Source organism: Asterias rubens, chromosome 9 (assembly GCF_902459465.1).
Source record: "Asterias rubens chromosome 9, eAstRub1.3, whole genome shotgun sequence".
NCBI lineage: Eukaryota > Metazoa > Echinodermata > Asteroidea > Forcipulatida > Asteriidae > Asterias > Asterias rubens.
In genome coordinates, this window is record NC_047070.1 from 5,314,910 (window position 1) to 5,552,345 (window position 237,436).

General features: G+C 38.6%; 11 protein-coding genes and 2 non-coding genes across 18 annotated transcripts; 6 read left to right on the forward strand and 7 right to left on the reverse strand.

The window, feature by feature from the left end:
• Window positions 1-2,531: 2,531 nt before the first annotated feature.
• LOC117294763 (ras-related protein Rab-24-like) lies at window positions 2,532-15,113 on the reverse strand. Its single transcript, XM_033777278.1, has 9 exons — window positions 14,938-15,113; window positions 12,938-13,290; window positions 12,014-12,082; window positions 7,739-7,817; window positions 6,563-6,630; window positions 5,122-5,221; window positions 3,989-4,039; window positions 3,190-3,249; window positions 2,532-2,700 (listed from the first exon to the last, which is right to left on the reverse strand). Exons 2-9 carry the CDS (start codon window positions 13,055-13,057, stop codon window positions 2,627-2,629), a joined length of 621 nt encoding a protein of 206 aa, XP_033633169.1. The 5' UTR covers window positions 13,058-13,290; window positions 14,938-15,113; the 3' UTR covers window positions 2,532-2,626.
• Window positions 15,114-15,265: 152 nt separating this feature from the next.
• LOC117294403 (probable tRNA(His) guanylyltransferase) lies at window positions 15,266-19,622 on the forward strand. Its single transcript, XM_033776785.1, has 6 exons — window positions 15,266-15,481; window positions 16,307-16,483; window positions 16,921-17,090; window positions 17,472-17,560; window positions 18,173-18,280; window positions 19,166-19,622. Exons 1-6 carry the CDS (start codon window positions 15,285-15,287, stop codon window positions 19,328-19,330), a joined length of 906 nt encoding a protein of 301 aa, XP_033632676.1. The 5' UTR covers window positions 15,266-15,284; the 3' UTR covers window positions 19,331-19,622.
• Window positions 19,623-21,915: 2,293 nt separating this feature from the next.
• LOC117294404 (serine/threonine-protein phosphatase 6 regulatory ankyrin repeat subunit A-like) lies at window positions 21,916-27,722 on the reverse strand. The gene is made up of 6 exons (XM_033776786.1): window positions 27,534-27,722; window positions 25,714-25,849; window positions 25,115-25,264; window positions 23,455-23,682; window positions 22,818-23,063; window positions 21,916-22,569 (listed from the first exon to the last, which is right to left on the reverse strand). Exons 1-6 carry the CDS (start codon window positions 27,666-27,668, stop codon window positions 22,073-22,075), a joined length of 1,392 nt encoding a protein of 463 aa, XP_033632677.1. The 5' UTR covers window positions 27,669-27,722; the 3' UTR covers window positions 21,916-22,072.
• Window positions 27,723-27,831: 109 nt separating this feature from the next.
• LOC117294405 (protein O-mannose kinase-like) lies at window positions 27,832-34,137 on the forward strand. 2 transcript variants are annotated; one of them, XM_033776787.1, is made up of 4 exons: window positions 27,832-27,888; window positions 28,802-28,878; window positions 31,200-31,566; window positions 32,724-34,137. In XM_033776787.1, exons 3-4 carry the CDS (start codon window positions 31,216-31,218, stop codon window positions 33,480-33,482), a joined length of 1,110 nt encoding a protein of 369 aa, XP_033632678.1. In that variant the 5' UTR covers window positions 27,832-27,888; window positions 28,802-28,878; window positions 31,200-31,215; the 3' UTR covers window positions 33,483-34,137. The 2 variants fall into 2 exon arrangements, with proteins under 2 accessions (XP_033632678.1, XP_033632679.1); XM_033776788.1 differs by lacking the exon at window positions 28,802-28,878 and having other exon boundaries at window positions 27,856-27,888.
• Window positions 34,138-36,491: 2,354 nt separating this feature from the next.
• On the reverse strand, window positions 36,492-49,108 carry LOC117294406 (ELMO domain-containing protein 3-like). 2 transcript variants are annotated; one of them, XM_033776789.1, is made up of 12 exons: window positions 48,979-49,108; window positions 47,567-47,759; window positions 46,393-46,500; window positions 45,655-46,027; window positions 44,294-44,311; window positions 42,572-42,660; window positions 41,985-42,108; window positions 41,003-41,125; window positions 40,574-40,704; window positions 39,796-39,872; window positions 39,244-39,371; window positions 36,492-38,110 (listed from the first exon to the last, which is right to left on the reverse strand). In XM_033776789.1, the coding sequence occupies exons 2-12, from the start codon at window positions 47,687-47,689 to the stop codon at window positions 37,947-37,949; spliced, it is 1,458 nt and encodes a 485-aa protein (XP_033632680.1). In that variant the 5' UTR covers window positions 47,690-47,759; window positions 48,979-49,108; the 3' UTR covers window positions 36,492-37,946. The 2 variants fall into 2 exon arrangements, with proteins under 2 accessions (XP_033632680.1, XP_033632681.1); XM_033776790.1 differs by lacking the exon at window positions 44,294-44,311.
• Window positions 49,109-52,036: 2,928 nt separating this feature from the next.
• LOC117295028 (exportin-7-like) lies at window positions 52,037-87,635 on the forward strand. Of its 2 annotated transcripts, none has more exons than XM_033777589.1 (27): window positions 52,037-52,068; window positions 53,254-53,397; window positions 56,025-56,118; window positions 56,866-56,936; window positions 58,589-58,684; window positions 59,082-59,147; window positions 61,984-62,088; window positions 63,481-63,646; window positions 66,035-66,108; window positions 66,247-66,366; window positions 67,251-67,397; window positions 68,862-69,092; window positions 69,885-70,017; window positions 70,692-70,797; window positions 72,256-72,391; window positions 73,129-73,202; window positions 73,714-73,858; window positions 75,967-76,194; window positions 76,496-76,584; window positions 77,187-77,377; window positions 78,740-78,794; window positions 79,403-79,562; window positions 83,523-83,661; window positions 84,850-85,019; window positions 85,818-85,916; window positions 86,232-86,359; window positions 87,299-87,635. In XM_033777589.1, exons 1-27 carry the CDS (start codon window positions 52,051-52,053, stop codon window positions 87,408-87,410), a joined length of 3,297 nt encoding a protein of 1,098 aa, XP_033633480.1. In that variant the 5' UTR covers window positions 52,037-52,050; the 3' UTR covers window positions 87,411-87,635. The 2 variants fall into 2 exon arrangements, with proteins under 2 accessions (XP_033633480.1, XP_033633482.1); XM_033777591.1 differs by having other exon boundaries at window positions 84,868-85,019.
• Window positions 74,674-74,746, reverse strand: Trnas-aga. Its single transcript has one exon. It is a non-coding gene; the product is annotated as a tRNA-Ser (tRNA).
• Window positions 87,636-95,444: 7,809 nt separating the features above from the next.
• Window positions 95,445-113,615, forward strand: LOC117294371 (poly(U)-binding-splicing factor PUF60-like). Of its 2 annotated transcripts, none has more exons than XM_033776750.1 (12): window positions 95,445-95,546; window positions 97,606-97,714; window positions 104,048-104,259; window positions 105,329-105,601; window positions 106,626-106,753; window positions 107,264-107,332; window positions 107,951-108,053; window positions 108,854-108,955; window positions 109,523-109,700; window positions 110,805-111,085; window positions 111,572-111,761; window positions 112,547-113,615. In XM_033776750.1, the coding sequence occupies exons 1-12, from the start codon at window positions 95,490-95,492 to the stop codon at window positions 112,654-112,656; spliced, it is 1,812 nt and encodes a 603-aa protein (XP_033632641.1). In that variant the 5' UTR covers window positions 95,445-95,489; the 3' UTR covers window positions 112,657-113,615. The 2 variants fall into 2 exon arrangements, with proteins under 2 accessions (XP_033632641.1, XP_033632642.1); XM_033776751.1 differs by lacking the exon at window positions 95,445-95,546 and adding an exon at window positions 102,822-102,959 and having other exon boundaries at window positions 97,628-97,714.
• Window positions 113,616-116,183: 2,568 nt separating this feature from the next.
• LOC117294608 (mitochondrial proton/calcium exchanger protein-like) lies at window positions 116,184-140,198 on the forward strand. Of its 2 annotated transcripts, XM_033777100.1 has the most exons (15): window positions 116,184-116,335; window positions 118,016-118,079; window positions 119,033-119,531; window positions 120,834-120,977; window positions 121,797-121,937; window positions 122,752-122,955; window positions 124,129-124,248; window positions 124,974-125,105; window positions 125,903-126,049; window positions 130,216-130,305; window positions 131,579-131,605; window positions 134,843-134,980; window positions 135,828-136,093; window positions 136,868-137,009; window positions 138,111-140,198. In XM_033777100.1, the coding sequence occupies exons 1-15, from the start codon at window positions 116,251-116,253 to the stop codon at window positions 138,273-138,275; spliced, it is 2,364 nt and encodes a 787-aa protein (XP_033632991.1). In that variant the 5' UTR covers window positions 116,184-116,250; the 3' UTR covers window positions 138,276-140,198. The 2 variants fall into 2 exon arrangements, with proteins under 2 accessions (XP_033632991.1, XP_033632992.1); XM_033777101.1 differs by lacking the exon at window positions 131,579-131,605.
• A 5,249-nt stretch (window positions 140,199-145,447) lies between these two features.
• LOC117295113 (sushi, von Willebrand factor type A, EGF and pentraxin domain-containing protein 1-like) lies at window positions 145,448-166,646 on the forward strand. Its single transcript, XM_033777680.1, has 10 exons — window positions 145,448-145,593; window positions 152,430-152,555; window positions 154,299-154,443; window positions 156,375-156,565; window positions 157,135-157,300; window positions 158,223-158,311; window positions 159,777-159,909; window positions 161,900-162,086; window positions 162,570-162,677; window positions 165,898-166,646. Exons 1-10 carry the CDS (start codon window positions 145,539-145,541, stop codon window positions 166,072-166,074), a joined length of 1,377 nt encoding a protein of 458 aa, XP_033633571.1. The 5' UTR covers window positions 145,448-145,538; the 3' UTR covers window positions 166,075-166,646.
• LOC117295191 lies at window positions 151,057-151,249 on the reverse strand. The gene has a single exon (XR_004519655.1). It is a non-coding gene; the product is annotated as a U2 spliceosomal RNA (small nuclear RNA).
• Window positions 166,647-183,826: 17,180 nt separating the features above from the next.
• Window positions 183,827-209,062, reverse strand: LOC117294695 (metabotropic glutamate receptor-like). The gene is made up of 3 exons (XM_033777204.1): window positions 207,029-209,062; window positions 205,757-206,255; window positions 183,827-184,832 (listed from the first exon to the last, which is right to left on the reverse strand). The coding sequence occupies exons 1-3, from the start codon at window positions 209,060-209,062 to the stop codon at window positions 184,252-184,254; spliced, it is 3,114 nt and encodes a 1,037-aa protein (XP_033633095.1). The 3' UTR covers window positions 183,827-184,251.
• A 14,372-nt stretch (window positions 209,063-223,434) lies between these two features.
• LOC117294983 (metabotropic glutamate receptor-like) lies at window positions 223,435-230,731 on the reverse strand. Its single transcript, XM_033777542.1, has 2 exons — window positions 230,542-230,731; window positions 223,435-225,082 (listed from the first exon to the last, which is right to left on the reverse strand). The coding sequence occupies exons 1-2, from the start codon at window positions 230,566-230,568 to the stop codon at window positions 224,618-224,620; spliced, it is 492 nt and encodes a 163-aa protein (XP_033633433.1). The 5' UTR covers window positions 230,569-230,731; the 3' UTR covers window positions 223,435-224,617.
• Between the last annotated feature and the right edge of the window lie 6,705 nt (window positions 230,732-237,436).

A 237,436-nucleotide genomic window follows, 5' to 3' on the forward strand; every position in this document is an offset into this window, starting at 1 on the left:
TGTTAATAATTAAATAAATTCAGACAACAAATAATGATCATATACATGTATAAAGATAATGCAAAATTATTTCGTAAATCCAAAATGAGTTTTATTGGTATACGGTCATAATAATCAAATGTACAGTAAATTTGCCTTTTTACATGATTGGAATTCAAGCTATTGTATGATGAGATACAACAGAAATTCATATTTAATTGATCAGTTAAAAGTTTCTCTTCGAAAAGACTAAACTACAGACTTTTCAAAAAGAAAAACACCAATTCTTTAAAGAATAAATCAGGAACAAGAACCTGGTAATTCTGGGCAGACAATTAATTCTCAAGCAACCAAATGTCTACACTTGGTTCAAAAATTATGGTTATCTAAATTGTTAAACTTATTGTGTGAAAAACAATTTCTTCAAAGTATTCATAAAATTAAAATAATATTTAAACCAGCCAATCTTTTCTTCATTCCAAGTTGAGCCAAATCCAACAGAAAGTGTTGGGTTTGCGGACAGTGACCAGTGAACACACCAAATCCAACCATACCTTTGTCGTATTGACCCCTTGCACAAAACACCTGTGCAAAATACGTACCATTTCCACTATTTTGGGAGTCATGAATTCCTTCCTTTGATGAGTACATTTTTAGTGGTGTACCTTTTTTGATCAAGACTACATGAGTTTTAATACAATTTTACATTTTGGTCGGATAAAGGAGGAAGAGACCAAACCTATTTAAGAATGAAGCTGAACTTCGAATGAGCTGCAAACATCTGTCAAAATATTCTTCAGATAGTAATACACAAGAGAAACTGACTGGGTAAATTGAAGAACAGAAATGGTAAGAGCCGGGATTTGAGAGGCTTGATGTGCTGGAGCTCAATGTTCTGACACCCCTATGGGCCACTAACCTTAGAGTATTTCTCAGTCTCTACAGAGCTAAATAACCCTAAACCCTAACCATGGCAAATATTACATGCGGGTTTGGGAACATAGGGGTGTCGCAACATAGACCAGTCCCCTCATCATCTTATTCAAATTATAAAGATATCTTACACATATCAAAGAACAGGAATACTAAAGTATGCCGTACCGATTTATTCCATTGATGATTTTGTAGAAGGAATTTTGTTTACTGCACTCCACAAATATCCTCCCCCCTTTATTTGTCTTGAAAATAAAGAACAAGAATTTTGTTTCTACAGTTTCAAAAAACTATAATTAAAATGGTGTCACACAAGATATTAGTGCATAAACTAAATGCAGTTCCTGCCTTGAAGATGTGGCTCACCAAAACAAAATGTCTGTACATAATAGCTTGTATTGAAAGTAAGAATAAAATAATTATTCTGTACAAAAAACAAAAACAAAAACTAAAAATAACTGAGGTTCTTTTGATCATAGAATCATCCCAGGGTTCAGGTTGGAATAACACGGACAGCACATTATTCAGTTTATTTCATGAATTTCAAATATAAACAAAGGGGGAAATAGAAGAAGTGTAATCCCCTTACTGGTAAATAACTTGCTGTTGCTAACCAGAGCTATGCCAAACTTCATATTAACTGACAAGGATCATAACGGCTTGTCCTAGTCAAGCAGTCAAGCGCACTGGACTCAAGCTCTGGTGTTAAAGTTTTTGATGGCATGTCATGGCCGAGCAGTGAAGCACACCGGACTCAATCCCAGGTACATTTCTGATGACATGTTGTGGTCAAGCAATAAAGCTCATTTAACTCAAGCTCTTGTGTTTCTGATCAGTAGATTTTAGGTTCGAGTCCCTGTCTTGACACTTGTGTCCTTTAGAGAGGCACTTTACCATTATTGCTTGGTCCTTCGGTTTGGACGTCAAGACAGAGGTAACGCACGTAAAAAAGAACCAAGTAACTAAAACGGGGGTCTGCCCCGGCAGTTTCTGGTTTAATGGTTGTAGATTGTGCCACAGCAACTTGTGAAAACTGCACGTAAGGCTATGTAAATGTAAATAAAGGAAGTCTTACAACTGGAGGTTCACACTCAAATTTTTCACTCTAGCTCCATAAAAATATTGAAACATAATTCTGTTCCCTTTGTGATTTATTGGCAGACAAGACAGTAAAATAATGTGTGCAGATTGCTTTGTTGATGAAGTGCCTTGAGTAAAAAAGAATGAACAAAACTTATAAACTGAGTACATGTATGCATTGGGGGCCGGTGTCGCATGCAATTATGTCCTCTATGCAATAATGTCCGCTGGACGGTTTTGCATATGCAACCGTGTCCGCCCGGACGCTGCTGCATAATGCAATTGTGTCCGCCCCGTGCAAAACCGTCCTTGCAGTAAATTAAACGCCCTTGGTCGACGGAACACGTTCGCAATTTTTTTTTTAAGCTAATAAGTGCATATCATGAATGACATGGGAATGTTCGGCCGTTGGGTATTCCCTGCAATCATAAAATACGTGAATATTTTTGCTGCATATATGTAGGTTTAGTACATGCACGCGCTCGCTTACGCGTGCACATACATGTACAGTCATGTACATGTACGCCGGACGGTTTTTACATAGCCCCGGACACGATTGCATATGCAAAAGTGTCCGGAGCGGACAGTATTGCGTGGCGGACACAATTGTATCTGACACCAGCAGTAGAATTGATTAACAGGGACATCCATCTGACTTTTTTTGAGGCTTGGTGTCCAGAGAAAATGTTCCTTCTGGTAAATCAGCAGCTGAGGAATGAAGAACAAAAAAACATGTATGTGACCACAAAAAAACAGTCCAGTGGAAAGAAATGAAAAGAGAAAGAGGCAGAAAGCACACAGAAAAAAACAAGAGATAAACAATGGAGAAAATATTATATGGTTTGCGATAACACAACGTGTGTGTCTACTTGCCAGGTAGATTTTATCCTTAAGAGAACTGTTTTGCGCTGTCTTGCGCTGTCTATCGCTGAGTAGATTTTTGGGAGACTTCTCAGTCATTGTCAATTCTGAAAAAATTGTCCTGCTTTTTAACTACTACCTTGGTGGAACGTAGAAAATCAGCTGGGACTACAACTTTAGCTTCGTAATTAACTTCACTACTGCAGAGTGAGTTCGCCTAGCTTGCTCTAGTCATCGTCAAGAGCCAATGAAGAAGGGAACAAAGTTAGGGGGGGGGGTGATATTTTTATTACGGCCAACCAGACTGTTTACAGAACACAGACAAATCATACTCACTGGCTTCATTATTCCTAGGATCTCGAACATAATCTTTGGCAATTTTGAAGAATAGCTCTTCTGCAAGAACACAACAATGGGGATTCATTTCATAACAAAATAATATGAAGGTTTTAAAGGGACACATTGCCTTGGGTTGGCAATTTTATGACGTCAAAATTTTGACGCCACAAAATTGCGTGCCGTGTTAGTTCACGACATAAAAGCTGTGTGGAGCTTTATTATTCTACCTTTAAAACATCTTTCCAACCATATGCATAACAAACTGTTTCAAACGCTTTTCAAATACCAACTGGCCCGATCCAAAGGAAACGTGGCCCTTTAAGTTGAAGGGAAAGTACATTATTATCTGTTCTTAGTGAAAGAGTCTCACAAAGTGGAAGTTGGGAGGGCAATAAACATACTCAGCACAAGGCCTGTACGACTTGTGAAACTCACTACCAAACAGTCTCGCTTCAATAATAGTGACTTTGACACCAGTCACAACCATTATTTGCAGTGGTGGCACGATTTAACTGGGTAGTTGAAAAGCGGCAATCACGACTAGACATAGCAGCCAATTATTAGTCAGGACTTCAATATTGGTTTGTGGTAACACCATGTGTGTATCTACGTGCCAGGTAGATTTGTTCTTAAGGAAACTGTATTGCTTTATATTCTACTACCGCGGAGTAGATTTTTGGAATTTCAGTAGACCTCTCAGTTCTGAAAAGAACTGTCCTGTTTTTAGACTACTGGGCAAAGGTAGAAAATCTTCAACACGACTCGCACTCGTTGCCTAGGCCTACTCAGCACTTACTTATATTGTATCCAGTTTTACTTGATGTTTCAAACACCTCAGCATGTAACTCTATAAAGAAGAGAGAAAACATACAATCAAAAAAAGGTAATCTGTAGAAAAGACGCATTTTTTTTCTTCTTCTAAATAACTTGTAATTTTATTGTATGCATTTGGTAATTCTTTCTGTATTTTCTGTAATTTTTTTCCATTAACAGTCATGGGGTCGATTTCACGAAGAGTTCGGACTAGTCCTAGGAGCCATCAAGAACGTGTGATAAGACTAGTCCTAACTCTTGTCCTAAACTTTGTGAAAACCACCCCTGGTTTATCACTCTTGACTTTTCGAAATCGCTGTGAAACTTTATTGTATTTTTGCGCTATATAAAAACTGTTGCTTATTTATTATTATTATTATTATTATTTTTGTATGGGAAATACTGATGAAGCTGAGTGCTTTTGTGTGTACAAGTGTTTAGTTGAGAAGAGTTATGCAGTAGCCTGACACTTAAATGTGCAAGCATAACGCCCCACATCAGCCCCTACAAAAAGGTGTGATGTTACTTTAAGTCAACAGGCATAAGTACGAGCAAGAGCAAAACAAAGTTAAAGTTAAACTTTTGATCACATACCTGTAATTTTAATATCCATACCTGTCTCCAGTGTTGTGATCAAAGTTTAATTTTAAAAGGTCAACAAATGACAGATGAATTTTCATAAGATCAAAATAGTTATCCGTTCGTTTATTAAATAACAATCGTTTATTAAATAACATTCATGCAAATTTAACATCTATTAAAACATTCATACAGACACTACTGGTTGGCAAACGCTGAAGAAAGCAAAGAAAGCAAGAAATTACTGTGGTACCAGCTGCAGCAATGGTAACTGTACGGTAATCTGGCTGGTAATCTACTTTTGCTTAAATGTTTGTGTAAAGCAAGATTTTGTGCTTATTTTTTTTACAGACTTTATGAAATTATGGCTTTCTGTCCCATCTGGAGGACACAGCAATATAGTTAAGTGTCTTGCTTAAGGACACAAGTGTCACGGCCAGGACGCGAACCCACACTCTGCTAATCATAAACACCAGAGCTTGAGTTTGGTGTTCTCTTTAGCTCAACCACGGAAGTAGAAAAAAAATTGCTTCTCACCGTCTGCATAGTCCGTCACGCTGTGGTAGTCAACTTGCCGTCTCTTCTTGTCGTCATCTACAAGGTCAAACTTGTTACCTGATAAATAAATCTTGCAGTTCTGTAAAATGAGCCAAATCAAATTTGGAATTAAAAAAGTTAATGACACTTTGTTTTTAAAGATGGAAATTTGCATCGGGGATATTAAAGAATCTTAATTTTTGGTTTTAATCCATATATACCGATGTGTGTTGTTTTAGATTTTCTCATTTTTGTTGGGGTTTTTTTTAGTCCTGGGTTGGGTGAGATGCAGGGTAAAGTATCATCTTCTAATAGTCATTTGATTTTGTCATTTTGTGTTTCTAACCTCCTGTGCATAAACCAACCATTTCCCCATACCACCTGCCCCACCTCCTCCCAGGTTTGGACACTAGCGGATTTTGTATCAATAGGTAGGCCTACAAATAAAAGGTTAAAGGCAGTGGACACTATTGGTAATTACTCAAAATAATTATTAGCATAAAACCTTTCTTGGTGATGAGTAATGGGGAGAGGTTGATGGTATAAACCATGTGAGAAACGGCTCCCTCTGAAGTGCCATAGTTTTAGAGAAAGAAGTAATTTTCCACGTATTTGATTTCGAGACCTCAGATTTAGAACTTGAGGTCTCGAAATCAACCATCTAAACGCACACAACTTCATGTGACAAGGGTGTTTTTTTCTTTCATTATTATCTCGCAACTTCGATGACCGATTGAGCTCAAATTTTCACAGGTTTGTTATTTTATGCATATGTTGAGATACACAAACTGTGAAGGCTAGTCTTTGACAATTATCAATAGTGTCCACTGCCTTCAGGCAAAATTGACGGACCAGTCAAAAACCTGGAGACCAGTTGAAAATCAAGCCAACTGTAAGCACAACCCCTGTTCACCACTTGCTTCTTCTGAATGTTTTCTGCCTTTCTCTTTTTATTTTTTTCATTTGAATGCTTCTTTTAAATGTGTCGCCTCCTTTTGTTTGTTGTTTGGGTACTTTTTGTAACACAAAACCCAACTTCCGCAGATTTATATTTAACTTACACCATTCGAAGCTTACCTTAAAATATTACTTGCTGAGGTGCTGTAGTTTTTGAGAAATTAGTTAAATAATGTCACCAAAATAATTTTCGTCTCAGTTTTAGCATGTAAAATGTATTGATCAGTTTTTTACCAAAATTTACCACTGGTCAATATGTTTTCAGGCTAAAAAAAAATGGGTGCGGTATTTTACTCATTTAAAAAAAAAAAATACAGCACCTAGGAAAGTAATAATTTAAAGGAAGCTTTCTACTAACATCATCTTCAAACTGTAAGTGTTATGTAAATCTGTGGACATTGTGTTTTGTGTCCTACAAAAAGTACCCAGACCCTTTCATCAGCAAGTATTTACAAGGTTTATATTCCCTGTTGTTATTTCTTACCTCTTCATTCTTTTTCAGTTCTTCAACCCAGAATTTTGCTCTGTCAAAACTTGGAGCTTCTGTGAGATCTACAAATTGACAATTAAAACAAAACAAAGTTAACACTGGTCAAATTCCTTGCAAAAATTATACTTGTTGGGTAAATTGCTTTGATGCTTGGTAATCAAGCTTCAAATTTATGCAAATAAAAACTTGGTTCAACAGAGTGTTGTAGTCTTCTTAACCATGTTTTTATTTGCATACAACCTCGGATACTATAAAGCATTTTGAGAAAGTGGTGGATAAATAAAAACTTAAATCAATTTTTATGCAACAAAATTTTAATTTGAGAACGCTTCTCAGAATGTGTATTTCTGTCAAGGATTCTTTCCACTTAGGACATTTACTTCACGTTTCTGACGATATCTATAAAAAAAAGTGACTGCCTTTTGAAATGAAGTTTTCAAATTCACATGTTAGTTTTATTTTATACATCGAAAGCACAAAAAAGCAAACTGTACCATTTTGTACATTTTGTACCCTTATTCTGGTAAGCATAATTCCGTTTTGCTAGGCAACTATTGGTAACTGTCAAAGACCAGTCTTCTCACTTAGTGTATCTCAACATATGCATACCATAACAAACCTGTGAAAATTTGAGCTTGATTGGTCGTCGGAGTTGCAAGATAACTATGAAAGAAAAAACACCCTTGACACACAAAGTTGTGTGCTTTCAGATGCTTGATTTCGAGACCTCAAATTCTAAATCTGAGGTCTCAAAATCAAATTTGTGGAAAATTACTTCTTTCTCAAAAACTTTGTCACATCAGACATTTGTCAGAGGGAGACGTTTCTCAGAATGTTTTATACTTACAACCATGGTTGTACTAAATTTGTTTCTGTCCATAGGTAGGGGATCAAAATACAATACAATATACAATACAATGGGTTTTTATATAGCGCCATTTAAAAAGCATCTCTCTTTACCTTTATACCTAAAAAGGTCTTTAAATTGCTGCTTATTATTATCATACCTCATACTACAGTGAGGGCCTGCAACATGAAGGCCTGGGCCTATTAAATAGCTTTCTGTATTCTGCATAAATTGTAAATACAAAAAAGTGTGCATTATTGTATTGAATTGCAGTATTGAATTAAAGTTACTGAATTGAAATTGAGTTATAAAATAGTACCTACCATAACAAACTATGGCTGCTTTTGCTCCTCTGTAGTATATCCTACTCATTGCTTCATATCTCTCTGAACCAGCTGTGTCCTGTCAAAGTCAAATCATAATAAAAACTGTCATAAAATTCATGAGAAAAACCTTGGAAAAAGAAATGGTTGGATTAGGACCTCAAAATTTGTTTATTATGAGATTTCACTAAAAATCGTGAGAGGTTATGTTCATGCAGAAAGAAAAATCTGTAGTTCGAATACATTATCTAAGAAATGTCAACCATCTTTGTATGGGTAAAACCTAATATTCTTACAATTTGGGCAGGATTCATAGGCCTATTATTAATAATATCAGGAGTCTTATATAGCGCCGGTCCACCACAAAAAAGGCGCTCATGTTGCTCGCTCATGATACAAATAGACAGTTAGGTAGATAGATAGAAAGGAACAGAAAAAGTATGTTGAGAGTAGCTGGTCAATATTTAACTTTAAAGAGGTGAGTTTTGAGGGCGGTTTTAAAAGAGGATGTTGTATTTGATGTGGTAAGGAAGACTATTCCACACCTTCCCCGCAGTAACCACGAAAGAACGTGCTCCCCATACTATTTTACATGAAGCTTTCTGTATTCTGGATTTTGTTTACCACAATTCAAGTTTGATAGAACAGTGTATGAAGAATTAGCACTAAGTAAAACAGAATGATAAAAATGTCATATTTTTTTGCTGGTAGTGGTGCATTACACACAGGCTGATAATTTTTTTTTTTAATCCATTCACGTTTGTGTACATGTACATGAACCTGCAGGATATATTTCCCTTTTTTTTATGCCGAAAGCAAGAACTGGTAATGCTGAGAGTTCTCCCAATGTAAGCTAGAGTATCATCAGGGCCCAATTTCATAGAGCTGCTAAGCACGAAAATTTGCTTAAAGCATGAAATTTCTTCCTTGATAATAATAATAATATCGAAGTCTTATATAGCGCAGTATCTACCAAACAAGGTACTCAAGGCGCTGAGTATATACAAACTTTCAGAAAGATAGGTTGTTGCAGTGATGAATTCTGAGACCCAATTATTTAGCACCTTATACATGTTATAAGGGTTTACAAGGTGCTACGGTGCATTAAGCAGCCACAACCAGGAACACCGGGGCGAACCCCTTCTCTTTTCGATAAGTGCACTGGGTTCTTTTACATGCGTTACACAACACATGGGACCAACGGCTTTACGTCCCATCCGAAGGACGAAGTAATGGTTAAGTGTCTTGCTCAAGGACACAGTGTTACAGCTGGGGATTCGAACCCACACTCTGCTGATCAGAAACACCAGAGTTTGAATTCGGTGCTCTTAACCGGTCGGCCCCGACACTTCCACAAAAATTTGCTTAGCATGAAATTTCTTCCTTGATAATGATAACAACAAATTACCAAACAAATTTCCATGTGATTTTCAGGATAAGCAACCAACAGCTGATTACTAATAACAAGCAATACACGTATGCAACAAATAGAAATGTTGTTGGTAATCCTGTTTTTATCAAGAAAGAAATTTCATGTTAAGCAAATTTTCGTGCTTAGGAGCTCTATGAAATTGGGCCCAGGTTGATACCCGACTTGCAAAATATAATAATAAGTCAAACTTGCCTTTCTATAAATTTCTGAACATTATTTACCAATGCAGGCCTATGGCAGGGTGGGCAATAAGTTATTGTAGAAAAATGTATCAATCTGTAAACATGATGACATCAACAGCTAGGCCAATTCACACAGACATGACATACAGTACTGCAGGCCTGTTTTTGTCATTATTATTTTAAGAGGATGACATTTGTGCACTAAGTATCACGGTAAAGTTGAAAGAAATTACACCTCCCCCCCCCAATCCACCTTTACAATTTTAATAATTCCCCAAAAATGAATGCTTAAAGGCAGTGGACACTATTGGTAATGACTCGAAAAAAATAGTTAGCATAAAACCTTACTTGGTATGAGTAATGGGGAGAGGTTGATAGTACATAAAACATTGTGAGAAACGGCTCCCTCTGAAGTAAAGTAGTTTTTGAGAAAGAAATAATTTTCCACGAATTTGATTTTGAGATCTCATTAGAATTAGATTTTGAGGTCTCGAAATCAAGCATCTAAAAGCAAACAACTTCGTGTGACAAGGGTGTTTTTTCTTTCAGTATTATCTCGAAACTTCTACGACCAACTGTGCTCAAACTTTCACAGGTTTGTTATTTTATGCATAATGTATGTTGAGATACACCAAGTGAGAGAATTGGTCTTTAACAATTACCAATAGGTCCAGTGTCTTTAAACAAAACATTTCAAAAACAAAACACCCTTTTTGGCATTTGTACTGACAAAACTCTGTCACACAAAAAAATCAACAATGTGTACCTCAGGGGCATAGTGCTGATTGTAAACACAGAAATAAGTGGCACAGGGGTTCGTAATTATTTTTTAAATCCTTTTATAACAATCAATGTTCAAGAGTCAAAAATTTCAAACTCCTACTTATTTATCTCAACTTGTTCACCATTATTCCCCTACTTGGACTTTACTTTTGTCTCAACAGTCATTGCTCATGAGTCACCACAACTACAATGAGCTGAAATTATTTTGGGTCAAAGATCATTCTCTTACACTGCTCCATATTTGCCAGGCTACAATTCTTTGCACTGTTTAAAGTCTCGGTTAAAAACTCATTTGTTTAAAGAGCTGCTTAATTGTAATCTGCTTGTCACATCGACTTGTAATTCATTTTTCGCTCATTTCATTGTTCTCTTTATGCGCTAGATTGCATTAGGTGCTTTGTCTTTCTTATTATTTAATATTATTGTAAATGGTGCAATGGCCCCCATACAGCCATATATTCAAAGTTCATTGTATACTGTTTCTCTTTTCATAGTCGCTGTTAGTGTTACAAAGTAAATCCAGAGAGACTCATCCAGCAAGGTATAGAGCAATGTGGGAAAGCTCTATATCTCGGGAAAATCATCCAAGCATCAATCAACAGTATTGCATTACATTAACCACTTTGTCACTAAAAGCAATAATACAATGTAGCCATTCAAGAGAAAGTGTAAAGATCGCTGAATTTATGAATCCATTAGAATTCATTTCAACTGGAAAAAATGTTCTTCCTACATGTACTTTAATCTGATTTTCGATTTACTCAGTGAAACCATTGAAAAAGGTACACACAGGATTAGTTGAGCTGACAAAATAGATACAGAAAGTGTTCATGTTTTGAATTATCAACCATTATTACATGAAACAATGAGCTGTGAAAACTTAGTCTTAACTGGTTACAAGTGTGAGTCAAGGGGACAAAAGGGGAAAAAACATTCACAATTCTTAGCATGTACCGTACACTGTCCTGAATTTTTGTTGTAAGAACCAAAATCAGCTGGGGTTTTTCTTTACTTTTTCTGATAAATGCACAGTTTGTAGTTTCTTGAATGACTTCATTTCAGAGGGAAATATTTCACAGACAAAATGGTAAATTGATATGTGTGCACGAAGTAAGCTTTCAGCTGAAATTTAAAAATTATGTTTTTTTATCCTGTCCAATCCTGTATCATACCTTTAAAATGGCCTGAATAAAGGCAACAAAACCTTACACCGTTTAGACATGTGTGTGTGTGCCTAATAAGAACACAATATACTGCCTTGAACTCAATTAACTTCCCTATCCAGGGGCCAAATACCATGCATATTCAGATCTACAGTGTTCTTATTAAAAAACACTGATTCACAACGAACCTGTGAAATCTTTGTCAAGTTTGATTGGTACTGGCATGAACTTTGCAACCTTTCAGGTTTAAGCTTGAAACTTCCTACCCGATAATTACACAAAATCTTCCTTTTCATTTGTCTTTCACATATTTAAAAAAGAGAAACCCCCCTTTTGTTTTCATATTTCCTGTGAAAGGAAATAAGCTGTGCTTTAACAACATACCACTTTTCTTTTTATCTTTATTTAATTTTATTTAATTTTGTTTTGTGAGTGGTTGCTGACCAATGACTGACATGTTTTCATTATAATTATTCCAAAACCTTATAGTTCCACGCTCAGGAGTATTTTCAAACAATAAATATTGTGTGGTGTAAATAGTACTGCCGTCGATTTCACAAAACTCTTCCTAACTTAAGACTAATCTTAGGACTTAGGACGAGTCCCAACCCTGCATGCAGACCTTAAAATTAATCCTAAGTTAAGTTGAGTTACTCGTCCGAACTTGAGATAAGACAAGTCCTAACTCTTTATGAAATCGACGGCTGGGACTTACCCATACACCCATTGTAACTGTTCTGGAATCCACTTCAATCTTCTTTGCTCCGAAAGCTGCACCGATAGTCTGAAACAAAGAAGACCATAAATTAAAGGAAAAGTCTACTTTTGAGTTGAGATTATCGAGAGATCACAGATAGAGTTTTAAAGGCAGTGGACACTATTGGTAATTACTCAAAATAATTGTTAGCATATAAAAACTTACTTGGTAACACGCAATGGAGAGCTGTTTATGGTATAAAACATTGTGAGAAACGGCTCCACCTGAAGTAACGTAGTTTTCGAGAAAGAAGTAATTTTCCGCGAATTTGAATTCAAGACTTCAGAATTAGATTTTGAGGTCCTGAAATCAAACATCTGAAACCACACAACTTCGCGTGACAAGGGTGTTTTTTTTCCATTTTTATCTCGCAACTTTGGCGACCAATTGAGTTCAAATTTTCACAGGTTTGTTATTTTGTGCAAATGTTGAGAAAGACCGGTCTTTGACAATTACCAAAGGTGTCCAGGGTCTTTATATAGGCACTGGGTGGACACGTTTGGTAATTGTCAAAGACCAGTATTCACACTTGGTATATCTCAACATATAAGGAATAACAAATCTGTGAAAAAAATTGGACTCAATTGGTCATCAAATTTGCAAGAGAATGATGAAAGAAAAAAACGTGCTTGTTGCACAAATTTTTGTGAGAAATCACCTCTTTGCCATAAACTACGTTACTTCAGAGGGAGCTGTTTCTCTCAATGTTTTACACTATCAACAGCTCTCCATTGCTCAATACTGAGTAAGTTTTAACAATTATTTTGATAAACTATACCAATAGTGTCCAGTGCCTCTAAGCAGCTGTATGTAAATGTGCCATAAGAGCTATGATTGTTGCAGAAATACAACAACTTCAGAAAGAATCCTTTGATTTCTTACATTTTGATATGGTACATCTCCATGGAATCTGTCGTGCAGGTAGCGCTCCACCAGGCTGGTTTTACCGCCGAACTCCTTGCCGAGTAAAACCACCTTCAAATCCACCCGGCTTCCACTCATCACTGCACAGTTTTATTTCATTCAATTTCAGATAAAATACTGACTACCTCTTAAAGGTACGTCTGGTCTTTCATCCTTTTGTTTCAATCTAAGATAGAAAGACAGTCTCCGAGGAGTTTTAACGTCTCTCCTTTGGATGTTTGAAACGGAGGACATTGAAGAATCAAAGTATGACGTCTCTTATCTTTATATTGAATTTTAAGATTCTCCTTTTTTGGCAGTCCAAGAAGTCTCTGCAAAATCAAAAGAAATAAAGCATCAAACAAATTCAGACAATGTTTTAAAACATTTTTGGTGAATCTGAAGGGGAAAAAAAGTGAAAAAAATAAATAAAAATGATAACTTTTTGTAAAGGTCTGACATTTTATATTTTGGCACATTTAATATTACAGACAGATGGAATTTATGAAGGGAGGCAACAAACTCCCACAGGGTAGTGTACATTGTTTTTAAATTTTATTAGGTAGTGCGCATCTAGTTGCGATAACATAACCCTCCTTAAGGGTTAAGTTTATCGCAACTAGTGCGCATCTTGCTATCTTTAAGTAAATTATATTTTAGCCGGCAAACAGTGTGGATAACTTTCCGTATGGCGCCACCACTTTTTCACACATTTTTACAAAAAGGGAATCTCTTTGAGGTAAATTAGATACTATATTATTTCATATCGAAAGAAAAAGTGGTGGCGCCATACGGAAACTTTTCCAACAGTGTGTGCATGCAAGAACTTTATTAAATTATATCATAAGAGTTTTTCTTTCATATCGAAGTTGCCAAGACCATGGAGGATGCTTCCTCCATGCCAAGACTTTTTTCTCCCAACTCCGATTATTATTACCAAGAGAAAAAAAAACTGCATTTCAACCAACGGTCTTCAAAGCCATTATACACTTTCGGTACAGAAAAAAAAAAAAAATTCACAGATTTACAAATAATTTACAGGGTTAACAGAAAAGTTCACAGATTTACAAAAAATTTACAGGGTTTAGAAGGTAATGGTGAAAGACTTCTCTTGAAATATTGTTCCATGAAATGCTTTACTTTTTGAGAAAACATTAAAACAATATAAATTCTCGTTAGCGAGAATTACGGATTTATTTTAAACACATGTCCTGACACGGCGAAACGCGCGGAAACAAGTATGGGTTTTCCCGTTATCTTCAGACTTCTCCCGACTCCGATGACCGATTGAACCTAAATTTTCACAGGTTTGTTATTTTATATATAAGTTGTGATACACGAAATTTGTGGGACTTGGACAATACTGTTTACCGAAAGTGTATAATGGCTTTCAATGTTTTATTAACCTATAGTTATACTCAACTGATAAACATGATAAATAAAAGATCTCCATGCTTTTCCGTTATTTTCATATTTGTTATTCAATTCAATTCACTTTATTTCCAAACCAATCAACCAGAGTAATATTTAACAAGCAAATGCAACAATGAATAAAACAAACATTTTCAAAAAAATACAAGCAAAGACAACCGTATCATAATATTAATATTAATAAGTAAAGTAGGCTAATATAATAACAAAAACACATGGCCTGGGTGGAGAATTGGAGGGGCGGATAAAAATTCAATCTTCTTCTTCTTCCTTTAAAGTGCTGCTTCAGAAAATTCAATCTTCTTCTTCTTCCTTTAAAGTGCTGCTTCAGAAAATTTGAACATTACCGCACTGTGAAAACACAGCACTTCTTCTTAGCTCAAAGGACCGAGTCACAGATATATGTGTGTCACTCCTCAGACACTGCATCGCCAGAAAATATTAAATTATTCATTGAAATAATTGGAATTGCGACACAGATCAAAATCAAATGGAATATTATTTTTAGTAAAATAAAAACACCAAACAATTTTTTTTACAAAACTTACCCTATTTTTAAATGAAACTCATCGATTTTGATGACCTGTGAAGAATTAGCAAACCCCTAATGTAATCATTAATGCCATCTTATGAAAACTTGTGGAAATTTGTGTTAAAACAGTGCAATTTGTTGGGCCATGGGCCAAGCTGCTGCAGAAAAATGAAACTCCAGGAAAACACAGACTCGCCCTCTCCCGTTGGGTCAAAGGTCGACAATGCGCACCAATACGCGTGCGCGCGTCTTGAAATTAAATGGGTTAAAGGTGAATGAACTTTACAAGTAAACATCAGTCTGTTTATGTGAGATAAACGTTCAGTGTTTGGAACACGTCTGGGGCTTAGACATAATGTCCACATGTGTTTCGTTTACATTTTTTTAAACACAGTTTACAAACATTTCAAACACCAGCCAGAACGCAGGGGGCTGCTGTTATCTAAGGTTTTGATTATGGCCAACAGTAAATTCGAGTATGTTCGTCAGTTTGAAGAAGTCGACAAGTTGCTTCCCAACACATGGATTGTCATGAGACTAGATGGAAGAGGTTTTCACAAGTAAATATAGCATGAAGGAATTTATTCCTCCCTGTATAAGATAGAATGGGGATCTTTCCGTATGGCGCCACCACTTTTTCACTCATTTTTACAAAAAGGGATATATCAATCAGGTAAATAAGTTCCTATATTATTTTATATCGAATGAAAAAGTGGTGGCGCCATACGGAAACTTTTCCGATAAAATTTAGTAATGTAGAATATTTTACATTGTCTTCAGTTTTATTCACTTGACTTGGTGGGTCTTTTTTGTGTCGAAATCTGTCAGCCTTTCTCCTTTTGTTTTAAATTATTTTACTTTGGTCATTTTAAACATGAAGCCTGGAGTGGAGGAATATCTGTTTGCCTTTGCTTAATTCAGTTTAAGTGTAATGTAGGTTTTGTAAATTTTTTTTTTTATCATTGTATGTAAATATAATTATTATTAATGATTAATATTTTGCTCAGAAATAAAGTCGGAGTCAACTTCTCTTTGCCTTAGCATGCTTACTTGCGATAATTGAAACCACTCTCAATCCTCCCGACAGCGTCTGAGATCTGGTCTGCGACCCGACCATTGGGAGGATGGAGGGTTTCGATTAACACAACATTCTTTGTCTCTGAAAATAAAATTGCTTGTTTTTTTACCAAGTTGATTGCTCAACTACATTATCTTGGATCTTTAAATTGCAATAATCGTAACCTGTCCATGTTTTTCTTTGTTTGGGGTTTCCTTCTCTAAAACTCAGCATTTCATGAGCAGATCCTTTTTTTCTCCTGGATTGTTGGGTTGTACTTGTGAGTTAAATTTGTAAAATGTACACTTGTTTTGCTTCAATTGAACAGATTTGCAGACACACATGGCTTCCGTAAACCAAACGACACAAGAGGATTGTCCCTCATGAACTTCTGCGCTGAGTGCGTGATGGAAGAGTTTAAGGATGTCGTACTTGCCTATGGGCAGAGCGATGAATACAGCTTTGTGTTCAAGAGAGAGACAACACAGTTTAGCAGAAGGGCGAGGTAGCATAATTATCTGGGCACAATTAATTTGATAGAGCTGCTTAAGCTGTTAAAGCAGAAAATATTGCTTAATAAATTCCTGCTTAGCAAAAATGAGCAGGATATCAGTTGCAAACTGCACTATATATAAATGGTATTTCGGCTGGTAACCAAATTCTGGTAAGCAAAATTTTCTGCTAGGCAATGTTACTGAATGAATAAATGTTACTGAATGAAAGGTGTTTGATTATCCCTGGAGGAAGAAAAAAACCCAAGGGCCCTGTGAAAAAACCCTTGTGGCACAGGAGAAAACCAGCAAACAACTTCACTCACATTATGGCCCAAGCAGGGAATCAAACCAGTTGATGAGAGGTGAGCCCTTTGTGCACCAGCCACCCATGCATTGTTTTGAGGCAAATAATCCTTTAAACTAATATGGTCTTCTTTGTTTATTGCAGTAAACTAATGACCAACATGGTGTCTCTCTTCTCATCATCCTTTGTGTTCCATTGGAGGAAATATTTCCCCGATCGGCAGCTTCTCTACCCCCCAGCCTTTGATGGTCGGATCGTCCTGTACCCAAGCAACCGAAACCTCAGAGACTACCTCAGCTGGAGGCAGGCAGACTGTAAGTCTGAGACAGAAAATACTTTGTGATGCAAATATTTCAAAAATTCGTACCAAAATTTTTCCGAGAACCCCTCCATCAATTTACCAATCTCAGGCCTGATACTTCATGGAGGCAACGCAGGCCGTTGCCTCCATGCCCCTTGGTCATTGCCTTGGTGCCCTTGAAATGCTACAGTTGGAATTTACAATTTCCTCATAGGGTGCCCTTTACATTTTAAAAACGAAGCATACAGGCCTGAGAAGGATGGAGGGTTACAGTTATCACAATTGTTTCTTTTCAAGAACTATCACTTTAATATCAGTCATCCACTGTGCAAAGTTTCAAATCCTACCGATTATCATTTTGATCATTATTATAGTTCCTTTAATTCAACTACAGGCCACATCAATAACTTGTACAACACATGCTTCTGGAAGTTGGTCAATGACGGCGGACTGACAAAGAAACAAGGAGAGGAGAGACTAAGGGTTCGTGAAATTTGCAGCTTTTGCGCATTTAGAGGATTTTAAAACAGTGTTTGTTCCAACTTCATGATAAACCATTTTTAAACAGGCATCTAATCTCAGAACCATCTCTGCCCTCACAGGTACCCATTTTACCCCAGGGTGGAGAGAAACAATTGTAGTAAAGTGTCTTGCTCATGGACACAAGTGTCACGACCAGGTTTCAAACCCACACTCTCGTGAGCAGAATCACAGGAGCTTGAGTTCGATGCTCTTATCCGCTCAGCTACGACACCCCAAATGTTTCAGCTGATCGGGGCAAAATTTCTGCTTAACGCTGATATCTGTGCCGTGACCACCACCTTTAAATAATAATAATAATAATCGCCTTTTGCCAAAGAATACAAAGCGCTTGGTATTATTAATGCAAGGAGTGGGACAAAGTTTGAGACCTAATCCTTAGCACCATGTAATGGTTTACAAGTTGCTGTGGCGCAATATGTTGCCAATCCAGCCAGGAAAACCATGGCAAACCCCTCTTCAGTTACTTTTTGTGCCTTGCCCCATTTCCTGTAGCTCGGCCAACACTGTCCCATTATTGAAGCCCATAATTCTGGTATTGTTTTGACCTTGCAGGGAACTTTCTCAAGTGATAAGAATGAACTGCTGTTCTCAGAGTTTGGAATCAACTACAACAATGAGCCGGAGTTGTACCGCAAAGGAAGTGTTCAGATATGGCAACCAGTAAGTGAATATTTAGATTGTACCTAAAGTTTGGTTGGGAATGCTAACTCTCCTACTCTGTGACCATTTAATATAATCTATAGTAGTACTGAATGACATGATTTAGGCCAGTTTGCAATGTGATGTCATGTGGTCAACCCTCCAATTGTCTGACCTTTCAATATCATCCACTGTGGTTTTGATGTGATGAATGCATTTACACAGAACACAATCAACCCTCCCACTGCTTGACCTTTTACTGTCATCCACTGTGGTTTTGATTGAAATATAAGTTATGCCAGCCTCTACAATATGATAATAATGTGATGAATGCATCTACAAAGAACAGTCAACCCTCTTTCTGTCTGACTATTCAGTATCATCCATTGTTGTTTACATGGATTACAGATAAACTATGCCAGCCTGCGGTATGATATCAAGTGGTAAACAGTCAGTTCTGTGCATAGTTGTGCCACGTACACAATCCATGCAGTTGAGTCGTTTCAAACGCTTGAGCAACTCGCTGGAAATTATTACCAAGAGGATGAAGATTAAAGTCGCTTGTGTTTTTGTTGTAGTCAACTAAAGTCTGTGTCATGGGCCCACTTTCAATGAGCTGCTCAAGCACAAAAAGTAGCTAAGCACAACAACAAAACTATACTTACAAGAACAAGGTTGCCAGCCAAAATTCAGTGTCTCATGTATAATCTGTGACTGGTACCCTGCTTGCTTTAGCAGAAAAACTTTAAGCAACATTTTCTGCTTTAAGCAGTTCTATGAAATAAATTGGGTCCTGATGTAGCACACCTTGCAATTTTTCTGGTTCAGTTTTACCATGGAGCAATGCATATCTTTGACTCGCGTTAATTTTTACTTGATTTGTTTTGTGTGTGTGTGTGTGTGCAGACGACGGAGGTAACGGTGAAACAGTGCAAGAGCAAAGAGTCTGAGGAGATGCTAAGGCGAGAGGTGGTTCGGACGAGGAGGAAAGTTACGCTCTTTCACACGGACATCATCGGTGACACCTTCTGGACAGAACATCCTGAAATATTAGGAGCTTCCTGCAGTTGACATCTGTTAACTTAGGGTTTTTTTCTATTCAATTAGGTTTTTAATTCCTTGGGTTGGTTAACTCCGAAGAAAATTCCTTGCCCTTTGTATTGTATTCCTTGTATTTTGTGGACTTTTTTTAGCTTTTGGGGTGATCGTTTTCCTTTGAAAATATTCCAAAGGTCGTGGGTTTGAATGCACTCGAGTAAGATGCAGGCAAACAACTGTAGCTTCACTCAAAAATACGAAATTACAAAAAAAAATTGAACGGTAAAACTGACTAAATAAAGAGGAAATCAGCTGATCTGAAGAAAAGTTGCATGCCTGAATATGCCTGTGATTTTTTTTCACAGAGCTCTGGAATATACTGAGTATATACAGTGCTACCACACATCGATGTATATGGATAAAACAAAAGTTAATATTTGAAAGTATCGATGCCACAATGAAAACTTGATGTGACAAAGGAAATATAACAAAGGTTCTCATAATAAGCACTGGGTTTTGGTGTGCCGAGTGAGAAAATATGAGTAGCAATCACTGAGAATCACAGAGCCCTGGGCCCAATTTCAAAGAGCTGCTAAGCACAAACATTTGCTGAGCATGAATTTTTTGCCTTGATAAAAACAGGATAACCAACCAAATTGCCACGTGATTTTTCAGGATTAGCAACAGCTGAATAGACGATGTGACCTCTGACGTCACACGAGTACCATAACATGATTCGCGCATACCGCCGGGCAAAACCTTTGTGTTTTGTCAGCCAGCTAGAAAGTGTACGCAATCTTACTATGACTACGCAACTCGGTGCCCGGCTAAACATGACGTATATAGTGTTTTGTCAACAGAGGGCTGTTTGAATGTAAACATAGGTCACATCGTCTATACCAGTAACAAGCAAAATGCAACAAATGGAAATTTGGTTTGTAATCCTGTTTTTATCAAGGAAGAAATTTCATGCTAGTCAAATTTTCGTGCTTAGCAGCTCTGTGAAATTGTGCCCTGGCCATAAGCCATGGCTGATAATCTGCCACAGTATGCTGGAATCTCGGATTACTCTGAGTTATCTCTTTTGAGCTGAAAACACTCTAGGAGTCAAAATTCACGCAAAAATTATGGTAAGCGTTGTAAATGGTGTGCTGCCTCAAGTGCATTCTTTGCTGTATTACATACAGTGACTCCCAAACTTGTGCAACTAAGATTATTGTGATGATGTCATTACATATTGACCCATTTCACCTGACGTCATCATCAGAAAAATCTTGAATGCGCCGTACTGGTGGGCAATTTCACTGTGCGTTTTCATTATAACTCTATGCATAGCCTTCATTAATATCTCGCAACTTCGACGACCGATTGAGCTCAAATTTTCACAGGTTTGTTATTTTATGCATATGTTGAGATACACCAACTGTGAAGACTAGTCTTTGACAATTACCAATAGTGTCCACTGGCTTTAACTTAACTCCCTGTTTACAAATTGGTATACATTTTTCTTCCAACTTTAATTATTTCCAGTTTCTGTATGTCAGTGATAGTAGTGATCATTAGTATCATGATTACCAAGCACTTTACTCTGACAAAAGAATTTTCTGCCCTTTAGGTGTACAGTAATTAGTTTTAAAAATTTCAATTTATTTTCCAGGTTAACATTACGCATTTATAAAATAAAGACATTGATCACGTGAAACAAGAAACAACTGTGTGATGTAGAATGATCATTGTAAAATAATAGAAAACACCCTGCCCTGTTAAACACTCTGCATTGTTTTTTGTCAAAGGAAAATGTGCCTGGGTGAATTATGATTAATTTTGTTCACCTAAAACAACTCGGGCAAAATCCGAGTCTGTTTCCCTTGATTTTGAAACTTGGCACGGTGACAGTTTTATTAAAGAGATAGTTACACAGTAAGTAGTAGTGTTTGTTTTGAAGAACATCGTTGGTTATCAACTCTTATTCTAGAAATTAAAACGTCACTTTGTATACGAATATAAATTCTCGATATCGAGAATAACAGATTCATTTTAAACACATGTCATGACACGGCGAAACGTGCGGACACAAGGGTGGGTTTTCCTGTTATTTTCTCCCGACTCTGATGACCGATTGAGCCTAAATTTTCACAGGTTTGTTATTTTATATATAAGTTGTGATACACAAAGTTTACCGATGTTGTACGATTGCTTTAAAGTAATGAATACTTGCGAGTTAAACAAAAGTGAAACCTGAACCATATCTGGACTTGAGCATTGCATCTGTATTTGTGTTCATTATCTTAAGTTTACAACACACTTAAAAACAATGGACACCATTGGTAATTGTCTATGACCGGTTTTCTCACTTGGTGTATCTCAACATATGCATAAAATGACAAACCTGCGAAAATTTGAGCTCAATTGGTCGTCGAAGTTGCGAGATAACTATGAAAGAAAAAACACCCTTATCACACGAAGTTGTGTGCTTTCAGAAGCTTGATTTCGAGACCTCAAATTCAAAACTTGAGGTCTCGAAATCAAATCCGTGGAAAATTACTTCCTTCTCAAAATCTACGTCACTTAAGAGGGAGCCGTTTCTCACAATGTTTTATACTTATCAACCTCTCCCCATTACTCGTTACCAGGTGAGGTTTTATGCTGATAATTATTTTGAGTAATTACCAATAGTGTCCACTACCTTTAACCAAAGTTTACACTATTCTTGCAAATCTCTCAGTCACCATTAAAACTTATTCATCACTTAGTTCCGGTTATTGATTTGAACAACTAGCTTTTAAGAAGCAAGTAGTCTTGCAGCGATGTTGGTAAGGGTAGTTCATTCACCCTGTTCAGCTTCCTGCAGCTGAGAATCTTTCTAAGAGTAACTCTACAGCAGTGCTGTAAGCTCCTAGGTGAGCTGAAAAGTTCCCTAAGCCACTTCAGCTTCTCCTTGGCGATATCGCTGACGTCCTCGGCGAGCATCCCCGGTGGCCGGTCCAGAACCGGGAGAATCCAAGCGGCACGCACCACTGCAGTGAGCACCGAATCGTCGCCATCCTCATTGTACACCTCTTGCTGTAGAAGCGTCTGTCCGCGATAACTGAGGTTGAAATCTGCGCCGTGCTGTATGAGATGGATTGCGCATTGAGGGCGCCGCGTAGGTCGGCTGGGGTCGGAGGTGATGAGTTTGAAGGTGCGACTGAGACGAAACTCAGCTGTGTGAAAGTTGTGCAGGTGAACATCAATATTTGGCTCAAAGGCAACCAACTTCAGTGGTTTGATACCTGAACAGTTCAGAGAAAAAAGTGGTGTGAATTTTCTTTAATTACTTCCACAATAAAAAATTTTTTACCGTGCTTCTGTGAAAATTCATTTACTGTCAATTGCAAAACCGTGGCCGTAACCCACAACCCACAATCTGCCGTGGTATGCTGAAATCTCGGACAGATAGACTTTTCACTTTTTTTTTTTTTTTTTGGAGCCAGAGCCCAAACCCAGGTTTGAGGAAGGCCCTTCGTTCAACTGCCCTCACCTGTCATTCCATGATTGTATCGAGATGAACCAGTCCCTCCAATTGGCTGATCAACATCCACCTCCCGACCATAGGCCAATAGGGTCTCCATCATCTCGATGGAGAAGTTTCCAGACGGCAGCGAGGCAAAGTGTAGCGCGTTGAGACCCACAGAGTTTTGGTGGTTGACGTCCGCCCCTCGAAGGAGAAGTTCTCTGACGCAGTTGACCAAGCCTCGACGGACGCAGTCATGGAGCGGGATGTCACCTGAAAAGAGAAACCATAGATTTGCTGAGATGTAGAACAATGAGCTATTCCAACAGCTTTATGCCCCATACTGCATCTCTTTGGAACTCCTTGCCTGGTGCATGTTTCCCTCCATCCTTCGATATAGACTGTTTTAAGAGGAATATCAATTCCTACCTTCAGCTCCCATGAGTTCTTTTCACATTCAAAAATTTGTAAAAAATTTCATTTTTGAGATATCTCCAAATATTTTGAGCAGTTTGTAAAACTCAAAATTATGTTGTTTTTTGGTTTTTTTTTGTGGGGGGCCAACTTGCTCTCAGAATTTACTTGCAGTCTATAGCCATCAATCTGACCTCTGAGCTCTAAAAGAGTTTGTCCCTCCCCATCCCCCTCCCCCCCCCCACTTTACCTGTGCCAGGTGTACTGCACGTGAAGACACTATCCCCTTCGGTCAGCCTCAGCAAACAAAGAATGCACTCTTCACTTCCAATCTGGGCAGCCCAGTTGAGACATGTGAGGTTGTAGGAGTCTCGTTTGTTGTAGTTGGCATGGCCGTGGGTCAGGAGGACCTCGATGCACCCTATGTGACTCTTTTTGGCTGCTAGGTGGAGCGGGGTGCTTCCTTTGCTGTATGGCTCTAAAGGTAATACGAAAGAGCAGATTAAAGGTATTATACAGAATTGGTAAAGAAAACACCAATGCTTAATTTGATGGAAACAAATAGCGAGTGGCCTGACATTTTGACCCCAACAGAGTCTTACTCAGAGGTTAAATGATAACACAACAAAGATAAACAGGATTTGAACTGCCTCTAGCTACCGGGCAATCTCGGTGGTCTAGTTGGTAAGAAATCTGCTCTAGATGGGAAAAGGTCATTGGTTTGAATTTCACCCAGTAATATGCCTTTGACCATTGTTGACTTTTTTATCACAGGACTAGGGAGAGTACTGATTATGTGCTTATACACATCACTGTACGGGTTAAAGACTTTGGACACTATTGGTAATTGTCAAAGACCAGTGTTCTCACTGGTCAATCTCAACATATGCATAAAATAAAAAATCTGTGAAAATTTGAGCTCAATTGGTCATCTAAGTTGCAAGATAATAATGAAGGAGAAAAAACGCTTGTCACACGAAGTGTGCTTTCAGATGCTTGATTTCGAGACCTCAAATTCTAAATATGAGGTCTCAAAATCAAATTTGTGGAAAATTACTTCTTTCTCAAAAACTACATTTTTTCAGAGGGAGCCGTTTCTCAGAATGTTTTACACTATCAACCTCTCCCCATTACTCGTAATCAAGAAAAGTTTAATGCTAATAATTATTTTGAGTCATTACCAATAGTGTCCACTGCCTTTAAACCAAATAATAAACATAAACAGGTACATATGTATAATGGTGTCACAAAAGCAGTTAAGTGGAAATAGTTGATAGAGATAAAAACAGCTGTGATGAACAAAGAGGAGGGTAGTTTTAACAACAAGGTGGAATGGGTAAAGCACCAGCTGACATTGGCATATAACTAAAGGCATATTGGTAATTACTCAAAATTATTATTAGCATAATACCTTATTTGGTAACGAGTAATGGGGAGAGGTTGGTAGTATAAAACATTGTGAGAAACGGCTCCCTCTGAAGTGGAGTAGTTTTCGAGAAATAGGTAATTTTTCACGAATTTGATTTTGAGACCTCAGATTTAGAATTTGAGGTCTCGAAATCAAGCATCTGAAAGCACACACTTGTGTGACAAGGGTTTTTTTTCTTTCATAATTATCTTGCAACTTCGATGACCAGTTGAGCTAAAATTTTCACAGGTTTGTTATTTTATGCATATGTTGAGATACAGCAGGTGAGAAGACTGGTCTTTGATAATTACCAATAGTGTCCAGTGCCTTTAAACTATTAACACCTGACCTGAAATTTTATTTTTAAAAGGGCAAGGTCATTTCCATTTTGCAAAGGGCACTTCTATTGCAAATATAGGGAACTTTTAGTGGGGCACCAAGACCAAGATCAGGGTTACGGTGGCCATCGCTCTGTGTAATACCAGGCCTGTAACCGGCTTACTTTTAAACACACCAGGTCGGTTGTAGTCTTCAGTCCCAGCATTGACATCAGCTCCAGCATCAAGAAACAATCTGACGCAGTCGCTGTGACCGTGAAGGCAGGCAGTGTGGAGGGGTGTGACCTTGTATCTATCTCCAGTATTCACGTCAGCTGAGAATGGTCAACAAAAATGAAAGACAGACTGATGACAATGCCAGTGTAGATGATGGTTATATAGGCCTATAGTCATGGCAGACTGGAAAATAATTTGCACAGGAACACCTTATTCTTGATGTAAGTCAACCTTCAAAACACCCTCCTTGGTTCTATTTATTTCCTTTTGTCCCCGTCCTGTTTCAATCGTCTGTAATATCTTTTCTCATAAGAAAAAGAAATCGCACAATCTTCCTTTCAAACCAATAAGCATTATGTAATAGGGCCTGTGGAATATAACTCATATAAATTTGCCTACAAAAAAATATATCTTAATTATGGTTTCTTTCATAATATCATTACTTCTTTTTTTAAATTTCTTAACATCTATTTTAGCCTGTATTGGTAGCCAATGAAAATCCTTTAGAATGGGTGTAATGGACTCCTGATTGCTACATATTGTATACCTCCATCTTCCAGCAGCATCTTGGCAATCTTGTACTGCTCCTTGGAGGCCTTGGCTGCCCCCATTAGGGGGGTAGTGTAGTTCTCTCCAGAGTAAGCATTATGCTGGGTGTAGGTCTCTGCCTCAACAGATGCTCCCTATAATTAAAGACAGATTGATGGAAATTATACCAAAATTTTAAAACAGGAATTTAGAAATTCATTGCATGTGACGCTCCTGGGGCCGATTTCACAAAGAGCTTCTAAGATTGCCGGAATTTAACTGTGAGGAGGTCTGTGAATCAATCTTTAATGCTATTAAAGCAAAGTGCAATGTCATGATGGCAATACTGACAACTCATCTGAAGATGAATCTTAGTGCATTGTGAAATTAAGTTGCGATAACATAACCCTCCTCCTGCCGGCGAAGAGGGTTACGTTATCGCAACTATGTGAAATTGAGCCCAGGGCGTGTTACTAACCAATTTATTAACGAGGTCAAAAATCAAGGTCACAGCTAGTTATAAACCCCTTGGTTTTGGGCTACCCTCATGTGTCCGTTGATTTGTTAACAAATCAATTAAATAAAACAAAAATTCACCTAGCCCCCACCTCCACTACTACTGCCCACCTCTATAGATACCAAAACCAACAGCAGAATTTAATTCACAATTTTTTTAGTTATGTCTGAAGGGGGCCCAATTTCATGAAGAATGTATTGCACACAAATTTGCCAAGGCTAACTACCGGTAAGCACTAACTAAGCAAAGAACAATTATGCTTCTTAGCAGAAACTTTACCAGCCAACCATAGAATTTTCTATGCAGTAAATGAGTATTGTTTGCTAAATAAAGGATTTGGGTACTTTTTGTAACACAAAACACAACAATGTCCACAGATTTGCATTAAACTTACACCGTTTTAAGATAATAAAGGTAGAAAGGGTACCTTTATATATTATTCATAAATACCCCAAACAGTTTCTCTACTCCTATTGGTGGAGAGCCCGTCACGTGGGGGTGTTTAAACGGTTGATAATGACCAGCGTTTATAACCGGCTGGCTTCCGCGTGTCTGCGCGCAAGATTGTCCTGCGGTACGCGCAATTCATAGCTATGTAACAGCGCGTAATTTATTTCTAAGCGCGCGCATAATCTATTTCTAAGCGCGTGCGCGTAATCTATTTTTAAGCGCGCGCATACATACAACCCACGCACAAAGTTGTTTTAATAAATATTTCAAACCTTGAATTTTCAACTGTCAAAGTGTCTGTAATTGTATTTTTTTTACGTTTTGTTAACAAAAGTGCATTGATGAATGGGAATAAAAGAGTATTGACACGATCTTACAGTACACGTCCGTTTAAAACCTTGCAGGGTCGTTGCCGTGCGATAAATGACATTGTTTTACTCATTTCTCAAAAACTACCACCTCAGCAAGTAATATTTTCATGGAAGCTTTCTACCATTATAATCTTCAAAAATCAAACTGTGTTAGGGGTAAGTTTAAAATAACATTTGTAAATCTGTGGACATTGTCACTTTGTTGTGTTTGTTGTCCTACAAAAAGTACACAAAACCTTTAACACCAAGTCTAACTAACACTATTAACATGACAGCTTGAACCTTTATTATGAAATTGATATGAAATTGGGCCCAGACATCATAGCACTGACACCATGGGTGGTCGATAAATTGACACTGAGTAGTGAGTGTTAGTGTCAGGGGTATTCAGTGTCACTGTCAGTCAGGCCGTGTCGTGTCAGCCGTGTGAACTGGTTAAAATGTCAACTCATTATTATCATTTCAAACAAATTGTCACTGCACCTTGACATTGATACCAACCTTTTGCAGCAGATCAATGACAGTGTCAATGTCACCGTCAATGCAAGCATTTACCAGGCATTTGTCCAGGTTCAGCTGAGGATCATGGCCGCCAATTTTATCGAATAATTCCAGGGGATCTCCTTTTCGAGACATGGCTCAAAATGCATAACATTGCACACTCATCTACCTACCTGAATGAAAACTCAATACATGATGTACATGACATCGCCATCGTGCGTTTGTTTATGTTTATCGAAAACAAGAGAGGGCGCTCTTAAGGTTTTATTTTGGTCATGCGCGCTTGTTCTTGATCTTCGTAAACAACACATGAATGGGGCACAACTGGATGGGTTCTGAAATACTAATGTTTACGGTGAGTTTTTAATGGCTTTTTCTCTAACATTTTTTGTTTGAAAAACAATAATGGGTATGGGCACGGCATCATGGGCATGTAGTTATGAAATCTGTTTTGGCATGTGCAATAGGTTTCCTTTCTTTGGAAAGAAATAATTGTAACCCTCCATAATTATTATTAAAAAATATATTATTTTTAATTTTATAGGCCAATACATACACACATAGCTCCATGCAGGGATAATCTTCCGCACGTCGCCACCAATTTATCCGCCGTTAATTAACTCAAAAACCACTGAATTTTTTGCAAGAGTACATGTTTGTAAACATTAAACCATTTTTTTCAGTAATTGTTTGTCACAATTTATGTTTAAAAAGTAGATAAAGTTGTTTTGTGGAATGTGGGGTGACGCCTATCCCCTTTTGTGACGTCAATCGAGGCAGACTTTGCCTAGATCGAACATCGACCCCCCTCGAGTTTGCCTTCAATGCGTAGAGTAAACACACGTGCAAGTACATGCAAACTGTCCAAGTCGTGAGTTTGTACGTTTCAAAAAAAAATAAAAAATTGCCAACCAGGTGTATTGCTGCCGGTTGCAGCAAAACAACTAAACTTTTTCAGCGCTGTGCAGCGAACACTTCGAGCCGTCGTCCCAGGTCAAAATTCCAGTTGACCCTAGTTAACTATGGTCAACTGGTGCAACTGGATAGTGACCAAACTCGCTATTTTCCATTCTAAACCAACTGGTTTTAACTGTGTTTAACTAGTTTATCAACTGGTTTTCAACTAGTTCTAGTTAAACCAAGTTTAACTAGGTTCAACTGGAATTTTGACCTGGGGTGCTTCGAATCCGGAATACACCACACATTTGTCATGAAGAGAAAAGTAATTCTAAAACATGACGCCATCCGTATACCAACATTTTTTCCAGCTAGTGGGAAGTCGAAGAAGGTACCTGAAAGACGTGACGAACCTAGAGGAGCATTTGGCCAACGCGAAAAAAATTGGGTAAGTTTCAACCTTAATTAAGGGCATGGTTTTAGCATGCGCCAAGCGTCACAAGTTTTTGTTGGCACTGCATGCAATTCACCGTGCAGGGTAATCCGAGTGGACCGTCTGCACAGCAGCCATAGTGCCTGCAGTCTGCTCCATGACCGTAGTTCTGTACGTAGGCATGTATCGATCAGGTACCCAGCAGAGTGTACGGGGCCAGACTACAGTCGACTCCCGTTATTACGAGCTCGCATGTTACGAGGTTCCGGTTGATACAAGGTTTTTTGCCGGTCCCGAACGGCCCCGAGCGTGTTTCAATGCATTAAAATACTGATTATACGAGCACGGTAGTAGCGAGAACACGGTTATAACGAGGTAATTTGGGAGACCCATTACGAGCAAAACATTGTTTAAAACCCTTCTATAACGAGAACAATTCAAAAACCAACAAAGGAAATACCTGTACAGCTGGTAAAGTCGATATTTGTGGCTTTTAAGACATACAATAGAGGTGTTAAGTGGACGCTACCGCTAGCAACACTAATCCGAAATCGGGAGTCACGAGTCAGCAAGCAAGGTTGTTAATTCCAAACTCCGGACAATGGTGGGATTAGGAGGTTTTCATGGTTCAAACATTGGAGAAATCTTAAGAAAAGATACTGATCCACTGAGTTTATAAGCGCATTATAAATTTTCAGAAGAAAAAAAACACCCGCAATTTACAATCAAAACTAGTTGCGTGATCAATATTATTGAATGCAAAAGCAAGATTTTACCTGGTGTCCCACATTGGCAATGAACCATCTAATATGACAAAGTGTTTACCAATGAAAATCAAGATTCTATTTTTTGTTGCTGCGACGAGTGTATTGCACATGCACACACATGCGCAGAACAACTTCCCTGGTACCTCGCGTTAGCAATGAACCTTCTATTATTACAATAGTGGTTACCAATGAAAATCCGGCTTTTATTTTATTGACTGAAAATTTTCACAGCGTGTGCAGTATGCATTGCAGCAGTAAGATTTCCCCTGGTGTCTCGCAGCAGCAATGAACCATCCAGCGTTAAACAGGTGGTTACCAATGAAAACCAAGACTCTATTTGCATTGGCAATAAACTGCCGGCGACCAAAGTTTTGTAAGAGAAACTTCCCAAAACATGAACGCAAGTTAAAATCTTACACTTTTTATCAATCTTGTAAAATGTAAATTGATTTTAAAATTGAATTTAAAACTAAACATACTTAGGCCTAGTTAAAACAGTTTTATAATCCCCGCGTTGTGTTTGTTTGTGCAGTACATCGCACATACTACTCTATGCACACAGTAGTATAGTCAATTGCAGCTCTCTGCCACGCATCTGTGTGTACACACGTGCGGCCACTATGTCATGTACATGTATATGCAAGTACACGTGTTGTGTGCATGCACAATGATGACGTATGTATCTATATTTAGCGCGCTGCGTTTAAGACGAGATTCGGATAATACGAGGAAAATGGGCCAGTCCGGCGGACCTCGTTATAACGGGAGTCGACTGTACATATTTTCTCTTCAAATATCGTGCCTCGATTGACAACACAAACAGCGCCCGCTCGGGTCGGGCCTATTCTTTAATTTGTAAATATAATGAAAACTAATTTATTAGAACCTTAGTTAACTGCATATTCCACTCATCAAAACACATATTTTAGTGACAAAAGCTTTATTTGGACAAAATACCACTTCCAGGTGACTTTAATGATTCTCTGTGGGAAAAAGTTCAGACCATCTGCACCCTGTTTCAGGCCTGTACTGTATGGTTCGTTTTTAAAAAGGGCAAGGGCACCAAGGCATATTATCCTTGGTTAATGGCACCCTATGAGGAAATTGAACAATTCTACTGGAGCTTGTCAAGGGCACCAATAAGGCAATGACCAGGGGGTACTCCTAGAACTATGAGGTTCATTCTGCTTTTGTCTCCCGTGACGGGACAGAACGCACCTCATAGTTCTAGAGTAACCAGGGGGGCATCATGGAGCCTTCAAGCTTACCTCTTTGAAGTATCATGCGGTCCTACTGGTGGGGAAAATGGAAGGTTAAGACTAACGTACCCCTTAGGGAAAAAACTGATGTCGAATGTATTGTATCTGGTTCACATGTCCCCCAGAAACGGTTATTCGGGATTAGATCCCAATTGGAATTACCTGTAAAAAAGGAGGTGTTGAGATGTTTCTAGTGTCAACTTTATTTAAACAAAATTGTGAATTGTATTTTTTCCTAAAAAGATTTGTATCAGTAAATCAAAAATAATTCGCGCCACTTAACTTCTTCCTCCATATTCTCACTGTGCAGCATTTACTAGCAGAGTATGAAATTACCATGGCGATATGCCATCTGCCTGATCCTACTGACTGTTGGAATAGTTGTCGGTTACAACTGGTGTCAAAAGTCAACCCCTCCCAAGGAACTTTGGAAGTTAAAAGAACATGTTCACCATCATCAGCGGACGCTCTCAGTTCAGGGTCGACCAGAGGTGGAAAACCCCAACATCGGGAAAGAAGCTGACTCCTTGATTTGTGATGAGAAGAACGCGATTTGTGATGAGAAGAACGCGGATTGCCATGACAACAGACACGACAATTGGAAACCTTTTCTTAACTGTGGACAAATTGCAGAAGTGACATTGGAGAAGAAAATCGGTGAAGGTCTTGTCAAACAAGTAAGTCAGATTATATTTTTGGCCCGTGAATTTGCTTCGGCAAAAATTTGTGAATCTGGTCCTTGGTGTTCCATAAAGTGACCAAAGGATAAGTCGCTTCTAAACGCATTGACTGTGCCTTGATTATGCCATTGGTAGTTGACTGTCTGGGTTATTAAAGACGACCCTCTGGTCTGACCTCATAAAAAAAAAAATGTTCCAGACGTGTGCTCAAAGAAAAGATCAAAGGTAGTCGATGATAAGTTTGATTTTACTTTTAAAAGTTTGTCACAACTTATAATGAGAGTGGTCTTATTTTGGACATTTTGTGACTTGACTTGCAAAAATTTGACTTGTGACTTGACTTGCCATGCGAAAATTGGACTTGTCACCGTGACTTGACTTGAGCAAAAATGACTGGTGACTTGACTTGACTTGAGCAAAAATGACTTGTGACTTGACTTGACTTGAGCAAAAATGACTTGTGACTTGACTTGACTTGAGCAAAAATTACTTGGTTGCAACACTGGCACCATGTGTAAATCTCTTTGAATAGTGATGGTCCTGAAAAGAACCAGTGGTTGACAACTCAACCAAGAAGATCTCCTGAAGACTCTCGGAGCATACTGATTGAAATGTTGAGTTGTCCACCACTGGCTCTTTTCAGGACCATCACTATTCAAAGACACTGGTGCCAGTGTTGCAACCAAGTCATTTTTAATTTTTGGTTTTACCCATATACACCGATGTGTGTAGCACTGTATACTCAGTACTTTCCCCGAGTCCTGTGAAAAAAAAAATCACAGGCATTTTACTCGGGTGGGATTCGAACCCACGACCCTTGCAATTCTAGAGCAGTGTCTTACCAACTAGACCATCGAGATAGCCCGGTAGCTAGAGGCAGTTCGAATCCTATGTTTAGCAGCGGGTACTGCAAACGATTTTTGCTCAAGTCATTTTTGCTCAAGTCAAGTCAAGTCACAAGTCATTTTTGCCCAAGTCAAGTCAAGTCACAAGTCATTTTTGCCCAAGTCAAGTTAAGTCACAAGTCATTTTTGCTCAAGTCAAGTCCTGGTGACAAGTCCAATTTTCACTCAAAAGAGATTTACGCATGGTACCATACTACCGCAAAGCTCACCTAATTAATCAACGGTTATTTTACTTTGCCGTACACTTAGGTTTTTCTCGGAAGATTGCAAGAGATGAGGTTTGCATACGCCAACCTAAGTCATCCTCGATATCTAGAAGACTTTCTCCACGGTGCCGAGATGCTTCAAGCCATGCAGATCAACAAACATGTTGTCCAGCTTCTTGGCTCATGCCTCGATGCCAACCCCCCAGTCATCATAACAGAATACCATGAACTGGGATCTGCTGAAACGATCGAAGATATCTTCTCACAGCAGCAAGGCCTTGCTGACAGAAACACACTCAGGACCCGATTCCATTTGTGCTTGGACTACGCCAGAATCCTTTCTTTTTTACATTCCAGCCCGGTTGGCACACGCATCATGTGCGATAGTAACGACCCAACAAAAACACTCTCCCAGTTTTTGGTAACGAACGACCTACGTCTGGTCATTAACGACCTGGATGCCCTCCCATTGGTCGATCGCACCAGAGGATTGCTTGCTAAATGTGGCCATAGACAACTCTTCGATGACTTTGTCGCACCGGAACAGCTCTGGCCATTCCAGGACAAGGCCTTCCAAGACGAAGACATGCCACCTTACAACGAGAAAACGGACATCTGGAAAGTACCAGATATAACTGATTTACTTCTTGGGAAGGTGGATCATAGCGACATTGTAAGGCTGCATTTATTTAAGCTCCACAAACAGTGCAAAGAAAGGGACCCAGCACTGAGACCAACTGCAAAAGAAATACTTGCAAAGTACCAAGAGATATTTGATTCCATCGTTGGTGATAGTGATTAGAAACGACTGTTGTACATTGTAAGTCTTGAGCATACTTGAACATTGGGACCTGTTGTTAAAGCATGCAGGTTTGTTTCGTTCAAGCGTTAAAGCAATGTAAGTGGGACCAAAGTGGTCCCAAAAATGCACATTTTTTTGCAAACAAAAACAATATTGAAAATGCTTTAATGTTTTGTTCAGATTTCACATAGATGGAGAAACTCCTCACACAGTTTGTAATTTATAGACCTAACCTTTGCTTACCATTTAAGCAAAACAAAAGTCACAATCAAGTCTGGAATTTCATCTTTGAACATTTTGCCACTTCCATTGGAAAATTTAAAAGTCAATGGGAACTTTGTGAAGGGCACCAAGGCCAAGACCAGGGGCAACGGAGGCCATGTCCTCCGTTGCCTGCATGTAATCCAGGCCTGCATGCTAAGTTACCAGCTATTCTAGTGCAAGCAGTTGAGTGATACAATGATGCAGAAACTATGCAAGTGACACACGCTTTCAAATCTTGTCATTTATGAAATAGACTTTTGGTACATGTACATGTACATACATACCTTCTGCGATAGTTGGCACAAAATCTTAAAGGAATCGCACAACATTGGTAAGCAGTATTGTCCAAAGGCCCACACTTCGTGTATCACAACTTATATAAAATAACAAACCTGTGAAGTTTAGATTCAATTGGTTATCGGAGTCGGGAGAAAATAACGGGAAAACCCACCCTTGTTTCTGCATGTTTCGCCGTGTCATGACATGTGTTTATAATGTTATTCTCGATCGAGAATTGATAATTGTTTTAATGTTTTCTCAAAAAGTAAAGCATTTCATGGAATAATATTTCAAGGGAAGTCTTTCACCATTACCTTCTGTAAACTCTTTGTAAATCTGTGAACTTTTTGTTCTGTTCAGAAAGTGTCCACTGGCATTCCATTCTTCTGCAAAGTGGTAATCAAATTGGGATGTATCATAGCCATGTATCATAGTTCCCAAAATTTTCCAAATATTCAAATGTTTAGTATTGTCTTTCAAATGTACAATTAATTACCTAATAAGTGTTATTAACAGTGTTCTCAACAAAATTTAAGAAACCTTGTTTTCAAACCTATAATGACCAAATTCTTTCAAGGAATCTTTCTACCCAAGTGTCTCTCATTGCCAAATTTTATTTTGCTAAAAAAAAATGAAATAAAAATATCACAACATGTTTTTAGAAAATAAAATCTGGAGAGATATTTTGTCATTCTTCAAATGTTTAATCATTTTTAAATAATAGATGTGTTTTCAGTCTTTCAAAGGATGATCAGAATTTTATGCAGTGCACTGTGCGTCATGTATTCCCCCAAGATGGTGAGCTCGGCGCATGCATGCAAGGGGAAAATAAATCAAACTTTTCAGTAACAATAAACAAGAAGTCCTCACGAAATCAATATTGAGATCAAAATTGTTTATTATTTTCCATTGATTACAACAAGGTACATAATTGTATCACAAGTTATATTTATTTATAAATTAAGAAAGTCTTCTCTCACACACATATATTTACAAAAAATAAACACTTTTGAGTTTTGATTTTTGGGGTTGAACAAAGAATTGAATAGAGTGGGATTTCAACCGACGACCTCCGGATTAACGTGCCGGCGCTCTACCAACTGAGCTATCTAGCCCTATGTTTCATTTAAGAAATAAAATTTGAAGCTTTGCAAAAAGGTTTGTGAGTAAATTTCCCCTAAATCTGCAATTTAATTTGAATTTAAATGGTCACCTTATCCGAGCCAGATTTCATAGAGCTGCTTGAGCACAACATAGATAATGCTTACCAGAATCAGGTTACCAGCCAAATTCAACATAGATAATGCTTACCAGAATAAGGTTACCAGCCAAATTAAATTTTCCTGTGTACTGGTATCCTGTGCAAAATTGTCTCAGCAACATTTTCTGCTTAAATAGCTCATGAAATTCAGCCCAGGAAACTAACAGAGTAGGTGTGCACATAACCCATGAACCTTTAGACGATGTGACCTATGTTTACATTCAAACCGCCCTCTGTTGACAATACACTATATACGTCTTGTTTCGCCGGGCAAAAAGACGCGTAGTCATGGTAGTCATGGTAAGATTGCATACACTTTCTAGCTGGCTGCCAAAACACAAAGGTTTTGCCCGGCGGTATGCGCGCGAATCATGTCATGGTTTTGGTGTGACATCAGAGGTCACATCGTCTATACTCGATGGTAATTCAGACATAATGAATGTTATGCCACTTGAATGCAGGGGTTGTAGTTTACAAATTAATGTCCTTATTATGTATTAAAAGTGGTCTGCAGAGGGAACCAATTAGGCAATGAACAGGTGGCAATTAATGCCTGCCTGTAAGAAGTGCCAGGCCTGCATGGATGGGCACCAAGACATTGATCAGGGGCATATACATGTAGTGGCAATTGTCTCCAGCCTCTGTGAAGTATCAGACCTTCAAGGGGCACCAAGGCAATGACCAGGGATGGAGGGGCATGTTCACAATTATTGAAGTGTCATTCCTGTGAATATCAATAATAGGATCTAAGCACAAAAGTATGGTTTGTTTTTGTGTTGACTACATGTGTACATACACAACGATATTTTGTTAAATACATAAATAACACGTTTTTTAATAAATAAATATGGTATATCTTATAAACACGAGTGTGAACATGGCAGTTTTTGAGGATTGGAATGTAAATTGATGATGTATATTTTACAAATAAAAAAAATTAAAAAATGGTTTTGAGTAAAGTACATACATTTTTGTGTATTTCTACATGTATTGAGAATACTATCTATAATTCCATCCCTGCAGGTTCAGTTCATAAGAGAAAAACAATTCTTCTCACCGTCTTGGATAAACTTAATTTTTGAAAACTGCTCCTTGGAGCAGAGTAAACATAAACAGCAGGGCCCAGTTTCATGGCTCTGCTCACCGCCGAATTCTGCTCTTACAATCACCATTCACCGCTTACTGTGCAAGCTCCGAATTTCTGCTAGCTGTGTAAGCGAAGAAAGCCTAGTAATGTGGAGTACGTATTTCATAGAGTAACTTAAGCACAAAAAGTAGCTGAACCTTTCAGCTTTCAGCTTTCCTAAATGGTGATTACCAGCCAAAATACCATGACCATGTCACAAGTACCATCTGTGACTGGTATCCTGCTCATAAGTGCTCAGCAGGACATTTTTTAAAAGCAAAATTGGACTCGGCCATGAGTGGTGTGTGATTTATTGTACTTGACTGGAGAAGATGTTGTTTCCAATTTAATCCATTATCTTCGAGCAAACTTGAATCCTGTATTTTGATTGGTAAACCTTAGCAAGGTGGGGAACCTATATTGCACGGCCTATATCACACCCTGTATACAGCACTGTTCAGTGTTTGTGTTTTGCGCTGTGTTTTTAAAGAAAAATTGTACAGGTTGTACAGCTGTTCCATTGTGGCAGACAGTATTGCCTTAAGCTGCATATCAAGATTGCGTAAAGATAAACTGTTATCACACGTGTGCTCAATGGGTATGCCAGGAAGATGGAGCACATCTGCGACCAATGTCCAACTCGGATATGCAGTGGCGCTATTTTCCCCTGTATTTTACTTGCGCTTGTGTGATAACTAATAATGGTGTTCAAAGACCAGTCTCTGTTGAAAGAGTACAGTGATAAAACAAAACAACAAATATTAACAGCTTGGAGATGATCCATCCTGAAAACATTTGGCAACTTACACCTAAAAGTAATAATATCCTGTTTTTCATACACAAAATATAAATAAGATTTTCACATTAAAAAGTGACTAGCTATCGGGAAACAACACACTCTTTACACATTTTACAGACACCACATAGTGACAAACTGGCAAGGTTAATTTTCAGGTATCTTTCCGTTGAACAGAGTCTGACAATAAATAATGTATTCTTTTGGGGTGCATTCTTACTGTCAGTGTTTTCCTGTTAAGAGGTGAAGAGTGCCCTCAGCATGCACCGCATGGAACAGACCGACCTCACGTTTTGGCCAAGTTCAAGTAGCAACCATGTTGTTAGCCTGAACATCTGACGTCACACTTCGAGGCTCGTGAATAAAACTAGAGACCTGCCTCCAAACTGGCGTGTATATTCACCTTTGACCTACATTAATACGCAGTCAAATTCTATTGTGGAGGTGGCAGCAGTGTACAATTTAGGCATGGAAAGCTCATGTCACTGCACTTATCCAATGATATCATTGTACCCAATGGAATCACTGGATCTGAGAAGCAGAGACTAAAGACAGGGGCCCAGATTACCATTTTGTCAACACGTAACCAATGTTTCAAGGTTTACCTGTGGCAGCGCATGCAGTACATCCTGGGTACCAGGCAAAATTGCCCAATGGTCGACAATAGTCGGATATAGTCCCTTGCTCGAACTTGCACTTTGTTGCAAGCAAAGACACACTGTCAAAGTCTGGTGTCCTTCAATCGTCCTCCGTTTCTAGTTCATGCACGCCTACAAACACCAGGGTGTCGCCAGTCTCTCCGGGTCGTACGTTCCCTCCGTGTTTCTCACTATGTCCCTGTAGGTATGTCTCAAGAGATTTGATAACATCCCGAGGATTCTTTTTCGCTTCGAGCTCAACATCTGTGTAAAAAATAAAAATAATAATAACGATCCAAAATAATATTTCTCACACGATTTTTGTTTACTTAAATGTTTGGTGAATAAAGAAAAATTTACTAGAACGAGATTTGAACCTGTAACTTCCAAATGACTTTCTGGTGCTCTACCAACTTAGCTTGTCCCACGGATCAAACAAAACAGGTGCCAATAACAGGGTAACAAAAACCATCACTCATGGGTACCCATTTACTCCTGAGTGATGAAAAGTCAAGTGTCTTGTGCTCAAGGACAGAAATGTCACGGCCCCATGTCTGCTGGCGTAGCAACCAAAACTTGGGGTCAAGTGCACTATACCCAACACAACTTGGGGTCCGGTGCACTATACCGCTTGGCCATGACACAATAAACAACCCGTTCTTATTAATTTTAGCACATTTTACAATAACCGTATCAAGGCGCTTAACATCAGTGCCCTGGTCATTGAGCCACCAACATTCTTTTAATCTTTCTCAGCTCCCTAGGGATTAAACCGCTCCGGCTGCCCCGGGCTGCCATGTTACTTCGAGGGCTTTCTTAAACACAATATCAACCTCTACCCTCCCAGGTGCCCATTTAAACCACTGGGTGAAGAGAAACAATTATAGTAAACATTGTAATACATCTTGTTCAAGGACACAAGTGTCCTGACTGGGATTTGAACCCACACTCCGACGACTTAACCACCAAAACTTTGGATCCGATGCACTATACTGCTTGACCACGATACACTATAAACAAATAGACAAGCAATTTTCTTAATCGTAGGGTGTCGTGGCCGAGCGGATAAGAGCACTGAACTCAAGCTCTGGTGTTTCTGTTCAGCAGAGTGTGGGTTTGAATCCCGGTCGTGACTCATGTGTCCCTGAGCAAGACACTTTACTATAATTGCTTCTCTGCACCCTTTGGTACCTGTGAGGGCACAGATGGTTCTTGTGTACGGTTTAGCTTAGTGCGCTACATATTTGGCTGCACAGGCTGTATACTTCCCAGGGAGCTGAGATGGTTTAAGGAATGAAATGGCCCAGTGATCAGGGTAATAATGTTGGAAGCACTTTGAGACATGGTGTATAAAGCACTATATAAAAACTATTAAATATTATTATTATTATAATTACCTTTGATGACGAAGCCAGAGTCCTTAATTGTTTTCTGCTGATGTTTCCAGATTTGATAAACCTGCAGGAATATTCCTGCATAGAAGTCATTGATTACTCCAAACACTTGTTTTCGTCTGTTACACTCCCTGGTAAAAGAATATAAACAACAATTTATTGGTAAACAAACAGTGCACTTGGTTTACAGGGGTGTGTGGAAGGGGAGCTTTTTACTAAGAGATCAAGTTAAAAGTTAACATATTATTTCCCCATATATTTTCATCAAGACTTTTGTGGGATGCGCTATATAATGACCAAGTTATTATTAGAAGTAGTATCAAATATAGGAGAAAACAACAGCTGAACAACATCTAAGATGTGCATTTTCAATCTAAAGTTGATAAAAATCATGTGGTATAATTTCCATTTAATGAAATAAATAGAAAACCATTCTCAAAAGAACATAATATACATGTACACAGCAAAGTTGATACACACATGGTGCTAACGTAAACCTAAAACAATTAGTACAATCAATTATAAATTAACTAGCTTCCGGGGAGCCTCCGCTACCTTGAGAGACAGTCCTCGCGAAGACATTGTAAGGCAATTCTTGTCATATTGATGGACATCACTGAAAAAGGAAAATTCTGAAATAAAAAGACAAAAAGCGGTATTAAAGAAACTGTAGTGTGAAATCCGTAGTCTTTTCTCAATAGATATTTCCATTGTGTTACGATGAACCAACTTTCTTTTTTTTTTACATTTAAAGGCACTTGGGTAGATTTCACAAAGAGTTCAGACTAGTCTTGTATCGAGTTAGGACAAGTTACTTGACCTAAATTAGGACTAGCCTTTATTTTCTCATCAAACTAGTCCTAACTCTTTAACTCGAACCCACACTCTGCTGATCAGAAACACCGGAGTTTGAATCCAGTGCTCTTAACCGCTAGGCCATGACACGCCATGTAAGAAAAAAACGTTACCCCTGAATGAAACTTGATGACAAGCCATGCTGTTGGTAATCTTGAAAAGTCTGATGATTATAGTAATAATGGAAATTTATATTGCGCCCATCCATGTATTAAACATATTCCTGGTCTGGGCGCTGAACAATTAAAAGAAAACCTATTAAAATCCATACTGTTAAAATACCCTCGAGAAAAAAAACAGTTAAAAATGTAATAAATGCTAAATTTGTACACAACAACCAATAATGATAAACAATGAGAATTAACACTTAGTTAAAGAGCTGGAATTAATACAGAGAATACAAATAATGTACTTGTACTTAGTGGTTTAAAAAAGCATGCATAAAAGGATTGGAGAACAAATAATTAAAAAATGTTACCTGAGTTTCATGTAGCGACAATCTGTAGATTTCTTTAGCCACTTGTAGCCTGACTGGGTCCATGACAAGATGAAGCATCATCATTAGTCCAAGGAATCCACAGGCTCTTAGGTCAGTCGCTGGATCAACCCCTATACAGGAAAGATTAATCAACAAGGATGATTATATAACTAACAAAGTAACATTTACAGAAATTCCAGTGATTTAGGGTTGGAAAAATTACTAGAGCATGATTTCAAAGAACGCTTCTGTGCCTTTTCTACTTTATTTGTCCCCAAACACAAAAGCCTAGTTGTGTCATGTCAATCTTGGGAGTCTTTTTTGGGGGGTGAACAAAGGCAAATTTACTAGAACCGCATTTGAACCTGCAACCTCCGAATTAAAATACCAGCAACTTGACTAACTGAGACCTAAATTTTCTTGTGTTACCTTGGAAGCCAATTTGCTCCCAGTGACTGCCGTAACGGGGACAGTCCAGAGTGCTTCCTGTCAGCTGCTTGTAGATGGTCTGTAAGACACGCCGGTGTACCTCTTCAGTGTCGTCAAACGGACCTACATAATAATAATAATAACAAATTATTATATTGTATATTTCACAATAACCGTCTCAATGCGCTTTACAATTAGTGCCCTGGTCATTAGGCCAATATTACACTCCTTTAATCTGTCTCAGCTCCCTGGGGAGTATACAGCCCGAAGCTGCCGTTGTGCTCCGAAAGGCTTTTTCATACACAATATCAACCTCTAAGCAAGACAACCTCATAATAGAAGTTAAATTGCATCAGGGATAAAGAATAATAACTTTGGTTTTTACCCTACACCGATGTGTGTGAGCACTGTATACTCAGTACTTTCCCGTGGAACAAATCACATGCATATTATTCAAATGGGGTTTGAACCCACCACCCTTGCAATTCTAGAGGAGTGTCTTACCAACTAGACCACCGAGATTGCCCAGTAAAGGCAGTTCAAATCCGATATTTTAGCAGCGGGTACCACAACGATATAATAGATGTTAAATTTGCATCTAGGATGAAGAATATAACCCCACCCAATAAAAAAAGAATATACATGAACATGGCGTGTCATGGCCGAGCAGTTAGGAGCGCCGGATTCAAGCTCTGGTGTTTGACCAGCAGAGTGTGGGTTCGAATCCCGGTTGTGACACTTGCTACATAAAATTGGGAAGGTAGTGCTTTCTCTGCTCTACCGGCCAGGCTTCGAAATGATGATACCCAAGCCTACATCCGTATGGACTGTAAAAGGGGCAACCCTGTTTCAGCCCTAGGAGTAGGTGGCAACGGCCTCTGGAAAAAATGTATTGTAGCCCACACCTTGAAGCGGCCTTCAGGCCTTGTGTGTCTGGCGACGTGCATAAAAATAAAAAATATTCCAATGTTTTATAACTTACACTGAGCTATGCCGAACACCAAGTTTCTCTCTTCGTGAAGTGAAGCTTTGACCTTAGGTGGGCCAATGATTAAGTGTCTGAGAGCTGCAAAGCCTGACCTATGCACTGTTGGCTTAATCTTACTCTGAAATAATCAAATATAAATCATTCCTTGGAGTCAGTCTCTACTACCAACTATCTGATGATTAAAAACAGTCAAAACCTACATGTGTATTTAAAATTGTTTTTTACTGTTTTCTTATGACTCCGATGACAGATTGAGCTCAAAGTTTCACTGATTTTTTAAGCTCAATTTTTCACAGGTTTTTTTTTCTTCATGTAAATGTTGGATCACACAAAGGTCTTTGACAATGACTACTATCTTCAAGCAAACTTAAACCCTCGAATCTGATTGGTCGCCCCATAGTAACAAGAGGTGTGATATAAACATACTACATGGCCCATATCAACCTCCGCGTACATTGAGTTGTCAAAACATTTGAGTTTTTCTCTTCAGAACCAACACTACTCAAAAAGAGATTTACACATGGTGCTATCGCAAACCTCAACTATTGTCTACATGCTTTGAATGAGGGATATTTACTTACAAGATAGGGCTGCATGTTGATCCTTTGAAAGAATGCCAGGGTTTCATTGAAGGAGATAAGTGGTGTTACATTAATGGAACCCTCGTTTCCTTGAAGACGAAAAAAGAAAAAAAAACAGGTTAAGATTAAGCCATAACTTCCTCTATTCCTTTAAATGTTATTGTATGTGTAGCTTGCAAGCCTGAGGAAACCTGTACACAAGGGTGTCTGCTTAGACTTGTGGACAAGTCGTTAATGATCTGTCGTGATATCGCCAGTGTCGTTAGAATCGCGGAGAGAGTCGTATACTATCACCACGACAGGCATTTAACAACTTGTCGACAAGTCTAGTGCTTGCTCTGTGAGCTACAAACAGTTAATAACCCCTACCCTTCTGTAGTTTTTGAGAAATGAGTAAAACATGGCACAACAATTGAATACCAAAACTGGTAATTATGTTTTATATGCTAAAATATTTTTGTAAATTTTTACAGCACCTCAGCAAGTAATAGGGGAAGCTTTCCACCAGCATTATCTTCAACATGTGTAAGTTCAATGTAAATCTGTTGACATTGTGTCTTGTGTCCTGGAAAAAGTACCACCCCCAAACCCTTTTTAAAACAACCTGTAATAAGCTGGGTGACACCCAGTGCTGGTGTTACAGTGCAATTTTTGGCAATTCAAGTGAAAGCAAAAATAAAATGAAAGATCGGTATTTCATGATGATGATAACGCACTCAAATAAAACAAAATGAAATAATAAAATTAATAACAAATAAATAACTCCATGGTTACACAGACCAGTATAAGTGTCTGACATGGGAGGTAATTATTAATAGGATATTCTGTTTGTATTTGGTTAAAATTGTTCAGTATATAGTTAAATTACCCACATATAGTTGCCCTTTACCATAGAAAAGACTTAAAGGAACACGTTGCCTTGGATCGGTCGAGTTGGTTATTGAAAAGCGTATGTAACCGTTTGTTATAGAATGCATGATTAGGAAGATGTTTTAAAAGTAAAATATAATGATCCACACAAGTATCACTCGAAATTGCGTGGTTTTCCTTTTACCTCGTCGACAAACATTGTCGGCCATTTATGGGAGTCAAATTTTTGACTCCCATAAATGGCCGACCGTGTTAGTTCGCAGAGTAAACGGAAAACCACGCAATTTCAAGGCAAATGTGTGAGGATCATTGTATTCTACTTTTTAAACATCTTTCTCACCATATGCATTTTATAACAAACGGTTACAAACGCTTTTCAAAGACCAACTCGACCGATCCACGGCAACCTGTTCCTTTAATGCCAGTGCTACCAATTTAGCAATACACATTACTTCCACAAATTGTGTCGAGAACAGTCGCCAAACTTTTAAAACTGTTCCTGATGAGGGCAAATAATAATAAGCCAACAAATGAAGACCTCTTTCTTATGTCTTACTAACACAAATTTTCAATCCGGCTGGATTTTTCAAAAATAATTTCAAAGTCTCAATCACATACTACACACCAACAATCAATTCCGTGCATGGACAACACAAGTTAGAAGAAAAACTACACAAATCTACCAAACATACAACAGTAGAGGAGGTGGGCGGAGACACAGTTTTAATCCCAGTGTTATATGAACATTTGTGCTTCCTCCCACCTCCTCCTGTTTGATATGTTCTACAAAGCAAACCCCAAACCAGCAAGAGGGTTTTAAAAACTAAATATGAAGTGGTTGTAATATGTTACCTTCTGTGACGTCTTCTCCTTAAATGTGGGCACAAAACAAATATAATAAATTGTCAAAATTACTGGTACACAACTATGTAGCGGAAAACAATTTAATGAAAAGTTCAGAATTTTAATTTCTTATACCAAGTTGGTCATAATTGTGTTTTTATATACAAAATAATGTCTTATTAGCAAAAGTAGATTAACAGGAAATTTCCCGTAAATTTTCTGATCAAAAGTTATTTATAACTTTTGATCAGAAAAGTTAAGACCAACTTTGAAAAATAGAATTTGAACCACTTGTAATGTGGTTTTAAAAAAATATATCAGATTTTATCCCCCAAAATTTGAACCTAAGAATCGTTAGTGACAGTAATGGTTCTCAGATTGTCTATTCCAATTACAGATTATACTTCCTGCGTGAATAGTGTATTGCTCTAAATTTTTCAGCATTAGCTCAAAACAAAACCACTCTAAGAAATAAGTTGAACAACCAAATGGTTTAAAAAACCAAAGATATATTTTCCCTAGTGGACACTATTGGTAATTACTCAAAATAATTATCAACATAAAACCTTACTTGGTGATGAGTAATGGGGAGAGGTTGATAGTATAAAACGTTGTGAGAAAGGGCTCCCTCTGAAGTGAAGTAGTTTTCGAGAAAGAAGTAATTTCCAAGAATTTGATTTTTATACCTTGAGCAAGTTTAGAATTTGAGGTCTCGAAATCAAGCATCTGAAAGCACACAGCTTCATGTGACAAGGTTATTTTTTTCTTTCATAGTTATCTCGCAACTCCAACGACCAAATAAGCTCAAAGTTTGTTATTTTATGCAAGTGTTGAGATCCACCAAGTGAGAAGACTGGTCTTTGACAATTATCAATAGTGTCCACTGTCTTTAAAGGGTCTATGTACTTTTTCTAGGACAAAAAAACACAATGTCTACAGATTAACACTAAACTTACACAGTTTGAAGATGATAGTAGAAAGCTTCCCTGAAGATATTACTTGCTGAGGTGCTGTAGTTTTTGAGAAATGGGTAAAACAATGTCATGAAAATAATTTTCGTTTCATTGTTCATGAGACGAAAATTATTTTAGCATGTACAAACGAACTTTCGTGACATTGTGTTACTCATTTCTCAAAAACGACAGCACCTCAGCAACTAATACATATAGTTTTAAGGTATGCTTTCTACTATCATTATCTTCAAACGGTGTAAGTTTAATGTAAATCTGTGGACATTGTGTTTTGTGTAAAAAAACGTACCCAAATCTTTTAAGTGAACCAGCCATTGATAAACACAAAACTTTGGAGATTTTAACATGAAATAAAGAAATTTTATTTTACAGTTATTACATTTGTGGGTTTCTACATACCTGGTTGTATCGTTCCTATTGCTTCCCACTCTGCCTTCGCTCGTAGAAGCTGCTCCGTCGGGTCTTTCCCTGTCCCTGCCCTGTCTCTAGGGGGCTCTTTTCTTAGTAAATCGCCCAAATCGCTGTTTCCGTCAGCTTTCTCTAAAGAGCTACTCTTGTTTTCGCTCGTTATGGGAGAGGATGTTTTCAGCTGGTATCCTGCCTGACTTTGATCCCTCGTGGCACCATTTTCCAGTGATGTTGTGCTCAAGTCACTTTCTACGGGCTCTGCTGCGCTTCTTGGTGGCTTTAAATCGCTGGTTTCTGATTGGTGAGTTTCATTGCTGTTGCCGTGGTTGTTTACGTTGAGAGGCTCAGAGTCTGCATGGTGGCCCTGGTAAGAGAACCATTGACTGTCATCATTGTGTCATAGGCCAAATATAAAAACAAACTTGTTTAGCGTCCTCCCTTTATGAAAAAAGGAAAGAGAAGAGCCTTTTTTTTAAGGGCTACCCAACACTTTTTGTTTAAGACAGCTGGCTTGACTGTTTTTCAAAAATATTTTTTGCTGAGATTGTTCTAAATTCCTTTTTTCTATTTAAAAAAAATCAGAATTACTTTTTTAAGAAGCGGGCGGGTCGCTATAAACATGTTTTTACTTTTATTTGGCATTATCAGTTTATAAAGATTTAGGCCCTTTAACAAAAGAATCTTAAAGAACCCTGGTAGAGTATTAACAAAATGATAAAAATAACTTACCAGTTTGTTATTCTCAGTAAGAATCACCTGGTACTTGCTTCCTCTACTCTCTGGTTCTATCGTTTTGTGGATGGGTTCCGATGTCCTTGTAGTGCTGAATATGTCCACCTAGTATCAATAATAATAATAGTGACTTCTTGTATAGCGATGCATTATCCATCACTCAGTGAAAATAATAATAAATAATAATAATAAAGAACACTTAGTAGAGCGCCGGTATCCACCTAAAGAAGGCGCTCATGGCGCTTGAGGAGAGAAAGACAAATTAGGACTGAGGATTGTGTGAGAACGCTTGTTTGAACAGGTGAGACTTTAAGTTTGTCTTGAATGTTGTGATGGATGGAGATGAATTGGTTCCACACCCGGGATGATGCTATGGACCTATTGCCCCAAAGAGTGGAAGTTCTGGGCTGATGAAGCATCAAGAGCTCATAAGAAGGCAGTCCAGTGTGTGCTGAGGTGTATAGGTCGATGAGGTTGATGAGGTGTTCTGGAGCATTGTTGTGAATGATTTTGAAAATGATGCTCAAGATGCTTTAACGCACAGTATTTTCCGGCAAGACGCACTTTTATAACACGCTTCAGCACCATGTAATGGTTTACAAGGTGCTGTGGCGCATTATGCTGCCAATCAAACCAGGAACACTGGGGCAAACCCCTTCTCTTTTCGAAGTGCTCCATGGGTTATTTTATGTGCATTAGCCTACACAACACATATGGGACCAATGGCTATGTGTCCCATCCGAAGGACCAAGCAACATGGTTAAGCGTCATGACTGAGACTCGAACCCAAACTCTGCTGATCAAAAACATCACAGTTTGAATCTGGTGCTCTTAACCGCTAGCCCATGACACGCCACATACATGTATCAGTACAAAAGGATCATCTCACAATGAACAGAATTTTTTCTGTTTTACGATTCTGTTTTGGGCCAGTAACTGGTGACCCACCAGTGAGCACTGGTGACCAATATGTGTACCCTTTTACCCCCTGGTTGGAGAGAAACAATTATATTTAAGTGTCTTGCTCATGGACACAGGTGTTATGACCGGGATTTGAACCAACACCCTGATGAATTAGCCACCAGAATTTGAGTCCAATGCACTGTACCAATCGGCCATGACACATCAAGCAAACCCACACCTAACACTGTCGTCAAGGAGTAAAATCTACCTCTTGATATTTGTCCATGGACACTTTGTAATTGACGGCTTCAGCCTTCACTCTTCCAGACCGGTCATCTCTGCCACCATCTTCCTGGAAGATAGCATCAAACTCATCTTCTTCTTCCGCCATGGTGACTAGGGGCTCTGGCCGTCACAAAAGAGGAAGGCTTTGTTGACTTAAGATAATGTGGTGTGGAGCTCTGCATGAAAATTGACAAAAATATAAGACATTTTGGGTTGAACAAAATATAATGACTCAAGCTGGATATTGCAGTTACAGGTACTAGTTGAATGGCTTCTGACTGGTACCTCCGAACAAAGAAAGATTGACAAAATAGGGCGCCCTGCAAACATTAGACCTGTCATGCCTGTGCCCATTTTCGTAGAGGTGCTAAAATTTAAAAGCTGATATTGTGCCAACTGTGTGACTTTCCATTTCCTAGTGCTGCTTTCATATGCCCATGTATATTAACTCGAAAATGTGCGCGCTTGTTTTGGTGTAATTTTATGACACACATTATCATTTACACAAAAAACATTGTGTGTTGAATGATGTGCAAGGAGAGACAATTGTAGTATTCTTTGCTCACAGCAGCGCCACCTCGGCGGAATGCTTACCTACTTTCTATAGTATCAGCAACAAGCAGTGTGGAGTAAAACTAAGCGCTGAAGCAAAACAAAAAGAAGACTGGCGAATCAAATCAGCTCTTGTGATGCTTGACACTGACAGGTCAGATTTAACTAGACAGCTTGACAAGTCGTCACAGATGCATCAGTGAGACAACTCGACTGAGTGCAAGACGAAAACTCATAGGATAAATAACTGATCTTCTACGACTACTATACGTACTGACATCATACTGCTCAGTCCGCACTCTGCTCTGATCAAAAGTCGACTTGTCTTTCGAGCTGTCCAACGAACGAGATGTCTGAACTCCTAACTATGCCTCTTCGTACGTGATCATGCCCGTTGGTAAACATATTATAGCCTATATAGGGCCTATATAGGCATCGAAAAAACTTGAAGGTATTCATCGAGCGAAAATCTGAAAGTTTTGGGGTCTAGAAGTGGAAGGGAGTCCAGTGTATTTGGCCTTCACTGACTCAGATCAGACTGTCACTGCCCAGTGCAGTGGCAGTGCTACACCGGAAATTACTGGAAATGAATGGTAATTAAGAAAACATGGCATGGTTACGGTTAGCCCCAGTTGTGTGGCCAAGGCTTGGCCACACAACTGGGGCTAGGGCTAGGTACGATCTATTTCTTCCTCCATGTTAGTGATAGTACAGTTACAGTCACTTACTGTAGTTACGGTAAACAAATAAAACATTTTTGTAAAAAAACGGATCATTTTCCGCACGTCGCCACCAATTTAGCCGCCCTTAATTAACTCCAATTCCACTGATTTTTGTTCTTACCTGAGAAGAAGGGTTACCGCATATATACAGACAGAAAAAAGGAGAGACAAGTTACATAACAGTTTGTAAACAATGGTCAAAATTTGGCCCGTTGACTCGCAGCGACGTGGAAATCCGCCATGTTTTTTTTTGCCGTATATGTGAGTGTGTGTGTTTGTGTAAGTTGCGTGCATTACTCCAGTCGGTCGGAAAATCTAGGACTAGTTCATTTCTGAAATGGGTAGACAGACATTATTTTGGGAAGGGCGGAGGCAGGGGAGAGAAAGGGGGGATTTGAACAAACCACAAACCACGTGCGTTTATGAATGGACTAAATCAGAGTATAAAGTTATGGTATCAATACACAGACCGCCGATGCATAAGCACGTTGTACTAGTCTTCTTACGGACGGGCCCATTTCTTATAGCTACCCCACAAAAAGAAGTCCAACATCCATGTGAAAATCAAATACAAATCCCTTAAAATTGCAGTTGGATGATAAGGAAATTTTGCCTTATTTGTACTGGTTGAAAGACTACCATGTCAAAATAGCTTATAAGGCAAATTTTCATCATTTCGTCTCTAGCCTCCATGCTTCAAGTTCAAGAAAAAGCAGTGACCCGTATACGTACCCAGCTACAATAACAATGTATGCCAGAGCGCAGTTTACAGCGCACATTCGCGAGTGGGTTAGCAGCACCATAGGATAAGATAAGAGCCTGTGTGTGTGACGTAGTTCTAAATTTCACCAAGAAAAGGTAAATTATCTTTTTTGTTTTAGTTTTTTCCTATCGGAATGCATTTTCGTAAACTCGCTGGTACTTCTTTGGTTTTTCGCACCAAAACCGCAGCGGACACTATTAGCAAACAATAATGACGTCATAGACGCTTGGCCAATAAAATCGCATTATGCCAATGAGCGGGCAACTTTTGCCATGACACCGCTCTGCAAAATTAGCTTACTTTGCAAAGACGGCTAACCTTTTCATGTAATCGGCTCTTCCAAGAGCTTGAAGTTGTTTTTAGTAACCTTAAAAAAAATTCAACTTTTCCCATCCTTGATATCTACACTTTTTCAGGAAGGTATATTTTGATCAATAAAGATGAAAAGGTGGTTCCTCCATATGGGTACACTTCGTATGCATGCTGTCATGGCCTTTTTGCCTTGCACAACCATCCCTCTCGGAGGATTATTTCAAGGGGAAGGAAAACCCGAATTCCATATTATAATAACGCCCCTCGCAGGATTATTTCAAAAAGGGAAAGGACTCGCCCGCCTGGATGGTCGCCGGTCACTTGGTTTAGTGGTGTCTGCTGGCCCCGCCTTAAAGCCTCCACATCGGAGGGGGGGGGGGGGCTCTTCGAGTCCCACAGGGCGGGGCGCTCACTAGTGGAGTGGATTTTCAGTCCCTACTTTTGGGCTGCGTGCGGGTTTTCCCTTGGATAATTCTCTGGAGTTTTCCAGTTCTGGATCCAGATCCAGAACCTAAAAGCCTATCAGAACCTAAAAGCCTATATGGGTCAATAGTAAGCCGATGGAGGCCTATATCCGGGTAACTTGAAATAATTGGAAGAAGGCATCAGGAAGGTATCAATTAATCAGAAAGTGTCGAGAACCACACCTTTCCTGCGGAAAAATATGTTTTGTTTTTTTAAGTTATCGCCGGGCCGCGAATTTCCATCTTAACCCGTGAGGATACAATCCCGACTTTTAGGCAAGAAGTGAGAAGGAACAAGACCCCAGGAAGAGAACTTTATTCTCAAATTTATTGTCATAAAATGTAAGGTTTTACTAGTCATAAAAATTAATGTAAGGTTTTTACAATCTTACGTTTTATGACCGATATTTTAGTTTGTATATACCTCACTTGGGTCAGAAAGGTTCAAGATGGATTAAGAGCCAAACATTGGTACAAGATTTTGTCAGTTATTGCAGATTTAGCCAAGACTTGAAAAGTTTTGAGATAATAATTATTAAAAACATACCTGAAAGTGTTGCAAAAAATAGTCAGGAATAACCACAGAACTCATTAGTATTTTAACTTTGTTATCTTCGTGCAAGCAGCCCTATAACTTGCCAATACGGACTGCTACAGTTGTGTTGAGATTATTAATATTTTAGTGGGTTTGGCTGTATGTTGTGCTTTGAACGATAATTGCGCATATAAACCAGCCTGTATGACCGTAATCTAAATTGTATTAACCACCTGCTTCGTCCTTCGGATGGGACGAAAAGCTGTAGGTCCGTGTGTTCGTTAAACAACTACCAACGCACGCAAGAGACCCCAGCAGTAGGCCTACACACTTATCGTAAAGAGGTGGGGTTCGCCCAGAGGTGTGTCTGGCTGACAGTGCTTTTATCTTCAATATTATGAGTGCTGCACTAAAGGACGAAGTCAGGTCGAAATGTGCGACCTTTATGAACCACACTAATTTATTTTGTCAAACTTGAGGTTTAATTTTTAATTTTTGAAAGAACACTCACAGCTCATGTGTATGCAAAACACGTTTTGGTACGCGCGTACCATCCTATTTGCAAACTAAAGCACTTTTGAGAAGTTTAGTACGGTCAGGCTGACTACCATTTTCTTGCTCGAGTTCGGCGACTACTTAGCTTTTATTTCATGTTCTTTATGATCAAACGTAAAGAGGAAATTAAGGTCAGCTTAAAAATGGTTTTCAAAAATGTACGGAATTATTTACTATTTAACATTTGGTAAATCAACCTTCTTTTAAAATTTTTAAACCATCACGGATATCTGAGCCCAAAAGTTTCATACATGTATATACCGCTTAGCATATTTTTTTGGCTAAGCAAAAAATTAGTTGGGCACCAGTTACAACAACGTAAACTTTATGAATTTGTTAATGGTAGAATTTAGCACGTTTGTATGCTTACAGGCTTCATGAAAATATTGGGTTCTGATCAGTCCCCCCCCCCCCCAGCCTACCCCCTATTTTTTGTTTCCCGCATGCAGCTCATTTCCACACGCTGTCAACGTACCACACACAACACTCAATAATTATTATTAGAGAGGGCGCTGTTAATTTCAGCAGACAAACGTTTGATCAAAACATCGTCAGATAGGCAACATGGCGGATTTGGAACAGGTGAGTTCAAAATTATCTGCAATTTGTGAGGTAGAAATAGGGCAAAATCAGGCGAAATGTGACAACATACTTTCCCAAGTACAACTGAAATTATGGCCTGTCTCAATATAATGTAGATTTTTTGGAAAATATTCACTGTTTATAGATGGTTGCACTTTGCAGCATTGGAAATGTGTGTGGAGTGTGGGTGACCGCGAAAGATAAAAAAAAGTCTTAAAAAACGTTAGAATAGAATCTCAATGTACAGAATTGTTAGCAAAACAGAACCATTGCATCACCATTTCCCTTGTAAATCCCATTTTGGTGCCATAACTTTAGATTTTTGTCAAAGTATAAAGGATCTACTGATAATTCAAATATACAATCAAAAATTAAAAAGAGTGCAAAAAGTAAAGCTAAGGATGTGCAAAAACTCAAAATTAAAAGTGGTGTTCTCAATCTCAATCATTTCGGAAAAAAGGCTGACAGAATTAAAACGATACATGGCAAACCTCATGTTTTTTTTTGCTTGATGGTCAAAAGGTACTGTGATCGGAAGGAAAGGGAATACTGTTTCTTGTTTGCACCTTTTTCAGAAAAATTTCCCTATGGCGCCACCACTTTTTCATTCGATATGAAATAATCTAATTTACCTCAATGAGATATCCCATTTTGTAAAAATGTGGTGGCGCCATACGGAAAGTTATTCCTTTTTCCTTTCTACAGAACCTTTCAACTGTTGTGCCATGGAGGAAACACTTTTTATATGGTTGTGCAAATCAACCAGCATGACCAGGGACAACCAGAACCAGGCATGCAGTATTTTTCCCAGTATTTTGAAGTGTGACCAAACACTCAATACAGGCCAAAATGCTTGGGCCACCCGTTCCTATTGTTACATAAAACCATTCCCTGTACACTTCCCACTGACAATAATCATTCTCTACCTCATCCCCCTGCTCAATGTTGACTGTAACGCTAAAGAATGTGCCATCAAAACCAACCTTGAAAGGGGGCAGGGGGCCACAACGAGATATGGCCGGGGTTGTAGCACATTATTTATAATTTAGTTTGTTGGAAGAGAGCGCAGAATTTTTGTCTTTGTTCTACCCAAAAATATTTTAAATTTGAGCTGTGTATGATTTGTACCTTTAATTTTTAGTTTTATTAATAAATATTTATCGTTGCCATTCTACTAAACTACAGATCACACAGCTTGAGGTGCTGTGCAAACAGCTCTATGAAACAACCGATACCAGTCAACGGGCTCAGGCCGAGAAGGCCCTGGTCAGTTTCACCAACTCACCAGACTGTCTCAGCAAATGCCAGTTGCTTTTGGAAAGAAGTCGAGTAAGTAGGAAGGAAATTTAAACCAAGTACGAGTCAAACCATCTGCATGTAACAGGGTTCTGCCTACCTACAGTGGTCAGTGTTGAGAAAATAACCGCCGGCACTCATAATAGACCAATCCATTAAGCTCCGCCCCATTGCGTATTGACCAATCACAACCCAATGCGCAACCCAAAGTCGGACAAATAAAGTCCGACATGCGTGCACGTATGTTGGCAGGCCTAGAAATCCAACGCGAATCCGCAAATCGATTCGCGCGAAGATTCGACCCAGCGAGGACGCCGCAAATCTGAGTAGATTCGTGTGAAATTGCCAGCATTTAGAAGGGGAAATCACTTTCTCAGCTTTATATTTGGGTCAACATGAATATATTCATACTGAGACCCACTATTTTTAATATTTTTAATTCCGTTTATCCGACACAAAGTTGGTTTTTTAAACTACTCACATCGCTGTCGAGTCGAGTCATCGTCTGATCTTTAACCCTAATCGGCCGTCATAGTTCGTCACACACCACGCACTCCCTGCTTGTAATACACGATGTTACACCAGCCAAGGACCAAAACAGTTATTGGTTACAGCCGCAAAAACGAACCCCAGTACATTTTGTTTTATCCTGTCCGCGGATTGGTTGATAGCGCAAAAGATCCCGTTTTGGACCAATAGTCTCCCTGGATAGTAAGCTCACGGAATCAATCTGCTTTTATACGCGTGGAAAAACACGTTGCACAAACCACATGGTGCCGAGTATCCCACTACACACACACACACGGTCGACCAAAGTCCAGTCTAACCAACATTCTGCACGCTGTGATTGGCCGTTGACGGCAGTTGATAGTTCCATATTCATGATCTTGTTGACTAGAATTCAATGCAGGAATTACACGTTCACGAACAGAGTAAAGAATTGCTGCACGCTGTGCATTCGCCTGCAGATTGTGCACAATGCACAGCCTTGGAGAAATTCTAATAACATGAACAACTTTTGCCGACGGAGGGCATTGCAGGGCAAAGTTCATTGAATTATTTCTCAATGACTGATCGTTGATTCTCAAAGATTTCGTTGCAAACGGAGTTCAAGACATGGTCAAAACAACTGATCCTCAAACTACAAATTCATAAATGATTTTTGACGGAAAACGGATAATTTAGGGCATGATTTAAGAGATAAAATCGTCCAAACACGCAATTCTAAGGACTTCACTTATTACGTGAATTGTTTAATTATTTTTTAATTTTTTTTTTTACGTTTCAAAATTTTGTGTATTCAATGCGGGCTCCTGGTGGGTGATTGAAACAAACAGTTAAGTTGTCTTCTCATAATTGCTTTATTTTCATACACTTCATTTAGCAAATATTCATGTAAAAGTATATGCAATAAAACAGAAATATATGCAATAAAACAGAAATCGGTCTGTTTCCGACCATCACAGATTTTCTAATTTGTTAAATCACACTTGCAAGCAATTTCCTTCCAAAGGTTAAGTCTAATGACATGTATACGATTCACGGTGTAACTGATCCAATTCACAATGTTTTTTTCCTTAGGGAAACATTTTTCCACCACTAAAGAAATCCAAACCTCTGAACTTATCATCGTTTCTAGGCAAGAGTTGTTGTCTTCTCCACACCAATGTTTTTAACAACTTTGTGGCATTCTCAACCCAAATTTGTTGAGGTTTGGTTTTAAACAACATAATACCCTTGGTACTTGGAACCATTTGATTGCTTTAATTTTGTAATTAAATGTAGATAAATACAACAAAATTAACCTGTGAAATTTTCATTTCAAAAGGTGGTAGCGTTTTTGCAATATGGAAAATCCAGAGCATTTATTTCTAATGCAGGAAGAATAATCCATAATCTAGAGAATATCTGTCAACATTTCTCAGATTCAAATTTGGGGGATAACAAAACTGATATCTTTTTCCATAGAATTATAAGCACATTACTTTAATAGAAGTGGAAACATTTTTACAATGCTTTAAACTATCGAAAGCTGCTGTAGATTTACTTCTAACCAGGTAAGTTTTTCTTGTCCTAAATGTTTTTATTTTTTTTTTTTTCTGAATTTGATCTGAAGTCAAACTAAAAAGTTAAACAAATACATAACAATAAAACAATATTTGTTTGGTGCCAAGTCACACTTGTTTATAGCTTTTCTTAAAGGGTCTATGTACTTTTTCCTAACACAAAACACAATGTCCACATATTTACATTAAACTTAAACAGTTTGAAGATTATGATAGTAGAAAGCTTCCCTTGAAATTGAGGTGCTGTAGTTTTTGAGAAATGAGTAAAACAAATAATTTTCATCTCAGTTTTAGCATGTAAAAACGTATTAACCAGTTATGCTATGACTATGGTATAATACCATATTATAACTGGTTAATGGGATTTTAGATGCTAAAATAATACAAAAATTATTTTGTGACTTGTTTTACTCCTTTCTCAAAAACTACAAGACCTCAGTTAGTAATATTTGAAGGAAAGCTTTCCACTACCATTATCTTCAAACCCTGTAAGTTTAATGTAAATCTGTGGACATTTTGAAAAAGTACCTGAAGCCTTTAACATCTCAGAGAAGGCCTTAATTTTGTGTTCCTTCGTTTGTTTACTTTTTACAGTCGGCATATGCTCAGCTCCTCGCTGCAACAACTCTGACAAAACTCATCTGTCGCTCAACCACAGTGCTCCCACTCGAGCAACGGATTGACATAAGTAAGTGGCAAATTCAGGGGACACTTCCTGAAAAGTCCTTTTAAGTCTACACCATGTAGCTCAGCCCATAGGCCTTTCTCAAACCTCGGCTTGGGCTACGTCTCCGGCTTGGTCTCCAAGCCCTGAATACGCAGTTCAAACGCAGCTCCGCCCTTAAAGACACTGTACACTATTGGTTAATGTCAAAGACCAGTCTTCTCACTTGGTGTATCTCAACATATGCATACAATAACAAACCTGTGAAAATTTGAGCTCAATCGGTCGTCGAAGTTGCGAGATAACTATGAAAGAATAAAACACCCTTGTCACACAAAGTTGTGTGCTTTCAAATGCTTGATTTCAAGACCTCAAATTTTAAATCTGAGGTCTCGAAATAAAATTCGTGGAAAATTACTTCTTTCTCGAAAACTACGTCACAGAGGGAGCCGTTTCTCACAATGTTTTATACCATCAACCTCTCCCCACTACTCATTACCAAGTAAGGTTTTATGCTAATAGTTATTTTGAGTAATTACCAATAGTGTCCACTGCCTTTAAGTCTAGATATATTTTCGAAGCAGTGTGTATTTTGCACACAGTGGTTCAAAGATCAGCAGACGGAGCCTGGTAAAAGCCCCCTGGTACTCATTAAATAATATTTTCCTACTGTTTTTCAAGGACCAAGTATCATGCCTGTAATTGCGTCCATCTGTTTTGTTGCTGAAAATAAAATCTGATTTTGTTGTTCTCATTTACTTGTACCAACAGAAAACTACGTATTGAACTACCTAGCCAGCAGGCCCAAGCTGCCGACATTTGTGGCACAAGCCCTTATCCATGTGAGTAACATTTTTCATACATTTATGTACTTGTTTGTGCAGTTTAAAAGATTCGGGTGCAAAATGTCCATAGATTTACATTAAACTTACAGGGTTTGAAGTTAATGCTAGTAGAAAGCTTCCCTTCTAATAATTATTACGTATTGAGGTGCTGTAGTTTTAGAGAAATGAGTAAAACAAGTAACAACATTATTTTCGTCTCAGTGAGACGAAGATTATTTTAGCATGTAAAAACATATTAACCAGTTATGGTATTATACCATAACATACCATAACTGGTTAATACGTTTTTACATGCTAAATTGAGACAATAGTTATTTTCATGACATTGTTTTACCCTTTTCTCAAAAACTACAGCTCCTCAGTAGGTAATATTTTAAGGGAAGCTTTCAATTATCATTAGCTTCAAACTGTTGTAAAGTTAAATGTAAATCTGTGGACATTGTGTTTTGTGTTATAAAAAAGTACATAGACCCTTCCTAAAAGATCCTGGCCATGACACTTGTGTCCTTTTGGTAATTACTCTTGAAATTAATGGTAATAGAAACTATTTGTTAGAAGCATCTACATTTTTATAGGGTTAAAGTAATCATAGGGGTCCACAAACCAATGGTATACTTTGCCGTTAAAGCGAATGTACACTTTTGGTAATTACTCAAAACAAATATTAACTTAAAAACTGACTTGGTAACGAGCATTGGAGAGCTGTTGGTAGTATAAAACATTGTGGGAAACGACTCCCTCTGAATGCGTAGTTTTTGAAAAAGAGGTAATTTCTCACTAAAATAGTAAAAGACTTCTAGCTAGAAGTCTTTTATTCCTATCAGAAAGCACACAAATTCGACCAACAAGGGTGTTTTCTTTCATCATTTTCTCCCAATTCTGAGGACCAATTGAGCTTAAATTTTCACAGGTTTGTTGTTTTATGCATATGTTGAGATACACCAAGTGAGAACACTGGTCTTTGACATCTACCAATCGTGTACCTTTCCTTTAAATAATAATTGCATCCCTTTTCAAATGGGCTGTAGGTCCTGTGTGTTGTGTAATGCATGTAAAAGAACCCAGGTAGGTTTTTTAACTGTCAACATGAAAGCTTGTGGGTTCGAATCCAACCTGAGTAATATGCCTGTGACTTTTTTTCACAGCTTGGGAAAGTACTGAGTATACAGTGTTAACACACATGAGTGTTAAAAAAAATCTTATCCCGATACAAATATCGATCTATTAAAGACACTGGACACTATTGGTAATTGTCAAAGACCAGTCGTCTCACTTGGTGTATCTCAACATGTATGCATGAAATAACAAACCTGTGAAAATTTGAGCTCAATTTTTTGGTCGTCGAAGTTGCGAGATACATGTATGAATGAAATAAAAAAACACCCTTGTCACACAAAGTTTTGTGCTTTCAAACGCTTGATTTTAAGACCTCAAATTCTAAATCTGAGGTCTCGAAATCAAATTCGTGGAAAATTACTTCTTTCTCGAAAACTACGTCACTTCAGAGGGAGCTGTTTCTCACAATGTTTTATACTATCAACCTCTCCCCATTACTCAAAATGAAGAAAGGTTTTATGTCCACTGCCTTTAAAACATAAAATTAGTTTGAGTTCTAAAATTGTTCTTCGTTGTTGTTTTCCTCTTTGAAGTTGCTGTCCCGCATCACAAAGCTCGGATGGTTCGATAGTGAGAAAGACAACTGGGTCTTCAGAGATGTCATTGATGATGTCTCCAAGTTCCTACAGGTATGCCCACTTCATCATGTGTTGATTTGTCTTCCTCAGTTCAAATCAGTGCACATGGCTCCGGACAGGTTTTCTTTAGTGGTGAAACAAACTATTTTTCCTGGTGCATGTAGTGCGGACAAGGTTGTTTCTTCTGTGCACAGAGTGTACACTTAAACGGTTTAACTTTTTTGTAAATCATGTTTTTGTTTGTGTTGTGTGTCGTACCCTAACCCTAATCCAAACACTTAAAGCAGAAAAGTGTGCTTAGCATAGTTTGTCTGCTGAGCACAAGTTAACAGGGAACCAGTAGCAAACAATGTCAGAACATTGTATTTTGGCTGCTAACCGTTTTGCTCGGACATTCTTTGCCGTCATTATAATACAAACAACTTGTTTTGACATGGTTTATTTACAGGGTTCTGTGGACCATTTTGTCATCGGTGTGCAGTTAATGTCTCAACTAGTCAACGAGATGAATCAGGTTGGTTTTAACTTGGCTGGCTCGACAATTGGACTTCCCCCCCCCCATCACTGACGTCACACAGCCATTGTTACTGTCATGCAGGTCTGGAATAATAGGCCACGGTCCGTTGCCCCAGGGCCAAATTTAATAGAACTGCTTGAGCAGAAATATTGCTTTTAACAATTTTCTGCTAAGCAGATTTGATCAGGGTACCAGTCACAGATTGTAGTTGTGACATGGTAGTTTGGCTGGTAATCTTATTCTGGTAAGCATAATTTTGGTATGCTTAGCTCCTTTTTGTGCTTAAGCACTAAGCTACTCTATTACATTGGGCCCAGGTCTTGGCCTTGGTGCCCCTTCGAAAGTTTCCAATTGACTTCCAGATTTTCCCAAAGGAAGTGCCCTTTGCAAAATGAAAATGGCCTTGCCTTTTAAAAGATGAAATTCCAGGCCTGCGTCATGGTGACACTGCTCCTTTAATGTATTGTAGAAGTCAATGGTCTTTGCTTTTGAAATAATAATAATAATAGTAAAAATTTATATAGCGCCATATCCATCGAAAACAATGCTCCATGGCGCTAATACAGAGAAACAATTAAAATATAGATAAAAAAACAACAAGGTATGAAGATAAGTTTAAAATCAGCAACAACAAACAACCAAGTGTACAATGACCAGCAATTAAAGAAATAAACAATATACAATGGAAAAGTTATAAACAACAATAGGAGTATGCACAATTTTAAAATGCAAAGAGATTGTACAAACAGACCAGCTGTGACCATAAATGTGCACTGTTGTACCGGTTTGAGCACATTACACCAATGCTTCGTTGTCATTTATATTGGGCTGCTTGTTTGCTACATGATTATTTTCAAATCATTTTTTTGACCTTCTAAGGTCTTCATGGCCTTTCTCCAAAGTACTTACATGATCTTGTTACCATTCGGGATCTGCTTATCAACTTAGGTCAGGGATTAATGACTAGCCTGTTCTTAGATTAACACCCTGAAAAATGTCAGCTACATTTGGTGATAGGGCTTTTCTGTGGCAGCCCCTAAGCATTGGAATGCGCTACCGTCGCATGTTATGTAGTGAATGGAAACTTGCCTCTGTTAATTGTGAGATACAAATTAATTTTTTCTATGCCGCATTTAAGTGTGTGTTTTTAATGGTTTTGTTCTTTTGTGTCCTTTGTTTGTGTTTTCTTCTATGGTCTTTTGCAGTTAGTTTAGATTCCTAATACATAATATATACATGAAGGTGGGGTCTGTCTCATGAAAAGATAAAAACCCCATTACCGATGCCAGCAGGGATAGGCCGTTGTGCAATAAGTAACTTTTAGTTATCTGCCGTTGGCGGGACAGTCAGGTCCCCATACTGTTGTTTGGGCACAAAACTGGTGACTAAATTTTTGTTTTTGCTTTTCTTGAATTTTGTGCATTTCAACATGTGTTATGCGCTTTTGATCATTTGTATGTAAGAGGAGCAATATAAATTGGAATTTTTGTTGTTATAATTATTATTGTTTAGTATGACATAACATGTTTGTCGATATAAACTACACTGTCTCATTTTCCCTACAGCCAGATTCTGTGAGACCCCTTGGGCAAACACAGCCCCTTTAATGTAGCGGGGCAGAGTCAATGACCTTTGAAATAAGCATTAATTAGTAAATAATACTTGGTTCTTATAGCGCTTTATCACACCCCTTAGAGGCATAGCAAAGCGCACAGTATTTTTCCTGAAAGAAATGTTGAGCTGCGTTTCTGAAGTTTGACGTTTTCCTTTAAAGCACCATGTAATTGTTTACAAGGTGCTGTGGCGCAATATGCTGCCGATCAAACCAGGAACACTGAGGCGAACCCGTTGTGCACTGTTTTGTTTTGCATGCATTACACAACACACGGGACCAACAGCTTTTTGTTCCATTCGATGGATGAAGCATTATGGTTAAGTGTCTTGCTTAAGGACACAGGTGTCACTACTGGGACTCGACCCCACACTCTGCTGCTCAGAAACACCAGGGGCGGATTACACCAAGCGGTCTTAAACCAGTCTATGCGCTATAGCCGGCTAACTTGAGACGCGCTTAGACAGTCTTTAGTTATAGACCGATTGCAATAGCGCGGTCTATAATTATAGCCAGTCTTAAATCTTAAGCCTGCTCTGAGCTGGCTATAATCGGTCTTTGTTTTAGTTTTTAAAGATGGCGCTGCATTTGTTAGTTGTAGATGATTTGATACAAAGAGCTCTAGGATGAGATTGTATTTTAGAAATAGATTACACCCATGGGAGGCATTATGATGATGATCAAGGTGACCGTATCGTAAATTTATGTTCCCAAAAGTAAAAATAATACAACTCACAGATTTGATATCCGATGATTTAAACCAAAGCAATAAGAACAATGCCGTACCGCCAGTGCCTGCAGAGTGCTAAGTATTATGGGACATTTGTTCGTATTTCATTACTTTTCACCGACTTATCTCAGACCAGCTTATTGTAACAGGCTTAATGACTGACTAAGCTAAGACCGTCTAAGGCAGATAGCCTGCTATAACTGACTGGTCTTAGACTGCTGATTAAGACCGTTTTATTGCAATCCGCCCCAGAGCTTGAGTCTGTCTAGAGCTTTAAAGTGCTAGGCCATGACAGGCCATATGCGCCTCTCTTTATATTTGCATGACGCATAATTCTTACCCAAAATTAGGCTATGGTCACACGTCCCCCATCACTTGCAGTGGCTGCGCCCATGGCCTTGTTTTGAGTTAGCATTGTGACGTACCTCATGCATAAATATTAAGAGAGGCTTATAGTAACACATAGCATGTTTGTCTTGTTTTCCCTGCAGCCTGATACTGTGAGACCGCTCACCAAACATCGGAAGATTGCGTCTTCATTCCGTGACTCTGTCCTCTTTGATATCTTCACCCTTGCCTGCAACCTCCTCAAGCAGGTCAGTCAATCCCACCAAAATAAGGTTTACGGGTCACTATTGGTTGTTACTCATAAAAGTTGTAACAAGCAATCATAAACAATAGAAAAACTAAGACTTCCATTTGGGATTGAACCAAAGAAAGTTCACTAAAGCAGGATTGGATTCTGCTATTCCAGGTTTAACGTGCCGACACTCTACCAATTGAGCTATCTAGCCCAGTTGTTGGTGGTGCCTTATATTGTCAATATCTTTCTTCAGTGATGCCAGTCCCGACTGGCATCCCTGAACAAAGATAAATATTGAAGTCTTATATAGTGCACGCATCTACTAAACAAGGTACTCAAGACAGAAAGATATGTTATTGCAGTGATGAGTTCTGAGACCCAATTATTTAGTACCTTATAAGGGTTTACAAGGTGCTACGCCGGGTACAGCAGCCACAGCCAGGAACACTGGGGCGAACCCCTGCTCTTTTCGATAAGTGCACTGGGTTCTTTTACTTGCGTTACGTCCCATCCGAAGGACGAAGCAATGGTTAAGTGTCTTGCTTAAGGACACAATTGTCACGGCTGAGGATTTTGACATTATAGGTTGACCACCAACATCAGGGCTAGATTGCATTTTGTAAAGGTATCCGGAGGTCACAGGTTCAACACTTTTTCGTTGTTCACCCCAAAAGTAGTTAAAATTTACCCAGTCAGTTTCTCCGGTAACATAAAACTTCATTGGAAAAGGGAACAATAATTTTGTCTGTAGTTTTGAAAAGGGCAACCTAAGATAATATTTTGTTTTGATTGTTGTTGTTGTGGTTTTAACCAACTAAGTTGAATTGTTCAAATCAAATCACTCAACATTTATTTCCGTACAAACACAATATACAAACAATAGGATATTTTGTAGGACACCGTTGATTATGATCACATTTGTTGTTTCTTAAAGGGAAGGTTCACATTTTGTAATTACTCAAAACAAATATTAACTTAAAACTGACTTGGAGAGCTGTTGATAGTATAAAACATTGTGAGAAATGGCTCCCTTTGAAGTAGCATAGATTTTGAGAAAGAGGTTATTTCTCACTAAAATAATAAAAGACTTCTAGCCAGAAGTCTTTTATTCCTATCTGAAAGCACACTAATTCCTATCTGAAAGCACACTAACAAGGGTGTTTTTTCTCTCATCGTTTTCTCGCAACTCCGATGACCAATTGAGCTCATTGTCACAGGCTTGTTGTTTTATGCTTATGTTGGGTTACACCAAGTGAGAAGACTGGTCTTTGACAATAACCAAAGGTATACCTTCCTTTAAAAAAAATTGCAATTTAATTTTAACCAACATAGAGGCCTCACAGAATAGATAACCCATTTGACATTCCGTGTTACTGAAATCTCTCTCCATGTTGTGTCCATCCAGGCGTCAAAGGAAGGTGTCGACTTCAACGACGAAAACAAACGCTCCCTCATGACCCAGCTCTTGCGTTTGACCCAGAACTGCTTAACCTTTGACTTCATCGGCACCTCAACAGATGAGTCGACGGACGACAACTGCACTGTGCAAATACCCACTGGCTGGAGAACAGGTAATAGTTCAAAGTTGAAGATTATAGGAACATTACAGAATTGGTTAGAAAAAAACTTGTCTTAGATAACAGATTAATAATAATAATAATTATAAACAGCATTTAAAATACGCTCTACTTAGAAAACTTAATCACAGCGCTAACAAAAATATTTAGTACAGGAAAATAAATAAATAAATTAATGAAAAATCAATTGAATTCAATTAAATTAAATGAAAAGAAAGCCACCAGAGTACAATAAGTTGATTAATGTTGAAATAGGTATGTTTTGATCATTTGCTTGAATTTGTCGGTTGATTTGGCATTTTGGATAGAGCGTGGTAGACTGTTCCACTCCTTTGCTGCAGTGACTGTAATAGTTCTATCACCAGCCTTGTTACGGGTGCGTGGGACAGTCAGCTGGAATGGGTTGGTGCTAGACCGTAGGTTAGGTCTTGAAGGAACATAATGTATCGCAGGACTGCATGTAATATGGTGATTGGTTGTGAAATGATTTGAAAACCAAAAGTAATAACTTGTAACGAATGCGCTTAGAGATTGGTAGCCAATGTAGTGACTGCAATAAAGGGGTGCTATCAACCTGGAACAAACAATTTTCTCAATGATCTTTCGAACGAATGACAGGTTAGATATAGGCCTATAGTTATTGAGACTGTTTTTGTCTAGGGTTGGCTTTTTCAAGAGGGGTTTGATGATGGCGCAGCGAGCTTTGGTTGGGAATACGCCGTCAGTCAGTGAGGTGTTTACAATTGCAGTCAGAACTGGAAGGATGGGTGCGATGTTTTCCTTCAGCAGCCAAGTTGGAATCGGATCTAGGCCACATGACTTATTGGGTGACCCATGGATGACACGTAAAACTTCATTTTCAGTAGCTGAAATGAAGTAAGACAGTGGCTCAAAATGGATAAGTTGTGGATCACCAAAAACACACACTCTGTCGTCTAAAGAATGTAAATTGTGTCGAATTGTTGTAATCTTGTTCGAAAAGAAGAGACAGAACTGATTGCTCAATGTTTCAGTACAATCATGGACGGGAAGTGCTGCTGAGTTTCTATGCAGGAGTGAATTCAGTGTTCTGTAGAGCTCCTTTGTGTTACTAGATGAGAGTTTCTCTTGGCAGTACCTGATCTTAGCCTGACATATCAGGTTTGATGTTTTGCGTCTTTCAAGAATGAATTCTTGAATATTTACATAAAAACTTACATGGTCTAATGATGATGACAGTAGAAAACTTCCCTTGAAATATTTCTTTCTGAAATGTCATAATAAATAAAACTGATTTCCCGTATGGAGTTTATCTGTTTATTGCTATTTAAAAAAAAAATCATTTAATCAATGTCATGCAAAATGTTTAAACGTTTTTTTCACTAAATTCTTGTGACCAAGATGGCCAATCTATCCCAAACCTCAACAGAATTATCAGTATATGTATGTGGTGGAATACATAAAGTGCTTACCCTGCCAGCAACTGTTTTGTCAGCAAAAACAATTCTGTAATGATCCTTTAAGTCAAAATTCAAGTTTATATTAAAAGATTATTGAGTTACAGGTAACTGCAACAGCTTTAATTTGACCAAAGATATTGACAAATTGTGATGACTAACAACGTATGGCTATATAGATGTTAGTTTTGCATCGGGTATAAAGAATAGGATTTGTTTTTATACCTTACACCTAGGTTTATTAAAGGCAGTGGACACTATTGGTAATTACTCAAAATAATTATCAGCATAAAACCTTAATTGGTAACAAGTAATGGGGAGAGGTTGATAGTATAAAACATTGTGAGAAACGGCTCCCTCTGAAGTGACCTAGTTTTCGAGAAAGAAGTAATTTTCCACGAATTTGATTTCGAGACCTCATGTTTAGAATTTGAGGTCTCGAAATCAAGCATCTGAAAGAGTGTTATTTTCTTTCATAGTTATCTCGCAAATCCGACGACCAATCGAGCTCAATTTTTCTCAGGTTTGTTATTTTATGCTTATGTTGAGATACACCAAGTGAGAAGGCTGGTCTTTGACAATTGCCAATAGTGTCCAATGTCTTTAAGCACTGTAAACTCGGTACTTTCGCAAGTTCTGTGGAAAAAAAAATCCACAGCTGAATCACTTGGGTGGGATTCGAACTCACGACCTTTGCATTGTTAGAGCAGATGTCTTACCACTAGATCACGAAGCTAGCCTAGTGCTAGAGGCAGTTCGAATTCTACCTTGTAGCAGCGGATAACACAAGGATTTAATACTATATAACGTTTACCATTACCCGCTGCTAAAACATAAGATTCGAACAACACCAAAGCTTGTGTCCAGGTGAACTCGACCATTCAGCAGCTACACGCCACGGTGATGGTTGTTTTAAAATCATAATATTTGTCTCTTTTCTCCACAGCTTTTCTTGACTTCACCACAGTTGACCTCTTCTTTGAACTCTACAAATCTCTTCCCTCTGTCTTAGCTCCATTGGTGAGTATTAATAATAACAACCAGTTCGGTATAAATATTCCCTACTTTTTTTCAAAGGCCAAATATCATACCTGATTATAGAGGAACCTGTTTAGAACTACTAGTTTCAAAATTTCAGAACCATTTCTTATTTTACAGGCATTGACGTGTTTAGTCCAGATTGCATCGGTGCGTCGGTCGTTATTCAACAATGCAGAGAGGGCCAAGTTCTTGTCTCATCTTGTCAATGGTGTAAGAGGCATCCTTGAAAACCCTCAGGTAAAAAAAATGAATAAATAAAAACCTCTGCGCTTCTTCCTTAACCTTTTACTGACCATTCATTTATAAATAATCATCACAAAATGCCCAGACATTGCTATTAATTACTGTTCATTTCTTTAATCAAATTTTGTCAGTAACAATGTCAACAGAAATAACATAAAAAAAAAATGTACTTTTGTGTTAAGAAATTGGGATACTGTGTTGAACATACTACATTGAAAAATGTCATATCCGGACATGACTTTAAATTTGACCTCTTTATGTGAATGGAAATAGGCAGGGTTGTAGCTACACTAATTTGAGTGGTGGGCAATAAATCTGCGACCTTCAAGACTAACTCAAAAAATGGCCTATTTTCCAGCTTATGATCTGTTTATTATATATTGTTTTTTTTTCATTTTGTTTAAATCTGTTGTTGATTGTGAGGCGCTGTGTTCTTTGTAGAGCGCTTTATAAATGCCATGGGTTGGATTTCACAAAGGTAGTCCTAAGTTAGGACTAGTCCTAGGCAATGCTAAGAGATAGGACCAGTCCTAAGTTAGGACCAGTAACTCATCCTAACTTAGGACTGGTCCTATCTCTTAGCATTGCCTAGGACTAGTCCTAAGTTAGAACTACCTTTGTGAAATCCACCCCTGTATTATTATGTTTCTTGTTTGGATTTTTTTATGCTCTAATTTTCCAGTAGATATAGTCTCTCTGGGGTGGGTTTTACACAAAGAGTTTAGACTAGTCTTGTCTTGAGTTACATGTAGGACAAGTTACTTGTCCTACCTTAGGACTAGCCATAAGGTTTTAATATCTCCTAGGACTAGTCCTAAGTTAGGACTAATTTTTGGTGAAATCGACCCCTAATCTTTTTGTGTTTTTGTACTCAACAGAGCCTCTCAGATGCGGGAAACTATCACGAGTTCTGTCGTCTGTTGGCGAGACTCAAGTCAAACTATCAGCTGGGTGAACTCGTTAAGGTCGAGAACTACTCGGACGTCATTGCGCTCATTGCCAAGTTCACTATTACGAGTCTACAGGTAAAGTCTTTTGTTTATGATATTTTTCTTAATAGACGGAAATTTGCATTTGGGATGTAGAAAAACAATTTGGGTGTTACCCATATACACCGATGTGTGTCAGTACTGTCAAAATCACCGGTATATTACTCAGATGGGATTTGAACTCGCGACCCTTGCAATTCTGGAGCAGTGTCTTACCAACTAGACCACCGAGATTGCCTGGTAGATAGAGGTAAAGCTTGGGCGATATCGATTTATTTAATTCACGATATATCGCTGACAATACATCGCGATATTCGATATAATCGCAATTAATGAAATTTGACATCACCAGTCTTCAAACTCCCAGTGAAAGTTGTAGAAGAGACAGTCATAGCATAAGAGAGGTGTTCTAATGACCTATTCTTCTGGTTTTACTCCAAACCTATGGGGAGCAAGCAAATACATCGCGATATTTAATTGATATTGCGATATATCGCGATTATCGCGATATATCGCGGTATATTGATATTTCGATTAAAACCAAATTCATCTGATATCGAAATCGTTTCCAAATTAATATCGCGATCTTCGATAATATCCTGATATTGCCCAAGCTTAGATAGAGGCAGTTTGAATCCTATATTTTAGCAGTGGGTACCACATTTATTAAATAATAGAAATTTGCACTGGAGAGAAAGAATATTCATTTGGGTTTTACCCAAATACACCGATGTGTGTTAGCACTGTATACTCAGTACTTTCCCCTTACACCGATGTGTGTTAGCACTGTATACTCTGTACTTTCCCCTTACACCGATGTGTGTTAGCACTGTATACTCAGTACTTTCCCCTTACACCGATGTGTGTTAGCACTGTTTACTCTGTACTTTCCCCTTACACCGATGTGTGTTAGCACTGTTTACTCTGTACTTTCCCCTTACACCGATGTGTGTTAGCACTGTATACTCAGTACTTTCCCCTTACACCGATGTGTGTTAGCACTGTTTACTCTGTACTTTCCCCTTACACCGATGTGTGTTAGCACTGTATACTCAGTACTTTCCCCTTACACCGATGTGTGTTAGCACTGTTTACTCTGTACTTTCCCCTTACACCGATGTGTGTTAGCACTGTATACTCAGTACTTTCCCCTTACACCGATGTGTGTTAGCACTGTATACTCAGTACTTTCCCCTTACACCGATGTGTGTTAGCACTGTTTACTCTGTACTTTCCCCTTACACCGATGTGTGTTAGCACTGTTTACTCTGTACTTTCCCCTTACACCGATGTGTGTTAGCACTGTTTACTCTGTACTTTCCTGAGCTCTGTGGACAAATCACAGGCATATTACCTGAGTAATGCCTGTCGGTGGTCTAGTTGGTAAGACACTGCTCTAGAATATGATATTCTTCCTTTATATTTTAATATTTTTATTTTATTATAAATCTAGCTGCATGAAAAAATGAGAATCTCTGATTTTTTTTTTTTGTCTGCTAGGTGTGGCAGTTTGCCCCCAATAGTATTCATTACCTACTGACCCTGTGGCAGCGGATGGTGGCCTCCGTACCCTACGTCAAGGCCACTGAGCCTCACTTACTTGAGGTATATACCCCCGAGGTCACCAAAGCCTATGTGACCTCCAGAATGGATACAGTCGCTGCGATCCTGAGAGACGGACTGGAGGATCCGCTGGACGACGCCGGGATGGTACAGCAACAGTTAGACCAGGTATTTTCATTTCATTTACTTTTTTTCTGTTTTTGAAGCCAATGACTCTCAGAAAAGTGAACTTATCAATATAAACCATAAGCGAAACTGACTAGGTAAATTTTGAAATGATTTTTTTGGGTTGAACAAAGAATTGACTAGAGTGGGATTCGAACCAAAGACCTCCGGATTAACGTGCCGGCGCTCTACCAACTGAGCTATCAAGCCCTATTAAGTGAACTTAATAACAATAATATTAACACAGCATTCGTAAAAGCGCATTGAATCTGATTTAAAAAAAGCATTCAAAGGTGCTGGTCAAGATGGAAAGGAGAGAATTCTGAAGTGGTAGGGAAAGCAAGTGTGAACAGGTATGTCTTCAGTTGCTGCTGAAAGAGGGAGATGTTGTGTATTTCCCTGAGGTTTTCAGTGTTAATCACTGCTGAGAGCCCAATGGAGAGAAGATAAGGAAGGAAGTATAAGTTTCATAAGAGAATTATTCCTGGAAAAACCCACGCAGTCGGGTAGGGACTGAAAACCCAATCCACATAGTTCCTCTGTTGTGATTCAAAACAGGGTCCTAGAGGTTGAATGCGGGGAAAGATACCACTACGCCAACCCAACAGCCCTGGTTGGCAGAATATTTCAGTCACAATTTTAATACACATGAACACGTGTATACCACACTTGTATACCTGTTCATGTTTGTTGTGTTGTCATTTAGCCTCCGAAAGGGACTCTTTTAGGGTAAAAACGTCAGGCTTATAACTATTTTTTTGCTATTAATCACTGATCCGGTTTTTCTTTCTTCAGTTATCCACAATCGGCCGGTGTGAGTATGAGAAAACCTGCACACTCCTCTTCCAGCTGTTCGACACGTCGGCACAGAAATACGAGGAACTGATCCGGAACAATGTTTCAGGGTTTGAGCTGGCAACCCAACAGGGTAAGTCTTGACACGTATTGCTTGATCATAACCCCAGGAATTTGTTCATCAAAATGTACCCAAAAAAACACTAACAAAAAGTCAAAAAGTAAAAAAAAAAATAATAATGTATTTCTTAGTTTTTTAACAATGTATTTCTAAGTTTCTTTACACATATTGCTTGATCATAACCCAAGGAATTGGTTCACCAAAATGTAAAAAAAAAAAAGTCAAAAAGTAATAAAAAAAATGTATTTCTTAGTTTTTTAACAATGCTTCAGGGTTTGAGCTGGCAACCCAACAGAGTAAGTCTTAATACATATTGCTCGAGGGGGGACTTTTTAGCTTATATTTATAGAAATCATTAAGATCAAGCCATGTATAATTCCCAATGTATAATTCCCCAGATTGCACTGCTGGGCTTTTAAAACCAAAGATAATATACAAAATAAGACATTTTAAGGACTTTGTTTCATTCAGCATGCTTCAGCCATAATGATCTAGTGGTAAAACATCTGCTCTAGCAACTCAAAGGTTGTGGGTTCAAAGCCCTCCCAGGTGATCCGCTGTGGATTTTTTGCACAGAACTCATTACAGCACTGAGTCTGACAGTGCTTTTTACTCATTGGTGTAAGGGTAAAAATTAATTCTATTCTTTATCCTCGATGAAAAACTAACATCTACTAAATTGACAGGTCGCTTGACGTGGTTGGTGTACATAATCGGTGCTCAGATTGGTGGCAGGGTATCTTTCACGAGTGCAGAGGAGCACGACGCTCTGGACGGGCAGCTTGTTTGCAGGTGATACTCCTCTTCCTGACCTAAAAAAAATGTAATTTAAACAAAATCTGCACAAAAATAGTGTCGACCCTTGCAGAGTCTTTTTTCGAAGGCTAAACGCAATCTGTCTTCACTGTGTTGAGGTACTTCCTTACTAACGCTTTGAAATCAAGAGCATTGCAGGAGAGTTGGTCCTCTCATGGCCTTTCATTCATGGTTAACGTTATGGTGTGTCGTTGCTGACTGGTTAAGAGCATCGGACTCAAGCTCTGGTGTTTCAGAACAGCAAGGTGTGGGTTCTAGTCCCATTCTTGGTTTGGTGTGTCGCGGCTGAGCATATAAGAGTATCGACTCAAGCTCTGGTGTTTCTGATCAGCAGAGTTTGGGTTCTAGTCCAAGTCATGACATTTGTAGTAGGTCCTGTGTTCTAGGATTGGTAGTGTAGTGCATAAACATGGAGCTCCAATCGTGGAAGATTAGAGGTTTACTCTGGTGTTTCTGGTTCACAGTGCATAGCAAACACCATTGTTTAGATAGATAGATAAAATGGTTTATAAAAAAACTGTCCTCGCAGCACAAAGGCTGAATTACAGCAACTTTACATAAAATTAAAATTTGAAATTAAATAGAAGCCAAATTGGAAATAAAAAAATAAAAAAATATGTGAAATAGTTAAGCCACTCCCCTAAATTTACACATTGAAAATTGCACATTGAATTAAAAAAAAATTAAAAAATGATGTGACAATACAACAAAACAACAGACAAGAATTGAAAATGTTATAATCAAGAAATACAAGCAAAAGACCAATTAAAATCTGAACATCAATAGATAAAAGCAGGCCATTGATTGTAATTGTATTTACAACATTAAAAAGTGATCAACATGGCTAGATGTGGTAAAAATATAGAAAAAATATTATTATTGCTTTAAAATTGGGTTTGTCACACTTGTGAGCTAAAGTTAACTTATGAGGCTTCCTTGGTTTCATTACCAGAAATAGATAATATTGAAGTCTTATATAGCGCACGTATCTACCAAACAAGGTACTCAAGGCGCTGAGTATATACAAACTAGATAATACTAATAATATTAATATTAATTTTGAAGGTTGTAGTTTGAAAGTTTTAACCCTGTTAGAACTTGAAACTTATTTGCCTGAAGCACATAAATAATTTCACTTAACGCACAGCGGACATGTTGATTCTCAGTCTTCTCTGAGCTAAAGTCTTGGAAAAGTGGAGCTGCTGTCGATTTCACCAAACTCATCCTAACTTAGGATTAATCTTAGGACTTAGGACGAGTCCCAGCCTTGCACTGTACATGTAGCATGTAAAACTTAAGATTAATACTAGAGTTACTCGTCCTAACTCGAGATAAGATGAGCCCTACATGTAACTCTTTGTGAAATCGACCCCTGCTGACTAAGTAACATTTTCAAAGATCCGGATGTCTCATTTGCATTTGTCTCCTTCACAGAGTTTTGCAGCTGATGAACCTGACTGATGCTAAGTTAGCGCAGGGAGGATGTGAGAAACTAGACCTGGCAATGCTCAGCTTCTTTGAGCAGTTCACCAAGATCTACCTGGGCAATCAGGTCCAAAAATCCTCAAAGGTAATGTGTTATCTCAAAATGATGTCTCTATTTTCAGACTTTGACTACTCGGATATTCTTTAAAGGCAGTGGACACTATTGGTAATTACTCAAAATAATTATTAGCATAAAACCTTACTTGGTAACGGGTAATGGGGAGCTCTTGATAGTATAAAACATTGTGAGAAACGGCTCCCTCTGAAGTAGTTTTCGAGAAAGAAGTAAATTTCCACAAATTTGATTTCGAGACCTTAGATTTAGAATTTGAGGTCTCGAAATCATTCATCTGAAAGCACGCCACTTCCTGTGACAAGGGTGTTTTTCTTTCATTATTATCTCACAACTTAGACGACCAATTGAGCTCAAATTTTCACAGGTTTGTTATTTTATGCATATGTTGAGATACACCAAGTGAGAAGACTGGTCTTTGACAATTACCAATAGTGTCCAGTGTCTTGAATGGAGCTTTCCCCATAATGTTGGTCTTGTTTTGACCTTATTTAGGGCGCTGTTGAGTTTGCATCACTATGTGCGAGATAATACGCAGATTAGTAGAGTGTTCATGATGGTATACTCTCACAGCCTTCAGCAATGATCTGGACTTTAGGTATTCTTTGTAGCTCTGTATAGTTTTGTTCAAATACCGATGTACAGTATTGATTAAAGTCATTTCAGTGGTACTTCTCTTTTTCCAATTTTTATAAATTGTTTGCCTTAAATTAATATTCTCTATATGTTTTTGGTTATTTATTTCACAGCTTTATAGAACGTTATCGCAAGTATTGGGCCTGCAGGATGAGTCAACGGTGCTTAGTGTATTCATTGGAAAAATGTAGGTTTGAAACAAAATTATTTAGAGCATGTCATTGTACATTTTTGTGTGGGGGGGAATTTTTGGTTCATTTCTGACTTTCGATAGTATTCAATTAAGATGGCCTTGAATTTGACCTTTTGGGTAGCAAACAATACCTCCTTGGAATGTAAAGATCCATAATTAGTTGTTGAAATTTGATGTCATTATGTTTTAAATTGCACTCTCAAAAAGTCACGAATGAACCAACAATTTCCTGTAATTTTTTTTACAGAAGCATATAGACCAAAAATATGTCATCAGATGTTTGGATGTTGACAAGTTTTGCACTGGATATTGAAGGACAATTTACCCGGTTTGAATGTGAGAGTAAACTTGGAATCTTTGTTCCCACTCATATGAGGACTCTATCTATTGGAAAATGATTACATCACAAACAATTAATTTCACATTGGAGTTCCTCATTTCAGATAACCAAAAATGGTTTTTTCCCCGACATTTTATTTGAAGTTTACCTTGTTTATTTCTGCAGCATCACAAACCTGAAATATTGGGGTCGGAGTGAGCCCATTATTGCCAAGACCCTACAGCTTCTTAGTGATTTGTCCATCGGGTACAGCAGCGTCCGTAAGCTCGTCAAGCTGGATGCAGTGCAGTTCATGCTTAGAAATCATACGGTAAGTAAGTAGAGTAAACCTTACCAGGGCTACCAACGTCAAACAGCTGCTTTAAGCACTGAATACTGCTTGTAATTTATTTTCACAGAATATTTAAAGTCAAAATCGTTACATGTAAAAAAAAAAAAATTATTCAATAAAATAATTGTATCAAATGAAATTACTGGGCCTGTTTTTTTAAGGAAACATGAAATCATAAATAATATTGTGGCTGGTTAGCTGATTCCGGTAAGCATGTTTCTCTTGTGCTTAGCCACATTTTGTGCTTAAGCAGCTCTATGAAATTGGACCCTGCGAGCAATGTACTATATTTGTAAGTAGCAGTGCATGGGTATAATTATAAGTAAGCAATGTATGTTTTAAACAATGCATTACCTAACCCTACAGGGGTTTCCCTTAACTTTTTTTCTCAATCGCCCGCCGGGCGAGTCAACCAAAATTTAATAGAGGTTAAATTTGCATCGGGGATAAAGAATAATAATTTTTGGTTTTTACCCATATACACCGATGTATGAAGCACTGTATACTCAGTACTTTCCCGAGTCCTGTGAAAAAAAAAAAATATCACAGGCATTTTACTCGGGTGGGATTCGAACCCACGATCTTTGCAATTTTTGAGCAGTGTCATACCAACTAGACCACCGAGATTGTCCGGTAGCTAGAGGCAGTTCAAATCCTATGTTTTAGCAGCGGGTACTGCAAACGATTTAATAGATGTTAAATTTGCATCGGGGATAAAGAATATTAATTTTTGGTTTTTACCCATATACACCGATGACTTTCCCGAGTTTTGTGAAAAAAAAATCACAGGCATTTTACTCGGGTGGGATTCGAACCCACGACCTGTGCAATTCTAGAGCAGTGTCATACCAACTAGACCACCGAGATTGTCCGGTAGCTAGAGGCAGTTCGAATCCTATGTTTTAGCAGTGGGTACTGCAAACGGTTTAATAGATGTTAAATTTGCATCGGGGATAAAGAATATTAATTTTTGGTTTTTACCCATATACACCGATGTATTAAGCACTGTATACTCAGTTCTTTCCCGAGTCCTGTGAAAAAAATCACAGCCATTTTACTCGGTTGGGATTCGAACCCACGACCTTTGCAATTCTCGATCGCCCGCAGGTTTTTTCACTAGCCCGCATGTATTTATACACAAAATGTTCAAATTGAAATAAAAAAACAAAAACAAAAACGAAAGTGAAGCCCTTAAAATTGCGTGCATGGGGGATTTTATATCTAATTTTTTCCTTCAATTATCCCTTTTCCATCAACAACAACTTTAATGACTTTGTGGTTAGGGGGTCGGTTGATTTGAACATGTTTTGAACTCCGTTTGCAACAAAATCTTCATGAATCAACGATCAGTCAACAACGCACATCAAGAAATAATTCAATGAACTTTGCCCCCGCAACGCCCTCTGTTGGCAAAAGTTGTCCATGTTATTAGAATTCCTCAAAGGCTTTACATTGTGCACAGTCTGCAGGCATTGTGCACAACGTGCGGCAATTCTTTACTCCGTTCATAAACGTGTACTGCATTGAAGTCTAGTCAAGAAGATCATGACCATCATCGGCCAATCACAGTGTCCAGAGTGTTGGTCAGAATGGACTTTGGACGACTGTGTGTGTTGTGTATGTGCTGTATACATATGGCATGGACCAGTGGGCGATCGTGTACTGTGAGGATACTTGGCACCATGTGGTTTGTGCATCGTGTTTTCTGAAACGAACGACAGCAATTCAGGTGCCGATCACGGCCAAATTAAATCTAGCAAGTATCTAGAATTGTCAAACTTACTATTTTAAAAGCTTTAGTAAAAGTTTTCTGTGGGATTTTGCCACTGAACCCTCTTTTATATGTGAAAAGGAATAATTAGTTGACTCGCCTGGCAGGCTAGTGAGAAAGGGTTTTCACTCGCCCGCCGCTATTTTCACTCACATTTGGCGACCGGGCGACCGCTAATTTCGAACCCTGCCCTATACAGGACTGTATTCTGTGCTGTACACAGATACTGAATTCTAGATACAAGGGATTGTTTCTGGTCTTCTGTCTTCATAAGCAGCATCTCTGAAATTAAATCTATTAATGAATTCCCTTTCAGAGTGAACACTTCCCATTCCTGGGCATCAATGGAACATTCTCAGTCAGCGACATGAGGTGTCGGACGACGTTCTATACCGCCCTCGGGAGGCTGCTAATGGTCGATCTCGGCGAGGATGAAGACCGGTTTGAGTCCTTCATGCTGCCCATCACCTCGGCGTTTCAGTTCGTTGGTGCTCAGCTGGCCAATGCCACGGAGGGAGCAGCGTGGAATGAAGCAGAGACAAAGGTACCAACAAATTTGTCTAATTTTGTTTTGTTTTGTCTGAAAAAATAAACTCAAAACCTAGTTATTTGTTCAATCAGGCCATAATGTTATTTGCTTGTATAGTTTTCTGTATCATTGCATTGTTTGTTGGTATTGTAAACTTTTTGTCAGTTTTTTTTTTTTTTAAAGCGCTCCGATCTTTGTGGGAGGATGTAAAAATGCCTATGTATGTATGAATGGATGTAACTACTCTAAATTGTCTTTGAGACCCCCAGTTGATTTTATGTGTGTACGTTTCTTGTATGTTTTCTTCCCCATGCAGAGAACATTAATCGGTTTATCCAGAGATCTCCGTGGCATTGCCTTTGCCTTCAACACAAAGGCCAGTTATATGATGCTGTTTGACTGGATGTATCCTTTACAGATTTCCGTTCCTTTTTTATTATTTGTATGTATAAGACCATTATTATAGAAACAAAACACGTTCAAAAATACTTAAGAGTGACTACAGGGTCTTAACCGGTTGTTTAAAACTGGCTTTGGCTTTTAGTAAATGCCGCCTAGACCGTTTGTTTTTAGCACAAGTTAGAGCATACCCAATGATTGTAAAGACTTTTCGCACGTGAATCAGCTACATCGTTGTTATTTAGTTGAGACATGTTAACATTTGTAGTTAACAACAGTCCTTTAGGTAGGTCGTAAAGTCAGATAAATCAATTTCATTTTGACTAGTACTTCTTTAAATCAATTCAAAATGCTGGTGGTGTTCACTGGAGTGAGCATGCTTACAGTGTACTTGATACATACAAACAATTAACTTAAATTAAACAATATCGCGCCATTTGTGCGAAGTAATGGAGGGATTTAACAATATAGCATGTTGTGGGTTAAGTCGTGTAGTGTCCTCGGTGTACGCTCCACCTTGGGCATTATCCTACACGTAAAAGGCACTACAGTTTTGTATATATAAAAAATCAGACTCGTTCTAAGTCTTCCTTAACAACCACCCTCAGCTACCCAGCATACACCCCGATACTCCACAGGGCCATAGAGCTCTGGTACCACGAGCCCATGGTGACCACCCCTATTCTGAAGCTGATGGCAGAACTGGTTCAGAACCGATCCCAGCGGTTGCAGTTTGACGTTTCTTCACCAAACGGGATTCTGCTCTTTAGAGAAACCAGCAAGATGCTGGTAGCGTACGGTAGGGTTATAGTTTTTTGTTGTAGCGTCAGTGTTCTTCCTTAAAGGGAAGGTACACGTTTTGTAATTGTCAAAGACCAGTCTTCTCACTTGGTGTATCCATACATAAGCATAAAATAACAAGCCTTTGAAAATTTGAGCTAAATTGGTCATCGAAGTTGCGAGAAAATGATGAGAGAAAAAAACACCCTTATTGGACGAATTTGTGTGCTTTCAGATAAGCATAAAAGTCTTTTGTTATTTTATTGAGAAACTACCTCTTTCTCATAATCTACATGTATGCTACTTCAGAGGGAGCCCTTTCTCACAGTGTTTTATACTATCAACAGCTCTCCAGTGCTCGTTACCAAGTTAGTTTTTAAGTTAATATTTGTTTTGAGTAATTACCAAACGTGTACCTTCCCTTTAAAGGCAGTGGACACTATTGGTAATTACTCAAAATAATGATTGGCATAAAACCTTACTTAGTAACGAGTAGTGGGGAGAGGTTGATGGTATAAAACATTGTGAGAAACAGCTCCCTCTGAAGTGGCGTAGTTTTCGAGAAAGAAGTAATTTTCCACAAATTTGATTTTGAGACCTTAAGTTTAGAATTTGAGGTCTTGAAATCAAGCATCTGAAAGCACACAACTTCGTGTGACAAGGGTGTTTTTTCTTTCATTATTATCTCGCAACTTCGACGACCGATCAAGCGCAAATTTTAACAGGATGGTAATTTTATGTATATGTTGAGATACACCAAGTGAGAAGACTGGTCTTTGACAATTACCAATAGTGTCCACTGTCTTTAACAGTCGTCTGTTGGCCAAATGCCAGTCAAAACACCAGAGGACCAGTCAAAATTCACTCCAAGTGGTCCGAATAGCTTATTCAGTTGAAAAGCTTCCCTATGTCGTTTGAAATATGGACCAGTGAAAAAGGGGATCTACTAGTGGAATGACAAGCTAGTTGGTCCTGCTGGCCAGTCACTTAAAAGGTTAAAGGGAAAACCCTGATATTGTGTCTTGAGTTTGTGGTAACATTGTATCTTGTGCAAGAGACCAGTGTTACTAGACCGATTTTAGTGGTGGGCTCTAAATCCAATTTAGTCCACCACGGGCAAGTGGTTCAAAAGTGACAGAACACCTATTAAAACTGTGCAGAACGCATCGTTGTTACTATTGAGAGCGCCCTCATGCGGTCAAAAACACGATGCATTCAATTCACTTTATTTCCATTCTCCATACACAAGATAAACAATGGAACATGGGCATAGAGATAATGACTATTATAGGCAAACAATAAGTCAATAAGTCACCTTTAAGCCACCTTTAAATGCCTAAACAAATTCTAATGATTTTTTCTTCTTCACCTCTTCTCACAGGATCAAGAATATTAACATTAGGGGACATTCCAAAGGACCAAGTCTATGCCATGAAATATCCTTTTTCACTGCTCATGTTACACTTAGTTACCTGTTATTTTGTTGTCATTTAGCCTTCAGGCCAATAACGATGTTAATGTATGTTTTTCAATTATACCCTCAGACCTTTTAGACTTATGTCCAAATTCTGATTTTCTTTTTGTCTGGTGAACATTAGTGGCTGTTATTTTATTGGGTTATAAAGAATTCATGCTCTTTGTTGATCTACTTCTCTAATGCTGATGATGCTATTCCTACAAATTTCTTGAAATCTATAATTCCAGGGGTGACCAAAAGGTGTAAATGCCAGCTTTGAACATAATTTCCTAAAAAGTTGGATTCTAGTTTCAGCAATGAATCTCACCTTTGTCTTTAAAATGTTTTTATACCTTTCGCATGTTTTGTAGATCAAATATTTGGCCATGACATGAATCACTACTCACTGTGAATGAAGATGTACATGTACATGTATGTAGCATAATTTACCTGTAGAAGTTTTTGAGAAAAAAAAAATGAAAATCACAGAGCAAACATTTCAGGAGAGTCGTAAACAAATATGTTATCCAATCTAAAATATTTCGTCTCCCGAGTCGCAAATTATGTTTCCTTGACCTTTGACCTCAAGCTGAAGGGTGTCTCGATATGCTTTGGTATGCTGAAGGCGGTACTGTCGGGGAGTTATGTCAACTTTGGCGTCTTCCAACTCTACGGTGACAGCTCGCTGGAAGAGGTGCTTCAGATGTTTGTCAAGTTGCTGCTGTCAATACCTCTCAGTGATTTACTGGTAAGTTCAATCCCGACAGGTCCAGGCAAGAAACAGATTTTTGGACAAGATTTACAATATACAGGGTTACCACTTTGTGGGGTGTCGTTGCCAAGCGCTCTATAGTCTTGGTTCCAAGACCATTGGTGTTGCGCGGTCACACACAACTAACGTTCCGATTATGCACGGCAAAAACTGTACACGCTTGTAATGAACGAACGCTAGCGGGCGCTCTGTTTCAGATCTCACCATGGTCTTGCACTTTTGCAACAACGGGTCTTAACTTTTTTATTGTTTTTCGGCAAATCTCCCCCGACTTTCCGGTGGAGCCAATCAGAGGCTGCGTTGTGGTTGGCTCATGAATAATTCATCAGTGTTGTGCATGCAGTGTACAATGCATGCAGTAATTGCGTTGCATGACTTTTGCTATACTCTGCATGTGTGTGTGGGTATATGTTTTTATCGGAGTATAATAATGTCCAGATCAGTAGGATTTGAAACTTTGCCACATGGTGGAAATACCATAAAGAAAGGTTTGCGGTACCACCACAAACCTTTCTATGTATAATATCCAGATCCAGACTACTGCATTGCCATGATGCAGCTTGAAATGCGATCGTGGCGTTATGCTCCCGACATGCCAGGGGCCCACACTGATGTATTGGCTAAACAATTTGCTTATAGTTAGCACAAAATAGTATTGCTTAGCAGAAACTGGTTACCAGCCAATTTTTAATTAAGTTTCAGCCCTGATACTTCGGCTTTTAAGGGGCACGGCAGTTTTGCCTTGATTTTTTGTAAAAATTTAGGGCACCAAGGCAATTTTCAAAAATTTGGAAAGGCATCACGGCAATCATAAAAAGTTGCGAAGGGCACGACGGCAGTTTGAAAAAAAACCTCCGAGTTGCCTGTAAAAAATAGTTCTTCCAATTTTTCCATTTTCTAATCTAACTGTTACCCAATGAAAAAAGAAAGCATTCATCTAATTCAACAAAATAAAGAACAACTACTTACAATATACAATAAATAATTTTTGTTCATACGTAATCCTACTATTGGTCATGCACGTTGTGTAGTTTTTCGTAGAGACGCTAAAATTCCCACGTAACTGCTCCATTTTGACACGATATTGACAGAATAAATGCATGTGGTGCGCGAGACGCCTATGCTGTACATGATGGTACATCACATGTACCAAGCATGGGGAAAACCACTATCCCAGCATGCAAAGACACGTCAAGTCTTTTTCTCAAGGCGTTTAGCGTTGGTTCGCGTAATTTTACCACTAGAGGGCGTTTAATCTCACGCTATCACTCAGTTCCGAAACGCCCTCTAGCGTTCGATGTTTCGAGTATTTTTTTTGTCGCACGCAAAGAACAACGACTAACGGGCCTGAAATCTGCTGTTGTGCCTTACGTGCGTGAAATTGGGGTATATTTCGTTGCGTGAAATTTACACAGACATCGGGACTTTTGGGCTTATTTTCGAACTTTGACAACGTTGAATATAATTTGTTTTTGGGAGGAAGGGCACGGCGGCAATGATGAGAAAAGGGCACGGCAATCATTGTCGTGAAAAATTGTTTTTTTGAAGGGCATTGCGGCAATCGGTAGGGGCAACGACGGCAATTGCCGTCGTTGCCGTCGTGAAGTATCAGGGCTGAAGTTTGAAATGTTGTAGACTTATGCCTAGTGCCCACCTAAATTTTTGGATAGTAAAGAAATTTTGTACAGTATTTTCTGCCAAACAGATATTAACTGGTGGGCCCTGTAGTGTTATTCACAGTGAAAGTTTTTTAATCTTGGGGGAAGGAAATCTTGAGGGATTCAAAAGCGTCTTTGTGAGAATGTATTTTGAAACGTAACCGTAGCTGCAGATCTTGGAACGTAAGCGTAGCTTGACTTGGGATTGAAAGCGTACTTTTTGATATTGTAGAGTAACCTAAACGTATCTTGGAGTGTATAAGCGTAGCTCAGTAGCTGCGTAGCTTGGAACGTAACAGTATCTTTTGGAGCGTAAGCATATCTTGGAACGTAATTCGTAGCTGCGTATCTTGGAACGTAAGTGTAACTTGACATGGGATTGAAAGCGTACCTTTTGATATTATAGCGTAACTTGAAGGAACATAAGCAGATCTGTAAGCGCAGCTGAGTAGCTGTGTAGCTTGGAACGTTGACATCTTTTGGAACGTAAGCATATCTTGGACTAAAGCGTAGCATCTTGGAACATAAACGTAGCTGCGTATCTTTGAACGTAAGCATAGCTTGACTCGGGCTTGAAAGCGTACCTTTTGATATTATAGTGTAACTTGAAGGAACGTAGACCTAAGCGTATCTTGGAACGTAAACGTAGCTGCGTATCTTGGAATGTAAGCGTAGCTTGACTCGGGCTTGAAAACATACCTTTTGATATTATAGTGTAACTTGAAGGAACGTAGACCTAAGCGTATCTTGGAACGTAAACGTAGCCGAGTAGCTGCGCAGCTTGGAACGTAACCATATAATATTTTTTGGAATGTAGTCATAACAATATCTTTTGGAACAACTCATGAGAAATTGCGAATTTTGATTGCTTGTCGGGTGGCGACTACTGCTATTCAACTCCCAGTTATTTGAGGCGAATAGTCAGGTCTTAAATTCCACTAGTTGCCCAGTTTAATCACTACCTCAAAAATAACTCTTCATTCACAGAATTAAAAAATAATACTTTGTTTGGCAAAATTATGCTTTGAGGGAATTTGTTTTAGCATTATTTTTATTTCAACCTTTTATAAAAAATTCTCATAATATTTTTAAGCTACTCACACAATAACACTGTCAATATAACAAAATGCGATATTCCTACGTTTTGACATCATCAAAATTACCTGAAAACTCATAACAAAAAGAAATTAGGGGGCCATGAATCAAAATGGAGCATATTGGAACGTTGCGATCATAAGAAACAACGGAGTCGACACCAGCAAGCTGGGAGTTCATAGCGCCCGGGATTTAACACCTCCAACCCCCACAAGACACGGCATGGGCGGTACGTGATATTCCACAAGGCTTATTTCACGTTCCGATTGCTCCACGCCGTGCGGCTGTACAAGCGTCCGTTACACGGACTCTCTGAATGCTAATCTTACGTTAGATTTTTGACCATTATTTACGATTTCAAATCGTCACGTATCCGTAATCTGAATAGGTAGTCTATACTTAAAATTTCACTGTTTTCCTTTTAATAGGCCTATAATGACCACGGAATTACTCTTTGAGCAAAGATTATTAAAAATAGAGCGCCGATCATATTGACCTTTGACTCGGTCTAGTTTGAATAGTCATCTTCAATTCGTCACGTGATATGAATATTGCATACATTAAAAGTAATTTACATAGTCTGGCCACGCCTTCAATTTGCAAATGTCCTAGACCTTGGTGAGCACAGGACATGGTGAGATCCGGAAATCAGAGAAACAGAGCGCCCGCTAGCGTTCGTTCATTACAAGCGTGTACAGTTTTTGCCGTGCATAATCGGAACGTTGGTTGTGTGTGACCGCGCAACACCAATGGTCTTGGAACCAAGACTAAGCGCTCTAGTTCACCAGACCCAAGCTCTGGTATTGTCAGCAGCAACAAGATTTCTCAATAGAAGTGCCCTTTGGAAAACGAAAATGGCCTTGCCCTCACCAAGATGACATTCCAGGCGTGTGATAAATGACAGACAGTGGGGTGTCGTGGCCGAGTGGTCTAGTTCACCATACCCAAGTTCTGGTGTTGCCAGCAGCAGAGTGTGGGTCTCGATTACTGGTCTTGACACTTGTACTCTTGAGGCATTTAATCACTTCATAAAAAGTTGGGAAGGTAGAGAATTCTGTTTCTCTCTGAAACTTGTATCCTTACAATGATTACCATGAAGATACCCCTGATGTAAAGATTACATTGAATTTCGTCCAATTCAGTCCACTGAAGGTTTATCAGATTATCTCTTAATCCCCCACAGGATTATCCAAAGCTCAGCTTGAATTACTACAGCTTACTAGAGTGTCTGGCTCAAGATCACATGGGATTCCTAAGCAGTCTGGAACCCCGTGTATTCCTGCACATTCTATCCTCAATATCGGAGGGGCTCACAGCACTAGGTAAGTGTATAAAAGAAGTCTCGTCGTAGGAAGAACAAAGTCAGGGCTTGAATTTGGAATCAAGTTCCACAAGACTGCAGGGCCTGTAGCTCATCTTTTACTGAACAAGGGGGCCGATTTCGCAAAAAGTAAGGACTAGTCTTATCTCTAGTAAGGACGAGTTACTCGTCCTAACTTAGGACTAGCCATATGTTTTTTATATCTCCTAACTCTTTGTGAATTCGACCCCAGGGACCAATTTCACACAGAGTAAAGACTAGTCCTAACTTAGAACTAGTCCTAGGAGATATTAAAAACGTATGGCTAGTCCTTAGTTAGGATGAGCAACTCGTCCTAACTTGAGAAAAGACTAGTCCTAACTCTTTGTGAAATCCACCCCAGAATTTGTTTTACAGGACCAGAATCTAAATAAGAAAGAACTTTCTCTACAGTGTAACATTATAACTTATTTTATTTGAACAAGCACTAAGAGTGGCCAGGGATATTGGAATTGAAGGCCTTTGGGCTTCAGTTTTTTTGTAAATTCCAGGCAAATATGTCCCTGGCTTTTGTTTTTGTATTTTGTATGTGTTTTTATGCCGAATAAATAATAATAAATAATTATAATAAGATAAAATTAGTATCATTTGTCTTATTAAGTATTCTTCAATTCTCAACTGAATTTAAAGATATTAATCAGGTTCAAAGTACAAATTTGAAAATATAAAAATCATATACACAGTTGGGTATTGATATTCAAATGAAAAACACAAGCCCATCGGACTTGTCCAGTTAGGAGTTCGATGGCCAAAGGCAAAAATCACAGGCATGCGGTCAAAAGTGTAAAATTTGTTCCTTGAAAGCCAATATTATTTGCAGCAGTTGTTGGGTGTCATGGCAGTTCAAATCCCGGTCATTACACTTGTGTCCTTGAGCAAGACACTTAACTGTAATGCTCTTCTTCACCCAGGGGTCAATGGGTACATGTGAGGGCAGCAGAAAAAGTTGCTAAGCACCATTTTTCTGCTTACAGCTTTATGAAATTGAGCCTGGTCTATTGTTGGTTATAATTTCAAATCAATGAAAATCTAAATGCATGTAGCCCCAAAAATATGACAGCTCTGTGTATGTGAAAGGAAAATTGCTGATGTGTATTACTCAGAAATGAATTCCCCATATTAGATGACGATCATTCATAAACGTAAACAGTTGTTTTGTTCCCGTCAGACACGATGGTGTGCACTGGATGTTGTGCAACATTGGATTCTATTGTAACGTATCTCTTCAAGAGAATATCCAAATCGACAAGTAAGAAAGCCAAAAAGGAGAACGACAACTTCCCCAGAATCATGGAGGTACCACCGGCGATTTTACAGCAGGTGAGATAATCAAACAAAAAACTAGAACTTGTGGTAGTATAGTAAAATGGACCAGACCTGTGCTAAAATTGGTGTTGTGGGATAAAATGGCTAGGATGAGTGTATTAGGATAGGATCTAATGGGTGTATTTTGGGTAAAGTGGGCACATGGGGTGCTTTTTGATTTGCTCCCAAAAAAAGTGGGTAATGTGATGGATGGATGTGATGGGGTAAAATGGGTACTGTAGGGTGCATTGGGATGTTCGGTGATTGGATTGTTGAAGTAATAGGGTACAATTGGGTGCTATTGTAAGGTTACATAGATTGGGTAAATGGTGTGGACTTGGTGCCAATGGGGACTCCAGACTGATGGTTGACTGTACACAGCTATCTGTGTTTCTGACCATGTGTTATGCATTTTTGTGGCGTGTCGTGGCCGAGCAGTCTAGTCCACCGGACTCGAGCTCTGGTGTTGTCAGCAGCAGAGTGTGGGTTTGACACCCATTCATGACACTTGTGCCCTTGAGCAAGGCACTTGATCATAAGTGTTTTGAAAAAAGTTTGGTAGATATTCTATTCTGATCTGCCAGCTACGCTCGTAGTGGATAATACCCATGCCTCCATCCTTAGGGACTGTGAAGGGGGGTAACCCTGTTTTGGCCCCAGGATTAGGTGGCAACAAGCCCCCTGGTGGCAGTTGATTTGGGTTGATAACCCAAATCAGTGAAGTGTAGCCCTCACTATGAACTGGCCATCTGGCCTCGTGGTGTTTTCATTCAAACAAAATAAAAAAATAAAATTGTTTCCCTTTGATTCCAGATGTTGTCGTCAGTGCTGAATATCATCATGTTTGAAGATTGTCGTAACCAGTGGTCTATGTCCAGACCCCTTCTGGGACTTGTATTACTCAATGAAGATGTAAGTAGAAACTACAAACCAATGGACATTTTAGGAATCTTCCTGCAAATTTAGGGTTTATGAAGTAGTATAAACCAACAAAACAGTCACTAAAAACCCTAAATCAAAAAAATCAGGTAAGCCTTTCCAAATGGTTTATATATTTTTTTTAACTTAAAATTTTTTATTTGATGGTGGATTATTTTTTTTGAAAATTTAAATCAAATGAAGATCTGATTGTAGACAACAAACCAATGAATCAAATCACTCCCCAGGAAATTGGAAAAAGAAAGTTTACCAAATGATTGATAAATTTATTTGTTTCTTGCGTTTCAGTACTTCACAGAGTTACGAGAGAGCATCATCAACTCCCAGCCTGTGGAGAAACAGGAAGACATGAGGATGTGTTTTAAGAACTTAATGGACGGCATCGAAGCCAACCTTCGTACAAAAAACAGAGACAGGTAAAAACCTACAACACCCCCCCCCCAAAAAAAAAAACCCCCAAAAACGAAAAAGGTGAAACTGATTACTTGAATCCTTTAAAGACCCTGGACACTAGTGGTAATTGTCAAAGACCAGTCTTCTCACTTGGTGTATCTCAACAGATGGATAAAATAACAAACCTGTGAAAATTTGAGCTTATTGGTCGTTGAAGTTGCGAGATAATAATGAAAGAAAAAAACACCTTGCCACACGAAGTTGTGTGCTTTCAGAAGCTCGATTTCGAGACCTCAAATTCTAAATCTGAGGTCTCGAAATCAAATTCACAGCGAAAATTACTTCTTTCTTGAAAACTACATCACTTCAGAGGGAGCCGTTTCTCACAATGTTTTATACTATCAACCTCTCCTCATTACTTGTACCAAGTAAGGTTTCATGCCAATAATTATTTTGAGTAATTACCAATAGTGTCCACTGCCTTTAAATACCAAGATCATGCAACTCATCACCCAAACTGTTTTGACTCTGATTATGACTTTGTGCCTGATTCCATGGAAAAACATGATCTGGGCCCAACTTCATAGAGTTGCTATTTAGAATCTTCTAAGAACTTTTTCTTGAGCTGTCTCCCATTTGGCAAGAGCATTACACAATATTTTATGTCAGATTGAAAGATACACGTACCTTGTTCAAGAACACTTTTTATCTGATCCATATGTTTGTCACAGGGAAAATCTTTAAAACACCCTGCTTCACATTTTTCTCCATATTGGTAATAACGTTAACAGTCTAAGTATCTTAAATTTGTAATAATGATGTTTCATTCACTGTTTGTAGTCAACTGTAATGCTTTAGCTACAATTGAAACTTTTGTTTGTTGTTGCCAATATTGCAATAAATGTCTAAACTACTTTATTTAATTTGTTGTTATATCCATCCGATTTCTCCTTGCTGTACAGATTCACCCAGAACCTGTCCGTGTTCCGTCGTGACGTCAACGACTCACTGAAAACCTCAACGAGTTCCTCTTCTTTAGTTTCATCTCTGAATAGTGCTGATATGATGAGCTAGCCAAAGACCAACCCCAAGGTTTTGTAGAATAAACTGTAAAAAATGATAAAATAGTGAGGGGTTTTTCTCCCCCTCACACAGCCATAAGACTGTGATAGTATGACTTTTGTATGATCAAAGAACATGAAATCATTCTGGACAATCTGAAGATTCTTTTGAAGAAAACAATACAGCCAGGTTCATACTTCCTGCAAATGCGGTGTGAATGTTGACGTCACAAATTCACAACAAATAATTTGCAGCACTTGAGTTGTGCTCAACTTTCCTGCGAATTTTGCAGCAAAAACAGAGTTGTGGCATCGCATTTGTAGGAAGTATGAACCGGGCTTAAAAGCCATGTCCAAAACTGCGACTTCTTCAACACAGGAAGAAACGCTGATCTAGCTGTAGCTGTAGCTGAAATCCTCGTTTTGGACACAGACTTTTAAAGGGTTTTCCAGACCAAATTTCTGCAAAAAATCATTCAATATTAGTAACATGCAGTCAAATTAACGCCTTTTCCCCAAATCCAGTCTAAAGGCCTGGTCACACAGGCCCTGATAACGATAAAATGCACACCCTCGATTGGTTGAATAAGCGTGGGCGTATTCTGCGTGGAGCAATTCAACCAATAGAATGCGTTCTCTTTGCGTCGTTATCGTTATCGTTGTCGTTATCGCTGCAGTGTGACTCGGCCTTAACTATGATTTCTCATGAGTTGTAATGTGTTCAATTTCGCTTTCAAGCACACATGACTTGGTTTCTCCCATTCAGATTCACTTCAGTCATTTTTTTTTTATTTATAGGCATGCAAAATGACCATTCTTTTTAAGAAAGTTTACTTTCTCCTTCCTATTTTGAACTTGATGAAATTTAAAGGTTGACCAGCTCTTGCTGCTTGTTTTTCCGAAATTGAATGAATCTTGCGGCCTAATGAAGTAATATGATCTTATTTGAACAGTGAATGCTAAACTGGTGAAGTTGAATAACTCCTTTTGACTGTTGAATGCTGATTCAACCAGAAATTTAATTTTTATACGAAATTCAATGAGGCGTGTATTAAAATGAATGGATTTTATGTTCAAATTGGCCGGGAAAACCTACAGTTACCAAAAAATGTAAAAATCGCTTTGAGACAGGTTTCTTAATTAAGGCAACAAAAATGGCATAAACAAACTGTTTATTATTATTTTTATTTTTTAATTTTGACATTGCAGCCAAAACTCATCCTTGTTTTTTGTTTACTGTGACGCCTTGAAGGTTGTTCATGGAAGAACAGAACTTTCCAAATCCTCAAATAATTCACTGAAAATAACGTCATTAAGTAATGTTGAAGTTTTTTCTTTTGTTTTGGTAAATATTGGATGGATTTTGATTCAAAAAGAACTTTTTTAAAGTTGCTGCCTGGGCAATTGGTTCATTTTGGTTCAATTGGTTTGGAATATTGAAGTGTCACACAGGGTAGAACGTATGTTACACGCTATGAAATAACACTTGTACAAATTTTCTAAGTCGTCAAACTAAATTGTGGGTTTCTCTCCATGGCCAAAAAGTAGTGTTCTGGGAAACTTTGGTTCCTAGAAATGCAAGTTTTCGGTTTGAAATATGTAGAGTCACTGAAGTCATAGGTCCTTTTCGAAACCATCGGTTCCTTTGGAATTGTGGACTTCTATTGGGCACTTCTATCTGAGGGCCTCCTTGGCCAGCGTGTAATTCTAGGCCTGTGTCTTTGTGCAGTTCAACCATTGTTTGGTGACTGTGTGGTTTGGTTATTGTACAACATTGGGGACAAAGTTGATAGGAATAATCTTGGTTAGCAGAACTTTCAGTTGGTTAAGAAACAAAATGTGTCTCATCAAACCATCCATTTCATTGAAAGGGAATGAGACATTATTATATATATTTCCACAAAATAAGGCCACATAAAAAAAAATTGTTGATCGTCGCCGTCCGACCGTTCAAAACCCCCCCGACCCCATTTTTTCCCCCGTTTTTTTTTATATATTTTTTTATTCCCCATGTCTGGATATCTCTTTAAACTTTTACTGCCCAGATTTTTCAGCTGATATTTTTTTCAAAATGTACAGGTTTGAAAAGATGTTTAAAGAAGGTTTTTATGTTTTTATGTTGGCAAAGCAAGAACAATTCTTAAAATATTTACTTGGGCTACACTGTGCTTAGTTGTTTGAAAAAGTTTACAGAAAATGTCATCTAGGAGTTAAATTTGTTTGACAAAACTATTGAAAACATCAAAAACACACAAACCCTCTGTTTTATAGTGATTGTGATTCATATTTGTCATGTATAAAAAACCCCCAAAAACAAAACAAAAACCTCCCTCCCTCCCTCCCCCATCCGCAAAAAAAAAAAAGGATGATCAACAATTTTTTTTTTTATGTGGCCTAAGGAATGTGTGCTTTCCTTTGGTTAAGTAAAAATGTTTCATGATTTTATCATAACTGAGTATGCTGTAGTCTATGCCTTGGTGCCCCTTGAAAAACTTCCCGTAGACTTCCAAAATGAGGATGGCCTTGCCCTCTCAAAGAGATTCTAGGCCTGTGATGTCGCTGTTACATTTACCACTTCCCTGGGTGTATTGTAAACTTGGGTGTGATCCCTGGCTACACTGCAGTTAACGGTTGTATGGCTTCTGACTGGCACCCCCAAACAACAAAGATATTGACAAAAAAGGGAGACCGCCAACATAGGGCTAGATAGGTCAGTTGGTATAGCAATGGCACGTTTATCCGGAGGCCATTTTTTGGTACAAATCCTGCTCTACATGTAGTATATTTTTCTTTGTTCAACTCCATTTATTTGTTTTGCTAATTTGAATTTGGTAACAAAACCCTAACCCTCCCGAGTCTTTGAAAGTCAACGAAATGATATGGATGATTTTGAAGGAGTGTGGGTACATTTAAAGTTCACAAACATCTCATATCGGTCGATTTTGGAAATCTGAGGCAGTAAGGATCCTACATAACTCATACTGGTTGTACACTCAAATAGCTTGAATTTGGAAGATTTAGGCTGTAGGGGTCCTTACCAACTTGTATTGGTCGATTTTGGAAAATTGAGGCAGTAAGGATCCTATCTAAACTAACATCAGTAGGATTTGAAACTTTGCATGGTGGAAATACGATATGGAAAGGTTTGCGGTAACACCATGTAATGACTATCTCTAATAAGTTTGAGTGGTTCTGAAAAGAATCGTTGGTTTCAACTCGACGTTTCAACCGAACTAACATCAGTTGATTTTGAGGGATTGGAGTAGTGGGGTCTTACATTTGATATCGGTTGATGTTGGAAGAGTTAAAGGAACACGTTGCCTTGGATTGGTTGAGTTGTTCTTTGAAAAGCGTTTGAAAGCGTTTGTTATGAAATGCATATGGTTAGATAGATAATTTAAAAGTAGAATATAATGATCCACACAAACATGCCTCGGAATTTCACGGTTTTCCTTTTAAGTCGCGAAGAAACACGATCGGCCATTTATGGGAGTCAATTAGTCAACGATGTAAAAGGAAAACCGCGCAATTTTGATGGATATTTGTGTAGATCATTGTATTCTACTTTTACAACATCTGTCTAACCATATGCATTATAAAACAAACGGTTGCAAATGCTTTTTATAGACCAACTCGTCCGATCCAAGTCAACGTGTTCCTTTAAGCAGTAGGAGTCCTACACAACTTGTATCGGTTGATTTTTGAGGATTGAGGCTCTTGGAAAACCACTCAATTATTAGACTTTTGAGTCAAGTCAGTTCACTCTAAAACCCCAGGTAGTGGAAGAACTTTGGTTTCACTAGTTTTTGTAATGTGCTTTTACAGTTTTTCATATAATTTTGTTTATGTTTTTCACATAATTTCATTCATTATTTGTTTTCGTACCTTGGTATTTGTACCATCAAGAATGATGTTTCACTGAAATTGTGAATATGGAATTATAAACCTAATTGATATTGTAAAGATATGGTTGGCTAAAATATGCACAAATTTTCCCCATAAAAAATTCTTATCGAGTATCATTTATTTTAAAGACAGTGGACACTATTGGTAATAACTCAAAATAATTATCATCATAAAACCTTTATTGATTACGAGTAATGGGGAGAGGTTGATGGTATAAAACAATGTGTGAAACAGCTCCCTCTGAAGTGACGTAGTTTTCGAGAATTACTTATGCAAATTATTACAAATTACTTATGCATTGAAGTGTGCCAAATTAAGTTGGATTTTACACCATTTAAAGGAACATTACAGAATTGGTTTTGCTAGCCAAAAAGTTGCTGGCTGTGTAAGTACTTTATATAATCCACCATATACATAAACTGACAAACCTGAAGACGTTTGAGATCGCTCGGCCATCTTGGTCAGGAGAGAATAATGAAAAAAAAAACAATTACAAATTTTGCATTGCATTGATGCCAAAACAAAAATAAATAAAACGCTCACTGAGCGATAAACTCCAAGCGCGAAATTAGATTATTTTTTCTCATCAAATATGAAATTTCAGACAGAAATATTTCAAGGGATGTTTTCTACTATCATCATCATTAGACCGTGTAAGTTTTTTTGTAAATCTGTGATCTTCATGATTTTTGTTTTTTACCAATTCTGTAAACTTCCTTTAAACTCAGAGTTAGCCACATGTAATCTTTTTCTCCTACTTCCATAAGGACTTTATCGATTGGAAAATGAGTGAATCACAAAACTGAATTTGACAATGGAGCCCCTGTTTTAGTAACTTCTAGTCAAGTTTAAAAACACTGGACACTGTTGGTAATTGTCAAAGACTAGTCTTAACAGTTGATGTATCTCAACATGTGCATAAAATAACAAACCTGTGAAAATTTGAGCTCAATAGGTCGTCGAAGTTGAGAGATAATAATGAAAGAAAAAAACACCCTTGCCGCACCATGGTCACACGAAGTTGTGTGCTTTCAGATGCTTGATTTTGAGACCTTAAATTCTAAATCTGAGGTCTCAAAATCAAATTTGTGGAAAATGACTTCTTTCTTGATAACTACGTCACTTCAGAGGGAGCTGTTTCTCACAATGATTTGTACTATAAACCTCTCCCAAAACTATCGTAATCAAGAAAGGTTTTATGACAATTGTTTTGAGTAATTACCAATAGTGTCCACTGCCTTTAAATGTTGTGCTACAAGCCCCTGTGCTTATAAACCCCCTGTGGTTGGGTGTGTGTTTTTTATATTGAGTTTGAGACCTGTTTCTACCAGTTGGAGGCAATTTTAGCCTAAGGGTGAAAGAAAGAAAGAAGTATTTATCAAAATTATTGGAATAACTGATAAGGATTGCAACTCTGGTTCTATTTCTGATTCCCCCCCCCTCCCCAAGCCATAAGCCTTTTTGAGTTATGGCGGACACAATGCTACAACGCTATAAGGTTTGGGTAAATTTGTCTGTTTACGCTCAAACCAAACAGTGCACTCCTATCACATCCGCCATACCTCAATAAAGGCTTATTCTGTCGTCTTTACCTAACCCTCCCTGCATCTCAATTAAGTCATCTCTCACATATGATGTGATCTTCTTAAATGTTTTGGTCCAGTTTGACAATTAAAGACCTCCCCTTGGATTAATTAATTGTAAAATGTAAGTAACATAGTTATCTTTAAAATATTAAGACGAGCAATTTTGAAAAAATGCATGCTTTGTAAATATTGTAAAGAGTTTACTTGTTTTCGGATGAAGGACGCGCAAATAAAAATGCAGATTATTTTTTTGTAAGTATTTTTAGGTTTGAGGTCAGCGTAAGTTTACTAAAAAATAAGTTACAAACAACATTTCTTTTTCATTGCGGGAAATTTGTTCACTCATCAAATTAACATTTTAAAGATCTTTGTGTTTGTTTTATTTTTTGTTGTTGAAAATAAGGACCTCATGCGGAGTGGTGTAGGTACAACTTTTCGAAAACCCAACAATCCTTCTCCTCCTGAGATTCACAATAGATGTTGTGCTGTCCTGTGCTCCAGCTTGAGGTCAGGCCGTGTCCGAAATGGCAACTTTGGCTTCAGCTATACGACTAGAACTTCAACACTGGCAGACGCGCTGATCTAGCCATAGTTTCAGCCGAAGTCGCCCTTTCGGACGCGGCCAAACATTATTGATGGGGGAGTGGTGGACAGGGAAGGTATGCTTCAGTGTCCCAAGCAGGGTTTGCCACTTAGTCAATGACTAGCCAGCCAGACCAGTTAGTTTGTCATTTCACTAGTCCGTCCGCTACTTCACTAGCCTATAATTATTTCAATGATTGAACAGGGGTGCTTTTTAATACTAAACTAGCTAGCCGAACCACTTGGAGGGAACTTTGACTGGTCCGTAGGTGTTTATCTGGCATTTGGCCATCGAACCATTGTTGAGGGAGAAAGCTGCCAACCATTATTTGGCCGGAATTGGAGCAAACCATGCCTGGCATCGGACCAATCGGAGCTGCAAACTCTCCCTTATTCTGCAGACCCAGAAAGTCCCCTAAAAATTTACTAATCTGTCCATATTCTAATGAGCAAATTTGAAAATTTCCCAGATATGGACGACTAATTCTAAATTATCTCCCTGATTGTTGTACAAAGTCTCCATAAATTTCAAGATACAAACGCTGGCAGCACTGGACCAATTCAATTATGAACCTAAAGTTCTTTACATTTGAGTTTTATTAAGCTATCACAATTTCAACTTGATTTAAAATATGCAAGAAATATTTGTAACGATCCAACCATATGTTTCAGGGTCTGTTTTGTCTTTGATAACAATTGAGGCCTTTGTTTGAAACAACTGTGTTGGGCTTTGGATCAGGGTTAAAGTAGTCGCCATCATTAACTTAAAAATTTGTGCACTTTCCATATGTGGCTTGAAGGTGAAGCCAAGAAAGCTGGATTTGTTTTAAAAAAAGGGTCAGAGTTATTGCAATGTGTAGTAAATAAGCACATTGCCGAACTTGACAAAGATTTTTTCATTTTTGTTGTCAATTATGGAAATTTTGGATACATTTTTTGTATCATACTAAATATTATAAACACAATTTTGGGGGAATAAATCATGAAATATAATAAATGAACTGAAATATTGTGTGTGGTGTTTTCCGTTTGTAGCCTATGTGTCTCTGTAAGCATCATGAAGGAGTGAATCAGTAAAAAAACTAGGCAAAAGAAGAGATGGCATAGCACAGCGCGTTAATTGTATAGTATTATGGAGCTTTAGCTCTATGATTATATTTACAAGTAAAGTCTTCACTTTAATTTGAAGTTTGGCGATGAAGAAGACATCCAGTGTGGCTTCAATGTCTAAAAGTAATGGATGTCAGATGATCATTGCAATATGGCTAAACATTGTAGGTTCAGTGGCAGCCATTTTGTGTGGGAACAGTTGGCATTGACATGAACCTGTAGCCCTACTTTGTAAATTGTTTAGTTTATTCTCAATTTTAATGGTTTGTGGCTTCAGATGTGGATTCTTTGTCTTTGTCTTTGTTTGTGTTCCTTGGTTGTATCATGTCTGTCTGTCAATAGGTTAGGGCACAAATGCATTTCGCTTAACCTTACACCTAAATGCTGCTTATTTTTGAAGTATTGTGTACCCAATCATACCTCATACTATATTGCTTGTTTAATTTCAACATAAATGTACATTATTGTATTATTGTTTTGTATGACAGCATTGAAATAAATGTACTGAATAATAATTCTTTCATGGCTTCACAAAGAGGGTGGGGACTTAATTTACCCGAAGTCGTAGACATATTCAATGACCTGGGCCAATTTTCACTTATAAAGCAGAAAAATGCTCAACAAATGTCTGCTAAGCAGAAATGAGCAGGATACCAGTCTCAATTTGTAGATGTGACATGGTAGTTTGGCTGGTAACCTTATTCTGGTAAGCATAATTTTGTTGTGCTTAGGTTTTTTTCTTCTGAGGTCTGTCTAGAGCTCTAGAGGGCGCTACGCAATGGATAACACTGGTACCCGGCCCACGCACATGTGGAATCAATGTATCGAGTAGTGAAAAACGTTCGCAAACCAGTTGAGAAAAAGCAAGCAAGAAGCCGAACGAAGAACAAGGGAATCCAAGATCTGAAATGATGGCCACCGCTATGGAAATTTTAGAAGCTGCTGCAAATGGCAATTTTAATGATGTAAGTTTAAAAACATTATCTTCAATAACTAAAGTATTTTAAGAATATTCTGGTCGAATTTTGTCCTGCTAAAGTGATGTACAGATTGTATTATTTATTATTTAATTTGTGACCTTGTTTGAAGACAAGGCGTCGTGCGGCAGCCATTTTGTGTATGGATGTGTGTAACATGATGCAGTGGGCCCCTGTCTATCAGTCAAGCGTGGACTCGACTCGGCGGGAAGGGGAGGGGGGGCCCGGGGGGGGGGGGCTTATAATTTGATATAGGTTACTTTCATCAGATCTGACTGAGTGTATTTGTTTATTGTTGACCAACCGTGCACGTATAGTATAGATTAGATCATTAGATATAAAATAATAATATAATAAAATAGTATCCAATTCCAATAATATAGGGCCTATCCCTTTTTGTAAAACTTAGTGAAAAAGTGGTGGCGCCATATACGGAAAGTTATCCCTAGCCCCCAAGGGCGGGTTTGTGGTTTAAAACCTACTTCTTGACTTATTTAGTTCGCCTGACCTGGGTGGGAAAAGTCTCTGTATCCTGCCAGTGCCACCACTTTTTCATTCGTTATGAAGTAAAATGCTGTTTTTTTACAAATAAAATATTAGTGTATAATTTGCCAATGGAATGTACTAAAATGAGGGATGGCAGGATATATGGTTTCCTGTGGGTGTTTTGGATGCTTGAAAATATATGACACTTTTATTTTAAAAATTAAAAAGACACTTAAAGAAATAATTTGTAAATTTTCTCAGAACCAATTAACTTCCCTCTGAGCCCACCCTTTTGGATTGATCCCATCCATGGTGCCAATCAATTCACAACGTCATCAGCTGACTGTGCTGTGGGCGGAGTGGAAATATAAAAAAGCTACCATTGCAAAGTACGCAGCCTCCTTCCACCATACCTATAGCCCGATTGGCCTGATTGCCATGATACTGATGATAGGTTCAATCAAAAATGGCCATGTTCAGTAATCATGAGGGAAGTTATTTGCAGGAATTATAATTTTTCTTAATTTTTCTTAAAAAGTATCTTTTTAAAAAGTCATTTATTTAAGTATCTATTTAAAACACCCAGGTCAAGCTGAGAGCTAAACAAACACAATTATTTTGTTTAAACCGCTAACCCGCCTGTGGGCAGTGCGCCTTCAACTTTGTTTTTGCCGAATGTTTCTTAACATTTAGAAGACCAAGCATGACCACCTGCCAATATGTTCCAGTGATGGCACACCACTTGAAGATGTTGGCGACTTCAGGTACCTTGGGTCTTATGTTGCCGATAATAAGAAGGATTTCCTGATACAACAAAGCTGGTCTATTTAGAGCCTGTGTAGAGAGCATCCTTCTATGTGGAGCGGAAACCTGGACCATGAAGAAAGAGTTTCAAGATCGCCTTGATGGCAGTTTACACCAGGCTTCTTATGAGGGCGCAGAACATCTCATGGCGTGAGCACAAGACCAAAGAACAGATCTACAGAGACATTCCACCAATCTCTGCTACTATTGCTCAACGCTGAGTCCGCTTTTCAGGTCACTGCTTTCGTGCCAAAGACCAGGTCATACCTGACGTGTTTATTGGAGACTGCCGTGCCCTAATAGAGGACCTTGACCAGTCAACTACATCGACGTGATCGGTAGAGATTTGGAGGCTGAAATCATGGACCTTCCAAACATGATGAGGGATAAACACCTCTGGCGTGACGTTGTGCATGGGATCTCGGTTGCGACCGCTAAATGATGATGACAAAAAAACGGGTCCCAACGTGTGGGGCTAGTACTGTGGTACGCCTCCGACATAAGATGCCAATCAATTGAATATCTTGACACTGACAAGATTGTTGCTTGGTCATCATTTGAATTTTTTTTAGGTGTGCAACCTACCCTAGACAGAATAGAAAGTCACAACAATTTTGCAAATATGGACTTTAGTCTTAAATAGAAAAGGATCCAACTTGTACATGACTGACGTACAATATGTGGTAGGCTAAAATTTCACATCTGGCAAAATCTTTATGTTAACATTTTAAAATAGTGTCAATTTTTTATTCAACAGGCTTCAGCTGCTGGAGATGCTGCATCTATCCTTCTCGGGGAACCGTCGCCCAAGAAAATGAAGACAGAACTTGGGATGGTCGGAATGCCAGTGCCCATCAAGCAAGAAGGTAGGGTTTGAACTCTCCAAGGGACTTTCTGTTGCCTTGTCTTGCACAGTCGAAATATTTGTCAATCAACTTTCTACTAAATCGATTGATGTCATTGTTGCAAATTTGTAGTTTCAATTCTAAACTAAATGCAAGAATGGTGTAAAATTTTATAAGTGTACATATTCAAATATACAAATCCACCATTTCCTAACCTATTTCCTTTATGATGTATGTTGGAGGGAGAATTGGTATAACCTCCAATGGAATTGATATTTTTTTTTAAAGCAATGAACTGTAAATTAGTTTGGAGTTGAATTTTCGTCAGGCAATTTTTTGGGGTCATATTTTCAAGTTTTGTTCCTTGATATAAAAAGGCTGTGCAAGGTTTGTCAATAGGAAGTCCCACTGGCTTTTTTGTTTTGTTTTACCTTGTTTAACATTTCACACTTAAAATCAAAATTGACATAAATCTGTGTAAGTGATGGCTTGTTGATCTATGAATTGTCATGGTTACAATTATTTACTAACCGTTTTTCCCCCTCGCTCTTACAGGTACTGTTCAATAATCACAATGTCAACTTTAATGTGTTTTTTCCTTTCTGTTTTTTTTCTGTCTCTGTTTTGAGTTGTTTTGTTTGCAGAGCAGATTCACCATCGGCACAGTTTTCTTGGCCCGGCCAAACCTCGACAAGAATCATACGGAATCTCATCCCAAACTAAATCTGGTATCTGTGCTTTTATGAGTGTGGCCGTGGGATTCAATTGCAACCAAATATTCTTGAGAAGGGGGGGGGGGGGTACACTAAAGTAATATGAATAAGTCAATTGGGAGTTAGATTTGAAAATATTCTTAAGCAATGATGATTTACTTGGCTTACAATTGAGTTTCTCAGACTATAGAGAATGTTCCTTTGTCAAATAGTTTGGGACACAAAGCCTTTGCATAGTAACCTCCAGATAAGCAAACCCTGTTACCATTTGTTTCAGAATTGTGTATGGGTGTTCACTGTCTCTTGCGTAACTACACAAAAGCTTGCCCTGTTTCATGTGACATAGCAAACGTCTGTGTTCTATAGTCTGAGGAATTTACATTTAAGTGGTAACCTGTGATCAAGCACGCCACCGTCCCAGACAATGTTCTAATCTAACTCGCAAATGGCTTATTCGCAAGCATAAGAACCTTATTCGGTGAAGCATAGCAAATTGTGTCACACATAAACAGTGCTTACGTGTAGATTTGCTGTTTGAAAAAAAACATTACTCTCATTAGGGCCAAAGAGATATCAAATTCAGAAGACAACAAATTTATACTAGCAGTATAACAACCACATTCTTTGTGTTTTTTTTATACAGGACCTTGCATTTGAAATGTTTTAACCTTCCTTCTCTCGGACTGTTTAATATCAACAACCCATGTCTTAGAAAAAATGTGATATCATGTAGTGAATACAAAGCCATTAACTATTTACAGTTTGTTTTGCGCAGAAATGTCCCAAAATAGAAATACACAACCCATGTATTTGAATGTTTTCTGTTTTCAAATAGTTGGTAAAGTCACTGGAAAAGAGGGGGTAGGAAGGTTAAAGGAAAAATGGATTGGTTTTTTTTTTGCTTCCAGAATTTTGGTTTTACTGGAACCACAATTTGATTCAAAATTTATCTCTTGAAACTATCAGAAACACAGAGTCTTGTCACATACAGCATGCCAAAAACTCACCCACCTTGGTATAATGATTAGTTCGATATCAATTTGTTTTTCTTGAGTGGAGAGATTCTTCCGATTTGCAAGGGAGGGCGGGAAATGCGTCTTTTTGTACTTTTCCTTTTTCAGAGATCGCCACAAGGGACGCTGAGCTGAGAAAGCTCTGCCATAATTGACTCCAAATTGGATTTCATTTGGTTTGTTTTTTTATGTGGAGTGAAGAGACGCAATCAATTGTGTGAAACTTGTTGTTCTCATGTTCATTCGTTTTGCCATTTTTACAAACCCTAATATAGGCCAATGTGACTTTACTTCTGTACACCCTCAGTAGTTACTGGTGCCCCAGTTCACCCTAGGAATGTTTAATTCACTCGCATTACTTCCAAAGTGTCATTTATAAATTATAAGAGGATAAGCTTACATAATATCAAACGAATTTGTTGTTCGCCATAAGTTCATTTCGTTTGGTTATTTGTGCCAATATTAACAAGCTCAAAATTTTGATTTAAAATTTGATTTAATTATTTGTAAAAAAATCTTGACACTGTGATAGAATTTGAAATCAATGTGCAGAAGTATGTCTTTTGGGCCAACTTTTTTGAAGAGAAGTCAACTGTTGGACAAAAAATCATAAAAATTACCCCAAACTTCTATACAAATTTATTTATTAGCAAACTTTGTTCTAAAACAAAATCAACGATAATAAAATAAATAAACTAATTGGAGGTTAATTTAAAAGATAATAATTTTTTTTAATATAATGCCATCTACTTCACATCCCTTTCCAATCCCGTTTAACGTTTACCATTCCATTCAATCCTTTTTTGTTTTCACCTACATGCTCTTTTACAGAGATACGGCAGACCACTCCGCCAAGAAAGTGCACCATTTACGACATCAACTTTAGGGCCACCCTTACTGAATAATTGCCTATCTCGGCACTTTCTCTCTTTCCCAACCAACTTTTCTTCCCAAACAGGATGACAGGTTTTTTGTCTTTTTGTGTTATTGTCATGCATAAATATCATGTCTTTGATCAACATGCATTTGTACTAATTAGTTGTTTAAAGGCAGTGGACACTATTGGTAATTACTCAAAATAATTATTGGCATAAAACCTTACTTGGAAACGAGTAATGGGGAGAGATTGATGGTATAAAACATTGTGAGAAACAGCTCCCTCTGAAGTGACTTAGTTTTGGAGAAAGAAGTAATTTTCCATGAATTTGATTTTGAGACCTTAAGTTTAGAACTTGAGGTCTCGAAATCAACCATCTAAACGCACACAACTTCGTGTGACAATGGTGTTTTTTTTCTTTCATTATTATCTCGCAAGTTCGATGTCCGATTGAGCTCAAATTTTCACAGGTTTGTTATTTTATGCTTATGTTGAGATACACCAACTGTGAAGGCTAGTCTTTGACAATTACCAATAGTGTCCACTGCCTTTAAACTTTACAAAAAACCCTAACCCAACCCACAATCAGAATGTAATTAGTTCAAACATAAAGTCACTCTATTTGCTTGTTGCAAACAAGTGTATATTTAAGGCAGTTCTCACATTTCAATGGAATTTGTTGAAGTATTCTATTCATTGACCTGCTGATCAATAAATGAACTGAAACTTAAAAATGGATGATTGCAATTTTTTACAAAATTAAGAGGAGTTCTAAACTCAGATTCAGTTTTGTCATTTTATATGGCGTACTCTAAAAGTAAGTTTGCGCCAGTCAAAAGTTTAAATTCAAGTGAATTTGAATTCAAGCACCAAGCAAGATGACCTTTGGTATGATTACAACAGTTGTTATAGTGCTCCACATTTGAAGCCAAGCAGAGACTTTCTCTGAGGGAGTCGAAACATGAAGCAACAAATTTGTATAAACAACTCCATAACAAAACCATAAAAGTCCTTTTGTTGAAATTACAATTTCCCCAGGTATTGACACCAATGTTTCTTTGTGTTCTCTTTTGTTTTCCTCTTTTGTGCATTATCGAAAGCCTCAATGTCAGGAAAAAGGACAAGGACATCAGATCTGACACGGATTTGATTAAAACCAAGATGACTGAGCAGGGTGTCCAACAAACTTCAGCTAAACGCCCCCCCCCCCCCCATACAAAAAAACAACAACACCCCATAAAATTTAAGTTCTGAAAACAAATTCACAAAGAACTTTTGGTTAAGAATTTCAACCATTTATTGATTCTGTTTAACATTGTACAAAATCAACTATGCCAATTGAAGTTGTACGGCTTTAAAGACATTAGGTTTTGTGTTTGATCTGAAATGTAATACTTCTGGTTCTCGGGCAGTCGTGAGACTGTTGCGTAACATCAATAAGTGCGTCTTGAAAATTGTATGGAAATTTGCCATGATATTGTATACTATTTTACACCCCCCTCTTCCAGATAAATGTTTTGAAAACTTACAGATTTCTTGGAGTTGTATAGATAAATATTTCAGCCACGTTTGGAATGATTGTTTGAACCCTAACTAACTTTAAATCTGCCCATGCAGTTTACAAGATGAATAGAAAGAAAAACATACGAATATTAATAGTAACAACAGTTTGTCGCTAAGAACAGAATAATTTCTAGGATTTTTTAAACAGTTTAGACTCAAGACACTTTGTTTGTCAACAACACCCTTTTTTCACAGTTTAAGCATTGGAGTTGCAAGAATAACAAAAAAGCAGACAGCAAATGTCATGCGAATCATTGTAGTCAATGTTTGTGAAAGGAAGTTTAAGTCATTGGTTATTTGCAAACCCTGAAAGATTAACTGCATTAAAAAAAAGATGTTTACTCAAAACCTTAAAGTAAGGTAAGATTTTGGCAGTGTCCTTGTATCTGCAATCATAGTTTATGCACATAGTTTTAGTGCTTAGTCTAACTCTTTCAGTGCCGAGGGTGTTTTCTTTTTGCGGTCTGAACCTAAAATGCCCTACTTTTCTCACTAAACAAAATATATCTTGCTGATTTGACTTGCCTCAGTATATCCCAAAGTTAATCATATGTCATATGATAACATGTACCTTATTTTCCTGCGGATAAGACGCTTGGCGGACAAGGCGCATGACCCTAAAATGACCCCCAAAAAATTCAAATGTACGATAGATGACACTTTTTAAAAACATGAACAAGATTATACGATGCAGTAATGATGCTTTCGGAATACATAAAATAGATCGTACATGTATAACCTTGGCACTGATGGAGTTAATTGCAATAAACGCATGTACCAATGATTTAAACTGTCTTTATTGCACAGTTTTAACCAATGAATGATTAGAGTTACATCACTTTGTGGAACCCAAAAAATATACCCCAAGGCTACCAAGCCATACGCTTCACTAATTGTTCCGTTTTTCTCTCCCATCATTTTCTTCTCTCTTCCTTTTTTTCTGTGCATTTTGTGTATTTAAGATTTCAGTCTAATGCAGCCCACATACGCGGCCCCCTCTCGCACCATGTAGTTTACCGCCTGGCCCAGTGGGGCCTATAGAGGGCGCCATGGCACTTTGTAGCCATGGGGTAACAGCATTCAATTTGACAACGAGTGTGGTAAACAGTAGTTGTTTGTTCATGTATAGAAGCTTTACTGCTACGGCAGTCCGGTTGGAGTTTTTGAATTTGTTTTTTTATTTGAATCGATTGATTTACCAATGTTAACGTTGTGAAGTATAACAAGCCATGATTGATGTAGCTTTAGGCAGGTGGCACTATCATATAGGTTTTCTTGTTCATACTGCCCCTATCTTAAAGCCATTGGACACTTTCGGTAAACAGTATTATCCAAGGCCCACACTTCGTGTATCACAACTTATATATAAAATAACAAACCTGTGACAATTTAGGCTCAATCGGTCACTGGAGTCGGGAGAAAACAACGGGAAAACCCACCCTTGTTTCGCCGTGTCATGATGACGTGTTTAAAATAAATATGTCATTCTCGCTATCGCGAATTAATATTGTTTTAATGTTTTCTCAAAAAGTAAAGCATTTTATGGAATAATATTTCAAGAGAAGTCTTTCACTATTACCTTCTGTAAACCCTGTAAGTAAATTGTAAATGTGTGGACTTTTTTTCTGAACCGAAAGTGTATAATGGCTTTAACAAGAAATACATATACTTTTGGAGTGGTCTGTGTCGGCAACGGATACAAGGGAATTGTTTAAATTGTTTTGAGACTCCCAACTCAAAAACCAAGTTCAAGAGGGATGTGCTGGGTCCATTCATGATGCCATCACCAAATATTGGAAATATTGCTAGTATTGGGGAAAAGACTTGCATGTGTTGAGAAAAAAAAAAAAATTGAAAATGGAAAGGAGTCAAAGTCATACCGGTTGAACTGGTTTTCTAACCAGGCTTTTCTGGTGCCCAGTTGGCTCGCCATTTGTACAGTAAAATTGAAGCAATAAACCATTGCATTGTAGCTTATCAAACTTTTAGTTGGGTGTAATCAACATTAACTTAGCCTGTTGCGGTGCAAATGCACCAAAAAAGAGAATTTTTAAGGTATTTTTATCCCTGGCTAGTTCAAAAGGAAGTTTGCATGTGTATCTACAGTTAATGGTACCCCCCCCCCCCTTTATCGATCGCCACTCTCTGCATTTCTAACATTTTCAGCGTCCCTTTTTTCACCTCCCAGTCGCTCGGAGCCCGTCTCCACTGATGATGGCCGAACAGATGGGGCCCGTGCTGGCCGGACCGGGGGCCAAGAAAGAAATGTCTTCCCTTCTCAGTGTTTTGACCAAACTCAGTCCAGACCAGCAAGAAGCGTTGAACAGGGCCAAGAAGTACGCCATGGAGCAGAACATCAAGAGCGTCCTCGTTAAACAGACATTAGCACATCAGCAACAGGTGAGATCTTTTTTTACATAGGACTGGGGGGAAAGTATTGAGTATACAGCGTTAAACATACATTGTGTACATATATTAATATTTGTTATCCCTAATGGAAATTTAACATTTATTAGAGGTGAGATTTCTCTCGCTAACCCATGACTTTTAGATTTGTAAAAATAATTTACAGTCTTTCATTTAAAGTATTTGGGTACTTTTTTTAACACAAAACGGAATGTCCACAGATTTACTTTAAACTTGCACCGTTTGGAAGAAAGTGTACCTTAAAATATTAGTTGCTGAGGTGCTGTAGTTTTTGAGAAATGAGTAAAACAATGTCATGAAAATACGTTTTTGCATGCTAAAATAATTTTTGCTCATGATCAGTGAGACGAAAATTATTTTCATGACATTGTTTTACTTGTTTCTCAAAAACTACAGCACCTCAGCAAGTAATATTTTCAGGGAAGCTTTCTACTATCATTATCTTCAAACTGTTTAAGTTAAGTGTAAATCTGTGGACATTGTGTTTTTAGTCCTACAAAAAGTACATAGACCCATGATCATTTTCGAAGACAGATGCCATCAATATATTGTGCAAGTCTGGCGTGTATATGAACATTGGGACCCGATAAAGTGTGTGAGTTTCTTTTTTTCACACAATATAGCAATATCTATGCGACCAAAGTGGTCCCAAAAAAGGTGAATCGAGCAAGACTTGCACACATCATTACACTGATAGGAACAACCAGTAGGACATAGACTGACCAAAAGCTTCAGAAAAAGGAAGCATCACTTGAACGATACAAATAAGTATTGTTGTCTATAGTTACTGAATCACAATATCTTGATTATTTGTGCAACTCTTAATCATACATGTCATAGACGTTAAACCAATGTTTGTATGAGAGAGATTGGCTGTTGCCAGCTTGGCGTTTGTATCCCCTTGTGGGAGTTTGGCGAGTTCCCTTGATGGGGAATATCATCTTAACAAACATACAAAGAAAATAAGTCAAATTCTTTAAGTCTTTGTTTAATGAATGGATGGTAAACTGACTGGAGTTTTCTTGTCATTTTTTCCCTGAAGCAAATGACCAATCTTCAGATGGCGGCCCAACGCCAGCGAGCAATCGCCCTCATGTGCCGTGTCTACGTAGGCTCCATCAGCTTTGAGCTCCGAGAGGACACCGTTCGGCAGGCCTTCAACCCCTTCGGACCCATCAAAAGTATCAACATGTCATGGGATCCCATCACCATGAAGCACAAGGGCTTTGCCTTTGTGGAGTACGACCTGCCAGAGGCTGCTCAGCTGGGACTGGAACAGATGAACGGGGTGATGATAGGTGGAAGAAACATAAAGGTAGGCTTTTCCTTGTCTAATCGAAACAGTTTAAGGCACTGGGTACTATTAGTAATTACATACTCAAAATAATTGTTAGCATAAAAATGACTTGGTAATGAGCAATGGAGAGCTGTTGATAGAATAAAACATTGTGAGAAACGGCGCCCTTGGAAGTATTATAGTTTTTTGAGAAAGAAAAGATTTAAGGTCTTTATTAGACAATTAGACAAGTGTCTCTATTTGACAATTGGAGGCACACAAAATTGTTCAACAATAGTGTTTTTTCTTTCATAATTTTCTTGCAACTTCGATAACCAATTGAGCTCAAATTTTCACATGTTTGTATTTTATGCACATGTTGGGATACACCAGGTGAGAATACTTGTCTTTGCCAATTACCAAACCTGTCCAGTGCCTTTAAATGTCATTTTCATGGGTCTGTTGTGTTGCATGTTTATTGAAACCATGGGTAGAGCTTCAGTTCATCTAGTCCAAGTTTACCCTTCCAAAAATTAGTGACGTACTGTGTCCAAAATGTTCTTTTTAACCTTTAACTTGTTTGGATTAATAACAGGAACAGAGCCATCATTTGTGCATACCTAAAATTTGGGTTCAAGTGTCGGACCTTTTTGTCAGCAATATGCCCCAGGCAATGATTGTCATTTCTTAACACTTTGGTGAATTTTGTACAGGTCGGTCGACCCAGCAATATGCCCCAGGCAATGATTGTCATTTCTTAACACTTTGGTGAATTTTGTACAGGTCGGTCGACCCAGCAATATGCCCCAGGCAATGATTGTCATTTCTTAACACTTTGGTGAATTTTGTACAGGTCGGTCGACCCAGCAACATGCCCCAGGCAATGATTCTCATTTCTTAACACTTTGGTGAATTTTGTACAGGTCGGTCGACCCAGCAATATGCCCCAGGCAATGATTGTCATTTCTTAACACTTTGGTGAATTTTGTACAGGTCGGTCGACCCAGCAATATGCCCTAGGCAATGATTGTCATTTCTTAACACTTTGGTGAATTTTGTACAGGTCGGTCGACCCAGCAACATGCCCCAGGCCCAACCTGTCGTCGATCAGCTCATGGAAGAATCCAAGAATCATCCCCGGATCTACGTCGCTTCTATCCACGGAGATCTCTCCACAGAGGACATTAAGAGGTGAGGGGGAGACTTCCTTGTTTCCTTTGACCAGCAGAACATCCAGTGAAAAGTTTGCTCGAAGTTGTGTAACTGAAAATTAAAAGGCAAAGTGGCCAGCAGCTGATTACACGCATCGCTAAAATTAGAATTAGAATTATTATTATTTATTCAGCCAACGTTAAAAAGCTAAAAACCCAAAACGTCTGAAATTGTAGTGCACCTCGAGTTATCTAGATTTTACTATCACAAATGTTATTCCTAGCTCCGCGTCCTAACTCAGGATGGGTTCAATGTGTCTTACCAATTTGGATACGTAACTTAACTCTTCCTTGGTCCTTAGATTAATCCTACGTTAGGAAGAGTTTGGTGAAATCGACGGCTGGGCCCATTTTCATAAAGCTGTGTCATGTGTGAAGCAGAGAAAACTGCTTAACAATTTTCTTTGCTAAGCAACATATGATTGGGGTACCAGTCGTGAAATTGAAACTCCATGGAATGTTGACTGGTATTCTGTTTTTGCTCCGACAGTGTATTTGAAGCCTTTGGGAAAATCATCAGCTGTAACTTGCCAATAGACTCCGCAACCAACAAACACAAGTAAGTACTGCTAAATGTTATTTGTGTTTTTTAATGCAGCAAAATGGGTGCACAGTTATACCTGTTAACGATCTCTACCATCTCTCGGTTTGAGGAGCCATGATTTATAGTTTTAAGTTTTATCTCAAGACAAATGTAGAGTGTCATGGCCGAGTGGTTAAGAGCACTGAATTCAAGTTCTGGTGCAGTCACCAGAGTGTGGGTTCGAATCCCGGTCGTAACACTTGTGTCCTTAAACAAGATACTTTACTATAATTGCTTCTCTTCACCCAGGGGTATATATGGGTACCTGCGAGGGTAGAGGTTGATATTGTGTATGAAAAGCCACAAGCGCCTTACAGGCAGCTCAGGGCTGTATACTCCCAAGGGAGCTGAGAAACATTACAAATGGATGTTATTGGCCCTATGACCAGGGCACTAATGTAAAGTGCATTGATACGGTTATTGTGGAATGCGCTATATAAGAATTTGTTATTATTATTACATATATTTCCAACAGCTAGTAAAACTCTGGCTGATGAGCACGAGTGTCATGAAAAGGATTTGATCTCTCGAAAACGAATTCATAAATTAATCTTAAAAACCTATAATTATTTGCTTGTATCTGTTATTTGTCAGAGGGTATGCCTTTATTGAGTATGATACGATGCAGTCGGCTCAAGACGCAATCGCCTCGATGAACCTGTTTGATCTCGGTGGTCAGTACTTGAGAGTTGGCAGGGTAAGTGCAGTCTTCTGTTAAAGGATTTGGGTACTTTTTGTAACACAAAACACAAAACCACAGATCTACGAGAAAAACTTACTCAGTTCGAAGATAATGATGGTATAATGATGAGGTGCTTTAGTTTTTGAGAAATGAGTAAAACAAACCAACAAAATAATTTTCTGCTCAGTGAGACAAAAATTATTTTAGCATGTAAAAAGGTATTTACCAAAAAAAAATTCACATTAACAATTTTTGTCTCAGTGAGCATCAATTATTTAAGCATGTACGCGACTACCCATTCGCGTACATCCGCGCTACGAAAACCGTATGCTCGACTTGATTGACGTACTAAAAAAAAGTATATGCGCCTTTTAAACATGACGCACATGACGCTCCCAGATGGCACGCTCATCAGCAGATTGTGCATTCACATTTGCTGCATTTTTTGGTTCGATGACACATAAAAAAGAACAAACGCACTATCATGCAAATAGCCGTACAATTGCCATACAAAATTTCAAGCTTTTGAATTGGTTTGTACATAAACATGGATGCGCCCACACGGCTTCAAAACCTTAGTGGGTGTATAACGGGGTGTTAGCGCTTTAGTCAATATATATAGCTCTATGGTTTTAGCAAAAAAAAAAGTGGCTGAAATTTTATCTGCTAACCCAAAACTCTTGTGTAACATAAGTGGTATTTTAGGTGATACAACTTGTTTACACTGGCAAGAAGATATTACGAGTATAAAGCTAGATGAACTGCTTTCCTGTATTCATTTTAAGAGATTTTTTTTTCTTCAACTAACTCTGCAGGGAATTACTCCACAAATGCAGCAAATCCCTACAGCGACTACCCAAGGGGGTCTGCCCCCAGCAGCTGCAGTCGCAGCCGCCGCTGCAACGGCCAAAATACAGGTTGGTTTCTTTGTTATTGACTGTGTGGGTCTTTTGGGGTTCTTAACTTGGTTAAACTCTAGCACGGCGAGATTTGCAAGTGGTGAGCTTTCAAAATATAATTTTTTTATTTCAGATTTTGTTCAATGAATTAAAGTAGAATATAATCATCCACACAACTTTCACACGAAATTGCATGGTTTTCCTTTTACCCAGTCGACAAACACGGTCTGCCAAATTTATGACTCCCATAAATGGCCGACCGTGTAAGTGCGCAATGTAAAAGGAAAACCACGCAATTTCGAGTGATACTTGTGTGGATCATTGTATTCTACTTTAAAAACATTTGTTTTACCATATGCATTTTATAACAAACGGTTACAAACGCTTTTCAAAGACCAACTCGACCGATCCAAGGCAACGTGTTCCTTTAAAAATGTTATCAGACATGATTTTCAAGGAGATTGGTCAAGTTGTAATACAAACTTTTATTTTGGATTGTATCGTACAAATTCATGTACGTCAAATTCGTACGTCATGTTTTGAAGAGTTTCTTACATTTGTCCCTTATGCATCTCTGCTTCTCAGGCCCTCGATGCTGTCGCTGCACCAGCAGCCGCTGCAGCCGCCGCTGTCCTTAGTCTCAACCCGTCCGCCATCGTCTCTCAGTCCATGCCAGGCCCCGGACTACTCTCAGCACCACAGCTGGGACTACTCAATATGCCCCAAGCTGTCATGGCCTCAAATGCACCAGGCATCATCACAGGTAAGCAATCGACGATGTGAACTGTATTTTATGGAGATTGCACTGTCCAATTTTTATCAACTTTTGATATGATGAAAGGGGGCACATCTCATAACTTGTCCAATGTTTACTTTCATAACTCTTGAATTTTTGTGGAAATTATGACACAAAATGTAAACTTTCCAATATGGCCAGTGCATTATCTGGCCTGCCAGACTAGCCAAAGATTGAACAAGGTCACACCTATTGTAAACAAAGTTCATATGGTCTATACAGGAGACCTCTATTTCCTTCAAGAGAGGTGCCAACTCTCCCTAATTCTGCAGAAAGTTCTCCGAAAGTAAATAAGTCTTTCCATGTTCTAATGAACAAATTTGAAAAATCTCCCTGATTATGGAAACTTTGCCTCTTTTTTTGTGGAATGTAATTTTTAATACCTCCCTGGTTGTTTGTACAACATCTCTGTGATTGCAAGATCCAAATGTTCTTTCAAAACTAATGATCAAAGCGCCTAACTACCCGTGTTCATTTGGCTCTTAAGAATTCCTAAAACCCCTTAAAGGATTTGGGTACTTTTTTTAAAACATAAAACACAATGTCCAAAGATTTACACTTAAAACTTGCACCGTTTGAAGATCATGATAGTAGAAAGCTTACCTGCAAAAAAGTGCTTGCAGAGGTGCTGCAGTTTTTTTTTTGAAAATAGTAAAACATTGTCACGAAAATATGTTTTACATGCTAAAATAAATTTCATCTTCTGAGACGAAAATTATTTTTGTGACCTTCTTAATAATTTCTCAAAAACTACAGCACCTACCTCAGCCAGTAGTATTTTAAGGGAAGCTTTCTACCATCATTATCTTCAAACCGTTTGAGTTTGATGTAAATCTGTGGACATTGTGTTTTGTGTCCTACAAAAAGTATCCAGACCCTTAAAAATATGCAGCACTGACACCCAAATGGGTTCAGAAGTTCCCATTTGTTCACAGTCTCTTAGTAGTTGCCCATTAATAATATTGATAATAATTAGCATTTATATACTGCCATCTATCTAGAAAACTAATCCGAGGCACTGGAAAGGAAAATAAACATTAACAATATCTTGGTACTTTCGCCGCTAAACAGGTGTGACTCCAATCCGCCCGCCGATCCCAACGATCACCGTCACCACCTCCTCATTGATGATGAACCCAACCTTTACGGCAGCCATCGCAGCCATGGCCCAGGCCAATGCAGTTAGCACCCAGGCCGCTGCCGCTGCTGGGAAGGTCCTGAAGGAAGCCGATGATGCCAAGAAGAAGCTGGAGAGCGAGTTGCCCCAGACCATCAGCGAGCAAGAGAACATGACCATATCAGGAACCAGCGCCAGACACATGGTCATGCAGAAACTGTTAAGAAAGGTCGAGGTAGGTTTTAACCCCCTCCCCCCCTATGAAATTGGCCATAATGTAGGCTGTGTGGTGCATCTAAACGCGTAAATCAATGATGTACACAGAGTTCCTTGGTTTGATTTCTTTGATACACGCTCGCAAACACTAGCAGACACGAAGTTGTAGGACATTAATACATATACACCATCAAAATTGTTGAAAAGGAAAGACACCATGGTCTCCTGCTTAAATAGCAAATCTTTACACAGAATAGACCCTATGCACAACTGTACATACAAACACGCCTATCTCCGTTTGCCAATTTGTGTGTCCAAATGTGCACAAAAGGATGGTACACGCACCTCCGAACAAACACATCTACCACTTCTGCCTTTTTGGGGGAGTCCATTCTTTAGATTAACAGACAAATTGTTCGACAGACGTTGCATTATGTGGACAGAAACTTATCTGTACCCCTGTCATTTAAATTAATGAGTGGTTTATATTTGATTGACACTACAGTCCCGTGTGGTTGTCTTGCGTAACATGGTCGGCATCGAGGACCTGGATGATGACCTGGAAGGTGAGGTGACTGAGGAGTGCGGTAAATTCGGCCAGGTTAACAGGGTGGTCATCTACCAGGAGAGGCAAGGGGAGGAAGAGGACGCAGAGGTCATCGTCAAGATCTTTGTGGAGTTCAGCGACCAAAGCGGTGAGTTATCCTACCAGGATTCATTGGGGGATGAAGAATATTCATTTTAATTTTACTCATATACACCGATGTGTGTTAGCACTGTATACTCAGTACGTTCCCGTTCACAGGCATGTTACTCGGGTGGGATTCGAACCCAGTTGGTAAGGCACTGCTCTAGAATGGCAAAGGTTGTAGGTTCAAAGCCCACCTGAGTAATATGCCTGTGATTTTAAATGTGAAAGACTTTCTCTTGATTTTCTTATTGGCCCCTTGCACTTGAAGTCACACACGCCTCCTGCCTACCACGGTCGCCTTTTTGGGGGTCAAATTGAACAGAAAAATTGCGGTAACGTTGTAAATGCTGCATTGCTTTAACTGTGCAGTACGCCGTAACACACAGGGACTATGACTCCTGATAATGGAGCAACCTAGATTATTGTGATGATGACTTCAATTTAAACAATATAGAAACAGCCCTTGAACTTCACTCTTGATTGGGCACAGCCATTTACCTCTGGCAAGGGGCATCTCTATGAGGAACATTTAAATTTGTACTGGAACTTTGCCTTGTGCACCACAGCAACTGCTTTGGGCAACTGCTGTGGGTGCTGTGGGTTATGTTAAGGCCTGAAGAGAAATAACTTTAAAAAACACTTGTTGAGGTCAAAGCCAAGCTTTCCAGCAATAACATTTGATATGATGCTATTTTGTTTATAATCACTCCCCCCTCCGGTCGGCCACCACTATAGCCTACTACATCCATCAACTGTTAACATATTTGTTCTCCTCTTTGTTTTACCCAGAGGGAGAAGCAGCAATCGATGCACTCAACGGTAGATGGTTCGGAGGTCATATGGTCAAAGCGGAATCCTACCCACAAGCCAAGTTTGACTCTAGCGATCTCTCGGGTTGATCCGCTTTTTCCAGCATGTAGTGTCTAATTAGTGTAAAAATACCCCCCCCTTTTTCTATTTTCATTGTACATGTGGCATTATGCCTTAAATCATAAAAGTTGTGTTCGATTAGCTTCCCCGGGTCGACCTCATTCGGGTGAGCCCCTGACTAGAGCTAATCAAAAGATCACTCCCCCTCTCGTGGTGACGTCATGCACCTCTTGGCAGCCCCAAGTGACCGGTTCCACAAGCAGGGCATTTGGGGCTGATCCTGGTGAGCCCCTGGAATGGCGTCAAAGCTCATCGAATGTAGTGGGGGCAGATCGGGGAAGCTAATCGAACGCACCCAGAGATTACTATGTAAACAAACAACTTCTTGATCCACAATGTATTCCAGTTTTATGGACCACCAATGTTTAAATAGCTGTAAATAGCGAGATATAAGTAAGCATCGAAGAATTGGTGTCCAGTGTTTGAATTCACGAAGCTCTAAAAGATTTATCTAACAAGCCTTACAAATAGCTCTTGAAGGGGCAAAGCAATTTTCCTCTGGTAAGGGGCACTCATAATATGGGGAAAAAGCGTTCTGCTTGAGCAGCTCTATGAAATTGGGCCAATGTTTTTGTAACACTGTTGATGATATTGTTCTTAATTGTATAAATGCATGGGCCTTCCAAATGCTTGAGTGATGTGTCTTAAAAATGCTTCAAGGCTGCAAGCCTACCAAGTCTCTAACAAAATCCTACATTGTCAAAGATGAAGGCTTTGACTGAACATGCAAATCACCTAGTTACTCCTTCTGAAGCCTTGTAGATGTACGTGCAACTTCCCTACGTCTCGTTGTTGTTACTGCGTTTTTCTAGTTGAGTATCCACACAGTGCATTTTAACACAGACCAAAAGTTAGATCTGGGCCCAATTTCATAAGCCTTTTTGAGATATGGCGGACACAACGCTACAACATAAGGTTTAGGTAAATTTGTGTGTATACTGTACACCCAAACCAAACAGTACACTCCTATCACGTCCGCCATACCTCAAAAAAGGCTTATAGAGCTTCTTAAGCAGAAAATATTGGTGTTTCTGCTTAGTGAAAATATGTAGGATACCGGCCAAAAATGTTAATGTTACACAGTGTTTTTACTGGTAACCTTAATCTGGTAACCATATGGCTGTGCGTAGCGATTTTGGGAGCTTAAGCAGCTCTATGAAGTTTGGCCCTGGTGATTTCAAATGGAAAATATATACATAAATCAAATTTTCTCGCTCCATATCAAACACATTTCTGTTCAGTATTTCTGTTTATTAAAATGCTTCTGTCCAGTGTAGACTCACAAACTTTGGACTCGTAATAACAGTGGTGAAGACTCATGTCTTGTAGTACTGCCGTCAATTTCACCAAACTCTTCCTAACTTAGGACTAGTTCTAGGCAGTGCAAAGAGATAGCACTTGTCTGTTAGGACAAGTTACTCCTCCTAACCTAAGACTAGTCCTCAAAATTAAGTTAGGAAGAGTTTTGGTGAAATCGACCGCTGAGCATGCATAAGACAGCTCTTGTGTATTAGATTAAACTTTGTGGATTTTTGAGTGTTTACTTACTTAGTCCACTTTCTTTTCTAATTCATCAGAATGCCGCTTTAAAAATGCAAAACACTTTGGTTCATGGAGTGGTTTATGAATTCTATTGCATGAATGTTTGAACTTTACAGACCAGTGTTAATTCATAAAAAATAAACAAGTGTAATAAAAGTTTATGTAAATCTTGATCTTGTCTTGTTCTGTATTTGTATTTTTTTGTTTTCTTGTATCATTATATTTCAAAGGAAAGATTGTTGGGTACTTTTTGGACACTTACGGTAAACAGTATTGTCTAAAGGCCCACACTTCGTGTATCACAACTTTTATATAAAATAACAAACCTGTGAAAATTTAGGCTCAATCGGTCATCGGAGTCAGGAGAAAATAACGGGAAAACCCAACTTTGTTTCCGCACGTTTCGCCGCGTCGCCGTGTCATGACATGTGTTCAAAATAAATCCGAAATTCTCGTTATCGAGAATTGAAAAATGTTTTAATGTTTTCTCGAAAAGTAAAGCATTTTATGGAATAATATTTTAAGAGAAGTCTTTCACCACTACCTTCTGTAAACCCTGTAAGTTATTTGTAAACCTGTGAACTTTTATTTTTTTTGTGTACCGAAAGGGTCCAATGGCTTTTAAGTTAAAAAAGGAGTTTGGTGAAATCGACGGCTGGTTATTAACAATCTCTGCGTCGCTTTTAAACAACTACAACAATTATTTTATCAATAGACATTTTACAACTCAATAGCTATTGGATACATTGCTTTCAGTTTTGGCGCTTTGGGCTATAATATTAATATTGTCGGATAAAAGTAGAATAAAATGATTTTACATTGATTTCCTTTGAAATTGTCACTGCTGCTTTGTGTAATTTCATGAAGAACGGATTGTTTTTTAGGAATCACCAAATGGCAAACATCTTCCACTGGTTTTACCAAGTTCCATTTTCCCCCTCCCCCCCCCCCCCTTTTTTTCTTTTCACAAACACATGGTTGTTAGTGCATGAACAAACTCGTATAAGTGGTAAAGGAGTAATTCCAAACTAAAAATGTTGAGAAATTTGAAGGAATTTGCCAATGCCCATTTTACCTGTAGAGAACTTGAAACGGCTCTCTGTAACCAAATTATAGTCCCCTTTCATTTTCAACCAAACCAGAAAGACGTTTTTTAAACTCAATGAACTGCAGTGAAACGTCTTGTAGGCCTACAGCCACAGTAAAACGTGACTTGTTTTTGTTTTATACTTGAAACTTGTTTTTGTACCCAACCATATGACCCAATTACTAATTACTTTTTTTAAGTTAATCTTCCTCCTTGATATGTCTTAAAAAATGAAATTTGACTCATTAAATTTGGTGTTAATTACATTCATTATAACACTTGTCCTAGTCAATTGATAATTATGTCCAACTCAAAACTATTTAAAAATTTACTCGGTCATTTTCTCTTGTGGTTTGTGGCTGCGAAAAAATGTAAATGAACATTTAGTGTTTGGATGTACAAATCACGCACAACTAAAAGATGAAAGCGGCCGCCGCCGCAGGTCTATGCTGCTGAATAATGCATGTACACATTTTTGACGTAGCTTTGTCAATATTAATGAACTCGAGGTCATGGTTCATTTGCTTGAAGAGCATGTGCGACGAATAGTGCATGTACAGTACATGACGTGTGAATTCGATCGAACGTTGTACTGGTGTAGTCTTCTTTGGCGACGTTTATTTTGTAAACGCAGTCACCGATATCGCAATATGAACTATTGGAGAAACGAAATATGTTACAAACAAACAAACAAACAAACACACACTTATATCATATCGCGTTATAAACACAGTTGATGTTACGCCCTCTACCGGTATCTGCTGCAAAAAAACGTCGTTTACAAAGACTATTTCGGCGCATGTACCAAAGTTACGGTCAGCAGTATCTTCATGTATGTACTTTCACAACGACGTACGTAGACCTAGCTAGAAGGGGAAATTCTAAAACACGTCTGCCGAATCTGTCCAAAAAAGAATCACACCTCTTCATCAATATGTCTCGATTTTGTCAGTGTGTAATGCTGAGACATGGTGGACGGAAGTATTTCGAAAAAAGTATTTCAAGTTCAAGAACAATAGGTAAGAAAAATCACTTAAAAATGTTACAAAATCTTCATGCCGGCGTTTTGCCCTTGACTTGATTTTGATAATTAGTTTTTTACGTCATGATGGTCAGTGGGTTCACACTACCTCCATGGTTCACACCATGCACTAGTCATGATCGTGCTTTGGTGGTCAAGGAAGGGTCACTCATGGGTCATCTGGTCATCAAAGCTTGTGTGTTGTGTGTCGTTTGTTGTTCGGTCATTTATATTTTGTAGTTAAGGCCATGATTATGAACTTGATCTAACTTTGGTTGACACAGTCAAATCATGGAGCAATAAACTAGGTAAACAACAGGGTAAATTCAAACTCAAAGAATGAAAGGTTAGGTTAGGTAGGTAAATGTTAACAAAAATAGTGGAATAATGTATCATGGACATTTTTGGGGTTAAAAAAGGTAAACAGAAATTATATACATGTACAAATGTACACAAGTATGTATATATTTGTTTAACTAAATAAATACAAATCAACAACTAAATATTAAGTTTTGGCTTGGCTTAATAATAAAATTTGAAAATTGATATCATTCATAGTAAAATAATATACTAATTAATAAGTTGGCCTGGGAATGGGATGTATTATTTACAAATCAGGCAAAATAAAAACTGATTACAAATCTAAACTATAAATTGCATCATTTTCATTCAATGTAGTTTGTCTATGTCAAGTCAGTACATTACCATGATTACACAACTGTGTGCTTATTTTAGTACTTTTATTTAGTCTGTTTTTGTCTTTACCATGTGTTCAATTTAATAATAAAAGGCAACAAAATGCCATGCCTTTAAAATAATGAAGGATCACGGCTTAGATTTTATTTAAGACTGAGCAATGAGTTTCACTTTGCTGTATCGAAGGAAAATTACAGAATTGGTAAGAAAAAACTTGTGTAAGATCACAGATAAACATAAAACTTACACAGCCTATTAATGATGATGATAGTAGTAGTAGAAAACATCACTCAAAACATTTTTGTCTGAAATGTCATGGTTGATAAAACAAATTTCCTGTTTCGAGCTTGTGGCTGAGAGAGGGTTTAAAAAAAAAAAAAAATGAATTGATGCCATGCAAAATGTGAATCGTTTTTTCCACTATTTTCTTGCGACCCAGGTTTTGTCAGTTTGTGTATTATGGTTGATAACAAAGTGCTTACACTGCCAGCAACTATTTCGTTTGCAAAAACCAATTCCTTTGATTTTTGGGGTTGAACAAAGAATTGACTAGAGTGGGATTTGAACCAACGACCTCCGGATTAACGTGCCGGCGCTCTACCAACTGAGCTATCTAGCCCTATATTGTCCCTATTTTGTCAATATCTTTGTTCGGGGTGCCAGTCAGAAGCCATACAACCGTTAACTGCCGTGTAGCCAGGGATCACACCCAAATTACGATACAACCTGGGAAGCGGCAGCCAGGGGATCATGTTAATCCGGAGGTCGTCGGTTCGAATCCCTGTCTAGTCAATTCATTGTTCAACCCCAAAAATCGTTTCAAAATTTACCCAGTCAGTTTCCCTTGTGGTTTATATTAAAAACCAATTCCGTTACGTTCCTTTAAATAAAACAAACCAAGTGAAAATTGCAAATGAAATTGAAACAAACTAACGATAATGATTTTATAAATATGTTGACATTGACTTGATTTCTTTTTCAGCTTGGAAGAGTCAGTGGAGTCCAGACACACCAACCGTAGCAGTTACACATCATGCACAATACAGGTGAGATACATCAACATTGACAAGGGCCCAATTTCATAGCTCTGCTTACTGCCGAATTCTGCGCTTACGATCACGATTCCCCACTTACGTGCAAGCGCCGAATTTCTGCACTAGCCTTGTAAACGTAGAATGCCTAGCAACGCGGAGTATGCACGCGCAGAAGCCAAAATTTGCCGCTACTCGTGAAATACATACAAGTACGCTTGTGGTAAGCACAGAATTCCCTGCTTCCATAGGTGCCAATTCTGTGCTTGCGGTAGGTAAGCAGAGCCATGAAGTTGGGCCCTGTCAATTCCAGTGATGGTCCAGTAAACTCACGACCAGACAAGTGGGGCCGCTTGTGTTTTTGAAATTAAACTACAGTTTAAATAATACAGATTGTATTAACTCACTGACGATGTCAATGTGAAATAGGTCTACAGGTCCTATTTAATCATTATTTCAGTCAATCAGAGGAAATTGATATAGCGCCAAAATCAACCAAAATTGTTCAACATCGAAATAATCAAATAACAATACCTTGGAATATACCTTCCAATACTGCGGATTATTTTGAATTTTAATTGTTTTCTCCCTCAAAGGTTGACTTTGTTGATTCTGATAGTTTTTCAATACAGTTGAATTGAAGTATTCTTTCTTTTAAGACATTTTGACTTGTATTTTTCAATTGAATAACAATACCTTAGTGAGGAATATTTTTAGTTTGGAATGTTCTCTTCCTCAAACATTGACTAAGCGTTGACTCTGTTGATTCTGACATCAGTCATGTCAGTGATAGTTTTTCAATACTGTTGAGAGTTGAGGTATTCTTGCCCAATTAAGACAAAATGAGATTTCTCAATGTGCCTTTTCAAACAAACACAGTATATTAAATTGTTTAGATTGTTTTGGTTTATTTGATTCTGGTCTTATAAAAAATGTGATGTTATTTATAATTCTTTTCATATCTTCAGAATATATCACAAAGCGCCTCCCAACGATCCTCGATCTATGTGGTCTTCCTCAGTACAGTCCTTGACCAACTTGTCCAGTCTTCACCAAACGCACAACAATGTCTCCCACCAGAAGGTTCTATGGCGTCACACGGCCATCCCAACACCAATCAGTTGGAGGACTCATTTACAACATGATCGGGGGTTTCATATATCCTCTGTTCTCGGGAAAGAACTGGATGAAACAGACACAAAAATTGAGCAGACTGTTAAAGTCCTGAAAGAGAAAAGGAAAGAAAAAGCGAGCGCCGAGGCCATCAAAATGGCGGGACCGATGGCAGATGCGGCGCCCTCACAGGAGATTGCGCTACCGAAGAAGCCGATGATGCAGAGGATAAAAGATGAGATCAAACATTATTGGAACGGCTTCCGATTACTGGGAGTGGATTTTAAGATCTCTGCTCGCCTGTTGTGGAGGGTTTTGCACGGACACTCGTTAACGAGGCGGGAATACAAACAGGTAGAAACAAATCCAACTACTCATAACACGCTTACCTTCAGGGATGTCAAATTTTTCTTTTTATTATTATTATTATAATTTCTGGTACATGTAATTAGACCCTGGATGCCTTACACATGTGCATGTAAGTGAGCTTAATCACTGTAGCTCGCAAGCCTGAGGAAATTGTAAAAAAGGGTGCTTACTAGGATTGGTAGTGGACATAAAAGAACCCAGAACAATTATCCTGGAAGAATAGGGGTTAACCCCGATGTTTTTGTTTCATAAAATAATAGCAACCACCCTTGTTTAAAAGTTTCCTCAGGATTGCAAGCTACAGTGATTAAGTTCACTTATGACTTAAAGACAATGGACACTATTGGTAATTGTCAAAGACCAGTCTTCTCACTTGGTGTATCTCAACATATGCACAAAATAACAAACCTGTTAAAATTTGCGCTCAATTGGTCGTCAAAGTTGTGAGATAATAATGAAAGAAAAAACACCCTTTTCACACGAAGTTGTGTGCTTTTAGATGGTTGATTTCGAGACTTCAAATTCTAAATCTGAGGTCTCAAAATCAAATTCGTGGAAAATTACTTCTTTCTCGAAAACTATGTTACTTCAGAGGGAGCCGTTTCTCACAATGTTTTATATTATCAACCTCTCCCCATTACTCGTCACCAAGTAAGGTTTTATGCTAATAATTATTTTGAGTGATTATCAATAGTGTCCACTGCCTTTAAGCCCGGTTCATACTTACTGCAGATGCAATTAAGGTTAATTTTGACGTCACAAACTCGCTGTTGAACTGTGTTCAACTCCTGCAAAACAATCGCTGAGAAACAGCCATGTTTACTTAGTCGCTTTGCATTTGCATTTTCAGGAAGTATGAACCGGGCCTTATGAGGCATCCTTAGTTTCATTAACATAAATTTTGAATACTAACTACTAATACTCGAAGCACGAAAACATGTTATTGTTACTTGAATAATTTTCTTAGTCTCATGGTTCCCAGTTCTTGGTCATATTAAATATTTCAGTATCCCCAGACTTGGACCTAATCTATAAAACATGTAATCATATTTTAACAGTTTTATGGTTTTCAATTTATAGGTCCGAAATTTCATCTTTGAGAGGGCAATGCCATTTTCATTTTGTGAAGGGCACTTCCATTGAAAAATCTAAAAAGTAATGGTAAACTTTTGAAGGGGCACCACTGAGGCAATGACCAGGGCCAATGGAGGCCAGGCTTCCTTGTAAATTATTTTATCAATCACTATTTATGATTTGTCATTATTTGATTTTTCGCCATCTCTCTAGTTTACTCGCACTGTGTCGGACTTATTCCGCATCGTTCCTTTCTCCGTCTTCATCATCATCCCGTTCATGGAGTTTCTATTACCCATCGCTCTCTGGCTGTTTCCCAACATGCTGCCGAGTACCTTCCAGTCACTCTCCGATAAGGTAAGATCTTGTGTCAGGCTTTTATCATAACTTAAAGACACTGGACACTATTGGTACATGTAATTGTCAAAGACCAGTCTTCTCACTTGGTGGATCTCAACATATGCATAAAATAACAAACCTGTGAAAATTTGGGCTCAATTGGTCGTCAAAGTTTTGAGATAACTATGAAAGAAAAACACCCTGGTCACACGAAGTTGTGTGCTTTTAAATGCTTTTCGAGACCTCAAAATCTAATACTGAGGTCTCGAAATCAAATGCGTGGAAAATTACTTCTCTCTCAAAAACTACGTCACTTCAGAGGGAGCTGTTTCTCACAATGTTTTATACTATCAAACCTCTCCCCCATAACTCGTCACCGAGTAAGGTTTTATGCTAATAATTATTTTGAGTAATTGCCAATAGTGTCCACTGCCTTTAAAAAAAGAATGTAAATGGACACTACAACTGTTGCAGGCCTTGAAATAACCCACAGTGACTGCTGTACATGCAGTGCCCTTTGCTTTTGCTTTAGTGCAAGGTTCCACTATCAATTTACATCTTCTTCTTAGATGTGCCCCTTACCAGGGGGAAATTGGCTAATGTCAAGCCACTAACTGCAACACATTGGACCTACAGCTTTGGTTTAGTATGTTCCTGAAGGACACAAATGTTAAGACTAAGACTCAAACCCACACTCTGCCTTGTGTCGGCACCAGTACATGGGCCAACCATCGTAATTAAGGCTTCTTGAACTTCAGTTGAGATATCTAATTGTTTTCTCTTCTGATAATTTGCTATTTTTGTTCTTTTTTTTTATTGTGTTTTCAACAATTCCAGGAGAAGAAACTGAAACAAGAATTGAAGGTGAAGTTGGAGATGGCCAAGTTCTTACAAGACACTATTGAAGACACGGCACTACAGAGCAAGAAACCCAAGGCAACCGAGAGGGCAAAACAGTTTGCTCACTTCATAGAAAAGGTTATTGATAGACTAACATTTCATGGTCATTTGTAAGCCTGGGCGACTATGAAATGTACTTCTCGACTAGTCGCGCCTCAAATAGTCGCGACTTTAAAAAAACAATTTTCTTTTTTATGCAAGTCGCCAGACATACAAGGCCTGAAGGCCACTTCAAAGTTTGGGCTACAATTGTTTTTTCCAGAGGCCGTTGCCACCTACTCCTAGGGCTGAAACAGGGTTACCCCTTTTACAGTCCATACAGATGTAGGCTTGGGTATCATCAGTCTTAGGCCTGGCCGGTAGAGAAGAAAGCACTACCTCCCCAATTTTATGTAGCAAGTGTCACGACGGGGATTCGAACCCACACTCTGCTTATCAAACAGCAGAGCTTGAATCCGGTGCTCTTAACCACTCGGCCATGACAATGCGGCATATTGTTTGCCGAAGGCGCAATATATAGTAAATTCATGCTGAAAGAATTGAAGGATTGTGCCACTGATGTCTGATTCTGTTTCGAAAGTAAAGTATGTTGTCGTGAATAGTCCTGGGTTCACCAAGCCGCAACGATTTTTGTATTATTCATGGCAGCACGATAAACTGAAAAACGGTAGTCGCGACTCGACTGAGCAATCAATAGATGTGACTTTGACACAAGTCGCACAAGTCGCCCCGGCTTACTGAGGTCAGGCTCAATTTTTTACTTTTACGCACAAGAACAACTATCGACCAATGATCTGCCTCCCTTTGGCCTCAGGGATGGCGCCGTTATGCAAGGGGTTTATACTTGGAATGTAAACCGTTGAATATATCTCTTTGTACTTGTTTTCTGTAGGTCCGCACAAGTGGCAAGCAGGCGAGCAACGAGGAGATCATAAAGTTCTCCAAGTTGTTTGAGGACGAGTTGACGCTAGACAGCCTGAATCGTCCGCAGCTGACTGCCTTGTGTCGACTGCTGAGAATGCAGCCAGTTGGGACCAACAACTTCCTTCGATTCCAGCTCCGTATGCAACTTAGGTCCTTGATGGCCGATGATAAGGTATGAAGAAGACTTTTTAACTCTCAGACAGTCTCAAATCCTCCAAAAATGTCAAAAGGATTTGGTACTCCGATATATAACAACTCTGCACTTGTGTCACTTTTGCAAAAAAAAACATCTCTCAGACAAACATTCAACTTTTTAAGGTGATCCTGCATCATCAATTAGCATAATGCAGAAATATTGAACAAGGAGCCATTTGAACAGTTTTATTCCACGTGTGGCATCCCTTTTGAACTCCTTGCCTGGTGCATGTTTCCCTTCCATTCTAAAATCTAGACTGTTTTAAGAGGAATATCAACTCCTGCCTTTAGCTCCCCTGAGTTCTTTTCACATTTTGTAGCCTAATACCAAGAGTGGCTGTTATCCGTGCTTGAGGCAACTTGCATAACACACAAAGGAGAGCACTGTCATGTATGGAGCTTTATCATGGTAAAGCCATCTTGAATTTCTCCCATTGATATCAATGTAACCAAACTGAAGCAGGAAGAACAAAATAGTCTGGCTCCTGTTTGTAACTGAACGAGCTACTTCCCGGACCTCCACCACATCCATACTATCCAGTCTACACTGGCTTCCCATAAACAAGCGGACACAATTCAAAGTACTACTCCTAACCTTCAAAGCACTCCACGGCATGGCACCACAGTACATCTCTGCACTCCTCCACCCATACGCCCCATCCCGCTCCCTACGATCCCAGTCCCAGAAACTTCTCCATGTCCCAAGAGCACACACACAACACTATGGTCAACGCGCCTTCAGTATCTCAGCACCAACCCTGTGGAATCAACTCCCATCCAACATCTGTGCTGCACCAACCCTGGACACTTTCAAGAAACTACTAAAAACCCAACTATTTAAGAACTAGTTTTTGTCTTGTTTTCCCCCCTTACATAGGGGTAATGATTCAATTCCAAATTTTGTAATGTGTATTTATTCTGTTATTTATGTTTATATTTCTGTTGTAATTTGTTGTTTTGTAAAGCGCATAGAGATGTTAATTCATATTATGCGCTATATAAATGTAATTTATTATTATTATTATTATTATTATTTGTAAAATAATTATTAGCATTCATTATTGTTATTGGATCCGAGGAACATGACCGAGATGAAGACAGCATGATAAATGTCTATAACAGCAAGGGGTTTTTATGTTTGTGATTTTAGATGATCCAGAAGGAAGGAGTAGACAGTTTGAATGTGTCTGAGTTACAGGGTGCTTGCCAGGCTCGTGGGATGAGGGCACTTGGGGTTCCAGTGGAGAGGCTCAAGTCACAACTACAACAGGTAAGCTTGGTCGGAAAAAATCAAACCGCAAAACAAACAACTTTTATGAATATTCTTTGCATAATCCATGCCGTAAAAATAAAAAAGGAGACAAGAGATGCAACTTTTCTTATTTTAATCAGAATTCTAACTTTTCTGAGGGGGTGGTTACAATGTAAGTGTCCAAAACGTCACAACGTTTTCAACACCAGGGCCCAATTTCATAGAGCTGTTAAGTACACAAATTTGCTTAGCATGAAATTTCTTCCATGGTAAAAACAGGATTACCTTTTTTTGCATATGGGTTGTTACTGTTATTCATCTGTTGTTTGCTTATCTTGAAAATCTTGTGGAAATTCGGTTTGGAATCCTGTTTTTATCAATGAAGAAATTTCATGCTAAGCAAATTTTTGTGCTTAGCTGCTCTATGAAATTGGGCCCTGGTTGCATCTCTGGGAGACTTCTTCCAGCATTAAATGTGTCAGTTTTCATTTCGAGAACTTATTCGTTGTTTCAAGAACCAAGATACATGTCCATTCGCAACTCTTCTCCTGGATTGACTCAAAACCTATTTGTGTGTGTAATCATGCCATATATTATTTTGCTTGTATAGTTGTTGTATCTCCTGTATCAATGCATTGCCTGTTTGAATCTTTTATTTATATGTCAACTTTTATGAAGCACTCTGATCTTTGTTGGGGCGCTATAAAAATGCCTGTTTGTAATGTAATTTTTTTTCCTTGCAGTGGTTGGATCTTCATATCAGCGAGCAGATTCCCACATCTCTACTCCTCTTGTCACGTACTCTGTTCCTCCCTGAGACATTGTCGACCCCTGACCAGCTCAAGGCCACCATTGCATCGCTACCTGAGGCAACGGTAAGTAGGTGGTGTCAGTGCTTCAAGGAGCCCTTGTGAATGTGTAGTGGTTCCTAAGGACATAAAGGAGGTGGAAACCTTCGTCCATGCTCAGAAATATATAGTTGTTACATTTTTGTAATAGATGCAGTCCACGTGAAACAGAAAAAACTTAAAACGAGTCTCGTACCCCACGTTAAAACATGGTAAAAATGTTTTTTTCCCGAAACACTACAGCCAAAATTCTGAAAAATGTGAGGTCAAACAAACCCGCGCGACAAAGGAATCATGATGTTTGCCAAAGCTGGAGAACTGTGTTCAAACCCAATTAGTGGAAAATCGCCACTGACGTCAAGGGGTCATTATAACAGATAAGCCGTTTTTGACTCTCGGCTGAAAAAGCTGCGCGGAGAAGTGCATTTTTGACTTGAATTATTTAAAACCAATTGCAAGTTTTAAGCGTAACATGGTTATAAATCGGTATCTACGATGTCTGTTTGGCCAAAAAAGGGTAGTACCGGTAGTTAAAATATTGAAATTATCCTGTAGCCGATGTTTAAGGTTTAGACTTTTGGTTTCTAGCCCCACTTGTAGGTTCGGTCATTAGCCCACCCCCACCCCCCCTTTGAAGGTAAAGACCTTCAGGCATTAACCCCTTGTAGAGAAACCAAAATATAGTTCACTCCCTTTGGTCTTTAATCCCTCCATCATGTTGACCCTTTGATTATTACCCCCCTCATAAAAGAAAGAGAACAAATAGTTGAATCATCTCGTTCTTGTTGTGTAAAATGCAATTTGGTCTTATTATCTTGTGTCAGACTGAGGAGGCCAAGGTGAAACTTGCCGAGTTGGAGGGTGAGAAGGTGGACAATACGGACAGGCTCAACATCATCCGCAAGGAGGAAGAGGAGATCAAAAAGGAAATGATGGAGAGAACTGAACAACAGGAACTGGAGAAGAAAAAGGTAATAAGTGACTTCAAAAGGCAAAGTCTTGTATTGTTTTAGAGTCGCAATAATTTTCAATTCAGAACTGTAAGTCTTCATTTGTCATGAAGATAGGCAGAGGAAACTTTGGTGAAAAACGAGCAGCAGTGGCACTATTGTGAGGAGTGGGGTTGACTATGGGGGGCAAATGTACCCTTGTCACACGAAGTTGTGTGGGTTTAGATGGTTGATTTCGAGACCTCAAGTTCTAAATCTGAGGTCTCGAAACCAAATTCGTGGAAAATTACTTCTTTCTCAAAAACTATGGCACTTCAGAGGGAGCCGTTTCTCACAATGTTTTATACCATCAACCTCTCCCCATTACTCGTCACCAAGAAAGGTTTTATGCTAATAATTATTTTGAGTAATTACCAATAGTGTCCACTGCCTTTAAGGACAGACACAGAAATGCGTGCTTTGGTAACAGTGATATCGGAAAAATATTAGCTAACTGATAGTTTGAAATAGGTAACTGTGATTGTGATCTGCAAAGCAAAGCAGGAAACAAAACTGATCAAGTAAAACCCAAGAGGTTCAAAGACAGAGTGGACAAGTATAGACAACTAATAACAAAAAAGTCACGTTCATCTTTTAAAAAGCTCATTACTTATGCCTAGATACATACTCAAATGGCATGTTTTTCTAATGTGAACTAATATTTGATCTCAAAGCTGTTGCTTTATCTGATAAAGTACCAGTTAACTGAGGTTCTGCGGTGAAGAAGTACACTGTGAAGTGGTAAATGAGTAATTATAATAATAATATTGAACATTTCTAGTGCGCCATGTCTTGTCAATGATGACACTCCTGGCACAAAAAAAACAAGAGCTTTGCTAATACACACAAAGATGACCAAAGTTTGAAAGCTACGGTTTCCGAAAGAGATGTGTTTTGAATTGAGAACAAATTATCTGCTTGTCTGAGTTGAAATGGAGTGGAACGCTGTTCCAAAGAGATGGCCCGGCATGTGAAAAACCACGATCACCCCAGGAGTGCCAGGGACGTGTAATGTTCAAGAGCATGTTCTTGAGGATCGAAGCTGTCTGGGAGGCTGTTACCGTTGAATTAATTCGTTGATGTATTCAGGTGATGTGCCATTCAGGTAGTGGAGGATGACAAGGAGAATTTTGAAAGATGATCTGCAGTCTTGAACAGGAAGCCATTTATAATGCTTGTGTTGTAGTCTCTGGCTACCTGTCAATCAGCAAGTTCAGTTCAAAATAATCATACTCACTTTCAATGCACTACATGGTGCAGGGCAATTCCATGGTCAGTCGCATTACACTTTTCAGTGTCATTTCTCGATCTTGGTGCTAGAAGTTCTTTGTGAGATTTTTGTTCCACTAAGTTTAAAGACTGATTTGTGTGATGATATTAGAAATGTAGCTCCACCCTACATACACAATCTCTTGACACCCCATACAACTAGACAGATTCAAGTCTTCATACATGTATGATATTTGATGGTTCTGCAGCTCCTGATTGTTTCCTGAACCAATGAATCTATACAGTGTGTTGTGCATTTGCTTCCTGCCCTGTGGCTTCATTAATGTTTTCCACACGATTGTCAGTGCGCTGACATCCACCACGCAACACCACTATGACTTGTTTCTGAAAGCGTTCATAAGTGAAGCAGTAGATGAATGGATTGACGCAAAGATTCAACACCACGATGGCATCGAAAGTTTGATTGACAAAGTTATCAATCAATCCAAGATTGTACAGTGCATAGTTGATGCTTGCAGGTGTCCAACAGATCACGAAGAAGATTGCCACCACAATTAAAGTTTTGATGACATTAATGTTGGCTCTTGTCAGGATGTTCCTTGCATCTTGGTTGTTGTTACCAACCCTCGCTTTAGAACGCTTACGGAGTTCCAAAATTATTTTGGTGTATGAAAAAATGATGACGCCCAATGGGATGAAGATGACAATGCTGTAGCCTATGAAGAAAGCCACAACAATCTGGACAATACGGCTTGGCCAGATGATTTTACAAACTCCATTGATGTTGTGTGTGGTGGGGAGCCCGTTAGAATTCGAAAGCCAGCCACATATCCAAGCTGCAACCATAATCATCTTGACGAGACGGTTTGAGAAACTGTTACGATGTCTGACTGGTTGACATGTCGCAAAGTATCGCTCTACGGATATTGCTACAAGGTTGTAAGTAGAGACAGTGAGGATACTATACTGGGGCCACATTGAAAACCAGACTTTACAGTACAGCGAGCCTAAGGTGTTATCCGGTACTTGACTAGTTGGTGGTATGATCAGTAAAAGGCGTAGCAAAAACAAAAAAGAGCCCAGAAAATCCACAACAGATTGATGGATGATGAGCGTATTGGTTGTGGAGTTGAAGATGCTTCGATATCGCAGCATGACCAGGCAGACAAATGCATTGCTGATCAGTCCGAGTGCACCAATAATTGAGCTCATATAGAATGTAGCAGAGTTAGAAATATCCATTGGCTGTGAAGTTTGTGTAGAAACCTCCATCTTTATTTTGAATGTCCGACTACGAACCAATCTTTGCAGAGTCTTTTCTCTTCTGATGTCCACTTTTCCTCTGTCAATTATGTAATGTCTTCTTAGTTCAGCAATGCACGGATCAGATTAAAATGTCTTCGCGCAGACCATTCGCTTATGTTGTCCACTTTTCCTCTGTCAAATATCATAATCTATCTGCTTCATTTAATGGTGCACATATCACACTCACAGGTCTTTTCAGAGACCCTGCTCTTTTGATGTCCACTTTTCCTCTGTCAAATATCTATCTTCTTCTTCATTTACATTTTTTAACAGTGCACAGATGAGATCACACTCACAGGTCTTTTCACAGACCCTGCTCTTTTGATGTCCACTTTTCCTCTGTCAAATATCGTCCTTCGTTTTCTTTTAATGATCAAATTTGCGTTGCCATGGCTTTTTGCAAGCCATAGTAACCAGCTACAGCTCCCATTATGCCTAATACGTTCTAATTTCAATTAAACCCTCGAGGGATTGATGTTTTCTAATGAAGATGGACAATGCCAAATCTGGTTTTCGGTAGGACACAATATCAGTTGTTGTTTTTAGGGGGGGGGGGGGGGGAACAGGGACATAAATCTAGAGCATGACTGGATGTTGGTTATAATTGTAATAAGATACCACTAAAGGTATAACAATAACAGGCATTTATAGAGTGCTGTGCGCTTACACAGGGTAATACAAATAAAAGTAATTATAAAAATGATAATAATAATAATAATAATGGAAATATATAGCGCCTATCCATGTAAACATGCTCCTGGGCGCTGAACAATAAAAATAATGATAAAAATAACTGGATTCTAGAATGCTCTTATACCATACACAGGGTACTGCAAGCTGCACAAGAAACAGTACAGTAAATGAATATTTATAAAATAATGTATATATATGCATTTTCCTGATAATTTTCACTCATTTTTCTTGGAAAAATATGAGGCAAATGGGTCTTAGGTCTTGTGTTCCTTTGCCCTGCTTTCCAGTTGATTGATTGCCTCCATGTTGCTCATAAAGATTGCCTTTCATGTCATGGCCTTGATAGAGAAAAAATTCAATTGCGTTTATAAAACTGAGCGACTTAAAATCAAGGGTTGTGATGTCTCCCCCCCCCCCCTCTCAAATAATATCACAAATGAATCCCATTTTTAGTATGACTTTTTATGAGTTAAAAACATTTAGATAAATCATAAAGGCCTACATGTGTACATATATGTAGTACACCCATGATTGCAGAAAATTACTTTTAAAACCAAAGATAAATGTATGTCAACAGGCTTTGTACTTGCAAGCTGTCACATTTTGCGCTCACAGTAAAAAAAAAAAAAAAATTCAACGACCTATCACATCCCTGCATTAAGCAGTTTACATAACTAGCTAAGCACAACCCAATTTTTACTTAACAAGCAGAAGTTTACCAACTCCGCAGAAACATTTTTGTGACTACTACATGTATTTGTGCTTCGTTCATTTTTCTTCCAAAATAAATGAAGCAGTATTGTTTTCTATGAAATTGGACTGCTGATCAAGTTTTGTTGCAAATTTTTTAACTTCAGAGGAGCCATTTTTAGCAGTGCACTTATAGATTTTCCTCTTTGTTTTTTTTTTGTTCCGCCCAGGTTGCCGAAGCTATGGCTGCTGAAGAGATGGTTGATAACGCAGAAGTCCAGCAGCAGCATGTGATCATTGTCCTGAAAGAACCGCAGAGGGTAAGAGATAATGTTCCTCTTTTGTAATCATTTCATCTCAGCAAAGCGAGATATTGAAAAGCTTTTTATGAAGTTACCTCTGAAAAAGTTGACTTATAAATTGTCTTGACTGGGGTGCTTGGCAAGATTTAAAAGCATCTGTTCTTGGTAACAGATTCGAGGCAGTTCTTAAAGGCAGTGGACACTATTGGTACGTAGGTACTCAAAATAATTATTAGCATAAAACCTTTCTTGGTGACGAGTAATGGGGAGAGGTTGATGGTATAAAACATTGTGAGAAATGGCTCCCTCTGAAGTGCCATAGTTTTCGAGAAAGAAGTCACTTTCGACGAATTTGATTTCGAGACCTCAGATTTAGAACTTGAGGTCTCGAAATCAACCATCTAAACGCACACAACTTCGTGTGACTAGGGTGTTTTCTTCTTTCATTATTATCTCGCAACTTTGATGACCGATTGAGCTCAAACTTTCACAGGTTAGTTTTTTTATGCATATGTTGAGATACACCAACTGTGACGGCTAGTCTTTGACAATTCCCAATAGTGTCCACTGCCTTTAAAGACACAGACACTATTTGCAAATTTCAAAGACCAGTTTTCTCACTTGTTGTATCTCAGCATTTATGCATAAAATACCAAACCTGTGAAAATTTGAGCTTGATTGATCGTCGTACTTGTGGGATAACTATGAAAGAAAAAAACACCCTTGGCACACGAAGTTGTGTGCTTTCAGATGCTTGAGACCTCAAATTCTAAATCTGAGCTCTCAAAATCAAATATGTGGAAAATTTGTTCTTTCTCGAAGACTTTGTCACTGCAGAGGGAGCTGTTTCTCACCTCTCCCCATTACTTGTTACAAAGTGAGGTTTTATGCTGGATAATTATTTTGAGTAATTTCCAATAGTGTCCACTGCCTTTAACATGTTTAAGGCCGAGTCACACTGCAGCGATAACAAAAACGAAAAAAATCACAATGCATGGAGAACGCATTCTATTGGTTGAATTCCTCCCTGCACCATACGCCCACGCTTATTTAACCAATCGAGGACTTGCATTGTAACGTTATTGTTTTCGTTCTCGCTATTGAGACCTGTGTGACCGGGCCTTTAGCCTCCCAAATTCGTATTATTATCATTACTACAACTTCAGTATGCTTTCATTTTTCTAACTACAATCTGATGAGAATAAAACTTGAAAGATTTACTCCTCCACTTAGAAATCGCTGGATTGTCTTCGTCTTAAAACTGTTTGGCTATTTTTGTTAAATTCCTTAGACTGAAATAGCAACAGAAGCACCAGAGGTATGTAGTCCCATGGGCAAGCTTCTTTTGTGCATTTGCTTAGCATCATTGCAACAGACGCTTAGCTTGTTTTTCTTTTATTTCGCTGCTGCTTGCCCTTCGATAGAAAACCCACCAGATTGCTTGAATTGCTTTATGTGTACAGCTATCTTGGCTGCTTGAATTGCTGTGTTTGTTTTGCTTGCCAAATAAGTGTTGAAGTTAGTTGAGACTTTGCAGGGAAGCGTTTCCTGACTTGAGTCCTGCGAATGCGATACAAATTTTGACGTCACAAATTCGCAAGAATAATTTGCAACAGTTGAAATGTGCTCAACTTTTGCGAAACAATCGCTGCAAATACAGAGCTGTGACGTAAAAATTTGTATTGCATTTGCATTCGCAGCAAGTATGAATCAAGCTTTAGTTGTTGTTTTCTTCGCTTACCTTTTTTGCTAGTCCCTAGTTTGCTTGCTCCTTTTTGCTGTAGAGTTGACAGCAGTTTACCTTTTAGTGTTTATGTTGAAATAATATATTTATCGAGGGCTTGTCACACGAGCAATTTAAAGGTAATCAGTTCCAGGCAATTTTGAAGAAAAAAAAAACATTCTCATCTGAGTTTTCTTATATTGGTCTTGGGGATTGTAAAACATTGTATTACAAATTACTCCTGCGCTACCAAAGTGGTCCCGTAGCATGCAGTGCAGTTGGTTGGCTTCAGCTTACCAGTAAAAGTTGCCTCATGTGACAGGGGCCTTAGGGGCCTGTTAAGAATTTTTTTTTCCCGGAAAATATTTTTTGTTCACAGATTTTTTTCCCATTCAATTGGCCTACAGTACCTATTTTGAGTTGTAAATATTTGTTTAATATTGTGTGTTGTGTTTGTTTTGTAACAAAAATGTAAATTTGATTTTTAGTTGTTTTATTTGATGCTCCAGACCACATTTCTCAAAAAAAGCAAAAAGGATAAGAACTTGAAATCTTTAGGTATAGTGAATTACTCTTTGTGTCTTGTCTGATCAACTAGCAACTGACACCTATTTGCTGCTTCGCAAATTCTCCCATGCTATAACAAATTAGGCAAGTGAATTTTGAGTACCTGACTTAAGTCACTGGTACCTTTGCTGCTTGTAAACTTTTACATTGCTTATTTTTAAATTAGTAGAACAACAAAATACTACTCTGATAAAAAAATGTGTTTGTTGAGTAGGCAAGATTATTTCTCTGCTGAAGCTAGTGCAGAACAAAGATGCCTCACAATCTCCCATCTGCTATGCAGACACACCTTACTTTCCAATCATTGGACTTGCATGACTTCTATATTATAAAAGCGCTTAAGTCGCATGGGCGCCACAATGTTGTTTCACGTTAAGTTGTGTATAATGGCTGATCAGTGCCACAGTTTGCCACTGCAGCATTGGCAAAGGTTGAGAACCTTATCTTTTTGAAAATGTTGTTGCAATTTAGCACAGCTGGTGGCTTCTTGTATAGCGCACAAATCGTTCACTCAGGTCAGTGATGCTCATGGCGCTCCAACATTGTAACCCCTGGTCACTGGGCTATTTATTTCATTCTTTAAACCATCTTCAGCAAACCCGGGAGGAAACAGCCCTGTGCTTCAAATGAACATGCTAGAGCAAGTTCGGGTGGCGAACATTAGTCAACCACTGGTCAATGTTCCATGGTTACCTATGCATTCAATACATCCTGGGTACCAGGCAAAATCAACCAATGGTCGACTATAGTGCCTCACCCGAACTTGCTCCACGTATCATCCACTGTAGAAGCATGTTTGGAAGAGCAGAATGCTTTTTATGAAGCAATTATTATAAAGATTTACTAGCTACTGGGCAACCTCGGTAGTCTAGTTGGTAAGACACTGCTCTAGAATTGCAAGTGTCGTGGGTTCGAATCCCACCCGAGTAATATTCAATTCAATTCAATTCAAAAATGGTTTATTAAAACATGACTCTCAGTTAAAAAACTGAATTGCACATGTCAACATCATAATATGTAGTAGAAGTTAACAAAGAAAAGGACATCAAATAAGAAATTATTATTATATACATTGGCAAAAACACATTGGTAAAAAAAACCAGTAGGCACAATTATTATATATACACACATAACTATATTAAAAGGCATTTAACAGACTGACGATTTGAGGAATTGCACTTTGTAGCGAACTGTTTTACATCTGGGTGGGTCATATTTGTTGGTGTGTCTTAAATTGAAAAATATGCCTGTGATATTGTTTTACAGGACTCGGGGAAAGTACCGAGTATACAGTGCTAACACACATCGGTGTATGGGTAAAAACCAAAATTAATAAAGCAATGATGGTTAAGTGTCTTGCTCGAGGGCATAAGTGTCACGACGGGGATTGGAACCCACACCCTGGGATGGATTTCACAAAGAGTTAGGACTAGTCTTATCTCGAGTTAGGACCAGTTACTCGTCCTAACTTAGGACTATCCATGCAATTTGTATATCTCCTAGGACTGGTCCTAACTCTATGTGAAATCCACCCCTGGTGACTTAACCACTAGCATGGCCAGTCATGGCCGAGCAATCTACAAGTAGTTTACAGGACCCAAGCACTGGGCCCAAATTCATAGAGATGCTAAGCACAAAAATTTGCTTAGCATAAAATTTCTTCCTTGATTAAAACATGATTACCAACAAAAATTTCCATTTGATGCATATTGCCCGTTACTGGTCCTCAGCTATTGTTTGCTTATCCTGAAAATCACGTTGAAATTTTGTCGGAAATCTTGTTTTTATGAAGGCCAAAATTTCGTGCTAAGCAAATTTTTGTGCTTAGCAGCTCTATGAAATTGGGCCCTGGTGTTACCAGCAGCAGACTGTGGGTTTGATTCCTGGTCATGATACTCGTGCCCTTGAGCAAGGCAATTTTTTAACCATAGTTGCTCCGTAAAAAGCATTCTGCTCTTCCAACCAGGCTCCTATAGTGGATGATACCAATGCCCTTATCATTATAGATTGTGAAGGGGGCAACCCAGTTTCAACCCCAGGAGGAGGTGGCAAAGTGTCACTGATGAAAGTTGATTTGGGTTGATAACCCAAATCAGTTAAGTTTAGCCCTCATCTTGAAGCGTCAGGCCTTGTGAGTTGGGCGATATCTCATATATAATATTATAATAAAACTATATAACTTGGTCCGGTGCACTCCACTGCTCAACTAAGGCATGCCATCATCTTGATTTTTATTTCTGATGTTTTTTGTTTGACTTTCTTCAGGTTGATGATGAACTGACGAAGAAAGATCTTCAAGATATTGGAGACATCATCAAGGAGATTGCTGAGGAGAAGGAGAGCATGCTGCCAGAGAAAGGAGACCTGCTGGAACTCAGACAAGATGTGGAGGAATACAAAGAGGTCAGAAATCTTGGTTTTATAAAGACGAAAAAAAATTAGTGTGATCAGGTGTGAGATCCCTGGCTACACGACAGTTAACAGTTGTATGGCTTCTGGCTGGCACCCAGGAGTGCGTTTTGGCGACCCCAACCAACAACTGTTTCGGTTGTTGGTCGTTGGTTCTGCTGTTCAGACTGCGATAACCGAGTTGTGAGCTCGGTTACCGTTTTGGTTATGACATCAGAAACAATTATTGGTTACAGCCGCCAAAACGCACCCCTGAACAAGAGAAACTGATAAAAAAAAAGGGAGACCGCCACCATAGGGCTAGATAGCTCAGTTGGTAGAGCGCCAGCACGTTAGTCCGGAGGTTGTTGGTTCGAGTCCCATTCAGTCAAATTGTCTTTGTTGAACCCAAAAAATAAAACAAATAGAAAAACATTTACATTAAACAAATACATAATCTGCATTGGCTGAGGTTGTTGGTTCGAGTCCCATTCAGTCAGTTTTTCTTTGTTCAACCTCAAAATAAAATAAAAGAATAGAAAAACAAATACATCACCTGCAATGGCTGAGAATTTTAATTTTATAACCACTGTGCAAGTCTCCCATCTGACATCTTTGTACTTCCACATTACTTTGGAGTGAAACGATTCTCAAAAATACTTTATACTATCGAAAGCTGCTGTGCATCTCACCAAGTAATTTTTGATTGACATTAATTCTAGGACTGATTATCAAACGATACTTTCCCCTTTCAATGAGTTGTACATAACAAAAACATGTAGAAAATGTCCTTCTAATGATTGTTGACTGTGTGCGTAGCTGCATCATACAATATTGATTAATTTTTTTGTTTATGTTCCAGGATCTTGAGGATCTCAAGAAAGAAGTGGAGGTTGCCGAAGACGTCCACGAGCTCATTGAGTCCAAGTCTTCGGCCCGTCTTGGCAAACGAGTCACCCGGATGGTGGGCCGCCTGGAGAAGATCGTGTCTGAGCTGGAGGAGGAGAAGAAATCATTGGTCCAGGAGAAGGAAGATCTTAAGGATGACTTGGCCGTCAGGAAAGAGGAGGAGATGGAGATGAACACGGAGGCGGAGCAGAAGATGGAGAGCCAGATTGATGGCAAGAAGTAAGACTTTTATTTTTTTAAAAGGGTTTTCTTTTTCCTGAACTTCCTGGTGTCATAGCTATTAATATCATTTTTTTTTTTTAGATCTCCCTTTGTCTTCCAAATTTCTTGAGAATATGACCTGAGAATCAACGGAATAAATACAAACAGTAGAAAATGTTGTGGCAACACCCCAACTTTCACCATTGTAGTGATATGGGGAGACAGTAAATTGTCTGAAATGTCCGAAATAGTGACATGTTTTTTTTGTTTTTTTTCAGTGTCTCAAGTAAAAGTTGCAACTTTGCTTGATTGAAGGAAAACAGAATGTTTGTTAAATCAAAATATATACCATCGCTTGTCCTGTCCGAGTGATTAATTGCACTGGACTCATCAAGCTTTGGAGTTTCTGATCAGCAGAATGTGAGTTCATGTGTCCTTATTGCTTCGTCATTCAGATGGGATGTGAAGCAGTAGGTCCTGTGTGTTGTGTAATTCACAGAAAAAGAACCAGGTACACTTATCCTTAAGAGGGTTTGCCTCCAGGTTTTCTGGTATGGTTGGTTGCAGACTGTTCACTTCACCATTGCATGTTGCTAATGTAGTATGTAAATAAAGGGGTTTTACATTTCCAACATGGCTCCCCATACCTTGTAGAAAAAACTGAGCTCTTTGAGATGCCCCTATTGTGTAATAAAGTGCTACTATTAGAAGTGCAAATTTACAGTAAATCTTTTGAACTTTTCCTTCAATTTTCAAGGTATGTTTATATTTTGTGTCGTTCCTTAATTTCAGGAAGAGCATACTGAGGGTGGAAGAGCTGGTGGAAGCCATCCAGAAGCTGGGCAAGGTATCAGATGAGGATAAACTTCATCGTGTCGTTCAGGTACTAGACGAAGATCAAGATGGTGTGATCAACATCCACGATGCTATCAAGGTAAGAATTGTTGAAGAAAAAAGTTTAGCAAATTTAGCTACCTGCTCTATGGGCAAGAAACAATTTGTTTTGCCTTATTTTCAGCACTTGATTTTACTCACTGTTAACCTGACTGTCATATTGCAAGCAGCCGTGACACTTGTGTCCTTATTAATCAAGACACTTAACCATTGCTTCGTCCTTCGGATGGCACTTAAAGCCGTTGGTCCCATGTGTTGTGAAACACATGTAAAAGAACCCAGTGCACTTATCGAAAAAGAGAAGGGTTTCCCTCGGTGTTTCTGGTTGTGGCTCCTGAATGCGCCCATAGCACCCTGTAAAATCCATTACATGGTGCAAACAAAGATTAGGTCTCATAATTTTAAAAACTTCGTCCAATCACTCACCTTGCGTAGAAATAGTTGGTGCTTTATATCCTTTAGATCCTTTGGAAAAGGCACCTTTTTTTGTATCTAATTTTTCAAAACCATAGTAGGCCTTCATGTAGATTATATTGAATGGTCAAATAGTAGGAGGGTTAACTGTGTACTGTATAGATGCATTCACCACATGATATCATAGCAGGCAGGCATAGTTTATCTATGTTTCAAAACCAGAGTAGATGTTAAAACACCAATTCTTTCTTTTCATTGGTTTAGCGCGCGTCACATGATATGGCGGCCGTGTTATAGTCGTGTGCCATGCAGTTGTTTGGTAGTTGTCTGTCCCAGCAGGCCCAGGGTAAATTTCAAAAAGCACTATGCTTCAAATTTCCCTGCATATTGGTCGTAACTTAACAGAGTATCTTAAACCATGTTATAATTATGTTTCAATTGATGTTGTAGTCTGTATAATGCTTAAATTACGTTTAATACTTTTGTTTTTTGTTACCAATATTGGAATAAATCTCTAAACCCCAAAATAGTCAACTATTACATGGTGCACGCAGTTGTGCATCTGTGTATCTGAAATGCACGTACGAACGTTACGTGTGTGCGGGGGGATAAATAGTCTGTTGGGGTGTTATAAAACAAATATTGACTGCTTTACTTGGGCTATGGTTAAAACTCCAACTCCCTCGGTGAGCCACAACAATTTTTTTACAATTTTTCTTGCCATTAGGTTATTGAGCTGATTGCCAAGGAGGACATTGCACTGAGCACCAAACACGTCGCTGACATCATGGACCTCGTCTCTAAGGAAGAGGTACTTCAAGAACTGGAGGAGGCAGTGGAGCGTGAAGAACAGGATGCAATGGAAACTACCGCCAATGAGAAGAAGATCTAAGAGGTCAAAGGTCATGTCACAGGTCAAGAGAGCGAGAGCAGTTCTGGGCAAGCTCGAGTGCGCAATTTTAGTTGAATACTGACCAGCAACATACGAATGTAGAAGCCTAGCATAACTTCCAGACTGGTTGTGATACTACACACAAATGGGATGTACAGTAAACACAGTATAATGGCCTGCAAGGTCAAAGGTACGTCTGGCAGCAGCCTTGCTACCATGGGCAGCGCACCGTATCACCCGCTAGCTCTGTGTACGTCTCTAACCCCTGGGAGGGAAACTCCGATCCGTGTATTTGATTGGCTATCATATACGCACACAATTTGAAATGCTGTGCGTCTCCAAAAAGCTCTATACGTCGAAACGCGTGCGTATAAAGATGTACGTATTCACTTTTTTGTCATGCAACACTGAACGCCAAGGCAAGTTTATGACTTTTATTACACACATCGCATCCAGCATGTGCGCGACTAACGCACAACACAGACCAGATCAACCACAGGACTAATTGTAATATCCCTTATATTTGGATATTTTGGAGTTACACTTCCAGGGGTTATGATCGAGCAAGGCATGCTGGCACGGCGAGATCGATCACCCCTGGGAACGAGGCTGATCTGGCAGGTAACCGCCATCGTCTGAAACTCTAGCTATTATCAGAATAAAATGCACCATCATCTTGTATCCATGCTTTTTAGTTGACATCTTTTATTCTGGAGGGTGATTTTATTGTAAATTTTGTTGAGAAATTAATGATTTTGTTAAAGGGATAACTTATTGATATCTCTGAGGCCACTGTGTTTACTTGAAAACTATCCTTCGTAGAATGTGGTTTGTACATTGGGTTTGTACATTCATGCTGTAAACTTTCAGGGAATCTACCTTAGAAGTGGCCTGCAACCATATATTATCTCTTTTGAGGGAGTGTTGGCTCTGAAAAGAGCCGGTGTGGTCTCGACGCTTCAAACAGTATACTCTGCTCGTCTCCTGGAAGCTGTTCTGGTAAGCAACATTTTGTTTCTGCTGAATAACCCCTATTATATGAAATTGAAACCAGGTATAAATCCTAATGTGATTTGGTTTATAGAGTGAGAAGTGAACATTATTTTTTATTTGTGACAATCAATTCCTTAGGAATGGTAATGCTGCAAGAGACTGCTGGAAATTGGCTGTAAATTTATAGGAGAATATCCAAAGTGTAAAACGATGAAATAGTAACGTTAGTGATTTACATGTATTTAAAAATGGTGCAGTTCTGCTGCTTTAAAGAAACAATTAAGGTGTGCATTTTGTAAAAATTAGTAACATACCGTTGATATGCGAAGAGAATACGGGATCTGTTTCTATGCTATATACCAAACATACTAATTGATTTTTGGCAAGGCAGAAAGCGTTTTTTGTTACAAAATATCAATAAATTTTATTTATGCTAGTTTGACTATAGTGATTTTGTAAGGACCTTAAGAATGGGTGGGGTTGGAGAGTGTTTAGAACCATAACATTATCACATTACATGTTCATTATATACCACCTTGGAGTTTCTTTGTTTGAGTTGTGTAGAGATTTCAAGAGTCGTCTTTCAAGATGCATTTAAAAATGAACGCTGGGAAAAAATTAATCAGCCATGTTTATGACTGCATCAGTATTGTCAATTGTTTTGGTTGTCAATGTTTTGCTCATCGATTATTTTTTAATAAGGGAATAAAAGGGTAGCTACGAGTTCTTTCACGGCCGTTTAAAACAGGGTCGTTGCCGTGTTTCCGGTTCCGTTTGTCCGCTAAAAAGTCTTGGTGCAACATGTTTTCATTTCACACACAGCACGGCCAACTCACCGATAGCGCCGGCATCGCCCTTAACAAGAAACGTCTTGCACCAATACATGCGCAGAGTATCCGCTCACAACCAGTTATAAACACTGGTCATTATCGAAGGTTTAAACACCCCCACGTGACGCGCTCTCCACCAATAGGAATAGCAAAATTGTCTGAGGTATTTATGAATACGAAATTATAACGTAAGCAATGTATGTATTATATTTGGTTGGAAGGAGTTATATGTATACAGAACAATTATATTGCTGTAGAGAAATACACGGGTAGAGACTTGGCAGTTATTTTGGCACAATTTGAATGTGTGTTCCAGATAATTACAGTGAATACTTTACAAAATCGGGTTAATTTTTGCGTAGCGCGTACATCAAACTTCTCTTATTTTATAACAAACTTTCCTGGACAAAACAATCTCCATTCTACCAATGATTTGTTGGTGTTTTAACCAGTCTGGCCATCATCGCTATTGATGCAGTAGAATTCAGATATCCCCTTGCCCCTCCACCCAAACCTTTTTTCACTATATTCGTCCCTCCCCCCCCCCCCCCCAAGAAAAGAACTCTATACTACAACTGCACTTGGAGTATATACATGTATTGACTAGTGGTATTGTCCCTTAAACTGTTTACGTTCATTCATTCTAGCTCCTCTATCTAGAGGAATCTTATGAAAAAAAATCATTTTACTTGAGTCGTGTGTACACAAATCTTTGGACCCAGGTCAGTATGGTGTTCAAATTTACTTAACGGACTGTTTCTAGCACATTTAGTTTGATTTCTCATGAACACTTGCCTGAACTGCAAACAGTAAATTATTTTTAATTATTTGGAAAACTGTTATTGGAAGGGTCATATTTAGAAAAGATCAGTTGTGGAATTTATATTGTAATTATTATTAATGTTATTAATATTAATTTTGTTTCTATATTGTAAAAGGGAATGAGTTCTTAAGAGGCTGTCTTGTTACTTGAGACTTTGGTGCAACAAAATGAGTGTTCAATAATGCAAAATGAGAATAGTTTGTGGGAGCACCATACTCTGTACTTTTCCCTCCGGGTTCTGTCTAGAAATTTGGCTTACTAATTGGGTTGTCGAGTGGTAAGGCATTGCTGTAGAATGTGGGTTTGAATCCCACCTGCATAATATACATGTGGAACACTACATGTAGATGTGACTCGGGCAAAGTACCAAGTGTCGGATGCATGGGTTAAAACACAACGCAACATAATGGTAATAGTAAGTGCTTGTTGACCTCAGCTTTTGGAGTAATTTGAATCTTTCTTGAACCGGGTTTAATGAGTTGTTATTAGGTCGTGTATATCATGTCCCTTGTGTGTAGAATGTGATTGCAGACAGGGACGCAAATGATTACCTGAAATGTTAACTGTATTAAAAGTGATTTTTGGGGTTGACTGGAGTGTGATTCGAACCTCCGGATTAACGTGCCGGCACTCTGCCAACTGAGCTATCCAGGCCAATGTTGGCAGTGTCCATATTTTGTCAATAACTTTGTCTAGCACATTAATCCGGAGGTCATTGGTTCGATTCCCACTCTAGTCAAGTCTTTGTACAACCCCAAAAGTCATTTCAAATTGTTCCCAGTCAGTTTCCCTTGTGGTTTATACTGATACATGTATGTATTAAAAATGGTGAGAGAGATTATATTTAATTGCCAATATCTGAAAACCTTGTATTGTGATAGAATTATGTATACACTATACCTCCTGAATGAAATGAAATGAAATGATGAAGTTTTCATATGGAGATCGGATTACGTTGAAGGCATTCAGTTTGTAAATATTATTAATTTTTATTTCATAAATCTATTCTTCATATCCCTGGCTATATCAGATCAGCGCCCCAACTTGTTAAGTCTGCTTATTAACTCAGCCCAATTAATTTAATAAGGGAAGAATTTACGAGTTTTTGTACTTTATACGTTGTACATTACGCTATACATGAACAAGCGTAAGGTATGGGCAATTAGAAAGCCAAGAGTTCCATCTTAATTGGAAAATATTATTAATTTTTACTTCATAAATCTATTCCTCATACCCCTGGCTATATCAGACTAGCGCCCCAACTTGAAGAGTCTGCTAATTAGCTCAGCCCAATTAATTTAATAAGGGAAGAATTTACGAGTTTTTGTACTTTATACGCTGTACATTATGCTATACAAAGAACAAGCGTAAGGTATGGGCAACTACAAAGCCAAGAGTTCCATCTTAATTGGAAAATATTATTAATTTTTATTTCATAAATCTATTCCTCATATCCCTGGCTATATCAGACTAGCGCCCTAACTTGATAAGTCTGCTAATTAGCTCAGCCCAATTAATTTAATACGGGAAGAATTTACGAGTTTTTGTACTTTATACGCTGTACATTATATATGCTATAATACACAAAGAACAAGCGTAAGGTATGGGCAATTAGAAAGCCAAGAGTTCCATCTTAATTGGAAAATATTATTAATTTTTATTTCATAAATCTATTCCTCATATCCCTGGCTATGTCAGATCAGCGCCCCAACTTGTTAAGTCTGCTTATTAACTCAGCCCAATTAATTTAATTAAGGAAGAATTTTCGAATTTTGGTACTTTATACGCTGTATATGCTATACTAAGAACTAGCGTGAGGTTTCGGCAACTACAAAGCCAAGAGTTCCATCTTAATTGGAAAATATTATTAATTTTTATTTCATAAATCCATTCCTCATACCCCTGGCTATATCAGACTAGCGCCCCAACTTGAGGAGTCAGCTAATTAGCTCAGCCCAATTAATTTAATAAGGGAAGAATTTACGAGTTTTTGTACTTTATACGCTGTACATTATGCTATACAAAGAACAAGCGTATGGTATGGGCAACTACAAAGCCAAGAGTTCCATCTTAATTGGAAAATGTTATTAATTTTTATTTCATAAATCTATTCCTCATACCCCTGGCTATATCAGACTAGCGCCCCAACTTGATAAGTCTGCTAATTAGCTCAGCCCAATTAATTTAATAAGGGAAGAATTTACGAGTTTTTGTACTTTATACGCTGTACATTATGCTATACAAAGAACAAGCGTATGGTATGGGCAACTACAAAGCCAAGAGTTCCATCTTAATTGGAAAATGTTATTAATTTTTATTTCATAAATCTATTCCTCATACCCCTGGCTATATCAGACTAGCGCCCCAACTTGATAAGTCTGCTAATTAGCTCAGCCCAATTAATTTAATAAGGGAAGAATATACGAGTTTTTGTACTTTATACGCTGTATATATGCTATGCAAAGAACAAGCGTATCGGTACGGGCATATACAAAGCCAAGACTTCCATCTTAATTGGGAAATATTTTCAATTTTTATTTCATAAATGTTTTCCTCATATCCCTGGCTATATAAGCCCAGCGCCCTATAGTGTTAAGTCTGCTAATTAGCTCAGCCCAACTAAATTAATCAGGGAAGATTTTACGAATTGTTGTACTTTAAACGCTATACTTATATACAAGCGCGTAAGGTATCGGCAAATACAAAGGCAAGAGTTCCATCTTAATTCGAAAATATCGTTCATTTTTATTTCATAAATCTGTTCTACATACCCCTGGCTATATAAGCCCTGCGCCCCAATGTGTTAAGTCTGCTAATTAGCTCAGCCCAATTAAATTAATCGGGGAAGAATTTACGATTTTTGGTACTTTATACGCTGATACTTAGACAACAAGCGCATAAGGTATGGGCAATTACAAAGCCAAGAGTTCCATGTTAATTGGAAAATATTAATAATTTTTATTTCATAAATCTGTTCCACATACCGCTGGCTATATGAAATTAGCGCCTAAATTATTAATATTTTCCAATTAAGATGGAACTCTTGGCTTTGTAATTACCCATACCTTACGCTTATTCTTTGTATAGCATGTACAGCGTATGAAGTACAAAAAAATCGTATATTCTTCCCTTATTAAATTAATTGGGCTGAGCTAATTAGCAGACTTAACAAGTTGGGGCGCTAGTCTGACATAGCCAGAGGTATAAGGAATAGATGTATGAAATAAAAATTATTAATATTTTCCAATTAAGATGGAACTCTTGGCTTTGTAATAACCCATACCTTACGCGCTTGTTATCTAAGTATATACTGCGTATACAGTACAAAACTCGTAAATTCTTCCCTTATTAAATTGATTCGGCTGAGCTAATTAGAAGACTTAACACATTGGGGCGCTGTGCTTATATAGTCAGGGGTATGAGAAACATATTTATGAAATAAAAATTAATAATATTTTCCAATTAAGATGGAACTCTTGGCTTTGTAATTGCCCATACCTTACGCTTATTCTTTGTATAGCATGTACAGCGTATAAAGTAGAAAAACTCTATGTTCTTCCCTTATTAAATTAATTGGGCTGAGCTAATTAGCAGACTTAACAACTTGGGGCGCTAGTCTGATATAGCCAGAGGTATAAGGAATAGATTTATGAAATAAAAATTAATAATATTGTCCGATTAAGATGGAACTCTTGGCTTTGTATTTGCCCATACCTTACGCGTGTGTTTAGTATATCATACAACGTATAGTAAGAAATTCGTGAATGATTCTCTTGATTAATTTAATTGGGCTGAGCTAATTCGGTGAGTTAAAACGTCGAGGTGCTAATGTGATTTAGCCATGTGTATGTGGAACAAATTTATGAGATAAATAATATTAATATTTTCCAACTTAGACGGAATTCGTTTGTTTAGTTGTTGCCTATACCCCACGCATGTATTAGGCATAATAGCGTATAATTACAGTACGAAATTCGCAATTTCTTCTCTAATTGGATTAATTGGGCTGAGCTCATTAGAAAACATTAACCAATGGGGCGCTAATCTGACATAGCCAAAGGTATAAGGAACAGATTTATGAAATAAAACTAATAGTATTTTCCAATTAAGATGGAACTCTTGCCTTTTTATTTGCCAATACCTTACGCATACAGCGCATTACAGTACAAAAATTCGTATATTCTTCATGGACTAAATTAATTGGGCTAAGCTAATTAGCAGACTTCAAACACTGGGGCGCTAATCTGATATAGCCAGGGGTATGAGGAACAGATTTATGAAATAAAAACTAATAACATTGCCCAATTAAGATGGAACTCTTGGCTTTGAATCTACCCATACCTTACGCGTGTACAATCCTTCTGCACTGTCTTCGACGGGTAATGACGGTCGTTGACAGTTTTATTGAAATTTGGTGCCAGCACCAAATTTTTTTGCCATCACCCAATTTGGTGTTGGGCCCAAATTTGGTGCTCACTTCAGCCTGGTATCATGTGATACTCTTGGCAATCATAACATGTCAACAACGGCCGTGTAGTAGTCACAGATGGAACCCCCAAAATGACAAGTTACGTGTAAATCCACAACGAAACTACCGTTTTTGGTTTCGGGAAGAATATGGCTCGATCTACTCAGTTGCTGTGGTTCATTTTTGTGTCCTCCCTTATTCAAGGTAAGTTGCCTTTTCCAACTTTATTCTCCAAACTTCCTTCGCAAAAAGTTTGAAACATTGTTTCTCTCCTCACGACCTCAGTCAGTCAGCTCAGTCTCACGAGTCACACACACACAGTACCGGAAGAAGATTGCCTGGTCTAGTTGTTCACACTGCCCGGCAGATCGATAGGGTAGATAAGGTCTGTCGCAATGATTGATACCGACTGGTCTTTTCGCAGGTTTGGCGGACACTATATCGATACATGTATGAGTGCACTGTTTTGAAATGGGTGTGAACAGACAAAGTTACCAAACCAAACCTAATTATTAACCCTCGAATGGTGTCATGTCATCTTATAAAAACCTTGTTCTACCTCCATGGTAGACCATAGTCCATACATGCCTTAAATTACATCTGCCGCAAAAGTGGTTTTAACTTTTAAAATGGTCGAGAGGCACTGGGGGAAAAAAAAGGGAACATTGTTCTTCTTCTTACTTTCTTCTGCAGCCTTCATAATTGAAGATAAAAGCACTGCCAATGGGGGATTGCTAGTTTCGATAACGTAACCCTCCTCCCGACCGCCGCCAGGTTCTCTTAAGCAAAAACGACAACCTGGTCCAACACGTAGAATTTCGACAGCTAGTCACCAGATTTGCCCTATTTTTACCACTTTTGAAAATCATGACACAGATTCTAAGAACACGAGCTTGATCCTCAATGTCTCATGAATCCTTTGAATAAATTGAATGATAACACTCAAAAACCATTGAGGAAATATTTTGAAGAAAAAAGACAAAAACTTACCTGTGCTTAGCTGTCTTAAGGGTAGTTGCGATAGGGTTACGTTATCGCAACTATCAAAATTGTACATGTTGGACCAGATTGTCATTTGCCGCTCGAGAGAACGACTTGCCGTCAACTCGCCGTCAACTCATTTTCGTGCCGTCAACTCATTAAATTTACATGAAAAATCTATAAAAGGGGCGCGGAAGTGTTAAGTCTGGGCTAAACTACATATTTCTCATGGTTTTCGGTAAAAATTCATTCACAAAAACAACTTTGTGTTGATAAAAAAAAGTACTAGTGCTGGGCGAACAGTGAAATTTTGATATTCGGATTTCGCTGGCCAACTATCCAAAATTAAGCGGATATTCGAATAGTTTTTTTCGCCGTTAGAGGGCCCTATTAAAAAAAAAATTAAAAAAAAATTTTAAAAATATTTTTGTTGCCGCTAGAGGGCCCTCAGGGCGCTGTTCGTTTGTGAATGAGATCTTTTGGGCGGATTGATATTAGTTTTAGACAGTGTCACTCGGTTCATTCATAAAAATAACCGGATCTAATTTAAAGATGGCGATTTGCTTATTGATCGTGATTGACTCTACGTAAAGGAAAACTTTCGAAATCTTTGAACAAACTACGTCAGAAATGTCATTGTTTTAGCTCTTCACGGAGGTGAGCATAATTAAATAATTAATTTATGCTGTTTTATGCTGTCTTAATAGAAGTTTCATAAGAATTCAGACAAAACATTCAGTTGTCGCCCGACGTCCGCGGATATTCGGATATTAAAGAATATCCGGTTACTTGGTTGTAATTACAGAACTATCCGGTTTATAAATTAGATATTCGCGCCCTATGCGGATATCCGGTTAAGAAAAAAAAGGCATTCGCGGTTACGGATAGGAAAACCTGTTCGCCATTAACCGGATATTTGAATAATTCGCCCAGGCCTACCAATCATTGACATATTGGGCCAAAGACTAATCAATGTGAAAAAGCAAGATGGCGGCCGACAGTTTTGCTGCTTCGAGATAATTTATTCACGAGAAAAAAACTCACGAGAAATATGACCTAAAACTTATGCGAATTCTCTTTGAGCTGAACTTTACAGTTTTATGCTTCTTTTGTGGATTTTAAGTATATATTGGTGGAGTTGACAGCGAGTTGACGGCGCAAGTGAGTTGACGGCGAGTTGGCGGCAAATAGTAGGACCCCTTCGACCTGATGGCCGTCGGGATGAGAGTTACGTTATAAATCGCAACTATGCCAATGGCAATTTATAGACACACCATGGACACACGTGTACCCAGACTAATCCTTTGGCAACTGGGGTAAGGCTTGCTAAGCTAAGGACACAGTGTCACAGTGGGACTCGCACCCACGCTCTGCTGATTAGTTACACCAGAGCGTGAGTTAAGTGCTCCTTAAAGCCATTATACACTCTCGGTAAACAGTATTGTCCAAATCCCACACTTCGTATATCACAATCAAATAACAAATCTGTAAAAATTTGGGAGAAAATAACGGGAGAACCCAGTGTGTCTAAAATAAATCAGTAATTCTCGCTATCGAGAATTGATATTGTTTTAATGTTTTCTCAAAAAGTAAAGCATCATGGAACAATATTTCAAGAGAAGTCTTTCACCATTACCTTCTGTAAACTCTGTAAATTATTTATAAATCTGTGAACTTTTTGTTGTTGTTCTGTACCGACACCCCAAAAACAATGTTGCTTACACCGTGTGATAATACTTACGAAGGACTAATACAAGTCATTGGAAACATGTTATAAGTTGAAACACAATGGTTTATTGAGTAACTTTAGAACTGGTTGTGTGACATACACTGGGCTTACTAGCATATGAATAAACATGAGTGTAGACTTGTACAAGTCCTTCGTAAGTATTATCACAACACACCGCTTTTCCTTCCATTCCAACAATGATAGACATGGCCTAGCTGTATCTCAATTCTATTCTAATGTAATGGGGCCAACCTACTTCTAGAAACTATTAGGCTCCCCTTGAACCTTCTTAGGCATCTAATATTTTGGGCATCCTTAATGCTACTCCTAGAAGTATGCGGTTTCGTTTCGCTATCAACTCCCGTAACCTCATATACGTACATGTACAACTCTCAAGACAAAGTTTTATAAAGTTTTAATTTTGTCAACGAAATCTCTTTTTTTTCTTTTTTTTTGTACCAAAATTAGGCTCTATCTGTCCTTTGAACTCTCATTGGCACAGGGGGCGACAGAGAATCCACTCTGCAATCTCAAAAATTGTTAAAAATGATAAATTCTTACCGTAATTCAGTCCCCAACTACTCCGTTTTACCACTACACCACAAATGCCGATTGTCCCCGACCGTGCACGTATTTTTTTCCCAGGACAAACGTGGAGAATTATCTCACACGTTCGGAAAGAAAAAGTACCCGATCTGTGCTTTGTATACAAAACATGGACATGCGTCTGGGAACTACGAAGAATAGTTCCCAGACGCGTGTCCTGGAGTAGAAATATAAAAAAGAAAACAAAAACCTTTTGAACCCACAAACAACAAGAAAACACGCCTGTGGGGCGTCATGGCTGAGTGGTTTAAGAGAATGAATTCAAACTTCTGGTGATTGTGTCATCAGAGTGTGTGTTCGAATCCCGTTCATGGCATTTGTGTCCTCAGAGCAAGTTACTTCACTATCCCTGACTATAATTGCTTCTGTTTACCAAGGGGTGCATGTATTAAATGGAGGGTAGAGATTGATCATTTGTGTATGAACAAGTCTTTGGAGCACTACGGTTGCCCATAAACAGGTCACTCTATCTACTCGCCATCAGGGAGTAGAGAAAGATTGAAGGAATGTTATTGGCCAAATGACCACGGGGCACTATTAAGTCCATTGAGACGGAGTATGAAATGCACTATTATACACATAATGAATGTTTATGAGTGCAATGGTGCGAATATGTTCATGAGTTGAAAGATTGAATGTTCTATTCAACGAGGCGGAGCCGAGTTGAATGGAACATTCCAGCTTTCAACGAATGAACATATTCGCACCATTGCACGAATGAAAAACATTCATTATTTGTTTTATATAACACCCAAGTAGAACTTTGTCATTTTGATTGAAAGAAACAACTTTCAAAACAAACAATTTCAACTGTAGAAGCCGAATGCTAGTAATTTTACTATGCCTTATTGCAGTAACACCTGCTGCGTTACTAAAGACACGCGCACGCAGTGATGTTTTTACTTAGCTTTTTCGTTCCATCCGAAAAGTACCATTGCACGCTGGCAGCGTGCCAGCGTGCAATGGTACTTTTCGGATGGAACGAAAAAGCACGGCGAGTGACTCAGCGTGCAATGGTACTTTTATTTGCTATCACATGACGGACAATCCGCTAAACAAATGGCAAGGATCTGCTTGGGTGTTATACAAAGGGGACTATAACAATTTGTTATTATACTACTATTATTTCTAAGTTGCATTGAGCTAGTATTTCTACAACAACTGGACAATTATAGCTCTTCTCAAAATTAAAATTTATTTTCCTGTCTAAAGAAATGCTTTCAACGATGAAATGGGTATTTTTGATGAATTTTACAGGTTTGCCAGTTTTGAAAATGGGAGTAGCAAAAACTGTTGGCATGCAGCAAATACACACAGTGTGTGATGCAATGACCATCCAACAAAAGGATCTAACAACAAGACTTAATGCACAATTGTTAAGCTTTTATTTATTTAAAGGTAAACTGATTCTCCATTAATGAACAAAATCAACAGACACTGGGTACCCCCCCCCCAAAGAAAAAGGGGAAAAAGAAATAAGTTAGGCCTAGGCTATAGGATAGGATACAGGGTTTGCCCTTTAATTTTTTAGCAACTGCGTGATATCCAGCAATCCCAGTTGAGTGCATTACTGTACATGTAGCATTCTCATTTCGCTCTGTCAGCTTTTGCAATGGTCTGTAAAGTGTAGTTTCTTTTCAACGATCAGTGTGCACTAGCGTTACGTGTGACTACAATGTATGTGATTTGCAAGCAATATGAACAATCAGTGTTTTTTAAGTGCTGAGCAGTGTCAGGCCTGATACTTCATGGAGTCAACGAAGGCGATTGCCTCCAAAAAACTCCATGCACTTTGGTCATTGCCTAGGTGCCCCTGATAGAATTTTACAATTTCCTCATATGTTGCCCTTGGGTGTTTTAAAGCCATTGAACACTTTCTGAACAGAACAAAAAAAATTAAAGTTCACAGATTTACAAATAACTTGCAGGGTTTACAGAAGGTAATGGTGAAAAACTTCCCTTGAAATGTTATTACATGAAATGCATTACTTTTAGAGAAAACATTAAAACAATTCATTTCTCGATATCGATATTATTGATCAGATTTATTTTAAACACATGTCATGACACGGTGAAACGTGCGGAAACAAGGGTGGGTTTTCCCGTTATTTTCTCTCGACTCCAAAGACTGATTGAGCCTAAATTTTCACAGGTTTGTTAATTTATAGGCCTAAGTTGTGATACACAAAGTGTGGGCCTTGTGACAATACTGTTTACCAATGTTGTGCTATTGCTCTAACTAGCCCTGGCCAGCAAGTGGGGCCACTGTTTGAGAATTAATGTTTGGATATTCACAGTAAAAGTGTGACAGATATTTAATCTATTGTTTGATTTGATTATTTTCCCCTTGAGGGGAGTGGGCCGATTCCTGGAGGTAGTGCAATACCAGGCCAACCCGTGGCCAGGACGAGGCAAGCCCCTATTCCATGGCCCAGATCCAAAAATCAGTTTAATATACTGGCTGCTCAATGAGCAGCGTTTCAGATATTAAGCTGAAAAGAACAGATACTACACATGATCTTAGCCAAAAGGCCGAGAAGCGATACCAAATAATTGTCTCGTCAATCCAAGGGTATCGAAACATTGTTCCTTCTACTCACAGTTGTAAAACTTCCAATAATTTTCAGTTAATAATTAACCTAGTACGATGTTTTTAAACTCACTTTAAAGTGAGCCCATCAAAAACAGCACATAATGTACTTTTAAGATTTGAAAACAAGTTTTTAATTTCCTCAAAATAAGCATTTTGTGTGTAAAATCATAGGAAATTAGTATTCGGTCAGTCGAAGCATACTTGCTCTACAGTAGAAGGTTATAAATGGTTACTGCGCAGGTGCGTACTATTTACTATGCTAATCCAGACAACGGTCACATGGATTACACCATGTGGATTGTGCAGTGTTACAGAGCACACTGCCTTGGAGGTGTAATTTTCTTCCTCTTGTCAAGGACTATTGATAGCTGGTGAATACATTGGACCCGTACCATGTACTGAACAGTGAATATTGAACCCCATGTACTGAACAGTGAATATTGCACCCCATGTACTGAACAGTGAATATTGCACCCCATGTACTGTACAGTGAATATTGCGCCCCATGTACTGTACAGTGAATATTGCACCACATGTACTGTACAGTGACTACTGAACCCATAGGCCACAATGAATGTGAATACCCTACCCCTGTACATGCAGTACCCACTGTACAGTGTATACGTGTACACATTGGGACACTTGGTGTACAGTGCAAAGTACAGTACTTTAGTACACAGGATTGTTGTACAACCCATCAGCCAACACTGTGTGTCCACCCCCACCCCCCCTCCCCGAAAAAAGGGGGGAAAAAAGCACCCCCAAAAAAGGCAAGAAGAGCAAAACTAGCACATTTCATTCATATAAGTGAATCCTAGGTAACTTACATTTACAACAGGTCTCAAAATAACCCCTGGCACCCACAGCAATTGCCTACTTTTGTTGGGTTGCACTTTGAAAAGTTCCTATTTTATGATACAAATTGCCATTTTCCTCATACATTTACATAAATAAAAGTGCCCCTTTCTGATGATTTGAGCAGATCATAGAGTAAGGACAGCTCTATGAGCCAATGAAACCTTTTTTGAAACGAATGCAAAGATTTTCTTCTTTGTTTTTTTTTATTTAATTGTTTTTATTTTGACCAATTTTTTTTTTTATTAATTTTATTATTATTATTTTTTTTTTCAGCACTTGTTGTCCAAGCCTCACTGTGGCTGAACTTATGGCCAAATAAAGCGGTGAACCAGCCAAACTGCATGAACTTTAACAATGAGACCTGTGAACCCTGTATTCCTGGAACGATACCAGATTCAGGTAAGATAAAGGACTTGGGTTAAAGGCACTGGACACCTTTGGTAATAAGCCATATTGCTAGTTAGATTTGAATAATGTCTGATACAATGATTTGATGGTTACAATGCACTGATTACATTGAATTCCTCAGACTATCGAGACAGTTGCTACGCCACGTGATTAGGGACAAGCTTTTGAATAGCAACCTCCAGGATGAGCAACACCTGGTATCATTGTGCCATACACATCCATTCAGATTTTTGTACGGGTGTTCGTAATGGGTGTTACGCAAAAGCGTGCCCCTAATCACGTGGCGTCGCAACTGTCTTGATAGTCTGAGGAATTTGAATGTAAGAGGTGCATTGTAACTAAGCGAGTCATTGTGCCAGATATTATTCAAATCAAGCTCGCAAATCTGTGAAAATGTTGACTCGATTGGTCATCAAAGTTGCAGGAGAATAATGACAGAAAAAAACACTCTTGTTGCACAAATTTAGGTGCTTTCAGATGCCTAAAAAGGACTTCAAGCCTGAAACTTCAGGCTTGAAGTCCTTTTTAGGATCATTGTATTCTACTTTTGAAACATCTTTCTAACCAATGCATTTTATAACAAACGGTTACAAATGCTTTTCAAAGACCAACTCGACCGATCCACGGCAACGTGTTCCTTTAACCTCATGTTAAAACAGTGTAAAATGTCATCGTATTTGATACTGTTCCAGTGTGAATTTGTTTTACCCACAACACTGTCATTCTTCAGTTAGGCCTATTGGTCGTACATTTCTGCATGAGGAGTGTTTTTTAGTCCATTCTGGAATTTTCATGACATTCAAGCAAAACGGTGCTGAAATTCACCCTGATAAGTTTGGCCGATGATAATTTCAGTGTGCAAGGAACAAAACCAATCATTGTTGACATTAGCTGATTCCACTATGAAAGTGTATTAAACATTTCACAAGTCAAAAATTTGACTCCCATAAATGGCCGACCGTGTTTGTCGACGAGGTACAGTAAAAGGAAAACCACGCAACTTTGAGTGATACTTGTGTGGATCATTATATTCTACTTAAGAAATCTTTCTAATCAAGGCATTTTATAACAAACGGTTACAAATGCTTTTCAAAGACCAACTCGACCGATCCAAGGCAACATGTTCCTTTACCACTTTTTGTGTTTCCATTTTCATTTTGGTTTTTATCAAATGGATGAGAATATTCAGACTTAAATATCTGAATTTAGACTTTTTAAAGTCTGCCTGGTCAACAAAAAGTGTTGAGAATACTGTTACCAAAAGCTCCTTGGAATCTTTAGCTCAAGGAGTAGCCTAATCAAAGGGGTTGAAATGTCTATAATTGTATCTTTTGCTATCATTTCAACATTCCTCCTTACATACCAGCCGTCGATTTCACAAAACTCTTCCTAACTTAAGACTAATCTTAGGACTTAGGATGAGTCCCAACCCTGCACTGTAGCATGCAGACCTTAAGATTAATCCTAAGTTAGGACGAGTTACTCGAGATAAGACGAGTCCTAACTCTTTGTGAAATCGACCCCTGGATCCCTGTTTCAGACTTTTTGGGTCAGCAATTACTCTCACATGTGATCATCTCCACAATGCCAACTTTCAGTCAAAACTTTGTGTTGTGTCAAAATTTACCTTGACATAAGTTTTATGCAGTGTCATTCAATCAGTGTGAAACATGAAAGTAGTGCATTGCACCATGTATTTTGGTCTGACGTCAATTCTTATTGTTTGTCTTTCAGATTCAAAAGACTGTTTGTGCTGCGCAGCGGCGCAGTTTCCTGGCGAATGCAGTCAAAACAAATGCGTTAATTGTACAAAAGGATCTTACCAACCGTCTCCAGGACAAACAGTGTGTCGTCCTTGTCCTGTCGGGGAATTCACAGAGTAAGTATTTTTTGTCTTATCACAGAGTAAGTATTTTTGTCATAAACTGTTGGATAAATAAGAACCACTTTAAGACAATATACAGGATGGGTAATTATTAAAAATAAGAACACTTTTAAGTTTCAATGTGGAAACTCGTTGGTGATTAATTCTACACCTGTACTTTACCTTTGGAGGGGATGTATTTGCAGTGTGTCGTGGCCGAGCGGTCAAGCACACTGGACTCAAGCTCTGGTTTTTCTGTTTGGGTTTGACCTTTGGAGGGGATGTATTTGCAGTGTGTCGTGGCCGAGCGGTCAAGCACACTGGACTCAAGGTATGGGTTTGACCTTTGGAGGGGATGTATTTGCTATGTGTCGTGGCCGAGTGGTCAAGCACACTGGACTCAAGCTCTGGTTTTTCTGTTTGGGTTTGACCTTTGGAGGGGATGTATTTGCAGTGTGTCGTGGCCGAGCGGTCAAGCACACTGGACTCAAGCTCTGGTTTTTCTGTTTGGGTTTGACCTTTGGAGGGGATGTATTTGCAGTGTGTCGTGGCCGAGCGGTCAAGCACACTGGACTCAAGCTCTGGTTTTTCTGTTTGGGTTTGACCTTTGGAGGGGATGTATTTGCAGTGTGTCGTGGCCGAGCGGTCAAGCACACTGGACCTTTACCTTTGGAGGGGATGTATTTGCAGTGTGTCGTGGCCGAGCGGTCAAGCACACTGGACCTTTACCTTTGGAGGGGATGTATTTGCAGTGTGTCGTGGCCGAGCGGTCAAGCACACTGGACTCGAGCTCTGGTTTTTCTGTTTGGTGTTGACCTTTTGAGGGGATGTATTTGCAGTGTGTCGTGGCCGAGCGGTCAAGCACACTGGACTCAAGCTCTGGTTTTTCTGTTTGGGTTTGACCTTTGGAGGGGATGTATTTGCAGTGTGTCGTGGCCGAGCGGTCAAGCACACTGGACCTTTACCTTTGGAGGGGATGTATTTGCAGTGTGTCGTGGCCGAGCGGTCAAGCACACTGGACCTTTACCTTTGGAGGGGATGTATTTGCAGTGTGTCGTGGCCGAGCGGTCAAGCACACTGGACTCGAGCTCTGGTTTTTCTGTTTGGGTTTGACCTTTGTAGGGGATGTATTTGCAGTGTGTCGTGGCCGAGCGGTCAAGCACACTGGACCTTTACCTTTGGAGGGGATGTATTTGCAGTGTGTCGTGGCCGAGCGGTCAAGCACACTGGACCTTTACCTTTGGAGGGGATGTATTTGCAGTGTGTCGTGGCCGAGCGGTCAAGCACACTGGACTCAAGCTCTGGTTTTTCTGTTTGGGTTTGAGTCTCAGTCTTAGTAATGGAGTCCTGTAGTAAGACACTAAACCATTATTGCTCTGTCCTTCATTTGGGGTCGTAAAACCCTATACCTCTTGATCATTCTCTTTTCCCCATGTATATGAGTAATTCATGTTTTTTTAGAAAGAAAGTTACACTTATCCCCAAGAGAAGGGGTTTATACCCTGGTGTTTTTATTATTATTAATGTGAAGTTATTATTACTTTGAAATTATTATTCTGAAGTTATTATTATTTTATTATTATTTTGTGAAGTGGCTGGTGAGTGCGCCACAACACCTTTAAATTTTTAAAAAGCAAAATTAAATTTGTAATAAAGTAAAGTAATGTAACTGCTGCAAAATGTAACGGCCTATTTTTGGTGTTTTTACTGCACGCCCTAAAATCACAAACAATCTGAGCGGGAAAAAGATTATAAATTTTAAAATTCTTTATTTGATTGGTTATATTCATTTGAGTTTTACCCATTGTACACTTATGTGTGTTAGCACTGTAAACTCAGTACATGTCAAAAACCAAAATTGACATTCTTTATCCCTGATGCAAATTTCCATCTATTGATAGGTTATGTTTGATTTATATATATTTTTTCATATCGTTATCATGCAGCGTGGAAGGCAGCGAGTTGTGTCAGAATTGCAGCTTGGGTCACTTTGCCAACATGTCTGGCTCCCGTACCTGTGGGCCATGCAAGCCTGGTACCTTTGCCAATGTGACTGGCTCATCAACCTGCTTAGAATGTCCGAAGGGTCACTACCAGAATGACACTGCTCAGAAGAAGTGCCTGCCTTGTCAAGAGGGTGAGATTTATGCTGTGCTTCTTCTTCTTCTCTTGTCTTCTTTCTTCTTGCATTTTGTTATTTTTTGTATTCTTCTGTCTTATTCCTTTTTGTCCTGTCTTTGTTTTTCTTCTTCTTATTTCTTCTTTCTTCATTCTTATCAGACCTCAAAATAACCCACATCACCCACTGCAATTGTTGCGGTGCCCCTGGGGCCGATTTCACAAAGATCTAAGATTGATCGTTACTGCAAATGAATCGTAGTTGCTAAGTAAAACGTGATGTCACAATACAAATCACTATGGTGATACTGACAATTTGTCTTGCGATGAATTTGATTGCTTTGTGAAATCGGCCCCAGGCCAAGTTCCAATACAAGTTTACATTTCCCTCATAGAAGTGCCCCCTTGCCAGAGGGAAGTTTCTGTGGCCTTTCAAGAACAAGCGCTCAAGGCCTGACCTGTCCTAAAATGTTTCTGCTTGTTCAAGCACATAAGTACCTTTTGTGTGCTATATTAAGACTGAAAAGTGTGATTTTTTTTCTTTTTTTTTTTTAATGAGAGAATTTAAACTTTCTGGTTCTGTTTCAGGTCAGTTTGCAAACACTACGAGGCTCTCCAAATGTTCAAAGTGTCTTGCAGGAACTTTTTCCAATATCAGCGCTGCCATCAACTGCACCAGGTGCCAGCCAGGGCATTATCAGCATGCTGAAGATTCCGCCGAGTGTCATCCTTGTGATGAGGGCACAGCAACATCGTAAGAGTCACAGTTTGAATTTTTCCTCCTTCACAAAGAGTTAAGACTAGTCTTATCTTGAGTTTGGATGAGTTTCTCGTCTTAACTTAGGATTATAGCTTTAAGTTATAATCCTAAAGAGTCCCAGGATTAGTCCTAAGTTAGGACTATCTTTGTGAAATCGATCCCTGGTTTTGTTACTTTTCAAAAATATCTTATATTTTTGTACTCTATTAATTCAGTTGTTGTTGTTGTTTTTTTTTTGCTTTGTTGAACCTTATCCTGGAACCATTTTATTTTCCTATTTTACTTACACCATGACTTTAATGAGGCAAGGTATTCTCTCTGATTTAGTCTGATTTCTGTTTTATTTTTGCCCTTTGAAAATGTTATAATTTAAAAAGTATGGGGGAAAGTCTAGTAAAGCCATTATACACTTTCGGAACAGAATAGCGACGACGATAATTACGGATTATAGTAAACACATGTCATGACACGGCGAAACGTGCAGAAATTTTATATATAAATTGTGATACACGAAGTGTGGGCCTTTGGACAATACTGTTTACCGAAAGTGTCCAATGGCTTTAAAGCCTACAATGTGTCATAAAATGTTCCTATTTTTATTCCAATGGACCAAATATCATGCCTGAATATGCTCTGGTATAAATGTTATAAGGTTATTTTCTAGGTTAAAAATCCTTGGTTATGTATTGTTAGTAATCCTGTAATTGTTTTTTTTTTACCCATCTAGGGTGTGTTTTGTTATATTTGTGTTTAACAAACGTACCTTGTCAACTCTTATAAGGTGCTACATAATTGGGTCTCAGAACTCATCACTTCAATTACCTAAACTTACTAGATTATTTATTTTTTACCGATCAAGTACTTACGGGTTTTTAACCCATTTTGAGGTGTTTTTTGTTACTTTTCTTGGTTACAGTAAATTCGGCAGTTCAAAGTGTAACGAATGTTTACCTGGTTCCTTTGCTAATAAGACAGGAAGCAAGGAATGTGGTTTCTGCATGCCAGGTGAGTCACGAAGCAGAGTACAGAGTTGGAGGCCATGGGGGCCAGTAGAGCTCTGTGCCTCCCTGAGCCTGCAAAGCAAGAGATTGACAAACCAAGTCCCCATGTCCCTTGGACATCCCCTTACATACTTGTAATTGAGTTGGCACTCTGCCTCACTTTGTCCAAGTTCCTCCTGGGATCCCTGCCAGAAAAATACATCATAGATTATTGACTCTTTGATTCTTGTACATATTATGACTCAGATACACACCATAAAACTGTGGTCTAATTTTTTGAGATTTTGCCAAAAATTCAGTGCAAATACGTCACACAGGAAGAATAATTCCTTGTAGAAATACACAATCTGAGATTCAAATTCTGGGGGCACAACAACTCTTTTCTTTATACAGCCACAATACCTCAAAGTGAAAGGTTTCTCAAAATGCTTTATACTATCAAAAGCTGCTGTAGGCTTCTAACCTAAGTTTGTTATTGCTTTTAAATTTAAAGGAACACGCTGCCTTGGATCGGTCGACTTGGTCTTTGAAAAGCGTTTGTAACCATTTTTGATAAAATGCATATGATTAGAAGGATATTGTTAAAGTAGAATACAATGATCCACACTAACATGCCTCGAAATTGCACGGTTTTCCTTTTACCTCGTCAACTAACACGGTCGGACATTTATGGGGGTCAAATTTTTGACTCCCATAAATGGCCGACCGTGGTAGTTCGCACAGTATAAGGAAAACCACGCATTTTCGAGGCAAATTTGTGTGGATCATTGTATTCTACTTTTAAAACATCTTTCCAACCATATGCATTTTATAAACTAGGGTTACAAATGCTTTTTATAGACCAACTCGTCCGATCCAAGGCAGCGTGTTCCTTTAAGAGTGACTGCTATATATTGACCTTCTCTTTAAACAAAAAATTCCCATTGAAATTGTTTTTAAAGGGTCTATGTACTTTTTGTAGGCCACTAAAAACAAGTTATACAGATTAACATTAAACTCACACATGAAAATTATCATGGTAGAAAGCTCCCCTTAAAATATTACTTGCTCAGGTGCTGTAATTTTTGAGAGATGAGTTAAAAAAAGTCACAAAAAATACTTTTCGTCTTTGAAGACAAAATATTTGGTGACATCGTTTTACCCATTTCTCAAAAACTACAGCACCTCGGTTAGTAATATTTTAAGGTGAGCTTTACACTTATCATAATTATCTTCAAACGGTGTAAGTTTAATGTGAATCTGTGGACATTGTCTTTTGCATTGCAAAAAGTACTCAAATCCTTTGAGGGGAACCAAAGAGTCACACTGGGTTTTGTGATTCAGATATTTCAAAAAAGATCCCCTAAGAATAGGCTCTGCAATGTGATAAGGGTTTAGGCTTGCCAACAGAAAGGAACAGTTTCTCAATATCTACTGTAGTATCAATACCTTTTTGATGTATTTTTTCATTGTGGACTTTTCTCGTATAGGTTCATTTTCAAATACTTCTAAGACGACTAACTGCACGTTATGTGAGCCAGGAATGTTTCAGGGTCTGTCAGGGAGTCGGAACTGTCTAAACTGTGAAGTTGGGAGCCATTGCAGCAAGCACGGATGCTCCAGGTAGCTATTATAGAAATAGTGACTGATATAATCATTATAATAATTAGGGGGGCTAATCATCCTTACTCGCAGCTAAGAGCTGAATTGCGAAGGACCCGGCTACAACGTGTTCGAGATGCATGCATGGAAGGGCGCATTCAGCTGCCAGCCACATCAACCCATTATGACCACGGAGCACAGCCAAGATCGAAAGTGTTTGATTTTTTCCTGAGGGAGGAAAACCGGATAGTCTGGAAAACCCTCGTGGCACAGCAGAGAACCAACGCACAACTCAACTCACATATGGCCCCGACCGGGAATCGAACCGGGGTCACCTTGGTGAGAGGCGAGCGCTTTACGCACAAGCCAACCGTGCCACGGTTAAAGTTCTAGGCCCTAAGTGATATCAAAACCATGACTATGCCCGAATCGAAGCTGAGGGGCACAGTCATTATAATAATAATAATTCATTATAATAATAATAATAATAATAATAATAATATATCATTATAATAATAATAATAATAATAATAATAATATATCATTATAATAATAATAATAATAATAATAATAATAATAATACAAAGCATTTATATAGCGCTCTACAGAGAACAGAGCGCTTTCCATGAGACTAGGACAAAAAGAAAAACAAACAAACTAGGATAGGTGGGGAAACAGAAATGTCTTGAGGAGGCTTTTGAAGATGGGCAACGAGATCGACTCTCAGAGACCGGCGGGAAGCTCGTTCCATAGGCGCGGAGCAGCCATGGAGAATGAGCTATCCCCAGCTTTCCGGTTAGTTCTAGGAACAGAAAGCCGGGTCTGATCATTCATCAATTCATTCATTTTTCATTAAAAATCAACTGGCAGCACAAAGTTGAATAATAAGGCATTACAAAGTAAAAATATTGAAAAAAAATGCGCAGATAAAAGACATAAAATTGCACCACCACGGGGTACATGTAGGTACATTAAATCAAATAAGACAATAAAAAGAAATATAGATTTGATAAACCATTAAAAGATACTCTAAAAATGCACAGGGTGTTGTGGGAATCCTCTTATACATTAAAACTCCACTATGGAATACACCAGTTAAAAAACAGGAAACCCTAGCAGCTAGAAACTGAACAGCCCCCAATTAAAAAGATGACAACAAAATAGGAAAACAAATTTGATAAAACGTGTTGCAAATTTCCAAACTTAGACAATACCGCTTTTGTAATTATAGATGAAATGTGTTAGAGGTTGAACGTCAGTCTTCATATTTTAGGGAGCATCTCAAAAGTTTCGGGGGGTAGTGGGGACAAGGGGTTCCTCTGCCCCATATTCCTTGATGGTTACTCCACTGGGAGTTAGATATTTAACAACAATTTCAGGGCCCAACTTCATAAACCTGTTTATCGGTAGGCAAAGTTATTGTACTTTCTGTAGCAGAAAAATGTGCATAAGCATGAACGTATTTCACAATGATTTCTCAAGTTAGCAGAAATTTCTAGGCACGCATGCACGTTCACCATGGATTTAATAGATGTTAAATTTGGGATACAGAATATTCGTTTTGGTTTTACCAAAATACACCGATGTGTGTTAGCACTGTATACTCTGTACTTTCCAGAGTTCTGTGAAATAAACCATGGATTTACTTTGTTACGTCACTCATGTGGTAACTACGGGTTAGCCGACATTTATCCTTGCTTACGGTAAACAGTTTTATGAAATAGAAATTAGAGAGCAACTGTAAGGGATGCTCCATAAGCACAAAACGACTGCTTACATGTTTAAATAAATATGGCCCTCGGGTGGATTTCACAAAGAGATGAGTTTAGTCTTATCTCGAGTTAATCGTCCTTACTTAGGACTAGCCTTAAGTTTTCAATATCTCATACGACTAGTCCCAAGTTAGGACTAATCCTTGACTCTTTGTGAAATCAACCCCTCCCTGGTCACTTACTAGTTACTCTGTTATTGTTCTTTGTTCTTATTATTGTCTTTTGTTTTCCTTGTTCAGTTGTGCCAGCTGCCCAGCAGGTCATGAGGCCATCCATACCAAAGCTAGTAACTGTACTCCGTGCGAGTCTGGTAAATACAGACAGGAAGGGAGTAGAGGTATATGCAAGGAATGCTCATCGGGATGGTACCAGACTAATAGTGGTATGTCCTCATGCATCATTTGCCCGGAGGGATTTTACTGTCCGGTGAGTTGAACAAACTTCTTTTCTGGTCACAGAAAGAGTTATTTTACAGGCACTCCACACCTTTGTTAGTTGCCAAAGACAAGTTTTCTTGATTGGTGTATCTCCACATATGCATAAAAAAACAAACCTGTGAAAACTTGGACTCAGTTGGTCATCGAAGTTACAAGAGAATATAATGAAAGAAAAACACAACCTTGTGTGCTTTCAGATGCCCGAAATAAAGAATTAAAAGACTTCAGTCAGACCTGTAGCCTTTTATTATTTGAGTAAGAAATTACCTCCTCTTCAAAAAATATGTTACCTCAGAGGGAGCCGTTTCTCACATTCTTTTATACTCCATGTATCAACAGCTCTCCAGTGCTCGTAACCAAGTACATGTAAGTTATAATGAGTGGACGCATGGGTCCGGTTCTCAATTTTGAACCAGATAGAACCAGGTAGAACTGCTTTTTAACTTTAATTTGCCTTGGTTTTCCTTTTCAGTGCAAGTATTGCAAGCCACTAAAGTGTCCTGAAGATGCATATTGCCCTAGAGGAAGCCTTCAACCGCAGTACATCTACTGCACTGCGCTCTTCTACAAAACACCAGAGGTAAGGCATCAATTTAACAGGATGGCTTTGGAAAAAGTTACCTCACATTTTTTTACCTGGAATCTCAACATTTTGTGATGCCGGCATCATAGATTTTTTCGCATTGGGATCACAAACTCAAGTTTACAAAATTCTCAATAAACCTCAAACTTGGGGTTATGGCATATTTTCTTTTTTGCAAAAAATCCAAACTCACAAAATGCTCAATGAATCTGAAAATGTTGGTTGTATACCCCTTCCGCACTAATAACAAATCTTCAGTAGTTCGTTCTGTATCATTTGGGACCATAAAATCACCAGAAATTTGTTGTCCCCAAATGTGAAATTTTGACCTGCCGACATGGCAGATTTTTTTAATGTTGACCAAAATCCAAACTCACAAAATTCTCAGAAAATCTCAAAATTTTGGTTGTATACCCCTTCCGCAGTAATGAAATCTCTTCAGTAGTCTGTTCTATATCATTTGGGACCATAAAATCACCAGAAAATGTTTGACCCCAAATCTGAAATTTTGACCATGCCGGCATGGCAGATTTTTGTCATTTTGGACCAAAAATCCAAACTCGCAAAAATCTCTATAAATCAAAAATTTTGGTTGTATACCCCTTCCGCACTGATGAAATGTCTTCAGTAGTCCGCTCTATATAAATTAGGACCATAAAATCACCAGAAACTTTTTGACCCCCAAATCTGAAATTTTGACCATGCCGGCATGGTAGATTTTTTTCATTTTGGACCACAAATCCAAACTTGCAAAATTCTCTATAAATCAAAAATGTTGGTTGTATACCCCTTTCGCATCGATAAAATGTCTTCAGTAGTCTGTTCTATATCATTTGGGGCCATAAAATCACCAGAAAATGTTTGACCCAAAATCTGAAATTTTGACCATGCCGGCATGGCAGATTTTTTTCAATTTGGACCAAAATTCCAAACTCAGAAAAAATTCTCAATTAATCGAATGTTGTTGTTGTATACCCCTTCCGTACTGATGAAATGTCTTCAGTGGTCCGTTCTGTCTCATTTGGAACCATAAAATCACCAGAAAATTCTTGACCCCAAATCTGAAATTTTGACCATGCCGGCATGGTAGATTTTTTTCATTTTGGACCACAAATCCAAACTCGCAAAATTCTCTATGAATCAACAATTTTTGTCGTATACCCCTTCCGCCCTGATAAAATGTCTTCAGTAGTCTGTTCTATATTATTTGGGACCATAAAATCAACTGAAAATGTTTGACCCAAAATCTGAAATTTTTACCATGGCGGCATGGCAGATTTTTTTCAATTTGGACCAAAATTCCAAACTCAGAAAAAATTCTCAATTAATCGAATGGTGTTGTTGTATACCCCTTCCGTACTGATGAAATGTCTTCAGTGGTCCATTCTGTCTCATTTGGAACCATAAAAATCACCAGAAAATTCTTGACCCCAAATCTGAAATTTTTACCATGCCGGCATAGTAGATTTTTTTCATTTTGGACCACAAATCCAAACTCGCAAACTTCTCTATGAATCAAAAATTTTTGTTGTATACCCCTTCCGCCCTGATAAAATGTCTTCAGTAGTCTGTTCTATATTATTTGGGACCATAAAATCAACAGAAAATGTTTGACCCAAAATCTGAAATTTTTACCATGGCGGCATGGCAGATTTTTTTCATTTTGGACCAAAAATCCAAATATCCAGTATGGCATGGCGGACACAACTGCATCTGACACCGGCCATGGCAGATTTGTTTTATTTTGGACCAAAAATCCAAACTCACAAAACTCTCAGCAAATCTCCCAATTTTGGTTAATAATAATAATAATAATAAGACTTGTAATGCGCACATATCCACCCTGCTGGGTGCAATGTCTTCAGTAGTTCGTTCTATACCATTTGGGACCTAAAAATGACAAGAAAATTGTTCACCCCAAATCTGAAATCTTGACCATGCCCGTGTCGCATGCATGTATGTCCTCTATGCAATACTATCCGGAGGACACTATTGCTATGCAATAATGTCCACCGGACGGTTTTGCATATGCAATCGTGTCTGCCCGGACGCTGCTGCATTATGTAATTGTGTCCGCCCGGACACATTTGCATTTGCAGTTGTGTCCGTCCCTGTGCAAAACTGCCTTGCAGTAAACTAAACGCCCTTGGTCGAAGGAACACGTTCGCCATTTTGTTTACAAGCTAAGTGCATGTCATGAATGACATGGGAATTTTTTTTTATTTTGGACCAAAAATCCAAACTCACAAAATTCTCAATAAACCTGAAAATGTTGGTTGTATACCTATTCCGCACTGATAAAATCTCTTCAGTAGTCAAATCTGTCTCGTTTGGAACCATAACATCACAGTAAACTGTTTGACCCCAAATCTGAAAATTTTACCATGCCGGCATGGCATATTTTATTTTTTTACCAAAAATCCAAACTCAAAATTTTTGGTTGTATACCCCTTGCACACTAATAAAATGTCTTCAGTAGTCAGTTCTGTATCATTGGGAACCATAAAATCACCAGAAAATCTTCGACCCCAATGCTGAAAATTTGAAGCATGTCGGCATGGCAGATTCTTTATTTTGGACGAAAAAAACAAACTCAAAAATTCTCAGTAAATGTTAACAATTTTGCGTATGTACCAAGCCCACACTGATAACATTTCTCAGTAGACAGCTTTGTATCATTTCGAACCATCAAACCACCAATACATTTTTTACCCCAATTCTGAAAATTTGACCATGCCGCCGACATAGCAGATTTTATATATTTCTAGCCAAAACAAAATTTTCAATAATATTCAAAACTTTTCTTATTAACCCAGTCCACACTGATAAAATGTCTTCAGTAGTCCGTTCTGTATCATGTGAATCATTTTTTTTACCCAAATTCTGATTTTTTTTTATTAAATCTCAAATTTTGCTTACATACACTCAGTCCGCAATGATAAAACGTTTTTTCGTAGTTCAATCTGTACCATTTGAAACCGTAAAAACATTAAGAAATTAACACCAAATCTGAAAATGTTGTGGTGCCGGCATCCTGCTTTTTTTAATTGGCAGCTGTTTTAAAATTGGGCCACCATTGTTCATACAGTCCTTTGACAATCCCCGTACAAACAAATTTACCTATTTGCATTTAAGTGCATTAAATTGTGCTCAAACTGCCTGTTTTTACAGACACAACTCAAGATAACTCACAGACTTTTATTTTGTCTCCACCAAGGATAAATGTCGTCCAGAGGCGTCATTTTTTGTTGTTCTCGGACTGGCCATCCTGGTTGCCATGGTGACAGCGGTCTGCGTATTACAGCACCGTCGACGACCGCAGACTGTCAGGGCCGAAGAAGACGAGCTACTTAGATCGCAAAAGGATGGAGCACCAGTCTACGCAGGACTGTAGAGGGCTAGAAGTTTCCATCGGAGGGTTTGGCTGTATTTCGGCTCGTCAAATTAAGGCAGGTTTTTACTGAGTTGTTAATGTATGAATGTTAATCTTAATTACATGTAGCAACCATAGTCATCTGTGTTGATAGTACAGTGGTAGCAAAAATACATTGGGTGCCTTCATTTAGCTTCCCATGGTTGACCTCAGTCTGCGCCCAGTACGTTCGAATAGCTTTGATGTCATTCCAGTGGCTCGCCCGGGTCAGCCCCAAGTGCCCTGCTTGTGGAGTGGGTCACTTGGGGGCTGGCCCCAGGTGCACGACATCACCACGCGAGGGTGAGTGATTGGTTGAATAGCTCTTTTCAGGGGCTCACCTGAATGAGCACCGCAGGATCGACACAGGGAAGCTAATCGAACGCACCCAATGTAACTAATATCTCAGGGCCAAGTAGACACCATTTCTGATGACATCACGGTTTGATGGTCCCAAATCTCATACAGCTGCTTCGGCAGAATATATTGCTTAACATTTTATGCTAAGCAGAAATGAGCAGGATACCAGTCACAAGCTGTACATGTGACATACAGGTGTATGGTAGTTTGGCTAGTAACCATATTCTGGTTAGCAAAATTTTGTTGCGCTTAATTCCTTTTTCTGCTTTTAAAGACAGCTGTATGAAAATGGGCCTTGGTTCTTATAACCGACAGTTGTGCAGAGACACAGTGCCTTCCAAAGTGGTCAACTGTGAAGGTATCGATACTAAGGTCTTTTTCATGGCTTTGATTCTTATCCCCAACATCGGCGTTAAAGTCAAGCATGATGACAGATACACCACATGTCTCAATCCATCATCAGTATCTTGAGTTCATCACCAGTCGCTGTGCTATACACATGTACTTACTGAATCTGCACTGAGGCCCTGCCCTGGTCCGTAGAACTACGCACTTTACGGGGCGTCATAAGGGCATTCTGTGGATAGAAGGGTCATGAAATAGTCCCCAGAGCTGGGTACTAGGGATCTGTTTTTCTAGACCATCCTTTGACTCCAGTACTTTAAAGATACTTGACACTTTTGGTAAATGTCAAAGACCAGTCTTCTCACTTGGTGTATCTCAACATTTGCACAAAATAACAAACTGTCGAATTTGCGAAATAATTATGGAAGAAAAAAACACTTTACTCCTGAAGTTGTGAGCTTTTAGATGCTTGATTTTGAGACCTCAAAATCTACTTCTGAGGTCTTGAAATCAAATTCGTGGAAAATTACCTCTTTTTCAAAAACTATGTTACTTGAGAGGGAGCCGTTTCTCACAATGTTTTTTAGTTATAATATCAACATCTCTCCATTTGTGGAAAATTACCTCTTTCTCGAAACCTGCATAACTTGAGACGGAGCCGTTTCTCACAATGTTTTACACTATCAAAATCTAATGTTGCTCGTTACCAAGTAAGTTTTTATGCTAATTTGAGTAATTACCAATAGTGTCCACTGCCTTTAACCCCCGATGCAGTTAAATCCATAGACACCGTTTGCCTCGACCAGTCAAACCATGGAAACATGTACGCACTGCGTACAACTCTCAGCCAATGAGAGGTCTTCTCTTGATCTCATACATAAATCAAGCTGGCTTTTTGCCACCGATCGGTTCAGGAGTGCTCTAGAGTGCAGTGTCAGGGGTTCAAATCCAACCCGAATTAATGTGATATTTTTGTTCTGCTTGACTCTGGAAAGCAACTTAAAATAATACTATTTTTTTCTTCGGATCTGGTTTTTAAAACACTAATTATTATCATCAAATAAACAGCTGATTTAGTTTAACTGAATAGCAATAGACCATTTTATAAGTCTTGCAATACGTTTTTGATGGATGACGTATGTAAATATTTGAACAGAATTCCTGATGACTATTTTTTGTGATCGATGTCAGGTTTTTGTGTGCAAGTTTGTTGGTTTTTTTTCATCCGTTTGTTTTTAATTGACAAATTAAGTTAATCAGAAGACAGTATGTTTTTACCTAAAAATTGTCACAGAAGTTAGAACTCATTTTCATAATCTTATGCTTCGTAAATTTTGTATTATTACTTGTTTTCTATTAAATTCTATTATATGGGGCCAACATTGGTCATTGTCAAAGACCAGCGGTGGATTTCACCAAGAGTAAAGACTAGTCTCATCTCAAGTACTCGTCCCAACTAAGGACTAGCCACACGTTTTTTATATCTCCTAGGACTCCTAGCTCTTTGTAAAGTCGACCCCAGTATCCACACTTAATAATTTTACTAGCAGTTTGAAAAACTTGGTTTTTCAGAAAACTCTTCCATTTCAAGCAAACATATTTCGAGGGAAGTTTTCCACCATGACCATCTTGTATCACATTACAAGCTCTGTGTTAATCTGTGAACATTTATATTTACAGTCTTACCAATGCTGTGCATTTATGCTTGAATGTAACAATATTATGATTGACATGTTTTCATCATGTTTCATCACTGAAGTCATCTAAAGATAATAATAATAATAGTGACTTTTTACTGCGCTCAAATCCATCACTCAGTGACGCTTGTGGCTCTCCAACATTATTATATCCTGTAAGGTATGTTAAACTGCATTTTGAAGTATGTGACCTCTTTCCTTTACATGTAAATGTAGCACCATGAATGGTTTACAAGGTGCTGTGGTGTAGCAACCTATTTGTTACTGGGGTTATAACCCATATAGTTATTTATATTCAAGTACGCGCTAATCCTCCTATCAGATTCGCAGAATGGAGTGGTGTTAAAAACCTATATTGCACGGCTAATGTCACTACCTGCGTCTTGTGTATTCTATGTCACGCAAAGTTTGCTTGAAGATAAATAGGTTATCACACGCCCGCTCATGGAATTACGGAAAATATAGCGCTTCTGCATCCCACATCCAACTCGGCCTCCGGCCTCATTGGATATGGGACGCAGAAGCGCTACATGTATGTTTTTCCGTTTTCCACTCGCGCTTGTGTGATAACTTATAATATATGAACTAGAAGGTGCACAAGCCTAGATACGCGTCCCGTTTGCGGCCCCGTTGTGTTTGTGCATGCAGCATCACCAGTTCTTATAACTAACTCTATGGGTTAACCAGTAAGACTCGCTAGTGATTTGTTTTCTGGTAAACTGTACCAGTCTATTGATCAGTACTTGATGAATATGATTTATCCATATAATATTTATACCACTCAGAGGCTTCATAATAATATTGTAAAATAATTTAATGTCTGTGCTTGCTTGGTTATTGTTCATACTCCCGAGTAATGATTCTAACAGGTTTTGTTCTTGCTTTGTATCCTCATTTTAAAACTCTGTGTCAATGCAAAACTTTAAAACTTTATAATATAAGTATTTTTCTACAGCAACTGGATATCAACAATATGTTTTTAAAGGATGACAATAAAATTATTGAATTTAATTGAAGAACCTGTGAAGATCAGCTTTCTTTTATCCCCATATGGACTAGGGACTAGTTTATGAGTTATTTTTTTCTGAAAAGATCACAAGGGGTACAAATTGAAAAAAATCATAAGCAGTTTCATCAAATTTCAGCCAAAAACTAATAAAAAATCCAAGGGGTGGGTCCAGCAGTTTTATCAAATTTGAGCCAAAAGCTGAACAAATCACAAGGGGTAAAGTCCAGCAGTTTTATCAAATTTGAGCCAATAACTGAAAAAATCACAAGGGTTAAGTCCAGCAGTTTAATCACATTTCAACCAAAAGCTGAAAAAAATCACAAGGGGTAAGTCCAGCAGTTTCATCAACTTTGAGCCAATAACTGAAAAAATCACAAGGGTTAAGTCCAGCAGTTTTATCAAATTTCAGCCAAAAACTGAAGAAGAAAAAAATCACAAGGGTCAAGTCCAGCAGTTTCATCAAACTTGAGCCAATAACTGAAAAAATCACAAGGGTTAAGTCCAGCAGTTTAATCAAATTTCAGCCAAAAACTGAAGAAGAAAAAAATCACAAGGGTCAAGTCCAGCAGTTTCATCAAACTTGAGCCAATAACTGAAAAAAATCTCAAATCAGCAGTTTTATCAAATTTCAGCTAAAAACAGAAACAATCACAAGGGGTAAGTCCATCAGTTTCATCAAATTTGAGCCAATAACTGAAAAAATCACAAGGGTTAAGTCCAGCAGTTTAATCAAATTTCAGCCAAAAACTGAAGAAGAAAAAAATCACAAGGTTATCAAATTTCAGCCAAAAACTAATAAAAAATCCAAGGGGTAAGTCCAGCAGTTTTATCAAATTTGAGCCAAAAGCTGAACAAATCACCAGGGGTAAGTCCAGCCGTTTTATCAAATTTGAGCCAATAACTGAAAAAATCACACAAGGGTTAAGTCCGGCAGTTTAATCAAATTTCAACCAAAAGCTGAAAAAATCACAAGGGGTAGTCCAGCAGTTTCATCAACTTTGAGCCAATAACTGAAAAAATCACAAGGGGTAAGTCCAGCAGATTCATCAAATTTGAGCCAAAAGCTGAAAAAATCACAAGGGGTAAGTCCAGCAGTTTTATCAAATTTGAGCCAATAACTGAAAAAATCACAAGGGTGAAGTCCAGCAGTTTAATCAAATTTCAGCCAAAAACTAAAGAAGAAAAAAATCACAAGGGTCAAGTCCAGCAGTTTTATCAAATTTGAGCCACTAACTGAAAAAATCTCAAATCAGCAGTTTCATCAAATTTGAGCCAAAAGCTGGAAAAATCACAAGGGGTAAGTCCAGCAGTTACATCAAATTTCAGCCAAACACTAAAAAGAATCACAAGGGGTAAGTTCAGCAGTTTTATCAAATTTCAGCCAAAAACTAATAAAAAATCACAAGGGGCAAGTCCAGCAGTTTTATCAAATTTGAGCCAATAACTGAAAAAATCACAAGGGGCAAGTCCAGCAGATTCATCAAATTTCAACCAAAAGCTGAAAAGAAATCACAAGGGTTAAGTCCAGCAGTTTAATCAAATTTCAACCAAAAACTTTAAAAAAAAATCACAAGGGTTAAGTCCAGCAGTTTTATCAAATTTCAGCCAAAAACTGAGAAAACAGTCACAAGGGGTAGATCCACCAGTTTCATCAAATTTCAGCCAAAAGCTAAAAAGAATCACAAGGGGTAAGTCCAGCATTTTCATCAAATTTCAGCCCAAAACTGAGAAAAAAAGACACAAGGGGTAGGTCCAACAGTTTCATCAAATGTCAGCCAAAATCTGAAAAGAATCACAAGAGGCAAGCAAGTCCAGCAGTTTTATCAAATTTCAGCCAAAAACTAATAAAAAATCCAAGGGGTAAGTCCAGCAGTTTTATCAAATTTGAGCCAAAAGCTGAACAAATCACCAGGGGTAAGTCCAGCCGTTTTATCAAATTTGAGCCAATAACTGAAAAAATCACACAAGGGTTAAGTCCGGCAGTTTAATCAAATTTCAACCAAAAGCTGAAAAGAAATCACAAGGGTTAAGTCCAGCAGTTTAATCAAATTTCAACCAAAAACTTTAAAAAAAAATCACAAGGGTTAAGTCCAGCAGTTTTATCAAATTTCAGCCAAAAACTGAGAAAACAGTCACAAGGGGTAGATCCACCAGTTTCATCAAATTTCAGCCAAAAGCTAAAAAGAATCACAAGGGGTAAGTCCAGCATTTTCATCAAATTTCAGCCCAAAACTGAGAAAAAAAGACACAAGGGGTAGGTCCAACAGTTTCATCAAATGTCAGCCAAAATCTGAAAAGAATCACAAGAGGCAAGCAAGTCCAGCAGTTTTATCAAATTTCAGCCAAAAACTAATAAAAAATCCAAGGGGTAAGTCCAGCAGTTTTATCAAATTTGAGCCAAAAGCTGAACAAATCACCAGGGGTAAGTCCAGCCGTTTTATCAAATTTGAGCCAATAACTGAAAAAATCACACAAGGGTTAAGTCCGGCAGTTTAATCAAATTTCAACCAAAAGCTGAAAAAATCACAAGGGGTAGTCCAGCAGTTTCATCAACTTTGAGCCAATAACTGAAAAAATCACAAGGGGTAAGTCCAGCAGATTCATCAAATTTGAGCCAAAAGCTGAAAAAATCACAAGGGGTAAGTCCAGCAGTTTTATCAAATTTGAGCCAATAACTGAAAAAATCACAAGGGTGAAGTCCAGCAGTTTAATCAAATTTCAGCCAAAAACTAAAGAAGAAAAAAATCACAAGGGTCAAGTCCAGCAGTTTTATCAAATTTGAGCCACTAACTGAAAAAATCTCAAATCAGCAGTTTCATCAAATTTGAGCCAAAAGCTGGAAAAATCACAAGGGGTAAGTCCAGCAGTTACATCAAATTTCAGCCAAACACTAAAAAGAATCACAAGGGGTAAGTTCAGCAGCTTTATCAAATTTCAGCCAAAAACTAATAAAAAATCACAAGGGGCAAGTCCAGCAGTTTTATCAAATTTGAGCCAATAACTGAAAAAATCACAAGGGGCAAGTCCAGCAGATTCATCAAATTTCAACCAAAAGCTGAAAAGAAATCACAAGGGTTAAGTCCAGCAGTTTAATCAAATTTCAACCAAAAACTGAAAAAAAAATCACAAGGGTTAAGTCCAGCAGTTTTATCAAATTTCAGCCAAAAACTGAGAAAACAGTCACAAGGGGTAGATCCACCAGTTTCATCAAATTTCAGCCAAAAGCTAAAAAGAATCACAAGGGGTAAGTCCAGCATTTTCATCAAATTTCAGCCCAAAACTGAGAAAAAAGACACAAGGGGTAGGTCCAACAGTTTCATCAAATGTCAGCCAAAATCTGAAAAGAATCACAAGAGGCAAGCAAGTCCAGCAGTTTTATCAAATTTCAGCCAAAAACTAATAAAAAATCCAAGGGGTAAGTCCAGCAGTTTTATCAAATTTGAGCCAAAAGCTGAACAAATCACCAGGGGTAAGTCCAGCCGTTTTATCAAATTTGAGCCAATAACTGAAAAAATCACACAAGGGTTAAGTCCGGCAGTTTAATCAAATTTCAACCAAAAGCTGAAAAGAAATCACAAGGGTTAAGTCCAGCAGTTTAATCAAATTTCAACCAAAAACTTTAAAAAAAAATCACAAGGGTTAAGTCCAGCAGTTTTATCAAATTTCAGCCAAAAACTGAGAAAACAGTCACAAGGGGTAGATCCACCAGTTTCATCAAATTTCAGCCAAAAGCTAAAAAGAATCACAAGGGGTAAGTCCAGCATTTTCATCAAATTTCAGCCCAAAACTGAGAAAAAAAGACACAAGGGGTAGGTCCAACAGTTTCATCAAATGTCAGCCAAAATCTGAAAAGAATCACAAGAGGCAAGCAAGTCCAGCAGTTTTATCAAATTTCAGCCAAAAACTAATAAAAAATCCAAGGGGTAAGTCCAGCAGTTTTATCAAATTTGAGCCAAAAGCTGAACAAATCACCAGGGGTAAGTCCAGCCGTTTTATCAAATTTGAGCCAATAACTGAAAAAATCACACAAGGGTTAAGTCCGGCAGTTTAATCAAATTTCAACCAAAAGCTGAAAAAATCACAAGGGGTAGTCCAGCAGTTTCATCAACTTTGAGCCAATAACTGAAAAAATCACAAGGGGTAAGTCCAGCAGATTCATCAAATTTGAGCCAAAAGCTGATAAAATCACAAGGGGTAAGTCCAGCAGTTTTATCAAATTTGAGCCAATAACTGAAAAAATCACAAGGGTGAAGTCCAGCAGTTTAATCAAATTTCAGCCAAAAACTGAAGAAGAAAAAAATCACAAGGGTCAAGTCCAGCAGTTTTATCAAATTTGAGCCACTAACTGAAAAAATCTCAAATCAGCAGTTTCATCAAATTTGAGCCAAAAGCTGGAAAAATCACAAGGGGTAAGTCCAGCAGTTACATCAAATTTCAGCCAAACACTAAAAAGAATCACAAGGGGTAAGTTCAGCAGTTTTATCAAATTTCAGCCAAAAACTAATAAAAAATCACAAGGGGCAAGTCCAGCAGTTTTATCAAATTTGAGCCAATAACTGAAAAAATCACAAGGGGCAAGTCCAGCAGATTCATCAAATTTCAACCAAAAGCTGAAAAGAAATCACAAGGGTTAAGTCCAGCAGTTTAATCAAATTTCAACCAAAAACTTTAAAAAAAAATCACAAGGGTTAAGTCCAGCAGTTTTATCAAATTTCAGCCAAAAACTGAGAAAACAGTCACAAGGGGTAGATCCACCAGTTTCATCAAATTTCAGCCAAAAGCTAAAAGAATCACAAGGGGTAAGTCCAGCATTTTCATCAAATTTCAGCCCAAAACTGAGAAAAAAAGACACAAGGGGTAGGTCCAACAGTTTCATCAAATGTCAGCCAAAATCTGAAAAGAATCACAAGAGGCAAGCAAGTCCAGCAGTTTTATCAAATTTCAGCCAAAAACTAATAAAAAATCCAAGGGGTAAGTCCAGCAGTTTTATCAAATTTGAGCCAAAAGCTGAACAAATCACCAGGGGTAAGTCCAGCCGTTTTATCAAATTTGAGCCAATAACTGAAAAAATCACACAAGGGTTAAGTCCGGCAGTTTAATCAAATTTCAACCAAAAGCTGAAAAAATCACAAGGGGTAGTCCAGCAGTTTCATCAACTTTGAGCCAATAACTGAAAAAATCACAAGGGGTAAGTCCAGCAGATTCATCAAATTTGAGCCAAAAGCTGAAAAAATCACAAGGGGTAAGTCCAGCAGTTTTATCAAATTTGAGCCAATAACTGAAAAAATCACAAGGGTGAAGTCCAGCAGTTTAATCAAATTTCAGCCAAAAACTGAAGAAGAAAAAAATCACAAGGGTCAAGTCCAGCAGTTTTATCAAATTTGAGCCACTAACTGAAAAAATCTCAAATCAGCAGTTTCATCAAATTTGAGCCAAAAGCTGGAAAAATCACAAGGGGTAAGTCCAGCAGTTACATCAAATTTCAGCCAAACACTAAAAAGAATCACAAGGGGTAAGTTCAGCAGTTTTATCAAATTTCAGCCAAAAACTAATAAAAAATCACAAGGGGCAAGTCCAGCAGTTTTATCAAATTTGAGCCAATAACTGAAAAAATCACAAGGGGCAAGTCCAGCAGATTCATCAAATTTCAACCAAAAGCTGAAAAGAAATCACAAGGGTTAAGTCCAGCAGTTTAATCAAATTTCAACCAAAAACTTAGAAAACAGTCACAAGGGGTCGATCCACCAGTTTCATCAAATTTCAGCCAAAAACTAAAAAGAATCACAAGGGGTAAGTCCAGCATTTTCATCAAATTTCAGCCCAAAACTGAGAAAAAAAGACACAAGGGGTAGGTCCAACAGTTTCATCAAATGTCAGCCAAAATCTGAAAAGAATCACAAGAGGCAAGCAAGTCCAGCAGTTTTATCAAATTTCAGCCAAAAACTAATAAAAAATCACATGGGGTTGAGTCCACAATTTTTATCAAAATGAAGCCAATGACTAATAAATAATAAGGGGTAGGTCCACCACTTTTATCCAATTTCAGCCAAAAACTGGAAAAAATCACAAGGGGTACATCAGTCCAGCAGTTTCATCAAATATTAGCAAAAAATTAGGAAAAAATCACAAGGGGTTAGGTAGTCCAGCAGTGTTATAAAATTTCAGCCAAAACTGAAAAAATCACAAGCAAATCATTTTATCCAATTTGAAAATCAAAAGGTGTAAGTCCAGCAGTTCTATCAAAATTTAAACAAAACACTAAAAACAATTCTGTCTGGTTTTGATACAGTGCATTACAAGTAAACATCGACTTTAAGATGGAACTCCTGGCTTTGTACCTGCCCATACCTTACGCGTGTACAATCCCATCGCATTGTCTTCGACGGTCACTGACGGTCGTTGACAGGTTTTTTGAAATTTGGTGCTGGCAACAAATTTGGTGCTCATCACCAAATTTGGTGCTCACTTCAGTCTGGTCTAAAACCAACGGAGGGCTAGATAGGGCGCCCTCTTCCTTGCTTGGATCATTATAATGTGTTTGCAGAATAGCATGCAGAGTTTTTATGACAAAAATGTCAGAGAATGCTACTCAATGCTAAAGCATAGGGCCAGAATCCTACACATAATGTTAAAGCAACAGGGGAAGAATCCTACACAGTGCTAAAGCATAGGGGAAGAATCCTACACAATGCTAAAGCATAGGGCCAGAATCCTACACAGTGCTGAAGCATAGGGCCAGAATCCTACACAGTGCTAAAGCATAGGGGAAGAATCCTACGCAGTGCTGAAGCATAGGGGAAGAATCCTACACAATGCTGAAGCATAGGGCCAGAATCCTACACAGTGCTGAAGCATAGGGGAAGAATCCTACGCAGTGCTGAAGTATAGGGCCAGAATCCTACTCAATGCTGAAGCATAGGGCCAGAATCCTACACAATGCTAAAGCATAGGTCAAGAATAAAGCATGTAAAGAGGAAGAATCTTAATCAATGCAATGCAAACTCCAGTTGACAAAACTAATTCAATTTAATATAAAACAGGTTTATTGAAAAAATCCATCGCAGTTACAATACTGAGTTCCACATATTAATGTCAAATAATCGCATAAAAAACAAATTTAAAGGTTGCGTTTAACCATAGAGCTATATATATTGACTAATAATAATAATAATAAACTACATTTATATAGCGCTAACTTGCTCTGTGTTTTGAAGCCACCCTGGGCACAGACATGTTTGATGTGTTGCATGACTACGAAACGATTTTAATTCACATTGGTGCGTTTTTTAACATTCGGCGTGTGCGCTTTCGTACGCGACTGCCCATTCGCGTCTGTGCGCTACGAAAACTTTAAAAAGTATACGTGCCTTTTCAACATGACGCAAATAACGCTTGCAGTTTGGACGCTCATCACCATATTGTGCGTTTACATTTGCTGCATCTTTTGATTCGATTACACATAGAAAAAAACAAATGCACTATCATGCAAATAGCCGTACAATTGGCATACAAAATATCAAGCTTTTGTATTCGTTTGTACATAAACATTGATGCGCCAACACGGCTTCAAAACTTTATTGCGTGTATAATGGGGTGTTAGCGCTCTAGTCACATCAATATATGTATAGCTCTATGCATTTAACAGAAATCTGTCATAATAATAGAAAGTGCTTTCAACTTTGAAATTGTTTTGAACTTAAACCTTTTTCTTGTGAGAAAATTGTCTGACCAAGGTCCTATTATGGGTGAGCATTTATTGAACCGTGTAGAAATAGTGAAAATAGTCGGGGACGGGTTCCCTCATACTCTCAATAGACCTTTCTTTTGCAACGTCACAGCCCAAGTTTTTGCCAACCCAGATTGGAAAACTATGGAAAGCCACGTGTTGTTTTGTATTATTTGGGGGGGGGGGGGGGGGGTCGGAGGTCATCTCGCTATTCATATTCCGTCGATAGGTGGCAGCATTTACTATGTCCACTAATTTTTTTCCTCCCATGGAATTTTCCACCAGACTGAAGTGAGCACCAAATTTGAGCCCAACACCAAATTTGGTGATGAGCACCAAATTTGTTGCCAGCACCAAATTTCAAAAAAACTGTCAACGACCGTTAATGACCGTCGAAGACAGTGCAAGGGGATTGTACACGCGTAAGGTATGGGCAGATACAAAGCCAGGAGTTCCATCTTAATTGGAAAATATTATTAATTTCTATTTCATAAATCTATTCCTCATACCCCTGGCTATATCAGATTAGCGCCCCAACTTGTTAAGACTGCTAATTAGCTCAGCCCAATTAATTTAATCAGGGAAGAATTTACGAGTTTTTGTACTTTATACGCTGTACATATGCTATACACAAAGAACAAGCGTAAGGTATGGGCAACTACAAAGCCAAGAGTTCCATCTTAATTAGGAAATATTATTAATTTTTATTTCATAAATCTATTCCTCATACCCCTGGTTATATCAGACTAGCGCCCCAACTTGATAAGTCTGCTAATTAGCTCAGCCCAATTAATTTAATAAGGGAAGAATTTACTAGTTTTTGTACTGTATATATACGCTGATACTTAGATAACAAGTGCGTAAGTAATGGGCAATTACAAAGCCAAGAGTTCCATCTTAATTGGAAAATATTATTAATTTTTATTTCATAAATCTATTCCTCATACCCCTGGCTATATCAGATTAGCGCCCCAACTTGTTAAGACTGCTAATTAGCTCAGCCCAATTAATTTAATCAGGGAAGAATTTACGAGTTTTTGTACTTTATACGCTGTACATTATATATGCTATACACAAAGAACAAGCGTAAGGTCTGGGCAACTACAAAGCCAAGAGTTCCATCTTAATTGGAAAATATTATTAATTTTTATTTCATAAATCCATTCCTCATACCCCTGGCTATATCAGACTAGCGCCCCAACTTGATAAGTCTGCTAATTAGCTCAGCCAAATTAATTTAATAAGGGACGAATTTACGAGTTTTTGTACTGTATATATACGCTGTATATACTTAGATAACAAGCGCGTAAGTAATGGGCAATTACAAAGCCAAGAGTTCCATCTTAATTGGAAAATATTATTTTTTTTTGTTTTCATGAATCTATTCCTCATACCCCTGGCTATATCAGATTAGCGCCCCAACTTGTTAAGACTGCTAATTAGCTCAGCCCAATTAATTTAATCAGGGAAGAATTTACGAGTTTTTGTACTTTACACGCTGTACATTGTGCTATACAAAGAACAAGCGTAAGTAATGGGCAATTACAAAGCCAAGAGTTCTATCTTAATTGGAAAATATTATTAATTTTTATTTCATAAATCCATTCCTCATACCCCTGGCTATATAAGACTAGCGCCCCAACTTGATAAGTCTGCTAATTAGCTCAGCCCAATTAATTTAATAAGGGAAGAATTTACGAGTTGTTGTACTGTATATATACGCTGTATATACTTATAGATAACAAGCGCGTAAGTAATGGGCACTTACAAAGCCAAGAGTTCCATCTTAATTGGAAAATATTTTTCATTTTTATTTCATAAATCTCTTCCTCATACCCTTGGCTATATAAGACTAGCGCCCCAACTTGATAAGTCTGCTAATTAGCTCAGCCCAATTAATTTAATAAGGGAAGAATTTACGAGTTGTTGTACTGTATATATACGCTGTATATACTTATAGATAACAAGCGCGTAAGTAATGGGCACTTACAAAACCAAGAGTTCCATCTTAATTGGAAAATATTTTTCATTTTTATTTCTTAAATCTCTTCCTCATACCCTTGGCTATATTAGACTAGCGCCCCAACTTGATAAGTCTGCTAATTAGCTCAGTCCAATTAATTTAATAAGGGAAGAATTTACGAGTTTTTGTACTTTATACGCTGTACATTATGCTATACAAAGAACAAGCGTAAGGTATGGGCAATTACAAAGCCAAGAGTTCCATCTTAATTGGAAAATATTATTAATTTTTATTTCATAAATCTGTTCCTCATACCCCTGGCTATACAAGCCCAGCGCCCCAATGTGTTAAGTCTGCTAATTAGTTCAGCCCAATTAATTTAATCAAGGCAGAATTTACTAGTTTTTGTACTGTATTCGCTATACTTATATAACAAGCGCGTAAGGTATGGGCAATTACAAAGCCAAGAGTTCCACCTTAAATGGAAAATATTATAAATTTGTATTTCATAAATCTGTTTTTCATACCCCTGGCTATATAAGCCCAGCGCCCCAACAACTCGTAAATTGTTCCCTTATTAAATTAATTGGGCTGAGCTAATTAGCAGACTTAACACATTGGGGCGCTGGGCTTATATAGCCAGGGGTATGAGGAACAGATTTATGAAATAAAAATTATATTTTCCAATTAAGATGGAACTGTTGGCTTTGTAATTACCCATACCTTACGTCTTTGTTATCTAAGTATATACTGCGTATATACAGTACAACAACTCGTAAGTTCTTCCTTGATTAAATTAATTGGGCTGAGCTAATTAGCAGACTTATCAAGTTGGGGCGCTAGTCTGATATAGCCAGGGGTATGAGGAATGGATTTATGAAATAAAAATTAATAATATTTTCCAATTAAGATGGAACTCTTGGCTTTGTAATTGCCCATTACTTACGCGCTTGTTATCTAAGTATATACAGCGTATATACAGTACAAAATCTAGTAAATTCTTCCCCTATTAATTTAATTGGGCTGAGCTAATTAGCAGACTTAACAAGTTGGGGCGCTAATCTGATATAGCCCGGGGTATGAGGAATGGATTTATGAACTAAAAATTAATAATATTGTCCAACTAAGATGGAACTCTTGGCTTTTTGTTTGCCCATACCTTAGACATGCAGCGTATACAATACAACAATTCGTAAATTGTTCCTTGATTAAATTAATTGGGCTGAGCTAATTATCAGAATTAAAACACTGGGGCGCTAATCTGATATAGCCAGGGATATGTGGAACAGATTTGTGAAAAAGAACCTAATAATACTTTCTAATTTAGATGGAACTCTTGGCTTTGAATCTACCTATACCTTACGCGTGTACAATCCTTCCGCACTGTCTTCGACGGGTAATGACGGTCGTTAACAGTTATATCGAAATTTGGTGCTAGCACCAAATTTTTTTGCCAGCACCAAATTTGGTGTTGGGCCCAAATTTGGTGCTCACTTCAGCCTGGTTCACATGATTCGAGCAGGATTCGTGACTTACACAGCGCCCTCTGCCGGTGAAAAAATATCCATAAAAAAAATATACGGATTTCCTTTCCCCGTCGGCGGAAACGGAATGCTCTAGACTCCTCGTAGGAAAACCTTTAAGACTTAACCCGTCCCGTGGACTGCCAGAGGTACAGGGAAACAATACAAACATAAACAATCAAACACATAAAAAGAAAATAAAAAATATATAAAAAAGTAACACTAATTGGGAACAAAAACACCCCCCTCCCCTAATAAAAAAAGAAAAGAAACACGCCACAATCAAGCAAATAAATCATTAGGCTTGTCTTTGTAGTTTTTTTTTATATATGAATACATAAGTTTTAATAGTCAGGATGCACTGTAATGCGATTAATATTAACATGCCTACAATTTCTGACTATTCTTCATTTTTAATAGCCCGGATAGAAAGGTCTTTATGCCTGTAAAGGTATCAAAACCACTCACACCATTTCAAATTGTGTCAAATAAACGCATGCTCTGCTCTGCCGAACACCGAAAGTTTTCTCTTTTGTGTTTGTGTATAATTATACCAACAGCCGAATGGATTTGGCTTCTGTTCTTAGTCTGAGGTCTTCTCAGAATTAAAAGTTCGGTCAAAAGTAGATGCTTTTGAATGATAACATTATAGTAAACTTAGATTATGACAATAATATAAGATAAATAATTGCTAGGATACATGCGTTAATGTTTACCTGACTAAAACAACTCACAATTTTGTGATTTTTGTTAAAGTCAAGTACACATAAACGGAAGCAAACTATGCTAGCTTTGGAGCAGAATCTTTGGGCATGCTCAGGAGATTTTACACCCGCGGGCAACGCATGACTTAACAAGCACTTATACAACTAATATACCGCAATACATAATAAATGGTTATACGTCAAAGGTTATGTGCAACGCTACAAATTGGTACAAATGAATAATATCCATTGTGAGTTAATAATATTTTGTTATATCGCTGAAATTTATACATTTTTAAAGTGCTATTTAAAATTACCCAAATAATTACTCTTCTTAATATAAGTTATGATCAATTCGTTAAAGACCAGTCTTCTCACATGTATCCCAACATATGCACAAAATAACAAACCTGTTAAAACTTGAACTTGGTCGCTGAAGTTGCGAGATAGTAATAGGAGAAAAACACCCTTGTCACACGAAGTTGTGTGCTTTCAGATGCTTGATTTTAAGACCTCAAAATCTAATTCTGAGGTCTCGAAAGCAAATTCAAATAATAGTTAGAGGGAAATTACTTCTTTCTTGTAGACTTCAGAGTCTAAATTTATCAAGATTTGTAAATGAATATTGGGATACACGAAGTGAGAATACTGGTCTTTTATAATTATTACTAAAAGGTGTTTAGTATACCTTGAAGGGTGAAATTCGAATCAGTGTGTGGTCGGTTATGATAATAAAATTAATATCAAAACTCAAACTAACGTCAATGCTGTTAGTTTCACAGCCGCATCAGCAAACAGAATTTTAAATTTAAAAAAGACGGATCCAAATTCACGCAGTTTCCTTATTCAACTCAAACTGTAGGGCGTGTAAAAGGCCTTCGTGCACACCCGATTCCGTTTTTCTTGTTGTTCAAACTCGTTTCAGATTTATTGTACGCATTCAAGACTATACACTTTCTATTTGTTACGCTTGATGAAATTGAATGGTTGACCAGCTCTTGCTGCTAGCTTTTACGAAAATGAAAGAGTCTTGCAGCCTTATGAAACCGAATGATCTTTATTTGACCAGTAAAATCGTTAGACTAATGGTTAAATTGCATTACTCCTTGTTGACTGTTGAATGCTGATTCAACGGTGCATTCAGCAGTTGAAGCGAATGAGTCGGGCATAGCAAATGATGCAGTCAAGTCGCAGGCATCCAAGGGCACCCTTTATAATAGCTGCCATATCGACCCATGACCACGGAGCACTAGAGATAAAAAGACGAGCGCCTACACCCTAACCACCCATACCATCCATTTAAAAACACTGGACACTATTGGTATTACAAATTGTCAAAGACCAGTCTTCTCACTTGGTGTATCTCAACTGTGCATAATAACCATTCTGTGAAAATATTAGCTCAATTGGTCGTCGAAGTTGCGAGGTATAGGTATGAAAGAATAACACACCCTTGTCACACGAAGTTCTGTGCTTTCAGATACTTGATTTCGAGACCTCAAATTCTAAACTTGAGGTCTTGAAATCAAATTCGTGGAAAATTATTTTTTTTTTCTCGAAAACTGCGTCACTTCAGAGGGAGCCGTTTCTCACAATGTTTGATACAATCAACCTCTCCCCATTACTCGTTACCAAGTAAGGTTTTATGCTGATAATTATTTAAGTGATTACCAATAGTACCAACAACATCCCATCTTTTATTTAAGCCGCAAAATCCACAAAACTTCTGAAAACATACCTTCCCTGTTTAAGATGTTTTTCCCACAAATTCTTTTCAAACATTTGTAGCTTTTCTGATGAAATTTAGTTGTTTGTTTTGCAATATAATTTTTTTTAAATGCTGTAATATTGTTTTCTATGAGGAGCGTTCTAAGTACTTGTTCTTCTTCTTCGTATACTAATACCAAACCTGTGATTGCTCAATTATTGGTCATCAGGGTCACGAGAAAATAGTTAAAAAAAAAAAAAAAAAAAGTAATAATTTTTTTCCAGTGGTTTCAAAATATTGAATTTTGGACTTCAAGTTCAAAACTAATCGTTTGCTCAGAAAACTAAAGCATTTCAGGCGAAGAAATTTCAATGGAATTTGTTTCATTAACTTTAAATAATTGAGGTTAGTGCAAATTAATGTGTGAACATCTACCAATTTTGTGCACACCCTCCAAATTAATAATCGGTAACAGGAGAGCCCGATCCATAGTGTTATGTTATACGGAACGCTTCTTTAAAGGTTAATAATATAGACTAATTTTAATTTTGTGCCATGATCTTCGAATCAAGAGTGCTAAAATAAAGAGCAATTAATAGATTGCCAATTACAATGTCCACATGTTTAATCCTGTTTGTTAAGGCTGGTTTATAGTCGGTCGCGCGATGGTCGTGCGATGGAAATCTTGCGCGCGATCCTAAGACTGAGGCCTAAAAACTGTGTCTTTTTATGATTGCGCGTCAAGATTTCCATCGGGTGACCCTCGCGCGACTGACTATAAAGCGCCCTTTACGTTTACGAACCATCCAATGAGAGCGTTTACGAGTTACGAAAGCCGGTCGGTGTGGCATGAGATTCTGTCCCCGGAGATTTCTGCCCTCCCGTATACGGCATGCAAACTGTGTACAAACCAGTTCTGGTAGCCCCTCTTTTCAATCCTCCACCTCGAGCCCGGCCGCGTTAATTTCCCATAATAGGGGACAAAATCTCCAGCGGACAGATTTCACTTGGACATAACTAACACCGGATCAATAGCCGGCCGTATACGAATCGGTGGCTACAGCTAAGACTACGACTGTTGCTAAGTGTGTTGCTAATACTTCAACGCATGATGACGCAGAAATCTAGCCGTAGCCGTAGCTGTAGCCGATAATTCGGACGCGGCCTATTTTTCTTTGTCCTGGTCCGTGACCTGTTTGACCTCCTCGGGAGCCGGTTGTACTTGGGCAGTGCCGCGTCGAGATGCCGCCGAGGTTGTTGTACCACCAGCCACATCGGTCGATCCCGTATTGGCTCTCCATTCGCACAGCTCCACATCTTTGCCGAGCAGAATGGCGTACAACTTCGGCAAGTAGACACAGAACAGCGTCAAAAAGGAGTTGAGCAAGATGGCGACGCAGAAAGTGGCCACCTTCTGGAGTGTGTACTGAGCGGTGATATAGACGGGAACCGCTGCCGTGCCGAATACCAGTGTGGAATAAACACTCAGAGCGATGAATTTGGATTCGTTGTAGTTGCTTGGTACCCGGCGGGCCTTGAATGCATAGTAGCAACAGGCCAAGATCAACAGGAGGTTGTACGTAATCGATGCCAGGAAACCGTAGCCGAACTTGCAATAAGCTTCGATGTAATTGGTCGGTGGAAAGAAACTGAGCTTTGCTGGCTTTGTGGGGTCCACGAAAGTACCAACGATGGAAATGAAAACCTGAAAAAAAAAAAACCATGGAAACAGTAAGGAAATTGGACCATAACCAACTATTCAAGTCTCCACAACACCAAGTTCTCTACAGAAACAGTAAACGAAATTAAATTGAAATTTTGTTTAAATGGGTGCCTTTTTGTGACTGGGAACACAGTGCGAGGTCTCATGAGTGTAATGGTGTCGCAGGGGCCGATATTACAAAGAGTTATCGATTGAGCTGTACATCAATCTTAAAGTAACACGTTGCCTTGGATCGGTCGAGTTGGTCTTTGAAAAGTGTTCGATAACCGTTTGTTACAAATTGCATATTGGGTAGAAAGATGTTGTACAAGTAGAATACAATGATGTACCCAAATATGCCTCGAAATTGTGTGGTTTTCTTTTTACCTCTCGTCGACTAAACACGGTTGGCCATTTACGGGAGTCAAATTTTTTGGACTCACAATAAATTGCCGACCGTGTTAGTTCGCGACGTAAATAGAAAACCGTGCAACGTTGAGTGATACTTGTTTGGATAATTTTATTCTACTTTTAAAACAACTTTCCAAACCATAATAGGCATTTTATAACAAACGGTTACAAACGCTTTTTAAAGACCAACTTGACCGATCAAAGGCAATGTGTCCCTTTAACTGTTAAGCAAAGTGTGGCGTAACTATGAAATCGTTGTGGTGACAACATAGAAATAGAACCCGGAGAACGCTGAGTGTCTCATTGTGCATGCGGATACACGTTGTGAGACCATAGAAATATAATTAAAATAACTAGATCGGCCGCGCGTACATACGCGCCATTGCCTGTGTAGAAAAAGTTTTTGTTCGCCATGGACGCGGTAAAAATTTCACGTTCGAAAGGCGACGCGCAAAAATGAACACGGGAGATAGGCCTTTGACGCGCTAAATGTCACGTGCTGACGGCAAAAAGTCACGTGCTGACGGCAACGCACAGAAAATGTACACGGGAGATAGGCAATGGCGGCCCCCATGCCAGAACCCGCGTATGTGCGCGCGGCCGATCTAGTTATTCTATTCTATATCTATGTGTGAGACCATTAATTTTTTATGGACGCGCACACGCCATTTTCGTAACGCGTGTATGGCAAAATATTTTGCCATACAATTTTGCCATACAATGACATCATCATTGACCAATGAAAACACTAGAAATGGTCTATGTGCGCTGACATCTTGCCATTTTGCCATACGCGCGTGTCACACGATGATTTTTGGCATACGCGCGTATTGCGCGGTATTGATACGCCGCGTCCACAGACGACACAGAGGGTGGTCGAGCTCAGCGTTCTCCGGGTTCTATTTCTTTGGGTGATAATGATAACTCATCTTAAGATGAATCTAAGTGTTTTGTAAAATCAACGCAGTCATTTGTTACTGGCGAGTATTTTAATGTTAACACCCGGATTCTTAATCTATTTTATCAGAGTACTATTTTATCCTTGTTGACTTTTTGTGCAATCACTTGGTTTAATTCACTTTCAGTTTTTAATAGGCTAAAAACTAGTTCGCATTACCAAACAAGCCAGTAGGATTATTGGTTCAGATAATGACGGTCTTCAGGAATTAGTTAAGAATAGACTTATGAGTACGTTCCACTGTATTTTGTCTGACAACACACATCCCCTTTACCCACTGATTGTTCACAACAAATTTGGTAGGATCCGTCAACTAAGCCTTAAGACTTACAGGTTCAAGAACTCATTTTTACCTATTGCTATCCATAATTTTAACTGTGATTTTATTAGATAACTGCAATGCATCCAGCCACATGTACTGTCTTAATTGTTTATTATTGTTTTATTTGATTTTCTGGCATCTCCTGTGCAATTTGGCCTCTTTGAATTTGGCGAGGGGGGTCCACTACCCAATCATGCTTTAGCGTTTGACTGTTTGTTTGTTTGTTTGTTTGTTTGTTTGTTTGTCTGTTTGTTTTTTATATATAAATTTCATTTTTTTTTTAACTTACATTAAGGTTATTGTTTATGTAGTATTGTGGTAATTCTTGTGCAATTTTACATTTTAATATTTTATATGTTGCTGTACAATATGATTGTAAATTTCATGTATTTTTATATACTTGACGAATAAACCATTCAATTCAATTCATTTCAATTCAATTCAATTGATGGTAAGCTCGCACATACGGAAGCCGGATAGTGCCAGGAGATAAGAAGTGAAATATTTTTTTCATGAGCGCGAGAATATTTTTTTGTACCACTTCTTATCTCCTGGCACTATCCGGCTTCCGTACGCACAAACTTGCTGTGTACAATCAAGACGCAGTTTAGGTTTTACACACCACGTAAACTTACCGTAACAGAAACGATGCTGCTCACAATGATCAGCTGAGAACGTGAACCGATATAGCGGGGACACTTGTTCGACTTTTTGCCAGCATCAAAGATCCTGAAGATACGGTTAACCTTGAGCAGTGTCGGGGCATACGTCAGGCCGAAACAAACCGATATCAAAATGTCCAAAGCTCGGCACGAAACGTCCGTGGGTGGAAAGAGCACCAAGAAGGGCGACAAGAAGGCGAGTGACAGCCCAAAGATGTTGATGCTGCTCAGCTCTCGACCCGCTGCTTTGATCAGGACGTTTTGGCGGTAGTAGAAGAGCCCGAAGGAAGCAAGTCCAGAGAGGATCAGACCAAAAGCAGACAGGACAATGATGACTATCACAATCGGTTCAGACCAATCTGGAGGGGTAGGTACAATAAAGGTACACTTCAGGAAGTTGAAGTCTGGCCAGGTGTACTCCGGGCACGCTTCGCAGGTGGACTCTCTGACAATGGCATCATCTGGGCATTTCTGGCACCCGAGGCAGCATTTCTGCTCCAGGGGTACCTCGATAAACCCTGCCCGACAGGTGTCACGACAGAGTGAAACAAGGGGATCCGGCGACCCTCCGGGCCACACGACGTCCGTGGTGTCTATTTGAAGGGGGTTTGCAGAGGAGCCAATCCAATCCCCCACATAGACAAAGTTGTGGTCATCGTCAACCTCCTGGAAGACAAAGACATTGTAAGTCCCACCAGGATTGCCGTTTTCATCGAAACTGTAGTTACTGTCGAGCCCTTCGAACTTGACATTTATGAGGTACGGATATAAATCATAACCGGTCATGTTTTGCAGGAGAGCATCGCAGTCAACATCACTGGTGCACTTATCATTTATCAAGTCCTGCAATCCGTAAGCAAAGGTACTGATAGCATCTGGTATGGTGTTGTCATTGCCGAAGATCTGTAACCCCGATGGGCAGTCTGCTAAGCTCGAACAACCTTTGTCAGCCAAAAATTCATCTCTCAGAGCACCAAACCACGGGCTGAAGGGCTCTTCCTTTAGTTGCAACGACCGGTAATACTCAAGGAAACCTGGAACTGGATAGGAATTTACGTTAATGAAAACAGATCCGTCAAGAAGTTCTAGGTTCGCACCGTTTTTAAGCAACCCGCGTTTGTCTACCCACGCATCGGTAGCTACGAACGTTATATGATGCAAGTCGGCTACGTCATCAACCGATCTCAGAACGGCAGCCGCTCCTTCGGTAAACGTGATCATGACTACGACTTTGGCCTTCGGAAAGTTCACAAGATTGAGCACCAGTTCGTCGAATTCCACTTTCGGAGCTTCAGGTCTTACCGGAACCGAAAAAGCAACGCATATGTCATGTTCCTCCGCACGATCGAGCAGGGCTTGGGCACCGTGGATTCCGTAACTGTTAAGTTGGAAATACAAGCCGATGTACTTCCACCCGAATCGAAGGAGGATGTCGACGATGGCCGTGGCTTGCAGGTTGTCGGGAGGGTTCGTTCGGAGGAAGTACGGGAATCGACTCTTGACGCTGAGCTCGTTGCTCGTTGCATACGGGGATATAACAGGGATGTGGTACAGACTGGCAGCAAGTGCGGCCATGATGCTCGTACCACTCGATTCGGTGCCTATGATGCACAGCAACTTTCCATCAGTATCTGATGGCGGGATCTTCTTGAACTCGACATCTTCTTGGGGTTTCTCGGCTGTACTGGCCAGAGCAAGAGCAGTCCAGAACGACATGGACTCAGAGTAGCAGTTGTTTCTGATGTCAAACCCGATGGTTACATCAGGTAGAAGATCTCTCCTTTTGTTGATGCCTTCAACAGCTTGCATAAACAGCGCAACTACCTCACTTCCCCATGGGTGCAGGTATCCGGTGCAAGGAGGTCCCGATGTCCACTGAGTCATAGGGAACAGCCCTCCGAGAGTGACGTTACCGGGTTGGGTAAACCTAACATGGCCCTCAATCGGTACACTGCCTACATCCACCATGCCCGGAACCGCGATCAACATCATTAAATAACGAAACATCTTCACGAACGGGAGTCGCACTTGCTACCAGTAGTAACTTCACTTTTGTCCCGTGTTTTCTGCAGCGATAATCACACTTTATCTCGATGCATGGCTGACTATTGCCTAAAATTAATGTCCGACAAATGCTAAAATGTCTAGCTTTACGTAGAGCGGCTTTTAAATATAAAAATATATCTGCAGGACACTAATTGGGCTCCAATGGTGCAAACCACCCCACACGCACAATTCAAGAGCAAATGGCTGACTCAATTCAAAATCCACCTTTAAATACTTTACGGAAAAATATAAAGGTACACAACGGAGGGAACTGTACTACTAGTATTAGTCATTGTCTATGCTATCAATCACAATGGAACATATTTTTTCCCAAAGGTTGGGCTGCATTTTTTTTTGTAGTGAAAATATATCTCCAGACACTTCACAATGACACCAATCTTCTACAAACGTTTCAGGACGGTCCATCATTGTTCCTAAACCGCACAATTTTCTCTCACGTCATGTGCAAGTGGCTTAATTTGATTTTCTATTGTGCAAGCGAATGAAGCTTTTGAAACAAGTTGTCATAAGTGACGAGAATAGTATTTGAGTGTTTGAACAGTAAAAATTATGAAGTAATTTTGTTGTTAAAAGAAACTACACCCCACATTAAAGACATAGACACTATTGGTGTATATCGACGCCCAGTCTTCTCACTTGGTGTATCTCAACATATGCATAAAATAACAAACCTGTGAAAAATTGAGCTCAATTGGTAGTCGAAGTTGCAAGAAAATAATGAAAGAAAAAACACCCTTGTCACACGAAGTTGTGTGCTTTCAGATGCTTGATTTCGAGACCTCAAGTTCTAAATCTGAGGTCTCGAAGTCAAATTCGTGGAGAAGTACTTCTTTCTCGAAAATTATGTCACTTCAGAGGGAGCCGTCTCTCACATTGTTTTATACTATCAACCTTTTCCCATTACCTTCTCGTTACCAAGTAATGTTTTATGCTAATAATTATTTTAAATAATTACCAATAGTTTCCTACCCTTTAAGATGAGGTAAAGCAATGAATCTATCACAAACCGCTTCGCACACACAAGCAAAAGAAGAACAAAAATCGCCTCGGAGACAGAAGGAAAGTTTTTTGGTATGAACATTTTATCACCCCCCCCCCCAAAAAAAAAAAAAAAAAACAAACAAAAACAAACATAAATACAACCCTGCAGTGTAGCTACACTCTTTGTTTTGTTATTACCCAGACCTTTGTACGCTTATTGCTTCCCGATTCCCACGTGTAGTGATCCACAACAATACTACTCAGGTGGGATTCGAACCCTTGAACCCACTTTCTGGAGCAGATGACTTAATCTTTTTCGTATTTTGGCGTCAGTTTGACCCAGAAATTTGTCAGCCCGCCCCCATTGTACGTTGGTTTTGTATTGTTGGGTTCAATGTTATTTAACTTGGATTACAAAAATTTATTCGAGATCAAATCCGAATCTTGTGGGTGCATCGATCCCAACTACATTCAGTACTCGATCGCTCTCTCCATCACTGTACAAACGACGATAAAGAGCATGCAGAAGTGCCGACGACGAGCTTGTTTGCTAAACTCAGGTTCAATGTCCCTAGTCAGAAGACCGATGACACATTGAGGAAACAGCGTGAGATGCCGGCACGTTGCCCGACGACGAGCTTGTTTGCTAAACTCAGGTTCAATGTCCCCAGTCAGAAGACCGATGACACATTGAGGAAACAGCGCGAGATGCCGGCACGTTGCCAAAACAAGGAGACGGAGCAATGATTGGAGTTGACAGCACATACCAGATGGTAATGTTTGTACGATTTTATTATGTTTTCTTTAAAGGTACAGGACACTATTGGTAATTACTAAAAATAATCATAAGCATACAATTACCTGGTAAATAACTCAAACAAAAGGCTGAAGCGCTTTATAAAAGCACACAAAGTTGTGCTTTCAAAGGGTTTTTTTCTACTCATTCTTTTGCAAACTTCGATGACCAATTGAGCCCTTGTTTGTTATTTTATGCATATGTTATGAATACAAGTGAGATTATTGGTCTTTGACAATATTACAAAACGTGTCCAGTGCCTTTAATAATACTAGAAGCTGTGATGATAAAATTAGCTGTTATGAATTGTGCGTGGATTCACATACATTATGTGCATCACGGAGTATGCCACCCTAAATTTAAATTTTTTAGGACCCCGTGAGGTGATGACAAACTTATACAGACGATTTTTTGGGTAGACTTATATGGGGTGTCGTTTCCATACTACCACGTTGGTAAAATTGTTTGTATATCAATACTGTGGTGTTACCGCATGATAGGGTGTAGTTTGTATTACTGTTAGATATGGTAGCATACATCTTCAATGGTGAAATCCTTATTCAGCTATCTATAGCTATACTAGAATGGTGCAGAAGTGACGTCACAGGCAAAGTGCATATGAAATAAGGTGTAGTTAAGGTTTCGACAAGACAAAAATACAGTTAAAGAACATCCGATCGTCATTTTACCCCTGAACAGAATTCACCTGGAATATGTGTATCGGAGGGAGGGAGGGGGGGGGGGGGCACCCTGAACCAAATCTTCGTCAGGCTATGGTAAGGCTGGTAAAAATGATCCAAGTGGGATTTTAACTCATTGTGCGCCATTGTTTCGTGAACATTTGATAGAGATTCCAGTTCACACTGACCCTCATGGTACCCAGAAAACGGATCAGTCTCTCAGGGTGTATGGTTTTTATGAATCATAAGATCAACCTTTTCATTGTTCATAAACAAAGTGAGCCGGTTGGCATGGCCGGCAGAATGATAGCAAAACAACTAATATTGTGTTAAAAGATTTTCTCCAAATTTAATGGGCTGAAATATCACTTTCATGATGTGTTGCTTTGTTTCCGTTTAGGCTTTCCATAGTTTTCCAACCTCGGTTGGCAAAAACTCAGGCTGTGACGTTACTTGAGAAAGGTCTATAGACACCTAGACTTGACTCAAGTCCCAATCCCGTGCCATTGCCAGATGTGACAACCTGTTCCGGGACCACGATAGCTACATTTTGACTGCAGGCATGCTTAGGGAACTCTCGCACGAGAACGGGACTTGAATCATGTCTACTAGATCCCTTGCTTTGGCCGCCATCTTTGAAAAATCGTTCACGAGTGATCAGGGCCCAGTTTCATAAAGTCTGTAAGCACAAAAATGTGAATTTTCTTCCAAGCAAATTTTCATTTGTTGCATATTGCTTGATACTGGTATTCAGCAGAGTTTGCCAAATCCTGAAAATCACATGGAAATATGGTTGGTAATCCTGTTTTTATTCAGGAAGGAATGTCATGCTAAGCAAATCTTTGTGCTTACAGGCTTTATGAAATTGGGCCCAGCTATCACTGACTGAAAGTAGTGCATGGTGCGTACACGTCGCGTGCACGATTCTAATGATTTACATCAAAGATGGCGATTAATGACGTCATGTGAAATCTACCAGGGCACAATTTCATAGAGCTGCTTGACGGCCGATTTAGAGCTTACTGTACGATTTTCATTTCATGCTAACCTTTCGGCGCTAACTACACGAACATGAATTACGTAACAATGCAAATCCATGGTGAAAGCGCAAGATGGCTGCTTTATGTTACTGCTAACCTGTGAAATAGGCTTACACCTTGGCAAATGTTTCTGCTACATTAAAAACCAGAAAAATTTGCTTACCGTTCAGCAGCGCTATGAAATAGGGTACTGCACATTTAACTTACCATGACAACAACGGCACCAAACACCATAAGAAGCAGGGGACCTGAGCCAATAAAGCGGGGGCACTTGTTGGACTTCTTTCCCGCCTCGAAGATCCTATAGATACGGTTGACCTTCAGCAAGGTGGGAGCATACGTTAGACAGAAGCAGATGGACACCAAGATCTCTGATACACGACACGAAACATCCGTCGGTGAAATCAGCAACAGAAACGGGGAGAGAAATGCAAGGGACAGGCCCAGGATGTTGATGCTGCTCAGCTCTCGGCTGGCTGCCTTCATCAGCGCGTGGTGGCGGTAGTAAACGAGACCGGCAGCTGCCATTCCGGAGAGACCAACACCGAGACCCGAGGAAGCTATGATGGCAACCACGACCGGTTCGTTCCAATCAGGCGGGGTAGGAATAATCGGCTGACACTCGGAGAAACTGATGTCCGGCCACTGGTCTTCCGGGCACGCCTCACACGAGGAATTTGTGACAAAGGCATAATCTGGACATTTCTGACAGCCGGAGCAACATTTTTGTTCCAGAGGGACTTCTATAAACCCTGGATCACACCATTCGCGGCAAAGGGACGTAGGTGGGTCCTTTGACCCTCCCACCCATTCTGAGGGTGGTGTGCTGATGTACAGGTGGTCATCATGATAACCAAGCCATTCACCCATTCGCTCAAACCGACCGACGTTGTTTCTTACTTGAAAGGTAAGCACTCTGTAGTTACCGCTTGCATCACCGTTAGCGTCGAAACTGTAATTGCCGACCATTCCCAGGAAGTTTACGCTCTTCAGATATGGAAGAAAGTCGTGTCCAGTGATGGTCGGAATGATCGAGCTACAGTTGAGACTATTACCACACCGATCTTCTAGCAAGTTGTGGAGAGCATAAGCGTAAGCGTAAACGGAATCCACTACGGCGGCATCGTTGTTGTCTATCGGAATTGGACATGCTGTGAGGTTGGAACATCCCGCATAATTCATCCAACTATCTCTGTATTCTTGAAACCATGGGTTAAAACCTGTGGGCTTGTGTTGCAGGGCGCGGTAATACTCGCTGAAACCTGGGATCGAGTGGTAATAGGGCACGATGAATATACCACCGTGCAAATCGGAAATCCTGTTAATGTTATCGTTCAGGAAGACGGTAAATGTCCACCCGTCGGTTCCAATATACGTGATGTTAGGCGGATCCATCATTCGACTGATTGTGTTGAGAATTAGACCTGCGACGGAGGCACTCATGAACATCACCACGACTTTTGCTTTCGGAAACTTCACCAGATTGAGGGCAGCCTCTTCAAGTTCTGCTTGCGGCGCGCCCAATCGGACTGAAACCGAAAAGGCCACACAGATGTCATGTTTGATGGAGAGGTCGAGGACGGCCTGGGCACCGTGGATCCCGTAGCTGCTCAAGTCGAAGAACAGCCCGATGTACTTCCATCCGTACCGGAGGAGGATGTCAATAATTGCCGAGGCCTGGAGTCTGTCAGGGGCCACGGTACGGATGAAGTACGGAAACCGACGCTTGTTGCTGAGCTCGTTACTCGTGGCGAATGCAGAAATAAGAGGGATGTGGTACAGACTTGCCGCTTGAGCTGCTGTGATACTGGTGGCACTCGATTCAGTTCCAATGATACAGAAGAGATTGCCGCGGTCCGGTGTTGTGATGTGCTTGAACTCAACGTCCTCCGTGGGTCTCTCCGACGTGCTGGCCAGGGCTAGTGCTGACCACAGTGAGACCTTTTCTGAGTAGCAGTCATCTCGAAAGTCAAACCCTATGGTGATATTCGGTAGGAGATCTTCTCGCCGATGCACTTCGTCTATTGCGAACATTATCAAGGCGACCATCTCGCTCGCCCATTTCCCCACTTTCCCGCTACACAGCTCATCATTATGAAACGGAAAAATTGCTCCGAGGATGACGTCACCTGGTCGGTTGAAGCTAACCTGAGCCGCTTTTGGTATCATGCCAGATTCAGTCGGTACTGGAGCTGTCGACATCAACAGCACAACTAATGCTAACATCATTGTTGAGATCCAACACAACTTGGTACATTCAATCCAGTTTTATCATGGAGCCATAAGATTTAACGATTCCACATGAGTCTTAGACTCAGCTCTTTTTGGTTCAGTGGTTTGAAGTTGTCTTATATGCTCCCCAGTCTTATTAATCTTGTGGTGATTGTGCGATTGTGCGCATTTTGCGAACATCATTGCCAAGTGTTGTGGTTTTTAATCACAAACACAACAAACTATAAATTGTCCAGAATACCTGTTGTCTTTAGTCGACAACTGACGATCATTATTTTAACCAACTAAAAATAACACCAATGAGATCTTCATGCGCACATCGGGGATGATAATTTCATTACCTGGTGCAACAGGACGCTCTTCCCGCGCAAACAAAAACATCTTTGGGGAAAAAGAGCGGGAAAAGTAAACACCTGGAGTTAGTTGTTACAAACCATGTGTGATGTTAGTATAAGGCTGCTTGTTTTCTAAGAGATGCGACTGGAAGGAAAAGTGCAATGATCAATATGCACTCTCAATAAGAGGGATTTAAAAGTTAATCCAAAAGGATTGTAAGTAGGGACCAACCAATTTCCTAGATTTAACATGTTAATGCCGTTGGACACTTTGTGTACAGAACAAACATTAAAAGTTCACAGACTTACAAATAACAGAAGGTAATGGTGGAAGACTTCCTTTGAAATATTATTGCACGAAATGCTTTACATTTAAAAAAAAAAACATTAAAACAATTATCAATTATCGATAACGAGAATAACGGATTTATTTTAAACACATGTCATGACACGGCGAAACGTGCGGAAACAAGGGTGGGTTTTCCCGTTATTTTCTCCCGTCTCCGATCACCGATTGAGCCTAAATTTTCACAGGTTTGTTATTTTATATATAAGTTGTGATACACAAAGTGTGGGCCTTTGGACAATACTGTTAACCGATGTTGCTTTTAATATTAAGGACTTAATTTTAAGTATTAAAACGGATTGGTCCCTACTGTATAACTCCTTTGGATAAACTTTTAAATCCCTCCCCATTAGAGTATCATGTTTAACTAGACATGAGGTGTTTGTGAACAAACACAAAGCTGTTCCGTGTTGTTTTGCTTTGATTATGTGCTTCAATGACCAAGGAGTTATACTATGAAAAAAGTTTTGAAAAATGTTTAGTAGTTCTTGAGATATGGTCCCACTTCCGGTTGACCCGGAAGTAGGGGTCAACACGAGGTCACGAATTTACAGTCAATATTAATGTCTTAGGAGTTTGTAACTGAAAACAATTAGAAAATCGGTTGAGTAGTTCTGGAGATATGGTCCCACTTCCGGTTCACCCGGAAGTACAGGCCAACACGGGGGTCACGAGTTTTCACAGTCAATATTAATGTCTTAGGAGTTTGTAACTGAAAAAATGTGAAAATCGGTTGAGTAGTTCTGGAGATAAGGTCCCACTTCCGGTTGACCCGGAAGTAGAGGTCAAATTGAGGTCACGGTTTTTCCAAATTTTTCTTTTCTCCTATAAGGAGTCTTAAACTACAAACAAGTTAAAAATTGGCCCTGTACTTCTTGAGATATGGTGTTTCAAAGATTTCCCAATTAAATATGCAAATGAGGGTCACGTGGTTAATTAATTAAGAATTTAAAAACAAAATTTCATTAGGAATTAAGCTTAGGTTACATGAAGACAACTGATGGCTACAGAGTCATACACAGAGTCTCAAAGAACACTTGTAGTCACTGCAGATGTTTCTTCCATGTATGGCTTCACCGGGACACCATACTTTCTCGTTTGCCGTGAAAACAGGAAAAACTCAAAACAAATGGGGCCAGTTGAAGTCATCGAAGATCGGTGTGTGGTGTGAACATTTCAATGTCCATCAAGTTTTAATACATGTTTGAATACTTCATATTAACAAATGAAAATAACAAGGGCATCGGTTGATATAAAATAATGATGCCATATTTGGTGTCATTATTTATTTCCCAATTCAAAGAAAAGGGCATTTAATACCGCACTGATAAGAGGAGGATATATACGTTGACATTTTTTCACTAATTTCTCAAAAACTACAACACCACAGCAAGTAATATTTTCAGGGAAGCTTTCAACTATCATTATCTTCAAACTGTTTAAGTTTAGTGTAAATCTGTGGACACGATGGTGTGTCGTCGTCGTCAAAAAAACATATTTAATTACGCACGTTCGTTTGAAGGAAATCCCTAAACCTTCGTACTTTGTCGCGTGCAAAGTACATGTGTCCGGAACTCGGTTAGATTGTTATGGGTCCTGAACGATGGTAGGAAAACAGAATGAGTAGACTTCCTCTCAAAAGGTTACAACTCATGATAGTTACATACTGTATGGCATTTACCATAGAGAATGTTTAACAATAACATGGAAGCGACTGCATCCAGTTATATTCAAATGCGTAGACTCATCTCAAGAAGTCACAACTCATGATAGGTACATACTGTATGGCATTTACAAAAGAGAATATTTAACAAGAACATGGAAGCGACTGCATCCAGTTATATTCAAATGAAGATTACGTGGCTAATTAATTAAGATTTTTAATTTTGTTTACATTTAGAGTAAAGCTTATGTTCTAAGCTTCATTTTGGTATATGATTTCACTCTTTTGAAATTAGGGTCTAGGAGAGTAGGTTTAAAGAAAAAAACGTGTGCAATTGCTATGGGTTTTACGCGGAAACCAAGAATAAGAAAAAAAAATAAAAATCTCGACAGAAACAATACCTGTTCCGACGGTAGGTCGGAACAGCAAAATTACACATTAACTGAAAATTACACATTAATTTGTAACGTAAAATCTCTCCATCAACTGAATGGGGTTATAATTATTACAACACACACAACCCGTGGTAATAAAATCAAGCGATGTCTGCCATGACATCAGTCAACAAAACCAATAAGAGCGAGCTCTGTAAAAAATCATCGTCCCACCCGTATAAAGTACCATGACGTACGCATTTCACCCAAACATCTTTGTTTACATCAAAACTCCACTCTGTAACACATTATAGTTGAATTTGAAGCCCTAACCGCAACCCCAACTTCAACCCAATTCCAAATCTCCACCCCAACCCCGACTCCAACCAAATTACATAACCTCTATACACTAACACCAACCCGAACCCGATCCCCGATCCCAACGGGAGTTTTGTGTGGCCACAGGAGCCCCACCCTCTTGCCGCCCCCCCCCCCCTCACAAAAAAAAAAAAAAAAAAGACGAAGAACAATTCCTTCAAGGCACCTATTTCTTGGCTTAGAGTTATGCCAGACAGACATTATAATACTTATTTATTATCACCCGCGTAGGAAATTGTTGTGAGCAAATCGCGAAAGAGTAATAACTGTCATATACTTTTCCTAAACAGCCATCATAAAAAACAACAAAAAACACCAGCTAATTAACCGATCCAAAAACTTGGTTAGGGGTCGGTTGGATACCTGTGTGAAGATATGAAGAAATAAAAAAATAAACAAATAAACAAACAATTACATCATCGCAGGACACTAAAGCCAATTCCATACTACCTGCGCAGGTAAACGCGATACAAATGTGGGTATAACAGGCCCTGTCTCCGCAGAGAATGTTTTGCAGGAGTTCAACTCACTTGCGAATATCGCTGCGAAAGGAGGGTTGTGACGTCCTTTCTCGTCAAATTCGCTTCACATTCGCATTCGCAGGAAGTATGAAACGGGCTTTAGTCGTTGCGAAAGTTTGTGACGTCAACATTCGTATCGCATTGACATTCGCAAAAAGTAAGGCTTAACTTACCTTGAAAAAGCACTCAACCAACAACAAAAGAGAACAAAGTGTCTAGTACCTGGTCGGTACGCTCATTTAATGTTGTTATTCAAACTCGGAGAACACAAGGCAAACAAATCCTTGATATTGAAGACATTTGTTTTTACAATAATGTCTTTGAAAAATTTTCCCGCGCCATGTGAACAAAAAAATATGGCTATTCACAATTTACTTCAAATTTACAACGTCTAAACAATTGCATTTCTATAGAACAAAATCTCAACACAAAGATGACATTTTTTTGTTATGTGAGTGTATTTTTCCTTTTTCATTTCTACCCAAATCTAAAAAAATCCAACATAAACATCGATTCGTGATCGTGGAAGTACGTTGGGGTTATGACAACCTAAATGAATAAAAACAACACACATTCTTTATTCACTCTAAAAATAAATTAATGTCACCAGGAGGACAAGACGTGATTGAAGATGCATTTTGAGTAGAAGTGATTTAAAAATCACTTTTTCTCAGGGTGCCTTCAGTTGAAGTTTGAATTCACCTCCCAAAATACTTTAGGCCTACTATACATGCTTTAAATGAATGATTTCGTACACAAGTAGTTGTGCAACATTAAAGACACTGGACACTATTGGTAATTGTCAAAGACCAGTCTGCTCACTTGGTGTATCTCAACATATGCATAAAATAACGAACCTGTGAAAAATTTGAGCTCACTTGGTCGTCGAAGTTGCAAGATAATAATGGAAGAAAAAACACCCTTGTCACTTGAAATTGTGTGCTTTCAGATGGTATGGTTGAATTAGAGGCTTCAAAATCTAATTCTGAGGTCTCAAAATCAAATTTGTGGAAAAGTACTTCTTTCTCGAAAACTATACGTACGTTACTTCAGTGGGAGCCGTTTCTCACAATGTTATCATAAGCTCTCTCATTCTCGATACCAAGTAAGTTTTTATGACAAGAATTATAGTAAAAACCAATAGTGTCCACTGCCTTTAGAAGCAATGTCATAAACTATTGGTCACGAACTGCATCGTTTAATTCTTTGCAAACCATTCCACAGATTGTCCTTGAGCGACTTGATGTGATTATAGTAACAGTTTTAAACTGTTCTATTTGTTGTTTTAAGAGCCACGTATTAACAACACATGTGGTTTGCTTCATCTGAAAGACAGTGGACATTATTGGTAACTGTCAAAGACCAGTCTTCTCCCTTGGTGTATCTCAACACATTCATACAATAATAAACCTGTGAAAATTTGAACTCAATTGGTCGTCGAAGCTGCGAAATAATAATGAAAGAAAAAAACACCAATGTCACACGAAGTTGTGTGCTTTCAGATGCTTGATTTCGAGATCTCAAGTTCTAAATCTGAGGTCTCAATATCAAATTCGTGAAAAGTTACTTCTTTTTCGAAAACTACATTACTTCAGAGGGAGCCGTTTCACACAATGTTTTATTTATCAACCTCTCCCCATTACTCGTACCAATAGTGTCCAGTGCCTTTAAGGTAAAATTTGAGTCTTCCTCCAAAGTATTGAACCCCTTTTTCGGCATTCTGTTTCAAACCCATACTTTCCCATTTTTTCATTGTCGTTTGCAGAAACTCACATTTTGCTAATAAATTGCTATTAACCATTTAGCCACTGGACCACCCAGCCACCTAAAGCGATACACTGTATTATGCGGTAGGAGGAAACCTCGCTATAGCTTTTGTTTGTAGAAAATAAGAAACATCATAATAAAACTAGGTAGTCAATAGTATGCCTACGCATTGGTGAATCCATCTAGTTGTTTATAGATCATTATTCATTTTTCTCTTCATAGTTGACTTGACGAAGCTAATGATGATGAAATAATTTTGCACTTACCCAACAAAACGCTTCTTAGTGAACATAAAGGAAACTGTATTTATCATTAATGGTGATATTGTCGAAAACTTAGGCCTTCGCAAATAATCAGCATTGAGCCAGATAACAGCCTTGAAAGCTATTGTATCCATTTTATCATTATACAAAAATAATCGCCATAAATATTACCGTAGGGATTTTTATTGTTCCCCAATGAGGACTTGTACAAATATTACCGAAAGGGTCAAAAATTGTGCGTTTAATTATACAAAACAAGCCTTGGCTATCTTTAAACAAATTGAACTACGATTTCAGTAAAGTTACTGCAAGAATCTTGAAAAGAAAAACAAAATTATTTCGGCAAACTCGGGCGGTGCAGGGACTAGAGGGTTAAATCCATCTTGGCAAAATAAATAATTTGTACTCATCGAGAGCGAAAAAGGGTTAGAATTAATTTTAAGGTTTATTTTTGATGAAAATTTTGAACCATAAACAAGAAGAAACAGTTCTGAAAGAAAATGACAGATCAGTAAAGCCACGTCCGCTCTCCAAGCTAGTCGATGTTGCGCCCTCTACCGGCGACAAACAAAAACTGGCGTTCAAGAACAATAGTTATGCTTTTTCATAGTCCTTGAAAAAATTTAAAAATTTGCTTTCGTTTAGAATTGGGTTTTTATCTTGACATAAGATTTTTTGAAATCCTTACCCTTCAAAATCTGGAGTGGTCTTGAATTAACGATCGCAGTGGCACACGTTTCTAAAACATTTAAAGGGGATAATCAAGCCATTATAATGAACAGCATTCTGTACCAGTAAAGCGACATTTTTAAAGGGCTTTCATGAGGTGCAAAATAAAACCCGATTCAAATGTCACACAAACATGTTGAATTTGTGAAGAAACATGAATTGTTAAAAATCGTGATGCAAATTTAACAATAAATTAACGACACATTGTTAACACAAATTCTTTGTTGTCCAATAGTTTTTAATTACGTCATCATCACGTTTAGTTCAACCGAACCCCGTGTTTTTGTAATGAACAAAAAACTCCATAACTAGTTTTCTGGTTTTCTAGACCCTGGACACTATTGGTAATTGTCAAAAACTAGTCTCCACAGTTGGTGTATCTCAACATATGCATAAAATAACAAAACTGTGAAAAATTTAGCTCAATCGGTCGTCGAAGTTGCGAGATATTAATGAAAGAAAAAACACCCTTGTCGCACCGTGGTCACACGAAGTTATGTGCTTTCAGATGAATGATCTCGAGACCTCAAATTCTAAATCTGAGGTCTCGAAATCAAATTTGTGGAAAATTACTTCTTTCTCGGAGGGAGCCGTTTCTCACAATGTTTTATAACCACCAACCCCCCGCATTACTCGTAATCAAGAAAGGTTTCATGATAATAATTATTTGGAGTAATTACCAATAGTGTCCACTGCCTTTAATTGTTTGTTTCTGCATAGATCCCTCTCACTTCTTCGGAGCATGTATATGGAAAAGCTTCAATCCAATTTTAAATTATGCAATAACACGCGCACGCTGCTTGTAAACGGCTGTATTATACGAGAGGGTAATGTTTCTCTAAATTTTGGAATTTAGTTTGGATCATGTAATTGATGTACTTCCCTGGACTAAGGGAAAACAGTTCATTGGCAACATGGGTCTACCCTCTGGCTGAATACCATGAAATACATAAACACAACAATTATTTGGCCACGATGTGCTGCAATATGACTGATTTTGTTTTCACAAGAAACAAGTTTTGTTTACTACCATAGATATATACAGGCTATTTATGGTGGGGGTGATGTCAGGGGCACGGAAAAGTGGTGTCCTGGTATTTTTTCTAATATTATGGCAAACCGTATAAACCATACCACGAATCTGTACAACCCCAGGGAGGCTTTATTTGCTTCACAAACCTGTTCTGTGTTGTCAATTGAGTCAATATTGTGTGAGTGCTCTAGCGTTTCAAGTATTTCTTTGAGTTTAAATAATTTGCAATAACTATGTCATGTGTATACTTTTAATTTGAAAAGCAGGCTCGGCAGTACAAATATTTAATGGACACCCCCCCCCCCCCAATAAAAAAAATAAAAAAATGAAAAAAGAAAAAAAAAGTCTTTTAAGTGGATGTAAAAAACCCTCCTTTTTTTAGGAGGGGGGATCTTTGTTGGCAAAAAAATAAAAAATAAAATAAAAATCAAGGATTGACATCCGTATTAAAATGTGAAAATGTAATGTCCGAAATATATTGTACAATTTTGACACAAAAATTCTTTAAAATTTGAAGTGAAGTGACTATTAATGACAATACAAAACCTATACAGCGTGCAGCTTTCGATAACAACATTTTGATAATCATTTCACTTCAAAGTCAGGTGGTTATGGACAAATTCAGTTTTAATCCCGATATTTCCAATGATGGCTTATGCTTCTTGTGTGGACATTAACCGCTCAGAATTTCGGAATTTTACCACCTTTTGAAATGGAATCGAATTTCCACCGGATAGTATTTTTTCAGGGGGGGGGGGGGGTTATCACATATATATATCTATGTAGGATTTAAACAAATCGAAACAGTTCCAAGAAAAAATACGGGTATACTTTGCCCTTAAGCCTATACTCCTTACATGCACAATGACTGAAAGTGCTGATAACAAAGCTCAATTCTAAAACACAATGATAATACACTTAGATCACGAATGCCGTTTCATCAAAAGAAAATAGGACTCAACTTCAACTTTGCAAAATATTAAACATTTCCATTACTCGCTTCACATGCGGTCCCAGTCACGTGATGTAAATTGCAGTATTTCTTACAATGGATGGCCAAAATTACGTGGTGCAAAAAAAGATACAATGATATTGTTTTTTAATTTGCTTGTTATTGTTTTGGACGTTGATACAAGAAAAAAACACAACGTCAGTCAAGATTTGATAAACCTTTAGTTGTGATGCAAGGAACTGCCGTTAATTCGATAAAAAAGTACGCTCAAACTGACTGTATTGACCGCATCGAGGGGCGCTTTCAACGGCCAACTTTATTGCATCACAGCGTTTTAATCTTATATTGACTTCTTGCCTCCTTGTTTCTCTGGCAAATTATCGATTTTGTTTTTGTTTTGTATTTCCCTTCAGAAGATGCCTTCGTACTTATTTTGTCTGCTCTCTTTCACACTTACTACAATTTGTTATTTTTCAAAACTTCTCGCATTTGCATCGTTCATTATTTTAAGCTTTAAGAATATATTGATATAAATGTGAGTTCGAATTGAGTTGAATTGAACTAAATAATATTTACAACAAAAACAACGAATAGCAGTTCGTTGCTTTGGTTTGCATCATGTGGTTCACAACACGCCCTCACGCGGTTAAAATACTGTTTAAGGGAACATTTAAAAAAAAAAGGATTCAAACATAAGACGTGACATTTTAAAAGTTAGGCTTAGGGACTAAAGACTGGCCTCCCCTTGCATCTAAAAAGACGCGTATAACAAACAGTTATATACAACATTTCAGACATACTTTCTCTTATTTTACTGTGTGGTGGTTTAAAATATTTCCTAATTTTCAAATTAGTGTGAATGGTTAATGATATGTCATAGGGTGTGCAAGTGAAACTATATAAATGCTTACAGATTTGCAAATAACTTGCATAAAGATGGACCTGCTTGAAATGCCGTATAGGGAACTTTCAGATGGTTGTTAGTTCATGACCGTCCCGTAAAGTACACAAGCTCGATATGACACTTACAAAGTTTACATATTTTAGTTTAACCAATTTCTTCTATTCAGGATGAAAATACGATTTTCCATGTAGTAGTTTATGTTCCATTTTTTCACCGACTGTTAAAAATCAATAATATCTTGTGTTTTTTAGGACGGAAATTTTGAATATACAAATTAAACAAGTCAGTATGAAACCAAGAATGGGGTATTATAAAATCCCCACTCACGCGCCACAAACTATGTGCCCACAGTAATTTGTTTTTAATTTGATGTGTTTCATTAACACCTGCCTCCCAATTTACGTGTAGGCATAATCATTTCTCAAAAACTTGAGTGTTCTGCAAGGACGCTTTAAAATGAACGATGTGAAAATTCCAGATGTGTATTAAAAACAGACATTACCCCGCCCCCCAAAAATAAAAATAAAATAAAATAAACAATAATAATAATAATAATAACAAATCAATAAAAATGTACCCTCCTGGATTACGTAATCACCTGGGCAGGACAATCCCCGCCTGGGCGGAGCATTCCCCGCCTGGGCAGAGTATTCCCCACCTCGGCAGAGCATTCCCCGCCTAGGCAGAGCATTCCCCGCCTGGGCAGATCATTCCCCGCCTAGGCAGAGCATTCCCCGCCTAGGCAGAGCATTCCCCGCCTAGGCAGAGCATTCCCCGCCTGGACGGAGCATTCGCCGCATGTGCGGAGCATTCCCCGTCTGGGCAGAGCATTCCCCGCCTGGACGGAGCATTCGCCGCATGTGCGGAGCATTCCCCGTCTGGGCAGAGCATTCCCCGCCTGGGCAGAGCATTCCCCACCTCGGCAGAGCATTCCCCGCCTAGGCAGGGCATTCCCCGCCTGGGCAGAGCATTCCCCGCCTGGGCAGAGCATTCCCCGCCTGGGCAGAGCATTCCCCGCCCGGAAGGAGCATTCCCCGCCTGGGCAGAGCATTCCCCGTCTGGGCAGAGCATTCCCCGCCTGGGCAGAGCATTCCGCCTGGGCAGGTTAGTTTTGCATTTCGCCCGAGCGAACAAATATGAAGTCGCCCATTCGAATCATTAATACGGGAGTTGTTTGTTGCCGGATTACACTTCCGTGTCAATAATATTGTTCATATATGTGCATGTTACGCATTAATACGCGTATTATGCGAAAGTGAAATCATGCGACCTTGTACCCATCGCACCTTTGTGCCAATGTTGTTTTTTGAGTTCACGGGAATCAGGAAAGTACCACGTGTATAAAGTGCTGTATACATGATAATCTTTAAGAATGAACTTGTGTCTAGATTATAATAACTGAACCCATAATTATACGTGCAAACGAAGTGGTATCACCTTGTCTGCAAACAGTGTTCATACCGGGTACTAAATTAGATTGACCAGACGGTTCCAATGACTTCGTTTTACATACCGGAAGCAGAGGGCATAGCGCCTGCCGCTGGTTTGACCAGGATCCTCTGCTGAGTGTTAGTGACCACGGCAGACACAGACGTGCTCGCCTTCCACTCACACAGTTCTACCTCGACATCAAACCGTATGGCGTACAGTTTAGGCAGATAGACGCAAAAGAGCGTCAAGAACGCGTTCAGGAGTAACGCAAGACAGAACGTTGCTACCTTCTGCAGAGTGAACACAGCAGTGATGTAGACGGGCACCGCTGCCATGCCAAATACCAGTGTGGAATAAACACTCAAAGCGATGAACTTGGATTCGTTGTAGTTGCTTGGTACCCGTCGGGCCTTGAATGCGTAGTAGCAACAGGTCAAGATTATCAAGAGGTTGTACGCAATCGATGCCAGGAAACCGTAACCGAATTTGCAAAAGGTTTCGATGTAGCCGGTAGCGGGGATGAAGTACTGTTTCTCGGGTGTACTCGGGCTGATTAGAGCTCCGATGAAGCTGATCACAATCTAGTACAAACAATTATGAAATGGTTCCCCTTAAAATCATGATCAAAACATGTGTAAATCAAGTAAACTTGTCAGTTACTGTATAGCGCACGCTCGTTATGTTTTATTTGTTTATGAAAAGAATTATAAAATGTTTTAAATTGCTTACAAACGAAAAGGACCTATGACATAAATGCAAAATTAATGACCTGACTTTTCGACAATAGCAGAGTTTTTATCGAATGCTTAATAACATCATAACACAACACACGTTATTAAAGTTTAATAGAAGCTAGCTACTGTAACACTATAATTTTCGAGTTTTTGAGAAATATCAGGTCGTAAATTTAATATTTTTAATTTAATATTTACATTGCTGTAAAAAAAAAAAAAAAAAAAACGTAAACCGAAGAATTAAAATAATTCATTATTTTTTCACGGAACTCTGAAAAGTACTGAGAATACAGTGCTAACACAGATCTAATAATGGGTTATCCACGAAGCAAATTTAACATACAAAAGTTCTAAAGCCGCTTATAAGGGGATGGATGGCTCCTGAACCAATCAAAGCTTAGATTGAACTTACTTGGTCGTGAACGGGTACAAAAGTAAGAACGAATCGTGAACCATTAAAGTTAGTATTAAAGTTTGATTTGATCTAATTTTCGAAGGAAGGATAAGTGAGAGATAAGATTGATGGCGAGTGATGGCCAAGGAGGAACTGCTTAAAAAATGGATAGTAAACGGCGATATGAAAGCTTAAACAAAAGATAATTGTATGGAATGCCTCTTACCGCGATGATGAAAGCAACGAGTGCGAAGACAATCTGGACCCGTGGACCGATGAACCGAGGGCGCTTGTTGGACTTCTTTCCCGCCTCGAAGATCCTGTGGATCCGGTTTACCTTCAGGAGCGTCGGAGCATACGTCAGGGTGATGCACAAAGACACCACTATCTCTGACGACATACATGAAACATACGTCGGGGGTAGAAGAAGCAAGAATGGAGAAACAAAAGCCAAGGCGAGTCCCAGGATGTTGATACTACTCAGCTCTCGACTTGAAGCCTTGACTAGGATGTGTTTACGGTAGAAGAACATACCTGCAACTGCGAGAGCGGAGAGTGCCAGACCAAAGACAGATAGGACAATAATGACAACAACCACCGGATCGTTCCAATCTGGCGGGTTGGGGATGATCGGGAGACATTGTTTAAAAGTCTCATCTGGCCACAGATCCTTCTGGCATTCCTGACACATGGTCTTATTAGCAACGATTGCATTTATAGGGCAGCGTTGACAGCCAAAGCAACACTTTTCCTCTAGTGGTATTTCAATGGAGCCAGAGGAGCAAACGTCGACGCAAAGTGATGTGGGTGGCTGGGTCCCGACCCACTGTACCGCTGGTGTGTTCAAACGTAAGGGCTCTGCCTCTTCCAGGTCCCACTCGCCTATCTCGACAAACTCAAAATTACCAGACGTATCTCTCTGCAGGTTTAGAATGCGGAGTATCCCACCTGGATCACCGGAGCTATCAAACCTGTAATGACCCGCAATTCCTTCAAAATCGACTTTCATTAGATACGGTAAAAGATCGTCACCAGTGAGAGTTTGCAATGTCTCGGCACAAGTGTCATTCCCACAAAGGTCGTCCAGCAAGTTTTGCAGAGCATATGCGTAGGCCAGAACTGCATCGACAACGAAGTTATCGTTGGAGTTGAGTCGTATAGGACAATCTGTTAAGCGGGAGCAGGCTTTTTCCTGCATCTGTTCCACCTGAAAGTCATTAAACCATGGAGTTTTTTGGCTCGTATCAGGATCAGTTTCAAGTTGACGGAAGTATTCCTCGAAACCCGGGATGATGTGGTACTTCAAACGGAGAAAAATACTTCCGCGAACGCTTTCCAATTCAACTCCGTGTTCTTTCAATGTGTTAAAGTAGCCCCATGCGTCACCTGCAATGAAAGTGAAAGAGTGATTCTGAACTTCTTTATTGATGTTGCTGATGATGGCACCAGCAACATCCGATGAGGTGAACATGACCACAACTTGTACCTTCGGGAAAACGTTTACTTTCTGAACTGCCTCGTCCATCTCCGTTTTGGGTGCATTGGACCTTACAGGTACCGAAAATGCAAGACAGATGTCTCGTTCCACTGCGATTTTCTGTATTTCTTGCGCTCCATGGATGCCGTAGCTGCTAAAGTCAAAGTAGAGACCGATGTACTTCCAATTGAATCGGAGAAGGATGTCGACGATAGCTGAGGCTTGGAGTTTGTCTGGAGGGACGGTCCGGAGGAAGTTTGGAAACCTGCTCTTGTCGCTCAGCTCATTACTCGTCGCAAAGGCTGAGATTATTGGGACGCGGTAAATATTAGCGGCTTGGGCAGCTGGGATGCTTGTACTACTGGAAACCGTTCCAACAATCCCGATGAGATTGCCTCTTTCTGGGGATGATATCTTCTTAAAATCGACATAGGTCTGGTTTCTATCCGATGTGCTTGCCAAGGCAAGAGCGGACCACAATGCAGCTATCTCCGAGTAGCAGTCATCGCGGATATCATAACCGATGGTGATGTTCCTGAGTAGATCGTCGCGTCCGTTGATCTCATTAATTACGTAGATGAAGGTCTCCGACAGCTCGATTGCCCACCGACTGAGTCCACCACCGCACGGCGTCGTGGACCAGGAGTGGAACGGGAAGGTTGCACCGAGGATAACATCCCCAGAACGGGCGAAACTCACTTGTGCAGTCGCTGGTACGACGGTGCCATCCAATCGCAAAGGAACTACTAACATAAGTAGAAAAATTCGTTCGTAAAATGCCATCTTGCATCCGTATTGATTCTCAGCTTTAAAATAGTAGTCTTCTCCAAAGGCCTGTGTATCGGCTAGACTATTTTTTGTACGCATGTAGCAAAGAGATATCGCCACAGAAAGATTTTCTAAAAGATATATGTTGTTGCGATACTATTTTAAAATCTCAGCTAGCAATATTGTAGCCAGGGTGCTCGTCTCTCTCCCTCAAGTCGAACTGTCTTTGATTTTTCCGTCCTTCTACCGCTTATATCCACTCCGAGGACAATGCGAGATTTAATATGCCAAGTCATGCGCACTGCCACGCGAAATTCAACTTATTTGTAGTCTATATTATATTAAAAATAAGATACACCCGTCGTGCTTAATTTACTTACATGGACAGCAAATTTAACCCGATTTCCAAACTTGCGTAGGACAGGTGATAAGAACGGACGTCGGGTAAAGGTTTTACATGCAGTTACCAGTTGAGTTTACGTTTTTATGACTGAGGTGTAGGCTATGGCAGGAATATGGTAAATATGTCAAAGAGAACACACTTTAGTTTTTACATTAATTTAATACGCAAAATGTGTGTACTAAGCTCCAATATCCCCGATGCAATTTTTTTAAAAGAGGTTAACAAAAAGGAAAAAAGGTTATAAAACATGTTTTAGGGGGAAAACCCCAAAAGGTTATAAAACAGGTTTTGGGGCAAAACCAACTTGAAACTATTGAATATAACAACACCGCAACATTACAACACCACATTTTTTTTCACGGAGAATTTTTGTTCACACTTCAGACCACTCCTCATATTACATACACGCTGAAAATCCATAACATTAACAGCAAAAAAAAAATAAACAAATAAGAAATACAACATACAATGTTAACCTTGAACCAATTGTTTGAAAGAGTCCAATTTTCATTTCCACATAGAAATACTGCTATCTTGATAAACAAGGAGTGTTTATTTATTGACTTAAGATGTTTTCTATATTAAAACAAAACACGGGTTTGAGTTTTATCAAGCGTTTTAGTGAACCGTCTATACCGTATCTAAAACAAAACAGCTACACACTTTTGAAATAAGAAATATATTATTCTGGAGGAAAAGTTGAGATGTATATAGCTTCTGGACTCAACTTTCGTATGCATAAAAAACAAGTCCGCAAATAACTTATGCTTGGTTGAGCACTGCTCACTGAAGAATAAGTAGCCGTCGTCTTGGGTTGAGTTTTGTATAATGACTTGCTTTCTTGCGAAAGCAGTGAAATAAATACACTGCTCACGATAAATACTGGAAATTTCATGTTTCAGTGGAATATAAACCTTATTTGATGAGTTTTGTACACGATGGTATCGGCTATATTTAGAGCAATACTTTTTAGTGGTGGGGTGGAAGCTTGTGATTTCTTTCGGGCAAGCTTGAAATTGAAAAATATTCAAGATCGATGCTTGTATGAATTTTATGACAATATTAGAATTATCATCCTGCAACCCACCTTGGAATTATAAGGTTAACATCTTTAGGTTTAAAGGGACACGTTGCCCTGGATCGGTCGAGTTGGTATTTGAAAAGCATTTGTAACCGTCTGTTATAAAATGCATATGGTTAGAAAGTTGTTTTAAAAATAGAATACAATGATCCACACACATTTGCCTCGAAAGTGCGTGGTTTTCCTTTTACTTTGTGAACTAACACGGTCGGCCATTTATGGGAGTCAAAAATTTGACTCCCATAAATGGCCGACCGTGTTTGTCAACGAGGTAAAAGGAAAACCACGCAATTTCGAGTGATACTTGTGTGGATCATTATATTCTACTTTTAAAATATCTTTCTAATCATATGCATTTTATAACAAACGGTTACATACGCTTTTCAAAGACCAGCTCGACCGATCCAAGGCAACGTGCTCCTTCAATAACCCCAGTGAGTGAGTATATACCCAGGCATAAAAATAAAAGCAACTTAATAATACAAAATGCAGGACAGTTCCGCTCGTTACTGGCTCCCCTGTTAGCCAAAAGGTTTGATCGGCAACGAACTTCACTCCAGGGTCACAAAAGTGATGATGATGTATGATTTGTGTAACGGCGGATTTTAACTGCAACACGTTAAACACAATAACCACTGCTTGTGACTATTTTGCCGATTCCTTGCTCATGTACATGCCCTTTATGTATCGCTTCACAGTGCGTCACACAATGCACAATCCATGTATACATCACGATTTAATTTTGAACGTGTAGTTGGTGTCAATCACAAAGTTCGGTTCTCCCAGTTGCATTTCACGGTTGTAAATGACATGAGCTATACGTTATAATATCAAACGAGATGAAACGATTCCAAACAACAATCTTGGTTCGACAAAAAAAGTACAAAACCAAAATGGCTCTTATACGCAGTTAATTCCACCAAAGATTCACTCTGCAATCAGTTAAGATATCGTATGTCCCTTCCTTAATATCCAATCAAATTTGCCTACAAGCAAATCTCTGTTTAGCAACAAAATGCATGCCCGCCCTCTTGCGTTCGAGCCAAAAAACTAAACTAGCGGTAACAATTTGTCTGTAATTGTTTTCACTTCACAATGAAAGATGGCCTTTTTGTTGGTATAATGGAAGTTTTGGGTATGAACTTTACCACCCCCATTAAAGGATTTGGGTACTATTTGTAACACAAAACACAATGTCCACAGATTTACATTAAACTTACATTAAAGATAATGGTAGGATAAAGCGTACCTTAAAATATTAGTTGCTGAGGTGTTGTAGTTTTTGAGAAATCAGTAAAACAATGTCACGACAATACGTTTTTACATGCTAAAATAATTTTCGTCTCATGATCACTGAGACGAACATTATTTTCATGACATTGTTTTACTCATTTCTCACAAAGTAACTACAGCACCCCTGCAAGTAAAATTTTCAGGGAAGCTTTCTACTATCATTTATCTTCGAACTGTGTAAGTTTAATGTAAATCTGTTTTTTTGTCCTACAAAAAGTACACAGACCCTTTAAAGCCATTGGACACTTTCGGTAAACAGTATTGTCCAAGGCCCACACTTCGTGTATCACAACTTATATATAAAATAACAAACCTGTGAAAATTTAGGCTCAATCGGTCATCGGAGTCGGGAGAAAATAACAGGAAATCCACCCTTGGATCCGCATATTTCGCCGTGTCATGACATGCGTAATTCTCGATATCGAGAATTGATATTGTTTTACTGTTTTCTCAAAAAGTGAAGCATTTCATGGAATAATATTTCAAAAGAAGTCTTTCACCACTACCTTCTGTAAACCCTGTAAGTTATTTGTAAATCTGTGAACTTTTTGTTCTGTACCGAAAGGGTCCAATGGCTTTAAAATGTTCCAGTACTGCTTTTGTTTTACCAAACTTATTTCCAACTATATAGTGAAATACCGTTCAGGAATATGTCAGAGTATAATTCCGTGTCCGAATTGGCGACTTTGGTTACAGCTACGGCTAGATCAGCGCGTCTGTCAGTATAATGGCAGACGCGTGCGCCCTAGCCGTAGCTGTAGCCGAAGTCGCCAATTCGGACACGGCCTAAGCCACACACACCCAAACACTAACGTTATAGGGAATTAAATACCGAATGAAACTTTGATCCAGTGCCCCCATTGTTCTTATTAAAACCCTTCGAGCTTCGTGACGTGAACGAGCAGGCGAGCACGTTCCAAAACAATTTGGAAAATTTGGAAACCAATTTAAAGTGGTCCTTCTCCAGAATAATCCGTGCTGGTGTGAAGACAATTCATCGGAGAGTTGAGGTCAATAATGTTTCCTCGGATTTGTATGTACTATTTTACTGTCTTTGTGGAAACAGAAGAAGAAGCTGAAACGAATATTGTAATCCTCGAGTGAATGTCAGTACATTACATGGGCTACATTATAAACAATGTCAGTATGAATTTTATACATTTTTATATGTTGTGAAGGCAATTCATTACACAGTTTGAAGTCAATAATATTTCTCTGGAGTTTTATATTGGTTTTCACTTTATGGAAGTAGAAGAAGAAGAATTAAAAAGAGTAGAATTTTAATCCTGGAGTGAAGGTCAGTATTGGCCTACATTGTGAATAACTTCCGTATCAATTTTATCTACAGTAAAGTAAGACATTTTGTAGATGTTGTGAAGGCAATTCATTGGAGAATATTTCATTGGATTTTAATAAAAGTTTGCCTCTATGGAAAAATAAGAAGAAATGTGAAAAGAAGAAATTAATCCTTCAGTGAAGGTCGTAGGGCTTAAATTTCTTAACATTTCCGTATAAATTGTATCCACTGTAAAATTTTACATTTTTAAAACTAAGACAACAAAATTATCCAACAACTGGGTTTAGTTGTGGTGAGAATTACATAACCAAAAATTATGCAATCAAGCCAACCATGGTGACAAAAAACACTATATCGCAGCACAGTGTAAAACCAGCCATGTTGAAACCTAGGCAAGATAAGCAACAAAACACAATACTGTAACTGTGAGTTCGTAAAAACACTTAGAACACGACAAAAAGTACTTTTACTTTTAATATTCAAACTCGGAATTGCAGGCCTGTTTTTCTTATCAAATAACGATAACATCACGATTGAAAACGTCTCCAAAGCTAAGTTAAGCAAAAAAACATTAATCACAAATGTTTGCACAAATTTAAACTACAGTAACAATGAACTATTAAGGTATAATGAAATCTAAAACTACAGCGGTGTGTTGAATTTCTTGGGAATTTACTCCGCAATCATCATAGCAAGGACGACGATAACTTCAGTGAAGGCAATGCATTGTGAACAATTACCGTACAAATGGTATCTACTGTGAAATCAGACATTTTTACAACAACACAAAAACCGATCAATCTCAAAACAAATTTCGACTTAAAAATTGACTTGGTAACGGGCAACGGAGAACGTTGTGGGAAACGACTCCCTCTGAAGTAACGTAGTTTTTGAGAAAGAGGTTATATCTTATTAAAATAATAAAAGACTTCTCTTTTATTCCTATCTGAAAGCACACAAACTCGTCCAACAAGGGTGTTTTTTCCCCATCATTCTCTCACAACGTCGATGACCAATTGAGCCCAAATTTCACAGGCTTGTTATTTTTGCTTCTGATGGGATACACCAAGTGAGAACACTGGTCTTTGACAATTACCAAATGTGTACAGTGCCTTTAAGGTAAGTTGTGAAAATAACTGCATCACCACAGCACACTTCCATAACCAGAAATATTGAAATCAAGGAAAGAAACAATTGTGTTCCTTTTTGGTTGGAACAGAAACTTCACCACAGTACTGAAATCGCAAAACTACGACAAAAAGATGCGTCTATACACAGTCTTGTTAACAATATTCAAACTCGGACCAAACCATGCATAAACACATAGAAATGGCAGACCTTTTTATTATCAAATAGCGACAACAACACAAATGGAAAACGTCTTCAAAGCTAAGTTGAGCAAAACAAATTAGTCACAAATTATTGCTAAAAGTTAAACTGTAGTAACAATGAACTATGGTATAATAAATTCGAGTGAATGTCAGTACATTACATGGGCTACATTATAAACAATGTCAGTATGAATTTTATACATTTTTATATGTTGTGAAGGCAATTCATTACACAGTTTGAAGTCAAGAATATTTCTTTGGAGTTTTATATTGGTTTTCACTTTATGGAAGTAGAAGAAGAAGAATTAAAAGGAGCAGAATTTTAATCCTGGAGTGAAGGTCAGTAAGGCCTACATTGTGAATAACTTCCGTATCAATTTTATCTACAGTAAAGTAAGACATTTTGTAGATGTTGTGAAGGCAATTCATTGGAGAATATTTCATTGGATTTTAATAAAAGTTTGCCTCTATGGAAAAATAAGAAGAAATGTGAAAAGAAGAAATTAATCCTTCAGTGAAGGTCGTAGGGCTTAAATTTCTTAACATTTCCGTATAAATTGTATCCACTGTAAAATTTGCCATTTTTAAAACTAAGACAACAAAATTATCCAACAACTGGGTTTAGTTGTGGTGAGAATTACATAACCAAAAATTATGCAATCAAGCCAACCATGGTGACAAAAAACACTATATCGCAGCACAGTGTAAAGCCAGCCATGTTGAAACCTAGCCAAGATAAGCAACAAAACACAATACTGTAACTGTGAGTTCGTAAAAACACTTAGAACACGACAAAAAGTACTTTTACTTTTAATATTCAAACTCGGAATTGCAGGCCTGTTTTTCTTATCAAATAACGATAACATCACGATTGAAAACGTCTCCAAAGCTAAGTTAAGCAAAAACAAATTAATCACAAATGTTTGCACAAATTTAAACTACAGTAACAATGAACTATTAAGGTATAATGAAATCTAAAACTACAGCGGTGTATTGAATTTCTTGGGAATTTACTCCGCAATCATCATAGCAAGGACGACGATAACTTCAGTGAAGGCAATGCATTGTGAACAATTACCGTACAAATGGTATCTACTGTGAAATAAGACATTTTTACAACAACACAAAAACCGATCAATCTCAAAACAAATTTCAACTTAAAAATTGACTTGGTAACGAGCAACGGAGAACGTTGTGGGAAACGACTCCCTCTGAAGTAACGTAGTTTTTGAGAAAGAGGTTATATCTCATTAAAATAATAAAAGACTTCTAGCTAGAAGTCTTTTATTCCTATCTGAAAGCACACAAACTCGTCCAACAAGGGTGTTTTTTCCCCATCATTCTCTCGCAACTTCGATGACCAATTGAGCCCAAATTTCACAGGCTTGTTATTTTTGCTTCTGATGGCATACACCAAGTGAGAACACTGGTCTTTGACAATTACCAAATGTGTATAGTGCCTTTAAGGTAAGTTGTGAAAATAACTGCATCACCACAGCCCACTTCCATAACCAGAAATATTGAAATCAAGGAAAGAAACAATTGTGTTCCTTTTTGGTTGGAACAGAAACTTCACCACAGTACTGAAATCGCAAAACTACGACAAAAAGATGCGTCTATACACAGTCTTGTTAACAATATTCAAACTCGGACCAAACCATGCATAAACACATAGAAATGGCAGACCTTTTTATTATCAAATAGCGACAACAACACAAATGGAAAACGTCTTCAAAGCTAAGTTGAGCAAAACAAATTAGTCACAAATTATTGCTAAAAGTTAAACTGTAGTAACAATGAACTATGGTATAATAAATTCGAGTGAATGTCAGTACATTACATGGGCTACATTATAAACAAAGTCAGTATGAATTTTATACATTTTTATATGTTGTGAAGGCAATTCATTACACAGTTTGAAGTCAAGAATATTTCTTTGGAGTTTTATATTGGTTTTCACTTTATGGAAGTAGAAGAAGAAGAATTAAAAGGAGCAGAATTTTAATCCTGGAGTGAAGGTCAGTAAGGCCTACATTGTGAATAACTTCCGTATCAATTTTATCTACAGTAAAGTAAGACATTTTGTAGATGTTGTGAAGGCAATTCATTGGAGAATATTTCATTGGATTTTAATAAAAGTTTGCCTCTATGGAAAAATAAGAAGAAATGTGAAAAGAAGAAATTAATCCTTCAGTGAAGGTCGTAGGACTTAAATTTCTTAACATTTCCGTATAAATTGTATCCACTGTAAAATTTGCCATTTTTAAAACTTAGACAACAAAATTATCCAACAACTGGGTTCAGTTGTGGTGAGAATTACATAACCAAAAATTGTGCACTCAAGCCAACCATGGTGACAAAAAACTAATTCAGTATCGCCGAGGACATTCCACGTCATGAAGTGTAACTTACGTGAAGAACTCTAGAAAACCATATGTTTCTGTAATGTTTATAGTGACGTTCTGGATCTGTAAAACCCTATATAACGATGTACTATGAAAGATATGACAACAGCTTTTAATTGAATTATCTTGATTTGGTTTAGTTCTGTAAAAACTAGATGACAGGACCCATTTTACTACTACTAATAATAAGACTTGTAATGCGCACATATCCACCGTGCTGGGTGTTCAAGGCGCATCAACTCCATCAACAATAATCCTTGTACAATGTTGCTATTTTTGTTCAGTGACTATTCATTCAAAAAACGAACGACTCCCTTGACAAATTATGGATGTGATTTTATTATATATTTTTTAATTGAATTTAAGTGAGCCGGGAATTAAATAAAAAATTGTTTTACTGTTTCTTTGTGAAATGTGATGGGAACGCGTTAGTAGAAAATTGTAACTTATTTGTATGTAAATCTCCCTCAGGTTTTCAGAAAACAACTTGCAAAAATATTTATAAAACATCTAATGTGGTTTACTGCAAACAGGTTCTGTATTTCTAACAATCTTGGTACACTTTACACTTTCGGTAAACTGTATTGTCCAAGTCCCACACTTCGTGTATTACAACATATAAAATAACAAACATGTGAACATTTAGGCTCAATCGGTCATCGGAGTCGGGAGAAAATAACGGGAAAACACACTCTTGTTTCTGCACGTTTCGCCGTGTCATGACATGTGTTTAAAATAAATCCGTAATTCTCGCTTTCGAGATTCATATTGTTTTACTGTTTTCTCAAAAAGTAAAGCATTTCATAACCTATTATCTTAAGAGAAGTCTTTTACCATTACCTTCTGTAAACCCTGTAAATTATTTGTAAATCTGTTGACTTTTTTTTTCTGTACCGAAAGTGTACAATGTATAATGGCTTTAAAGCCACCATAGGTCTGGTTTCTATCCGATGTACTTGCTAAGGTAAGAGCGGACCACATCGCAACCGTTTTGGAAGGGCAGTCATCACGAATATCATAACAGATTGTGATGTTCGCGAGTAGATAGTCGCGTCCGTTGATCTCATTAATTGCGTAGATAAAGGTATCTGAAAGCTCGATTGCCCACCGACTGAGTCCACCTCCACACGGCGTCGAGGACCAGGAATGGAACGGGAAGGTTGCACCGAGAATAACATCCCAAGACCGGGCGAAACTCTCTTGTGCGGCCGCTGGTGCGGCGATACCATCCGATTGCAAAGGAAGTTACAAAAACAGAACAAGTTCCTCAAACATCTTTGGCGATATGATATAAGCGATGATTTTCTAACCTGAGCACGAAAATATTGTATTGTTTTCAGAATTGTTATGTCTGAATTTTTTCTCTCGATATAACAAGGGAAGCTTTAAAAAAACAAAACATCTTTAATTTAATTATTCGACGTCACGATCGAGCAACTCTTGTGTATTAACCTTTCAAACAATTAAGTTACATTCTCGCCTCGTCAGACAAACCAGGGATAGAAATGCCGACCGCGTCTTTTTTTTTTTTTTTTTACGCACAATTTCTGGAGTTGTGAACTTGTCAAACAGAACATAATGAAGTCACAGTGGCCTACAAAATCTTGCCAAAAGAGGACATTAAAAAAAAATGGAAAAGGTAGATTTAAAAGAGGTCGCACTCAATGTAACTGAATTAAGAACGGCGGGTAGGGAAAGTATCAATAATCAGAAACTTACTTCGGCAGAACCGAAATCTACACTCCCATTATCATGGAACTAGATTGTTGTACACATCGTGCACACTTTAAGGATTTTTTTTCCCGACACACTTTAAAACTTATTTCCTACGTGCTTACTGTCCAGTTAATGCCTTATTCTCATTACCTTATTTTGTTCACCCTTCATAAAAGGCCATGATAAGTGAGCTGTAAGATGCATCTCCCACCAAGGTCAAGGAAGATGTCTCAGGAATAGCTTAATGCGAGCTCACATATATGAACCAAACCTTTGTCTGAATTCCCTTGGAGTGGCAAGACACCTTATAAATGTAGCGAAGTGTCATTTAAATGCCACAATGTTGCCTTGGAAACTTGCCTTGAAAATTTGCCTTAAAGTCACCTGGAAATATAATTTTTTTTCTCTACAAACATAAGAGTATATGTTTAGTAGCAATAAAACAATTTGTTTAGTAATTGTTTGTCACGATTTATATTATGTTTAAAAAATATTTAAAGTTGTTGGGGTTGACTCCGCCTACCCCTTTTGTGACGTCAATCGAGGCAGACTTTGCTTTGATGCGTAGATAAAACATACGTGCAAATTACATGCATAGTCATTGAGTTTCTACGTTTCGAAAAAGTTGTTTTCTTGCATTTTCCGGCATGTCGACCAAGTGTATTGTTGCTGGATGCAGCAAAACAACTAAAGATGGGGTTTAGCCTGCATGGCTGGTCAGACTCACTAGAGCAATAGTGCGTAGTGGTCAGGTCCGACGTCGTTTATAGCACTGTGCAGCATTTTCTTTTCAAATATCGTGCCTCGATTGACGTCACGAACATCACCCTCTCGGGTGGGGCCTACTCTTAAATTTGTAAATAAGATAATAACTAAATTTTTAGAACCTTAGTTAAAGGGAAGGTACACGTTTGGTAATTGTCAAAGACCAGTGTTCTCACTTTAGTGTATCCCATCATAAGCATAAAGTGACAAGCCTGAGAACATTTGGGCTCAATGACCAATACACAATCGAAAATGGATACCCATTAATAAGAGAGATATTGGTTTAATATAATGATTCACAAAATACAACGAGGTAGACACTATCTTACGAGACATTGACTGATAAATTAAACCAAAATCAACGAGGATGGAAGGTAAATAATTATTGACAATCGGTTATATGTGCCAACAAGTACAGCCTTTAATTGGGAAGTAATAATATGTAAATTAGGGTATTAACAACAGGGATGGGTTTCCCTAACAGGGTGACCGTCAATTTAAGAACACTTCTCTTCGTACAGCCTTAGTACAGCCTTAATTAGGAAGTAATAATATGTAAATTAGGGTATTAAAAACAGGGATGGGTTTCCCTAACAGGGTAACCGTCAATTTAAGAACACTTCTCTTCGTACAGCCTTAGTACAGCCTTAATTGGGAATTAATAATATGTAAAATAGGGTATTAAAAACAGGGATGGGTTTCCCTAACAGGGTGACCGTCAATTTAAGAACACTTCACTTCGTACAGCCTTAGTACAGCCTTAATTGGGAAGTAATAATATGTAAATTAGGGTATTAAAAACAGGGATGGGTTTCCCTAACAGGGTGACCGTCAATTTAAGAACACTTCTCTTCGTACAGCCTTAGTACAGCCTTAATTGGGAAGTAATAATATGTAAAATAGGGTATTGAAAACAGGGATGGGTTTCCCTAACAGGGTGACCGTCAATTTAAGAGCACTTCTCTTTGCAATTTTCTTTAAACTCAGCCGCGGACTCGATGTCTTTGGGAAATCTGGCCGCGCAGATTCTGTCCCTCATGATGTAAAATTAACAAGGGCTGGATGAGCTTGATTCAAAAGAGGGCGCTATTGGAATGTAGTTTGCACACATGCGTACAATTATTTGGTTTGCGGTATAAAACAAATAACACTGTGTGCATTTTTTTGTGTTGCTATGTAGAATACGGCATCCGGAAGACTATTTCATGAATGTTTGAGACACAACCGACTAAGTCAAGACTCAGACAACATTGCAACCCAAAACTGAGGAAAAATACTGAAATTAACACCTCTCCGGGCCGTGTGGTTGTTGTCACCACAGAAACTGCAACTATGTTCTGGCGGTTCAGTACAACGACACGACAACTATGTCTAAATGAATGCCATTTGCAGAGCTACAAAGCAAATGACATCGCTATTCACAAGATTATCATGCCGATTCACAACTCGGATTTTAATTTTATAAAAGAAAATGACACGAGTTAACGCTGGCAATAATGCGCCACGGTGTCCGCATGCAGTTGTAATAGTAACACAGTTAATTAGTATACATAAATACCTCGGGACAGTTTCGCTATTCCTATTGGTGGGGAGCGCGTCACGTGCGTGTTATAAACGGTTGATAATAACCAGCTGGAACTGTTTACAACCGGCTGTTTTCGGATACTACACGCTAGTCTTGATGCACGACGTTTCTCGTTACGGGCGATGCGGGCGCTGTTGGTGAGTTGGCCGCGCTGCCTGTGCGTGAAAGGAAAACGGTAAAACGTCTTGCACCAAGACTATACGCGCATGAATGCACATCCGAAAAACTGTCTGGAATGCACACCAGTAAAAGTGCAACAAACGTACGTGGAGAGCTCAAGTATTTCGGAAAACGGATAAATTTTACAAAGTTTCTTACTTTATTACGCATTTTAACAAAAAATGCATTTATGAACGGGAAAAAAAGAGTAGTGACTCGTTTTTTAAACGGCCGTTTAAAACCTTGCAGGGTCGTGGCCGTGCGGTAAAGGCCCTCGCTTTCGCCTCGGTCCTTTATCACACGGCCGGCAACGACCCTGTCGGTTTTAAAAGGCCGTTTAAGAACTCCATGCTACCCTTTTATTCCCTTAGTATAGAGTTAGATAAGAGCATTTAAATAAAGAACAGCCTACAACAAATATTCAAGAATAAAAGTGATCAGGAGTTTAAAAGAACGTTACAGAATTGGTAAGACACAAAATCGTGAAGATCACGGATTTACATAAAACCTACACGGTTTAATGATGAAGATAGTAGAAAACATCATTTGAAATATTTCTGTCTGAAATGTCATATTTTGATGCGAAATAAATAATCTAATTTCGCATTTTGAAGTTTATCGCTCAATGTGTTTTTTATTCATTTTTTTTGTTTGCATCAATTTCATGCAAAATGTGTAAATCGTTTTTTTCACTATTTTCTCGTGATCCGGATGGCCGATCGATCTCAAAATTGTACAAGTTTGTCAGTTTATGTATGGTGGATTTCATAAAGTGCTTTACACTGCCAGAAAATGTTTTGTTAGCAAAACCAGTTATGTAATGTTCCTTTAAGTGGTTTGTCACGACGTACACGATTTACACGATGTTCGATCGCTTCTTTTTCTACAGTGCTGATACATCACCTATAAAAGGTGAGTTAGGAAATAAATATGTCTTTTAGACAAACACATCTGTTCTAAAAACAACATTGACTTGTTTGTTTTAACTAATTGACAAATCACATTGCAGTTGTTACGTGCGCGAACATCAAGTAATCGTCAAAACGGTTAATACAACAAATTATTACACATTAGACACACTACCCCAAAAAGTCGTTTGTTAGACATTAAACATTAACTTAACGGCAACTCCAAACAGTGAGTATGATCGTTTTCCAATACATTTTAGGATATACTTGTGTGTTTACACTTTTAAATCTTTTAGCTACTAAATTTTTATACTGTACATGTTCTAGTGCAAATCAACCCTATCGGTTGTCATACTTTTCATTACGTTGTAATGTTTTTTATGAAATAAACCAATTAATATAATAAATCAATGCAAAGGATGGACAAAATGTAGTAGAAGTTTGAGCGCTTTCTTGTCATGTTGTTACACTAGCTCTTTATAACTAAAATCAACAATAAACCTCTAAATGTAATCGGCCTTAATATGTTAAAGAAAGCGAACACTCTTGGTAATTACTCAAAATAATTATTAGCATAAAACCTTTCTTGATTACGAGTAACGGGGAGAGGTTGATAGTATAAAACCATGTGAGAAAAAGCTCCCTCTGAAGTGACGTAGTTTTCGAGAAAGAAGTTATTTTCCATGAACTTGAATTCGAGACCTCAGATTTAGAGTTTTGAGGTCTCGAATTCAAGCATCTGAAAGGAAAAAAGTTTCGTGTGGCCATGGTGTGACAAGGGTGTTTTTTCTTTCATTATAATATCTCGCACCTTCGACGACCAATTGAGCTCAAATTTTCACAGGTTTGTAATGGATATGTTGAGATACACCAAGTGAGAAGACTAGTCTTAGACAATTACCAATAGTGTCCGCTGTCTTTAACACAGACCCATGGGCAACACAATGAGTCAGATAGAAAAGGTACCATAGAAAGGAGCAGAATACAAAACAGGAGAAGCAAATCTCTAGTCTGAAAAAATCTTATGACTATGCTATAGCGCTGCTGAATTCTCTATACTAATTTCACATGAGATTCAAACAATACAGGAGTGTCACATGAGGAACGTGTACAATAACCCGATGAAAGAACACATGTTAAAGGGAAGGTTCACGTTTGGTTATTGTCAAAGAGCAGTTTTCTCACTTGGTGCATCCCAACATTAGCATAAAATAACAAGCCCTTAAAAATGTGGGCTCAATATTATTGGTCATCGAAGTTGCGAGAAAATGATGAGAAAAAAAGACACCCTTGTTGGACGAATTTGTGTGCTTTCAGATAGGAATAAAAGACTTCTGGCTAGAAGTCTTATTATTTTAGCGAAAAATTACCTCTTTCTCAAAATCTATGCTACTTCAGAGGGAGCCGTTTATCACAATGTTTTATACTATCAACAGCTCTCCAATGCTCGTTACCAAGTCAGTTTTTAAGTTAAAATTTGTTTTGAGTAATTACCAAACGTGTACCTTCACTTTAAAGCCAGTGAATATGACTTGTAATTCGATGTTGAGTTACTTTGTCAACAAGAACAATGTGCGTAACAGTATTTCAAGACTTTGTGTTGAGGTTTGGTTATTTGATCCCAACGGCCACTACAGTGCTATTAATTGTATCGGTGTTATGAAAACTTTTCGTCTCAGGCTATAGCTTGGCCCCATGGTTGTTATGACAATATTGCGCGTGCTTTACGTATGTTGCTCTGGGCTTCAGACGAGAGGACGGAGCCTGAAGCCTAATCCAAAGCCGAAGCCGCGGTTTCGAAAAGGGCCTAAGTTTGGACGAGACGGATCCGACATCGTCAACTCGTATACCGGTGTCAGATGCAATTGTGTCCGCCATGCAATACTGTCCGCTCCGGATACTTTTAAATATGCAATCGTGTCCGGAGCTATGCAAAAACTGTCTGGCGGACATTTACATGAGTATACATGTATGTGTGCGCGTAAGCGAGCGTGCATGCACCGAAACTACGTACTATTTGCTGCATGAATATTCACGTATTTTATGATTGCAGCGAATACCCAACTGCCGAACAATTCCTATGTCATTCATGACATGCACTTAGCTCGTAAAACAAATTGCGAACATGTTCTGTCGACCAAGGGCGTTTAACTTACTGCAAGGACGGTTTTGCACGGGGTGGACACAACTGCATATGAATGTGTCCGGGCTGACACAATTGCATTGTGCAGCAGCGTCCTGGCGGACACGATTGCATATGCAAAACCGTCCGGCGGACATTAATCCTATGCATTAATGTCCTCCGGATAGTATTCCATAGAGGACATAATTGCATGCGACACCGGCAGTAGAGGGCGTATTTAGGCTTGCTGTTGGTTTAACTGGGGCCTAACTTCATGGCTCTGCCTACCGCTGAATTCATCGCATCACCATACTCCGCTTACCGTGCAAGCGTCGAATTTTAGTTGCGTCAGAGTGCCTGGTACCCTTGAGATAACGCGCGCACTCGCAAAAAATAATTGTTAACCCGTTGAATACGCTTGACGTACTCCGATAATTTCCTGCTTCCGTAAGCGCCGATTCTTTGCTTACGGTAAGCAGAGCCATGAAATTTCGCACAGGTTTCTCTACTGGGATATTGGCACTGTAGTAGAGACCGCGGCAGAAACAGACGTGCTCGCCTTCCACTCACACAGTTCTACCTCGACATCAAACCGTATGGCGTACAGTTTGGGCAGATAGACACAAAAGAGCGTCAAGAACGCGTTCAGGAGTAACGCAAGACAGAACGTTGCTACCTTCTGCAGTGTGTACACAGCAGTGATGTAGACGGGCACCGCTGCCATGCCGAAAACAAGTGTGGAATAAACACTCAACGCGATGAACTTGGATTCGTTGTAGTTGCTTGGTACCCGGCGGGCCTTGAATGCGTAGTAGCAACAAGTCAAGATCATCATGAGGTTGTAGAATGTCGATACCAGGAAACCGTAACCGAATTTGCAAAAGGTTTCGATGTAGCCGGTAGGGGGGCTGAAGTACTGTTTCTCGGGTGTACTCGGGCTGATCAGAGCTCCGATGAAGCTGATCACAATCTTTTAAAAACAATACGAAATATTTCCCATGAAAAGCAATATCAACTTTGTTACTTTTGAAACTTGTACATTTCTTGTAAATATCCCAATCGGGCAGCTTTGTTACCATGAAAACGTAGCCTATTTGCACGAGAACCATCAAGAAACACGACAATGCTTTTTTTTGGGAAAGAAAATAAATTGTTTACAATACCAGTGCGCCATGTTAGGACAAGTACTCAACCTATAACAAGAGAGAAGACTAGTCTAAATTCTTTGTGAATTCCATCCCTGGTGTCACAGTGAATGGTATCCCCGCACAAAAGTCCGGGGGGGGGGGCTCCTAGGGGATTCTGTCCCAACGGCTTCGGTTTTTTCCGTTCGCCAGGGGAATTGGACCCCCTCTCATTTAAGAATTAAATGTAGTTATATTTGTATAATCTTCATTTGTTGCCTTTGTGCGACACTTGGAACCTTAAAAGACAATAAAACAAAAAACTGTTGTTGTTCATTCTCACTAAATAAACTCAATTTTTTTGGGGGGGGATATAGGCTGCCTGCATAAGTCTTGAACTTAGGTCCGCAACCTTATGTTGATTCACTATCGTAAAACATTCTTTAAAAACATATAATTAAGGTAAAGCTGCAACGTGTGATTACTTTATAAGGCCACGTTACTACAATGCTACACGTCTTCAATAAAAAAATGTATTTTTTACTGCTCACAAAATTGCTGTTTTACGGGTGAAAATGGGTGTCAAACCTACAAGAAAATAGTGCCCCTCTGAAGTTCCGTCGGTGGACGCTAAAACCTGGGGACATAATCTCCGTTGAGCACAGTTTATCCTATAACATTTTGCCACGGGGACAAAATCTCCGGGATTGTGTTGGATGTGGATTTGTTTTTATAGGTTGCGCTGAGATCAACATGGCTTGTTCCTGTTTATTGTTTAGAATGAGTTTAATCCATTTTTTTTAACTGAGGCACAGAGTGCTCTTGATGGCCACCCCTGAATATTCACGCACCACGGAGTTCAAGTAAAATATGGACATGTAAAATCAATTAAAAAGTAAAACAAATGAAAGTTATTTCGTTTCCTCGACCGGGCTATCTACTTGAGTTTTATGAAAGTAGTTCCACCTTAATATTTTGACCGAAATTTTAAAGAATGGAGCGATGCAAAGTAGCGCTGCAGGATAAAAAGCCCTACAAATTTCAGGATATAAAACAACAACAGAGTATTTTTAATGAAAGATTAATTACAAGCCTACCGTTAGGATGACAGCAACGAGTACGAAGACAATCTGGACCCGTGGACCGATGAACCGAGGGCGCTTGTTGGACTTCTTACCCGCCTCGAAGATCCTGTGGATCCGGTTTACCTTCAGGAGCGTCGGAGCATACGTCAGGGTGATGCACAAAGACACCACTATCTCTGATGACAGACATGAAACATACGTCGGGGGTAGAAGGAGCAAGAATGGAGACACAAAAGCCAAAGTGAGCCCAAGGATGTTGAAGGTGCTCAGCTCTCGACTTGATGCTTTTATTAGAATGTGTTTACGGTAGAAGAACAGACCTGCAGCTGCGAGAGCGGAGAGTACAATACCAGAGACAGATAGGGCAATGATGACAACAACCACCGGACTGTTCAAATCTGGCAGGGTAGGGATAATCGGGAGACATTGTTTAAAAGTCTCATCTGGCCACAAATCCTTCTGGCATTCCTGACACATGGTCTTGTTGGCAACGATTGCATTTAAAGGGCAGCGTTGGCAGCCAAAGCAACACTTTTTCTCTAGTGGTATTTCAATGGAGCCAGAGGAGCAAACGTCGACGCAAAGTGATGTGGGTGGCTGTGTCCCGACCCACTGTACCGCTGGGGTGTTTAAACGTAAGGGCGTTGCTTCAGCTAAGTCCCACTCGCCTATCTCGACAAACTCATACTTACCAGACATATCTCGTTGCAGGTTTAGAATGCGGAATTTGCCACCTGGATCACCGGAGCTGTCAAATCTGTAATGACCCGCAATCCCTTCAAATTCAACGTCCATTAAATACGGTAAAAGATCGTTACCAGTGAGAGTTTTCAATGTCTCGGCACAAGTGTCATTCCCACAAAGGTCGTCCAGCAAGTTTTGAAGAGCATATGCGTAGGCCAGAACTGCATCGACAATAAAGCTATCCTCGGAGTGGAGTGGTATAGGACAATCTTTTGAATGGGAGCAGTTACTTTCCCGCATCCATTCCATCCGAAAGTCATTAAACCAGGGGCTCACTTTACTAACATCGGGATCAAGCTCGTGTTGACGGAAATATTCCTCGAAACCTGGGATGGTGTGTTTCTTTACACGGACGAAAAGACTGCCGCGGATGCTTTCCTCTTCAAATGAATCCAACTTGTTACCCCATGAGTCACTTCCAATGAATGTAATGGAGCGATTACCAGCCTTGATATGTATGTTGCTCGTGATTGCGATAGCGACACTCTCTGACATGAACATGACAACAACTTTCACTTTTTCGAAATCGTTCAGTTTCTGAACAGCGTCGTCCAGTTCTTGTTGGGGTGCATTGGACCTGACGGGAACCGAAAATGCAAGACAGATGTCTCGTTCCACTGCAATTTTTTGTATTTCTTGCGCTCCATGGATGCCGTAGCTGCTAAAGTCAAAGTAGAGACCGATGTACTTCCAATTGAATCGGAGAAGGATGTCGACGATAGCCGAGGCTTGGAGTTTGTCTGGAGGGACGGTCCGGAGGAAGTTTGGAAACCTGCTCTTGTCGCTCAGCTCATTACTCGTTGCAAATGCTGAGATTATTGGGACGCGGTAAATGTTAGCGGCTTGGGCAGCTGGGATGCTTGTACTACTGGAAATCGTTCCAACAATCCCGATGAGATTGCCTCTTTCTGGGGATGATATCTTCTTAAAATCGACATAGGTCTGGTTTCTATCCGATGTGCTTGCCAAGGCAAGAGCGGACCACATCGCAACCGTCTCCGAAAGGCAGTCATCACGGATATCAAAACCGATGGTGATGTTCGCGAGAAGATCGTCGCGTCCGTTGATCTGGTCGATTGCATGTTGGAAGATCTCCGAAATCTGAATAAACCAACTGCTCACTTGTCCTTCACACTGCCCCCAGGAAGAGTGATGGAACGGGAAGGTTGCACCGAGAATAACATCCCCAGACCGGGCGAAACTCACTTGTGCGGCCGCTGGTACGGCGATACCATCCGATTGCAAAGGAAGAGATAGTCCAACAAGTAGAACTATGAGTTGCATCTTTGCATTCATCCTTAGTTATGCTTTTATGAATCGGGACAAACAATAAATCTTTTGTAGAGTTCAAATATGTGTCCACGCGGGTAGGAATCTTCAAAAAGGGCGCTTTATTCGAAGTTTTAAAAATGTTTTCCGAGACTAAAATACACTCAGCTGATGGTACGCTATTAAGTCATCATAACCGCTGTCATTCCATTGCTTGGTATCGCTCAAATTCAAATCCTAGCATGTATTGAGTAGTTTTCAAGGAAAACCGTCGTCGCGAGGATTTCTCCCCCACTATAGTAAAAGTCAGTCCCGGGTGAAAATCAACAACATCCGCGGCTTTAACTGAACTACGAACATCCAATCTGGCTAAAAACTTGATTCCTGAGGTTATTTGGAGAAGTGGGGGACATTTATAGTGCCCGGGTAGTCAATAACTTACGCACTGCTGGGATGAAGGTTGCTTTCAAATTGAGGTCAGGTTGGCAGGTAAAAAAAATTCGCTAATCCTCAATGAATGATAGCATCCTTTGGGCCGTGGAGTGCATAACGAAACCGGGGATAGCTCAGTTATATAATATCGTTGGGTTTTATGGTTTAGATTCCCGTGGAGACTGATATTAAAACAAATCCACTGGGAAAAATTGCAGCATTTAATTGTTTTTATTGTTATCCTCCTTTGTTGCGGAGAAACTAATCCGCGATTCACCCACCTTTAATTGCAAAAGGCCTTGACTGCCACAATCTATGAATTGAGAGGGTAAACACAACTCGATGATACCTATTTATGAGCTTAATGGATTCTGAAAATAAACCTACTTCATTGTATTTGGATCAAAATAAGTTGTCTCGTAAATTATAAGGCATTGTTCATTTTATTTGAAAGAAGAACACATTTCCTGTATGCTGTTTTTACCATAGTCAGAAGATGTGTCATTTGTCATCGTTTTTTCATTGAATAATATTTAAAGCCGATAACACTCTTTTTCAGCGCAAAGGTCGTAAATTTACGATCTACTTTATATAATTTTAGAACGCCATAATCGTACATGTACGTAACAATCTTTCTTATGTACTCCACAATTCTCACGTTATACAATGGTTGTTTTACCGCTACTATACATGTTATAATGCGAGGTCAATGTTACTTAATAAATAATGACTTTGAGATGTACCTAGGGCAACACATATCAGCAAGATACACTTCAATTGGTAAATAAAGTTTTTGTTTTACAGAAAAAAAGACTCCAAAAAGTTATGGAATTTAGGTTCAAAAACAGAAAAAGAAAAGAAAAAGCGAGCACTGACAGAGTTAAACGTTGACACGTTTTGTATTGAAAAGGAATGAGTGATGTTATCATGGTAACTTCGCAAAGTAAAAACGCCAGAGTCAAATACTGCATGGAAATATGATCGAAGCGAAAAGTAAGTTTGTTGTATGCTTCAAAAAGCATTAGATTTATTTTGGGCAGCGCAAGTTTGATTAGCATAATAGATTGCCACCAACCAAAAAGATTGTGGCACCTAAAGAGGCAGGTGAAAGAGCAAGTAAATTTAGCGTAGCTACGTAAGAGACGCAAACACCCCATGTACTATTTTGAATGAATGTGTACGGCACAATGGTGCACAGAAGGTTGATATACAAAAGCTATCACCGAGCTGTTATATGGCACATGTCTTTGTAGTCCGAGTCTGAGCAGTTTAGTTTAAGAGCTTGTGACCAAATAAGTAATTGTACTACACATTATTCAAACTTTAACTCACAAATGGGTTGAATGAAGAAATGCCACGAGATACCGTAAGGAATGCAAACAAAACACACAATGGAAATGAATTTATTCCTTGTGTGCTGAGAGTTTCCATGTCATTTCACAGCGGCAATGTAGAAAATAAAAAAGGCTACAGAAACTATAAGGATAAGACAGCTATCACAACTTTTTGAGATGATGTAAATTCATGATGTTTCGTCTACGGAATATCCTTACAAGTACGCCCATATAGTCAGTGTGACCGGGATCAGTGCGGGAAAATGTAGAAAAACTACAACTCCCTTTTCTCCCTGAGGAATATTATATCGACCACGGCAACGGAATCCAATTTAACACGATGAGGCGGTTATTCTTCTAAGTTTCCTCAACATTTTGTTTGAATGCACATGTAAACATCTAAATTGAAAGGAAATAATAAATTTAGTTACGACCTCGTACCTTCAAGATGTTTGTCAAGACGTCCATTTTCTCCAAAAGTAATTGCAGAGAAGGTTGGTCAAGGTGGTCTTGTTATGAGTTCATCAGTGCCGGGGTAGTAACCAAAATCAATCATTAGTTCTGTCAGAACTAAGCCAACTAAAAATCAGTACAAACTCTTCATGCCGTGGTTCGTTTCCAGTCCGTTGTTTTTTCGTTGACACACATTCATAAGTTGTTTTTTCTTTGATCGCGCAGCACTGCTTACGCTCGCTATGGTTGAATACACCCAAGTTATTTGATAGCGAGGAATGCCCTTCGCCAAATACACGCAAGAACCTGACATTGTTGTTCACAATCTAAATTCCCATTAAAGAACAAAATACAAAGGACAATACCAAGATTTATACTAGTTTGACGCCGAAGTTTATCTGTGCCTCTCGGTGAAAAGGAGCAATTCATGCTGAGGACATGTTATTATTATTTTGGTTACTTGCTGATGGTAATTCAGTGAGAACGGAATGTGAATACAAAATGGGCAGTGTAAATCTGCTTAAAAATCTGCTTCAAAACCTGCTTAAATATCTTCGTAGAAATCTTCTTAAAAACCTGCTTATAAATCTGCTTAAAAATCATGCTGCAAAAATGTCCTTAAAAATCTGCTTAAATACCTGCTTAAATTTTTGCTAAAAAAATCGGCTCAAAAAGCTTCCTAGTAACCTTCTTAAAAAAAGTTTATAAATCTGCTTGAAAATATTGCTAAAAACCTGCTTAAAAATCTGCTTTAAAAAACGCGCTTCAAAAAACCGCTAAATACCAGCTTCAAAATCTGCTTTAATAGAATCTACTTAAAAAATGGCTTAAACATCTGCTTAAAAATCTGCTTTAACCTGCTTAGAAATCTGCCTAAAACCAACTTAAAAACCTGTTTGTAAATCTGCCTAAAACACATTAATCATCTGCTTAAACCTGCTAAAACATATGCATTTAAAATCTGCTCAAAACCTGCTAAAAACCTACTTCAAAATCTGCTTAAACAACTGCTTAATTTTTTTTTTAAACCTGCTTTAAAATCTGCTTAACAACCTGCTCGAAAATCTGCTTGAAAATCTTCCAAAAATCCTATAAAATCTGCCTAAAAATCTACTTTTTAAGCTTAGCAGCTTTTCGCCTCCTGTCCATTGGGAAAAACGCGCACTTGTTTCACAATAAAGCGCGCCATTAGGAGTTTGACCTGGACAGTCACCATTTCACATTAATAATGTTCACATTATTTTCACACTAGTTTGCCAGCACCCACTTGACTGACGCAACTGTACTCAATTACTCGGGAGTTATTTCCGTCCCCACGCTCGTTAAACGCCCCACGCTTCCATGCTGATTGCCATAGAGTGGAACACCAATACTGGAATAACTTTGGGCTTTTTAGGTTTGAAAGTCAGCGAACTGTTCGACTTAACTTAATATCGGCCCTTTTTCGAAACCACGGCTTGGGCTAATTTCAACAGAGCCTCAGCCAAAAGCCGGTGTCTCCGTGCCGTAATTTTTAGCGCGCCCATGTAACTACTACCATGACCCAAAACAAATAAGAGTGATTTTGTAGAACAGTTACACGCCACTTAACATTGACATTTTGATCTTGATAAGTTTGAGAGCAAAAAAAAAAATAATTGGAAGGGTATCTCTATTTTAAGAAAATAGTATAGGCGTATTTGGAAAAACCTCTCGTGAGTGAATAGGGGCAAATCAGATAACTTTGTGAACGTCTATTTTCTTGTGGCAGAAGATTTTGTCCCCCCACCCCGGAGATCCGGTCCCCGTGTGGCGAACTGCGTACAAACTTCTTCTGATAGCGCCCTCTTTTGAATCATCTTCCTTCAGCCCACATAGTCGTTCTGCCATAGTATAGTTTTCACGATATCAACAAAAAACGGACGGAGAGTTGCTGGGTTGATTTTTTGTTTTTAAGGAACATTACAGAATTGTTTTTTGCTAGCCAAACAGTTGCAATCCACCATATACATACACTGACAAACCTGTAGAAGTTTGAGATTGATCAGCCATCAGGGTCAAAAGAAAAAAGTGAACAACCGATTAAAGAAAAATGAATAAAACACTCACTGAGCGATAAACTCCCCAAAACGAAAATAATATATGTTGTTTATCAACAAAATATGACATTTCAGACAATAATATTTCATGGGATGTTTTCTACTGTCATCATCAGTAGACCGTGTAAGTTTTATGTAAATCTGTGATGTTCACGAAGTTTGTTTCTTACCACTTCTGTAACGTTTCTTTAAGATGCAGTTATACGAAATGCATCATTTGAAACTTAAATTTCTCTTCAAAGTGGTTCTTAAAACGACGTCTTGTATTGCTCCGTAGACGTTTCTTATTGGGTGTTATTCTCATATCTGCCCGTTAGAATATAACAGGTCGTCACTCCGAAAAAAAAACCCACCCCAAAACAGAAGAAACTGCATGGGGACAGTCACATAAAGTTCAGTGTCCCCCAAATTGTGGTGCTAGTATTTGGTAACACATTGCAGGCAGCAGAATCAAATTTGGAATCAAAAGAAACACTCGGTACACCTTTAATAATCGTATTGTTCAGGTTGTATGTGGTAAAAAATGAACCACACATTTTTATTTTATACACAATAAGTAATTAAATGTTCATACCGCTTACACTGTCTTCAGTATAACAATGTTTATAAGTTGGGAATTAAGATCCAGTGGTGGAATTTATTGGAAGCAAGCAGCACAAGAAGACAAACACGAGAAGGGCCCAATGAGTATAATTATACATTCATGCATAGAATTCCCTTTCTATTGATAACAATTATTTGTATTTGAACTAAATGCACTCAAAAACTTCACAGTCACAAAATTGTATTACTAGATTGACGAAGACACAAATAATAAGATTTCAGACATCAAAAATCAAGATTTCAAGATAAAAGGGCATAATACGAGATGGATAATCACAAATAGTTAGACAAGACGAAAACAACTTCAAGTGGGAGGGGAGGGGGGGGGGGCTCAATTTTGAAAAGGATGATTTTCACCCAGTTAATGACGGATTTGGGTCCAGTACCAATATTAAACCAATGGAGTTGTGTTTAAATATAACCATTTTTTATTTGTTTGGCTCATAACATAATCATAACATAATACATAATCAAATGCGCACAACTGTTAACGTATAGAAAAAAAGCCCAGGAGACACATAATCCTAGGACAAACTGTCGCCGGGGTTGTGGACACTCATTAAAACACCCACGCACACCTTCTGTCCACACAACTTACTCTCCTATTACACACCAGGGGTCGATCAATGATACGTACAATCCAAGGGGACGGGGTTGACAACTGGGTTAAGAACAACCATATTATTCAAAACAACGCAAATCAACAAGGACAGTTAACGAATGGTAAATCACTTCGACAAACGCACAACGCAAATCAACAAGGACAGTTAACGAATGGTAAATCACTTCGACAAACGCACAACGCAAATCAACAAGGACAGTTAACGAATGGTAAATCACTTCGACAAACGCAAATAACGTTGCAGTAGGCCTATACAAAGACAACAACACTTGTGAGCAAAACGAAATCATATCCATTATTATGTGCTATAACTATTGTATAGACTTTGGCATAAGATTAATTATAATTCAAATGTATGGCTTTGAACGATAGATGGCAGCAGACATCGAGTGATGCCGCATTTTGTTTTTGTTACGCGCGTACATTTGCCCAATCAACAAGATAAGTCGTTGTTCCTCCAACGGGCGTCCCTTATTTTATCCCAATATTTCAAAATAATGAAGGAGAAAAAAAAAACCAATCCAATACTTACATCTAAAAGCATTTTTCCCAGAATCTCTACAGAAAAAACACACACACTCTACCATTTCAAACATTTAACGCAAAACGTTGTTTTTAAAACGTAACACAACTTTCCCTCCCTGGAAAAAAGGGTCGCAAGAAGGGATTAACGTTATTGCTATTGTAATACTGCTTGTGAGGTGATATTTATTGGCCCCATAAAAATTAAAATGATAAACTCAAATCGTTTATTTGCTAATAGCTATCAAAATAAATAACATCTTTGGTTTAGCACTCTGAAAAGGAAGTTTCTAAAACAATATTATTACTAACAAAAATACATTATTCACATTTCGACTATCTCTCAAACGCACATTGTTTTTCTTCCACCACATTTTCCTCCCAAATAATTTCAAGATCTCCAAAACAATCTGACCGCAAATATTGTTTTTACTTTAACTTTTTAATCTTTCTTGCATTTCCAACATGGTAATTTTGGTTACAGATACATGTGCGTTCAAGGAGGAGTTTTCAATAACCATTAACTTGCAACTTTTAGGACAAGTATCTTGCACCCATGTGTTTGAATTCACACCATTAATTTTACCCCCTCTATCGTTTCCATTCCATTTTGAGATGAAGGTGCAACTTATGTTTAAATACCAGAATGAGATAAATAGACAAGCAAAATGGCTAACGGTGTTACGCAAAACACAAGGACCAATGACAAGTTGTATGTGATCTTAGGCGTAGTATGGTGAGGTGTTAATATATATCTGTACTCATTTTGGTTTTTACGCTCACACCGATATGTATAAGCACTTTATACTCAATACTTTCCGAGTCATGTGAACAAAAATCACATGCACCTTACTCGGGTAAAATATTTTGGTTTGCGGTAAGACCATGTGTGTATCTATTTGCCAAAACGCTCAAAAGAATTTTCAGCAATAAGAATAAACAATGTGAAATTTCATATAGGTGCCTTTTAAAAACCTTAGCCCACCTTAACAGTAACTCAATGAACAGGTTTATCATGCCCCATACTTAATTTGTTTTTCTAGAACAAACGAGTCTTACACAATGAACAGATTGAAATCGCAAGGGTCAACCATTTCATGACTAAGACCAGGGCCCCACATCAAATAGCTGCTGAGCAGAAAAATTTGCTAAGCACGAAATTACCAACCGAATTTCCATTTGTTGCTTAATGCTTGATACTGGTATTCAGCTGTTGTTTGAAAATCAAGTGGAAAATTGGTTGGTAATCCTGTTTTTGTTTGTTATCAAGGAAGACATTTCATGGTAAGCAAATGTTTGCGCCAAGCAGCTCCAAGAAATTTGGGCCCAGATTATCCCATCAATAAACATTGTTAAGAATAAGTAAAACCGAAAGCATATTCCAAGTGTATCTGTTATGTGAGTGACTGCTCGCGTGGCTGTACATGGAATTATGAACTCTCACCACGTTTCTTCACGAGCGCCCTCTTCCGAATCGTTATGGAGAGTGTGCTTGCTTGCTGTAATACAGGTATGCTCTACACTGTGCCCAAATTTCATAGAGATTCTTTATGCACAAGAAGTAGCTAAGCACAACCGAACATGCTTGCTAGAATTAGGTTTTCAGCCACAATACACTGTCGCACGTGCAATTTATGACTGATAACCGGCTCATTTCTGCCAAGCAAACAATAAACTGCTACACGGCAGCTCTATGAAAATGGGCCAAGGACTCTTGCCCTGTCGCTGTAGTTTAAATAAGAAAATGTAAAGGGGACCGGCACTAGCACAACAGGTCTGCTTTTGTCAAGACGACACAGCCCTTTGGGGGGAAAAGTACAGCGTATGTTAATAAAGCCGCAAAACCCAAAACAAAACTCCAAACCATTCAAAGATCGGTTTTGGTACACACCGTTCCCAATTCTCCAGATGTTTTGGTCGGATACACTGTTAAAGTGAACTTGTTCAATTGCTTTGTTTGCTTAATCTGTTTTGTCTCTTTGCTTGTGGCTTATTATGCGTAAAGCGCTGTGGTACTTTCCTTTGTTAGTTAGAGGAAGAACATCTGAAGTCCCCAAAATCACCTATTCTTATTTGGACTAAACCGCGATAAAAGACAAACGGTGTCACATTATTTGTTACGAGATGGGACCACTTGTAGTTATATTTTTTAAAGAATGGATAGATGATTTGTTTATTTTATTTATCAGGATTGGAGCTATATCAATCTTTAAAGACACTGGACACTAATTGTAATTGTCAAAGACCATCAGTCTGTATGCATTAAATAACAAACATGTGAAAATTTGAGCCCACTGGTCGACGAAGTGGCTAGGTAATAATGCACGAAAAACACCCTTTTCAAGTTGTGTGCTTTCAGATGCTTGATTCTGAGGCCTAGAATTTAATTTTCAAAGGGAGCCGTTTCTCACAATGTTTTATATTATCAACAGTTCCCCATGACTTGTTACCAAGTAAGGTTTTATGCTAATAATTACTTTGAGTAATTAGGGCCTACCAATAGTGTCTACTGCCTTTATGTGATTATAAGTTAACGTTTAATATAACTGAATGATGATCATTATTATCTCAAGAACCGTTTATGCTACATGTACATGATCTTTGCACCATAAAGAAACTATTGAGGTATTAAACAAAATCATCTTTCGTGGCATGCTCTTTGGGAATTGGAACATTAAGGTTTCATAGTTAATATTTACAATGAATAATAATAGTTATCCGCTTGTTAAGAATTATAGAATATCTTTAAACTTTCAAGGCTGTCATATCATATACAACTTCACACTGAAATGTTGGGGTTGGGAAAAGGGATGCATAAAACACTAGTTGTGCATTGAATGAGAACTGTGGGAAAATAATAAGAGCTTGTTTTAGAGGTCAACATAACAAAATAAACTCATAATAGTTTGACTTGTTTATATTTATCACGTTGCAACAATCTTGATCGTGTTCCCTCTACTCATGAATACAGCTTTCGCGCATCAAGTAAAGAGAACCAGACTACTTTCCTTTTAGCCTCGTTACGAATGAGAGAAACTAATTTGGCCGCTCTTTGGTT

Coding starts and splice junctions, on each gene's coding strand:
- LOC117294983 (XM_033777542.1), bottom strand. CDS start 230,568: ATGGACGTCTTGACAAACATCTTGAAG. Junction 225,083..230,541: donor TCTTGACAAACATCTTGAAG/GTACGAGGTCGT, acceptor TGTTTTTAAAAG/ATTGTGATCAGCTTCATCGG.
- LOC117295113 (XM_033777680.1), top strand. CDS start 145,539: ATGGCTCGATCTACTCAGTTGCTGTGGTTCATTTTTGTGTCCTCCCTT. Junction 158,312..159,776: donor ATGTGGTTTCTGCATGCCAG/GTGAGTCACGAA, acceptor TTTCTCGTATAG/GTTCATTTTCAAATACTTCT. Junction 162,087..162,569: donor CGGAGGGATTTTACTGTCCG/GTGAGTTGAACA, acceptor TTTCCTTTTCAG/TGCAAGTATTGCAAGCCACT.
- LOC117294406 (XM_033776789.1), bottom strand. CDS start 47,689: ATGGCGGAAGAAGAAGATGAGTTTGATGCTATCTTCCAGGAAGATGGT. Junction 46,028..46,392: donor TTACTGAGAATAACAAACTG/GTAAGTTATTTT, acceptor TTCTCTTACCAG/GGCCACCATGCAGACTCTGA. Junction 39,873..40,573: donor TGTCGCTACATGAAACTCAG/GTAACATTTTTT, acceptor TTTTTATTTCAG/AATTTTCCTTTTTCAGTGAT.
- LOC117294371 (XM_033776750.1), top strand. CDS start 95,490: ATGATGGCCACCGCTATGGAAATTTTAGAAGCTGCTGCAAATGGCAAT. Junction 95,547..97,605: donor CAAATGGCAATTTTAATGAT/GTAAGTTTAAAA, acceptor TTTATTCAACAG/GCTTCAGCTGCTGGAGATGC. Junction 108,956..109,522: donor CTGCAACGGCCAAAATACAG/GTTGGTTTCTTT, acceptor TCTGCTTCTCAG/GCCCTCGATGCTGTCGCTGC.
- LOC117294403 (XM_033776785.1), top strand. CDS start 15,285: ATGTGTTTCGTTTACATTTTTTTAAACACAGTTTACAAACATTTCAAA. Junction 17,561..18,172: donor AAGGAGAGGAGAGACTAAGG/GTTCGTGAAATT, acceptor TTGACCTTGCAG/GGAACTTTCTCAAGTGATAA. Junction 18,281..19,165: donor GTGTTCAGATATGGCAACCA/GTAAGTGAATAT, acceptor GTGTGTGTGCAG/ACGACGGAGGTAACGGTGAA.
- LOC117294695 (XM_033777204.1), bottom strand. CDS start 209,062: ATGGCATTTTACGAACGAATTTTTCTACTTATGTTAGTAGTTCCTTTG. Junction 206,256..207,028: donor TCGTTGCTTTCATCATCGCG/GTAAGAGGCATT, acceptor TGTTTGTACTAG/ATTGTGATCAGCTTCATCGG. Junction 184,833..205,756: donor CGCTATGCCCTCTGCTTCCG/GTATGTAAAACG, acceptor TTTTTTTTTCAG/GTTTTCATTTCCATCGTTGG.
- LOC117294405 (XM_033776787.1), top strand. CDS start 31,216: ATGAAATTACCATGGCGATATGCCATCTGCCTGATCCTACTGACTGTT. Junction 31,567..32,723: donor GTGAAGGTCTTGTCAAACAA/GTAAGTCAGATT, acceptor CCGTACACTTAG/GTTTTTCTCGGAAGATTGCA.
- LOC117294404 (XM_033776786.1), bottom strand. CDS start 27,668: ATGTCTCGAAAAGGAGATCCCCTGGAATTATTCGATAAAATTGGCGGC. Junction 25,850..27,533: donor TCATTGATCTGCTGCAAAAG/GTTGGTATCAAT, acceptor CTTTAATTATAG/GGAGCATCTGTTGAGGCAGA. Junction 22,570..22,817: donor ATACAATCATGGAATGACAG/GTGAGGGCAGTT, acceptor TGAACTGTTCAG/GTATCAAACCACTGAAGTTG.
- LOC117294608 (XM_033777100.1), top strand. CDS start 116,251: ATGTCTCGATTTTGTCAGTGTGTAATGCTGAGACATGGTGGACGGAAG. Junction 131,606..134,842: donor TAGCAACAGAAGCACCAGAG/GTATGTAGTCCC, acceptor GACTTTCTTCAG/GTTGATGATGAACTGACGAA. Junction 134,981..135,827: donor ATGTGGAGGAATACAAAGAG/GTCAGAAATCTT, acceptor TTTATGTTCCAG/GATCTTGAGGATCTCAAGAA.
- LOC117294763 (XM_033777278.1), bottom strand. CDS start 13,057: ATGAGTGGAAGCCGGGTGGATTTGAAGGTGGTTTTACTCGGCAAGGAG. Junction 6,631..7,738: donor AGCAGCCATAGTTTGTTATG/GTAGGTACTATT, acceptor GTCAATTTGTAG/ATCTCACAGAAGCTCCAAGT. Junction 3,250..3,988: donor TAAAACTGGATACAATATAA/GTAAGTGCTGAG, acceptor GTGTTCTTGCAG/AAGAGCTATTCTTCAAAATT.
- LOC117295028 (XM_033777589.1), top strand. Junction 53,398..56,024: donor TGCTTTTGGAAAGAAGTCGA/GTAAGTAGGAAG, acceptor TACTTTTTACAG/TCGGCATATGCTCAGCTCCT. Junction 66,109..66,246: donor CCTCTGTCTTAGCTCCATTG/GTGAGTATTAAT, acceptor CTTATTTTACAG/GCATTGACGTGTTTAGTCCA.